Genomic DNA, 288,358 nt, shown 5'->3' with positions numbered 1-288,358 from the left:
AGAAGGGAAGCTCAGGATGGGGATGATACATGGGTCCCATGGACAGAAATATCTGACTATTCTGTGAGAGAAGGGAAGAAAACTTCCAACTTCATTTGAATGATCTAGCCCAAACTCCACAAACAGGTTACTATGTTCTCTAAATCTTCCTTGTATGATCCCTGACAGATGCTCCCATCCAGGCAATAAGCATTAAAATCATACACTGAAGTGTCTATGTACTAGACAGCAGGTCAGTCCGTACGGGTGGTCTATAGCTCCACTCTGGTTTCCACCGTCCTTGAGTACAGCCAGCAAAGTGACCCGTATACACTCCCTTTCCTGAATTTTCACCAAATCATATGCACTGTAATATCCAGCCTTCCCCTGGACAGTTCAGACAAGTGATAATGTTAGCCAGATCTTCTGAAACAGGGGGAGGTAAACACCAGCATGCTGGCTGCATGTGGTTCATCAGGATTAGCTGCTGGCAGAATGCCAGACACTTTGGTTACCTGATTGTCCACAGGCACAAAGCCCTGAAGTTTCCAGTGTCTGTTGGGAAGTAGTGTGGGCCAAGCCACAATTTCCCACAGTTTCCATTGGCTGGGAATGAGAAACCATCACCCCAGAAGCTGTGGGGTGTTCAAGTAAACAAAGCAGCTGGCAGTTTACCAGCAGATAATTCTGATGAATCATGTCTGGCCTGTGGACTGAAGGTTACCCCCTCCTGCTCTAAAGACACAAAAGCAAATCACATCTTATTATCATAACTGAGATAAATACACCCTTCTCTTTAAACACAACATTAAATCGGTTAATGGAAAAATAAAATAAGTTTATTGACTATAGGACACAAGTTATGAGAACACATAAAAGGAATAAAGTTAGAAAGGGTTACAGACATACAAGAATAAAAATACACATCTAAAAGTCCTAAATGTAATCTAGCAAGATAGATACTTTGTTCTAGATGCGGTTTTTTTTTCACCTATGTTCAGTTTTGAGGCCTTCACACCCTCTTCATTGAAAGATCCATCTTTCTAATCTTAAGAGATCCATTCCCTTATGCCTATCATATAATGTTGAATCATCAGTGTGTCATTAGCTTCCAGAAAAGACCTCTCTCTGTACACTTTTATAATGCAGTAGTATACACAGTTGATTTAATTACCTGTTACTTGATGTTCAAGACCCCAAATGGGAGGATTAAATTTATTCTTCTCAGGGTTACCCCTCAATTAAAATTTATTCTAGATGTGTGGAAGGCAGCATGGAGTCTGGTGCTGAAGGAAACTTCATGCTCTTCCCCTGTTTGTTAGCTTAATAACCTTGATACCTAATAGGTATGAACTGATTTTCATTATTTGACAAAAAATGAGTTGGTCAAAGCAACAAATGCACATTCCTTTGTTTAAGGCAGACCTTTTTTCCAACTCATCTCTGACACAACTCATTAAACACACATTACGGATCATGTACCCATAAATTCCATACATATACGGAACACATGCATGTTAATGATCAGTAGGTTATTAGTTTTCACATATGCTCAGAAAACCTAATTTGAATTAAGATTATAACAATAGTGTGTAGAGTGGGAGTAGAGAATTGCTTAGCATCCCATTTTCATAATAACAATCCACTTTTATTAATGAAAGGCTTGTTTTCTCTCTTACAATTTTTTTAAATTATTCTGGTCCTACTGCTTCTGGTTCTGAGTAAAGCTAATCAAAAACTGAAATTATAATTTCAGATATAGTTCCAAAATTTTATGAAAAAAATCTATTTCAGAATGAAAAGCAGAAATTTTGAATTTTCTCATAGGAGGTAAATTACATTATTAATAATATATATAATAATAAATATTTCAGACTATCTGAAATTAATTAAGAACACCTATGATTAAATCCTAGCTGGGGCCCAAGGATCTTGGGATGGTGTCAGTGATCCTGGAAACTCTTAGAACCTCACAGGGTTTTCAGAATACTTGTTTTAGAGCCCAGGGTCTAGGCCATAAGCTCTGACAATGGCTTCCTAAATTTTCATTATCCTATGGCCATGGTGGAGAGTTTGAAAGTCCTGAGAGCCAGAGCTGCTAAGGTCCTAAATCTCTGCTCTGGATTTAGGGGCTCTCCTTTAGGCTGGCTGCCAAGAACCATGCAGGTGAGCTATCAGAAAACAAGGGAAGTAAGGTTCAAATCCTGCATCTTTTCCATCAGAAGGCTTGCTGAAATCAGTGTGTCTTTACAAAATATTTCACTAGCAAATATTTCACTAGCATCTACCCCAGCAAATTCTTTCAAAATATTTTTCAAAAGAAGGGGCTCTTTTGAAATATCCATCAGAGTGTCTACACACAAAAAGCATTTTTTAGAAATTAAATTAAAAGAACATGGTACTCCTTTCTTTTTTGTTCTTTGTGTGAATGAGAGAGAGAGAGAGAGAGATGTACACAAAGACAGACAAGAAACAAGAAAAATAGAGGAGAGCAAGAAAGGCAAGCAAGGAGACTAAGCGTGGTGCCCATGGGAGAAGTGAGAGAAAGGGCTTTTGAGTCTGATGCTGGCTAAAGAGAGCTGGGACTGTTAGCTGGTCTGGTTTTTTTTTTGTTTGATTTCTTCCTGCATTCAAAAAACATAACTTGCACATTTCTTGTTAATCAATAAATTTGTATCAGAAATAAAACCAGTCTTAATTTCTGTTCCCTTTTGGAACATCCCTAGGCTGCTAAACTTTCCTAGCTGCTCAGGTAACACTAATTCTTCCTTTGGGACTAAGTCTTTAGTCAGTGACTTAAGCATCCTGTCCAAGATTTTCAAAAGTGGCTAAAGACTTGTGTATGTCTCAACTTTTGATTTTTGAGGTTCAGACATGTTAAAGAGGCCTGAATTTCAGAAAATATTGAGTGTCCTCTTAGCTTTGAAAAATCAACCCCCCTTAACACATGTTGATTTTAGCTGAATGTGTATTAAAAGGGGTATGATTTTCAGAAGATTCAGGGTATTCATCACCCTCTGACATTCAGGCCCCTAGGCAGTATCTCAAGTTCAACAGCCAAAGACTGATGCACACAAAACGTCATTCATCACATTGAGTGAAGGAAAGGGGGAAAAAAATCAAGACTCATCCCTGCATTGATCAGTCAGTGAAATGGGAATAATAGTTCTTACTTCCTGGCACAACACACCCACATTGTGCCTAGTAAGTAATGTTTAGGGTTGTTTAATAATCTGAAAATGTTTTAAACAAAATAAAAACCATTAGGAATCACATAAAACATACCAGTGAATATAATCCTAGCAGTCTCCAGAGTTTAAACTTCTACTAGAGATAGTGAGAAAATACTTATTTTTCTATCAAACCATTTAAATGTTGACAGACACAGAAGCCTGGAGGGATGCATATATCATGACATGATTCAAATTTACAAGGGATTAAGACATTACTTAGTTAATCCCATTCCATTTAGTGAAGCCGTTCTTTGGATATTTATCGTTTTGTAACATATCTCACGTTGTATTAGAGAAGCAAAATCCCACAGTTATGTTACTTAAGTATCACAACACATCACAAACTTGTAGGTTAACAAACCAGACAGTGACTATACGATGAAAGAACAAACCAATAACAAAACCAACTACTAATCCTGAGAGGAAAGAGAATCTCTGTCACTGGATACTTTTAGAATTGTACGCACTACTCATGTCCCTCCTCCTCCAAGAGACCTCTGAGTTCACGTACATGATTTAATGGTCTGTCTGAGTAGGGAGACAGATTTTCTTTAGTGATAAATAAGGATAAATAAAGATATTTTCGGAACAATACATTAAGGCTATGTCTACACTACAACTATCTTTCAAAATCTGAAATGTACAAGGAAAAATAACAAAAATTAGCTGGAAATGTTTCTGTTTGTCATAACTAGAGAAAGGTGAATGACTTCTAGTTTGATTAAGTTTCATCATCTTATGACATTGAAAAATTCCATGAATTGATTGTGATTTTCTCAGAATTTTTATTAATTGAGATTATTCACTGAATAATTCTGGTTCAGTATCTTTCTTGCAATGGTTAATTGGAAGTATCTGATAATTAAGGCTGTGATGTAATAATAGATATATTTAGTAATAGTCATGGACTGGTCAAGGGCAATAAACACAACCTGACAACCTGTGACTGTGATTTATACAAAAAATATCTCTAACTAAAACTTGGTGGGGTAATATCACTGCTGGAGGGTGCCTGGAGCGCTGCTTCTCCAGGGGTGACCAACAGGGGGCTCTACTGAGTGGGGGAGAAGAGCCACTGATCAGTGCCTGCTCAAGCCAGCTGTGGACCCCTGCTGGGGACTGCAGAACAGCAACTTTTACAGCTTCCCTGGGACCACTGTTGTATATTTCTGACCACAGCTGCTCCAGGGGACTGCTACAAGAGACCACTGACAGCAGTTGCTCTGATCACCAAAGAACAATGGCTGGGGGATGTTCTCAGGAGCTGTTCTGGACGTCCCTGGGACGGCTGTTTCAGCAGTCCCCTGAACCAGCCCCACTGACCGCTGCTTGGGCAGTCCCTGGGGCCAGCTGCCTGGCACCATCCAAGCAATGCCCAATGCAGCTGGCCTTAGAGTCCCAGCAGCAGTGGCTGGTGAGACCTGCTGTAGGGTGGACCCAGCAGCTAGCTATAAAACCACTGCAGCAGGAGCCAGCATTGCTGTCCCCAGAGCCACCTGAGTGGCTGTCCCCAGAGCCAGCTGTTTGAGCAGCCCTGGAGTCAGCCACACCGACTGGCACAGAAATCATGAAGATCACAGAAAGTCACAGAATCCATGAATTCTGCAATGTCTGTGACAAACATGGACCCCTACTTATAATCAAAATCACAACTGTTTAAATTAGGTACATAAATCATAGAGATTTCTGTTCCCTGACTGGATGAAAAAAACTTTTAGGCTATGTCTACACTACAAAGATCTTCCAGAAGAAGCCCTTCTGGAAGATCTCTTCCAAAAGAACTTCTTTTGAAAGTGTGTGTTCACACAAAAAAGTGGATCAGAAGAGTGATCTGCTCTTTCAAAAGAAAGTGTACACTCAGCCTTGGCTCTTTCAAAAGAACAGGCCTGGGACTGAACATTCAGGTGCAATGAGGACTGCTGTTTCGAAAAAAAAAAAAAAAAAAAGGGCCTGCGAGCATCTAAACATATGTTCTTTCAAAAGAAGCCTTTGAAAGAAGGCACTCTTCCTGAAAAGGGGGTGGAAGAGTGCTTTTGAAAGGACTCCCACGTTCTTTCAATTTAAGTTCTAAAGAATGCTTTTTGTGTGTATAGTAACAGAGAGGAAGCCGTGCTGGTCTATACACTATCAAAGCAAAAAGCAGTCAAGTAGCACTTTAAAGACTAGCAAAATAGTTTATTAGGTGAGCTTTCGTGGGACAGACCCACTTCTTCAGACCATAGCCAGACCTGAACAGACTCAATATTATGATATATAATAATATATATAATATATATAATAATAATATTCTGGTCTGGCTGTGGTCTGAAGAAGTGGGTTTGTCCCACGAAAGCTCACCTAATAAACTATTTTGCTAGTCTTTAAAGTGCTACTTGACTGCTTTTTTTGTGTGTAGATACTCTGGGTAGTGGTCAATTGTGGAAGAACTTTGTACATGAAAGCTTAGGGGTGATGAGGCACGCGCTCCCCCCCCCCCACCCAATGTCTAATCAGTCAGGAACAAGCCTCAGGGAAAAACTACCAAACAAGATAAGGGGTGGCATTGTAGCAGAACAATTTGTAACTAGAGGTAAGAGGAAGGGCACAAACATTCAACAATCTTGTATGATGAGATGTGGTAAGCATGTAAGCAGGGTTAAAGGAAAAAAAGTAACAGAATCAATAACAGATCAATAATTGACAGCTAAGGAAACACCCTAAATGGTAATGAGTGATCTAATGGAACTGTGTAATGAGGCAGAAAAACTGTATATAACCAATACAGAAACCAATGCAATTTGGACCTCACTGATGGGCCATGGCTCCGGTGCCTGGGAAGATTAGAGAACTCCCACACATCCGCAGCTGACCAGGGTCCCCAGCTTGCTTAAAGAATGTGAGATGTCACTTTCCTATCATGCTTTTGCTTTTCAATTAAGGGTTTATTGCTAAAGCCAGTCAGAGCAATAAACTGCTTGTGGTTAATAGATATTTTGTCAGCGTGTTTTGTACTCAGCTAACTCAGTGTTTAACCTGAGATAACTTTTGACTGCAAAATTCTGATAGATATTTCAAAAGAGCCCCTTCTTTTGAAAAACATTTTGAAAGAATTTGCTAGTGTAGATGTGGTCTAAGCGGAACAGCGCATTTAAAAAAAACAACAACTAGTCTTAAATCATTTGAAGGGTGAGGATTACCATGTGAAAACAGATCTAGGCTAGGTTTTAAATTATGAATGTAAACACTAACTGGACTATAAAAAGTTCATTTGGCATAACTTAAGGAGATTATTAAGGAGATACATATGACATGGGAGCACTGAATACTTAGTCAAGACAAAGGCAGACTGTCAGGAACTTCAAAAGATCTCATCAAACTGAGGGATTGGGAAACAAAATGGCAAATGAAATTTAATGTGGATAAGTGTAAGGTAATGCACATTGGAAAAAATAACCCCAGCTATACTTACAATAGGTTGGGGGCTAATTTAGCTATAACTAATCAGGAAAGAGATCTTGAAGTTATTGTGGATAGTTCCTTGAAAACATACATGCAGTGTGCTGAGGCAGTCAAAAAGGCAGATAGTATGTTAGGTATTATTAAAAAAGGGATAGATAATAAAACAAGGAGTCTCTTACTGCCCCTATATAAATCTATGGTATGCCCACATCTTGAATATTGTGTACAGATGTGGTCTCCTCACCTAAAAAAAGATATCCTGGCACTGGAAAAGGTTCAGAAAAGGGCAACTAAAATGATTAGGGGGCTTGGAACTGGTCCCGCATGAGGAGAAGCTAAGAAGATTGGGGCTTTTCAGTTTAGAAAAGAGGAGACTGAGGGGGGACATGATAGAGGTATATAGAATTATGACAGGTGTGGAGAGGGTGAATAAATAGAAGTTGTTTACTTGTACCCATAATACAGGAACTAGAGGACACCAAATGAAATTAATGGGTAGCAGGTGTAAAACTAATAAAAGAAAGTTCTTCTTCACTCAGTGCATAGTTAACCTGTGGAACTCCTTGCCAGAGGAGACTGTGAAGGCTAGGACTATGACAGAATTTAAGGAAGAGCTAGATAAATTCATGGAGGTTAGGTGCATAAAAGGCTATTAGCCAAGTGTAGGAATGGTGTCCCTGGTCTCTGATTGTCAGAGGCTGGAGATGGATGGAAGGAGACAAACCACTTGATCATTGTCTTCGGTCCACTCCCTCTGGGGCACCTGGCACTGGCCACTCTTGCCAGACAGGCTACTGAGCTGGATGGACCTTTGGTCTGACCCAGTATGGCCGTTTTTATGTTCTTATGTTCTACATTCTTGATAAAGATAAGAGCACCAGTTCTTCTCCTAGATATAACTGTGCATGAGTTACACCAGATTTCAAAAGCTTATATGAAATAACACATCCCTAAAGGATGGAAGCTCAAAACCATTGAGAAGTTAAAGGAACACAGATTAACACTCCAGAATTTTCATTGACTTTAAGATACAAAATGAGAAATATATAATGCCTCAGGTAGGTGTTTGAGGAGAGACTAGCAAACCTCTCTACTAAGAAAATAATCTTAGTTAGACTTCTATTTATGTTCTACAGTTATTCCCTTTCATAACTAATTGCTCTTTCCATTGTTGCTATCCTCTGACAACAATTTGAGGCTGACCAGAAAACAGAAGCATAGGTGGAATAGGAAAGAGTTCTTTACTCTCCAGAAGCATGGAGGTGATGAGGTCTAAAGAAGCTGGCAAGAGGAAGGAATCCTTCATCTTCACCTTTTCTTTCAAAAAGAAAGGAGCAGCACGGGATCAACTAAAGGAATGACTGGGGAAGGAGAACAATAAGGCAACCCATAAGTATTCTTTTGTTTTCATTGGCTGCGTTTACACTAGAAGCAACTATTTACAGAAGTCACTATTCAAAGAGATGTTCCGACACAATTTCTGTCAACAGATCCTGTCTATGCATAAAAGCAGATAAATCTTTTGATCTGCTCTGTCAACAAAAGGGCCCCCTGGAGCATCTACACAGCTTTTGTATTGACGGTTTCTTTCAAAAAATAGGTTTTGTGTGTAGACACGCTAAAAGTTTTGTTCACAAAGCTATCTAGTGGAGACATAGCCATTGACAGAGGTCACTGGAAAAACTAGTAATGGAAAGAATCAGAAGGAAAGAGATATCCTTTCTGTTTCCCTCCTTGAAGAGTGCAAAATAGGAATCAGTGGGAATTGCTTCACTCTCTCTCTAAAGAGAAGAAGTGAAGGAAACAAATGGTATTATTTGGTCCTCTCCCACAGATTCCATTACAAGGGTACAGAAGCAGTTCAAGTTTCCTCATATGCTCAAGTCTTCTATGTCTCTGTAGGTCACAACTATTTCTCTCACTTAAGAAGAAGAGAAAACAATTGGCATTTATAATGTCAGAGCAAGCAAGCAAGTGAACAAAATAAGGGATTATTAGCTCCCACTCTACCTAATACACTGAGAATCCATTTGTATATATTATAGACACACACAGTTGTCTTTGCAATTCACATTTAAAGTAGTTTTGTAAAGGGGTGTGAAATCAGCTTGTTTTGATCTGAAACATCCATAATAGGATCCTGAATATAAATAAAGACATTGTGTAGCTGTCAATATGAGACTGTAGGAAAGTGCTTTTGCCTTCTCTGACCCCAGAGGCAGAGAAACACTCCCAGAGGCCTTTGTGGGTGGAGACAGAGTGCTCCTGTCCTGCACCCAAGAGATTGACACACCAGGGAGGAAGTGTCAGAGGTGGGGCACAGATGTCATTTAAAGGACTGCTTTGGAGCCTAACAGAGGGTCCTGGCTGGGCTCCTGAGTACGGGAGGTGTATAGACTGTGCCAGACCTGCACGCCGGCCAGACAGGTTGGCCACCCTGAGCCAACCCCAGAGACATTCACAGGCCTGCTGCTTGCCTGCTACCCAGAGATTCCTGATCTTTCTGAGCCCTCTGACTTGCTGTGAGCTCACTAGCAGTAAGGCACTAAACTGCCTCAGTTTATGGACCTGCCACCTGCCAGCTACCCAGAAGATGTGGACCTGCCTGACCTTCTGGATGATTCTGAGTGGAACCCCATGCTGATGGAGGTGGAAGTAATAAGTAGCCCAGGGAATGCCCCACCAAAGACAATTTCAGTGTGTTGCAACCTGGATGCCCACTGACTGGTGGCTAGTGTCAGCCGCTGTTAGGGCCCGGGGCTTGGGCTCAGTGAAGTGGGCAGGATTGCACCCCCTTATGACCCCCCTCCACATGGTGTCAGTCTTCTGCCTCTCTGGACCCACACTGAATTGTTGGTTTGCCTGCTGCTCTGCCCTACTCCAGGGTGAGCAATTTACTCACTTTTGGCTTCTCAGCCCTGTGGCAAGGAGCTGAGCCATCTAATGACTACTGCCTTGCCCTGCCCTAGGGTGAGGTGCTTATTTCTTGTCTGCTCAGCCCAGTTAAAGGGGAACTGAGCCTCATAGTGACTGCTGACCTCACACTGAACTTGGTAGCCCCTAGACTATAGTGACTGCCTTCCCCCACCCCTGGAGGAGGCAAACCCCTAACACACAGCTCCACAGTGATCATTTACTAATATAGACTTATCTCCAAAGATAAGTGAGCTAAGCACGTTTATATTAAGAAGACGGAGAAATAGATGAGATCAAACAATAACATGGGCCTAGGGTCTGTGAACATTGTCACTGGCTAATTTCATCATGTCATCTGTTTAGACTGATGTTGAAACAAGCAGAAAAAAAATCATGATTGTAAAAAAACATGTAAATACTTGGGTCCTTTCAATCTAAACAGATGAAGGTAATATCATCACTATCTTATAGACAAAAAATAGATGAGCAGGGAGATCGAGAAATTTGCTGAAGGTCGCACTAGGGCTCCGAAAGTAGCATGCTAATAAACAATCCAAAATATGCTAATGAGGTATGGATGCAAATTCCTGGTGCCTCATTAGCATAAGGACATGTGATCTGGATCCCGGAAGACATTCTTCTGGACTCCAAAAAGCTGTGGAGAAGAGTGGCCCCCGGGGAGGTTTCCAGAAGGTAGTCCTTCTTCCAGAGGCCCCTTCTCCCTGAAAATTTTTGGGAAGAAGGGGCCTGCAGAAGGAGGACTTCCTTCTGGAAGGCCCCCCCCCCCCCCCCGGGGGCCTTGCTTCTACAAGGTGTTTTGCATCCATGCTTCATTAGCATATTTCAGACTGTTTTCTCTTTTGGAGAAAAAGGCATGTGTAGAAATAGCCAAGGTGTCTATGCTAGAACCAAAAACTGAACTTGATCTCCTGGGTTGTGGTCCCTCATGTCAACCCTAAGAAAAACTTGCTTTCTGATCCAAAGCTGTTTAGCTAATTTTCACCCTTAGGCTGCATTTACACTTGCATTCCTCTTTTGAAAGAGGCATGCAAATGAGGGAAATCTAAAATGTAAATGAGGTGCAGATTTACATATGCGGTACCTCATTTGCATATTCTTCTTTCGAAAGATGACAAGCAGTGTAGACATGGCTCTTTTGAAAGTAAACTGCATCTTCGAAAGAACCCTTCTTTCCTTTTTTATGGAAAGAAGGGTACTTTTGAAGGTGGGGATTACTTTCAAAAGAGCCACATCCACACTGCTTTTCTTCTTTCAAAAGAAGATGTTTTGAAAGAATATGCAAATGAGGCACCAGATAGCTAAATCTGCATCTCATTTGCATTTCTGATTTCCCTCATTTACATTCCTCTTTTGAAAGAGGAATGCAAGTGTAGATGGAGCCTTAATTTATTTTTGTGTATATATATCAGCAACTCCATTTACTTCTTTTACATTAATGTATCTGTGACTTCCCTGGGTCATGCTGAACTGAGAATGTCACTTGTGTTTTATGTCACCAGAAGAGAAGAGACATCCACTATGTTTTTTTCACATACTATCTTTCTTAGATAGAAGAGCTCGTGCACAGTATTACTTCTATTGCTACTATCAATTTATTTGATTATATTTAACTTTCGGCAGTATGTAATTCTGCATGTATATCATCTAAACTATACAGTATAGTCTGTTAATGTCAATTGAAATATTTTAACACATATTGTGGACATAGAGGTCACATCTACACAAGCCAAAAACTTCGAAATGGCCATGCAAATGGCCATTTTGAAGTTTACTAATGAAGCTCTGAAATACATATTCAGTGCTTCATTAGCATGCGGGCTGCCGCAGCACTTCAAAATTGATGCAGCTGACCACCACGCAGCTCATCCAGATGGGGCTCCTTTTCAAAAGGACCCCGCCTACTTCAAAGTCCCCTTATTCCCATCTGCTCATAGCAATAAGGGGGCTTTGAAGTAGGCGGGGTCCTTTCGAAAAGAAGCCCTGTCTGGACGAGCCGTGTGGCGGCAAGCCGCGTCAATTTCGAAGTGCTGCGGCCGCCCGCATGCTAATGAAGCACTGAATATGTATTTCAGCACTTCATTAGTAAACTTCAAAATGGCCATTTGCATGGCCATTTTGAAGTTTTTGGCTAGTGTAGACATAGCCAGAATGATTACAACCCCATGAAATGCCAAAAAAAAAAAGGGAAGAAAAAAGATCCAAATTTCTTACAATTTTGTCTGACTAATCTCTGAAGATACCAAATTCTATGTAATGGCTGATGTTTGTCACTGAACTGCTTTTACTGTATTCTTTCTTCACCATTGAAACTATTTCTGCTGAGCCAAACTCAAGATAACCCCTCACAATATGAATAAATAAAATTGTTTACTTATGGAAAATTCTGGAGAACAGAAAATAAGGGTATTCTGTTTCTTTGTGAAGCAATATATGTTTCTGAAAATGTTGTTTGCCCCAGACCAGTGTGGATACAGACAAATGTAAGAAAGAAGAAGAAAAAAAATACATTTAATGTTTCCATCACTTCTGCTGTTCCTGCTATGGATGATTCATAACATTTATAGTGTTTCTAATTATATTAATAAATTTAAATATCATGCAAATCCTGGGCTATCAATGTTTGATGCTATATTAAATGCCTTGCTTTTGGCATCATAGTAAACAGGCAGTTGAATTTAATTTTCTATAGTCACGTTTTAAAAAACTGAGATTCTACAGGTAGAATTTGGGACACATTTTTTTCACTTTGGATTTTATTTGCTTTACTTACATTTAAGAAAGATAAATTAATTAGTTTATACTACAAACTGGTCCGAGTCTATTCCATTATATTGACTATGAAAGTTACAGTGGGTTGTGTTGACTGCTGATATTAGAATCTGATTTGACAAAGATTTATTGTATATATTCTAATGAATTTCATTTAGATTAGTGCTTTGTATTTAGACAAGCATTAGACAATAATAAAATGGTGGAGGACTACAAGAACAAGCTCTTTATCTGACAAAGTTAAGCTAGTTTTTAACAGGGCCCGGATTACAGTCAGCAGGCATCTTGTTTTCAGCAGGGATGCCCCATTGAAAACGGAGCCTGGCAGCTCCAATTAGCATCGGTAACTAGGTAATTAAAAGTGTGGTTGGCAGATCAGTGGTGCTAAGGCAGACTCCCTGCCTGCCCTGGTTCCACATGGCTCTTGGAAATGGAGGCATGTCCGTCTAACACCAAGGCACAGGGGCAGCCAGTGAGGCTTCATGAACTGCCCCTGCCCCATGTATCAGCTCAACTGCTTGAACTGGCCAGGAACATTGGCCAATGGGAACCGCAGGGGCAGCACCTGTGGCGAATAGAGCCACGCCTGCACCATGAGGCTGGAGGGACATGCTAGCCACTTATGGGAACCACTTGAGCTAAGCACCACTCACAAACCATATCCAGAATCCCCTTCTGCACTTCTGAGCCCTCTCCCATACTCTGAGCACCTCATGCCTGACCCCACCCTGAAGCCCACACCCTCCACCAGAGTTCTCACTGCCTGCAGCACCCCAACTCCCTGCCACAGCCCTGTGAAAATCAGGGTGGAAGGAGAAGTGCAAGCAATAGAAGAAAGGGAGATGAAATGAGTAGGGGGTGAGGCCTTAGGGAAGGGTCATGGCAAGGGTGTCCAGTTTTCTATAATGAGAAAAGTCAACTTAACACTGGGTAAAATTTTACATATTTCACAACTTTAATTGCTATGATTTCCCTAGGACATAAGTGTGAACTGCCCATATTTCATGATCCACTGACTCATCTGCATATTCATATGGTTTACATTTTTCAGTGTAAATAGGTGAGTAAACTGTAATGCTCAAGCATGAAAACTTTTCTATTGCCATTTGAATAGAAACAAGAGCAAACTTCCATAACTTAGTATAGTGCTCTGCTAACAGTATTGATGAATTTGCCTAATGTAGTTTGTATTTTTAATTTATTACAGTATGTTTGCCTTTTAAGTTGTGCAATAACTGTAAATTTATAGTAATTACGGGAATTTAGTAATATGTCCTTCATCAGAACTACTATTTTTTCAAAGAAACATATTTATGAAATTATGTGCACTAGTATTTTTGAGCATATCTCAAGCAAAGGTTGTAACTCAGCTTTGATCCTGGTAGATTTTGACGGTCTCAGTTATTATGTTTAATCTACATAAGAGCAACTATATTGGCTGAGACCAAATGTCTGTCTAGCTCAGGATCCTTCTCTCTCATAGTGGCCAGACCCAGGTGTCCTAGAGGAAATTAACAGAACAGAAAAGCATCAAGTACTCTGTCATCCATTCCCAACTTTTGGCAAACAGAGACTAGGGATGCCATCCTTGCCCATACTGGCTACTAGCCATGGAAAGACCTCTCCTCCATAAATTTGGCTACGTCTACACGTGAAGCCTACATCGAAGTAGCCTATTTCGATGAATAACGTCTACACGTCCTCCAGGGCTGGCAACGTCGATGTTCAACATCGACGTTGCGCAGCACCACATCGAAATAGGCGCAGCGAGGGAATGTCTACATGCCACAGTAGCACACATCAAAATAAGGGTGCCAGGCACAGCTGCAGACAGGGTCACACGGCGGACTCAACAGCCAGCTACTCCCTTAAAGGGCCCCTCCCAGACACACTTGCACTAAACACCACAAGATCCACAGAGCCGACAACGAGTTGCAGACCCTGTGCATGCAGCATGAATCCCCTGCTGCAGCAGCAGCAGCCAGAAGCCCTGGGCTAAGGGCTGCTGCACACGGTGACCATACAGCCCCGCACGGGCTGGAGAGACAGCGTCTCTCAACCCCCCAGCTGATGGCTGCCATGGAGGACCCCACAATTTTGACGTTGCGGGAGGCGGATCGTCTACACGGGCCCTACTTTGATGTTGAACGTCGAAGTAGGGCGCTATTCCGATCCCCTCATGAGGTTAGCGACTTCGACGTCTCGCCGCCTAACGTCGAAGTTAACTTCGAAATAGTGCCCGACGCGTGTAGCCACAACGGGCGCTATTTCGAAGTTAGTGCCGCTACTTCGAAGTAGCATGCACGTGTAGACACAGCTTTTATGTTGTAGTGTAAAAGAAAGGCTTGTAGAATCTGCAGTGGTGTCAGAGGATGGCAGACATCAGAATATCCCATAACCCAGTGGTTAGATCACTCACCTGGTATGTTGTAGAACTCTGTTCACATTTCTCTTCCTGCTCAGGTAGATGGGATACTTTCAGCAGGGTCTTCCATATCTCAGGTAGATAGTACAACCACTAAAAGTTTGGAATCACATGGTCTCCTAGGTATTTTGGGAGAAACTGCAGTCTGAGCTAGTAGATGCTCACTGAGCATTTTTGCTGGACTGGCCACCATACCCAATTTAGGCAGCCAAATCATTTAGGTAAGAGATAGACAACAGTGCACATGTCCATAGGCAGAAACAAACTGACAGAGATTTTTTACTGCAAAACTCTGTCTCACACACCCTCACTTTAGGTATCTACGAGGGCAGGCTTCACTTTGAACAAAACACCTACCAGTGGAACTTAGGTTGCACACTCCTTTTGTGCATCCAGGTCTTGTCCTTTAAATCAAGATCAGATTTTTTTTTCATAAAGATATGCTATCACTCTACCAAAAATATGGGCTTTATGCAGGAATCCTTGAATAATGTTCTATGGCTTACGTACAGTCAGAAAGACTGAATCATAATGGATCCCTTCTGACATTTAAAAGAAAATTTATGGCTTGACTGACTTAGCCTAAGGTCTGCATAGCAGAGACCATTTCTTTGTTACAGGATTGTGTAGAAGCTAGCATAATGAGGCTCTCATCCCTGATTGAAGATTCTAAATACTACCATAATAGTTAGAATACTACAACCAGAAAAGCCAACCCACTCTACACAGATGATAGCTCATCCCTTAGATTGTTCATTTATGTTGCAATAGTACCCAAAGGTCCCATTTTTAGGTACCATACAGGAAAACATGCTCATAGCTCAAACAGCTGAGATACAACAAGGAGCCACAACAAACAAGGAAGTGAAACAAAGTAACCAGGGAATGGAAATAAGCATATATCAACCATGCTATCTAAAATTAACACAATAATGCCCAAAAAATTACACAAAATAGATCTGAAAGTTTTATTTAATATATTACGTTCACATGAGGCCACAGGTACCATAAAGGAAAATACTTGCAGATGAAAATGAGGGAATAGCAAACTAGCTGTGGGCCATCTAGTTAAACATCCAATTACGGCCCCCCATGTTCTCATTTAGAGAAAAACAGACTGTCTATAACCAAATCATCTATGTTGCTTATGTTGTTTTCTTTGGAACATATATTATTAGTTGTGCTAAAAACAAGGCTCTTTCAAGGCCTGTGCTATTTAAAAAAAAAAAAAAAAGCATAAGTGCTGTTATTCCTTTCGTCAAGGAAACCTATTTACTGTCAGACAGCCAGTAAAAGATGCATATTTAATGAAAGCATGGAGACTTGCCATTTCTTTCCCAGGTACTAACTGGATTTAGTTCTTTCATATTTGGAAATGATTGTCCTGTTAGGATCAATGAAATAATACCTGCAATTTATATAGCGTCTTTTCCTTTTCAAAGACCTTTATAAACGTTAAGTACCTGTGCAATAACTATCCTCGCAAAACCTTTCCGAAAAGCAAGTTTACCTATGTTTTCCAATAAGGAAAAGGGAGTTTAATAGTAAACAATTTGCTCATATGTTAGAACGGGGAGTAAAACTTACCGGTATTCAACTGAGTTCAACAGCAATCAATCATACAAATATTTAGAGTAACATCAATGAAGGATCCCTGTTAAAAATACTGCATAGTTGGAGTAGTTTTATTTACCTTTCTATCTTCAAGGGTTAAGGTTCACAAGGTGAGCAGTGACACATACAAATCCACCTTCCCCTACGCACATGTGGAGAACGCTCCCCCACACCTCCCTATACACCTATCACAGTTTGGAGTGACTAACCAACCTGATCCTCCCTGTCCAGCATTGTCTGTCCTCCATGCCTGCCTGGGCTTCCAGCATGAACCTGGCTCTCCTGGTACCTGGCAACACAGCTCCCTGATGTAACACGTGGGTTCCACACATGATCACATGCTGCCCCCAATTTCTGCCAGGGTTCACACCAAACTGTGGCTAGCAGCAGCTTTTCAGCACTGTGAAGGAGGGAAGGAAAGGAAGCCGCTTCCAGCTTCAGCAAAGGAGAAATGGGGAAAAGGATGACCTAGCTGTCTTTCCAGAGCTTTTCTCTTTCTATCATTCCTGTCTCCTCCCCAGCTCTCTGCCATGTGGCTGAAATCAGCTTTTCCCTCCCTGCCTGCACAGTGCTGAAAGACAGCTAACACCTGCGTGATGGCAGCCGCTGATGTAACCCAGTCATCTCTTGTCCTTAGCTACAGCATGGGCAGGAAGGGGATAAAACTTAAGTCTGCATTGTGCACCAGGGCCCAGGGAACCTAACTGCAGGGGCTTCAGCAAACCCAAACAGAGAAGTGGCTTAGCAAATGGTGGTGCCTATGCAGTGGAGCAGCCCTGCACTCCTGGGGCATAGGAGAAGTGATGGGGGTTGAATCGGATCCTAAACCACACGCTGGGGACTGAAGTGGAGTCTGCAGCTCTGGGACATGAAAAGGCTGGAAATCACTTCCTCTGCCCCCCATGCCCCTGTTTCAGAGATTAGTCAAAGGGTGGAGTGGGTTTACCTGTCCTGTGCAGGGCTTTGGCACATGACCTGCTGGCTGAGAACTGGCACACAGCAGGGGATGCTCTGACAGACTGCCCAGGGGAATGGTCAGTTCCATGCACTGTATCTTTGCTGCACCATCAGTCATGCTCATGCACATGCACCCCTAGCTACTGGACTCCCCACCACCACCACTGGTGTGGTGTGGACAGGCAGCTGGCAAGCAGGGATGCAGCCAGGACCCTCCCAGGATTGATGCGGGGGATGACAGACAGTTAGGGACAATTTGCCCTTTTTTTAGCAAACAGTTGGAACTCCTGCAGGATGGTTTAAATATGGGACTGTCCCTTTAAAAACGGGATTCCTGGTCACCCTTTCCATTACCTATCATCCAAACTCCCCTTAATTTCACTGATTGACCCCTTCCTCACACGTCATTATGATATATGAAGAACATAAGAACATAAGAACGGACATACTGGCTCAGACCATAGGTCCCTCCAGCCCAGTATCCTGTCTGCCGACAGTGGCCAGTGCCAGGTGCCCCACAAGAGGTGAACCGAAGGCAATGATCAAGCTATTTGTCTCCTGCCATTTGTCTCCTGCCTTTGACTAAAGGCTAGGGGCACCATACTTTACCCTTGGTTAATAGCCATTTATGGACCTAACTTCCAAAAATTTATCAAGCTCTTTTTTAAACTCTGTTAGAGTCCTGGCCTTAACAGCCTCCTCCAGCAAGGAGTTCCACAGGTTGACTGTGCGCTGTGTGAAGAAAAATTTTCTTTTATTAGTTTTCAACTTACTACCCATTAATTTCATTTGGTGTCCTCTAGTTCTTATATTATGGGAACAAGTAAATAATTTCCAATATTCACTTTCTCCACACCATTCATGATTTTATATACCTCTATCATATCGCCCCTCAATCTCCTCTTTTCTGGACTGAAAAGTCCCAGTCTCTCTAGCCTCTCCTCATATGGGACCCTTTCCAAACCCTTGATCATTTTAGTTGCCCTTTTCTGAACTTTTTCTAATGCCAGTATATCTTTTTTGAGGTGAGGAGACAACATCTGCATGCAGTACTCAAGATGTGGGCGTACCATAGTTTTATATAGGGTAAGTAAGATATTCTTCGTCTTATTCTCTATCCCTTTTTTAATAATTCCTAACATCCTATTTGCTTTACTGACTGCTGCTGCACAATGCATGGATGTTTTCAGAGAACTATCCACTATTATTCCAAGATCCCTTTTCTGATCTGTTGTCTCTAAATTTTCCCCCATCACATTGTATGTATAATTGGGGTTATTTTTCCCAATGTGCACTACCTTACACTTACCCACATTAAATTTCATTTGCCATTTTGAATTTCATTTGCCACTAATAATACTTCTGTATTCATTTTCTCTACTCCATTCGTAACTGTATAGACCTGTATAATACCCACACTTAGTCATCCAGTTCCGTTTCTAATGAACAAGTTTCCATAAACCAAACTGATGTGCTCCATTCAGGACAAGTATAGTAAACAAAGAACTAGCATTAAAGGGATTTTACTGGGGTTCTTTGGTATAAGAAATACTTATAAATATTTAGAAAGAAAGCTGGAAGCTGGGCCACTCCTCCCCAGACACTGAACTGTGCAGGGGAGAAGTTTTTTCAGCTCTACTCTGGGGCCCTAAAACCTGGGTGGAATGTCTACTTCCTCATCTTCACCATGCAGGCTTGGGCGAAAGTTGTGAAGAGGAGATAGTCAGAGACTCCAGTGGGACAGGTAGTGCCATTCAAAGCAAGGACTCTGGGCATTCAGAAAATGTTCTATACTTCCACTGAACTTTATCCAGCCTGTGTTGACCGGCTGTTTCAGTAACTCTTCCTTTCCCTCACAGTCTCTTCACCTCAGCATGAGTCCTTGGCCTCTTCTCTCCCTCCCAATAGGGCTGCCAACTTTCTACCTGCATGAAATTGAATGCACCTTCCCTGTCCTGAGGCCCAACCCCTTCTCTGTGGTCCTGCCCCACCTCATGCCAGTCCTGTTACCTTCATTGATTACTCTCCTCCACCATCATTCACTTTCACTGGGCTGGGGCAAGAAGTTAGAGGGTAAGAAGAGTATGAGCTCTGGCTGCAGTGTCCTACCAGGATGGGACCTGGCATAAGGGTTTGGGATGCAGAAGGGGGCTCAGGGTTGGGGCCAAACAATTTGGAGTGTGGGGGTTGCTCAGGGCTGGGACGGGGGTTGTGTGTGGACTCTGAGAAAGAGTTAGGTTGCAGGAGGGTATTCTGACCTGGGGCAGGGGGTCAGAGGGTGGATGAGTATTCAGGATTCAGCTGGGCAGCGCATAGCTTAGGTGGCTTCTGTTTGGCAATGTAATGAGGCTAAAGCAAGCACCTTGCCTGCCCTGGCTCCACTCTGGTACAGGAAGCCACGTGCATGTCTGGCATGGTGAAGTAGCTCTATGATGCACATGCCACCTGCTTCTATTGGTGCTGTCCCAGCCAATGGGAGATATGGAGCCAGTGCTGAGGGTAGAGACAGTGCAGAGAGCTTTCCTAAACATCTCTAGACCTTGAGCCAGAAATTTAGAGCAGTCATGGAGCCTGCCTTAGCCTGGGTATGCTGCTGACCAGACCTTCAGTGACCCACCCATCAGTGCTGACTGGAGCTTCTGGTATCTCTTTTCAACTGGGCATTCTGGCCAACAATCACATGCCCGACAATCTATTGCACTACCTCCCTTACATTCCCCCCTTTTCAGTGTCTGCTCTCCCTTCAGTATGCCTCCTTACCAATCTCCACAGAAAGCAAAAAATACCCACCGCACAACTGTCATCAACATATTATTTGCTGCCTTCACATTTCTCACTCTGCTCTCTCTTCTTTGACCATCTTATCTGTGTTAAGTCTTTGGCTCACATCTAAACTCTGATCCAGCTACCATTTGTCTCCAACTCTTCTCTTCTTTTTTAGTGGCTGGTTTGGGAAATCCTAACCCTCCCTCTTCTTATTTGTGTCTACTGAGGCCTGATCATTCCTCCAGAGGCTACTTCTTACCTTGTTCATCCATTCAACAGCCCCTTCCAGGCTCCCCCTGGTCTTAAAGCACCACCCTTTCTACTAAGATGTGGTACATAGAAATTTACAAGATGACTCCTCTAAGCCCCAGATTGTGTGTGTATAAATTTAAATCAGTTCCACTCTCCCCCAGGATTGAACCTCGGCCTTTCATACAGCCTCCTGCTGCTCCTTAGCTGAATATCAACAACCCAAGGCTTATTGCCTGGAGGCTTTCTATCTTGAAATCAACCATGGGATGTAATTCTGGCCGTTTCAAGTTATTTTTTCTCCTCATTTCAAGCAGACCATACTCACAGAGCTAAAATCTCCCCTCTCTTCAGTCTCCCTTAGCTAAATCTTCTGACTTTTCTAAGAAAACTTGACTCTTTGCTAACTGATCTTAAAACAGGGTTAATTCAACTCTCAAGCTCCTGTTACTCCTCCCATATCAGTGGGGTTTTACTGTGGGTGATGGTGGAGGCCCAGCTGGGGAAGGTAAGTCCAATCCCTACCCCCTCTGCTCCAAGACACCACCCCTTGCTCCAGAGCCCCTGCTGCTTCAGGAACCTTTCCCCACCCCCCAGTGGGGCCAAGTCCCAGCAGACCCCAGCCCAATCCTTCCTGACTAGGGCTGGGGTTGCTGTGCTGCAGCCCCAGACATCCTCAGCGACAGGGAGTGTAGGCTTTTTTGGGAAGCAAATGCCTTCCCTTGTCTGCGTTACTCACCACCCATGGGTTTTACACTCCATCACAGTAGAGACAGACTTGTCTGTTTAAGCAGTACCTGGCACACTTTGGGTGCTATAATAATACAAATAATTACTACTGCTAATTTGATTAATCAAATATAGGACTATCATATATGGACATATCAACCTGAATTGGGACTTCCATTTCAAACAAGAAGACAAACATCTAGAATAAACAAAAAAACAAAAAAAAAAAAAAGGAAAAAACTCACCAGTTTAAACTTAAGACTGGCATAAGGTAGAAAACTAGATAAAAAGTAATAAATAAATGTTTTTAAATTACCGTAATGGGGCAGATTTAGGGATGTAGCACTGCTTTCTTATCCGTAGTGAATTTATTTCTTTTTTTTTTTACTTGTTTAATTTTAAGGCTTAAAATGAAAAACTGACAGGAATTTTTTTATTGGCGCTAGATTATTGTTTATCAAAATTCTTCATAGACCAATAGTCCCCAAGAGCCTTCACATTTTCTTTTCTAAATAATAGGAAAACAAAAAGTCAGTCCAGTAGCACTTTAACAAAATAATTTATTAGGTGGTGAGCTTTTGTGGGACAGACCCACTTCTTCAGACCACGAAAGCTCACCACCTAATAAGTTATTTTGTTAGCCTTTAAAGTACTACTGGACTGCTTTTTTGTTTTGATACAATATAGACTAACACAGCTATCTCTCTGTTACTAAATAATAGCAACATGTCTTTCAAGAGGCAGACAAGATGGTCTGGGTTTGCAATATTTTATAATATCCCATTAACAGCAGTATACTAATGTACAAGTGACTTTATTGCAGGTAATGCAGAATGAGGTAAAAGTTTATAAACACTTACCAAAGGGGCAATTGCATTTGAAGCCATTCAGTCCATCTTCACAGGTTCCTCCATTCCTACACGGCCTGTCCAGACATTCATCCATGCTCACAGAGCACGTTTCTCCTGAAATTTCAGATAAAGATAAGATGATAAATTGTGCAGAACTGTTAAAAATCAGAAAATAAGTGTTTGCAGTGTAAAAGCACTATTTGAGTACTGCAGTTTAAATGCTGAACACAGGGCATCCTGTGAAGGTGCACTTACTATTAAATGCATGGCCTGATGGATATATTTTGAGCTATGGATTTTTCTGCTTCATTAGTTAAAATGGATCCATTTTGACAGTCACTGTTCAAAGTGTGACACTTGTAAGGAAATGGAAATAAAGAGTGTTTCTGTCTCTGTCTCTCTCTCTCTCTTTCTCTCTGTCTGTGTGTGCATGTATGTATATTTGAACCTAGAACCCCCTTTCCATTATACAGAATTGTTGTTCTTAAAACAGTTTTTGCCAAATTGTCCAGCGTATGTTATTTCTTTTCTCTCCTTGTTTCTGTTGGCAAAATATATTTTGCTGGATATAAAAATCAGAGCAACAATAACAAACATAATTGGCTGGGTCTACTCTTTGTTGACAGAGTAAGCCTTTTGTCAACAGAAGTCACAGAGTGTCCACACGGTTAAAGCACTCTGTCAAGATTTTGTCGATAAACCTTGCCCTTCAGCCGGCAGTTTTATGCCTTTCCTGGAACAGGTATAACTGCGTCAACAGCATTCTGTTGACAAAACTGCTTTGTAGACACTCGGGGCTCCTTCTGTTAACAGAATAATTCCTCCATGGCACTGGCCACTGGGAGACACCATTCCTCCCACCACAATTCTGTCGCTCCTGTCTCTGGCTGAAAAGGGGCTGGAAGCCCCAGGCAGGAAGCTGGTGTGGCTACAGACTTGCAGAATGCGGTGAAGGCACGCCCTAACAACCACTCCCAGGAAGCTGAAAATATGTTCCAGACAGCTGCAGATCATGCTGGGCCTTCCTGCAACTCAGAGGAGGGATCCCAGGGCTCCAGAAGGGGCAGCAGAAGGCAAGCCCCCTCCTGGTCCTTTATGGAAATAAAAGATCTGCTGGCCCTCTGGGCCGAAGAGGAGGTGGTCTTGGGCCACACCACCAAGCACAGGAATGTCCCAGGCTATGTGTGGATGGCTGAAGCCCTGGCAGAGAGCAGACACCCCATCCGCACCCTCGAGCATATGCAGGAGAAGGTGAAAGAGCTCTAGCAGGGCTACATGTGGGCCCAGGATGTGTGCCAGTAGTCATGGGCAGGGCCTGACACCTGTCTCTATTATAGGGAATTGAACCACCTCCTTGGGTTCAAGGACGGGGTCCCCAGCACCACCACCATGGACACTGGGGAGAGTCCCTCCCCCGCCCCACACCTGGAGCCACCCAGCTCTCTGGAACCACCCCAGCAGAAGCCAGCATTAGACCCCAAGTCCAGCCAGGGCAGGCTGGTAATTGCCTTCGACTCCACCACCACCAGCATTGCCAGCTCCGCATGGGATGTCACATCTCCGCAGTCTTGGGGGTTGTGGGGCAGGCACCCTGAGGGTTTGCCACCCACTCACGCAGCCATGGCAGTGCGTACCACCTACACTGTGGGCAGCTGCCAGTCCCCCAGGGAGGTCTTGTGACATTCTGAGGCACTGAGGAGGTGGCAACCGGCATTTGGCAAGGTCCCTCCATGGTGTGCACAGTATGTGTGCAACAGGGCCCTGGGAAGCACCGGACCCCTTGCCACCCATCCTGGGAGCCCCATGTGCCTCCACGGGTTAAGGACATGCAGTCCGTCCCTTCCCCCAACAGCACGGGTATGCTGTGCAGTAGGACCCACCTTGTGAGGGCGTGGACATGTGCACCCTGGGCATCACCATACCTTAGCCCATGCATGGGGGCTGCAACTACTGGAGAGGCGGGGGTGGGACAGTGCCCTAGTGTGCTGCAAGAAAGACTTACTCTCCCCTTCTCTCCCCACAGTCTAAGGGCTGGCGCAGCTCCGCCGTGCACCCAGGCAGCCTCAGGGAGGAGACAGAGGCTGAGACAGAGGCAGGGGATAAGTGTCTGGTGCCCCTGAAGGGTGGCAGCCCACTGGCCCCAGCACGTACACATGGCCAGAAGACCCATCATCAGCCTGATGAAGACACCCTCCAGGTGTATACTGCTGCCCTCCAGTGCCAGAATGACCCAACCAAGAAGTAGATGTGCTGGGAGGATGAGTGGCACAGGGACTGCATGTGGGGGTCGGAGCAGTGGCTGGCCTGGGTGGACCGGCTTCTCAATATTGCTGAGCCCTGGGTGGCCCGGCCTGGCCCACCCGACCTGCAGGGTCCACTGCCCTCGCCCCCTTGCCAGCTGAGGCTTCCCCTCCTGCCCCCATTCCCCAAGACCCCATGCTGCATGTCATGACACATATCATGTGGGGGGCAATGGACATGGTGGGGATCCATCCCGCACAAGACCCCCTGGCCCCTCCGCCCCTCCCACCAAGCCTGAGGCTGCAGCAGCACCCCCAGCCAACTACCTCCCCACGGTCCCAGACCTGTGATGATGGTCACCTGTGGGCTACAAAGGGCTCACGTGGCTGTCGTGGGTCATGGTCCACAACCTTTGCCCCGAATGATCCCCTTCCCCCCCAGCTCAGATGTTCCCCTCCCCCAGTTAAGGTGCCCCCTCCCCATTTGAAAGTAGAAGAGCTGTATGTTAAAAATTATGTTTTTATTGCACAACTGTGTTTTTTGGATAAAGGGTTATGTTTTTACACTCCTGTATCCCTCCATGGGGGTTGCTGCTGGGAAGGTGCAGTGGGAAAGGGGCATGATGGGATGGTGATCCCCTCTGGGGTGACCTGGAGATAGTCACAGGAGGCTGCAGGCAAACGTCTCCTGCAAGGTCTCCCAAATGTGCACTCTGTCAGCGTGCACCTGCCAGTTGTGGGTTGCCCTGGGCCACTCATAATGGTCCCCTTCCTCAAGAGCCCACCCCGTAGGAACTTCTCCCCCCTTTCCTCCACCAGGTTGTGGAGTGCACAACATGTGTTCACAACCATGGGGATGGCCTCCTCACCCACGTCCAGCTGTGCGAGGAGAAACCAGAACCTCTCCTTCAGCTGGCCAAAGGCAAGCTCCACGGTGTTTCTCACCTGGATGAAACAGGCACTGAAGGCTTCCTGTGTGGAATCCAGGTGGCCCATGTAGGGCCTCATGAGCCATAGAAGGAGTGGGTATGATGCCTCCCCCATGATGCAGAGGGGAACTCATATATCTCCCACAGCCAGCTCCCAGTGGGGGATGCAGGTGCCCTCCTCCATCCTGCAGAACAGGCTGGAATTCTGCCACACCTATGCATCATGCATCCAGCCTGACCACCCAACGTATATGTCCAGGAACCAGCCTCGGTGGTCCACTAGGGCCTGCATGACCACCATGTGGTACCCCTTGTGGTTTATGAAGCTTCTCGCACTGTGTTCCAGGGCCGGTATAGAGATATGCTTGCCATCCAGTGCCCTGACACACTTGGGGAATCCCAGGTGCTGGAAGCCAGCCACGAGGGTGTCCACATCATGGATCTGGATGAGCCTCCATAGCAGGGTCTTGTTGATGGCATGCAACACCTGTGGGCAGAGGAGATAGGACACGGCTGTGAGTCACTGGGGAGTATGGCACACCTGGGACCCCAGGAGCTCCACAGCCCCCTCCCCTCCCCTGTCCCCCCCAGTCCCCCGCTCCCTGCCCCTCCAAGCCCCTGACCCCCATGCAGCCTGAGGCTGCCATACCTGCATCAGGACAGCTCTAATGGTGGACTTCCCAACTCTGAACTGATGTCCCAGGGAGTGGTAACTGCTGGGTGTTGCCAGTTTCCATATGGCTATGGCACCCTCTTCTCAAGGGTAAGGGCAGGCTGCATGTTTGTGTCCTGTCCTCACAACACAGGGGTGAGCCTCTGGCACAGCTATAGGAAGGTGGCCTTCTGCATTTGGAAATTCTGAAGCCAGTGGTGGTTGTTCCATTGCCCCATCACTAGATGGCCCCACCATTCGCAGCTGGTGGGATATCGCAGATTCATTGTGTCCCCCAATGGGGGAAAGGGCTGCTGGGGTACCGGGCCATGGGGCCATTGTCTGTGGGGTCCTCCTTGAGGTCATCCTCCCAGATGCGGTGGAAGACCCCTCTGAGGACCAGGGGCAGCAGTTGCCCTTTGTCCCAGGCAGCAGTCAGAGGCTGCCTTCCCATGCTGCTGGGTGTCACTAGTAGTCTCTGGCTGTGGTTCCTGTGGGCTATTAGCTGCATCAAGCAGGGATCTGCCAGTCTCATCTCACTCAGGGACTGAAGCCAGGTGGGGGGCCCTTTAAGGGCACATGAAGCTGGCGCATCTGGAAGGGCGTACCCTCCATGCGTGTCACACTTTTGGGGTTAATGGGCTTCCTCTGTTGACAGAGCTGAGTGCTGTGTAGATGCTTTCTGTCAACAGAGTGGGAGCCTTTTTAACGTGTGGCCATTCTCTGTTGACAGATGTTTTGCCGAGGTAATACTGCTGACAGCGCCATCTGCCAGCAAAGGGTGAGGGTGTAGATATGGCTGTTATACATAATGGCTATTTCCCAACTTTGGTCTATAAGGAACTGACCAATCATATTGTATTGTATCCTCCTCCTTTCCTTCTTGCATGCACAAAGAAGCTTGTGCAATGGGGCAATGGGAATAGGAACAGTAGAGAAGGGTGGTAGAAAGGTAATTAAAAGTGAAAGTAGACAGTATGGTTAAATTAGAACTCGTTTCAAAAAGATGACTTCTGTAGTCTGCCATTAGAATATGTGTTTCAAGAATATGGACAGATAAGGAAAAATATCTGTTTAGTATATTTGCAGCAATTTGGCCAAGTTTTACACTTTCATGAGGAATTCTGAGAGGATGGGAAACTCTGTACATCTCCTAAATTCCATCTGAGTTCTTCCATCAGGAGAAATGTCTTTCCCCCTTCTGTAATGTACTCATACAACATCACATGAATCAAGAGATTCAGTTCCAAGAACCTATAGATTTTTGGGAATCTGCTGCAAGACATGGACCACATGCATGAAGGCCCTCTGGCTTCACATTAGCTCTTTGGCTCTCTATTCTCCCAGTGGAACTTCACTGAAGCTCCCTGTTGGAATTACCCTGTCCTTCACTGCCCAACTTCCTCAGCACTTCAAATAGGTTTCCTGGGAACAGGGAGAAACTTTAGAAGGTCAGCCTTTATTGGTTCTCTTGTATATTCATTGAAATGTTTTAGTGATTAGAGGATGCTGTTTACAGTTTTTGCTTTCGACTCCTCTTCTGCTTCAGATCTCTTCCTACATGAGTTTCTGAGACCACTGGAAGGCTGTCTGTAGAGCTGGCATTGCAGGATAGACTGGGGCCCACTTTCTCCACAGCTAGATGAAAATCAGAATGTGGAAGGCTCCCTTTCTGAGTGAATCAGCTGGGCATGAGCCTAAAGTATAACAGCAAAAGTTTGGGTAAAAAAAAAAAGTTGATCTTCATTCCTTCTTCTTCCCTTCATCTTTTAAGCAGATGGTAAAATAAAACAAAAGCACAGAGGGTAAAAACAGAATGTCAAAAATAGAAACATGGAATTCTCATTTACTGATGCCATCTGAGATGTGACTATGTTGTCATCTTTGCCTCCTAACTGGGCCTTTTTCTTCCCACGTGTGAAAAAAAAAATAGCACAAGTACCTCCTCAAGCTGGAGAACAGTTATTCTGAAGACTCAGGTGTCACAACAGAATTTAACTTTGTTGGCATACCATCAAAAGCAGCTAAATATCAAATACTAAATTTAAGAATCCCTTCAAAATACATTCATAAGAAAATTTCTGATGAACTCTCTTTGTATATGAAAATCCAATTTTAAAAGTAAAGATCAGAAATGTTGGCATTGAAAAATAATCATGTTTCTATAATTCCCCTGCCTTCTAATTGAAATTGATTAAAGTGTGAAAGGAGACAATAAACACTGTGGCAAGATTTTTGTAATTCCTGGGCCCCATCCTCTGTTCAGGCCCCAGTCCCATAGCATGGAGCCTAGTTGCCCCTGCTCAGGGTGTGGGCTTTGGTTCCAAGTCCCAAAGAGCAGCAGGTAAGAGCCCCACCTGGCTCAAACAGGTCCAGTCCTCAGTCCCCCCAGACTTTGGCTGAGCCCTAAGGGTACCTTCAGGAGCCATCCAATGTCTCTGCTCTCTCTGGGCTGGATATCCAGCCTCTGGCCCACTCCCTAATTCCATTCTTGCTTGTCTGAATCTCCCAACTCCTTACCCACCTCCTTCAATACTCTGTTCCCGCCACCCCACCCCCCAACCCTTCTGTGGGAGGGTTTTTAAGGGCAGCCTTAAGTGGGACCAGCTGGCCCTGATTGACTTAGGGCAGCCTCATCCCCAGCTGCTCCCACGGGGCCTCATTGCCAGGGCTGTGTTGAGCTGCTTTTCCTCTTGGAAGTTGCTCCCTGGTCTCACCCTGTCACAATACATATTGATTTATAACTGCAATACAATAAGAAGAATAAAATTAAAATGTCCATTAGCTATATTTTAATTATTTTTTAAAAATTGCATAATCAATGAATTCAGATGAGGTAATACTTAACACCAGGCCTTGTTAACCTATATGTGGTTTTGCCAGTTCTTTTTAAAACTGAACTAGTGATTTGTTTAAAATGTCATTGCTGCTGGAACAATATGTTGTGTTGGAAGATCTAAGACCCAGGGCAGTGTGACATAAAACAGCATGACTGAGAAACTGAAAACCAGCTAGAAAAATGCAGAAGTGGATTAATAAACTTGTGCCTAAAGTTGTTGTGCCGAAAGCTCATTGGCTAAAGATTAAGTAAACTAGAGAGCATAAATGTACAAAAGATCTATGCAGATATGGTCCGAAACTGGAAAAGAAAACACCAGATCAGAAACTGAAGAATGGGACTGATGAACTAGACTAAGGGCTCAGAGAAGGCAACAACTATCATGGAAGAAAGAACTTCCCAGTACCACAGGATGTGGTAACTTAGTCCCACTTACTAATTTTGTCTAGTCTGGTATTATTTGTCTGTCACAAATGTATATTCAGACACTATACATGACAATAATTCTGTCTGAATTGATATAAATAAAGGAGAACATTGATTAATCCTAAATTGTGTGGACTTATGTCTCAGTTCTCATCTTTTACCCTCAAAACATTTCTCTAGGTGAACTCTTTTTTATCCACTCTTTTTCCTTTCTGAGAGATGGTCAGTTTCCAAGGGCCAGATTTCAAATCCCAGACATGTGTCCCAGATGTCCTTCAAGCGGCCATTTTACCTTTTTATAATTTCTTTTTAACCAGAATTTGTTTCTGTTGCTTGTTTACTGTTGCTAGATGATTTCAGAGTTTCACTTCTTTTTGCCAGATATCATATGTCCCTTCAGACATAAAGACTGCACTAAGTGAAAGCTTTAGACTAAGAAACCAATAAAAAAAGAATAAACAAAGGTAATGCTTTAATGAGTGAGCACTCAATATGCGTAGTCTTCATGACAGATTGAACCCCAAATAGGTTCCAGTATTTGTAGAAAGTGGTCTTACAGAATTAAATGTACATTACACAGAAACAGAGTCATGGTGGTTTCATAGTTATATATCCCACTGAGACAAACAGGTCATTGACACTATCACCACGGGTGAACTGTGTAGAATAGTGAGGGAAGATAGGAAGACAGCCGAGGTATCGATCACAGCAGAATTGTGTGGGGCCTTCAAGTGGATGGTGACATGGTCTGATAACAGGATAATGAAGTTAATTTCAGTGGCCATTTGTGAATGAATTGGAGATGGCTAGTGAGGAGGTCTCAGAAGAAGTCTAGAATTGGTTAGGCCATAGTGAGATAAACAGTGGGACTCTACATATGTTTTGGAAAAAGAAATAGAAAGCCTGGCTGTGCTGAGAGGTGAGAGGAATAGAAATGATCCTCAGTTTGGAAACCTGGGTGATGGGAAGAGCGATGATGTTCTCAGCCATACCACAGAATGGATGATGAGAATTTGCTTTTTAGTATCATGGAGACACCCAATCAAATGCTTATTATAATCTACTGCTAAATGTAAATTCTCATAAAAACTAATTAAGAAAAAGCATTTTGCCTTTGGTATCAACCATTAAAGCCCATATTATCTGAAGGCTTCACAACAAAATGCACAGTTTTTTTTTTCTGAACTCATATTGAGCTATGTTGCAGTATTCCACATGCTTAGTATGAATGTTTACATCAAGAAACAAATTTCTAAAAGAGTGCAGTACAGCAGTTTTCCAGCTAAAAACAACATAGAAACTACTATAAGTCAAACAGTTTTAAGTTATTTTGCTTTTGTATATCTATGATCAAACAATGTATATATGTGAAATCTGCCCTAAATTTAGAACAATATTAAGAAGACAAGAAATTTTGGTCTGATAACAATGGTGCTGATTTTATGCCTGGAGGCTGTTATTACAGCTAAATTGCTTCATTTGACAAAGAAGCAATTATATGCCATTCAGCCTCATCTGATTTATCAAACATTGAAGATAACTTTCTCATAACTGTTAAAAACATTTGTGAAAACTGCCAACTGACTTATAGGCTAATCTGGAAAATAAAATTTGCATCACAATTTGTAAAATGAAAATCAGAACAAAAGCAGGGGCTGAAATATTTAATGCCATGTGTGCCTTTGGAAATAATATTTCATTATCTAGAATTGGTTTTTAGGTAGTTTAATTTGATGGTTGTCTTAAAAATATTTCCCAGATATAGGCTGCGTCTACACGTGCACGCTACTTCGAAGTAGCGGCACCAACTTCGAAATAGCGCCCGTCGCATCTACATGCGTCGGGTGCTATTTCGAAGTTAACTTCGACGTTAGGCGGCGAGACGTCGAAGTCGCTAACCTCATGAGGAGATAGGAATAGCGCCCTACTTCGACGTTCAACGTCGAAGTAGGGACCGTGTAGACGATCCGCGTCCCGCAACGTCAAAATTGCTGGGTCCTCCATGGTGGCCATCAGCTGGGGGGTTGAGAGATGCTCTCTCTCCAGCCCCTGCGGGGCTCTATGGTCACCGTAGGCAGCAGCCCTTAGCCCAGGGCTTCTGGCTGCTTCTGCGGCAGCTGGGGATCTATGCTGCAGGCACAGGGTCTGCAACCAGTTGTCAGCTCTGTGTATCTTGTGTTGTTTAGTGCAACTGTGTCTGGGAGGGGCCCTTTAAGGGAGCGGCTTGCTGTTGAGTCCGCCCTGTGACCCTGTCTGCAGCTGTGCCTGGCATCCCTATTTAGATGTGTGCTACTTTGACGTATAGACGTTCCCTCGCTGCGCCTATTTCGATGTTGGGCTGAGCAACGTCGAAGTTGAACATCGACGTTGCCGGCCCTGGAGGACGTGTAGACGTTATTCATCGAAATAGACTATTTCGATGTAGCAACATCGAAATAAGCTATTTCGATGAATGACGTCTACATGTCCTCCAGGGCTGGTGACATCGATGTTCAATGTCAACGTTGGGCAGCACCACATCGAAGTAGGCGCTGCAGGGGAGCATCTACACGCCAAAGCGGCACACATCGAAATAAGGGTGCCAGGAACAGCTGCAGACAGGGTCACAGGGCGGACTAGCACTTCTGGGGCAACAGCTAGCCGCTCCCTTAAAGGGCCCCTCCCAGACACACGCAGCCTGCACAACACACGGTCTGCAGAGCCACAGGCACGCACACCCGTCGAAGAAGTATGGCCCCCCAGCAGCAGCAGCAGCCAGAGGTCCACACAGCCACCCCTGCAGGAGCAGTGCTTGCCCTGCTCAATGCTATGCAAGAGGCAGCTGACCAGCTTTTATTCACAGAAGAGGAGCTGCCCCCAGGGGAGGAGGAGCAACCCCAGACCTTGCTGCCCTCCGACCCCCTCCCCGCACCGCACACGCCGCCGGCTGTGGAGCTACCCCACGAGCACCGACTAGTGGGAGCGGCTGGTGCTCGGCGACTGGGATGATGACTGCTGGCTCCAGAACTTTCGCATGAGCCGGCAGACATTCCTGGAGCTCTGCCAGTGGCTCACCCCCGCACTGAGGCACCAGGACACCGCAAAATGGGTCGGCATCGCTGTCTGGAAGCTGGCCACTCCAGACAGCTACTGATCCATGGGGCAGCAGTTTGGCGTGGGCAAGGCCACCATCGGGGATGTCCTCATGGAGGTAAGAGGACCCGGGGGAGGGCAGCCCTTGGAGGGGAGGGCCAGACACACCCTGCACACTCCTCACTGTTGCTCTCCCATGTGTTTCCCCTGCAGATCTTCCACACCATCAATGCCCTGATCCTCCACAGGCTCATGCGGCTTGGGGACCCGGATGCTGCCATCGCAGGGTTTGCCAGCCTGGGCTTCCCAAATTGCTTTGGGGCTCTGGATGGGACCCATATCCCCATCCATGTCCCGGAGCACAGCGGAGGACACTTCCTGAACAGGAAGGGCTACCATTCTGTGGTCCTCCAGGCCTTGGTGGACAGCCGGGGCCGCTTCCTAGACATTTATGTTGGGTGGCCTGGCAGCACCCACGATGCCCGGGTGTTCAGGAATTCGGGCCTGTGCCACCTGCTGGAGGCAGGGACCTACATCCCCCAGTGGGAGATCCCTGTGGGGGACACCACCATGCCCCTCTGCGTCGCCGCAGACGCGGCCTACCCCCTCCGGCCCTGGCTCATGAACCCTTACATGGGCCATCTCTCACCCAGCCAGGAGAGCTTCAACACGCGCTTGAACCATGCACGCCAGGTGGTTGAGCGCACTTTTGGCTGACTCAAGGGTGCTGGAGATGTCTCCTCACCTGCCTTGATGCAGACCCCACCAACATCCCCCAGGTTGTGGGTGCATGCAGCGCACTCCACAACCTGGTTGAGAGCAAGGGGGAGGCATTCTTCCAGGGCTGGGCTGTGGAGGCTGGCAGGGCTAATATGCAGCCACCCGCTGCCCCCAGTCGCCAGGTGGACCCCAAGGGGATCCGGGTCCAGGAGGCCCTGTGTGCCCATTTCGACCAGGCCGCAGGGTGAATGCTGGCAGGCCCACCACTGCACTCCCCCATCCTCCACAACACTCCCTGCCCCCACACCCACACCACAGAGCACCCAAGAGCACACAACCCCCCACCCTTTTCTTGCAAATAAAAATGCAGCTGTTGTTTTTGAAAGCAAAACCTGGTGATTTCTCTTATTATGCATACAACAAAAATGTATATAGAGAGAGCAGAACAAAAGGGGGGAACTATTTACATGGGGGGGCAGGTACGATATAACAGAACAGCGGTGTAACACAAACTATATACAAATATATTATATGGGGGGATATGTACAAAGGGGGAAGGGGGGCCACGTCCTGGGCCCCGTACCCCTCTACTGTCCGGCGCCCAAGGTTGGCTGGCGTAACCCTTGCCTCGGTCTGAGCCCTGGCCGAGGCTGGCTGGGGGCTGAGCAATCTGGCAGGTATGGCCGGCGGGTGTCAGCAGGCCCCAGGTCCCCCTCGGTGGAAGGCCCCAGGGTGGGGGACGGCAGTGGGATGGTGGTCAGAGCAGCGGGTGGAGCAGCAGGTGGAGCAGAGGGCAGGACGGGCAGAGCGGCGGGTGGCACGGCATGGGGGGCCAGGTATTCCGCTATGCACTCGAATGTGCGCATAAAGGCCCCCCATGCCTCCTGGCGCCAGGCCAGCGCTCACTTCTGGAGCTCCAGCCACTGCTCCTCCACCCGCAGGCGCCGCTCCGACACCTCCAGCTGACGCCGGAGGGTCGCGAGCAGCTGAGGGGCCGTGACCATCCTCGGGTGGTGGTGGCTCCGCTGTCGTCCCTGTCCTGTGGCTGGTTGGTGCTCTGCCGAGGGGCTGGCCTGCTGGGATGGCCCCGGTGGGCTCTCCGGGACCACTGACACCTCACCGGAGTTTTCTGGGCCCTCCGATGGTGCAGCTGAGGAACACGGGGGGAAAGAAGAGTGGAGACAGCCGATAGTGTGGCCCCTGAGCCGTGGCCCTTGTCTCCCCACCCTTCTGCTTCTGGTTCCCCATCCCAGTCCCCGGGAGATGCTGCTGCTGCTGCTGGGTGTCCCACCCCCTCCCCCCCGGGGGGCCCTAGGTTCCGCTGCCCCCATCCCCAGGGATGGGGAATGGCACTGTCGTGCTGGGGGGGCAGGGGCTGATGCACTCTTCTGAGGGACATGCCACTGCTGTCCTTGGGGCCATGGTCATCTGGGCATGTGGAAGGCCCTGGTCATATCTGTTGTCCCCACCCCTTAACCCCGGGGTGTGCACCGGGGGGTACATACCTGATGGTCCTCTCCCATGGTCGGGGGACACCATCTGGGCAGACGCCCTGCTGGAGCTCTGGGACAGCAGGACAATGCGCAGCCCTCCAGTCGCTGGAGGAGGATTCCCCCTCCTCCTCCTCCGGCATCCCAGGGGTGGGCTCCTGGGGGGGCCCCCGGGGTGCAGGGCTTGCCTCCGGGGCGGACTCCACCTCCGGGGCCTGCTGGGGCTCATCGGCCAAGATGTCAAGAGTGGCCAGCGGGGCGGAGGTGTACTGGGGGCCCAGGATGGACCTGAGCTCCCTGTAAAAGGGGCAAGTGGTGGGGGGGCGGCCCCAGATTGGCTGGCCGCATCCCGGGCCCGGGCATAACCCTGCAGCAGCTCCTTCACCTTACTCCTGACGTGGTCAGGAGTGCGGGCAGGGTGACCCCGGGCAGCCAGGCCCTCGGCCAGCCGAGCGAACCCATCTGTGTTCTGCCTCTTGCTCCTCTTTACCTGGAGCACCTCCTCCTCGCTCCAGAGCCCCAGCAGGTCCCGGATCTCGGCCTCTGTCCAGGAGGGGCCCCACTGCCTCTTCCCAGACTGGCTGTCTGTCTGGGAGCCCTGGCTCCCCTTGGGCGGAGTGCCCTGGGGGCGCTTGTGGGGATGGCGGGCAGCCATTGTAGTGGAGGTGGTAGCTTGGGGCTGCAGGGAGGTGTGCAGGCAGGCCGTGTGTCAGTGCTGCCGCCTGCATGTGCTCTCAGTTTCCTGCACAGGAATGCAGGGGGTGGGGAGCTTTAACGGGCCACTGCACATGGTGACCATAGAGCTCAGGGGCTGGAGAGAGTGTCTCTCAACCCCTCAGCTGATGGCCGCCATGGCGGACCCCACTATTTCGATGTTGTGGGACGCGGATTGGCTACACGTGCCCTACTTCGACGTTCAACGTCGAAGTAGGGCACTATTCCCATCTCCTGATGGGGATAGCGACTTCAACGTCTCGCCGCCTTACGTTGATTTCAACTTCAAAATAGCACTCGCCATGTGTAGACGTGGTGGGCGCTATTTCGAAGTTGGCGCGGCTACTTCGAAGTAGCTGGCACGTGTAGATGCGGCTACAGAGACACACACAGACACACACATTAATTTTCAGACTGATAGTTGGCTCCAACTTTTGTTTCATGTGTACTAAACAGCAAACTGGGTGTTTATCCAAGTCCAGTGCCATTCCTTCACTCCTCAAAAGAGCTCTAGTTTCTTCCTTCTGATTTTTCTAACTTTTCAAAGAAAACTTTACGACTTACAGCTGTGAGAAAGAGATGACATTTTGTTTGAAGATGTTCACCTCTTTATTTTCATTTTGAGCCTCTGAAAAAATATCGGCAATCTATTTTTTATGTGAAATCAGCAGGAATAAAAATAATTTTAATAAAATCTCCCACAAAATTCTTAGCTGAAACCAAAATGGTTGCCTTTGTATAGTGTGGGCAACATATAAATATGCCTGGCTGGTACATGTTATTCATATGTTCAGGTTCTACCTGATCACAGTATTTGGAGTTGAAAAGGGTTTTTTGCCATCCTCTGAAACATGGGGCCTGGGTCACTTGCAGGTGTAAGCTAACGTATATCTGGGATTCTCTGTAATTTGAAGTCTTTACACTACGATTTGAGCACTTCAGTAACTCAACAAGAAATTAGGCATCTCTTACTGTAATTGGTGGGTGAGATTCTGTGGCCAATATCAGTTTAGACGACTGTGATGATTCCCTCTGAGCTTAAAAGCTGAGTCTCTGATACCCTTTTTATGAGCTGTAACAGGAAGCAGAACAGAGATGCTGATTCACACAGACTAGCCCCATGAATCCTCACAAGCAGTTGTTTGAGGAACTTAAGTGTTCATGCTCTTAAAGTGAGAGGCAAAATGTGGATGCTCTCCTTTCTTGATTGTTTCAGAAAAAGGTGCATCACATATAGCCACTTTTTCTGAGAAAACAATAGTTCCTACCTCCCCTTCTGAACACTCAGTCAGACAGAAAAAAAGGAAATATCCTGTGTGACCATTACATTTCTACCATGCAACCAATCCCAAGGCTGAAAAGACAACCCTGAGATATTCATGACCACACAACTGCCAAAAGTGATTGTCCAGAAACAGTTATTCCAGCTCAAAAATTATTACTAAAAATATCAGTTACTTCATGTTCAAATGTTAAAATTAATATTGTTGCAACTATTAATTTCAAAGTTAACATTTTCTAAGCAATTCAGCCATTTGCTTAGAAAACAAAGGGTGGGAATAAATGGTAAACAATGGTAAACAGAAAACAAAGGGTGGGAATAAATGGTAAATTTTCACAATGGAGGAGGGTAACTAGTGGTGTTCCCCAGGGGTCAGTCCTGGGACCGATCCTGTTCAACTTGTTCATCAATGATCTAGAAAATGAGGTAAGCAGTGAGGTGGCAAAGTTTGCAGATGACACCAAGTTGTTCAGGACAGTCAAAAGCAAAAGGGATTGTGAAGAACTACAAAAAGATCTCAGCAAACTGAGTGATTGGGCAGCAAAATGGCAAATGAAATTTAATGTGGGTAAGTGTAAGGTAATGCATGTTGGAAAAAATAACCCAAATTACACGTACTACATGATGGGGTCAAATTTAGCTACGACAGATCAGGAAAGGGATCTTGGAGTTATAGTGGATAGTTCTCTGAAGACATCCATGCAGTATGCAGCGGCAGTTAGTAAGGCAAATAGGATGTTAGGAATTATTAAAAAAGGGATCGATAATAAGACAAAAGATATCATACTTCCCCTATATAAAACTATGGTACGCCCACATCTTTAGTACTACGTGCAGATGTGGTCTCCTCACCTCAAAAAAGATATATTGGCATTAGAAAAGGTTCAGAAAAGGGCAACTAAGATGATTAGGGGCTTGGAACGGGTCCCATATGGGGAGATGCTAGAGAGACTGGGACTTTTCAGTTTGGAAAAGAGGCGATTGAGGGGCGATATGATAGAGGTATATAAAATCATGAATGGTGTGGAGAAAGTGAAGATAGAAAAATTATTTACCTTTTCCCATAATACAAGAACTAGGGGACACCAAATGAAATTGATGGGTAGTAGGTTCAAAACTAATAAAAGGAAATTTTTCTTCACACAGCGCACAGTCAACCTGTGGAACTCCTTGCCCGAGGAGGCTGTGAAGGCCAGGACTCTATTAGGGTTTAAAAAAGAGCTTGATAAATTTTTGCAGGTTAGGTCCATAAATGGCTATTAGCCAGGGATAAAGTATGGTGCCCTAGCCTTCAGAACAAGGGCAGGAGATGGATGGCAGGAGATAAATCACTTGATCATTGTCTTCTGTTCTCCTTCTCTGGGGCACCTGGCATTGGCCACCGTCGGCAGATGGGATGCTGGGCTGGATGGACCTTTGGTCTGACCCAGTATGGCCATTCTTATGTTCTTATGTTCTTATGTTCTTGTGTCATTCAGTTTATAAGTAGGTACCGTATGTTAAAAAACTCCTCAACTAGCAATGAGTGGATCCCACTTAAACTAAAACAATTTGCAGTACATTGCAACATTTAGGAAGTATAGCAGTCATTTTGTTCAAATGCACAGCAAATTAATTACAGCTGCTTAGTACAAGTCTACCAATCTAGCAAATTGCAATGTGATTATGTTTATTAGCAACAACCACAAGAATGACACACAAAAAGAGGTACTTTGTCATTTAGGTGCACTCAGAGATTTCAAGGACAAATACACTTAGATGCTGTATTAGGCATACTCTAGAAGTATTGAAACAAAATAATTTAGTATTGTTTCAGTAAATTAGCCTGATGCTAGAGATATAACACTCAAAATAGTGCTATTTTATCACCAAAACACAATTTTCATTTTTTAAAATAATTTATTGCCCAACTAAGAGAAGAAATATTCCTTTCTACAAAACATAGAAGATGAAAATATAAGGCCTCAGCAAGCACTTTGTTGCTTCAAGCATACCATGAAAGAGATAAGATTCCTACTCTAGGGCTATATCTATAGTAACATTACTCTTTCAAAAGGGGCATGCAAGTGAGGGAAATTGAAAATGCAAATGAGGTGCTGATTTGCATATATGGCACCTTATTTGCATGATCTTTCAAAAGAATAAGAGCAGTGCAGATGAGGCTCTTTTGTAAGTAAGCCCCATTTTTGAAAAACTTCTTCCTTTTCATTTAAAGAATAAGGTTTCTTTTGAAGATGGGGTTTACTTTCAAAAGAGCCGTTTCTACACTGCTTTTCTTCTTTTGAAAGATTTTTCGAAAGAAGAATATGAAAATGAGGTGCTAGATATGTTAATCTGTGCCTTTTGCATTTTTTATTTCCCTCATTTGCATGCCTCGTTTGAAAGAGGAGTGTAAGTGTAGACACAGCCTAGAAGCCTAAGACTATGTTTCAATTACAGCTATTTGTCAACAGAAGTTTTTTTCAGACGACATTTTGTGACAAAACTTCTGTCAACCGATTGTGTCCAGATAGCAAAGTGGACTGAAAAAGCGATCCATTCTCTCATCAGAGAGCGGCCAGACTGCTGGACTGCTCTTTTGGCAAAACAGCCAACCGGAAGCACAACAGACAGGCGGCTTGCCTGGTGTCCTGGAAGCCCTTTTTGTCCACAGAAGATCCCCTGGAATATCCAGACCAGCTTTTTGTCAACAGATCTCCATCAACAGCGACATTCTTTCTTGTGGTGAGTGGGGTACAGCTGTCCACAAAAGTGCTGCAGTCTCTCAACTTACTGTTGACAGAATGCACCTGGGAATCTGGATGCTTTGTCAGTTTTGTCAACAGAATGGCCATTTTGTTGACAAAATCTTCTAGTACTAGACATCCTTCAGTCTGCATAGACTATGGATCGTGCCCTTTAAAGTTTCAATTGAGGACTTCACTTACAGCGTCTATTGTGACTATGAAGACCCACACGAGAGTGACAATCCTTGCTGCATCTCTTGCAGATGTAGTGGGTGTCTGGCAAGTCCTTATTGTGCTTTCTGTGCGCTCGCTTCTCCTCAGCTAGCTGTTTGATCTGCATCTCACCCTTCTGAAGGCCCTTGTATAACCCCTGCCTCCATCTGCTGCGGTCGTCTGCTAGTTCTTCCCAGTTGTCCAGCTCGATGTCTACCTCTCTGAGGTCTCTCTTGCAGACATTTTGTAGTGCAACTGGGGGTGTCCAGGAGGTCTTTTGCCAGAGGCTGGCTCACCATACAAGATGTCTTTTGGAATCCTTCCATCATTCATCCTGTGGACGTGGCCAAGCCAGCGGAGTCGACACTGCCTGAGGAGGGTGTGCATGATTGGGATTCCAGCTTGCTCGAGGATGGATGTGTTGGTCACTCTGTCCTTCCATGATATTCCAAGGATGCGCCTGAGGCAGCGCAAGTGGAAGACGTTCAGCCTCTTTTCCTGGCAGGCATACAGGGTCCAAGTCTCACTGCCATAAAGGAGGGTGCTGAGGATGCAGGCTCTGTAGACTTGCATTTTGGTGTGAGTGTACAGCTTGTTGTTATTCCACACTCTCTTGCTGAGTCTGGACAGAGTTGTGGCCGCTTTTCCGATCCTCGTATTTAGCTCAGTGTCGAACGACAGGGTGTCAGTGATGGTGGACCCGAGGTAAACGAACTTGTGGACGACCTCTAACGTATAGTTGTCAATACTGATTGATGGGGATTCAGCAACATCCTGACCAAGTACGTTTGTCTTCTTTAGGCTGATTGTAAGCCCAAAGTCCTTGCATGCTTTGGAGAACTGATCCAGCAGTTTTTGAAGCTGGTCCTCTGTGTGAGACACTACAGCAGCATCGTCTGCGAACAGCATGTCTCTGATGAGAACTTCTCGCACCTTAGACTTAGCTTTCAGCCTTGCAAGGTTAAACAGTTTCCCATCAGATCTTGTGTGCAGCAAGATGCCCTCTGTTGAAGATCCAAAGGCGTGCTTCAGGAGGAGTGCGAAGATGATCCCGAACAATGTCGGAGCAAGCACGCATCCTTGTTTGACGCTGCTCCTGATTCTGAAAGCATCCAATAATGTGCCGTCATATTGGATGGTTCCTCTCATGTCTTCGTGGAGTGACTGGATCATCCTGAGTAACCGTGGAGGACAGCCTATCTTGTGGAGCAGTTTGAACAGACCATCCCTGCTGACCAAGTCAAAGGCCTTGGTCAGGTCGATGAAGGCTATGTAGAGTGGCTTTCTCTGCTCCCTGCACTTCTCCTGCAGCTGCCTTAGAGAGAAGACCATGTCAATGGTAGACCTCTCTGCGCGGAATCCACACTGCGATTCAGGGTACACCCTCTCAGCAATCTTCTGGAGTCTGCCAAGGATGACGTGAGCAAACAGTTTACCAGTGACGCTTAGGAGGGAGATTCCACAGTAGTTGTTGCAGTCGCTTCTGTCTCCTTTGTTCTTATACAACGTTACAATGTTAGTATTGCGCATATCCTGTGGAACCTCACCCTCTTTCCAGCACAGGCACAGTAGCTCATGTAGGGGTTCCAGGAGTGTGTCTGTGGCACATTTGATTACATCTGGTGGTACACCATCCTGGCCAGGGGCCTTTCCTGCTGCAATGCTGTCGATGGCTCTCTTCAGTTCATCCACAGTCGGTTCTTGATCCAGTTTGTCCATTACTGGTTGGAGCTCGATGGCATCGAGGGCTGTGTCAACCACAACGTTCTCGCATGAGTACAGCTCGGAGTAGTGCTCAACCCAGCGCTCCATCTGTTTGGCTCTGTCAGCAATGACTTCACCAGATTTGGATTTCAGAGGTGCCATCTTGTTCTGGGTGGGTCCTAATACCTTCCTCATACCCTCGTACATTCCTCTGAGATTACCAAAGTCGGCACAGGTGTGGATGCTGCTCCATAGCTGGAGCCAGTGGTTGTTGGCACAGCGCCTGGCTGTCTGCTGTACTGTTCTTCTGGCCTCTCTAAGTGCTTCCTGGGTACTCTGGCTCGGTGAGCGTTTGTACTCCAGGAGTGCAGCACACTTCTGTTCAATGACTGGAGTCATCTCATCAGAGTTAGCTTCGAACCAGTCATTTGTGTTTCTAGCTCTGCTTCCAAACACCGACAAGGCCGTGTTGTAAACTGTGTCCCTCAGATGTTGCCATTTGGATGTCGCATCGGCGCCCCCAGGGCCTCTGCGCAGATTTTCCTGGAGGGTCTCTCTGAACTTTTCAGCTTTCTCCGAGTTTGCCATCTTTCTGGCATCAATGCAGGGCCTTCCATCAGGTTTAGAGCGGTACAGCTTCTTGGGTCTCAGCTTGAGCTTGGAGCAAACTAGCGAGTGATCTGTATCACAGTCAGCACTATGATAGCTGCGTGTCAGAAGGACGTTTTTGAGGTTATTACGCCTAGTGATGACCACATCTAGTTGATGCCAGTGCTTTGAGCGTGGGTGTCTCCACGACACTCTGTGCTGTGGCTTCGTTTGGAAGAAGGTGTTTGTGATGCAGGGATTGTGGTACGTGCACAGTTCAAGGAGACGCTGTCCATTGTCATTCATTTTTCCCACACCAAAGTGTCCTAAGCAGGAAGGCCATGAGGCCCAATCAGCTCCAACACTTGCATTGAAGTCACCCAAGATGTACAGTTGTTCACGAGCAGGTATTTGTGCTACAGCAGCACTAAGCACGTCATAGAACTTGTCTTTTACTTCTGGTGTGGCGTACAGGGTTGGAGCATAAGCGCTGATCAGGTGGACAGGACCGGCGCAAGTTTGAAGCGTGATCCGAAGAAGTCTTTCTGATCCTCCCATGACTAAATCCACCATTTGTGTTTCTGACAGCAAAGCCAACACCATGCTGTCTGGATTCTTCTTGGGCTTTACCCTGCCAGAAAAAGGTGTAGTCCTTTTCCTTTAGAGATCCCGAATCTGCAAGTCGCGTCTCTTGTAGTGCAGCAATAACAACTCGGAGCCTCTTCAGTTCCTCGTTGATGACAGCGGTCTTTCGGGTGTCACTGATGGCCTGAAGATCTTCAGTCAAGCCTGTCGGGGATTTTTATCTCTAGGACAAAATCGCCCCCGTGTGTCAGGGGAAACAAGCCTCTGGCTGAGCTAAAATCTATACAGGGACATGGACAAACTAAAAGCTTACAGGCCGCCATTTTGTGGCCCCACCTACGGCCATTTTGGAGCAGTTAGCTTCCCCGGTAACTTGAATCCATAAAGCTAGGATCCAAACAAAGCCCTCTGATTGGTCGAAGGGAGCGGGCTTCTGCCAGCTTCCAGAACCTTCGGCCAAGAAAGAGGACCTAGAACTGTGAACATAATCATGAATATTAAAATTAACTAATGAATCATGCATGAGGACACCAAATAAAAGGCGGCGCAGCACAGCACTCAGTGCCAGTCTGGGGGGGTCTGTCTGCCTGAGAAGATCAGAGAAGCCTTTGTGAAGAGCTCCAGCCTTTGCGAAGAGCTCCAGCCTTTTCGAAGAGAGTTCCTGAATCATTACCAGCACTGCCCAGCAGGGTCTGCCTGCTGATGTGATAGTGTACTGGTTTTTACCTCAGCAGCCCTGAGGTGGATCGGGCGAGTGGCGAACTGGCCTCATCCCTAGGACGAGGTACTGCGCACTTGCCTGGTGCAACCCAGGGCCTGCCATCTAAAAGTGGCAAGCGGGCTCGGAGGTGGATCAGCTGGGTGGCGAACTGGCCTCACCCCTAGGGTGAGGTACTGCGTACCCAGCTGTTGAAGCCCAGAGCCTGCCATCAGCAGCGGCACCCTCACTCCTGCTACACCACCGCACACAAGCCACACACCAATCATTCCACTGGACTGGACAGCCAACCGGATTCGACCTACAACCTGGACTGGACATCTCATTCGTCAGACACGTAAAACCAGTTAGGCCCACGGCTCAGCCAGGCCTCATATAAGAACTTATACATTTATCTAGAGACACTGGTAGGCACCAGGACACCTTACAGGGGAGTGAGGGAATGTAGCCTTCACTGTGCCTTCCTTCAACGGGGGGAGGGCAGTGCCTGGGGGCCTGACCCCATACGGCTGGGCCTACATAGCCTACGCTATATTCCAAGCCACACTTGGTTAAAAGCATTTTATAATAGTAGTTGCATAGACTGTTTAGTAATAGATTGTTACCTGTATAGACTGTTTTAATGATAAGATTGTTTAAGATAAGTAAATAATAAGTATTTCCCTTTTACGGTTCCCTTGCATATTTCTCCCGAGTGGGCAAAAGCCCTGGGAAAAGGTTGGGGTTAGGAGGCCGACTGTGGATAAAGAGACCCGGCGGCCTCCACCACTGGCCACTTGGGCCGGGAGTAGCGTCCCGGCCCAGACTCCCTTCCCTTCCTCCCTTTTCCTCTCTAACGACCATACTTTCCTTTGAGGACACTGCCAGATTCCAAGATGGATTACGTGTTTTTAGTAGTAAGTTAAATATAGTTAAGATTAGAGTTAATGAACTGGTTTATGTGTTTATTTTATTGTTGCTGTTGTGTTTTTGAGTGTTGTTATTTGTGTTAATAAATTTCTTGTTAATTATATTCTAAACCGGTGTCATCGTCATCTTCTCTCTCTGATTGGGTGCCTGTCTGCTAGGGGGAGGGTGGATCTTAGGTGGAGTTCCATTGCTCCTAAGTGACTGCGTTGCTCCTCCTGCCGGTGGGTGGTGGGGTTTCCCTTTCTTCGAGGACACTGGGTTTTGGCCCCGGCTCGCCCGCACTTTAATTGGCCAGTAAGTCACGGGGGGAAACCACCGGGTGCTGTCAAAGCCGGTCAGCATGGTCTGCACATTCCAGCAAGCAAGCTTAAATTGTTGATGTTTCTCATTTGTTGTTGATTTTCTTATTGGTTTGCCTGGTGCCCAAATTTCAGTCACTTGTCAGGTTCAGGAACCTTAAGCCTCACGCACCCAGCAAGGCAGGTGAACTGTGGCAGGACAGTACTCTACTGGCCAGGGGCTGCCCAGCTTGAGGCGGGCGGTGACTGTCCAGTGACAAAATCCTCTAGTATAGACATAACCTATATGCTTTCAGAAATGAGCTTTAAAACTGTGGGATGCTTCATTCTGGTACATAAAAAAGAGGAACCCCACATTATAGGACTAATCTTAAATTCTACTAACTACCTCAAATATTATACTCTGTTTTGGGATTAGGATGCTGTAAATATCATATAATTCATCATTCTTAGATTAAACATTCAGCAATAAAATAAGTAGAAGCAAAATACCAGGAGTTACTAGGGTAAATAAGACACATTGTGAGCCAGATTTTGAAGAGGCTTCAAATGGCATCCTTTTTTTTTAGTAAGAACTGTTACAACATCCTAAACAGAAAGAAAGAAAGAAAGAAACCTGCCATTTTCATCAATGTTTGTGCCAATTTTCTGTACTACTGGGACAACAGGACATAAGACCTGATGCAAAGTGGAAGAGGATTGATAGAATGGGAGCAAATAAAAACAAATGTGTATTGCATAACAATACTTCTTTCTAAATAGCACCAATTCTATAAAGGGGCCTAGCGTCCTGGGTAAGCTGGAGCTTTTCTTTCCCAGATCTGGTGGAGGGCAAATATTTTGCAGAGATGATACTCCATATAGCCTATGAACTGACTGAGGCACTGCTGAAAAAACAGGCTTTGTGAAGTCCATCCGGGGTTCCATAATAATAATGACAATGTATTTGAAAATAGTGCACATGAGTCACCTGTTGTACACATAAAAGTTCCTCCAATTTGTAATAATACAGTGTAAAAAAATAAGGTACTTAAGAAATAATAGTTTAATTTTTACAATCATAGAATTCTATAGAAATATCCACCAGCAACCACAGTATTATAGACCCAAAAAAAAGCACTGCACAAACTTTAGGAGCAATGCAGTCATTCTAGAAATGCCAATAGACATATCTTATGAAATATCAGAGAGACACATTTTTCAAAGTACTTTAAGTACTTTAAAATTTTTTGTGGAATCATTTCCGAGCAGGACTGAATCCATGAAAACCTGTTCTACTTTGGAAAATGTCCCAGAATCATAAACTATCATGGACAATACCAAAATAGAATTGCTTTTTTTGTCAGATTATTATGTGAATTCTTACCAACGGCCACTGGCTTTTTTTAAAACCTCTTTAATATATATTTGGTATATTGTGTTAATCAATTATAATAAATTTAAAGTAGCAATCCTGTTCAATTTATTTTTTACTTTATTTTTTCCTATGAATTTTATCCAGTAATGTCCCATTGGATATTGAAAAGAAAGAAAGAACTCATTTAGAAAATATGTCTAGCTACAAATAGGTAAAAAAATCAACTTTCTAGAAACAGAAGTATGGAAAGCTCTGTAAAATCATTTTGTGCAGTGATAGGTGTGAAATAAGGATGGATAGACTCATGCACAGAATTAAGTGGAAGGCTGCAAATTTTATTAAACTTTAGACCAGGTGAGGGGTCTTATGTACACATCATCCATATTGTTCTATAACTGTCAATTAATTTTTGTTTCATGGGGGTGCAGAAGGGTAGTGATCTTGGTCCTTGAAGACCATAAGATCTTACCCTATCCCCTGAGTTCAAGGCCCAACACAAAAGCCGAGGTCCTTTACTTCCTGAGAATTGTTCATTTATCCTTTTAACTGCTCTGGAAACCAGCTGCAAAATGAAATAAATTTACAAAATACAATTAGCTGCTCAGTGCATTCCTACTTAACCTACTGTGACTTGGAGGTGCTTCAAGCAAAGCAAAAAGCAGTGTGGGCCTCTTCCAGTTGTCCAATGGGAGGGGGAAAAATCCTTCCAGACCCCTAAATTGGCTATTGACTAGACTCGAGCATCTGCCAGGCCGAATTCCCATTCCTAGTTTACCCAACCTGGACAGAGTGATGAAATGGAATGGAAAGAGGCTCCATGTAGCTCCTGCTCCAGTTTAAATCCTGGGACCTGAGGGATGCTTGACAATCAGCAGTCTACCCCTTTTACTGCTGACCCCGTCAAATTCTCTCACCCTCTGAGTTTAGTGGTTGACATTTTTATGTATTTATTTTATCTTTCTTACAATAAATAAACAAAATCCATCATGTACAGCAGCTCTAATTCTGAGCTAAAACAATCTGGATTGCCAAACTAGCACTGACAATATTTATCTACTATTAACCTTTCATATTGATTTATTTCGTTTTCCACACAGTTCCATGTTTACTACTGTGTGCACTATCTTGGACTATTTATCTCAGTTACTTTCAGAAGGCTAAATTTCTGGAAATGACATAAAATTATGAAATACCTAGTTAATTAAAATATATATTTTGCTAAGTGTGGTATGTGAAACATATTTAAGGATTTTAGGACAAATAAAGTATGTATCCTATCCAGAAAGGTAAGTTCTTGGTGATTTTCAGTGTATTGCTGCTAAACGGTAAAATTAAAGCTTGATCCAAATCCTTTTGCAGGCACTGGATGTGTTTCCATTGGCTGCAAAGGGAATTGCATTGGTTCCTGAATCTTTATCCTCTTGAATGGATTGGAACCGGGTTACTTTAAACTTCATATCCTTTCCCATATTATGCCACCACAATTACAAATAATGAAGATGCTCAGATTGGAGCTTCCCTTTTATTCTTAAACATTCCTTATACTTAAACAGCTGAGTAATCTTGCTGACTTCAGTGGGACTACTCATGCTAAAAGTTATTCAAAATTTTACATGATTTTCTGTATCAGAGGCAAAGTACCCTTCAGGATCAAGTCCTAAATAAAAATAATGTAAGTATACCTTCAATGTAAATTTATAGATAATGTTGCCATTAGACCCTTTATGCTTTTTTGTTATTGTTTGTTGGGGACAGATTACAACACCACGTTACAAATACTATTGAATCTTGATTTTATGATACACAGTCTTACGAATGGCCCGATTTGCTATTGTTCCCATCGGGAAAAAAAAATCACATAATGAAAGTGATTTTGAAAATCAGGTTGACACTCTTTTACATTATGATGGCATCAGTGTACTGGAAATAGTCTGAAGTGGTTTGAAGAAAGAAGAAAATAATGTTTTATGCCATAATGCAACATATATAACATACCGTAACTGGGATACTCATTTTTATGAACTCTTCAATCACCAATTATTTTATAAAATAGGGCTTGTACATTTTAAAGACATTAAAATGCACCACTAATTGTGCTCAACCAAGAAAAGGGTGCTATAAGTTATAACTGAGAGGTTTTAGAAGAAAAACCTCATAAGTTATCACACAAAACCATAGCCTGGTTCACCACATGGAGCCTGAATAGATGGGAGGAGGAAAAGAATTGTTCCCACAATTGAATCAAGATACAGAGAAACCATAAAATTTATCCATAATACTGTCTGCTCATTGCAGAGGAGGTTTGGTAAGTAGATTTACTCAGTTCATGGACCAGCAGATTACTCTGCAGCTCATCCCAGGTTCCCCTCCATACTGTTATAAAGGCAAGACCCATAGAATTGTACTCAGCAGCTCACAGAGGATTCCGAATCCTCTGGTATGCACGGGTCCCCCATACACGTGGCACTGTGCCCATTGTATTTCTGATACTTTTTTGGGCCTTGCAAATATATGGAAGCAAGATTTTTCCCTACAATCTGACCATGCCCCAATTTTCATTTTCATTAGCACCACAGTCAACAAAAAAGCTGACAGTAGGGATGTGGTGAGGAGAAACTTAGAACAGTCAATATAAGAAATTCTAGAGGTGTTCAAATATAATTCATGTTGTTCCAAAATGAGAATAGACACCCGATTTAAAATAACAATGATCAGACCTTTACTGAGCTAGAACCAGACAATCAAATGTTTCCATACAAAGGTGAATATTTCTATTTTAAAACTTGCCTTTGAAGCCTGCCACACATTGGCAAGAGAAGTGGCCAATTAAATCCATACAGGTGGCCCCATTTTTACAGGGTGAGCTTGAACATTCATTAATCTCCACTTCACAGAAGAGTCCTTCATATCCAGTCATGCAGAGACAGCTATAATTATGCAAGTTGTCCTGGCAGAAGCCATGATCTGAGCACTGGTTTCCAATACAGTAGTCTATATCAAATTCACAGAAGGAGCCAGTGTATCCCAAAGGACAGTTGCATCTGAAATGTACAAGGGAAAATTATAAAAATTAGCTACAAATGTTCCCATATGTCATAATTAGAGATAAGTGAATGATTTCTAGTTTGATTAGGTTTTATCATCTTATATTGAAACATTCCACGAATTGATTTTGATTTTATCAGATTTTTTATTAATTGAGATTATTCACTGAATAATTCTGGTTCAGTATCTTTCTTGCAATGGTTAATTGGAAGTATCTAATAATTAAGGCTATGATGTAATCATAGATATTTTAGTAATAGTCATGGACTGGTCAAGGACAATAAACACAAACTGACAACCTGTGACCATGATTTATACTAAAAATATCTCTAACTAAAACTTGGTGGGGTGTGGTCACTGCTGGAGGGTACCTGGAGGACTTCTCTAGGGGTGATCAACAGAGGGCTCTCCTGAGTGAGAGAGAAGAACCAATGAGCAGTGACTGCTCAGGCCACCTGGGGACCACTGCTGGGGACTGCAGAACAGCCACTTTTACAGCTTCGCTGGGTCCACTGCTGGGGCCACTACTGTGTATTTCAGACTGCAGCTGCTCCAGGGGACTGCTGCAAGGGGCCACTGACAGCAGTTGCTCTGGTCACCTAACAGCAACTGCTGGGGGATTGTAGGAGTGTGAGAGGGAGGCCAGGCAAGGCAGGGGTTAAACAATGCCTGTTAGCCCAATCAACCCTACCCCGGATCACCTGTGGCCAGTGTCAGGCCTGGAGGGGTATAAAGGGAGGGAAGCCAGGTCAGTTTGGGGCTGACCAGCGAAGAGGCAGGACCTGGCTCTGAGGCAGGAGGCCCCAAGCCAGAGCTGCAACACAATTAGTGGCCGGAGGGTGCAGCCCAGGACCCTCCCTCAGGTACTGAGGGGAGCAGGCAGCCCTTCCCCAGGGAACCCCGCTCCTGCCAAAAAGGGGAACTAGATTCTTGGGGCCATGCCCCGAACTTAACTCATAGATGCTTGGGTGGGGGCTGTGGACCCACCCAACAGGCCCTGGCCGGGGAGCCTAGCCACTAGGCCACCCGGTCCCAGGTGCAAACTGCTCACAGGGATGTTCTCTGTTGCTGTTTTGGCCATACCTGGGACTGCTGCTCCAACAGTCCCCTGGACCAGCCTCACTGACTGCTGCTTCGGCAGTCCCTTGGGCCAGCTTCCCAGGGCCACCCAAGCAACGCCCTATGCAGCTGGCCTTAGAATCCCATCATGGATGGTGAGACTTGCTGTGGGGTAGACCCAGCAGCTAGCCATGAAGCCACTGCAGCAGCAGCCAGTGTGGCTATCCCCAAAGCCACTTGAGCAGCTGTCCCCAAGCCAGCTATTTGGGCAGCCCTGGAATCAGCCACACTGACTGCCACAGAAGTCATGGAGGTCACAGAAAATGCATGAGTTCTACAATGTCTGTGACAAACATGGAGCCCTACTTATAATCCAAATCACAGCTGTTTAGATTAGGCACACTAATCACATAGGCTGCTTCTGTTCCCTGACTGGATTAACAAAACTTTTAGAGAGACAAGATGGGTGAAGCACTATCATTTTTTGGGCCAACACCTGAACATTTGGGGCACCCCTATGTCTTGATGTCCACCCACCTACTTCTACCTATCCCTGGGAAGAAGATATATTATTTAACTTTTAACCTTGTTACTCCAGTTAAGGGAAAAAGGGAAACATAAGTAAAAGGTAACGAGCAGAAGAGGAGACAGCTCCATGGAGCCACACCCTAAGGTTCCACAAGCAGGAGAGGAGGCCTTGCCTGACCAGAGCCTGGCTAGCTCAGTTGGTAGAGCATCAGACTTTTAATAAGAAAAAGGTGTTCCCCTTATTTAAATTAATCCTGTTATTATATTAAATTGTTTGTTTTCCTATATATTTTATGTTGTGTTTAATTTTATTCTAATTTTATTAAATTCTAGATCAGCTATAAGAAAAATAACCAAGTAGCTGTTGGTTTCATTATTGTGCTTCTTGTGTTATAATAGAACACATGCTATTATAAGCATTATATTTCACAATCTTCAAGCATGTACTAGAATCCAGAAAAACTGAAGCTGGGATGAATATGCATGCCCTATATTTATCCTAGAGTTATCATTATAACTGGGTGTCTTCAGCTTAATGGAACAGATCCACTTCACCAGACAGCTCCAGCTATTATTCAAATGGATAGGCTCTTCATTTCACAATATTTCCCAGAAAAAAAGAGCTTAGCCTTGCCATTTTAATGTGAAAAGTTTGCTAATCCAAGCTGTTACAGACAGATCATTGCTTTCTCAAATATACGCTAGCTGCTAATTATTTTCTGTGTGCAAAACATTATTTGAAAACAGCAGCATAAAGAATAAGTTTTTCATATTACATGGAACAGAGTAGCTGAGATATATGGCTATTCACTCCCACAACTATAATTAATATTTACAGTGTAAAATCCAGATTTACAGTATTGAAACAGTCTTTGTTCAATCAGCATTTGCTGTGTACATATAATAATACAAAAAGAAACATTTCTAATACTATAGGTATAAAATTGCTTATTCAGTGAAATGCTGGTAACTCTTTAAATTAAGTAACAGAGAGGGAGCTGTGCTAGTCTATATACTATCAAAACAAAAAAGCAGTCTAGTAGCACTTTAAAGACTAACAAAATAATTTATTATGTGAGCTTTCGTGGGACAGACCCACTTCTTCAGACCATAGCCATACCAGAACAGACTCAATATTTAAGGCATAGAGAACCAAAAACAAAAAAGCAGTCAAGAAACCTCCCAACCTTACGAGGATTCTAACCAATGGGCGCACACTATACTGCAGGAATACCAGTCCTGGGACTTTTCCTCGCAACAAAGCCCACTGCCAGCTTTGTCCACATATCTATTCTGGCGATACCATCACTATCAACAACTTTGGGATGCGGGCTGATTTTCTGTTTAAATTTGCTGAAAGGCTAAAAGGGGTGCCTAAAATAAAATCAAACAAGCTATAAAATGAGAAAAAAAATCTCTGGAACATTCATATTTCTATAAATGTATCACAGTTAGTGCACAATGCCCCTTTCAGTTTTAAGTCAGCATTTCTCTTGCCTGATCTTTATAGACATCCCTTCTCCTCATCAACAAATTCTCCAAAGCCAGGCCCTATTGACAGGCTTAAGCCGTGTCTACACGTGCACGCTACTTCGAAGTAGCAGCACTAACTTTGAAATAGCGCCCGTCACGGCTACACGTGCTGGGCGCTACTTCGAAGTTAACTTCGACGTTAGGCGGCGAGACGTCGAAGTCGCTAACCCCATGAGGGGATAGGAATAGCACCTTACTATTCAACGTCGAAGTAGGGACCGTGTAGTCGTTGCGCGTCCCGCAACTTCGAAATAGCGGGGTCCGCCATGGCGACCATCAGCTGAGGGGTTGAGAGACTCTCTCTCTCCAGCCCCTGAGGGGCTCTATGGTCACCGTGGGCAGCAGCCCTTAGCTCAGGGCTTCTGGCTGCTGCTGCGGCAGCTGGGGATCCATGCTGCAGGCACAGGGTCTGCAACCAGTTGTCAGCTCTGTATATTTCGTGTTGTTTAGTGCAACTGTGTCTGGGAGGGGCCCTTTAAGGGAGCGGCTTGCTGTTGAGTCCGCCCTGTGACCGTGTCTGCAGCTGTGCCTGGCACCCTTATTTCGATGTGTGCTACTTTGGCATGTAGATGTTCCCTCGCAGCGCCTATTTCGATGTGGTGCCGCACAACGTCGAAGTTGAACATCGACGTTGCCAGCCCTGGAGGACGTGTAGACGTTATTCATTGAAATAGCCTATTTCAATGTCGCTACATCGAAATAAGCTACTTCGATGTAGGCTTCACGTGTAGACGTAGCCTTATTGATCAAAATCTCTGATCACAAGTTAACATGGTAGATGGAAGAGGAGGAGGCACTGTAAAAGGTTTTGCTTGGACATTAAGAGTAGTGATGGCCAGTTCAAGACTTAGATTCAGGGAAGGTTAGCTCAGTAACAGTGTACATAACCATGCCAATTTCCTTAGGCATAAGTCCCATCTTCTCTAGCAACCCAGTACCCAGAGAGTTCCCCTTCATAGTTCAGTGAAATTTTGAAAGAGAAAAACAGTAGTGAGAGGGTTGGAGAATTAAAATGTCTTGTTTTGGCTACAGCATAGGGCTGTTTGTTAATGGAAGAAAGATACAGTTTTGGCAGGTTGAACCTCTTTGGTCTGAGACGCTCTTGTCTGACAACAATGGTGGTCCAGCATGACTATGGATATTGCTGGATCAGACAGCTGCTGGACATGAGAGCTCCAGCAACTGGGAGTGGGGACAGCCAGGAGTCCTGCAGAATGGTGAGCCAGCAGCAGGAGCTGAGGGTGGGGCCAGCAGCACAGCTGGGAGTATGGCTGGGGCTGACTGGTCAGGGCTGGAGCCAGTGATTCAGCTGAGATCAAGGCTGGATACAGTGGCCAGGGCTGGTAGCATGGCCAGGAGTATGGTCAGTGTTGGGGAGTTGTGGGAGGGAGTCCAGGGCTGACAACACAGCCAGTAGTGGGTTCAGTGGCATAATCAAGAGCAGGGATGGTGCCTGGAGCACAGTCAGGCTGGTAGTGCAGTCAGGAGAGCAACTGGGGCTGGGCAGCATGGTGCTGGAACTGCCTGGAGTATGTCAAGAAGAGGAGCCCAGCAGCCAGAAGAGCATGGAGGCTGGCAGCAGAGGGGCTGGCATTGACCTCCCTTGGTTCAGCAAACTCCCTTCCTTGAGACCAAAGGTTCCAGACCAGGGAGCTCCAACCTGTACTTGAAAACAGGAGAAACTGAATGGAATCTTCACCCCAACTTCCTAGTGGTAGCATTATGCTCATATTATCTCTCTTAGCTGTCAGCTACACTCAACAACAACTTATTCACTGGGCAATCTCACAGACTGAAGTGGAATTTCACAAGGCATAAAACAGAACAGCATATTATTGATTAATCAGGAATATTTAATCATTGTGAACCTGGCTTGCATCCCACACTTCCTGAAGTTTATCATGATTGATTCTTTGGCCCATCATGTATTGGTCTTGTCCTCTACAGAAATGATCTTCTTAATGTCTGTTCTAATGTCTCAGCAATAATGTATTCTGCTGATACCATCTTGTTATCACTTCAGCCATATCTAATGTCTCCCCTAATGATATGTCTGTTGTGTCAAAATGACTAATTCTGCTCTTAATTAATCACAATAACTTTTTCTTTGTTTTACTGAAAAAAAATATCTTCTAAAGCCCTGTCTGCGCTACCAAACCTATTAGTATAGCAGTTACAACTTCTGTCTTCATAATATGAGTTCATCATGCTTATAAATATAACATAGATATAATACATATATTACACATATGTATTATAACAACACAAAATACCATGGTGAAGATCTAAGATCTAATCATGGTAAGATCAGAAATGTAAGCATAATGCTTAAATATGTACTGTATAAGACAGCTGAAGCCTAACCAGTCAGATTACTTCTTTGAAACTATGAGACCAACAAGAAGTCCTGTGGCACCTTACAGGACTTCTTGTTGTTCTCAAAGATACAGACTAACATTGCTACCTCTCTGATCCTTGAAACTATGTTATCTAAAGAAAGTCAATTATCTGAAAAAGTGGATCTTACCCACAAAAGCACATATCCTCATAAATAAATGTGTTAGTCTTTCAGGTGCTACGGGACAGCTTTTTTGTGAAGCATTAGAAAGCAATTTTTGTGTGACAAGATGACATGGTAAGAAAGTAGATTTTTAACTGTAGCCAGGTCTTTTAAAGTTGTAATGACTATTTATTTGTGATTTTCCACAAATTCCCTGTGAATTTTATTGAAAAGATATGGTTCCTGTGCTGATATGAATTTTGATTCATAATGTTGAGCAATTATGAAGTTGTTAGTAATACAACTGCGATATGATGTATGCCTGTTTTATTGATACTGATCTCAAAGGCCCCAAGAGCCAAAGATTTTTATAAACTCTCTCTGCCCAACATTGAAGAGTGATAGTTTTTGTTTTGGGCTACGTCTACACGTACATGCTACATCGAAATAGTCTATTTCGATGAATAACGTCTACACGTCCTCCAGGGCTGGCAATGTCGATGTTCAACTTCAACGTTGGGCAGCACCACATCGAAATAGGCACTGCGAGGGAACGTCTACACACCAAAGTAGCACACATCGAAATAAGGGTGCCAGGCACAGCTGCAGACAGGATCACAGGGCGGACTCAACAGCAAGCTGCTCCCTTAAAGGGCCCCTCCCAGACACACTTGCACTAAACAACACAAGATCCACAGAGCCAACAACTGGTTGCAGACCCTGTGCATGCAGCATGTATCCCCAGCTGCAGCAGCAGCAACCAGAAGCCCTGGGCTAAGGGCTGCTGCACATGGTGACCATAGAGCCCCGCAGGGGCTGGAGAGAGAGCGTCTCTCAAGCCCTCAGCTGATGGCTGCCATGGCGGATCCCGCTATTTTGATGTTGCGGGACACGGATCGTCTACACGTGCCCTACTTTGACGTTCAACTTCGAAGTAGGGCGCTATTCCCTTCCCCTCATGGGGTTAGCGACTTCGACGTCTTGCCGCCTAACGTCGATTTCAACTTCGAAGTAGCGCCCAACATGTGTAGCTGTGACGGGCGCTATTTCAAAGTTGGCGCCTCTACTTTGAAGTAGCGTGCACGTGTAGACGCGGCCTTGTTTTGTTTTACAGAGAATTTGAATTTGCTTGGAACACTCAAAAGCATTCATTCAAGCTGAAAGTTCATTGATTTAAGCAAATACACACAGAATAAGGAATTGAAACAAGCATTTATATTGAAACCATGATTAAGTAAAACAAACATAATCAGATACTATCAGCAGTTCTTGTTTTAAATCACTGAACTATCCCTTCCCACTACATAGAACACATTCAAGGCTTGAATTTCAGTTGCAGGCTACATCTACACTATGAGATACATTTGAATTTATTAGAATTGATTTTGTAACACTGTATTTTATAAATTTGAATGTGAGTATCTTCACCTCCCCACAGGCTCCCCACAAAGTCGATTTATTACTTGCACACTTAATTGCCAAATACTGACTGCTGCAGCACTGCACTGTGGGAACCTATTCCACAGTTCCCTCAGCCCTGTAGCGTTCTGGGTATTTTTGCTGGTGTAGCATGGGGAAAAAAATGCCTGCAAGAGGCTGTGTGTGTGTGTGACATCATCTTCCCACATTGCATTGCCTTCATTCCCCTTCCGTGGAAAGCAAACAGCCATTTTTTTCCCGAGGAAGGAAGGAAAATTAGGACAAAAACAAAGGGTGCCAAATTAACTGAAATCTCTTGCTTCTATAACTGAATTGCTTTTCAGAACTGTAGCTGTCACTGAATTATCAAAGATTTTACAAAAAGCAGCAGGCATCTGAGTCTTCTCAACCGGCCCTCCAGCCACTCTCCCACCTCCCTTGATTATATATGATCCTTGAAAATAATACAGAAACAATGCAAAGCTTGAAGAAAGAGGAGGATAGTAAAGGTTTGGAGAAAAGAGATTTTGTGAGGCAGGGTTTTTGGCTTCCCAGGCTATAACACAGCTTCTGCACCCTTGGATCATCTAGAAGTTTGTGTCTTCTCAACTGGCCCTCCACCCACTCTTCCCTGTGTTAAGGGGGCCAAAGCTTGAAGAAAGAGAAGGATAGGAAAGGTTAAGAAAAAGATTTTGAGTTTCCTACTACACTACACAGAGTTGTCCAACACGGGGGATGGGGCTCGCCAAATTTCAGCAAGTGGTGGTGCTCAGATGTGGGTGTAGCAACAACTGACTGTCAGGATGCCAGACCCCCTCATCTCATGGGTGGGGGGTTGGGTGGATCGGAGGATGATAGGCCAGCTGACATAGTCCCCAAAAATCTTTTTTTTGCAGGGGGATGTGGAGACCTTGGCTACAAAGCCAATTGAAAGGGTCCCCATGGTGGCTGCAAGCTCCCACAAAATATTTTTTGGTGGGGGGATGTGGGGTCTGTGGCTGAAATGATTCCCCAGGAGGCAGCAAGCCCTCAAAAACCTTAGCTGCTGGGGGAGACTTCCTCCGGGTGGCAGCAAGACCCTGAAAAGCATCCCTGCCCTTACAGCCCTCACTGTGCGCAAGCCAGGACATTGTGCTGCCTGGCAGCATGGTCCTCACTGAACAGCAGACATGCCCTTTTATTGGGTTGGAGGCTAGCCATGTGATGTGGCTGGGCATAGGAAAGATCCCAAATGCATGGTGCCTGTGGGGGAGGGAGGAGGGGCCCTGCACAAATGTAAACCACAGAAAAGAAGTTTCTCAGCCTCTCTTTCATGCACGACTCCCCTCCCCCCACAGCTAACTACATGTTAGCTGCCATCTGGTGTGGTTTGGGGAGGGCACCAGCACAAGAAAAAAAGACAGGTGCTCTGCTTGCAGAAGTAGAAAGAGAACCATGAACTCCATGTTGGGGCTATTTTGAATGGATAGATGCTCTCACAGCACCAATAGCAAAGAAAGAAAGAAGTTTCTCAGTCTCTCATACAAGCATGACCCCACAGCCATGAGCTTCCTTGCGCCGGATTCAAATTTGCAGGCTTCCTATTACCTAATTCTGTGCATCTGCAGAGCAGCGAGATAGAAGCAGCCAGAAGCGAGCATTGTGGGCCATTGTGAAATACATATGGGACACCTCTGGAGATAATGAATTCAATTTTAAGACAAGGTGCTTGTACACTGGCCTTCATTCGAACTTTTAAATTTGAACTTGATGCTACACCCAGCCGGTTTCAAAGAAGTTATGACATTGATATTAGTGCTCCCTAAATCAAGCTAATGGTATTTCCAGTAAATACAGTGACTTTGTAATATCAAGCTAACTGCCTTAAATTCAAATTTATCTCATAGTATAGGCGGAGTCCTGGTCTCATAAGCTTTCCCCTGCTGCTGCAGCCTGCAATTTTCTCCAGCACACCTTCTCCAAGAGGAATGACAAATCTGTTCTCCAGAGATTCCACCCTGTTTGCTGTGTTGCTTGTTCTGCTTGCTCACCAGTTCTTTCCCTTTCTCCTTGTTTGGCTCCTTTCCTGTTTGGCCCCTTAGCCCATCCAGTCCCACTCCCTGCATGTTGAATAGGCAAAATGGGCTTATGCCTCGCTGAGTTCCACACCCCATCCTCCTTTGCCCTCTCTCTGCTCATTTCCCTGCCATACCGCTGCAAAGCCTCCACTCTTTGCTCTGCATAGGTTTTCTTCTTTTCCCCCTTTTGCCCCAGCCCAGCTGCTGCCTGCTTCTCTGAGTCCTCCCCTTGCCTTCCCCTGCTCAGCTTCTTCTCTCCCTCATGCCCTGCTTGCTAGCGCATGGAGTGATGATGGGGTTTTTCCCCAGTCTGAGCTGTTGCTAAGTCCTCTTCTCCTCCCATTGCCCTCTTCGCACGCACTCCCCCGTGCTAGTGTGAGAATTGATGGTGGGGGTTTTACCTAGCCCAACTTTGTTCCTTCGTTCCTCTGTCAGTTATGATATCAACATAGTCCTTGAGCCATATGAGTAGCCATTTGTGTTTGGATTAATTATTTTTGTCTGTTTTTCTTAGCACTGTTCATAACCTTTTTCACTGAAAATAATTTGACATCTTTTCCATGGTCAATTATTAGGCAAGCCAAAAGTCATATGAACTTTCACATAATTTTTCACAAGTGTTTTGGGTCAGTTTTAGGCCCAGTAATCATATCACCCCACTTATTGTGTATCCACCACAGGCTAATAGGGAAGTGCCACATCTCTGCCACACCAGGGCAATTGTGGGTCATTAGAAGGCAACTTGGGACAACAATTTTCTTCAGGTTAAGGGAAGACATAGGTGTAGGAACTAGGGATGTGCAGGTGCTGCAGCAAGAACAAGAATACCCCTATCACACACAGCACATTGGGGGCCAGAGAGAAGGAGGAAGAGAGTATGCTGGAGTCTCTTTTGATGGCTCAGTGCCATCACGGAGAATTTAAGTAGTGTGATGGTCAGAGTGCAGCACGGGTTATTGCCTACAATTTAGAAACTGTTACAAGTGTTTGGCTACGTCTATACTAGCCAAAAACTTCGGAATTGCCATGCAATTTGTGCTCATGGGAATAAGGGGACTTCAAAGTAGCTAGGGTCCTTTCGAGAAGGAGCCCCATCTGCACAAGCAGCTTCAACTTTGAAGTGCTGCAGCCACCCGCATGCTAATGAGGTGCTGAATATGTATTTCAGCGCTTCATTAGTAAACTTCAAAATGGCCACTTGCATGGCAATTTCGAAGTTTTTGGCTAGTGTAGACATGGCCTTTATGTTAATGCACAAATGTTCAAAATCTTTTCAAAATTTGGTTAAGTACAATTCAGTGCATTGATTGGGGTGTTCAGTCTCACCACATCCCATGGCTTAACACAGGTGCAATTCTCTCTCTCTCTCTCTCTCTCTCTCTCTCTCTGTTTTCTTTTTTCCTTTTTTTAGTGTATTTTTTCCTTAAAAGTATTTTCCTCAATTTCTTCTCCTTTCTTCTCCCCTCCCTTTGCTGACCGTCACATGTGTCTCTTCCACCACCTGGTGACTAGACAGATCCATACTTCTACCCCTCAAAGAGCTACAGTTTGCTCAGAAGAGGGGCTGGGCTGCAGGGGTGGGGGGAGCATCCGTTCATCCCATCCTCGGAAAGCAATAAAAACAAATAAGAGAAGCCTGGATTGTTAGCTGAATCACAGACATGTGTGCCACTTCTATGGACAGTTACTCTAAGGGGCATTCCGTGATCAGGAAGCTACCTTCCTCCTCACTTTCAAGTGTACTTGCTGTGGGGACAAATGTGAAAGGTAAATCTAGATCTTGTAGCTTTCCTTATTACCATTGTCTCTCTTCTATTCTTTGTAGTACCCCCAAAATAATACAGACACCCTCTGCTCCCAGTCAGGAAAAGGAAACTTTTTGTCCTTATCAAATAGACCTTTAACGTATAGAATTTATGCAGACGTTGCTACTCATTTCAACACTAAATGAGTTCCTTCGGAGGAGTCTCTGTAAAATAGCCATTTGCCGAACTAGCATGTACCAATTAAATTGGATGCTCTGTACTTTTATTGACAAAAGATTGAGCATTTAAATAAGGAGACTGATCGATAAGACACTTTAAAACAGTTTTGTTGTTGTTCATTTCTTAGAAGCATTTTTACAAACTTTCTAAGAAGCAATCTATCATGTAAATACTAGTCATTAAAAATATCTCCATTTGTTAGATGGGAATAACAATGGGTTTTGAAAATCCTTTTTTATATGAAATGTGCTTGTGAAAGGTATCAGATTGACAACACTTCAGGCACATGTTCCCTTTTGCCAAAGAACAGCTGTAGAACAGCAACAACAGTGACAGCTGTGCAGGCAAATGTGATCATAGCATCATTACGAAGAGAACTATGTAATACTTTTCAGTGATCATGTGATTCTTCAGCACATCAGATGGCTATCATCACCCTCAGCACCTAAAATATGTGCTTATGAAATTTGGAGGTCGAATCTTTTGTTCTCAATATGCACTTTGAATTGTTTCTGATGCCACTACTATTAAAAATAGCAAACCCAGGACAGTAGTTCTTAAAAAGCATCCACTCTATTTTCTCAGGGCCTTATCATGTGTCTTGTAAAGAATCTCAGGAATGAGAAACTCTGACCACCTAATACAAAAAGGAGAATATTTTAGTCCTATTGAACATAAGGGCAAAAAAATTATTAATTTTATAAGAGACAGGATAAAGCTCCAGTTTCAGTTATCCTGAAAAACAGACTGTTTATCCTGTCCCTAGTGAAGCAGAAAACATCTCTATGTGAATGGGAATAAAAGATTATATGGATCCCCATTTTAGAAAGGAACAACAAAGTTAAATATTCATTGGTATTGTAAATCCTGTTGTTCCCAAGGTTAGGTAAAATATATTGGCTAGTCTGGGTACACAATCTGGGATTTCATTTTTTTCCATAAACAGGACACATTAATAAGAAGAAAGCCAGACAGACTGACTCACTATTTGGTTCCTTTTGGACTTCAGGGTTCAGGAGTGGGTATACAAGGTGTTTGCTGACAAGAGTTCTACATACAGTAGCATGGATGATAGAGTTATTTCGTACTAATTTTGGAAATGACTAAAAGAAAGAGAGAAGAAACACCTTCAATTTGTCTATTTGTAGCAGGCAGGTGCAGTTGTCTGCTGATGTATGTGTGTTATATTTCAACAAATGCTCAGTGCTGCTGCAAAGTGAGAAAGCAGGATTGTAATTTACATTTCAGAAGTGTGAAAAAGTGGGAAAAAAAGAGCTGAAGCAACACATGTTATCAGGTGGCGTCTTCTGCAACCAAGTGTAGGCTCAAGAAGTGAAGCCTACTATCAGTAAGAGAAATAAGGATTCAGGTAGGGCATTCCACTACCTTGATACTTCATGGTCTTGTGCTCATCAACTTCATTTGAGAGTCAAGGATAAACTGTTCTCAATTATACTGCTGCTGCTATTCTATTCAGTGTCAAAACATCTATTCATCTATTCTATTCAGTGTCAAAACATTGGTGCTCTACTGAGACTAAGTCCAAAGATGTCAATGTTTTCTTGATAATCCTGAAGTTATTTTACAACACTGGTCCAACTTGATATTTTATTACCTGTATGTTCCTTCTTTTCTCAAACTGCACAACTAATTCTTGCCAAGAATCAGCCCCACAGATAAATCAAAAGGTTAAAGATTAAACCACAAACAAAAATACTTCTTGTTGCTTATCTTTTTTTTAAAGTTTATTTGTCTTGGTTTTCTCTTTCCCCTGATTATTAATATGTTTTGAAGATGCGGAGCATTTTTGATGATTTGCAAAAGGTGGTGGACAGTGGCAGAGAAGAGCTGTGAAGTATAAAGTGTAAGAAAAGGGAAAGGCAAAGAAAACAAGAGCTGGAAAGAACTGATGCAGCACTCAAATACAGTGGTGTAAACAGGAGTAATTCTACCAAATCACTGGATTTATGATAATGTAAGACTGACTGTTAATGAGCTCCTGGGACCAAACTAACTACTGAAATAATGGAATCTTAACAGTGACTTCAACGGTGACAAGATTGAATTCATAAGCTTCAGAAGTCAGACATTTTCAGTGATGCATTATGTTCCATTTAAGCTGGCTCTGTTATTAAGCCTTACAAACCAACAACTACTGTTTGGCATAAGTATCTTCAGCCTTGAGAAGATAGTATGGGAGCTATTGTTCTGTCTCATAACAAAATAACATGACCTAGTGCAGGGCCATGGATTTCCTTATGGCTCCAGCTGCTATAATTGCAAATTAAAAATAATCAGGAATGAGTTTGTTTGTTTTTGATATTTCAGTGAACATCTAAAAGCCCAACAACACACAAGTTGTATCTAAAGAGCAAATTATACGTGATCTCAAAACAGTAGACAACTACCCTTTTAATACGTACAGTGCATTGTGGCATATGTGTGTATGCTGTTCTTCATTTTAGACCCTGTCCTGAAACTGGGTCAGTATATCCTTATTATCTATGGGGAGTATGTTGGTACCAAGAGGTTTCTTAATGAGATGTTCTGTTACCATCCCTCTGGAAAGCATTTACGGCCTGTGCCTATGACCAATTAGGTATAAGTATTTCTGCAACATCATCCCTGTGTTAAATTCTGTGAGCAGGGTCTGCCTTTTGCTTACAGCTTAACTTTGCTTTATATTAGCGAAGTCTTGACCATTGTTGTCTAAGACTTGGGCCTCATACCAGGCCTGTTGCTTATGCTTTAGACCCTGATCTTGCCACACCTTCCAACCGTGGTGTTGGAAACTATCAGGTAGGATGCTGAACGAAACAGACCAATGTGATAGTTCCTATGCATGTTTCCTGCCTCTTGGCACAGCCCACAGCAATCACTGCAAAGATCAAATAAGACGTGCTGTACCTATCCCAACCTGTGCTAGGGACTGAAAAGTCTTCAGTAACATTAAAATAGGAGAAGCACCAGAAACCCCCAGGCTCTCAATTAGCACAAGATGAATTCCTCCTAATGGAGCTGCAGGGAGATTTTAAAATTAAATATTATTTATTGTAATACTCTGTGAAGATTAACTGTTTGCTCAGTGTTAATTATTTCAAATACGAACCAAAATAGGAACTGTTTACGCATTTATCAATGTTATAAAAGTTTATTTAGTTCCACTAGGTTCTGTAAGAACCTGTAGTTATTGCAAAGATGATTTTGTGTAATTTATTAGAGAAATACTCCTTATTGAATTACATTATATGCTGGATTTACAGCAAAGTAGGGGAAGAAGACACCTCTTTCACTACCAGTGGAAGTCTATTATTGTTACAGAGGGTTCTGCAAAGCTCAGAATAAACATTTTAAATGGGGATGTCAATTAGGTCCTACAGTTAAATTATATGTACAATAGAATGAAAAAAAAAATAGAGGTGTGAAGCTAGAGACAAATAATCCAGCTCCCAGGTAGCTTTGAGCAAAAGGCAGATCTGCACTGAACAGCAACAGTTTTGAGGATTTTACTTTTCAAATTTAGCTAAACTATATTCACCATTTATTGTCATGCTGGCATCACACAAATAAGGTGTTTCAGCTACCAAACCACTTGGTCACAATGCAATTTTGACTTAGTAAGGCTTTACTTTTTGTTAGTGAGCTTAATTCAAAACTAAATTATATATGTGGTGTATAAAGCCTCTGCTCAGTCCAGTACAATACAGATATGAGTTCTGTAACTATTAGTCACCACTGGTGTTAAGTCCCGCAACTTTCTGTAGTCCTTGTTTTATAGTAGTTGACAGACCTTAAGTATTATAAGTTAGTAAGAAATTGTTTGTAGAAACCATAAGTCTGGAAGAAATTATGGCTGTCCTCTTGTAACAGAAATTGCTTTCTCTGAAGTGAGTTTTCCTTTATGTGAATGAGAAAGTGTGAATGTGGGTGAGTGTGCAAGGGAATCAGTCCAGGAAGCCAGCCTGTCTGGACAACCAGTTGCCAGCAGCACCTTGATGGCTAGAGAATAATAGAAGCTGAGCCCTGCAAAAAATCCCACCCAAGAAAGAGAAAGAGGCCCCATCTAAAGAAGATTATGAGAATGAGTGATCAGTAAAGAGTCCAGAGCCAGTGGTGACGACTATGGTCATAGAGTGTCTTGGGGCACTGGGACAAGACTAAAAGCTACTGAACTAAAAATGGATGTAAAGCTATAAAGGAGATTTTCTTGCCATTACCATTCTGCAGGAGTTAGTCTCAGCTGGCTGAGGAGGCAGGAGAAAGTTCAGGACCCTCCCCAGAATGGATGCTACTGACTGCTCTGGAGTGCTACACTGCTAAGAGAGCAAGCTGACAAACGGCTCGCTCACACATCAGCTCACCAGCCTAGATTCATGAATACAGGTAGACACACTGGACCCACTGTCCCTTGGCTTTCACTAATGTCTCTATTCAACTCTTCACCTGCATGAGTTCACCTTTGTAAGTGTGTGATTGCAGGAGAATGTGTGTGTGTTTGAAGCTAGTTCACCTTTTCCCTTTAATCCAATAATGTCATTTAATAAAAGACATGAGCGTAAGCCTGGGCAGGTGTCTAGTGAAAGTAAAGTAACGGTTTTAGTTGGTGGTTTTAATGACGTATGTACTTGTTCCACAGAAACTGGTTTGATCATCAACATCATTTGACTTCTAGAGACTAAGCCAGGAACTGATAAATATAACAAATTGTTTTGACCCTGAACTCATTTTCAACTTCAAAGCCGTCGTGGGGAGAATTAGCCTAATGATGCCCTGCATATTCACTGCAGCACTTCATTAGTATTCTCCATTCAGGCTGCTTACCATGCCTCCTTCAAAGAAGGGGGCTAGTGTAGACACAGCCTTTCACAAACCATTCAGAACATGGGAAGAACAATATATATATATATATATGAACTTCTGAAATGTGGTTAGAGAGACTTTGTTTTGAATTTAGCCTATTTGTTAAACTAGACATTAACTGCATTTTACCTTTACTGTAACTTGTTCTGATTTTTATGCCTCATTACTTGTGTTCACTTAAAATTTATCTGCAATTAATAAACATGTTTTATTGTTTTATCTAAATGAGTGTTTTTGAAAAGAAGTATTTCAGAAAATTCATTTGGGACAACAGTGCATATCTATTTTATAAATGAAAAAAGGACTTTATATGAGCCTGTAGTGTGTAGGAGAAGGGTAGAAAATATAAGACACAAATTTCTGGGGAGAAATCTGAAACTGGGAATATACTGGTGTCATCCTGTCATGTAATTCAAGACTGCCTGGCTGCAGCACTCACACAATACCTCTGGGAGTGATCTACGTGCAGAAGAATGTGTGTGAGCAGAGCCAGAGTGGTAACTACAGCAACAAAAGCAGTGTAAAAGGTACCTGAGATGTCACTGTTGTTTATCAGTCTAGATTGTACCCTGGGTATCTCACACTAAGACTGTAGAATACTTTACCTGCCAAATATTTTTGGAGAAGGTATTTTTATGTGATTTTGTTTGTGGAAAAAAAACATTATCTCATTCTGTCTCCTCACTGTCCCTCAAGTCAGGTGTATTTGTTAGGGTATATATATTTCCATTTATATGGGTTTGGAGCAGGAAGATCAATTAGTATTTAAGGTAACTATTTTTTCAAAGGCCACTAGATCATCACTAGATCATACAGGGGCAGCTGCAGCCAGAAGAAGAGTTGGAAGCTTTGGCGGGGACCCAAGGCATGTCTGGGCCACGAGATCGTCACCTTCCTGGAGAAAGTGGGGCTGCAGCAGCGTGCGGCCGGGTGTGGAGAGGCCGGGGAAGGGGGTCCTGGAGGGATGAGAGCTGATGGGGGCCAGTGTGGTGAGGTGGGGGGACATGGGAGTGGATGGGGGGCAAGGGGCGGGGAGGGGGGATCTGGGGGTGATGGTAGCTGATGGAAGGCAGAGGGGTGGGAAGGAGGGTCCTGGGGAGGTGAAGACGATGTCAGGCCATGGGGAGCTATGGGGACGCGTGGTTCCAGGGAGGTGCAAGAGGTAGTGGGCTCGTTACCCACATTCTCCATGGCCCACTGCCTTGTGGGTTATCCTGGGAAGGAGCAAGGCTAACGGAGTAAACCCTGATAGAAAATCCAGAGGGGAGTCCTAAGGCAGTTCTGTGCCAACTTCTGGCATTGACCCAGCAACTCCTGCAGCTGAGCTGGTACCAGACGTAGAGGTTATCCTCTCCTTTGGACGATATCAGTAAAGCCGAGAGGGGAACACTGGCGTCTGGGCAGCCCAGGGTCCCAAAAAAAAAAAATTGCCCAGGCTTGCACCTGGAGAGATACTCCAGCATCGCTTAACAGCATTGAACCAACACGGGAGGTAACAGATACTGGTTATAAGCTCTTGCTCAACTGGCGTAGGGGTTGCCTTCGATAGTGGGAGAGATCTTCGCATCTCACTGGACAGTCATCGCCCACCTCAAGCTGGGCAGCCCCCAGCCAGTGGGGTACTGTCCCGCCACAGTTCACCTGCCTCACTGGATGCGTGAGGCTTAAGGTTCCCAAACCTGACAAGTGACTGAAATTTGAGCACCAGGAAAACCAATAAGGAAATCAACAAGAAAAGGAAACCATGAAAGTTTTAAGCTTGCTTGCTGGAATGTGCGGACCATGCTGACTGGTTTGACTGAAGATCTTCAGGACATCAGCGACACCCGAAAGACCACTGTCATCAATGAGGAACTGAAAAGGCTCCAAGTTGACATTGCTGCTCTGCAACAGATGCGACTCGCAGATTTGGGATCTCTAAAGGAAAAGGACTACACCTTTTTCTGGTAGGGTAAAGCCCAAGAAGAACCCAGGGAGCATGGTGTTGGCTTTGCCATCAAAAACACGCTTTTACAAATGGTGGAATTCATCATGGGCAGATCAGGAAGACTCCTTCAGGTCATACTTCAAACTTGCGCCGGTCCTGTCCACCTGATCAGCGCTTACGCTCCAACCCTGTACACCACACCAGAAGTAAAAGACAAGTTCTATGATGTGCTTAGTGATGCCATAGTGCAAATAGGTGCTCTAAACAACTGTACATTTTGGGTGACTTCAATGCAAGAGTTGGAGCCGATTGTGACTCATGGCCTTCCTGCTTAGGCCACTTCGGTGTGGGAAAAATGAATGGAAACGGACAGCGTCTTCTCGAACTTTGCATGTACCACAATCTGTGCATCACAAACACATTTTTCCAAACCAAGCCACAGCACAGAGTGTCGTGGAGACACCCACGCTCGAAACACTGGCATCAACTAGACGTGGTCATCACTAGACATGATAACCTCAAAAATGTCCTTCTTACATGCAGATATCATAGTGCTGACTGCAATACAGATCATTCGCTAGTTTGCTCCAAACTCAAGGTGAGACCCAAGAAGCTGTACTACTCTAAACCAACTGGGAGGCCCCGTATTGATGCCAGAAAGACAACTCAGAGAGAGCCGAAAAGTTCAGAGAGACCCTCGAGGAGAATCTGCGCAGCAGCCCTGGGGGTGCCGATGTGACATCCAGATGGCAACATCTGAGGGATACAATTTACAACACAGCCTTGTCGGTGTTTGGAAGAACAGCTAGAAACGCAAATGACTGGTTCGAAGCTAACTCTGATGAGATGATTCCAGCCATCGAAAAGAAGTACGCTGCACTCCTGGAGTACAAACGCTCACCGAGCCAGAGTACCCTGCAAGCACTCAGAGCAGCCAGAAAAACAGTACAGCAGACAGCCAGGCATTGTGCCAACAACTACTGGCTCAAGCTATGCAGCAGCATCTAGACCAATGCTGACTCTGGTAATCTCAGGGGAATGTACAAGGGCATCAAGAAGGCATTAGGATCCACCCAGAACAAGATGGCACCTCTGAAATCCAAAGCTGGTGAAGTCATCACTGACAAAGCCAAACAGATGGAGTGCTGAGTCAAGCACTACTCTGAGCTGTACTCACTCGAGAACATTGTGGTTGATACAGCCCTCAGTGCCATCGAGCTCCTACCAGTAACGGACAAACTGGATCAGGAATCAACTGTGGATGAACTGAAGAAAGCCACTGACAGCATTGCAGTAGGAAAGGCCCCAGGCCAGGATGGTATACCACCAGAGGTAATCAAATGTGCCATGAACACTCACCTGGAATTCCTATATGAGCTACTGTGCCTGTGCTGGAGAGAGGAAGAGGTTCCACAGGACATGCGTGACGCGAACATTGTAGCCTTGTATAAGAACAAAGCAGACAGAAGTGACTGCAACAATTACCGTGGAATCTCCCTCCTAAGCACCACTGGTAAACTGTTCGCTCGCGTCATCCTCGGCAGACTCCAGAAGATTGCTGAGAGGGTGTATCCCGAATCACAGTGCAGATTCCAAATAGAGAGATCTACCGTTGACATGGTTTCTCTGAGGCAGCTGCAGGAGAAATGCAGGGAGCAGAGGAAGCCACTGTATATTGCCTTCATCAACCTGACCAAGGCCTTCGACTTGGTCAGCAGGGATGGACTGTTAAAACTAGGCTGTCCACCAGGGTTACTCTAGATGATCCAGTCTTTCCACGAAGACATGAGAGGAACCATCCAATATGAGAGCACATTATCGGATGTTTTCAGCATCAGGAGTGGTGTCAAACAAGGATGCGTCCTTGCTCCAACATTTTTCGGGATCTTCTTCGCACTCCTCCTAATGCACGCCTTTGGATCTTCAACAGAGGGCATATTTTTGCACACAAGATCTGATGGGAAACTGTTTAATCTTGCAAGGCTGAAAGCTAAATCTAATGTGTGGGAAGTCCTCATCAGAGATATGCTGTTTGCAGATGACGCTGCTGTAGTGCCACTCACAGAAGACCAGCTTCATAAACTGCTGGATCAGTTCTCCAAAGCATGCAAGGATTTAGAATCATAGAATCATAGAACACTAGGACTGGAAGGGACCTCGAGAGGCCATCGAGTCCAGCCCCCTGCCCCAATGGCAGGACTAAGTGCTATCTAAACCATCCCTGATAGACATCTATCTAACCTGTTCTTAAATATCTCCAGCGATGGAGATTCCACAACCTCCGTTGGCAATTTATTCCACGTTTGACCGCCCTGACAGTTAGGAACTTTTTCCTAATGTCCAACCTAAACCTCCCTTGCTGCAGTTTAAGCCCATTGCCTCTTGTTCTATCCTCAGAGGCCAAGAACAACAAGTTTTCTCCTTCCTCCTTATGACTCCCTTTTCGATACCTGAAAACCGCTATCATGTCTCCCCTCAATCTTCTCTTTTCCAAACTAAACAAGCCCAATTCTTTCAACCTTTTTTCATAGGTCACATTCTCTCGACCTTTAATCATTCTTGTCACTCTTTTCTGGACCCTCTCTAGTTTCTCCACATCTTTTTGAACTGCAGTGCCCAGAACTGGACACAATACTCCAGCTGAGGCCTAACCAGCGCAGAGTAGAGCGGAAGAATGACTTCTCGTGTCTTGTTCACAACACACCTGTTAATGCATCCCAGAATCATGTTTGCTTTTTTTTGCGACAGCATTACACTGTTGACTCATATTTAGCTTGTGGTCCACTATCATCCCTAGATCCCTTTCTGCTGTAGTCGTTCCTAGACAGTCTCACCCCATTCTGTATGTGTGAAACTGATTGTTCCTTCCTAAGTGGAGCACTTTGCATTTGTCCTTATTACACTTTATCCTGTTTACCTCAGACCATTTCTCCAATTTATCCATATAATTTTGAATTATGACCCTATCCTCCAAAGCAGTTGCAACCCCTCCCAACTTGGTATCATCTGCAAACTTAATCAGCGTACTTTCTATGCCAACATCTAAATCATTGATGAAGACATTGAACAGAACCGGTCCTAACACACTTGTTATACTTTTCCAGCAGGATTGAGAACCATTAAGAACTACTCTCTGGGTACCGTTACCCAGCCAGTTATGCACCCACATTATAGTAGCCTCATCTAAATTGTATTTGGCTAGTTTTTTGATAAGAATATCATGAGAGACCGTATCAAATGCTTTACTAAAGTCTAGGTATACCACATCTACCACTTCTCCCCTATCCACAAGGTTCGTTATCTTATCAAAGAAAGCTATCAGATTAGTTTGACAAGATTTATTCTTTACAAACCCATGCTGGCTATTTCCTATTACCTTACCACCTTCCAAGTGCTTGCAGATGATTTCTTTAATTACCTGCTCCATTATCTTTCCTGGCACTGAAGTTAAGCTGACTGGCTTGTAGTTTCCTGGGTTATTCTTATTTCCCTTTTTATAGATAGGCACTATATTTGCCTTTTTCCAGTCTTCTGGAATCTCTCCTGTCTCCCATGATTTTCCAAAGATGATAGCTAAAGGCTCAGATACCTCCTCTATCAGTTCCTTGAGTATTCTAGGGTGCATTTCATCAGACCCTGGTGACTTGCAGACATCTAATTTTCCTAAGTGATTTTTAACTTGTTCTTTTTTTATTTCAACTTCTAACCCTACCCCTTTCCCACTAGCATTCACTATGTTAGGCATTCCTTCATCAGACTTCTCCGTGAAGACTGAAACAAAGAAGTCATTAAGCATCTCTGCCATTTCCAGGTTCCCTGTTACTGTTTCTCCCTCCTCACTGAGCAATGGCCCTACCCTGTTCCTTTCCATCAGCCTAAAGAAGACAAATGTACTTGGTCAGGACGTTGCTGAACCTCCATCAATCAGCATTGACAAATATACGTTAGAGGTCATCCACGAGTTCGTTTACCTTGGGTCCACCATCACTGACACCCTGTCATTGGAGACTGAGCTAAATAGGAAGATCAGAGAAGCAGCCACGACTCTGTCCAGACTCAGCAAGAGAGTGTGGAATAACATCAAGTTGTACACCCACACCAAAATGCAAGTCTACAGAGCCTGCATCCTCAGCACCCTCCTTTACGGCAGCAAGTTTTGGACTCTGTACGCCTGCCAGGAAAAGAGGCTGAATGTCTTCCACTTGTACTGCCTCAGACACATCCTTGGAATATCATGGAAGGACAGAGTGTCCAACACCGCCATCCTTGAGCAAGCTGGAATCCCAGCCATGCACACCCTCCTCAGGCAGCGGCTTCTCTTCTGGCTTGGCCACGTCCACAGGATGAATGATGGAAGGATCCCAAAAGACATCCTGTATGGAGAGCTAGTCTCTGGCAAAAGACTTCCCGGACGCCCCCAACTGTGCTACAAAGATGTTTGCAAGAGGGACCTCAGGGAGGTAGACATGGAGCATGACAGCTGGGAGGAGCTGGCAGATGATCACAGCAGATGGAGGCAGGAACTACACAAGTGCCTTCAGAAGGGGGAGATGAGGATCAGACAGCCAGCAGAGGCAAAGCGAGCCCACAGAAAGCACAGTAAGGACCTGCCAGACACCAATTGCACATGCAACAGATGCAGCAAGGACTGTCACTCTCGTGTGGGCCTTCACAGTCACAGTTGATGCTGCAAATGATGATACCAAATGGAACTACGAAGGGTGCGATCCATAGTCTACGTAGACTGAAGGATGCCTACCACTATTACTAAGTCAGCAGTTCTAAAGAGCAAGAATATTTTTATTTTGTATGTTTTTGTAGGATGAAAACTTCTGAAGTAGGTTATGATATTCTGCTGAACACACCCTATTTGACTCCTAAAGTCTGGAGTTAGCCAGTAATCTTAGGCTGTATGTACACTTGCATTCCTGTTCTGAAAGAGGAATGCAAATGAGGGGAAGTCAAAATTCAAATGAGGTACTGATTTACATATATCATGCTTCATTTTCATAATCTCTTTTCAGAAGAAATTATTTCAAAAGAAAACAAGCAATGTAGATGGGGTTCTTTAGAAAATAAACCCGATCTGAAACAAAACAGGAAGAAAGGTTCTTTCGCAGACAGCATTTAATTTCAAAAGAGCCTCATCTATGCTGCTTTTTTTCTTTTGAAAGTATCTCTTCTAAAAACAAATTATGCAAATGAAGCATGAGATATGCAATTCGGTGCCTCATTTGTGCTTTTAATTTCTCTCATTTGCATTCCTCTTTTGAAAGAGGAAAGCAAGTGTAGACACAGCCCTATAGTTAGAAACCCACTTAGCATAAGTAGAAGGTTACCTCCACTTGGGCCCCTCCCATCTCATCCACAAGACCCAAGGAAGGTCATCCCAAGTTGGACAGGGCCTTGGAGTTTCCAGGGAGGGAGAGTTGCCCTGGCAACCACATTCCAAAAAGGCCCTGTGTGTGAGAACAGAGATATGGCTTTTTCTCATCCATTATCACAGGTTGGTACATAAAACAAATATGCAAAGGCTAAACATTGTTACTGTTTTTCGCTTTAATCTTCTAGATAATGTGCCCCTGGATATGCCCATGTGAAGGTGCCACCATTACTCTTGTACATACATCATTACTGCAGTTAGACACATAGTTATCATTAAATATCTGCTTTGCTTAAATAACTTGTTAAGGAAAACCACCTGTACTAGAAATAAGGTGTTCTATAAGATATGGGTGGAGACACCGTGTAATATTTTTAGATTATTGGCTTTTTGTGCTCATTTTGTCTTGCTGCTAGAACATATCTAGGCTTGGAAAATGCCCATGCCATTGCTTCCCCTCTACTATCAGTATCCTATATAATCAATTGTAACCTATTCTCCGCGGGTGTTCACTGAGCCAGACAAGCAAAGTGACACACTATTAGCTCTGCGTGTAATAAACCCTCCTGCCTGCTTCATATACGGTGCCCAAACTTTGTTCCAACATTTTAATAGTTTCTATCATCAGTCTTATGCTACAAATTACAAAAAAAATATTATTTTATAAGCTCACTGTAACTGGAGGTAGCATAAAATCACAACTTTCGTAAGTGCTAATAGAGATTACATAAAGGTTTTATTTATCACTTTTCTCTGTCAGAAAAATAATTCAGTGTTCACCAGTACAACTGAACAATGCCTGTGCATAGAGGCCTTTTATTCCTAATTTCACTGAGCCTGGTTTTAAAATATGTATAGTATATTACAGCTTATCACAGAAATAGGAACACATTTGATGGCTTTGCCTGAACGACCTCAAGTTAAGACCACAAAATCCTTACCATTTCCATTATCTATTTAGCTGGTTTGAGTTATATTTTAATCAGCAAAGCTACTTCATTTGTAACTTCATTCATCTACAATTGTTTAACATTTTGTAAATAAAGATGAACCAGTCATCTGGGTTTGTATTTTAGTTATTTTAGCCTTTTATCAATTTATATTTTATATATATATTTATATATAAAGTTGTGAGACCAGCCTATGAAATACTTGAGTCTCAGTAGTACATTTTATTAAAGGTATGTACTTATTACAAGGTTGTGGCCAGAACATTTTAAGATTTGAAAGAGTACAGGACTATAATAGAAAATCATATTTTAATTTTAACAGTAGGGAATAATATTTCATCTTTGCCTTTAGTCTGCACAAACTTCTATGAATACATTTAAAATGTCATGTTAGTACCTGTATTCATTGATTCCATCTTCACAAGTAGCTCCATGCTGGCACCAGTTCTCTTCACAGTCATTAATGTTCTCCAGGCACTTTTCTCCAGTCCATCCAGGAGCACAGACACATAGAGGATTCTGGTTCTCTTCATCAAGGAAACAGCTACCTCCATTTGCACATGACTAAAAGTGAGAATTAGACACATAGAGGAAGAAGGTTTCATCTCTACAGGTTGCCCTTACCTAAGAAACTTGATTAAATAAACTGTTTTGAAAATATCTGGGCATGTGACTCTTTTCTGTAGTAAGTGGACAAAGACAAATCTCATTGAATTAAAACACAAAGTGGAATAAAAATAATACAGTCTTTGACTATTGTTAATATATGTGAAACTATATAATTTGTTACAATCGGTTATAAATATACTTATGTTATGTAAAATGACAAAGAATGAAATACCCTATAGTTAGTATCTTAGATCTGTTAAACATAGAAAAGAAAGGTATAGCAGCTGAACCCAGAGTCATCTCTGGCTTGCTGGCTGATGATATAGTGTACCATGACCATATGTACTGAAGGCCATGTCATGGATCCATACAAGTTCTGTATGGGAACATGCACCAGGAAGACCACTGAGGATACCTGAATCCTGGTGGAATAGGTCCACAGAATCAGTGGTGATGGGACCTGCACTAGTTTGTAAGGGGTCTTGAGGCAGAAGGTGATCCAGCTGGTAATGCTCTGTGAGGGCACCAAAAGGCCCTTCATACTGTCCTCTGTCATGATGAAAAGGTGGGTAAACCCACAGAAGAACATGGTATGCTCCAGGTAAAACACCACGGGAAATTTGAGATCAGGGTATGCATTCTGTGTGGTTTGGGACAGAACATTAGGAGGAAGATGTCCTGGTTAACATGGGAAGGAGACATAATTGACACAAGGAAGGTGAGCTTCCACAATGAGTGGGAAAGTGGGCAGGAGCTCCAGGGTTTGAAGGGTGGGCCCATCAGCCTGGATAGAATCAGACTAAGGTCCCATTGTATGATAGGATGTCTAATGGGAGGTAAAAGCTTCAAGGAACTTTCAAGGCATTTTGAGGAACCTGACAGCCATCTTATGTGAAAAAACGAATCTACCCTGAATTGCAGGATGTAAAGGCGAGATGGCAACTAAATGAACCTTAATAGAAGACACAGCCTGGTCTGCATGTGGTCAGAAGCACCACAATGATGTCTTGGCCCTAAGACATGGAGTGACCCTTCATGAGCTAGTCATCGAGGTATGAAGAAACCAGGATACCCCAACATCTGGGGAAAGCCACCAGCTCTCCCATACATTTGTAAATACATTCAATGCCATTGCCAGGCCAAAGTTTAGCACTACAGACTTTTTGTGTGTAGATCTTATCATGAAGCAGAGAAAGCACCTGTGTCCCTGAAAGATCACTATGTGAAAATATGCATCCTTCAAGTCAATGGTAGCATATTAATCTCCCAGATCTAGGGAGTGGATGATAGAGGCAGAGAGACCATTTTTTAAATGTTTGTTCTGGTTTTGCAAGTCCAGAGTGTGACTCCTTTTGGCCTTTGGGATTAGAAAATTACAAGAATAGAACACATTGCCCTTGAGGTCTAGGGACACTTCTTACATAGTCCTCACCTGCAGCATGTTCTGCACATCTTGTGACAACAGACTCTTGTGAGAAGGGTGGGGCGGGAAGGTGGGATGGAGGGTAGAAACAATACTTTTATTTTGGGCCATCTAAGCACCTTGCAGGGGCCGCTGAGGCAGAGGGCTGTTAGCCCTGATGGTTCTTGTAGCTCTTTTCCTTCTTTTGAACGGGCTCCTGCCTCAGTTGGCTGCAATGCTGGCGGGGAGGCTGAGGTGTAAACCACTTCCTCTGCTTCATCAGAATGTATAAATCCAGGGCCTAGAATGTTGTGCAAGAATTCTTCAGCATCTGCAGTTCATTTTTTTTTTCCTGTAACCAGGGATTGGCCATAAAAAGGGAGGTCTTGGATGAATAGCTGTATCTCTGCTATAGGCTTGAGGACTGTAGCCAGGCCACTCTCCTCATAGTGATGCCCAAGGAATGATCTGTACCACAGAGTCAGCAACTTCAAGGCCCCCCTGTTCATTCTCTTGTCCTCTCCCATTATGTCCTGGAACTCTTTCCTGAGGTTCTCTGGGAAGGAATCAGTAAATTTGTCCATGGACTGGCACATGGTGAAATCACAATGTACCTACCGGGCCTGCTTAGTTGCAGAATTGATAATGAATAAATCTTTCTCCCAAAAAGGTTGAATTTCTTCACCTCTTCATTATTGGGTGTCTCTCTTGATTTCTTCTGCCTTTTGGGCTCATTAACTGTACACACCAGTAACAGGTTCAGGGAATGGTAGGTATAGAGGTATTCATATCTTTCTGTGGGCACATATTACTTGTGTTCTGCCTTCTTAGAAATTGGGGGTAGTGAAGGAGGTGTCTGCTAAAGGGCTTTGGTCATTTTAGTGACTCTTTTGTGCACTAATAGCATGATTCTGGCAGGTCCTGCCAATATAAGTATTTTTAAGAGGTAATCCAAGTGCTCCTCTAGGTCTCCACTTTCTAGTCTCAAGTTCAAGGCCACCCTCCTCAAAAGCTGCTGCTGAGGTTTGGCATTGCCCTAGGGAACTTCATGTAGGGGTCCTGATAGCCTCATCAGGGAATGAGAAGGGCAATGCAGATGAAGCAGGTGCTGCTACCTCTGAGACCTACTCAATTGTGCCACCTTTCCCTAACTACTGTATCTGCAGGGATCTGGGTACAGTGGTCTTTATATCAGGTGCTTGGAAGACAATGGCCAATGGCTCCTCAGAACCCACCAACACTGCCTTGGGACCCTGGATCAACATTGTGAATCTGCATGGATTCCATGGATGTCATGACACAGGCGAATGGCTCTGAAGCCACACGCATCCTTGTGGTGCCATGGGAAAGACCAGTGTCATCAAGGGAGGCCCTTGACCCTCCTTTAGGGATTCCAGGTCTGACTCTGAGGCCTGTCCCTGTACTGGTTGCATTCAGTGCCACATTCCAAATGGGATCTCTATATGAGTGATGACCTTCTGCTTTGGCATCTAGTAACCCTGTGACAATAATCTGGAGATCTATGTCCATTGCCAGTGAGAATATGAACAATGCCTCAATGCTGAGCATTGACTCTGGAGTGGTGACCTAAGTCCATAAGTCTGAGACCTGCACAGAGAGTCCCAACAAAGAGCTTTGTAGGATCAATACCATGTTAACAGGAAATGACTACTATACTTATAGTACTAGGGTCATGGGATCAAACATGACTTGGTATATCTGTGCCACCTTGCCAGCATCTGATGCTTTGAGCCTGAAAAGTGAGGTCTGGAATCCAAGGGTTCTAACTAGGAGGCAGCCCCGTATCAAATGTGTAGTGGCTCTAAGTAGGTAAGCACTGGTGGGATGCCTACCACACTGATGAGGACTGAAAAGGTGGTCCTGAGACAGGCTTACCCTGACCTGAGAGCTGCCATTGGTGTTGTCATTGGCACCATGAGTGACAAGATGCCCTGTGGCACCTTAAGGAATTCAATGGTTGACAGCTCCAGGGGCTGGATTCCTGTTCATGGTGGTGGGCACATCCTTTGGACAGATTATTTGCTTGACTGAAGCAGGAGGCCAACTCTCACCTAGAGGCAATGAACCACCATTTGTGGATCTAGGCTTGCTTCTTGCCCTCTTCCGTCCCATAGCTGTGTCTACACGTACACGCTACTTCGAAGTAGCGGCACTAACTTCGAAATAGCGCCCGTCGCGGCTACACGCGTTGGGTGCTATTTCGAAGTTAACTTCGATGTTAGGCGGCGAGACGTCGAAGTCGCTAACCTCATGAGGGGATCAGAATAACGCCCTACTTCGACGTTCAACGTCGAAGTAGGGACCGTGTAGACGATCCGCGTCCCGCAACGTCGAAATTGTGGGGTCCTCCATGGCAGCCATCAGCTGGGGGGTTGAGAGACGCTGTCTCTCCAGCCCCTGCGGGGCTCTATGGTCACCGTGTGTAGCAGCCCTTAGCCCAGGGCTTCTGGCTGCTGCTGCTGCAGCGGGGGATTCATGCTGCATGTACAGGGTCTGCAACTCGTTGTTGGCTCTGTGGATCTTGTGCTGTTTAGTGCAAGTGTGTCTGGGAGGGGCCCTTTAAGGGAGCGGCTGGCTGTTGAGTCCGCCCTGTGACCCTGTCTGCAGCATGTGCCTGGCACCCTTATTTCGATGTGTGCTACTGTGGCGTGTAGACGTTCCCTCGCTGCGCCTCTTTCGATGTGGTGCTGCGCAATGTCGATGTTGAACATCGACGTTGCCAGCCCTGGGGGACGTGTAGACGTTATTCATCGAAATAGCCTATTTCGATGTCGTCACATCGAAATAGGCTACTTCGATGTAGGCTTCACGTGTAGACGTAGCCCATATGAGCAGGAGACCAAACTCTCCTGGTGTTCCTCTTCTCACTGTTTGGGCCTAGGAGGGATATTCACTTGTTTATGATGTTTCTAGCTGAGTGCTCCACACAGACATTGTGATGCTGTAGGTGGAGTCCAACCTCAGCTGGTCTGCATTGTCCATAAAAAGCACTTTCTTAGCGGATGGCTTGAAATTTTTACAGATGTGCACCTGTCAATGATATGACAGTCTGCTAAGCACTGTACACAACTGGTATGGGGGTCAATATCTAGCATAGAATTTTTACACTGGTGATAGTTCTTAAACCTCAGGGAGCAGGGCATGCCCCATCCCAGGTCTAATTGGCACCAGATAATCTACGTAGCAAATAATGCAGCCAGAGAATATTACTAAATTAAAAGCAATTGTTTACAATAGTGAGTTCATAACAAACAGATATGGAAACAGTCAGTTTGTTGAAGCAAAGAAATATTCCAGCACTGTTAATGAAGGTGAGAAGGAACTGAGGGTGGGAGGAGCTGGCAGCATTCCTTTATAGTGGCCATCTGGGCACCCTTCCAGGGGGCACCAAAGTTGGTACTATATGAATGCTGAAAGGGAAAAATGCCAACCCCAGTGTATGTGGCAAGAACATGCTCCAAACATGTAATAACATGCATAAGCACTTGAAGAAGAATTAAGCCTTTTCTCTACAGTCTATTAATTTCTAAAGAAAGTGGTGACTTGAGTTCTTCCAATGATCTATGTAACTTCTTAGCAGCTCCATTTGATTGAGTCTGAATCCATTTAAAGTGTTATCAAGATTTGTAGTAATAACAATTCTTGCCAGACATTCACTATATTAATTTGTCTTTGATTAAGTTTTAAATTGACCTTAAAATTGGATCTTTTTGCTATGCTATTAGTATTAAGTACTAGAATTATGCTAGGCTCATTTCTCAGTGTGACTATTCTTGATGGAGGGTACTACTCATCTTGAATAAAGTTGGAAGAATCAAGCTCTCTTTAGAGATACGAAAACATCTTTTTCCTTTTATATATACAAATTTATATATCTTGCTTTTTTATTTTGCCTGAATGGAACTTCAGGGTATTTTATGAGGTTTTGTTATTTTTTTAATGCTCTGACTGTTCTCTCCCACTCACTTTATTATTGGATCTAATATAAAATGTTTACCTTGTTTTAAAAGTTCATTACTGACTCATGCTTCAGGAAATGACAAATAAAATGTTAAGGAAAGCAGAAGAAGTTTGAATTCAGGAATAAAACAAAATATGTGGTATTTTATATCCCCAATATGTGTACATCAAACTGTTTTGCCCACTGTTTTTCTTTATGTTTAATCAGGAATAATAGCAGTAGTTTGAGTGTAATACATGTGTGGGCAAGTGTGCTTCCCCACCAATTAAAAAGTCATAAGCCTTAAGGCCAAAAGAGACTATTATGATCATCTAGCTTGAACTTCTGCATTTACCAGGCCAAAGACACCTTCACCTAGTGATTCCCTTTTCAAGCCTGTAACCTTTCTTTGAGCTAAAGCAGAACTTCTGGAGATATCTAATCTTGATTTAAAGATTTCAAATGATGGAGAATTCGTGCTGTCTCAAATGAGTTGATTTAGTGGTTATCTTGGAAAACAGTGACAATGGAAAAAACTTACAATTATTGCAATTTCCCTACACATCATAGCTCCCAGTATGGTAAGGTAGCCAAAGGGGCACAGTTAAAAAGCTGCACCTTATTTCTAGTCTGAGTTTGTATAACTTCTTCATCTTTAGATTGTGTACTGCCTCTTTTTGCTTCAATGAAGAGCCAACTACTGTCAGAAACCTAGTCCCCATTTAGATACTTACTGGTCATGAGCAAGTGATCTCTGAACCTCTTGAATAAACTATATATAACTCATATCATTCTTGTAGCTCTTTCCTGAGATTTTTCTACCATGTCAAAATCCTTGTTGAAGTGTGGACTACACACAGAACCAGATAAAGTATCTATTAATGGCTTCAATATTGCTTTATCTGGGAGTAATTATATTACTGCATTCCAGGACATTTACTCATGCAGTACATGTTGAATAATAACAGAAGGGAAGCCATGGTAGTCTGTATTCTAACAAAACAGCAGTCATGTAGCACTTTAAAGACTAACAAAATAATTTAGATACAATCATATCTCTAACAGAGACTGAAAGCATCAAGATCTCTAACAAGCATTAGAGATCTTAATTACCCACCAGGAGAAGTGAAAAAAAACAGATTGACAGGACCAGACAAATACCCAGAAACCAACTACTTCAAGATAGGCCCAAGAAAGTCAAAAACAGAACACCACTTGTCATCACTTATAGCCCCCCAGCTCAACCCCCTGAAACTTATCATTAAAAACCTACAACCTATTCTGGATCAGGATGCTACATTCTGGAAGGCCCTTAGTGACAGGCCTGTTCTCTCCTATAGACAACCTCCTGAGCTAATGAAGATTCTCAGCAGGAACCACAGGCTATACCATAATACTTAGCCTGGAACTTTTCCTTGCAACAAACCCCATTGCCAACATATTTATTCTGGGAATACCATTGATGGAACTAACCATGTTAATTACAAGGTCAGGGCTCATTCTCCTGTACCTCAACCAATATTGTATATGCCACTATGTGCCAGCAATGCCCCCCTACAATGGACATTGAATAAACTGGGCAAGCACTTTGCCAAAGAATGAATAGACACAGAACAGACATTAGGAATCTCATTACACAAACCTGTCAGTGAGTTGTAAAATGGAGTTGTCCATGCTATTAAATACCTGAGAATATGCATAATACAACAAAAAGACTTTAAGAGCAGATTACATAGGGAGATCTGTGATTTGTCGTACTCAATTTCAACACATTAACACTGGTATGAACAGGAACAACAATTATCTCATGCATTACAAAGACTGCTCCCTTCCTTTGATGTTTGTAATTAACTCAGGCAAAACACTTAACATCCCCCACCCTCACCCACCATCCTTCAGTTCCATGTATTTGATTTGTCAGTTTTTAATTGTCTTGGTTTTTTTTTTTTTTTGGACCTCTGTACTATGCTCTGTACTATATAATTGAGTCTATACTGGAAATGCTATAGAGCTGAAGAACTGGGTCAGTCCCACGAAACCTCATCACCTAATAAATTATTTTGTTACTTTTTAAAGTGCTATATGAGTGTTGTTTTGTTTAATTCAGTACACGTGACTTGTGTTCTTTATTTGTAGGTCTATTACCTTGCATATTACTGTGTTAAATATATGGTGTTCAAATGAGCCTACTTTGGCAATTCACAGTCCTTCTGTAAAGTTCATTTAACAAACAGAGGACCTATAAGCCTCTATTCTATCAACAAGTACTCACACAAGTAACTTCCTGCCTGTGAGAGGCTCCACTGAACTAGTAAGGGTACAGTGACTCACTTGTAGAAATGAAAGTAACTTAATTTTCTTCATAGGTATTGTATCACACGTATACTGGGAGGCTTCAGGGGGGCAGAGGATGGCGTATGTGTGTGTGTGTGTGTGAGTGAGTGTGTGTGTTGTGTGTGCTATGACAATGCTCAAAGAAATTTAAGCATGGAACAGAGTGGAGGAGGTAAGGGCAGGTGTCTGGGTGTGAGTGGGGATTAGGGAGTCAGGGCTGGGGAGGGTAAAGAAAGGCTCAGAACAGAAGATTGGTGGGGGGGTGTAGGAGTCAGGCTGAGGGCAGGGGATTGGCAGTGTGAAGGGGAGTTCCAGGTGACTAGAGTATCCTCCCCTATTCATAGAACCATAGAATTCTAGGGCTGGAAGGGACCTGAGGAGGTCATGTAGTCCAGCCCCCTGCCTAAAGCAGGATGAAACCCAACTAAATCATCCCACCCATATCTGTGTCAAGATGGGACTTAAAAAAACCTCTAAGGATGGAGATTCTGGTGCTTCACCACCCTCCTGATGAAATAGTTTCTCCATAATATCCAACTTGTATCTCTCCTCCTGTAACTTCAGACTATTGCTCCTTGTTCTGCCACCTCTCATCACTGGGAACAGCCTCTCTCCATCCTCTTTAGAGCCCCCTTTCAGGAAGTTGAAGGCTGCTATCAAATCTCCCCTCAGTCTTCTTTTTTGCAAAATAAGCCCAAATCTCTCAAACCCTCTTCATAGGTCATGTGCTCCAGCCCCTTTATTGTTTTCATTGGGTTGATAAGGGGGAATGCAGGGCGAAAGGGGAGGACTGGTGGGAGAGATTCATATGAGAATGCAGCTTACTATTTCCCTTCATCACTGTCAGAGAATGGGAAGGAAGCTTATGGAGTGGGTCACTCAGTCCTCTGTCTCTTTCCCTCCCCAGTCAGGAGGACAAGGAATGCATGCACACTATGCCCTTTCCTCTTGCTCCCTACCAGGAAGTGGAATAGCAATCAGTGTCCTAGTGTGAATCTCAGGCGGTGGAGGGAAAGACTTCTCAGGGGATGGGGTAAGAAAGTTGTTCTTTACCTGGATTCAAATCAGGCCTGAGGTCACAACTGAAACTCAGTACAGGGACTTCATCCTAGATCTCACGTGAACCAGTTGCTAATGTGACTTAAATAAGGAATCAGACTTTTAGGCTATGTCTATGTGGCAGAGCTATTTCAGGATACCTCTGCTCCATGTCTTTGTTACGTGCCTGTCATTTCAAAATCGTTTTTGAAATAATGGGCATGCTATTTTGGCATCCCTGTACTCCTTGTTGCAGGAGGAGTAAGGGGTGCTGTGAGATAGTGCAGTATTTCAACATTTGGCACCGTTTAGACAGTTTCAAATGCCGAAATAGCGTATTTTGAACTACATACAAAATAAGCTATGTACTTATTAGGCTGCTGTGTGGATGTAGCCTTGGAGAATTCCACACTGGTGCACCAAGAATAACAAAGGTCCGGACTAATTTATGCAATGTAGGTTATGAGCCAAAGTAAAACCAAATGTGAGCAGTTTTGAAGCCTATTGACTTCCGTGTGGGCTGTGTTCCCTCTTATACTTGGCCTGAATCCATAATGAGGCATGATTCTGCAATCAGATTCTTTAACATGTGCCTGTACAAACAAACAGATGAGTTTTAAGCTAATTAATTGATTTACAGGACCTGAGAGCAATTAGTAAGCTAGACGTGTGCACAAAATTGTTCAGAAAGCTTTTAAGTTCTGGAAGCTTATTTTTATAAACATTCATAAAGTGATTGCAGTCAATAATCTAGGCCAGTATATAACAAATAAGACATTTAAGAAGAAAAATAATTTAAATAAAGTGCAGAAGAAAGTCACTTATTTAAATAGTAACTGCAGTGTGATCAATCAACTTATAATGAAGTTGTCATTATATATATATATATATATATATATATATGCAACTAAAGATTGCATTCTAACTAAGGGGGGGTGAAATAAACAGTACTTAGTTCAAATTAACAGAGTCCTCTTTGAAACAGGACTATATATTAACATAGTGCTGTTTGAAAGAGGCCTGTGTTAATGCAAGCTAGGTACCTTTTAGTTCATACCTTCAACACATGTACAGAGCAGTGCAGACAAGCCCTTAGATTATTATTATAGTACTCCATCTTAGATAGACAAAGAAACAATTTTAGGAGGAATTTTAATGTAAATACATTTGTTCAGGAAAGAGTATGACTGCATTCACTCACTCTCTCTCACACACACAGACACACACACACACGCACAACCATGTGTGTGTGCACACATACACACTCACACAATCTCTCTCTTTGTCTTTGTTTTACCATCCAGTTTCTGCCAGGACTTTTCCCAGCCCATTTTGCCTCATTTCCTATAACAGTTTAAATGTACTATACACTCCTTTTCTATAGTAAAAGCTAATTATTATATTGCAGATTACCTCATATTTTCACTGAAAAGTCAGTCTCATAGTTGTAGACTGGGCAAACAAAAATGCAATGAAATGAAAATCTCCAGTTAATTTGTCTAAGATGGCAAGTGACAGTATTTTCCTCTGGAGCCATGGGAGGTGTAATAGGAAAAGAGTAAGATTCTATTAAATAGCTTTTTTCCTCCAGAAAGGAAACAAATGTTTGTCTTTTTTGATGCTTTGTACATGCCATCCAGATAATGAGAGAGCTATGTGCCCTCATATTAAGAAATGGACTTGTACTACAAATTCAGTTAATTATGGCTGTATATATAAATACAACAAAAAGTGTTTCTTTCAGAAAGTTAGGGTGAGGCCTAAAAATTATGACAATTTTAGCTCCAGCTATTATGAGTCTCATACTACAATCATGAAGTTTTGACACTTCACTTATTATCCTGAGGATATCTGTTCCTGCAAAGGTGGATCATGGAGGCCCTATAAATGATACTCAGGGCAGGATGAATTTTGAGCCTCTGACATGAGACAAAAACAGTAGATTGGTCCAAGGTAAAATCCCACAAAATTTGAAAGGGTAATTTTTTTTTAACTGTTTATATCCATCACAGTCTTTGCTGCATCCCAATGTACGAAATGAACGGAATATCATATATGCAAATATTTAGAGCATGGGTTTATCTTTAGGCCACACTTTGAACAATAAAGAAAAGGGGCTCCTCAACTGAAAACAAAAGCCTACACCTTGGGTGCGTCTACACTAGCAAGTACATTTGAAATCCAGATCGGGAGACAGTTCTTTTGAAAGAAGAACACTGACACGGCGCTCTTTCGAAATTAACTTTGAAAGAACTCCCCTGTTCTTTCAAAGTTGGTCCTCCGTTCCCGGGGTGGCAAAAGCGCCCTCCTTCAAAAGATAATTTTGAAAGTGAGCAAGTGTAGATGCTCCTCAGCCCGCTTTTTCAAAACAGCGCGCCCTCCATGGCTGCAATTAGCTGGCAGGCAGCGGCGCTGCTCACAGCACAAGTGGAGCTCTATGGCTCCAGTGGCCAGATGCATTTCAGGACGCAGGCTCCCAGAACCCCTCAGGCAGGAAGCTGAGTGCGTGCAGGCAGCAGGGAGCCAACACTGCTGCCCAGCCACCCAATAAGGGCAACACTCCAGCCCGCCTCTCACTGTGCTCGGAACCATGGACAGCATCCCTGACTCCTGCCCACCCCGGGGCCATCAAGAGACCTGGGGGAGTCCTCCCAGGAGGGGAGCCAGCCCCCCAAGCACTGGGCCCCCTCCTGGACCAAAGCCAAGCTGCAGGATCTCCTCACCCTCTGGGCAGGCGAGGAGGTCCTGCACCAGATGGGGGTCTGGCGCAGGAATGTGGCGACATTTGAGTGCCTTGCTAAGGACTTCACCAGCCAGGGTCATCCCACCTGGACCCCGGACCAGGTGAGGTCCAAAGTGAAGGAGCTCTGGCAAGGCTACTGCTGGGCTTGGGACATGGCCAGGTGGTCAGGGGTAGCACCCACTGGCTGCCCCTAATTTAAAGAGCTCAACTGCTTCCTTGGACCCAAGGAGGCAGGATCCCCGGTCGTGTTCCTCGACGTGGTGGACTCCTCGATGGAGCCAGAGTTGGCGGGGATGGGGACTGAGGGGGAGAACCGCCCCAGACCACTGTCCACCCGCAGGTGCCCGGCATGGATCCCAGACACCAACGATGATGAGGGCTCGAGTGAGGGGAGCCCTCGTCATTGATGTCCTGTTGGGCCCATCCAGCCTGCCCCACCCTTTAAGGCACAGAAAACCAAAAACAGTAATCAAGGAGGACAAATCAGAGAAAAATGAACCAGCAGGGCAAATAAGAGAGTAGAGGGGTATAAGTTGGGGGGGTGTCAAGAATTACATTAAGCCAAGTATGCAAACAAGCCCCTATAGTGACTCAGAAAATTCCCATCCCTGTTCAAACCATGTGTTAATGTGCCAAATTTGAATATAAAAGCAAGCTCAGCTGTCTCCCTTTGAATAGTGGTGTGAAAATTTTTCTTCAGTAACACACAGACTCTTAAGTCATTTACCCATTTGCTCACCTTGATCATTTTTCTCTCATTTGTCCTCCCTGATTACTGTTTTTGGCTCTCTGTGCCTTAAATATTGAGCCTGTTCTGGTACGGCTATGGTCTGAAGAAGTGGGTCTGTCCCACGAAAGCTCACCTACTAAATTATTTTGCTAGTCTTTAAAGTGCTACTTGACTGCTTTTTTGTTCTGTTTTGTACGGACTCTCTCTTTCGAAACTGTGCTGGATGCCTTTCAGAAGAATTAACTGAACCTTCGGTCCCCACTGGTATGTGTGGATGCCCCATTTCAAAAGACCATCTTTCGATGTTCTCTTTTGAAAGATGTTATTTCAAAACAGAACTGTAGTATAGACACAGCCCTATTGCTTGTGTCTCCTTGAAACCAGACCAAATTTGTTCTGTTTTCATTGCAAATATAGCTTTTTCCCCCCCTAAATGTCAGATATGCAAAGTATACCTGGAATCTCTGAGACACACCATGCTATTTCTGGCTCATACCTTAGCAGTAATAAATATTCTGCACACAGATGAATTGGTGATTCCAGAAGTAATACAGAAGGGCAATGTCATATGCAAGGACAAAATCCAAGTCCTAAACTCTTAACATTTGCTTAGAGACAGAACCCAGAGAGTGAGAGAAAAGAGCTGCAGAATCATTTATTACAAGACTAATAGAAAAAATGTGGGTGATTTACCTTCCATGAGATAATTCAAAGTTGACATCACCACCAAATATATTCTGGGTTTGTCTACATTTGCCCCTAACTTCAAAGGGGGTATGGTAATCAGGGCCACAGGAAATTACTAATGAATTGCAGCGGTGAATACACAGAACTTCATTAGGCTAATTTTCCCCTGTGGCAACTTCAAAGCTTCAAACTTTGAAGTGCGGGCTTGCGTGTAGCCGAGGGCACTTTGAATCGCATGCACTATTTCGAAGTCCCTTTTCTCCTACACGCAAGTTGGCACTTTAAATTTGAAGCTTTGAAGTTGCTGCGGGGGAAAATTAGCCTAATGAAGTGCTGCATATTCACCACAGCACTCCATTTGTAATCTCCCGTGGCTCTGATTGCCATGCCCCCTTTGAAGTTAGGGTCAAGTGTAGACCCAGCCTCTGTGTGCAGAAGACAGTAAGTCATCTGGCGACAAGTTTAGACTGAAACCTAGAAAACAGGAGGGGCCACTCAGGCTCCTCCCGACAATACCAAAATATTTTAGAATTGCAGATTTACATATTCAAAGACCAGAGGGGACCTCTGTATAACACAGGGCTTAGAACTCATCCACGGTATAATACCTAGAGCAGACTTTTTAGAAAAGATATCTAAGCTTGATTTTTAAAATGGCCAGTGATAATCCAGTGATTTTTAAAATGGCCAGTGATAATCCTCAATAACCCTAAATTATTCCAGTAATTAATGAACCTCACTTAAAAATGTATCTTTCTCTGACAGACTGATGAGTCCATTAAATATTTTTTCCCCATTTATATCTTTACAGACTGCAAACAAAGTCACATCTTAGTCTTCTCTCTGTTAAGATAAGTAGATTGAGATTCTTCAGTTTATCATCATAAACTCATCTCAGAAGTCCCCAAACTGTGGAATGTGCTCCACTGGGGGGGCATGGATGAATATTCAGGGGAAGCACATGACAGGGACCTGTCCTACCTCAACCAGCTCTGCCCCCAGACTTTCTCCTCACTCGACTCCATTCAGTCCCTACTCCTGAACCACCTCAAGGCCCGCTCTACCCTTATTCCCTTTCCACCCTTAGACCAGCTCCACCCCAAGGCACAGCTCCATTCCCATCCAATGTTCATCCCGTAGCTCCTCCTTCTGCCCATATTCCACTGCTGAAGAACCCTTGGCTGTGCAGTAGTGACAAGAGGTACACATTCTGCTACTAGGCATAGCTGGGCCACAGCTGGAAAAAGTTGAGCACTGCATAGGTAGGTTTTCTAATCCCTTGATTACACTCCTGGGTTTTTTCTCTGAACCCTCTTCAGTTTATTAACATCATTTTTGAATTGTGAGCATCAGAACTGGGCAGAGTATTCCTATGAAAGCCAAATACAGAGGTAATGTAATGTCTATACTCTTACATCATATCCCCCTGCTTACATGTCCAAGGATCATATTAGCTTCATTTGTTTTTCAGACACAGCTTGACTGGACTGAGTTCCCCATCTTAAACTTAGCACAAATTATTTCTTTCTACACTTTATTTATATATTTGTGTATTCAGCAAACTTTACCAGTGATTTTGTGTTCTATGAAGTCATTGATAAAAATCATTGAACAGCCCAGGGCCAAGAATAGTTCCCTGAAGGATCACACTAGACACAAACTCACTCAGTGCTAATTCCCTATTTGCAGTTATGTTTTGAGATTTATCATTTAGCCAGCTTTTAATCCATTTAATGTGTAATATTAACTTTTTTGTCATACTTCTTTAAAAATATGGCAATGTTTTGTGATACCATACCAAATACCTTTATTTCACTGGGGGCTTGTCTACACTACCACCTTCCTTTGAAGGAAGAATGGTAATTAGGGTGTGGCAACTTTGAAGTTTTCAACTTCGAAGTACCGGCACGCATCTAGGTGAGGCGCACCCGCTGGTACTTTGAAGTGCTGGGGCAACCTTGAAGTCCCCTTACTCCTCAAAATTTTGATTTTGAAATGTCTTCCTCAAAATTTTGAGGAGTAAGGGGACTTCGAAGTTGCCCCAGCATTTTGAAGTACCGGTGGGTGCACCGCAGCAAGACACGTGCCATTGCTTCAAAGTTTAAAACATTGAAGTTGCCGTGAGGGGGAATTTGCTTAACGAAGTGCTGCCTATGCACAGCAGCACTTCATTAGTAAACTCCCAACACCCTACTTACCATCCTTCCTTCAAAGGAAGTTGGTAGTGTAGACACAGCCTAGGAGAATGGTGAGGCTGTGGAATGGGTTACCTAGTGGGGTGACAGAATCTCCTTCTTAGAAGGGTTGAAGTTTTGGTTTGAAAAAGCCCTGGATGGAATAATTTAGTTGGGATTGGGCCTGCTTTTAGAAGGTGGTTGGACTCGATGACCTCCTGAGTTCTCTTTGAACCCTGATTCTATGATTCTGTAAGTATGATATATATCAACATAATTATCTTTATCAAGCAAACCTGTAGTATCATAGAACAATTATATTTCATTGACAGTATCTATTGCATCCTTAAAGATGCAATCAATCAATCTCTGAACATGCCCCTGTTGATGATGGTACTCTAGAAAAATGAGAAGAGTAGCCAGCATTGATGGGAGATCAGCCCACATCAATATTACCACATGGAAGATGCCATGGTAGATTGGTTGACTTCTACTACACAATTTGTATAGCTGAAATAGACTGACAGTAAGGCTAAGGATAAACATGCCTTCAGAGACCACATCTGTTATGACAGGCTTAAGGGACTCAGGTTTCAGGGCTAAAAATTGCAATGTAAATGTCTGAGCTCAGGCTGAAGCCTGGGATCTGAGATCCACCTCCCTCCCACACAAGTTTCTGAGCCTGGGCACCAGAGAAAGCCCAACTCTCTACATTGCAGTCTTTATCCATGCAGCCTGATCCCCACAACCTGAATTATTTAACAGTGGCCAGCACAGCTGTTCCAGAGATCTTTGTTGTGGGGTACAAATATCCTTATGGGCCCATAATTATACAGGTTATCCTGTTCATCTCAATGAAATAATGACACAATATAATCTTTCTTCCAGTCCTCAGCCACTTCTCCAGTGGTGCAAGATGTATTGATAATGCAACATTAACAGTCCGGTAAGCTCCTCAGACATCTCTTCTAACATTCATGGAGTATCAATTATCCAGACCTATTGATTTAAAAATTAGTTGCTTTTGTAGCTACTGTTGAATATCTTCCGAGGACAGTGCCAGACAGGACAGAATGTGACATGGTGAGATTGCATCATCTATTTTTCCTAAATATATAAAAGAAATATTTAATAAATACTTCAGCCTTCTCTGCATTATTACTGATATTTTTACCATTCCCAATTACTAATAAATAAAATAATAATTATATTGATCTTTTTCTGGTGTTGCTCCTAACAGCCTGAGAAAACTTGTTATTGTTCTTAATTCTGCTAGCCTGAGGTTTCTTCTTGTGCCTCCTTACTTCCCTTATCATTTTTCTACTTGTCCTGGCTTTGGACTTATGTTCATTACTGTGAAATTCCCGATTCCTCCATTTGCAATTAATGCTGACTAATCAGACCTGTCAAAATTCAATTTGTAATTAGCAACTAATATGAATTCTGAAGTAAGGGGAAACTAGAAATAACTTTATCAGCCAGTAAAGTCTTATTATTGCCTCGTATGTCAGAAAACCCTACAAAGAAGCTTACAGAAATAAATATACAAGAATATAAAAACATAAAACAGCTTTAATGAGTCAGACCAAAGATCCATCTGGCCCACTAGCCTGCCTTCAGAGAGTGGCCAATGCCAGGTGACAAAAAAGGAATGAATAGACCAGGTAGTCATCATGTGATCCATTCTCTGTGACCAATTCCCATGCCTGATAAACAGAGGCTACAGACACCAGATAGCCAATGGCCATTGATGGACCTATCCTTTGTGAATTTATCTATTTATTTTTTTAAACTCTAAACCTTTATGGTCATTTAATCCCTTGGCTCCTTTCCAAGATATTGACATTCTACAGAAGGGGAACAATGTGCAGACCTGCTGTGCACAGACATCATGTCTCAATCGCTTAGCTCATAGGGCTAGATTTTTAAAAGTATATGGATACTTAGAGATATAGTTAAGCACCTAGCAGCATTTGGAAAAATACCCATGGTAGTTAGGTGCATTTCTGAAATATGATTAAAAATCTACCCCCTGTCAACACACTTGGCACCAACACTAAACAGAAAAATAACATTCTCACTTGGAAGAAACGTGCTCAAATCTTTGTCTGATAAGCATTCATCTATTCGAGTACTCTCTGTATTTCTTTAACAGAGTATTCCTTAGTTAGTTCATATGCTCCAAGAATGTTTTAACTGGCTTGGATCCTTATTTAAGGATATTTGCTTTCTTCTGAGGCATTAACTCCCAAGAACTTTTAAAATGTTAGAGGTTCTCACAGACAGAAGTAGTAATCTCGTTTTGTAAGAAAATGGTGTAAAAAAGGAGGAAAATACTCCTGTTAACATTGATTCCTTTAAGTACAACATTGTAAAGGATGATACTGGATAACAGTTTTTTAAGTTCCCATGGTAACTGCCATTCCCACAAATCTTGCCTTATGGAATGCTGACACAGACTCTGGTATTACAAGCTTGGGATTTGAGATGCTGTTCCCTTCCAAATACTGCTGTTTTGTTTTGGGGGTTTTTTTGCATGAAATAATGAAACTTCAGCTTTAAGACTCACCTAATAAGAAGACCATCAATCTTAGCTTAAACCCTTAATGATCAATCAGGGTTATCTGAAAACGCTGACATGGACGTTTCTTGGTGGTTGAAACATCAGTATGTTAGTCTGAAGAAACAGCACTACGATTTAGAAGCCTGATGTGACTCCTTCCTGCCTTACATGCTAGTCTGGCTCCTGCTAGTTCATGGTAACTTTACAAAGATGATAATGATGCCAAGAAACATAGGAAATGTCATGTCAGATTGGACCAGTGGTCTATCTAGTTCAGTATCCTATTTCTGACAGGAGCCAATAAGATCGTCTAAGGAACTTGTAAGGAACCTTTAAATAAGCTATCTTGGAATAATTGTTGGCAGGAAAAAGCTTCTTCCTGTCCAACATTAATTAAAATTAGGCTTATTATCTGAAGCATAACTGTTTGTATCACTATAGCTGCGTCTACACGTGCACGCTACTTCGAAGTAGCGGCACCAACTTCGACGTTAGGCGGCGAGACGTCGAAGTCACTAACCTCATGAGGAGATAGGAATAGCGCCCTACTTCGACGTTCAAAGTCGAAGTAGGGACCGTGTAGACGATCCGCGTCCCGCAACGTCGAAATTGCTGGGTCCTCCATGGCGGCCATCAGCTGGGGGGTTGAGAGATGCTCTCTCTCCAGCCCCTGCAGGGCTCTATGGTCACCGTGGGCAGCAGCCCTTAGCCCAGGGCTTCTGGCTGCTTCTGCGGCAGCTGGGGATCTATGCTGCAGGCACAGGGTCTGCAACCAGTTGTCAGCTCTGTGTATCTTGTGTTGTTTAGTGCAACTGTGTCTGGGAGGGGCCCTTTAAGGGAGCGGCTGGCTGTTGAGTCCGCCCTGTGACCCTGTCCGCAGCTGTGCCTGGCATCCCTATTTCGATGTGTGCTACTTTGACATGTAGACGTTCCCTCGCTGCACCTATTTCGATGTTGGGCTGAGCAACGTCGAAGTTGAACATCGACGTTGCCGGCCCTGGAGGACGTGTAGACGTTATTCATCAAAATAGACTATTTCGATGTCGCAACATCGAAATAAGCTATTTCGATGTTGGCTGCACGTGTAGACGTAGCCTATGAAAACAGTGATTTTAATCACTGCTGTTGTAACTCCAGATATTTTCATTATCCATATTAATGTCCAATCCTCTTTTGAATTCTACTAAGCCTTCTGTGCATCTCAGGTGCTAATCTTCAGTCTCATGATGTTCACTTTCAATCAAAGGACACAGCACCTCTCATTCTGAAGAAATATGGTGGCATCACGTATGCATGTGTCAACACTGAAGAGAGAAGTCCTTAAAATTTTCAAAGTCTCTCATTATGCTTTTCCACCAACGAGAAATGGATCATAACTACACAGGGGGAACCAGGTGCAGCGATTTTCTGCAAAGATGGTGTATATGAACTGAGGCAAATAATAGGCTATGCAGTGTTACAGATGATAGATATTAGCAAGATTCAACAATACAAACTAGCAACAATTGGCAAATTTCTGAGCTTAGTCAGAGATGATGTACCACATACCCAATCATCTGCCAATGCACTGTGGGCCAGAGTGACACTATATCTTTCCTCCCTTTAAGGGCTGGAAACCCCATTCTATCTACTCTAGGGCCTGTCCTGATATGCATCAGAGAGATCAGCTTTCAAATAATAAAACCTTTTGCTTTACTCTGTACATTGGTTGCAACCAAGTTTCCCATGGTCCCATGAAGTTTGTGTATAGCCACCAGTCCTGGCTGTCATTGTTCTGTGCTGTTATTTAGCTGAAATTTACCCCCTAAATATCTTCTAAAAGCCCAGTAATCAGTGGAAATATTGGTAATGATGCAAGACAATACTGACCACTCATGGTCTGGCTAATTCTCCAGCCCGGAAATGTTTAAGTCCCAAGGGAGCCAGATTCCAGAAGTTCAACCTGTGCTGCCTTCTGATGAAATTGGAGGCCCTTTGTAGCAAAGAACCCCAGTTCCACGAGACATGCTTCTATTCTTCCATCATGACAGTCTTTCTGATAGAAGGGGAAACACTAATCTTGTTCTCTAAGATGGTGCAGCTAATCATTCAACTGATATTGGTGCACAAATAAAATACTTACATCTGTCTGATTTGTATTGCTACTGCTGTGGATCTCCAACTTTCAAGCATAATTATAAGTGCAAAGATGTGGTTGTTTTCAAAGTTTAACTAGACATTAGTTTTATGAAATGATACATTTTATTTATTCATTTTTACATCCGATTGGCTTTATTGTAAAGAACAACATGCTATCAACCTTAAGCTTACCTTAATATTTTGTGCCAGGGAAGATTATTATTTTAATAAGTGTATAGAAAGGGAATTTTCTGACTCAATGTTTATTTTTGTATTTTATATTAAAAACTGAAAAAAAACATTAATATTCTTCTAATTTGTTGTATTAAATGCTAGATCACATATAAAAGAGTGGGGTGGTTATGAGGCAATAGTACATTGTGGTCAGACTGAAAGGGAACTCTTCCTCTCATTGGGAAATGAAGGATTATATATGATATTTTACACACACACACACACACACACACAGAGTTACACTTTTATTCCTGCCAACAAAAAAAGTGGCTTTATATATTTACTAATGATTTAATTTAATTCCTGAATGGAAATTGTAGTGTTACAATATTGCTGACACTACATTAAAAATCTTTGGCTGTAGCCACAATGTGGCACTTCAGGATATGCTAATGAGGCACTGCCAGGAATCTGCAGCACCTCATTAGCATAATAGTGGCCGTGCATGGTTTGAAATTGCCAGTTTTGAAATGTAGCTGCCCAGTTATCCAGGGGACCTTTTAAAACGGACCCCTGATGTCAAAAGTCCCTTATTCCCATCTGATTTTGGTACTTGGTATTTCGAAAGGCCCCCCCCAGCTTGATGGGTGGCTATGTTTCGAACTGGCCGTTATGCTAATGAGGCACTGAATATTCATGGCAGTGCCTCATTCGCATATCCCAAAATGCCACATTACCATTACCCTTTGAAAGGAGGGGTGAGTGTGTCCAAAGCCTTTCAGTTTTTAAAAACAACAAGAAGTCCTGTGGCACCTTATAGACTAACAGATATTTTGGACTATAAAGTGATGTGGGACTTCATGTTGTTTTTACAGATACAGACTAACATGGTTAACCCTCTGATATCTGAGTGTAAGTCATGTTCAGTAAGAAAATGGTATTAATTTACCAATTTCTGCACTAAGGAGACACAAGCAAGAAAGCAAATATGTCTCATAATTTCTTTTTATTTCTGTTTCCTTTCACTTTAGAGAAAACAGTACATTAACACATGACCAAATTAAATGCCTCCTACAATATATATTGTCCAGATAAGTTTATGACTAACTCTGCAATGTTTGCAAGAATAAATTAGAAATATCTTAAGGCTTTTAAAGAAATATCACAATAAACTATTTTAGTAGCTCCCATCAGCATCCTTGGCACATCATCATTTCCCACCCTAACGAGCCATAATGATTATTGCATCATTATAGTGTTGTGCAATGTACAGTAAATTTGCACTCTGTATAGCACTTTAAATGATAAAAATGTTAAAATCTACCAGATGCCTAACAATGTACATTTAAACATTTAAGGCAGTAAGCATTTCTCCGTTATATTTCATATTCATTGGCTATTGGGATACCCATGAACTTCAAGGTAAAATAAATGTTGATTGTTTCTTTGTAAATTCATTGCCTGCTTCGCACAGTGTATTTTTCAGTAAGTATATTTCAGCAAAAATAATTGACTAAGTCAAATCCTTTAAGCACAGGTTATCATGTCTAGGCAGCTGTTTGGAATACCAAGGTCACATTTTTTTCAAATAAATATGAAAAATACAATGTAGTTCTATTTCCTTCAATAAAAATACCTTAAAAATTGACACTTAAGAGCCCAGGTCTGCAGCCCTCTGTTATTCCAGTAAATTTTATTCACACAAATAATTCTATAAAATGAACTACTCATATGAGCAAATACTTTCAAGATCAAGATCCCATCACATCTTTCTTTAAAAATTAGTGGACTCCTTTTAAAGCAGATTTTTTAATAGTACTTAATAGAGACAACTAAATATACATTTGTCCTATACCACAGTAAGAAAAAAAGAACCAGAATCTTAAAAAAAAGGGAGAAGAAATTCTATGTTAATTTACACCCAATCAGTTGCACTTCTGAGTCTTTTAAATCAGCTTAGTATGTCTTGAAGTTTTTTTCATACAGTTTAATTCAGGGGCGGGCTCTGGCCCATTGCTTGACCCTAAGGTTTCAGTAAAGGAAAACTTTCAGTGCTGCCCCCATCCCCAGCAAAATCTCTCAACTCCTATTGGCCAGAAAGTGGCCAATGCAAGCTGAGGATTTTGCTGGGGAAGGAGAAGAGCAGCACAATTTCTTAGCTCCCATTGGCTGGTTGCTGGCCAATGGGAGCTGATAGATATTGCTGGGGGTTGGGAGCAGTGCTTGACCAATGGGATCTGAGAGATTTTGATGGGGCAGTGCAGCACAATTTCTCAGTTCCCATTGGTCAGAGCTTGCTTGTGGGACTCCACTTGAATTCTCCTGAAGACCTTTATCTGTTTCTGCATCTTCCCCTAGCCAGAATCCTGGCTTGTTCTGGAAAAAGATGCCCATAAGAACCAGCCTTTCTGAGGAGGAAAGGACAGCACTGGGCTACAAAGCAGCAAAAGGCAGGCAGCCCTTCCCCTCTCTATTAATGCCTCTCGAGGCTGCATGATAAAACCTATGTTGCTGCACTGCACACTGAACCCCAGGGTATTAAAGGGAAAGAAAAAGCAGTCTGCCAGTTTTCTGGAGGTCAGACAGAAGGGCTTGGGTCATAGCTGACATATATTTGGGCTGGATCCACAACGGTTTTGTCCATGAGGTAGAAAAATACCTCCAGTCCAAAGGGCTGCTCTTCAAAGTGCTACTCATCTTGAACAATGTTCCAGGCCACCCCAGGGCACTCTGCAACTTACCCATCCTGAAGTGCAAGTGGTTTTCCTGCCACCTAAAAAGACTTTCCACATCCAGCCTCTCAAGCAGGGTGTGATTGCTACTTTTAAATTCTATTACCCCGGGCACACCTTTACTCAGATTCATAATGTGCTGTAAGATGATGAAATGCTTAATCACAGAGGCCATTTCTACACAGGCCACTTCCTTCGGAAGTGGCATGCTAATACACGGAGTGAAATATGCTAATGAGGTGTGGATGCAAATTCCCCGTGCCTCATTAGCATAATGTCATGTGATTTGGAGTCCGGAAGACCATTCTTCCGGACTCCAAAATGCCTTGTAGAAGCGCAGCCCTCGGGGAGGCTTCAGGAAGGAAGTCCTTCTTCCGGAGGCCCCTTCTTCCCATTTTGGGAAGAAGGGACCTCCGGTAGAAGGACTTCCTTCCAGAAGCCCCCCACCTGGGGGCCATGCTTCTACACGGCATTTTGGAGTCTCGAAGAACAGTCTTCTGGACTCCAAATCATGTGACATTATACTAATGAGGCACAGGGAATTTGCATCTGCTTCTCATTAGCATCTTTCACTCCGTGTATTAGCATGCCACTTCCAAAGGAAGTGGCCTGTGTAGAAATGGCCAGACAGTTCTGGAAGGGCTACAACATTGCTCATTGCATCACAAGCATCAAGGAGTCAATTGATGAAATAAAATCATTAACCTTCAATGCTTGTTTGGAGAAAATTGTGGAAGGAAGTTGTCAGTATTCCCCCATCCATGTAGAGATTACAAGGATTCTCAGAATGGCCCATGATGTGGGAGGGGAGTGGTTTGAGGGTATGGAGAAATTTGAGTTTGAAAAACAGATTGATGCACATTCAGAGGAACTGACTGATGAGGGCCCAGAAGTGCTGATGAGAAATATTAGTTAGAAAGAAGAGGAAAAGGAAGATGAAACAGAAAAATCCAAAGATACCACAGACCACAAACTATAAGAAGAATGGGCAAGTACAAGAAAATGGAGATGGGCAACCCATATCATGCATAAGGACAGCGAGGAATGTTCATTTTCAAACCCAGCCCTGTTAGCCCTCCTATTCCAGAACAATAAGATTCCCATGCAGTGAATTCAAAGAGCTGTTTTGGGTGATTAAGGTTAAAGTTGATCACATTATCTTTGCGTTCCTGTGTGGCTGTTAATTTACTGTTTTTAAGTTAAAATTAACTGCAACACTGTTCAGCGATGCTGGAGTACCTCTCCGGGCGCGAGCCTGGGCATTTGTTATGGAGACTCTGGGCTGCCCAGACACCAGTGTCCCACTCTCGGCTTTACTGATATAGTCCAAAGGAGAGGATAACCTCCACGTTTGGTACCAGCTCAGCTGCAGGAGTTGCCGGGACAGTGCCAGAAGTTGAACTGCAACAACTACCGTGGAATCTCCCTCCTAAGCGTCTCTGGTAAACTGTTCGCTCGCGTCATCCTTGGCAGACTCCAGAAGATTGCTGAGAGGGTGTACCCCGAATCGCAGTGCGGATTCCGCTCAGAGAGGTCTACCGTTGACATGGTCTTCTCTCTAAGGCAGCTGCAGGTGAAGTGCAGGGAGCAGAGAAAACCACTCTACATAGCCTTCATTGACCTGACCAAGGCCTTTGACTTGGTCAGCAGGGATGGTCTGTTCAAACTGCTCTACAAGATAGGCTGTCCTCCATGGTTACTCAAGATGATCCAGTCGTTCCACGAAAACATGAGAGGAACCATCCAATATGACGGCACATTATCGGATGCTTTCAGAATCAGGAGCGGCGTCAAACAAGGATGAATGCTTGCTCTGACATTGTTTGGGATCTTCTTCGCACTCCTCCTGAAGCATGCCTTTGGATCTTCAACAGAGGGCATCTTGCTGCACACGAGATCTGATGGGAAACTGTTTAACCTTGCAAGGCTGAAAGCTAAGTCTAAGGTGCGAGAAGTCCTCATCAGAGACATGCTGTTCGCAGACAATGCTGCTGTAGTGTCTCACACAGAAGACCAGCTTCAAAAACTGCTGGATCGGTTCTCCAAAGTGTGCAAGGACTTCGGTCTATCCATCAGCCTAAAGAAGACGAACGTACTCGGTCAGGATGTTGCTGAATCCCCATCAATCAGCATTGACAACTATACATTAGAGGTCATCCACGAGTTCATTTACCTCGGGTCCACCATCACTGACACCCTGTCGTTGGACACTGAGCTAAATAGGAGGATCGGAAAAGCGGCCACAACTCTGTCCAGTCTCAGCAAGAGAGTGTGGAATAACAACAAGCTGTACACTCACACCAAAATGCAAGTCTACAGAGCCTGCATCCTCAGCACCCTCCTTTATGGCAGCGAGACTTGGACCCTGTATGCCCGCCAGGAAAAGGGGCTAAACGTCTTCCACTTGCGCTGCCTCAGGCGCATCCTTGGAATATCATGAAAGGACAGAGTGACCAACACTGCCGTCCTCGAGCAAGCTGGAATCCCAACCATGCACACGCTCCTCAGGCAGCATCAACTCTGCTGGCTTGGCCACCTCCACAGGATGAATGATGGAAGGATTCCAAAAGACATCTTGTATGGTGAGCTAGCCTCTGGCAAAAGACCTCCCGGACACCCCCAGTTGCGTTACAAAGATGTCTGCAAGAGAGATCTCAGAGAGAGGTAGACGTCGAGCTGGACAACTGGGAAGAACTAGCAGACGACCGCAGCAGATGGAGGCAGGGGTTACACAAGGGCGCTCAGAAGGGCGAGTTGAAGATCAGACAGCTAGCAGAGGAGAAACGAGCGCACAGAAAACACAATAAGGACTTGCCAGACACCCACTACATCTGCAAGAGATGCAGCAAGGACTGTCACTCTCGTGTGGGTCTTTATAGTCACAATAGACACTGTAAATGAAGTCCTCAATTGAAATTTTAAAGGGCGCGATCCATAGTCTATGCAGACTGAAGGATGCCTACTTATCAAGTTAAAATTGCTTGTTGACTGATAAATATAACATTCTTTTCAGACAATGTTCTGTTCCTGTGCTGCAAACAAACACCTCTCCTTCCTTGTCTCCTGGTATTTCTGGGTTTTTCCATTCATGGCTTTCTATGGAACTTAACCCTTAGAATGGTGAGGCCTTCCTGCACTCTCTTCCCTTGGGAAGCTTGTCCTTACATAATAAAAATGGATTCTTATACTCTAGGGGTTGAAGTTCATAATGGATGCTATAATTGCTTAAACATTCATTGCATTACTATGATGGAACTCATTACCTGATAGAATATTTTGTGATAATTTGAATGTGAATTCTGCTACTTAACAGGTGCTTACAATATGATTTACATGGTCATTTAAAATAAATTTGTAATATTTTCAACTATCATTAGTGTATTGTGGTTTTACTTTATTTTATTTTCATTAAGTACAGAGGTGAATTTATTGCTTTATCTTACCTCTGCATTTTCAATACATGGTAACAAACAGGTGCAATTAAGGCCATGAGGTCTGTCCACGCACAGTTTCCCTGAGGTACAGCTTATATTGTAGAATAAGCAGGCATCAATACACAGTTCACATGTTTCACCTTCAAATCCTATACCATATAAAGAGAAAAAATAATTACAGCTCATTCACATATATTGGCATTGGGGCAAACCATGGTAACAGAGTTAAAATAACTCCTAGAGAAATTTGACCATTTTATTTCTCGAAAAGGACACTTGAAACAAAGCATGAAAGCAGACTCCTTGCTAAAAATTATGCATGTATTACAATGCATTAAGTGGAGTTTTATGGACATTTATATAACAAAATGATTGAAAGGGAAATTAAATTGGTAAATTAAATTAAATTCTCCCTTATTTAATATTGGTATTATTCAACAAGTAAAATTTATCTGTAATGACTTACCCATGTGGCAAGTACATTTAAAATGTCCAATGTAATCAACGCACGTTCCTCCGTGTTTACAAGGATTGGACTCACACTCATCAATTTCTATCTCACAGAATGGTCCTGTGTAAAAATCCAAATTTTTTCTTTATTTCTCCATACAAAATGTTAGGAAGGCTTATCTGATTCCTAATAACCAAAATAGTGAACTGGTACAAGTAGTTTACAGAATAATATATTTGAGGTTTAAACAATAGTAAAAAAAATAAATAATAAAAAAAAACCCTCAGAGGACAGTTGACTAAAACCTAAAGACTTCTTGTTGAAAGGTCCAAGAGCCCTTAAATCCTATTGGCTGGAAAGCTGCTCAGGAATAAGTCACGTAATGCTCTGCTTCTGCAGTTTGATGCAGTACAATGGTCCCAGGCACAGTAATCTAACTGAAGAATTGAGGTTAAGGGCAGGAACTTCCAAAGGAAGAAGCCATGAGAAACTGAGACAATACCTTCTGAAGTATCAAGGAGGTATTTTCTAGGGTTGTTTTTGTTTTGTTTTGTTTTGTTTTGTTGTTTTTCCTGAAAAAGAGCTACAAAGATCTTAAGCACGGATCATCCCAGAGCTCTCTACTGGATTTTCTGAGACTGATCATGATTTTTTAACCCTGCATTACATCTTGCAGTACGAGCCATTTGGCCGGGAAACATAACAGACAATCTATTGTTTTTGGACTTAGATTATAAGCTCTTGGTGGGTAGTACCTCTTTTTTTTTTTTTTTTTTTGGTACATCCAGCTCAATAGGGTTCTGGTGCATAACCGGCTGTCTTAAGCACTATGATCATACAAATGATGAATAATAACAGTCACAAAAAGCAAAAATATTTGTCATAATGTAAACCCTGAAATTGCAACTTAGCATAAATGGGATTTTTAAGTGTATTTTATATGTTATTTATTGGGGTAAAATGAAGATAAAAATGGGGTAAAATCCATCTGATGAGCATTACTGCACAATATGCAACATTAGACCACTTTCTGGAAACTAATGCTTCTCTAGTTTTGCACCACTATTTCTCTTTTAAAATCATTCTGCAATTTTGCATACTTGGAAGCAGAGCAGTCAATGGAAATGCAAAATCCTTGCACTGGGAAGGCTGCCTTGATTATGTGACAAACAAATCTAAGCCTTCTCTCTCAAACTCAAGCAAGAGTGGTAGTTGTTTAGAAGATACCAGTAACCAAAGAGATTATTACAGCACTCTGACCAAATTTACTGACAAATCATACACTGAACACTGATGTGTTTTTCAAAGTGAGCTACCAGTTTCAGTAGTATTTATACAGAAAGTTTTCAAAAGAAATACTGCCATAAGAGAGATAAATTGTATACAAAAATATATTTATGGGGCTAACATTGTGTTAAAAAGCTGTATTTTAGTCATATGATAGCCTGCTTCATTGGCCTGAATCTCACCTTTTGTTATTTTAGTCTTAGTCATAGACCTGCTTGGAAAATAAGATTTTATTTAATGAACGTTAATAAAATGGCAGAAAATTGTCATGTATTCAATGTAAAATTTCACCTTGCAAAAAATTAAAACTTCAATCACCAAACCCCCCAATTTTTGTTTTTGGCTGTTGGACAAAATGTTGATATTTTCCAAAAAAGGCAGGCCCTTTTGGCTTTTTTTTGCAGGGACATGAGAGGGAGACAGTGTAGACAAACCATCCTCTTCAACCTCCAACACAATTCTGACAGAAATATTTGTTCTAGTCCCACTTAATTATTCACATCTGTGTGAACATGTACATGCACACTGGACCACAGGGATTAATTTCTTTTTATCTATGAGTAAAATTCCATTTTCCTTTCATCTTACAAAGATGGAAAAGTATATTTTTATACTTGGTGTGCTACGATTTTTGTAGCAAATCTGCAAAGCATATACAAAGGTACTGTAGGAAAACATACATATTTGAATGACAGAAAGCAGGAGGGCTATGCATACTAATATTGTGAGATGCTGATTATGTTTTGATTATGTTTTGTTTTTATTAAGGCTTATTCTGTGAGGTAAGAAGTTATACGAAGTCTAGATCAGGCTACTCAGGAAAAAGAGCCAGTGACTGAAAAGACATCTAGGATCAGGTGTAAGGCTGGACCAATCCCAAATCTGAAATAATATTGAAAAAGGGAAATTCATGTAATAAGCATTATATTCAAAACTGAAATTAAAACACCTCCAGATCAACTGCTGGTAGTAAGCCTCATCCTTCCTGACTGAGCTAACTTTGTTATCCCCAGCCTTGCTCTGGCTTATTTATACCTGGCCCTACAGATTTCCATGACCAGCATCTGATGAAGTGAGTCTTTGCTCACGAAACCTCATGCTCAAAACTTTTCTGTTAGTCTATAAGGTGCCACAGGACCCTTCATTGCTGTTACAATCCATTGGTGACCTTCCTGAAAACACCATCCTGGCCACCATGGATGTAGAGGCTCTTTACACCAATATTCCACATGAAGATGGACTCCAAGCTGTTAGAAACATTATTCCTGATGAGACTGATGCAAAAATGGTGGTGGAGCTTTGTGACTTTGTCCTCACCCACAACTCTTTCAGATTTGGGGACAAATTATACCTTTAAATCAGTGGCACTGCTATGGGCACCTGCATGGCCCCACAGTATGCCAACATTTTTATGTCTGACCTGGAACAACGCTTTCTCAGTTCTTGTCCCCTAGCGCCCCTCCTCTACCTGTGCTACATTGATGACATCTTCATCCTCTGGACCCATGGGAAGGAGGCTCTTGAAGAGTTACACCATGATTTCAACAGTTTCCACGCCACCATCAACCTTAGCCTGGACCAGTCCACACAAGAAGTTCACTTCCTGGACACTCCTGTGCAGATAAGCGATGGTCACATAAGTACCACCCTATACCGAAAACCCACGGACCGCTATGCTTATCTACACGCCTCCAGCTTCCATCCAGGGCATACTACACGATCCATTGTTTACAGCCAGGCACTAAGGTACAACCATATTTGCTCTGATCCACCAGAGACAAACATCTACAAGACCTTTATCAAGCGTTCCTCAAACTACAATACCCACCTAAGGAAGTGAGGAAACAGATTGATAGAGCCAGATGGGTACCCAGAAGCCACCTGCTACAAGACAGGCCTCACAAGGAAAACAAGAGAACACCACTGACCATCACATACAGCCCCCACCTAAGGCCTCTCCAGCGCCTCATCAGTGATCTGCAACCCATCCTGAACAATGATCTTTCACTCTCACAGACCTTGGGAGGCAGGCCTGTCCTCGCCTACAGACAGCCTGCCAACCTTAGACAAATCCTCACCAGCCACTACAAATCACAAACCAGTGACTCTATGCCTGGAACCAGCCCTTGCAACAGTCCTCGCTGCCAACTCTGCTCACATATCTACACCTTAGATACAATTGCATCTATTCTGATCCTACTGACAGAGACCAAAAACTACAAGATCTCTACCAAACATTCATAAACTGCAATTACCCACCAGGAGAAGTAAAAAGTCAAATTGACAGGGCCAGATGAATACTCCAGGGCCAGATGAATATTCAAGCCACTGCAATGCACCATTAAAGATCTACAATCTATTCTAAATCAGGATGCCACACTCCAGAAGGCCCTAGGTGACAGGACTGTTCTCTCCTATAGACAACCTCCAAACCTTAACAGGATTCTTACTAGCAACCACAGGCTATACCACAATAATACCAATCCTGGAACTTTTCCTTGCGACAACCTGTTGCCAACTTTGTCCACATATCTATTCTGGAGATACCATCACTGGATCTAACCATGTTACTCACAGAATCACAGACACATTCTCCTGTTCCTCAACTAACATCATATATGCCATCATGTGCCAACAATGCCCACACACTATGTATATAGGACAAACTGCACATACTCTTCAATAAAGAAAGAATGGACACAAAATAAACATCAGAAAACTCCTAACTCACAAACCTGTCAGCCAGCACTTTAATGGAGTGGGCCATTCTGTTAATGACCTGAAAGTCAGTGTTTTATTGAAAAGGAACTTTAACAACCATTTAAATATAAATGCTTAGAACTGTCATTTATATTCAAATTCAACACATTGGCTACATCTACACTAGCCAAAAACTTCTTGACAAAGGTTCGAGTTATACAAAGGTTCAAAGTGGTACAAAACTCCTGTTAAAAGATGCAGGGTAATACAGAGTGACAGGAGGGAGAGAGAGTTCAGTGGTTTGAGCATTGGCCTGCTAAACCCAGAGTTTGTGAGTCCAATCCTTGAGTAGGCCATTCAGTGATCTAGAGCAAATAAATTTAAACAAAAATAATAATTAAAAAAAAACTGGCAGGGATGGTGCTTTGTCCTGCTGTATGTGCAGGGGACTGGACTTGATAACCTGCCAAGGTCCCTTCCAGCTCTACAAGATAGGTGTACAAATATACATGTTAATACAAAGTTTCCATTAAAAGATACTGTCCTATCCAGAGATGCTGCAAAAAGGCCCCAGAGTATCTACATACCCATTTTGTTGACAGAACACTGTAGAACAGAACACCAAAAGGTGACTTGTTGGTCTAGGAGCATGATTCTCACAATGGCAGGGGAGAGATAGCACAGCAGTTTGAGCATTAGCCTCCTAAACCCAGCATTGTGAGCTAAATCCCTGAGGAAGCCATTTAGGGATGGGGGAAAATAGATGTCAAGGATGATGCTTAGTCCTACCAAGAGGGCCACAGACTGAACTAGATGACCTCCTAAGGTCCCTTCTAGTTCCAGCAGATTTGTATCTCCAATTATATTAATGTATTAAAAGAGACACACATTAAATATTAAGTATCAGAGGGGTAGCCGTGTTAGTCTGGATCTGTAACAGCAACGAAGGGCCCTGTGGCACTGTTCATCTATAAGGTGCCACAGGACCCTTCGTTGCTATTAAATATTAAGTCCGTTCTGATATGGCCATGGTCTGAAGAAGTGGGTTTATCCCACAAAAGCTTACAACCTAATACATTATTTTATTAGTTTTTAAAGTGCTACTGGACTGCGTTTTTGTTTTGATAGTATATAGACTAACATCTCTCCGTTACTAGTCTAAATGGGAAGAGGTATACCACTGCCAGTAGATATGCAGGGTTTTGTCAACAAAGCACATTTTGCGTGTTGATGCTCCGTGGGTTTTTCTGACAAAAGCCCAGTTTTGCCATGAAATGCTGCTTGTGTAGATGAGGCCTTACTCTAGCCTTCTGTTCCGTACCACACATTTTGTAGAAATTTACTCATTATACTTTCAAGGGGGTTTTGTTTAAAACCAAGTGAGCTCAAAGGAATGAAATTAAAATGGGACTAATCAGAGATGATCATAAAATAAAAATAACAAACAGCATACCCTCATTATAGTGAAAACTATGGGGAATGGGAAACAGCAAGATTTTGAGCATGTTCACAACATATGGACTTATATAGTAGATAAGTTCATCATGTAGAACTTTTGCATCAGGCTGTGATGTACACATGTACCAATTATTAACAATGACTTCTTTTTTTAATTTCTACAAAAATTAACACATTTTAATGCCAACCCATTTTACTGTTCTAGCTACTCATGTGTAAAGCTTTTCTTACATGTGCATTTTAAAGGGGAATTTGGAAGCACTGTCTCTTCAGAATAATTTATAAATAAATATAAATCAAAATCAACCTGTGTAATAGAATCATTGTTTGGAAAAAAATGAATTATTTAAGTGCCTGATTAATTTATGCAAACTTTACAACTTTTCATTTTCAGAAAGTGGTTGACCAACTAGTAACTCCAAACTGTTATAAAGTTTATTCGGCTCTGACTACTGCTGAGAAATGCATAATTGATGGCATTAAGATCTGATTAAGTGTTAAATGGATGTCAGGAGTGATCTCCATGGTAATCTGCTAAGCTTTTAATGCCTAATTATCACTTCATAGTGGAGTGAAGGCTCAATAATTGAGAACTGCAACACTTAAAAGAACTCAGACAGGATTTTTGAACGCAATTACACAAGTTAGTCTCTGTCAAGGGTAAGTTTAACCAATGCAGAAAACAAAAGAAAATTAACAAACCTATACAGACAGGGAAGAAAATAATTTCAATATTTTTTTTTCAATATTAGTTATGCATTTAAATAAACTTGACTATACCTAACAAAACAAAAAGCAGTCAAGTAGCACTTTAAAGACTAGCAAAATAGTTTATTAGGTGAGCTTTCGTGGGACAGACCCACTTCTTCAGACCATAGCCAGAACAGAACAGACTCAATATTTAAGGCATAGAGAACCAAAAACAGTAAGCAAGGAGGACAAATCAGAAAAAGATAATCAAGGTGAGCAAATCAGAGAGTGGAGGGGTGGGGGGGAAGGTCAAGAATTAGATTGAGCCAAGTATGCTGACGAGCCCCTATAGTGACTCTTGACTATACCTAGTTATCTGATCTCTGGATGAATCTTTTTAATAATAATTTATATTTTCACCCAAAGGTGCTGGATAAGACAAAGCATGCTGAAATAAATACACAAGAAGACACTTACTTATGATACTAATAGGTAGGAAATTAGGGAAACAAAACAAGTTTATTATTTTTTAATTAGGAAAATAAATGGTCGGACACAATTTATAGTCATTAATCTAGCAAGACTTAAGAAGCACCCATTCATTTCTGTGGACAATAGGAATAGGCAGAATAATAATGTTGATAAAAACTCTGGATGGGATATTACATTTCATGCTTCTGTAATTAAGCCGATGTCTATAAAATGCTAGCGTGAGATCTAATTTTGGTGGCTGAGTATCCTTCAGCTGCTTTGTGTGACATTTTATACCTTACTCTTAAGCATCTGGTACTGGCCACTGGCAGAGAGCCAGGATACTAAACTAAATGGCCAGGGTTTGAACAAGTCTGGCAATCCCTACATTTCTACGTTCCATGATTTAATAATTTTAAATATGAAATATGATCATGCAGAAATTATCCAAGATTACACAGTGCTTCGTGATAGCGAGCTCTGTCACAGAAACTTTCCCAGGTTTTGCTTCTCTCCTGTCCATCATTTGCTTTCTGATTTGAAACTGAGCAAGCTGATCAGAACATGCAGTGCTTTTTTCAGAAAAAAGGTGTACTATTCTCTACCTGGGAAAGTGTTAGGCCCAACATATTCAGCAGCACTAAAAGCAGGCAAAGTGAGTCTGGATTACAACAAGGACAGTTTTTAGCATACACAAGAACTCAGAGTTACACAAACGGAGGTTATCTATAACTGAAATGTTTGAAACGCTGAATAAGGCAAAGCTTAGGCTCCAGATCCAGCCTCTGACACTCCAGGCCAGGTTTCACTAACATCTGAGCGCTCTACTCCTTACTGGCATGAGTGTGACAATTTAGTCCCCTTCTGGCAGGTGTGTGTATATATAAGAGATGACCACAGCATGTTCCTCTCCTGGCCAGGGAGAAGACGGTGAAAGATGTACAGACCTCAGCACCACTCTTGCTCTGCTGCTGTCTTGGGCTGCAGCCCTAACATCTTGCTGTATATGGTTCCTTTCCCCTCCCCACCCCTGCAACATGGAGGTGGGGATGGAGGCTAGGCTAAATATTTACCAGCCCAATCACACAAGGCAGCAGGCAGCAAGAAATGGTCAAACAGGCTGGCAAAATCTGTGAAGTCACCAAAGAGTTTTCTTATCTACAGTACTACAATACTTGGTTGTCTATAACATCATTTATTAAAATGGCTATTTTGGCAAGTTCTGCTACTACTTTCCCACTTCAAGATTTTTTTCTTTTGCTTTATAGTATTCATGTCACATCCCATTATAACAAAAGTCATATACAACACAATTATTTTTCTGCCAATTTACATCAAGAAGCTAACAGTGGTATAATTTACACTTTATCTCTGTCAAGTAAGATCAGCTCTCTGGAGAATGAAGTGAGCAGACAGTATGAAACTCACTTTGAAGTCAAAAGGTGAACAGATCATTGAACCTTATTACTTCAGAACAAGACACACAGCTGGTTAACCATAAAATTATTATTAACTCAGCTAGGTTTTCCCTCTCTTTGCATGCAATGCAGAATTTTCCTTTCACTTTCAGCCATTACTATATCTGTTATATTAAGGGTTTAATTTAACTTTGAACAAAACAAGCTAGAGATGTTCTACTTAGGCAATCCGTTCTCACAGCGCACAAAATATTTATGAGCTTCTGAGCACAGTCTGCAAGCTCTGGTGCTAACAAATGCAATTTGCTCGATGATATTCCGGTTAGCAGCCATGTGAGTAAAATCTTCCTTTGAAAGTACTTCATCTTCAGTCTTTTGAAACAAATATTAAAAGTATTCACTTTTTCTGGAAGTTAATTCCCCTGATCAATATTTTGAAGGAAATAAAAGCTATTATCTTCAAAACTCCCAGCTTGTGTGATTAATGAAAATGTGACTGATAAGCTACAAGGTGCCCTCCCAACAAGTAGAGTAGATATGTATTTTTTTTTTTTGCTTCCATTATTGCCATGATTTCTGGAAGTCCATGCAATAGTGAACGTGTAATATGCACTGATACAAGACATAGCCCTTCAGGGCAAATATTGACCTTGTCAGGCATTTTTACAGCACCTTGTATAATCCCAGTCGAGGCCTTTACCACAGTATCATTATTTACTCCTAGTACTTCATTTTCCAAAGTGTATAAATCAGTGAGTGACTTAAGTGTCCCACTCTTCTCTGTGCAGATTTACCTCTGCTGCCATTACACACTGCATTATTAATATGCATAATGCCTTAGCTAGGTAACAGCTATTGAGGGGAATTACACGGCTTTACACCAGTCCATATTCAACCTCTGCCGTAACCTAAAATAGGCTCCAATGGGTATTAAATTCTATTTAATATAATGTCATTTTTATTAGAAGTTTTTTCATGATCATGGCTTTCTTCTCCAGGGGCTATATACTTCCAGTTTTCTTCCTTGTTCTGTACTGCATTCACTGGTTCTTCCATCTGCTGTGCCTGCAGTATTAAATGCTGCCTTCAGCTGACAGAGTTTTCATCTTCTGTGGTGGACTGGAGGGTTGGTATTTGGGCCTCAGGTCCTCCAATCTTTTCCTCCAAGATGGCAACTAGCTTTCACTTGGTACAGATGAAATCCCTTCTGTCTTCAGGGTCTTCCAGGAGGAAGACAAACATGGCACATGCTGTGCATCTCACAACAGATGACTTGACACTATCAATTTTTCCCTTTCTTCCGAGAGTTCCCTCACATGATTTTATTGCCTTCTTGAAGACGGGAAGAGAAACAAACTACACGAACAGAGCCAAATAATATGGGACGTCCCCAAAGGTAAACTGCCAGGCAAACTCCCCTGTTGGCTGCTGCCCTGGTAGTTGCTCACAGCATTTACTGTGGCTGCCTTTTTAAAAGGCTGCTGGCTAGGCCTGGCTCAAAGCCTGGCCTCCAATCTAATCATCCCTTGAAGGCCCACCTGGAACAAAACACTCTCAGTTCACACTTTTCAACCTGCTAAACACACTTTCACACTGCCCCTCTTTTCAAATTGCAAAACAAATGCTCAGACAGACAGACACTTGGACTTTCAACCCACCAGCTCACAGCACAGCCCCCTCAAAAGCCTCACTTACCTGAGCTCCTCTCAGATGTTTCCCAGGCAAACTCCCCTCTTGGCTGCTGTCCTGTTCACTGCTCACAGTGTTTGCTGTGGCTGCCTTTTTATATCAAAGACCACCAAGATCACTTTCTAAATAACCAGAAGTTTTCATTTGAGCTCTCACATTCAAGGATCAACCAACCCAACCTTGCTTAACATACATCTATATTAAATGAACTCCTAATGATCAATTTCAGTTTCACAGATTTGACTGGAGATGGTTGCTATTTTCAGAAAAGGGTATTACTTTTTGTATACGCAAGCAGAGTTCTAAGAAGAGAACCAACTGCTTTCCTCAGAGATATTTTTGTAAAGTGAGCTTATGTAGGCTGATCACAGGAACATTGAAAAGGGAGAGTATTGAAGTATTAAATCTGTTAATGTGACAAGCAATTATTTTTCATACCTGAATGCCATTCTTTGGCAGTTGATATGTGACTTGAAAAACTTTTCTTCTTTGAGATCGCCTTTGTAAATTAGTTGTTTCTTTAAAATGGTTTGCAAAACTCTTAGCACAGTTCCAGAATCTTGTCTCTTTCTTTTATTTAATCTTAATATTGGCCTGCTGTTTAAATGTGTGTTCTTTATGCTTTTTTTCCCCCCTCAAAGAGAGGGATCCCAGTGGATAAACAGAAGGCAAATGTAGCACTAATGATTTGCTAATGATAGGATTATACTGATTAGAATCTAAGTTACAGAAATAAGATGATATTATCTGCCTCATACTCAACAAATTGTAGGAGAGGAAGATGACTATTTTGGGATTGGAACTGATTAGCTGATAAATATTCTACAGTAGATATGCACCCATATTACTTACTAGTTATATAACGTAAGTACAGATAAATATTAACACAATCATATTCCCATCCAAATAAACATTAGTGTGCTAATTCTTACCATGGAACTACTTAGTATCTTTTCTTCATTTAGAGCTAGATTCAAAGCCTATGGAAATCAACAGAAAAACTCACAGTGCCTGCAGTAGTCTTTAGATCAGGCCCTGAATGCCTACAGTTATGTGAATTATAAGGAGAGACACAATCACAGTACAATAAACACACAGAAACCAGTATCGTTTTCCAGTTTGGAGTCAAATAAATTATGCAAGGACTTTTAGAAACCATCCTTGTAAGAGTCTTTCATTTGACCATTGTGTTAGCTATATATTCTCTCACCTAAGTCACTTTGGCTACGTCTACACTAGAGAGTTGTGTTGACAAAACTGGTGTTTTGGTGACAAAACCCATGGAGCACCCACATTAACAACCTTTTCTGTCAACAGTAAATCAACAGAATACAGCGCTTCTTCTGGGATGTAGCATTCTGCTGTGCCCCCATGAGACAGAACACCTCTGTTGACAGAGATCTTTTGACAGAAAGCCAGTTTGGATGTTCCAGGGGGCCTTCTGTCAACAGAAGAGGCCTCCAGGGCACTGCATAGCTGCTGCAGGAGATGCCCTGTCCACAGCAAGCAGTGAGCTATGGTCCCTGCTTCTGGCAATTCTTAAAGCTGCAGGGAGCCCTGGAAACCCTGTGACAGGAAGCTGAGAGCATGGGAGAAGCAGAGTTACACATTGCAGCTCCCCATGCCTCCACAGCCACTCCTTTTCATCGAGCATGCTCAGATGGCAGACCAGTGGACACTCTGTGACCCCCGGGGCCCTCAGCAGACCAGCCAGAGGGGTCCTAGAAGCCACTCCAGGACACAATACTTTGGGCTCGCTCCTGGACTGGGCCTGAGGTCTAAGACTTGCTGAACAGGTGGTGTGAGGAACAGACCTTCCTCAACCCCAAAGCCAGGAGGAGGAATGCCTCCACAGAGCCCAGTGGGCAACTACCTTAGTGGCACAGAGCCACCCCACCCACACCATGCAGCAGGTACAAGCCAAAGTCAAAGAACTTCAGCAGGTCTACACCTGGGCTCACAATGCTAGGCAGAGGTCGGGGCAAGACCCTTCACCTTCCCTGCTACAAAAGCTCCTGGGATGGAGAACACCTCCCCACTGACCTCCGCTGTTGATACTTTGGAGGAGTCCCATCCACAGCTAGAGCTTGAACAGCAGGAAAAGAAGGACCAGCAGCACCCTGGGATCCAACCCACACTGAAGCTGGAGGACAACATGGTGTCCAAAGCTATAATCAGCACCCTGGTAATTGCCCTGGACTTGGGCCCCTCCAGCCAGGCCACCTTCAGGGCATACCTGGAGTAGTTTTTCAGGGAACCCTCTCATAAATACTCTGCATGTCACACACCACAGGGCATGGAAGACAGGAACAGATGGGGGCTGCTGACATCATTGCCAGGCCAGCCTGGGTGGAACCTTGTCCTGTGATCCACACCTGCAGAACGATGTGTAAGGCAACATGTCCTACCCACACCCAGCAGGCAGCCCCCTTACCCAGGCATGAGCGTCGACCTGCTTCTAGCCCTTATGGGAGGCCAGATGAGCCTAAGGCCTTGGCCTGACCCCAGAAATACCAAGGAGTGCTGCTCTCAGATCATAGGTATGCCTGCAGGTGAGAGTCAGCACCTGCTTCTGCAGACAATGCTGTGAGACACATGGGCATGTGAGGTTCCCAGGGAGGATGAGACAGTTTCTTAAAGGTGGTATCTAGGTCACCCTCCATGGGGAGGACAGCCATGGTGAAGTTCAGCAGGAGATGAAGCAGGGTGAGGCCAGTGCAAGCCTGGAGGTGGCTTTGGCACCACAGCTATATGGAAAGCGCTGCATCTCTCTTAGAAAGTGTGGGAACCCCTCTGTAGCATCTATGCTTTTCCTCATGGAGGTAGGAAAGCCGTAGCATGGGCAGGGACCGGGCATTGGGGTGGTGGCTTTAAGAGCACATCTTGCCTGGGCTCCCAGAAGGGATTGCCAACCATGCAACTATGTCTGTGAAGTTAGGAGGGACATTCTTTCAAGACAGCAGCCAGGCAGTCTGGCCCCTTTGTCAACAGAGCAAATTGAAAGAGTGATCTGCTTTGCAGTCTGGCTGCAATCTGTCAATAGAAGTTTTGTCAGAAGATATCTTCTGCTGACAGATCACTCTAGGGTGGATGTAGCCTTTAAGATGACCCTCTTTAAATAATTCATTGCCTTCTGCATGACTCAGGACTTATGATGTAGCTGAGTCTACTGGAAAGTCCAGTTTGGCTTCTGACTCTCAAATAATTAATCTGTCCCTTCTTTTTTTCTTATTTCCAGGAATTTGCTGGTGATCTGGGTGTAGAGCCCTTGGACAAATCAGTCTTTTTTCTATGTTCTCTTTCTTTTCAGCAAGTTCTCTTATTCTCTCCTCAAGAGCTTTGTCCAAAACAGCATTCATACACCTTTTATACATTTCTTCAAACATTCTGTACCTTTCCATAAAAACCAAGATAGAAACCTACAGGCCAGACTACAGGCCAACTTCCCAAATTTTAGACTAGCTCCTCCTCAAGTAAAATAAGTGCTCTGTTAGTCCTACAGAGATCAGTAATCAACTTTTAAAAATATATACCATTGATCTGCTTGGAAAATGGTAAATATTTTCCCCAAAAAATTCAAAAATTGAAATGTGTGTATAGGAATGCAAGTGTGTTTTGGGGATTTTTTGAAACTGTCAGTGACATTTCACATTTGTGTACCCCTGGCTTGCCATTTTAGCTGGATGTATTCCTGGAGATTTTGTCCGATAACATAAATTTTAATTAAAGGTTAATCTTTCAGTCCTGGACACTAGGGACAACAGGTTTGTAGAAATTTTGGTGGTTCCCAGAACAGGTCCAAATCCACCCCATGGCCCACCAGCTTATGACTCCAGAAGTGAATTTGCATGTGGGAAGTTCTGGAGTTCAGGATCTGGGACAGAATTTGGGTTCTGGTGCAGGTTCTGGGTTGGGGCAGAGAATTAGGATGTGGGGTGGGTGAGTTTCAGGATTGGAAGAGGTAACTGGATGATGCAGAATGAGTAAATAAAAAAATAAAAATAAAATAAAAATCCCAACAGCTGTAAAGAGTATTGGGGTATAAAAAGTATTTACAATGATTAAAAGTAGGGGGAAAAATTTATGGAGAGACCTGAATAAAGCAAGCAGGTTCTAGGATCTTATTCAATAAATTACTTAAACACATTCCTATCTTTAAATACTGACAATAATAGCATTACTCAAAGGCTTAAATATAGGCATTTAACCAATTACCTTGCTGAATCAGGACCTTAAAGCTCATCTTTCCCAAATAAGGTTCTAATTATGTCACCTTTGCACATGGTAAATAGGACCTAATTAGAAAAAATAGTTGAGTTTATTTTAGTAGGACTACTCACAGAACAAGGTAGTAATCACTGTAAAAATGGCAGAATCAGAACCAATAAGAGCCGTTTCATTTTGCAACTCTACACTTCGGAAGCCCTGGAATAAGTTTCTGGATATCTAGTGAAGTTTATGTCTAGATGACAGATTTGGTTAAGTGAATCAAGCAAATTTCTGATCTATGTCTGGAAAAGTACCAGTCAGATTGTGTTATAGGAAAAAAACAAAACAAAACAAAACATAAAACAAAGAAACAAATTAAAAACCCCTAGGTTTATTGGGAAAAAATTCTTGTGAAAAGGTAACAGGTGACTTCTCTCAGTGAGTAGGAATTAAAATTGCTAGGCTTTTTATATTAGTATTACTAGAGAACTTAGATGTGGACTAAGGAAAAAGGATTGATACTATTTTATGACTCTTTTGGAGGTCCTTGGGACAGATCAAATGGGGCAATTTACCAGAAATAATATTAGATATTTAATATTTTTATGGCTTTTAACAAGTGCTTGTTTCATTTTGTTATGGGAGTTGTCATTTCAGTGACTGGTAATGATTTTGAATAGTCATTGAAAAGGTATCTCTTTGTGAAAAAATGTTGAAAATAACGTACATTGCTAAACATTAAATTGCTGAACAATCTTTTCTGACATAAAATCTTGAATAAAGAGGCCCTGTGGTCCTGCCACATCCCATCCCAGGAAAAGCCACTGAAGGGTTCTCCAATCAGGCTAGAGCGACTGCTAATCAGGGGCCAGGAATCAACATTATTTTTCTAGAAAATCTTTGTAGAAAGAGCTGGCGAGCAAAGAAGCTGGCAGTTCCTCTAGACACCTTAAGTTGTGAAGACCAAAAAATTAGCTGGTTGAGAGCAGCCGCACAGTGGACAGCTCCATGTGGTGAGCTTAATGGAGACCACGGAACTACGCAGGTACTCTGAAATAAAGTCATAAGGCAAGGATGAAGATGCTGCTTCCAGGAGGGGAAGCCTTTGGGGTACCACACACTTCTGAGTGAGGGAACAAATTCAGAGACACTATAGAAGGAGCCCGGAGATCGATCCCTGTTAAGTATGTACACCGGAAGGGATCTGTGTACTTTGCATGCAGGATGTGGGTGACTCAACTGGAGGGCTGAGTTGTCAAAAAGGATTCAAACAAGAGAGTGCAGACACATGCACACAAACAGAGGGCCATTCATGACAGGATTTAACACTTACATATGAGGCATGGACAACTTAATTAAAAAAAATTACCCACTAAGACCTAAATTAGGGTCAGCGACCCCTGGCATGCATGTCAAGAGTGGCACATGAACTGATTTTCATCACACATGGGGCAGGAGCTCAGTGCCTCCTCTGCTCCCTCATGCAGCCTGGAGCTTGCTCAAAGGCATGCCACCTGTAGATTAACAAACAGCCAGTTAATGTACTAACCGGCATCTAAACGGTAAACCTCTGCATCTTAATTTATTTATTAATGAAACTGTTGTAAGTATGACTACCAGTGACCTTAAAAAGTATCACTGGCATTTGGCCCATATAGAGAGGTCCAAAGGTCAAATTTCAGCACTTCGCCTCAGAACGATTGCTGACCCCTGGCCTAGATTTAGAAAAGGGACTGTGACCAGTGTTGTAGTGCTGAACTGACAGATTCTTAATTATCCAGTCAAATTCACAGTACTGAGTTTAGTGCCCAGGCTTCTTACAAAATTTATAGGTAGTGTTAGGTAACTAGGAATAAAGAAAAGACACACCCAAGCAAGTGACTCTATCTGTCAAAGGGAAATGGGTACCTATGTCCACTCATAATTTGGACCTGCAAAGCTTCTCCTGGCCTTAGGTGCCTAAATCATATTGGCCCCTTTTTAAGGAAACAGTGATAAAGGGGAAGTGGTGCCCCCTTCCCCCTTTTCCATTTTAGTCTATGGGTTTAAACACTCACCCAGGATGTGGCAGCTCTGAATTTAATTCCTTCTTTTGCCTGATGTGGCAATGAGATAGGAACTCTACTACCAGGAAAGTCCCCTAGCTGAGAAGCTATTCCTGGGCAGGTTTCTCACAATCTCTTTGGTGGTACGTGTTCTGCTTTGTATAAACAAATACATTTATACTAGGACTCAGAGACTGTGCAAGTGACCCCATAACTGAGTGGTCAGTGTTGAAAGTTTTATCAAGGATTCTTCCATCCTGTCAGGAAATCTAACATTAAAAAAATAAACATTGTTTTTCAAGACAACCTTTGTACAGGACCAGTCTACAGCTACAAATGCTATCTTATAGAATTGTCTGAAATGTTTGTTCAAAACAACTAGCAAGTCCTACTCCTTCAAAGTGTGATTTTTTTGCCTTCCTATTAGAAGCAACAAGTAATGGATATTTTAAATTTGACTCAGTTATACAAAATTATGCAAATATGTTTAAAGGTTTGTATTATCTGTTGCCTATGGCCTTCAGTCACTGTACACAACTGCCTTCATTAACTATTGGTCATGCACTTTATTTTAATTGTATAATGAATTAGCTTTGACAGCTCATCAGTGCCAACACTTTACACTATTTTGTTAATTGAAATTGGATTGGTTTTTATTTATACAAAAACATGTTGGCTAATTAACTCTAAAAATAAGTATCTGTGTTGTAGCTGTACGTACTACTAATCATGTGGTTAAAAGGAAAGAATAAAAATGATAAAATTAGACACAGATATACTTTAGTTAATAGTTTAAGCATATTCTAAACCATGTCTTTTCTACTTTTGATTTCATCCTACAATTTATGCCTTCTTTTGCTGTGCATCTCATTCTCCGGAGTGAAATTGGATACAATTTTGTACATAATAATACACATAACTAACACAGATTGTGACACTCAGAAGAAACAGTCCATGTCATCTCTTTCTCAAGTTGTGCACAGTAGACCAATTGTCCTTGAAGAAGTTTCCTTTAATTAAAAACTCTCTTTCCTTTTGTGTAGAGCAATCATATTGGCAGGAATTGATTGGGCGTGTTAGACACTTCATTTAGCAAATAGAAAAATCCTTTAATTAAAATAATCTTACTGCTGGTAAAATTAATTGCATCTTATGAAAACTTGCAAGATAGAATTTAAAGCTCAGCATCAGTAATTTATTTATTTTGTTCAGGAGAAGAAAAAGTCTGATTTATTTACTGATTAATTGATTAGGGACTTCAATATATTAACTACAATAGGGTATATGTTCCTAAATTACTTAAGGGGCTTTTGTAAATCCTGTCTATATGCCTACAGGTGGATTTAAGATCCCAACTTTAGATTCTCTTTGAAAATTTGGCCAGTGGGATTACCCATTTTGAATAAAATTAAAAGCAGCTGTGTAAGTTTTGCAGGTTTGCAGCCACCTACAGTGACTCACTGTAGAAGACACCATAGCTATGGACTGCTTAAAAAAACAACAAAACAAACAGCAAAAAACAAAAAACAAAGCAAAAAGAAAAAATACTAATATAATTATAATTTACTTAATGGTAGGCATACTGATGGCTTGCCACTGAAATACATGTTCCAGCAACTGATGTTGTGAACATTTATTTATACCTGTGCTCTTTGCAGCAAAAGGAATAGAATTTTTTAGCATTGTTACCTTCAAAACAGACATTGTTGGTGGATCCCATCTTCCAGATAGACAGAAAGTGCTCAGAATTATAGGACATGTTAAACCAGCCTGGCACAATATATAGAATCCAGAAACAAAGCAGACTCTTGAACACTGAACAAAGTGAGTTGATTTACAATGCTGTGCTATGTTTCTGGGAACTCCAGACAGTCTGTGACAAAATGGGTTAAGATATTGTTTTGTTTCTTGGGTCTTGATTTCCACAACTATGTCTACATTAGCAAACTTTTTTGAAAAAAAAAACCAGGTCTCTTTCAAAAACAAAAATTATACAAAGCACCTACAGACAAAATGATTTTTTTTTATATTTAATGAAAGAACATGGCACTTTTTCTGTTGGCCCTCTTCTGCTCCGGGATGAGGAAGAATGTCTCTTTCCGAAAGATGCTTTCAGAAAAATTGTGTGTAACCACCACAGAGAATCTTCTTTCAAAAGAGCAGTTCTCCATGGTGCTGGATTTTTTTGATCTGGGGCACCTTTCTTGTGTGTGGTTGTGATATTTCAAAATAATTTTTTCAGAAGAAATCTTCTGAAATAACTTCTTTTGAGTGACCACTGTAGTGTAGACATAGCCCACAAGAAAAATTAAGCCTACTGAACATTTTATATTGAAAACAAAAAGCCTCTTTTCTTCAGTATTCATCAATAACAAGAAAAAGCAAAGACCGTAAAATGCCCTTCCTATATTTCAAACTGAAACATGATACTGGTGTTCAAATCTGTCTGTTTAAAATGGAGCAAAGGGTCCCCACTGAGTTTGGATATTTATGAATATGCTCACATGCCCTTGTGTTTCAGATCTCTATATGAAGCACAACATAGTGAGTGTATTTGCCTTTATGAATAAATTTCAAAGAAAAACTGCATCAGTGATGAATAAATATACAAATACTGTCATCCTTAAAAACACTGTAGTTCACTTTAAAGTTTATATCATACTAATGTCTGGATTTACAAGTTTGTTTACATAATCTAACATAATGCAAAATTACACCAACATATAAAAATCATAACACCTCCACATATATATGACATAGTTCAGCATCATCTAGGGTTCATACTATTTTCCTTACAAATGTGGTGAATTATTTCAGTTTTCTTTCTTAAAAAAAGTACAAAACCCTGACTTTCTTAAATGGTTTAAAGACAAGAATATCACTCTAACCACAGAGTGCAGGATCAGTTCCAATGATTGTAAAACAAATTTGGATTGAAGCACTACTGAAAGCAAAGAGGTCGTAAACTCTGTAGGATTCCAGTCTTGTTTGTAATTTCACTAATCCATCTATCCTGGTATCCCTAGTGATATTTATACCTTCCTGAACAATTTATTTTCTTCTTTGATGGTTAAACCTTCCACATCTTTGTGGGCAGCATTAATTTTACAGTCTGTCACTGAAATATATTCTATGTAGTTGGTCATACCTGTCACTTATGTGGTCTGCTGTATCTCCACTCAAATTAATAGGACTATACTAATTTACACCAACTGAGGTTCTGGCCTGATTAATTCTTTTAAGATTTTTGTTTTGTTTTATGCATCTGTCTTATAAAACCTTTGGGTTTTTTGTTGATCTTGTCCGACAACAATATTGTGCAATATTTAATCTCTTAAGGGATTAAGATTACCCAAAGTATCCAATGTGTTATTTCAGCAGTGCCATAATACTTCAATATTGCAGTACAAAGTCATATCTTGCACCAGATATATCTTGCACATCCCCCAGATGTTGCTGTCACTCCCAGCTCTAGCTGTAACATGGATGTTTTCAGAGAATCTCCCTCCCACTCAATTGTTCTATTCTTCTTTTGGGCACAGATTTATTAGCTTGCTCTTTCACTTTTCAAGATGACATTTTAAATAAAAAATAATATTAATATATTTAGCCTCTTTAGACCTCTTTGTATTGTATCTCTGTCCTCAACAGTATTTGAAACGTTTCCCAGTCTGATATAATTTCTGAATATGATTAATTTGTTGTTTAACCTGGCTTCCAGATCATTAATGAAGATGTTAAATGACATTGGAATGAGCATCGATCCTTGTGGCACCCCACTAGGCCTGTGCCCCATCTTGATGTATCGTTATTTATCATTTCTCTAGGTTAATGGTCCAACTCAGACAATTTTAAATTCATAAGAGTATGCTTATAGCCACAGAAGTATCAGTGATTTGCCAGGGAAGGTTTTATGAAGAATGTTTCACGTACTTTATAGAACTCAAGAGGTTAGATTCATCCCTGGCATTTATACTGGTATGTCCTCCCCTTCTGCAGGCATATTTTAGGGCACAGAACACTTTGAAGCAGAAAGTCTGCTCAGAAGTTGTTGCAGCAGTAAAGGGATCTGCAATTCCATTTCAGCTTGACATGGGTACCGTAGCCAAGCAATCCACACAGACCCAAAACTGGTTGGTGCTGGGCGGAGAGAGGTCATGACAAAGTATATGCTCTGTTTAAATGCATCTCTTAGGTATCCTCAGCCAACCATATACAACAGCACAACTCCACCTTGGGATCCAGTGGTCTCTTCTGGAAAAGTAAGTACATTGTGCGCATTCCTAGACCAAAGGAGGCTAATAGACCATCTCTACATTGCTCAAATCATAATTTTAAACCTTTTTCACAGAATAAACTTTGTTTCAAGTATGAGATAATAATGACTTGATTACATAAATCTTAGGTACTTATAGAGTCATCACTTTAGTATCTGAGTACCTCAGTGATAGGCCTGATAGGCAAAGTGAGGCCTGACACACACACACCCATTCTCTTTCTATCATCTAAAATTGCAAAAATTAGACAAAGCGTAAATGGACGGGATATTATTGTTTTTGTTAAAAAATGAGGGTGGAAAAATCAGGAAACATGGAGTCTTTTACATGTTGTTAGCAGATCCACCAGCTTCAACCAAGTGTGTAACTGTCCGTAGATCAAATAACTGACTAATGGCAGCCATTAACACTTTCCAAAATAGCAACATACGACCTCAGCTTTGCCCTTCATCTCAATACTATATGAAAATATTGATACCCTAAAGAAAATATCTCCTGGGGTGGGGGAGGGGAGCGGCAGAGGAATGGTGGGTACTGCTGACATTGGTAAAGGAGAAGAAGAAGGTCCCTTGAATGCAAGGAAAGGTCAGCAAACACAAAGCCCCTGCTACGGGACAGAGAAGGAACACATGGTATCCTTGGTATAAAAGGGTTTGCAGTGAGTTCCTCAAATTCAGGGAGACATGTAGGGTGACATACAGAGAGCTTGTTGGGAAATGGAATGATGCTTGGAAACCCAATACTTTCCCTGCGAGGTGGAGAAATGCAATTATCCACACTTTACAGATGGGGAATTGAGGCATAAGTAGACTAGGTGAATTTCCCAAATCTCACAGTAAGTGTGTGGCAGAGCTGTAAACTCCCAAGACATAGGTTAAACTCATGCTTACTCTATGCTCCATATATGCACTTAAAGTCTGTCCTCCAACATTCATCTCCATATACATAGAAATATTTTAAAAAGAAGAAAAAGCAAACAAGAATACTCTTCTCACAGAGTTTGACTTTCTCTTTTATTTTAGTGACCCAAATTTTAAAATTTAGCTGGTCAATTTAGGCAACTAAATAGCCAAAATAGTTTTTCAGGAGTCCTGAGCACAATTAAAACGCTTAAAAGGTTTCAAAAGTTTTTAAAAATAAATTTTGGAGAGTTAAACTATAATGCATAGGTTTTGTATAAACACCTTGACTATGCATAAGGGTTTTTTTAGTGAATACTATTCTTCTATTTTCTTGGGACCCAAATGCCAGACCATTAATTCAGTTTTAGGCAGCTAAGTTGGCCTGATGTTCAGAAGTGCTCACTTGGATGGGAACAGCAGCTGAAATTAAATACATTAAACTGAGCATCAAGAACATGAATAAACTTATTTAACTTAAATTAAAAAGCTGAATCTGAGGTAGGATTCTTCTTTGTCATATCCTAACAGAATTATGAAACTTCATCAGAATAATTGTGTTAAAATAGGTAGTCTTATCAAACAGTCCACCTACATCTTTAAAATAAAAATCATGCAATGCTTTCCTGCACTATGATCTGAATTTGTTTCTTTTTCCTGGGCTAAGAACAGTTCATAAAGCCAATATTGCAAGGTTTTAAATACCTTATGCTCCCAACTCATGCTAATTGGAATGAAAAGGTGCTCTGAATCTTGCTGAAGTTGCTTGGGAAATTGATGAATTAATTTCAGCAGCAGGAAAACAGGATAAAACTATAGTAAAATTTGTCACTCATATAGAAAATTATAACTTTGTGGAAGAAAAGTAAATATAGTTTTTGTAAATGGAAATCATCAATTTTTGAAGGTGTCTACAAGTATGTGGGCAGGGAGGATCCAGTGGATTTAGTATGTATAGATATTTAGAAAACTTTTGACAAGGTCACTCACCAAAGGCTCTTAAACCAATTAAGCTGTAATCAAATAAGTGGGAAGGTCCTTTCATGAGTTGATAACTCTTTAAAAGATAAACCAAAGCAGCAGAAATGTAGCACTTTAAAGACTAAAAAAAATGATTTATTTGGTGATGAGCTCTCATGGGACAGACCGAAATAAAATCACCAAATAAATCATTTTGTTAGTCTTTAAAGTGCTACATTTCTGCTGCTTTGCTTTGTTTGAGTACTGACTAATATGGCTACCTCTCTGTTACTGTTTAAAAGATAAGAAGCAGTGGGTAGGTATGAATGGTAAGTTTTCAAAATGGAGAGATGCAAATAGTGGTATCCCAAGGGATCTTTACTCCTCAACTCTGGCTTTCCTCTTGATTGGGACTCCCTCCTTTTCCTTAGCCTGTATAATTAGACTCTTCTCTGGAATCTCCACTACATGCACGTGATGAAGCAGGTCTGTGCTCATGAAAGCTTACTGTCCAAAACATCAGTTAGTCTATAAGGTGCCAGAGGACTTCTCATTGTTTTTGCAGATATAGACTAACATGGCTACCTTTCTGATATTTTTCACCACTCAGGATGTTGTACATAGATTATAGTTCTAAACACTGTTTTCCCTTTTCAGCCTGGGAACATTATCCTCCATTCAAGCCCACAAAAGCTTATGCTCCAAAATATTCAATTAGTGTATAAGGTGCCACAGGACTTCTTGTTGTTTTTGTGGTGAAAAGAATAGCTTGATCCAAATGCTATCTAATTTAATGGTGTTTAAGACTTAGACTATGTCCTCACCTTTTTTTCTCTTTAGTAACTGTCTCCAAACTTTTGTGTCTATCACTTACAATACTTAAAATGTATAATTCTGTGGTTAATACATTTAATTTTACCTAAATCCGTGTGTTTTTGTTGTAGTGCTTGGAAATTTTCAGTTCAGTTTTCAAAGTGCAGTGTGTAGCCTCTCCACTTTGAAGGAGGGGGCAGACTGGTAATGAACTAGCACTGGTCATGAGAGGATGCCATGGAGTGGGGAGGGAATGCAGCCCTCCCTTATGTTTCCTGCCATACCAGGACACTGTTTCCTGCCTCTTTTCATTAGCCAGGAATGAATGGGATGCATGCCAGTTGCTTTGCTTACTCTTCTTCAGCTCCCTTCCTGAGTGAAAGAAATGCAGGATCATCAAGGGGAACAAAAGGCCCAGACCATGCAAACTGCTGCTTGGCTCCTGGCTGAAATCAGAAGCAGCTGGGTTAGAATCAGATCTCCTGAGGGACTGGTCCCAGTTCCTGATTGACAGGAATGGAACTGCCCTAGAAATTGCAAAACACAAAGGTGAGCATGTTCGCTGCTTACTTGCCTCTCTTTTCTTCCCTCACCAGCCAGAAGAAAAGCTGCCTATGTGGCTGTTCCTTTGCAGCCTCCTGCTCAGCCATACTGCCTGAAAAGGTAATTCACTCTTCTTCTCCCCAGTCCCACCCACTGCAAGGCTGGCTGTTTGTTCTACTGACAGAAAGGCAGAGCCGTGGTATTCTTTTATTTATTTTGAGCATTTTCTGTGGAATCCTAAAGGTTTTATTTCTGTTAAATTGTATAGGACTTTTCATAATGACAGATATCTAAGTAAGTTACAGTTAGAGGAAAGAAATTTCACCCTTTCACCTTCTGGAGAAACTGGCTCACTCCATTTAAGTTAGTGGAATGTGCAACAGGATCAGGCCAACAGACACCCCTCCCCTTTGGAGACCAAGAATGTGGGTGAGTGCAAGCCTGCCCACAACTTTAAGATCCCCTGTACAAGGGTGCGGGATCCAATAAAAAGCACAGACCCCAAATTATTTCGGGGGGACAACTAAAAAGAAAACAGGGACATGTGTGGAGTTAATAGGGTCAAAACGAGGGAAATGGACAGGGACACAGAGCAGAGAGCCTCAGACAGTGCCCACTGCTCCTCAAAGTTGTCGAGGGAGCCAGGGGGCACTGCCCAGAGGAACTCTGCCCAGATGAGTGAATGCAGAGCTGTACCTGGCAGATCCAGTAGCAGGGTTGGGAATTTACACAGCGCTTTTTTTTAAAATTCACTGAAACAAGCAGGCTCAGGGAGTGGTGGGGACGAGAGCTCTGTTCAGAAGATGATTGCTGAAGATTTCATCACAGTCTGCCCTTTTCTTCACGTTGATGTATTTAGAAGGCTACAAGGAGTAAGCACCTTGTGATGCCAGTAGGCACAGGGCTGCTCAGGTAGAGAAGGGGGCTGCTGCCCCATTTACACTCAGGTTAACCCATCTTTGGATGTTTCAGTGTTTCACTGCAAAAGCGGTAGAGTTAAATTCACTCTGGGATCTTTGTTTGCTGTCATCAAGAAACTAACATGAGGTGTCATCACAACAATTGCTTAAAACTTTCCCATTTTTTCCAACTCACCAATTTTTTGGGAAAGACAGTACCCTCGGGCAGCCATCTAGTCCTCCATTTAGTCCCATTTGTCCATAACAGTTGTGCCTTTGACTACAAAGGGCTTTGGGTCAGATTATCGGGGAACGGTCATGTAGGTGAGTCCTCAACAGGGCTGCAGTTGCACTTTTCAGCTACAGAACTTTTTTCCTAGAACTCCTTTTAAGGTGTTACTGGTGCTTGGCATATGCAAATACAAACAAATGCTGTTCCAAGCAACCAACCATGTTATACCTGTGTGTCAGATTCTCTTTGCTTACTTTTTACTATTTATACAGAATCTTACAAACTTGAATACATTTGGTGAATTTCCTGGGTGTGATGTTTACTCTCTTGACTCCTTACAGCAACACACAAGGAACCTCCTTCCAACCCTTTGAATGTATTTTTAACTATTTTTATAAACAAGTCAGTGCACATAAACCTAAGCCAAGATTTGGCTGACAAAATTTATGCTGCTAACATTAATCATTTAATTATACTCTATAACAGTAGCTCTTTTTAAAGGAATATAGCACTGTTGCAGTAAAAATGTTTAAATAGATTCTGTTTTTAGGAGAGCGAAAGACTACTTAAGATCCACAATGGGAGATGCCTGTTTAAGTGACTACATTTAGTCTTTAAACATGAAGCTCCATAAAATATGGATATGAGTGAAGACTTTGACATTTTGCCAATATGAGACTACAGCTTTATTCATTGCTTTAACTCATCCTCTGGCATGGGATTATTGTTTGTTTGCATGCTTGCTTTCAGGAATTTATTTACTTTTAAACATTCCTGTAAGAAATTAATATGCCATTCCTCTTTTCACAATTTGAAAACATTTGGAAAAAAAATTAATTGCAGAGCTATGCAGTTTTTAAACAGATTTTATTTACCTCTTTTTAAGATAGTATACAATGTATCAACTTGTGTTTCCAATGTCTGTGTTAAGTCTTCAGAATTGACACCTCAAGAGTTGGGATTGGAAAACTCTTTCTATTGGTTGTCTAAATTTATAACTAACTTAAAATATGGCTTTAATAGGCATTTGTTATATTTTTCCCTTCCTTTCTATAGGATTTAGAAACAGTGTTCCTGTCAATTAATTTTTATGTTATTAAAGTAAACAAAACAAACAGGAGTTTCCAGGTACTTATGTAGCCCCTGGAATGGAATCATGGTTACAGCAGGACTCCCACTCTCCTCCCACACTCAAACACACATATCAAAATCTGAAATGATGACCTTGTGGTGAAGATTTGACCAGACACAGATGCTACAGTGCAAGGATGGGGAACTGAAGATATGATGGCCCTGTTCTGATTTGTGAGAGGCTCAGGGAGTGTGCACACAATTTAGCTGGAGATAGGGCTCCACATGTGTTTGTGCTAAATGATAAGTGGGCATGGAGTGGTTTGCTGCTTGTCACTAGCAAAGTGTTGTTAGAGGCAGCCCGGGCTGGAGAATTAAGGTGGCAGAACAATATCCCTACTCCAGGTTACACCCTCAGAATCCTGTTACACTATGTAACTTAGCTTATATTTAAAAATCAGTTTCAATGGGACTATTTAGGATTAGACTGCTAGATGTATTTACATCTCCTCCCGTTCCACAGTCATGTCTTCCTTCATAAAAGAAAGCATTTTTTATTGAAAAATGGAAAGTTGATCACTTTGTGATTGCGGACTTGATCCCAACAGGAGTCGTCACAGGCTTCCAAACCCTAGTCAGACATGCAGAATGATACACGGTCAGTATGTACTGGGTAGTGTACCTGGATTCCAGACTAAAAGTGAAAGGATCCTGAGATTCCACCTAGATACAAGTAAGAGAAAGAGGATGAACAGAGGCTGGGTCTACACTTGACCACAACTTTGAAGGGGGCATGTTAATTAGGGTAATGGGAGATTACTAATGAAGTGCTGAGGTGAATACGCGGCACTTCATTAGGCTAATTCTTCCCCGTGGCAACTTTGAAGTGTTAGACTTCAAAGTGCTGGCATGCGTGTAGCCATGGGCACTTCAAAGTGCCTGCGCTGCTTTCAAGTGCCTTTACTCCCCAAAATTCTGAGGAAAAAGGGTACTTGGATGTTGTGTGGGCACTTTGAAGTGCCCACAGCTACACACGTGCCAGCACTTTGAAGTTTGACACTTCAGAGTTGCCGCAGAGGAGAATTAGCCTAATGAAGTGCTGCATATTCACTGCACCACTTCATTAGTAATCTCCTTTTACCCTGATGAACATGCTCTCTTCAAAGATGGGGGGGGCAAGTATAGACAAGCCCAGAGACTTCAGAGTATTCTAACGTGATTAAAGGGGGAAATGGACTAAACTGATCTTGATTTTTTTTGAGTAAATGAAATTGATGTGTGGAAACTAAAACACAGATTTTGTACCTATTGCAGTCCATGGGAGTTTTGTCACATCACCAGACGTGGATACTTCAGGATTAAACAGATGACGCAAATAAATTCAATATCGTAAATTGTTTTGAGTGAAAGCCAGTTAATACCCTCTCATGAATTCATCTATGTTCTTATAAAGAGGGAAGCTCTTTTTAAATCTCATTTATCACATTAGCATAAAATTATTGTTTTTTTAATTTGTTCATGTCATTGATGTTAAGAATGTGAAATCCATACTTCTTATGCTCTGATTATAAAGAAAATTAAATTAAATTTGACTACTATTTCCAATTAGTGTTATAATGTTTTATAAGAATGGGAATCTTTACATGTACTTTCCATTTCTCCTTACCTGTGAAGCCTTGAAGACACAGGCATTGAAACAGTGGTTGCTCTTTTGTTTGTGTTATATCGATACAGGTAGCTCCATTGGAGCAATTGTCTGGGTAAATTAAACATGCATTTTCAACAAATTGACAGAATTCTCCTGTCCATCCAGGTGCACAGAGACACTAGAAAGAAGAAACGAGACAGTGAAAAATTAGAAATATTTTGTCTGACATTATGAACCCAAGTAACATCAGAAACATTTGGTGTTTGCACTCAGCTCAAGGTATACTGAACACATCCAGTTACAGATAATACATGTCTGATTCAATACTAACTTGGATGTGGGGAAAGGGGTAAATGAGTAAGGGTAATGGGCAGGGTTATAAACATAGCTGGGGTGAAATCAGTAGGGTTGAAGGAGTGCTGATGGATGCTGCCTTCCAGCAAAAAGGCTGAGTTACAAAAGATCACTTGGGAGTGGTGGGGAGAACGCTCAGGCCTTGGCCGCACTAGCCCCTCCTTTCAGAAGGGCTATGGTAATATGGCACTTCAGAATATGCTAAAGAGGCACTTCCATGAATGTGCAGCACCTCATTAGCATAATGGCTGCTGCGTGCACTTCGAAACTGAAAGTTTCAAAACACATGCCACCCATGTAGCTGGGAGCCTTTTGAAATGACCCCCTAATTTTGAAAGCCCCTTCTTCCTATCTAATTTTGGGAAGAAGAGGCTTTCGAAATCAGGGTGTTTATTTCAAAAGGTCCTTGGCTACGTGTTAAGTGTGCACTTTAAAACTGGCAGTTTTGAAGCATGCGTGGCCACCATGATGCTAATAAGGCACTGCATATACATGGCCGTGACTCTTTATCATATTTTGAAGTGCCACATTACAATAGCCCTTCGGGAAGCACGGGTTATTATGGCCACGGCCTCAGGAAATAGACCTTATCCTGTGAAGCCGAGTGACTGCTAAGCAAGAACCCACAAGGCACAGCGGAAAGGGGTAGTCTCTATTAAAATATTTGCAAATGGGAAATACAATGGTATTGGAGGGTGAAAGACTGTTTGCTGGATTGAGAGAAATCCAATTTCAAAGTAAAGAATAAATTTGGATTTTACAGTAATCTTAACAAAGGTTTTTTTTTTAAATTATGTGTTTTAGAGGCAGTTTATGTCAAACTTTTGTTTGTTTATGTAAAATTTTGTAGATAAAGTTTGTGTTAAAATGTTTGTCATAAGAAATATTTTTGTTTAATATCCTTCCTTGTGTTATTATTATTTAATGTCTTTCTTACTGATGGTGGTCAGTTTCAAGTGGGGTGCCCCTGGATGAAGGGATGGATTGTACCCCCAGCTAATTTGCAGATAACACTAAGCTAGGGCTACAGGTAGATACATTGGAGGGTCGGGATAGGGTCCAGAGTAACCTAGATAAAGTGGAATATTGGGCCAAAAGCAATCTGATGAGTTTCATCAAGGACAAGTGCAGAGTCTTGCACTTGGGATGGAAGAATCCCAAGCATTGTTACAGGCTGGGTGCTGACTGGCTAAGTAGCATTGCAGCAGAAAAGGACCTGGGGATTATGCTGGATGAGAGGCTGGATCTGAGTCAACAGTGTACCCTTGTAGCCAGGAAGGCTAATGGCATTTGGGGTGCATTAGGAGAAGCATTTCCAAGAGATCTAGAGCAGTCACTATTCTGCTCTATTCAGCACTGGTGAGGCTTCATCTGGAGTACTGCGTCCAGTTCTGGGCCCCCCCAGTACAGAGAGGATATGGATTCATTGGAACAGGTCCAGCAGAAGGCAACAAAAATGATTAGGGGGCTGAAGCACATGATCTACAAAGAGAGGCTAAGGTATCTAGGCTAATTAATTTGCAGAAGAGAAGAGTGAGGGGTGATTTGATAGCTTTCAACTTCATTAAGGGGGGACTCTAAAGAGGATGATTGAGAGAGGTTGTTCTCAGTAGTGATGGATGGCAGAACAAGGAGCAATGGTCTGAAGCTGCAGTGGGAGAGATGTAGCTGGAGATGAGGAAAAAATATTTTACCAGGAGAACGATGAAGCACTGGAAAGCTTTACCTAGCGAAGTGGTGGAATCTCTCTCCCTAGAAGTTTTTTAAGTCCCAGCTTGACCAAGTCCTGGCTGGAATGAGTTAGTTAAGGTTGATCCTACTTCAGGCATGGTGCTGGACTAGATGACCTCCTGGGGTCCCTTCCAGCCCTAGGAGTCTATGATTGTACGATTTGGAGGTAGTGTTTAACACCACAGTCACATTCAGAGAATATTACAAAACAGGAGATGTTGCACACACTTTTGAGGACAGAAAATACCACAAAGTACTGAAGAAGTAAAACATGACAGAAAAAAATGTTGGCCTATCTTTTATACTGTGAACCTTTTGAAGCAAAAGCTAAGTTTTGAAAGAACCTAGCATACTTTGTGTATCACTACAGACTAAATAATAAATTGTATTAAAAACCCCACACAGACCCACCCTATTTTAAAATGAACATTATTAAGGTTGCAAATTCAAGCACTCAGAAGGAAAGAAATAACAAAATGAGGAATTCCTTTGCTAACTTAATTCACTCCCTTTGTGAATATGCTTTAATTACATGATCACCTACCACTTTTTCCACAGGCATCCTGATTCATGTGATGCACAGGATGGATGGTGTTAACTGAAGAGTCAGACAGTCAGAATTTCTGTTTTAGCTTCATAAATCATTGTGTTACCCCAGGCTTTTTTTTTAAAACGACACATATTATTTATTGCACTGAGGACAAAATGATCAGTTTCCTTAAGGCCTTTCCTATGATGCTTGCATTGCAGGATCTGAGTGCTTCACAAACATTGGAGAAGATAGCCACCTTAAGTAAACAAGCCTCTACTGAGCATGTGCAAACTTCAGTTTTTGTATGATTTACAACTTGGCCAAATTTCAGTAGCTTTTTATAGACATGGCAACAAAAATATTCCTAACAAGGTTCCTCTCTTCCCTACATCATGTACTTAATCCAAAGCATGCATTAGTTGTAAGAATTTTTTAACTTAAGTGAAACATATTTTTCCTAAATTTGCTTTTTTTAACTGAAATTTTCCTTTAAAATATAACCTGAAACAGATACCCTGCATGGAAATTCTGAATCTTAGTAGTTGAAGTTTGACACAGTTATAAGCAACTTCAAATAACATCTTATGATGAAAAGTGTTAGGCAACCTTAGCTAGACATACCACTGCCTGTGCCACCCATATCAGAAAGCTCAGAAAACTATAAGAAAGCACCCGATGTTGTTTAGTCTATTACAGTGGTCCCCAACCTTTTCTCTGTTGTGGCACTCCTTGATATCTTTGAGACAGGCTATTATGCTGACTCCAAATGTACTTGCCCTCTTATCACCTTGATTAAAGGTGTTGTTCACCACCCTTGCCATTCAGTCTGTACAACAAAGTTAATGATATTATAATCTAACAATCTAACATCATTAATTGGATTGCACAGATTGTGACAAATAATTTCAGTTGACTCACACCATTCACACTCACAAGATGCCAAATTTTTAAAGATGCTTTATTATGTTACGAACAAAAAATACCAAATATGTACCAGTCAAGAGACATCAACTAATGGTACTGTTTTGTGTCAAGACCGATAGTATTGGTTTTTCATCTTGAAGAACTTCTTTTGTATGGCTTTGGATGTATCCAAGTCAGAGATCCAAACATAGTGCTATCTGACAGAGTGGAAGTCAAACATGCTGCTCTGAATTTGATCAATAAAGCACTGCTGCACACTATGATGCATACTTTGAGATGAATAACTGCAAATGAAAAATATATTACAAAAGTAAACTTTAATGAGAGATCTGAGCTTGCCTTGATACCCAGAGTTGTTTAATTCTGTAAGGAAATGTTGACAGTGCCACTCTAATATCTTCTCCAGCAACCTCAGAAGTTCTCTTTGTTTCTGATGCAAGTCAGGTTTGGGAAACTTAACTTACATAGGTATGTTGCTGCAACGTGCAACAGAATGGAGATAACATTGTTAGAGACTACATATTATAGAAAAGAGGCCCCACACTATCAACTAGAAAGAGTCCAAAGGCATATCAAATTTTATCTTCAAATTGCAGTCCATTCTTAGTTGCACAAGCTAACATTGAGCTTTCATTGTAACATTCTTAGCACTTTGCATTGCAGAGAAATTCCAAGGATTTCAGAGCAAGTCAAAATCTTTTATATTAATTGAAAAAAAATATGAACTGATTTTTAGCTCCAGAATTCAAAATACTCAGAAATGTCCTGGACAGAAATTTTTACACTAGAAATCTAACCTGGATCTAATCTAACCTAATCTAATCTAAACCCATACAGTTCATCTTTGCTGGAGAGAAGATGCTCATTTCCACCTTGCATGTTCCTGTTCAGTTCATTAAAGTACCTGAACATACCTGTCAAGGTTGCTTGTGCACCATGCAACATCAGTGATCAATTTGCATGTACTGATTTCTTCAAGGTTAGGAACAGTTTGAGCTCCTCTCTTGGTTCATGGAATTGTAAGAGAACTTTTCCATTGGAAATTCAGAATACATCGTATGTCATTAGTGCAGCAATTTATTTTATTACACAAAAGGGGAACCTTTTCAACTTCTTTGACTGCATATATTTGCATGAGGGTAGAATTAATATCTCTGCAACTGTATTTTTTATTGCCATTTGCGACAAGCTCAGTGACCACGTAGCTTGCTTTCAGTGTTTTGTCAGAAACAATTATGGACATTATACCTGTATCCTAGAACTGGAAGAGTCCCCTGCCCTCACAGCAGGACCTATCACCAGCCCTGATGTTTTTTTCTCTTTTTTAAATCTATTTGCCCCAGATCCCTAAATGGTCCCCTTGAGGACTGAGCTTGTAACCCTGGGATTAGCAGGCCAATGCTCAAACTACTGAGCTATACCCCCGTCCCCCGTTGCACAGGCTATTAATCATGCTTGATTTGCATTCTGATCCCTCAAACCAGCAGTGGGCAATCTGTGGCTTACGGGCTGCATGCGACTTGTTGGCGCTCCACCTACATCCCGTGGATCCTGGTCTCCCTCCCTCCCAGATATGGTTCTTGCACACTGGGGCACTGGAGCACCACACTTCCTAAGTCCCATCTCCCAGCACTTTCAGAACCATCCCTGCTCCTTCCCCTCCCTCCCAGAGTTGGAATGTCAGGTGTTTGCAGTATTCCAGCTCTGAGAGGGAGGAGAAGAGGGGATGGAGTGCAAATCAGGCAATTCTCCTGCTCTGAAAATGCTGGGAGGAAGAGGGGGGAGCATGTAAATATGAGGATCCTGTATGCAAGAGGCATGGGGGAAGGGGCACACAGGGGACTCCGGGGCCAAGGGCAGAACCCCAGTGTGCCCTGGGCCATGGTTCCTCTGTAGACGAAAATCCATATTGCAGATAGCTCTCACTGAAATGGCAGTTCTTCATCTTCATATTTTTAATTTTGCTATCAGCTTTGTCACTCCAAGTAGGTGTGGAAACACTAAAGTTGTTTTTCATTAAATAGGTCTCCATTTTGGGGTAATACATTTTAAATTCAGTTCTGTAATGTCTGAGATGTCTAAGTTCTGAGAAAAATGTGCCACATTTCTCTTATAATGATAACTTTATGAGCATAGTGTAATGTGTCTGTGAAGGCCACTTTTGATTTTGTCTCATGAATATTTTTGAATCAATCCAGAATGAGGCTAATAAGGTTAAAATCAAAACCATGGTGGTTAACATTAGATTGCAATCTCTCTTGTATGCCAGAATTAACATTTGTAACATTTAACTGTTATTAATGCTAAATATAAGAGCTCTGGACAAAAGCACTCTCAGCTGAGAAAGTCACACACACTTGAGAATAATATTTTGGAATGGAAAGCAATTAATGATTAATTGTTTCTTCTGACTCCCAAAATAGTCTTCCCAAGTATGTGCCACTTTCTCTTCTGCTAAAAAATGCCATATAATTAATTACAATGGTGTTCCAGGTCTGACTCATTCTAGCTTTTACCTCAAGTCAAGTGTAAATATCAAACTTAGACTTCAGTTCAATCTTTCTTTTTTTGTGTGTGTCATCATCATCATTGCAGCAAATTGCATTTATACAGGCACATTATCTTTGTTTAACTTTATCCCTTTTAATCTCACTTTATGGACTGGAATGTTAGGTGATGCATGCATAATATTTGAAAGGGCCTCATCCCAGGAGCATAGTACAGAATATGATCTGGCTCCTACACTAATTAAAAAAAAAGAGAATGTTGTTTTGTTCTTTTTTTTTGTTTTGTTTTGTTTTCTGTTTTAATTCCACAGCACAGTTGTTCAGGCCTGACGATACACTGTTTCGGAGACACAGATGTATTCCATTCATTGGCATCATAGAAAAGTTTTCTTTAAACAATTTTCCCCTTAAAAATTGTATTTGGTCAATATATAGGAGTGCTATTATTCCTTTCTCTAAAAATACCACCAAATCCTATTTTGGTTTGTCTTTAAAGAAACTCACCAGGTTGCAGCCTAGTTCCCATGGGCATGTGACCGTATAACCAAAGCCATTATCACAAAAGAGGATGAAATAACAAAGGCTGAATCAACATGGAAGCAGTACTACCCTTTCATTCAGAAAGGTGGTTTGCTCTGTTCTGGACTAAGTAAAATTGTCAAGGCAGTTTGTAGAAGTTTGAACCTCTACTTCTGTTCTGCATCTCTTTTGTCAATAAATACAGGACAGCAAGTCCCAGGGCTCTCAAGCACTTTTTATCAGCAGTAAATTCATTTTCCCCCCCATTATTAAATACTTGAGCTGCATATTGGAGTTTTTACTTGAAAGCTGACATATAGTTTGTGTTCATCTTTTTAATTGCCTAGAGTAAGTTGACACAAAATGAAGGAACGACTGTGTTTGAGGTCATAGTGTGGTAAGAGGTTATTGATATTTCAAAGTGCATCAAAACAACATAAGAACACAAAACAAAAAACAAGTCAAATTAGGGTGAGATCACCTTGGTATTGTGCATATTCTCTTTTATATATGCTTTAAGTTTCTCTCTACTCCTGGGCCCACAACTTTTTACTGACACATTTTTGCTTATTTTTACTCATGCAACAAATGAAAAAGTCTTTATATGTCTATTACTTTGTTGTTTCTTTCCTGAGGATTTTCAACACAGAGCCCAATAGCATGTAATTTTAGTCTACATGGCAAGTAAAGAGGAAGGAATGTCCTTTTTTGAGATTGATAAAAGGAGGGTATATATGCTTAATAGACAGAATTAAGAAAGGAAATCTAGACTGAATATAAAGAAAAAATCTGTTTGAAAGCTTTAGTGTGTAAAATAACATTCCAAGTGAAGTAATGGAAGGAACATAGGCTGTCACTTTATAACTGCGATGGAAAAAAACCATGGAAAAAACAGTGTATTGTAAATAAAAATCCACTATTTATTTCACTTGCTCATTTTCTCAATAACGTCTTCAATTCTAATTATGATATCCTATGGCTATGTCTACAGTAGAGAGTTTTGTCAAAAAAACTGGCATTTTGTCAACAAAACCCACAGTGCGACCACATTCCCATGAAGTTCTGTTGACAGTAAATCAACAGAAAGTGGCACTTCTGTCAACAGCATTCTGCTGCTCCCCCATGAGGCAGAACGCCTCTGGTGACGGATTCTGTGAACAGAAAGATAGTCTGCATGTTCTGGGGGACCCATGTCTACAGACAGGGCTTCTGGTACACCAGGCAGCTCTGTCTGCTGTGCCTGCTGTTGGCTGCTCTGTCGAGAGAGTGTTTCTGGGGTGTCTGGAGGCTCTCTGTGAATAGATCGGATCACTCTTTCAATCCACTTGGCGGACTGGCTGTGATCTGTCAACAGAATTTTTGTGGAAGGTCTCTTTCAACAAAAATGTCTGTTGACAAATCACTCGTGTAGACACAACCATTATAATCAAAAAGGCTAAGGACCTTATCCTTTCAAACCTTTTACTATAGAAGGAAATTAAGTTCAGGATAATTCTTTATCTGTCAATAAATTGTTCCATGATTACACTGGCAAAAGATGCAATATTGTAACATAGAATCGTCAGCTTAGAACAGATTATTCTATGTGAATGGACCTTTAATAATACATAGAAATAAACTGGATCAATTCTTGACCTATTGTGTCATACCACTACAAGAACTCTGCTCCTTTGAAGACAAGCACTAGATAGATAACAAAAAAGAGAGTGGGAGAATAATCTGCTTTTACTAACTTAAAACTATAGAAGTCTGCTACACTAGAATCTAAACCTTGTGTGGCAAAATCACCCCTCAAGAGAAAACATGTCCCTCCCATCAAAACTATTGCATCAAGGACGAAAATGGGGTTTACTCCCACAGCAGTCCAGTCTGGCCTAATAAGTAGAAATTCCACTTCCAACTGCAGGTACGTGCTCAGGTCATTCTGGCTTTAGACCACCATGCTTCTCCTCAGAGTTCTTGCTGTAAGAGCTTCTGCTGGACATCTCTGCCCTAGAGAACCTGTAAAGGGCTATGTCTACACTAGCCCCAAAGTTCGAAACGGCCATGTAAATGGCCATTTCGAAGTTTACTAATGAAGCACTGAAATACATATTCAGTGCCTCATTAGCATGCGGGCAGCCACGGCACTTTGAAATTGACACAGCTCACCACCACATGGCTCATCCCGACGGGGCTCCTTTTTGAAAGGACCCCGCCTACTTCGAAGTTCCCTTATTCCTATGAGCAGAGGGGAATAAGGGGACTTAGAAGTAGGCGGGGTCCTTTTGAAAAGGAGCCCCGTCTGGATGAGCCACGTGGTGGCAAGCTGCGTCAATTTCAAAGTGCCTCGGCCGCCCGCATGCTAATGAAGTGCTGAATATGTATTTCAGTGCTTCATTAGTAAACTTCGAAATGGCCACGTAAATGGCCATTTCGAACTTTTTGGCTAGTGTAGACATGGCCAAAGTGGTTTATAAGGAACTATGTAAAAGCTGAATACTTCTGTTATCCTGCTGTGTATTGGTGGCAGCAGAAAGGGTTTGGTTCATAATGTGAAGGCATCCCTTTTTAGAAAACATTAGTCATCTAACATGGGGCTTTGAGACCCAAGGGGACAACTAGTTACATTGCTTGGCTTTCAAACCCTGATTGCTTGAGAAGCCTCTGGCTTTAAGGATTCCCTCTACCCAAGGGCCCACCCATTCTCTGAGGTCCCTTCCTGGCTCGCTCTATCCTCCCACCCTCTCGCACTCAGTCTCTCTCATCCACTCTCACTTTTACTGGGCTGTGGCAGGGGGTTGGAGTGCAGGATGGTGGTGAGTGCTCTGGCCTGGGTGCAGGCATCGGGGAGGTACTAGGGATGATGAGTTTGGAGTTCAAGAGGTGGGTGGGGTGCAAGAAGTGGTTTGGAGTGTAGAGTCCCAGTTACTACAGCACTCATGAAGTGGTGGTCAGGTCCCTGCTGTACCTAGACCCCTGGGAAGCCACAAAGTCTCTGTGTGTTGCCCTTCTCCTTGCAGGTTCTGAGCTTCCAGTGGCTGTGGATCCAGGTCAATGGGAGCTGCAAAGCTAGCATGTGGTGCAGGGATAGCACACAGAACCTTGCTGTGTCTAGGAGCTGCAGGGACCTGTTACACCTTCTGGGAGACACATGCAGCCAGAGCATGTAATCTTTGTCCAGGGCCATTGCAGCATCACTGACCATAATTTCAACAGACCAGAGGGCAATGTTGACTAGATCCACCATGGTCCATTTTTAACTGAGTGTTCTGGTCAAAAACCAGACACCTGGCAACTCTATCCCCCTCCATCCTCTCCTGCTTACCACTGAAGAGGTAATCCTCTTTCTTCCCAGAAAGTGCTGGGAGGGAGAGGCGGTAGCTGGTTGTGTACCCACTGCTAAGTTGACAAGTATCAGTGGGGTACCTATGTTAGTCTGTATCTGCAAAAACAACAAGAAGTCCTGTTGCACCTTATAGACTAACTGATTTTTTGGAGCATCAGCTTTCATGGGCAAAATACACTTCATCAGATGCATGTAGTGGAAATTCCAGTAGATCTTGACTACATACATCTGCCAAAGTGGGTCTTTGTCCATGAAAGATTATGCTCCAAAAAATCTGTTAATCTATAAGGTCTACAGGACTTCTTGTTATTTTTATGGGTAGGTTGGATGTGCTGGGTGGTTATTTTACAGAGACCCACTTTGGCAGATGCATGTAATCAAGAGCTACTGGAATCTCCACTACATGCAGCTGATGAAGTGTATTTTGCCCACGAAAGCTGATGCTCCAAAAAATCAATTAGTCTATAAGGTAGGTAGGTTGGATGTAATGGATGGTGGAAAAGAGGGGTGACTTGGACTTCTCACCCAAGATACCCTAGTGCCCCTCAGTCACTAGTGGAGTTAGAATGGAGCTGGCTTAAGCACCTTGAGATTCTGATTTCCATGGATTGTTCCATTCTCTGGTGGTGTTTGTCTCTCATTCAGAGGTCCTAGTTGCCAGGTAATTTTCAGTGAGCAGAACTATATCAGCTATCCTTTCAAGATGGACAACAGTACCCATTCCTTTCTGCCAGAGGCAGGATCTGGGTAAATTAGAACCAGCTCAACTACACAAGCCTGTCTCTTTGTTTAGGGTTTGTGCCATCTCCACCATGTCTCACAACTTCTGTGTGACAAGGTGTGATATTGTCAGCAGCAGGTACTATTTCCCATGGAAGCACTGAAGGAGAGTATCTTCTGAGATGGACACATTGTCAAGAATGGATTACCTGACAGTCTAATATTCTTGGGCCACATCAGGATCTTAAAACAATGTGCAGTTTAGGCTACCCTGGTTAAGTATAAGGCCAGCACCATGATCATTGGTCTCAGGCCAACGAGGTTACTGTGGCCACCTACTCAAAGGTTTTAAGGTAGGCCTTGGGATCATCTTCATGGCCCATGTTGGTAAGCCTTTTGGGGTGACAATCACACCTGGGATAGGGTTCATTGGCTCCACTGCAATAGGTGACCATTGTATCATGGCCACCTGCTGGACTTGCTGTTGCTATTAGTGTGGCGAGCATCTAGTTTTTGGATCAACTGCTGCTGCTGATTAGCCATTTGTTGAAGCAGGTCTTGCTACTGAGGCTGATGTGTGTTCTTTTAGCCACCCATTTTAGTAGCAGTTTCATCTCCATTTAGTGGGGTGATCTGAAGGTGCTGGTTGCTTCAGTGTTGTTTTTCTCTCTCACTCGCTCTCTTTTTTCAGTTCCCTTTTGCAGGGACTAGGGCATCTACCTGTCTCTTGAGAGGCAGTACTTCCTTGTCCAAAACCTTTCTTCTAATAAGGCAAAGGGGAGACTTAACTGAGGGGGTCTCCTGACTGAAGGCCCTAAACACCAAAGATTATAGGAGACATCCTCATCCTTTGTGGTTCTCTGTGAAATTAAATAGTCTGAGTACATCTACTAAATCAGTCCTTATACATAATTGTCTTCATCCAATTTATCAGTCACACTGGAGTTTATGCAGGACATATGTCCTTGATAGTCAGCTTAAGCAGAAGTCACCTCTCCTTTAAACAGTTTATTTAATTTCCTTATGGCCTTGCATAATATTTTTATTTAAAAAAAGCAAAACAAAGTGTTTAAAATATATTTGTTGATGATTAAAACGTATTAACAAGAATCAGCAGAATGTACTAGGTGCTCCCCTTGCAATTTTGAAACAGGCACCTGCTAGAAAGAGTCACAACATTCAGACAGTCCATAAAGAAAGTGTTTCTGATCCCAGCTGTACTAATAAGCAGAGTGCAGAATTTTATTATATGTCATGTACTTCGCAAATATGCAGTGCTGAGCAGGCTGGCTGTACATTTATTATGGAATCTTTCCATGGCAGTCTCTCTTTATCTCAAGGGGACAGCTCCTTATTAGATAGGGATGTTAGAAAAGATTTGGGGATTTGCTGCATCCTGGAAAAGTGGTTCAAACTTGAGCCCAAGCATGCAGCTAAATTATTTTCATTAAAAAAAAAAAATCATTTGGACTCAGCCTTCTAGTGATAGGACTTTTTAGGAGACTTAGAAAAATAAAATTATTTCAGAACAATCACTAGTTTCATTTGAGGTTGCCAGTTGCATGCTGTGAAATCTCTGCTTCAGACTGCTGAAGGGTGTGGGGGATGAAGGAGCCATGAGGGGTGGGAACTGCTATTGCATCTATGGGGATCAATTGCCAAGCAGTATTTATTTCTGGTGCTCGGTTTATCTGAAGCAATAGCATTGAATGGAGTAACACACACACATTCCATCCTGGAAGATTTGTGTTGTTGCCACTGAGCAAATTCCTTTCAATTAATACAGACATACAAGCGAGCATAGAGCAGATGGAACTCCTATACTGTTACAGCTGGTAGTACATCAGCATATTGTTGCTGAAATTCAAGGAATTTTGTTGACTTACATCAGATGAAGATTTCCTCTGTGTTGTCCAATCTTCATCCTTACCTTCTACCTAGGGTTTGGCTTTATTGATATGGTAACACAATGATACTGAACCACAACCTTTGCTCCAGCATTCACTTATGGTGAGTTGTTCCTAGAGCTCTTAAAACCCAGACCCTAGATTCCTCTGCTCAGAAGGTGACACATCCTGTCACCTACTTACTATGGGTACCTCTGAAAACAAATGAGGAATACCATGTCAAAGAAGAACTCAAACAAGAGATCAGAGAACAATCAACCTCTTCTTTCTTCTCTAAGTTTTCATGTGTTATAAGTGTTTTTTTTCCTCCCCACTAACACTGAGGAATCAAAGCTGGAGTAGGTAGTACCTTGGCATAATCATTTTCCCCCCTCTAATTCCTTTATTACAGTCATAATTTTCCTCTTGTCATATGTTGATGAGAGTTCACTTTGTGGTTGACTGAAAGGAATTGAGTTCTCAGGAGATCTTATGTGGAATAGTGGTTTACTGTTACTTGAGCTACTGACATTGAAATTGGAATCTTATTGGAATTCTGCAGCTCTAACACATTTTTAGAGACATTTGGTTCTGGCTTAAGTGTACCCATGAGTACTGCTTTGGGGATGGTTGTGGTAGGTGATTCATTGTCTCATTTAAAAAAAAATAGCACTTTGCATAAGGGTTTTGTAGAGGTTCTTTGTGATTTTTTTAAAAGTTTCTTAAAAGTATTTTGGGAACATGACTCCGTAGTCTCCATACTTGAAGAGGGTTGCACAAATATTACATAAGATAATAATAAATCATTGTTCATTTTAAAACTTTCACAGCTGCTTAATAGTTTCAGTTATGTTGTACTCAGCAAATAATGCTCCAAGTGGCAAGCTAGAATCAGGGAGTTGTGTGGATAACCTGTGAGTTGGTTTTGCTTCTAACCTGTGATTGGTTTAATATTTCATTTGTGGAATTCATGGAGACAGCATACTTTGAAACACACTTTTGAAGTGAATGAAATATGGAACGGTTGGCATTCAGCCATAGAACTGCAACATTATATATATATAAAATTGTAGAGATCATTATGAATAGTAAGAGTTGCATTACTTTGGAAAGTGTGTGGGGCTGGGGAGAGCTCTCATAGGAGGAAATTAGACATACCTGTGGCTTAAGTGTTGTCACTGACTTCTTATTTTAACTTGGATAACTGTGCAGAGCAGCTGGCTAGTCTGTGTTCAGTAATGATTATGATTTTTAAATAAGTTGTGTAGAAACATATTTTGTACCTAAGTCATCTGAACTCCAAGTGTGGCGAACCATCCTCTCTTACCAAATTTAAATTAGATTTATTGACTCACTTCTGCAGTATCATATACAAAAGTGTGGATTTACATATCAGATTATATATCAAATATACATATTTTTCAGACCAGCTAGATGTCAATGTGCCCAGACTAAGTAGCTGCAAATCATATTTCCGTAACATTTGGGCTTTCCTCACCTTTCCATGCCTTAGTGTGTGTTCTTCTTCACTTGTTTAGCAAATCTATTATTTAGCCTCTGATCTGGCAATGTGAGTTACATACACAGACCTGTGAATGCCAATGGGGCTAGGCCCAGTTGCACGTAGTCATCTTTGTGGATCAAATGGAAGGATCTGCGCCTTTGATTGTATGATCCTTGCAATAGGCGTTAGTTTTCTAGCATGAAATCCATAAGAAACAATTAAATTAGTAAGTATTACTACTCTTGGAAGCGTGCCTGTATTAGTCTGTAGGTTCACAAAAAACAAGCAGGCCTGTAGCACCTCAAAGACTACATTTTATTTATTATGTAATCAGTTTTTGTGAGTGGTATTACCTATAAAAGCTCATTGCCTAATAAACCAAATTTTTAGTCCTTAAGGTGCTACACGACTGTTTTTTGTGACGTATTACTACTGCTACTGTTAAGACCAAGTAATAGCACCCTCCCACGTAGAGCTCTTACAGTCAGCTTCTTGTCTGTAGACTCTTCTCCACCCAGCTTCCTACACTGTAACTTAACTTTTTCCAGGTCTTGCTAATTTTCTTGTATATTGCACGTCATTGGCACTCTATGAACAAAATTTTTGGCTGTCATTTGTCCATCTTTTGCTGAATTCTTTATTGATTTGTGCTTTCTATTTGTAATATGTTTTGTGGTTTATGCTTATTTGAATATGTGCTTATATTGCTGATGCTGAAGAAATTATCAATAACAGACAATGACACAATTTAAATAAATGTTTTATTGATTTAAAATCATCATGTTAGGCCTCCATCCGGTATAGACTTAGGCGCATTGGCTACGTCTACACTAGCCAAAAACTTCGAAATGGCCATCCACATGGCCATTTTGAAGTTTACTAATGAAGCACTGAAATACATATTCAGCACCTCGTTAGCATGTGGGCGGCCGTGGCACTTCAAAATTGATGAGCAGATAGGAATAAGGGGACTTCGAAGTAGCCAGGGTCCTTTCAAAAAGGAGCCCTGTCTGGACCAGCTGCGCGGCAGCAAGCCGCGTCAATTTCAAAGTGCTGCAGCCACCAGCATGCTAGCGAGGAGCTGAATATGTATTTCAGCGCTTCATTAGTAAACTTCAAAATGGGCATTTGCATGGCCATTTCGAAGTTTTTGGCTAGTGTAGACACGGCCATTAAGTTCTGAAGTCTGAGACTGTTCACTATGCATAAATGTAAGCACATGTATTAAGGCTGGCACTTTGAATGCGGAAGATGGGAGCCTGCAAGGGACTTTAAAACACCACTCCATTAAAGGCTTGTTTTAAATCTCCTCCAGGTCACAGATTCCCTGGCCTTTGATTGGTATCACTACTACCACCCAAATTTAAAAATCCCTTTGAGAACTCAAGGTGGCGCACTTTTAAATTCCTTCCTGTAAGGTACCCTTAAGCCTTCCTCTGGAGAGAGCTTTGCAATCTTGCTGCTGAGGTCAAGTGAACTTGGAACTTAAATTTCACTTGATAGTTTGGTTATGCTGGTTTACGTATGGGCACACAGAACATAAAACCTCCTAGGACACAGGAATCAACTTGTGGTCTTAAAAAGACCATTTGAAACACTGCTTGGTTTCTAGGTCTTACAGGCCACCTTAAAAGTTTAACAACACAGAGAATTTCTTCCTGGGATCCCCTATGTTGAATAAAGGGATCCCCGAGCATCTAAACAACTTTTTTGTTGACAGTTTGTCAACAAAACGCATTATGTGTGTAGATACTCCATGAGTTTTGTCCACAAAACTCTCTAGTGTAAACATAGCCCCAGTCAATGATTGTAACCATTACAGGGAAAGGAACTAGGGCTGACTCTAAAGAGTTAACAACTACTGGGAAGAGACTTTGGCTAACTGAATACCCAGAAATCCCAAAAATGGTGTTACACTCCCCAACCCCCATTCACCAGAGCATGCATAAGTCTTTGAGGGAATTAAAGCCTTAATAAATATTTTTTGTTGGAAAAACACTTGAGAAAGTAGGAGTATTTAATCTTTAAAATATTATTTTACTCAGTAACTTCTGCACTTATTTGAGCTGAAGTTAACTAAGCACAACAAGTGTTAGACAAATCCACCGTGCCATGATGGCAAGAGGAAGACCAAGGATAGCATAGGCCCATTGCTCAGTGAGGAGGGAGGAAAAGTAATGGGAAACTTGGAAATGGCAGAGATGCTTAATGACTTCTTTGTTTTGGTCTTCACTGAGAAGTCTGAACAAGGAATGCCTAACATAGTTAATGCTAGCGGGAAAGGTTTAGAAGATAAAATAAAAAAGAACACGTTAAAATCACTTAGGAAAGTTAGATGTCTGCAAGTCACCAGGGCCTGACGAAATGCATTCTAGAATACTCAAGGAGATGATGGACGAGGTATCTGAGCCATTAGCTATCATCTTTGGAAAATCATGGGAGACGGGAGAGATTCCAGAAGACTGGAAAAGGCAAATATGGTGCTCATCTATAAAAAGAGGAGTAAGAACAATGCAGGAAACTAAAGACCGCTCAGTTTAACTTCCAAACCAGGAAAGATAAGGAGCAAGTAATTTAGGAAATCATCTGCAAACACTTTAAAGGTAGTAAGCTGATAGGGAACAGCCAGCATGGACTTGCAGAGAACAAATCATGTCAAACCAACCTGATAGCTTTCTTTGATAGGATAACAAGCCTTGTGGATAAGGGAGAAGTGGTGGATGTGGTATACCTAGACTTTAGTAAGGCATTTGATACAATCTCACATGATATTCTTATCAATAAACTAGCTCCATACAACTTAGATGGGGCTACTATAAGGTGGGCACAAAACTGGCTGGATAACCATACTCAGAGAGTAGTTATTCATGGTTCTTAATCCTGCTGCAAAGGTATTACAAGTGGGATTCTGCAGGGGTGTGCATTGGGACCGGTTCTGTTCAGTATCTTCATCAACGATTTAGATATTGGCATAGAAAGTACACTTATTAAGTTTGCAGATGATACCATGCTAGGAGGGGTTGCAACTGCTTTGGAGGATAGGGTCAAAATTCAAAACAATCTGGACAAAATGGAGAAATGGTCTGAAGTAAATAGGATGAAGTTTAATAAAGATAAATGCATAGTGCTCCACTTAGGAAGGAACAATCAGTTTCACACATACAGAATGGGAAGCGACTGTCTAGGAAGGAGTATGGCAGGAAGGTATCTAAGGGTTATAGTGGACCAAAAAAAGCAAATGTGATTCTGGGATGCATTAACAGGTGTGTTGTGAACAAGAGATGAGAAGTCCTTCTTCCCCCCTACTCTGCACTGGTTAGGGCTCAGTTGGAGCATTATGTCCAGTTCTGGGTGTCGCATTTCAAGAAAGATGTGGAGAAATTGGAAAGGGTCCAGAAAGGAGCAACAAGAATGATCAAAGGTCTAGAGAACATGACCTATGAAGAAAGGTTGAAAGAACTGGTATTGTTCAGTTTGGAAATAAGAAGATAAAGGGGGGACATGATAGTGGTTTTCAGGTATTTAAAAGGGTGTCATAAGGAGGAAGGAGAAAACTTGTTCTTCTTGGCCTCTGAGGATGGAACAAGAAGCAATGGGCTTACACTGCAGTAAGGGAGGTTTAGGTTGGACATTAGGAAAAAGTTCCTAATTGTCAGGGTGGTCAACCACTGGAATAAGTTGGTTAGGGAGGTTGTGGAATCTCCATCTCTGGAGACATTTAAGAACAAGTTAGATAAATGTCTGTCAGGGATGGTCTAGACAGTACTTGGCCCTGCCATGAGGGCAGGGGGCTGGACCTGATGACCTCTCAAGGTCCCTTCCAGTTCTAGCATTTTATGATGCTCCACTAACTTATTTTAAAGGTGCAACATGAGGTGATTTAGGAAAATCAGCAACAACGGGGGCTAGCCCAGCAATTAGGTATTGAGGGGACATATCTAGAATCTTATGGGAAGTTTTAAAGTTCAGAACATTTAAAGAAGATTATTGATATGTGATTGGAAGTGGACTAAGCAACTAGTGCATGACTAGCTGATAATGAATCTTACTGCTTTGGAATTACTGCTGTTAGGCCAGTCAGTTGGAAGAACAGATGCAAGAGAGGTGGCTGTAGAATTAATGACAGTGATTAAGTGGCTTCACAGAAATGGAACAATATCTCTGGCACAGCCAATGGGGACAGAGCAGCAGAAGAGACTAAGACCTTTTTTTAAAAGAGACTAAGCTTTTTTTTGTGTGTGTCCTAGATCAGTATAAAAGTTGCATCTGAGAGCAGCAGATTTTGCACTGCCAATTTTTTGTAGCTCCTAGCTTAGCTGATAGAGACATTATAAATATGCAAAACAATTTTATCACTCTAACCAACTGTTTTAATGTATAATATGCCAAACATATTAAATGTTTGTGTCCTTAAGGCCTTTTATACTCAGAAAACAACTTTTGATTGATATGGTGCAGGAGCCTTTAAAACTACTCTAGTGGCTTTTTATTTATTTATTTTTGTAGAGCTACTTTTTTAAACCTTTTTTTCCTATTGTACCTTCTTTTCACTCTGATTTTAGCTTCAAGAAGTCTTTTTCTCTCTCTTTCTCGGTGCAATGGATAGAAAGTTTGCTGGTAAGAGGCCCTCTAAGAGTATGTACCATGCCTTCTTAGTGGCCTGAGGTCTGAGCAGTGTGGCTGATGTAACCCAGTTCTGAAGATTATTGTTATTTCTGTACAGATACCTTATTTTAAGAGTAAAAATTCATCCATTCAGACTTCTGGGGATGAACTACTATAAAAAAGCATTAAGATTAGGAGTAGAATTCTGTACTATCTGGGGAAGTGGCACATGGGATGGAAAGATGAAGCAGAATCAGTAATGAGTCTGACACAACATCCATCTGGTAAGACAGGATGGCTCAGGATGGGCTAAAAGTCTAGAGTGCCTAGTGCTTTTTGCTGTTCCCCTGGGAATGAATAGTTCATGACCCATATGAAGGAAGTTGACTCTGCCCCCTGAAGGGCAGATTTCACCTGTTTAGGAATGTAGTGCAGTGCCTGATCTGTTTCATTGCATTTTCTCCTTGCATTCTCTTGAATGTTAACATTTTACCAGTGACCAGAATGTAAAAAGAAAGAGAAAGGGAGATTTTTTTTTCCTCTTGAAGGGGGAAACTTGTGTAATGATATTTCATTAAACTATTCCACATGTTATTGTGTGAAGCCAACTAGGTAGCATAAAATTGTTATATGAGAAGCATTACAGAAACATGACTTTTGGCACTTGTTCTTTCTTTTTTCTGACCAAACTTTATCTTCATCAACTTATCTTCTAAATATACTTTGTGTTCTTAAATTAAAAAGGTCTGACTCTGGGTTCTTATTCTGAGTAAAGGAGGACCACAAGCTAAATATGAGTCAACAGTATGGTGCTGTTGCAAAAAAAGCAAACACGATTCTGTGATGCATTAACAGGAGTGTTGTGAGCAAGACACGAGAAGTCATTCTTCTATTCTACTCAGCACTGATTAGATCTCAGTTGGAGCATTGTGTCTACTCCTGGGCACCACCTTTCAAGAAAGATGTGAAGAAAGTCCAGAGAAGACGAGCAACAAGAATGATTGATTAAATGTCTAGAGAACAGGAGCTATGAGGGAAGACAGAAAGAACGGGGCTTGTTTAGTTTAGAGAAGAGAAGACTTAGAGGGGATATGACAGTGGTTTTCAAGTTCTTCAAAGAGGACGACCAGGAGGAGTGAGAAAAATTGTTCTCGTTGGCGCTGAGCGTAGGACAAGGAGCAATGGGCTTAAGCTGCAGCAAGAGAGGCTTAAATTAGACATTAGGAAAAACTTCCTGTCAGGGTGGTCAAACATTGGAACAAATTACCTAGGGAGGTTGTGGAATCTCCATCACTGAAGATTTTAAAGAGCAGGTTAGACAGACACCTATAGGGGATCATATATATAGTGCTTGGCTCTGCTGAGAAAGAAGGGAACTGGACTCGATGACCTCTCAAGGTCCCTTTCAGTTGTTCTATGACTCTATGATCAAAATAGATATAGCTATAAATAACCACATAGCCAAACCACAGGAAAACATTTTACCTGACTACTTTTCCCATCACATTTGTTTTTGTCTTCCAAAGTGTCTGTTATACAGGATCAGATCACTCGTGTAAGAGCACATGCTGACACACATTACTAAAGATGAAAAAAATTAAGGAAAGGGCTTAGCCACTGGGGAGCAATCCTCTAAACATGCAATGAAAGTAGTTTATGCTGCAACCTAATCTCACAGTTTCTAGTTGTTTGAGGGTTTTGGTACATGACTTTCTTCATATCAGTACTTCCCTGAGCTCAGTGTACTGTCCTCATATCAACACGCATTTTATATACTAGTTGCAGATGTTAAAACTGTCACCTGTTTTGTCTTGCCTCTCCTACTGGTCAACAACAAACTTTATTTCCAGCTGTGATGTATGAACAACATCCAAGAAGCAGCAGTGATACCTGCTGTTCTTCATAAAGGCACAAATACTTCCTCAGTTGATGATTGAAATGCAGTGAATTCCCACATATCCTTTTGGATATAGTCTCTCAGTAAGGAATTATATACTTGCTTGAATAACCAAAGATAGAAGTAATTTCAAAATCAATAACAGTTTAAAAAGCACAGAGTGTTCTCTTTATTAGCTATGGTTTTAGGAAGTTTTTGGTAATTTGAACAGCCCTGATATTCAAGTAAGAGGAGCCTTTTTCTTTTATCATCAAGTATCCTGGTGTTCAAGTGTAATTAACACAAATGAAAACAGACTGAACAACAAATACTGTTTTCCATTAATTTCTTTGTCATCACATTTTATGCCCATATAATTCCCTGATAAAATGGTTTACTAAACTGAACTTAATAGTATTATGTATTATGTCAAAGAAGAACTGTTTTGCTGAGGGAAGGAAGAAGGAGAACCAATAAAAATGCAGGGCCCAGATAACTTAATGAAGGCTGATAGGTATGCACAGCAAGGTGGTACTAGAGGGAACATTCTAGGAATGAACTCTTGTTACAATGGTCAGGGAGCACTCTCGGTCCACTCATTCCACCAGGACACGGGGGCTGTGGCCACACTAGCCCTTCCTTTTGGAGGGGGCATGGTAATGAGGCACGTTGGCAGATGCTAATTAGGCACTACCATAATTATGCAGCATCTCATTAACATAATGGCAGTTGCACATGCCTCAAAAGTCCTGCTTTTGACACACATGCTGCTCATGCAGCCAGAGGCCTTTCAAAACAACCCCCTGATTTCAAAAGCCCCTTCTTCCCAAAACCAAATGGGTGGTGTGCATTTTGAAAGCAGCAATTTTGAAGTGCGTGAAGCTGCTATTATGCTAATGAGACACTGCATATTCATGGCATTGCCTCATTAGCATCTGCCAAAGTGCCTCATTACCATGCCACGTCTAAAAGAAGAGGTCTAGTGCAGCCATGGCCAAGGAGTAGTTCAGCCTCCCCGCCTTCTGCCTCCTTGACTAAATTATGGCTGTCCATGTCCTGATGCAACTTCTCCTCCACTAACACACCTGTGTAAGGTCCACCAGCATTTGGCCACGAGGTTGTTGTCACACTGTCTGGAGTGTTTCATGACTGTCATGGTCAACCTTAGGCCTGTGGATAGTCCACTTAGTGATAGTTGATTGCTATACAACAAATATCACAAAAGAGTCATGCTGCTTCCAGTACTATCACAGATCTCACCCCAGAGACAACTCTTGTAATCATATTGTAAACTAATGATTCCCTAACTAGGAAAAAAAAGGAGAGAGTTACTTATAGGTTAAAGCAGGGAAACATATAGACAAATGAATTACATTCTATGGTTCCACGAAGCGAGGGAGTTTAGTCTATCAGCACTGAATATCTTTTAGGAATAATCCAGTTTGGGCCTGGCCATCTCTACTTCACCTTTGTAGAGCCCACTTTGTGGGAATCCAAACAGCACAGATGAAATATCACCATGTCTGATACTTTTATGTCTTCTGGAATTCAAGCTGGTGGGACAAGCCCCTTTGCAAGTAGAGTATTACGAGAAAATTCACAAAGTCTTTGACTATGATGTCCCACAATGCCCCTTTAGTTTTGTTAGGCCTTCCAGACAGGCAAGTGGTAATATCTTTCATAGGGATTCAGTATTTTTCACCAGGCAACAATTTTCCCCACTTTGGTGAGTTTCATAGTTCAGAACCAACATTTTACACCTATGTAGGAAACATTTAAGTATTTTCTTGTAGCTTGGGATGCAAAGATCCGTAGGATTAATACAGGGAGCAACTTGTAAGCATTTCATAATATCTAAACACTTTGTTATAAGTCCAATACCCTTTTTAATTTTACTAATCCACAGGTAAGTTGGAAAGGTTTCCACTAGTGAAACTGTCAAGGCTTGGCTAAGACCTAAAGCTTTGACAAGAGCTGGTATATGATCATCGAGTGCCTTAGCTGTAATTTCAACACTCAGGAACCAGTTAAAATGAGAACAATAAACCCTGTCACTGAGAAGCAAGTGGGAGTTAAAGAGCTACAGATAAGTTACTCTTCATAGCCTCCCTCATTCCGTGCCCAAAGCCATGGGAATTGTTCTACTGCATATCGTTCTTCAGGCAAGAATATTTATTATTTTTTGCAAATATTCAAAAGCAATCAACAAAAAACAGTTTTATTGTATTTTTCAAAGTGACCCAAATTGAATAATATTGTAGTGTAGTTCTGCTGGAAATTGATAAGGGGATTAGTGCTTTTAGAACTTGACATATAATTTTTGATAAAAATAATGTCATACGGGTGAATCATTGATTAGGAGACAAAGACCAAGGTGCCAAAGCTGTAAATGAAAATGTGTAAAAGAAGACAAAAAATGTAATATTTCTCTGTCACTTCAGTAGTGATTAAATTGATCGAAGTGTAGGCGGTTCTAATATTGCAGCTGTTAAATAGTAGACAAATATTCATCAATAGAAGATTCAGTGGCAACAGTTGACAAATCAATAATAACTGGCAGAATTGAATACACCAAGACTCTGTGAAAGTGAAAGATCTTTAAAGTTAAAGAGGCTTTTGTCCAATAGTTCAACTGATTTACAGTCCACCCAAATTTCTCAAACTGAGGAAATTTTGGAGCTCATGCTTTATTTTCTAGGAACTAGATGACAGAACAGAAGCCAAATCCTTAAGCTCTGTGTAAGGCCCAAGTAAACAGCTTTATACAGTGATTTTCCATGGCAGTCCAGCAGGATGTAATCCTTTTTCCATCTGACTGTGCAGAACCAGTGGAATTTTTCTGCAGTGCAGCTATTGTCAACAGTAACCTGTAATATTATCAGTAGTGCCCATTCCCCTCTCTGCAGGTAGTTTTGACCAATTGAGCCACCATAAAGACAGGCTTTGGTCACATCAAAGATGGCCTGGAGTATATATCAGGGGCAGAATAGTTTTGAGCCTCCTGTAACCTGACTTTGCTAACTGGCCCAGAGCTCCTGTTTCCCCACCATATTCTGTTACCTAAGGATTTTGAAAATGCTGATGGAACAATCACTTGTGCATGGAACAAGCAGCTGTGCAGAACACTATGCAATTCCGTTAGCACTTACTTGCTGAGATGGCCTAGGCAGATTTTAGCCACCAACAATTAATGATTTTCAAAATTCAGTTCTTGAAATTTTCTCTTTGAAATTTGATGAAGCCAAGTGTGCATAAATCTTTAATAATGCAGGAGTTTTGGTTTGGTTTTTTTTTGATGTTTTAAGGAATTTATGCCAAATCACATCCCAAGTATTGCACTCTTCTCAACATGTGTGTTAATATGAAACTGTTTACATGTTAGCATGTGACCGTCAGTTGATAAATCTGAAGCTGTTAAGTGTGCTGCTTTCTGCGGTCTGATTCAGGTATTTCACTGTAAGGAACTTTACTGTGGAAAGTGAAAATATTGCAGGCCTGTTCTCAGGAATTTCTGGAGGTGGGGCTGCTGTTCTTGTAAATGTGGATTGCATTTTTTTTAAACTATAAAGGAACTCAAAATAGTCATGCAATGAGTGTGCGTAAGGTAAAGTTAATCAAAAATTTGAGTGGAAACAGTGATAGGTAGACATAACTCTGAGTCAACCCCATCCAGAAATAAGCAGATGATGCTGACATACACTCTTTTCTCCGCCTCCAGTATTTCTAAGGTGCCCATTGCAACATCACAGCTTCCCCTCATCTCCCTCTCTTTCCTGTTGTTAGTAGCCAAGTGCATGCTGGGAAACCGAGTCCATTCCCTGCCCCATGGCCAGACCTGCAGGCAGGAGTCTGGCTAAGGAACTACAGTTCCAGGGTATCTTGAATTTCACCATTACACCCTGCATTCTGTAGCCAGACAGAGTCTCCCCCTTACAAGCCAGCTTGCTCGTTGCCCCCCCCCCCACTGAGAAGCACACAGGGCACGGAAATGGCTGCTGACAGCACAGTCTTTGATGCCCTCATTGAGGCCCAGATATGCTAACTTATCATGACCCTGAGAAGCAGAAAGTACAGCTAGAAGGCTAACAGGCCAGACTGTCAACATGAGGTGGGGGGACCCTCAGAAATCACCCCAGCTGGCATTGATCAATATGATGCACACACACAATCACCCAGAAGGGGACATGCCCCGCCCGCACAAAAGAATATCCTGTACTCCTAAATTGTTTATCTCTTGTCTTACAAGTGCAAACTAAGTAGAAATGCCCTTGTAACAAACTGGCGTCACAAAGACAGACCAGTATGATCTGGCACCATAGATAAGAAAGAGAATACGTAACCCAAAAGGGGTATAAAAGGTGGGTCCAGCAGAACTCTAACTTTGAGTGCATTTCCACCAACTACCTGCTGGTCGGGTCAGGTGATTGCCTCCCGAGGTCCACAGCTGGGGACGCCCAACCTCGTATTCGTCTTTCCGCGGAATTGAGTGACCGATCCAGCTTGGCTACGCTGGTATCGAGAGACGCAGAGAGGGTAAGATACACCCATGCTAGGTCTCTGACTTTTTTGTGCACAGCTAAAGAATTAGAGCTCTGTAACTAGTGTCAAGATATCATTGTGTTAGATGGTAACAGATATCTTTGTATTGGATTGTAACGTAACTTGTTAACACCTGTACTTTGCTAGCATATAAGAAGTAAACAATAGCCTTTGTAACCGTATGCTTATAACTGTAGCTTAATAAACTTGTAACTAGTTAAGATCCAAGCCTAACCATTTTGTTAACCCTTTTGTTACTGCAACACAGCCGGCACAACAAAAGAACTGTAACCGTTTGGTTACAAAAGCCTGGCCGTGTGTCAGAGAGCTAGCAGGTCCCTGCTCTAACAGTAAAAACTGGGTTGCTTAGGACCCAGGGGAATCCATCAGCCTGTCTTGGCTGCTTGCAGCGACAAGCTCTCTGCTCTTGTAGTTTTAAACTTGGATGATAACAAGGGCATAGCTGGTACCTCACCACACATTACCCGGCCACCGGCTAACACATTCTCTCCTGCGTAAAACGGCAGGGAGAAAAAGGAGAGAAATAGGACTCCAGTGAGGGGGAGGGGAAGGATGTGTTTGCACCCTTTCATATGGGACTGCATTGGTAAAGTAACTGCTGTGTTTGCTGCCACCTCCCCACTTTTCTTCTGATGCAAGATGACTAGTGAAAACTAGCAAAACAGCAGTTAAGCATCACCCCAACACTGGCCATCTTGCACCAGAAGGACATCAGTGAGCCAGTTTACTTCTCAAACAATTATGGAAACAGATCAAGTGTTGTTCCTGCTAAAATCAACTTTTATTCGTGCTCTGAAAAAAAAAAAAAAACTCTGCTGCAAATCTTTGCCTAGTTCATTCTTTTATGCACTTTTTAGAGCTCATCTTACTCAATATTATTTCAGAGTTGATCTTCTGAGGTTTATATAGAATATTTTGAAGCAGTGAATATTTCTGTACATAAGCATTCACAATGATATTCCAGAACAACTGGGAGGTGATACATTGGTAGACAGAGAATAAGAAGGGATCATTTTTGAAAGGTAGCATATCTTCGAGAAAGATAGTGATCTTGATTTAAAGTCTTCATGTGATGACGAAACCTCTATATTGCTAGATTACCTAGTCCCATGATTAATTACCCACACAAATAACCTACACTTTTATAACGCCAATATTTAAAAAAGGCTCTAGAGGAGACCCTGGCAATTATAGACCGATAAGTTTAACATCAGTACCAGGCAAAATTGCAAGGCACGTAGAAGAGCACGAATTGTTGGGCAAAAGTCAGCATGGTTTCTGCAGAGGGAAGTCGTGTCTAATTAATCTATTAGAATTCTCTGAAGGGGTTAATAAACATGCGGACAAGGGGCACCCAGTGGACATAATATACCTAGATTTCCAGAAAGCCTTTGACACGGTCCCACACCAAAGGCTTTTATGTAAATTAGGTGGTCATGGGATAGGAGGAAAGATCCTTTCATGGATTGGGAATTGGTTAAAAGACAGAAAACAAAGGGTTGGAATAAATGGTAAATTTTCACAATGGAGGAGGGTAACTAGTGGTGTTCCCCAGGGGTCAGTCCTGGGACCGATCCTGTTCAACTTGTTCATCAATGATCTAGAAAATGAGGTAAGGAGTGAGGTGGCAAAGTTTGCAGATGACACCAAGTTGTTCAGGACAGTCAAAACCAAAACAGATTGTGAAGAACTACAAAAAGATCTCAGCAAACTGAGTGATTGGGCATCAAAATGGCAAATGAAATTTAATGTGGGTAAGTGTAAGGTAATGCATGTTGGAAAAAATAACCCAAATTACACGTACTACATGACGGGGTCAAAGTTAGCTACAACAGATCAGGAAAGGGATCTTGGAGTTATAGTGGATAGTTCTCTAAAGACATCCACGCAGTGTGCAGCGGCAGTTAGTAAGGCAAATAGGATGTTAGGAATTATTAAAAAAGGGATCGATAATAAGACAAAAGATATCATACTTCCCCTATATAAAACTATGGTAAGCCCACATCTTGAGTACTGCGTGCAGATGTGGTCTCCTCACCTCAAAAAAGATATATTGGCATTAGAAAAGGTTCAGAAAAGGGCGACTAAGATGATTAGGGGCTTGGAACGGGTCCCATGTGGGGAGAGGCTAGAGAGACTGGGACTTTTCAGTTTGGAAAAGAGGCGATTGAGGGGCGATATGATAGAGGTATATAAAATCATGAAGGCTGTGGAGAAAGTGAATATAGAAAAATTATTTACCTTTTCCCATAATACAAGAACTAGGGGACACCAAATGAAATTGATGGGTAGTAGGTTCAAAACTAATAAAAGGAAATTTTTCTTCACACAGCGCACAGTCAACCTGTGGAACTCCTTGCCCGAGGACGCTGTGAAGGCCAGGACTCTATTAGGGTTTAAAAAAGAGCTTGATAAATTTTTGCAGGTTAGGTCCATAAATGGCTATTAGCCAGGGATAAAGTATGGTGCCCTAGCCTTCAGAACAAGGGCAGGAGATGGATGGCAGGAGATAAATCACTTGATCATTGTCTTCTGTTCTCCTTCTCTGGGGCACCTGGCATTGGCCACCGTCGGCAGATGAGATGCTGGGCTGGATGGACCTTTGGTCTGACCCAGTATGGCCATTCTTATGTACTTATTTCTAGCCTGACTTTATTTCACTTCAGCTTGCAACTGCTGGAACTTATTATGCCCTTTTTTCCTACATTAAAATGCCATCTTACTGTATGAAATCTCATCCCATTGCAGACTATGATCAAGTCATCTCTTAAGCATCTCTTGAATAAACTAAATCGATAGAGCTTCTTAAATTGTTTATTTTAAGTCATTTTCCAGTCCTTGAATCATTGAGGCCTTCCAGTTTAACGTCCTTTATAACAGCAGATATCAGAACTGGACACAGTATTGCAGTAATAGTCTCACTGATGCTGCATTTAGAGGTATTGCATTCCCCTCCCTGCTGCTTCTTGATAATCTTCTGATCATACACCCAAGGTTCATGTTTACCCTCTAATCTACAGAATCACAGTGGACTCTCATGTTCAATTGATTATCTACCATGGTCTTAAAGTCCTTATCATCAGTGAATACCAGAAGTATCCCACCTTGCATGACTTAACATACTTTATTCTTCATATCTATGTCATATATCTTTGTATTTGTCTGTACTGAATTTCACATTTAAATAAGCACACCTTACCAAGCAGCCCTGATACAGCTGTATAACTGAATGTCCTGTGAAAGCAACAAAGGGTCCTGTGGCACCTTATAGACTAACAGAAAAGTTTTGAGCATGAGCTTTTGTGAGCACAGACTCACTTCATCAGATGCTGAAGTGAGTCTGTGCTCACGAAAGCTCATGCTCAAAACTTTTCCGTTAGTCTATAAGGTTCCACAGGACCCTTCGTTGCTGTTACAGAGCCAGACTAACACAGCTACCCCCCGATACTTGAATGTCCTGTGATTACTTAAAAGTCTGATCATTTTTGTGCTATCTGCAAATTTTACCAGCAACAATTTTATATTTTCTTAGAGATCATTGATAAAACACTTAATAACTTTGGGCCAAAGGACAGATCCCCAAGGGACTGTACTAGAAATACCCATGTAATATGTTGAGTCCACATTTACAATTCAATTTTGATACCTTTTAATATCAGCTAAGTTTTAATCCCCTTAACGTGGGTTACAATGATTTTGTATGGCGCTATTTTTCCTGAATGTACTTGTTTTCAAATTAGAATATCAAGTCAAATCCTTTAACCATCTAAGCATATTAGCTCAAAACTCAAACTGAGCAGATGACTGTAATTTATGTTTTGTGGATGATTCCAATATTTACAAATGTGATTTCATTCTGATTTGGAATATAGACCAAACATTTCACAATTCCCCAAAATGGAATGGAATTCCAGCTGTAGGGCAGTCTGCTTAGCGGGTTCCCCTGGATCCTGAAAGCCCTAGGATCCCTGAAACTGATGGACTTAGACAGCTGGGCTACCCAAGAGGTAGATATTTGTGCTGTCAAGAAACCAAGCTAGTTCTGAAAACTACCCAGCATGTAGTGTTTCCTTGGAACACCATGAAAAGTGAACCAGCCCTGTGAAATGTTTCTAGTTCAACAAATCTTAAAAATCCAATAGAAAAACATTTCAACATTATTTTTGGCCAGTTTGCCAACACAGCCTAGAGCCTCAAAAAGATATAAAACTAAACCAAGAACCAGACATTCGATCAACATGGTTTGACATGCCCTATTTTTTGTAAAGCTATGCTGACCGATATTAAGTTTTTATTCCTACTGCTTGCATCCTATACCAATAAGCATAGCCTACATGGCATTCATCAGAGCTGAGATAGCAAAGAGGGGGAAGATGGTGGGTTTTTTTTTTTAATTTTGATTTTATTTTTGGACTTCTGGTAGTAACATCTAGCAAAACCTGGAGAATTAGGGAGGAAATTGTGAGTTTCTTGGAAAGTTATAATTCTTTCCCTCATCTTTTCCTCAGGGATTATAGCTAAGTGTTCCGCTTTATTCAGTGTAATAATCTATCCCAATGTAAATAAATATAATTTTCTAAGATATTTATTTTATGATACGTCTAATTTAAGTACATATTGAAAATAGCAAGTGTCAAGACTTCAGTGCTTTTAAAATATATGTACATGAGCACATTACATTATTATTATTATGAATATATTTTATAGTATATTGTATGTTGATTACTCGCTGAATTGATACCATCTGGAGAAGAAATTAAAGTAAGGTTGAGGACTGGCAAAATCCATAAACAAAACATTGCTGGATAGTATTCATAAATGCTACGGACAATACAAAGACAGCTGGTATGTAGAGCTGCTTACCCTTTCAGATAAAGATGCCACATCAGAGACTGAAATTCAAAGGAGAGAACTAGGATTTTTAATCCTTTGTTGTATATGCTGATGTACCTAATGCTTCAGCACAATATTCACAGTCAACATAAATGCCCATCATTTGTGCCAAATTCAGTAATCCTCTTCTTCATGCTTCTTTTACTTTGTCTGACTAGCATTATCTGTCATGCCCGAAGGTATGTCATGTTGGTTTCCAAACATGTACTAAATCCTGCTAGTCAAGTCTCTCAAACATTAAAGTTTAAACAAAGAATTTCATCCTTTGTTGTGCTAGCTCATTTATCTGTACCTGTTTTGAAAATTTTCTTTATTTTCTCATTCCATCTACCCTGTTTTGTAATATTGGCTCGGAAAACATACCTTCTAGGACTACCATATAAAAATATGTATCTTTGGGCACATGTTTTGCTTATATCTCTTTATAAACAAAACCAAAAAAAGTTTTCTTTTTAGTTTTTATCTTCCCTTGATGTTTGTTTAGTATTCACTTTGATGTCTGCACTTCTACAATGACTAGTATCCACTTCAATGAGTTAAGCCATTTTTATATTCTAATCCTTACCTCCTAATTCATTTCATTGCCAGATGTGAGCGGACATGGGAAACAAACCCTTGACAACAGAGAAAAGCTGCATTTGTGCCTTGCTACCGTTGCTACAATATTTCTGCCATGTAGAAGGATTGATCATTAGACCAAAAATCCTTTTAAATCACTGACCACTTTTTCCTGTCTGTTTACTCCAGCAGGAAAAACACAGGAATGCAACCCCCATGTAACACGAGGGTTTACTGTAGTGAATTAGGGTTTAGATGCTATTCCCACTTACCTGTTCTGTGCTCCTGAGATATTTTAAATATACTGCATTCAATGAAGATTTTTTACAGCTAATGCCATTTTAAAGGGATGAATGTCACAGTGCCAATAGTGACTCACCTTGCCTGCTATGTTGTCAAGCATCTGATTCATTTGTGAGAGGTGTGAACCCTTCAAAGGCACTATTATTATATAAAAAAGCATTAATTCACACATTATTTTTGCTAATTACTTTTTAAAACATTTTATCCATGCTATCATATTGTAAAATGTGTTGGCTAGTTGTGGTTAAGCTTATGTAAAAGTGCTAGGTTTAACCGTAACACATTTTTAAACATGACATATCCCTTTGTTCACCAAGCGCTAAGGCCCAGATCTTCAAAAGGTATTATCCTCTTAAATTCCATTCAAACCGGTGGACATTAGGAGTTTAAATTTATGAGAACTTGAGCTAGAGTTTAGTTCAACATCATGTTAGTTAAAATACAATCACAAGCTGGTGCTGACCTTATTACACAGGAGGCCCATAAACCTAAACACAACGTTATGTGGTACAAACAGATTCTTCTTCTTTTCATGGACCTTACAAAAAGCTCTGGTGGGTTTGTGGCCATAGTATGGGCTTCCTGGCACTAAAACAATTTTTTTAGCATGGCACAATTTACTAGTGAAGATAATGAACCATGTCTTTGCAGGAACTTGGTATGCAACCCAGATAAGCAAGCACATGCGTTTGTTGAAGGCTTGGAAGTGGAGAAAAGGGAAGGGATAAATGAAAGTGTTGAGAGAGGGCGTGGAATGAGAGGGATGGAAGTAGTAATATATGGAGTTTTAAAAATTGGCTTCCATCAACACGAATGTCTGTACAAGTGTCCCAAGAAGAGATGAGCAGTCCCTGTGTTGGCGAAGGGGAGGAGAAAGGGCATCTGGCTTCTCTAGTGTTATTGAGCTCAGCACAACCCTAGCGGCAACCCTCAGGAGCCATGTGATGTCCCATGACCTTCTCCTGAGCCATTTCTGGTAAGAATATGCTATGCACTCCTTCCCAGATGGTGAATTGGGAACCACTGTGGAGAACAGCTCAGTTCTTAGCATTTTGGGAGTGAAAGAGACAAATAGGGTTTGGAGTTAACACATAGATAAACACAAGTATTAATCTGATATCAACTGGGTTGGACTAGAATGAATAGCAGAGGTCCTACAGGAAGTGTTGAGACATACGGAATTATACCAAAAAAGCAGAGCCCCATTAATAAAAGACTACTAAAACCATTTTTGAGGAGAAACTATTTTGAGAAATGTAGCAGATCTGCTACTGATTAGGATTAACTGACATGCAACATAGAATTTTGGGGTTTTTAGGACTTTTGAGGAGAAAGGAAGCTTCAGGAAGTAAGAAGAGAAAAATCTTCTAACACCTTACTTTTTAACTTTTCTCCATATTGTTATTGAATACATACAGTTTGAAAAAAGTCACTTTCACCTAATCCCACCCCTGGGAACTAGGGCTGGAGTGAAGACAAATAAGATGACACCTAACATGCTGCTGACACTATGTCCGTCAATGTCTATTAGTCAGGATAGACAGGAATGGTGTCCCTAGCTTCTGTTTACCAGAAGCTGCAAATGAACAACAGTCACTGGATCACCTGATGATTACAAGTTCTGTTCATTCCTACTAGGGCACCTAGCACTGGCTGCTGTTGGAACACAGGATACTGGTCTAGATGGATCTTTCTTCTGACTCAGTGCGGCCACTCTTATTTGTGATTATATTTTACCTGACTTTGAGTAAAACAAAAACCAAAGTTCTACACTCAATTCAAGAGAGTTTGGTTTTGTTTTTGTTTTTTTAATTATTTTTGTAAAGTCTATGGCACAAATGTGACATGTGCAACTATATAACACTAGATGACAAATTATTAATATAACTTAAAAAAACACTGTCAAATTCACTTACCTGATACCATTCAAAATATAATCCCAACAGGAAATTGGTTAAAGAAAATCCATATTATTAAAGGTCATCCTTTTTCAATTATTGATTGAATTAAACACGTAAATATGCATTTTTCTTCTCTCTTACAATAAATGATTTTTAAGTTTGGTTGGCTGAAGCTTTTATATTTTGAAACACTGAATTAATTTGCTGCACATTCAATTACTTACACTGAATCCTCCAATTATATTGAGGCACAATCCTTCATTCAGGCAGCTGATGCTGAGCAACCTGCAGTAGTCAATTACCTCTTCACAGTTCTTCCCAGTGAATCCTGGCATGCAGCTGCAAATACACCAGTGTATTTTAGAAGACTCAGATTTCAAAAAGTTAATTGCATTTAATTAGGTTCCATCATTCTATTAACAAAACAGACCTTCTGTGTTTTATAAAAATCACATATAAAACATGTTTCCAAGTAATTCATAAGCACTTGTTTGATTCTGGATATTTTCACTTTTACACGGAATTTAAAATAAAATAAAATAAAATTAAAATTAAAAACCCCATTAAAGATATGCATTTTTATATCAGTGCTTTAATATAGGCTAGGTATTTAGGTATAAATTAAATTTTGAGTGAAGCTGATATTTAACAGGAAATAGTATATAAGAATTTGGATTGTTTCTGGAATGGGTGAGTCTATTACTGGGAAGTGGAAAAAATGATAATGAGATTTAGAACAGTCAGGACAGCCTTGATACACTGATGATTAGTGAACATTAGTCAATAATGAGAAACTTGAGTTTAAAGAAAATGTAGGAAGCTTCTGCAGTGGATAATGGCCTTATTGCTGTTGTGTTTAATTATAATTATAGATTTTCTTTTAAGAGGGAAACTAGCATTCTGTTCTGCGGCAGTTTGTTAGCCTCATTTTATGACAATGAAGAAATGGTTAGGTCTGCCTCGCTCACTAGGAAGGTAAGTCTTTTTCTTATCAGTCCTGCCAGTTTTTTCAGAACATTTCTATACTGGGGGGAAAAGAAAAAAGGATGAGATTTAAATTCATATTAAGTTAGCATTGTTCAAGAGAGACAGCCAAATGGTGCAGAACAAGTAAATTATTAAGAATTGCATATCTGGCTCAAAATTATCAGTGTACTGTGTATGAAAGCCAGGTTATCAAAACTTTCTTAAGTACTGAGAAGGATATTCTTCCTTTGATGTGTATGTAATCCCTGTCAAATTCACTCCTGCAAGCAGTTATATACATGCTTGGCAGCAGCTCCTGGTGACGAAGGATGGTAATACACATAGGCACTGACAGCAGTGGCTGAAATGAAGAATATTTTGGCAATTCAAGGCTCCTCAGCAATCCACAGGAAGACATTAGGAAAATGTTCTGACTTGTTCTGGGGGCTATTTTGAATCCTGTTACCACCCAGAACCTGGAAACGGTAAAGACATTGCAGAGTCATCTTTGTCACTACTTCTGTTTGGCCATGCCTCTTGACAGGTAGAGGACACAGGCTCCCCATTGTTCTCAAACTCATAAAAAATAGTGCCAGGCCTGGCTTAGCAACATATTTACCTTTTTAAAAACAGAAAAGCAGAGAGAGATATATCCTTTCTATAAAATTCTAGGGAGAAGAGATCAAATTTTTAAATTAGCCTAGAAAATTTAATAGAAGCATTCTGCTGTACTGATTTCAATAATCTGTTTTAAAAAAAAATCTGAAAGGCCGTTAGTCTCTCTCTATTAAACTCAGTAGGGCTGTTTCTACACAGGCCACTTTCTTTGAAAGTGGCATGGTAATACACGCCTCGAAATATGCTAATAAGGCATGGATGCAAATTCCCCATGCCTCATTAGCATACGGTCACGTGATTTGGAGCCCAAAAGACCACTCTTCCAGACTCCAAAATGCTGTTTAGAAGCACAGCCCCTGCAGGAGTCTTCCAGAAGGAAGTCCTTCTTCCGGAGGCCCCTTCTTCCCAAAAATTTTTGCAAAGAAGGGGCCTCCGGAAGAAGGACTTCCTTCTGGAAGCTCCCCCAGGGCCGCACTTCTGCACGGCGTTTTGGAGTCTGGAAGAACAGTCTTTAGGGCTTCAAATCATGTGATTGTATGCTAGTGAGGCATGGGGAATTTGCATGCGTGCCTCATTAGCATATTTTAAGCATGTATTACCATGCCACTTTTGAAGAAAGTGGCCTGTGTAGAAATGGCCTAGGACTTTCACATACAGTGACAGCCTGTCCAAAATGACCCAAACCCTCCCCTCACAACAATTACAAAACAAAAAACATCACTATCAAAATAAACCAACACTCCATAGACAAAGTACAATACAGTATTTCAAGCATGAAGATCTAGAATTCTGGCAAAGAAGCCTGTCTTTACCAGACTACCAGTCTAGTTTTTGTCTACAAAGAGGCTTGTAAAACATTCACTCCACTTGTTCTACAACATACTATGAAGCTACTACTTACATTTCCTTGTAACTACAAATAACTGAAAATATCACTCTATGGTAATTGTCAAAGGCTGAAATATAAATGAACATGAATGCTTTCCTCCTCCTTTTAAAAGGCGAGCATCGAAAGATATTACTTTTAAGGGAAAACCAGATTGTCATGTGTATCTTTAGCAGCATTTTGTTTTCACAACAGAGGATTGTATTTTCCGAAAAATGAGCCTCACCCATTCCCTGCCCCCTAGAAATTACTTTTATTGAATTGCTTCCAATTATGATCCTAGATCAGATGAGAGCTGCACAGGTTCTGTTGGTCATTTTAATTGGCCTTGAAGTTGCACAGCCACATTTGGTCAATATAATTGGCCTAGTTATTTTACAAAGCTGCTATAAGCTAACTAATTAGGCCTATTTTTAAAGCTGCTTTTTGCAATTTCTCTATTTGCCCAATTTACCTAGTGATGCAGGCTTTCATACAGGCAAGGCAGTGACAGACAAAGGAATTATAAATAAACAGACAGCAAAAAGTTGACAGTAAGACTGGAAAGATGACAGTAATGAAACAAATATTCACCAAACTCTCTTTTCTATATATGTGACTTTTTATTGTCCTGGATAACATGGATAATAGAGGCAGATACTAAGTAAACAATCACATTCTATTGTGATGGATATCCTTGTTCAGTGACAATTTGTATTCACATTAAATTTTGACATTTAAGAAAAAAATGTTATTAGATTCTGAGTGTAAAGATCTACCTGATACAAAAAGTGAAAGAATGGAATTAGGATACGAGGTAGTCATATATCATAGCTGAAGTGAAGAAAATTAAATTGAGTCTGCTTGGTAACATGTTTAGAAAACAGCTGTTTTCCAGGAGAAGAAAAGGTAGGTTGATAGAAGCTGAGAATGTGAGGGAGAAAGGCAGAAAATAACTTGATAGTACTTTGAGCTAAGTGAAGCACTGACAGCTAACCCCCCCCCGCCCTGGCCCCCTGGAAAACTAAAACAAAACAGTGAAGACTTGTGCAGAGTAAACGATTCCTGCACTTTTACCCCCTACTATAAAGAGGTAAACACACAATGACTTTTTCTAACTACTCAGGAGGTGGCTAGTTACTTTCTAAACTCTGAACTTTATCCACAAAAGATGATGGAAGCTGATTTCTATTATAAAGAATGAAAATCTAAAAGTATATAGAAAAGAAAAGTATAATTTGTACTCATTCCTGCATTCATTATTCAGGCTGAAGTCCTGGTCATATTACTGAAGATTTTACCTAAAATGTGCAGGACCAAACCCTTCATGTGATGAAAAGTTAAAAGATGAGCTGCTTACTGCAGCTCATATGGTATTCTGCTTAGAGCATAGTTCTCCTTTCCAGCAATTAATCATTAGTGTCTTAACTAGAAGCTGTACTTCATTTTCAGTGTTTTATAATCAGGCTTACTTCTCAAAAAAGCTTTCAGAAAAGTGAAATATTTGTCTTAGTTTCTTTGTGTCCAGTTGCTTTGCATACAGAACTTAGCTGATATGGCTGAACATGTGCAATGCACACAAACAATAGGGTGCAACCTTTGCCATACTGAAGTCAGTGGGAGTTTTGCCCCTGAGATCAATGAAGCCAGGGTTTTACCCTGAATAGACACTATCCCAAATCAAATATGTGAATTACTAAAGCTGGGTTAGGTAATCTTCTGGTTATCAAGAGTTATTTGTCCTGTTTTGTTCAAAATCCACCAAGAATTTGAATCTGTTACAGACTCCAGCTGCAGCTCTTCAGTTCAGTTTATGGACACTCAAACTTCTAGCTCTGAAGTTTGCAGGTGCAAATGCAACAAGCAGAAATGAACGGGGAACCTCTAAAGCTTAATGCATGAGCCTCTACTACCTGAGCTAAAAATACCATCTATCTGGCTGGCAGCTAAGGCTGTGGAGCAGACACATTATTCTTTCTCCAAGGGTAGGCCTACACTACCACAACGTTTCAAAAGAAATTCTTCCAGAAGATCTCTTCTGATTTTTTTTTTGGAAAGATTGTGGCCACACAAAAAAAAAAAAACAGATTGAAAATTGATCCTCTTTTTCAATACAAAGTGACCACACAGCCCTGGCAGCTGTTTTGGAAGAATGGGCCAGGAAACACCATGGATGGGGGTCACATGGCCAGCAAGCTCTTCCATGAGCCTTGGCCAGCTGCTTCATTAAAGGGCTCTTCCCAAACACCCCCTCTCTGCACATGAGGCCTGCTGAGCTGATCAAAGAGAAGCAGAGCCAGTGCAGGGACCACAACCTGCTACCTCCTAGCTATGGAACCACAGCAGCTCCCAGGCCAGCACCACAGCCATGTCTTGGTCGGGGTACTGGCCACTGTGATTTCAGCTGCCCTCCAACTCCTCTGGTGGCAGAGATCTCCTGCAGGAGCCAAGGAGCTCAACCCCCTGGGGCCCCGGCTGTGACCCTCCTCCCCACCCAGGCAATCAGGCATGTCTGAGGCTGCCCCACCATCTCCAGCTGGTCAGGGGTGAGTATGATGACATACAGTAGCTCCAGAGCTTCCGCAAGAGGAAGGAGGCCTTTCTGGAGCTCTTCAGCTGGCTCGCACCCCCCCCTCCAATACCTGGACACCCACTTGCAGCCCCTGCCCCCCCGCAAGAAGTGTGTAGCCATCGTGGTGTGGAAACTGGTCACTCCAGACAGCTGCCACTCCATGGGACACCAATTCAGGCTGGGGAAAGTCAACCATTGGGGCTGTTCTCATGGAGGTAAGGCATGCTTAGGTCAGAGGCCTGGTACAAGGAGAGGGCTCCTGGGCAAAGGGGACCCTTGGGGACCAGGGTTGTGGCTGTGAGTGGTTAGGGTGAGAGTGTGGGGAGGCTTAGCCCTCGGGAGGACCATGAAGCTCTACTCCCACACAGGCCCACTGTCAGAAAGGCAACCTTTTGGGGGATGCCTGGAGGGTTTGGGGAGGAGAAGAGGGCCAAGAAGAGGCAGGGGAGCCCGGGGCCACTTCTTCAAGCACTCACGAGTTTGTCTGCTCTCTATCCTGTGCAGGCTGTGAGGGCAATCAATTCCATTCTGCTCCAGAGGGGCATCCATGTCAGGGACCTGGAGGCAGGTCTCACTAGATTTGCTGCCTTTGGCTTCCCCCACTGCTTCAGTGCCATAGATGGCACCTACATTTTCATCTGTACCCCAAACCACTGCATGACCTACTATATCAACTGCAAGGGCTACCATTCCAACAGGCTGCAGGCCCTCATGGACCATAGGAGACACTTTATGGATATCTAGGTGGGCTGGTCAGGCTGGGCCCTCAATGTTCGGGTCTTCTGAAACTCCAGCCTATGCTGGAGGATGGACATGTGCACCTACACCCCCCAGTGGGAGCTCATGATGAGGACACCACCATGACCTCATGTATAGTGGGGGACATGGTCTACCCACTGAAGCCCTGGCTCATGCAGCCATACATAGGCCATCCAGACCTCACCTAGTAACTGTTCAGTGGCCACCTAGGCTAGGCGCACTACCCTGTGGAGTATGTCTTTGGCTGTCTGAAGGCTCAGTTCAGGTGTCTCCTCATGTGCCTGAATGTCAGGAGGCACAATGTTCCCCAAATTTTGGGGGCATGCTGAGCCTTCCACAACATCAGGGAGGTAAAGGAGGAGGCCTTCCCCCTCTGGTGGTTGGCTGAGGCTGGCCCTGGGTACAAACAGCCCTCTGCAGCCCCTGACTGCTACGATCACCAGGATAGGGTGCAGATCCAGGAGGCCCTCTGGGAAAGCTTCACCCATGGACCCCAGTGACCCTCCCCAAGTCACCCTCTGCTGAGTCCTCTGGCCTGCAGCCTCACCCCTTCCCCACCATGACCCCTCCGACCCATCCACTCCTCACTGCTCCCCCCAATAACAAATCACATGGGGGTGGTGAAAAAATAGTTTAATTAAACATAGAAACTTTATGAAAAATGAAAACTCCGCAAAGAACTACGTATATTGAAGAGAGTTAACTATATATATTGTGGGGCTTGGGATGCGGGCGGGGGGCTTTTGTCCTCTGATGGGGAGGCTGTGAACCATGGTAGCCATGGGATCCCCTACTGCCCCAGGTTCTAGATCCCATTGAGGTTGGGATGGGGCCTGGATCTCAGGGTGGTATGGCTGTGGGAGGGGTGCAGTGGGCTCAGGCTTGGCGGGGGGAGAATGGGGGGCTGGGGCTGGGGCTTGGAGGGCAGGGTGACTGACACAGATGTACCCAGCTTGGCCATGAGCCACCTGTCAAAGCCCAGCATGACAGCTGGGAGGAGCTCAGGCAGGAGCAAGGCAGCGGCGGTGTGGGTAAACTGGACCAGCTGCTCCCTCAGGACCCCAGTGATAATCCTGAGGTGGGCCATGAGCTCAGCCCAAGCCTCCCACTGCCATGCCAGGTCAGACTTCTCCACGTGCAGCCACCTCTCCAGGTCATTCTGGTGGTGGAGGGCGGCTGTGTAGGTGGAGGCATCATCCATGGTGTGTCAACAGGACCTCTGGGTACAGGCCCACCTGAGCACCAGTGGTGGGGATGCCCCAGCCCTCTCCTCCACTGTCCCAGACTTCCTGGCCCAGTGACATGTGGGGGGCTGGCTGGCCCTGGACATGTGGTGGGGCTTTGCCAGCCCTCTGATGGTGCAGCTGTGAGGATGGAAGGGGAGAAGGAGATGGTACATTAGTCCCACACCTCAACACTGAGGACTGTGATCCCCCACCCCATGTGGGCAGCAGCGTCCCAATCTTTTGACCAACTGCCCAGCAGCCCTGGGAGATCCCAGGCACTGAGAGGTCCCTGCATAGGTGGGACACATGCCAGGCAGAGTTCACGATCCCCCACGCACCTCCCTGCACGTGTGGCTCATGGAGCTATCCATGGAAGTGGGAGCTGAGCGTCACCTGCAGGCATGTCTGTGAGCTGGGAGTCACAGCCTTCCAGGGTGTGTCTGGGCTGGAGCAGGCGGCCATATGGCTGGCCCGCTTACACCTTTGGCAGAGGCGGGCACCTCCGCTCCATGCCCTGGGGTGTGCAATGCACTGGGTACTTACTGGATGGTCCCATGAAGAGATCCAGGAATGCTTTGCTGGATGTGACCTGGCTCAAGGATCCCGAGGCCATGGCCATCATGAGTATCCCTTTGCTGAACTCAGCATCCAAGGATGGCTCCGTCTCCATCTCCAGGTGCTGCAGGGTCCCAGGCTGGTTTTCCTCTGGCCCTGGCTCCTGGGTCCCCCTCAGGGGGATCTTCCACACAGTGTTGAGAAGGGTGCAGGAGGGAGTTGTCTTCACCCCCAGTGAGGCTGTGGAGTCCCAGGTGGAAGGTCCTGCCCCTGAGCACCTGGCCATATCCCTGGCCGGGGTCTACACTTGCTGTGGCTCCTTGGCCTTGGAGTGTACCTGCTCCAGGGTCCAGGCAGGGTGTTTCTGGGCTGCCAAACTGGTGGACAGCCAGCCATAATTGGGGGCATTTTGCCTCTTTACAGTCATCTCTCAGAGGATGTCCTCATCACATCACAGGCCCAGGAGATCTCTCAACTCAGGCTCTGTCTGTGAGAGGCCTCTCTATTTGGTGGCCCAAAGCACTCCCAGGACCTCTCAGCTGGCTCCCTGGGTGGACCCTGACAGTCACAGGGAGGCTGGCTCCCTGCAGCTTTAAGGTGGATGGACACAGAAAGCAGATAGCTCCAATAGCGTGGGCCAGGGCATCTCCAAGCTCCAGTTGGCTGGCACCATGGAGTACTCCTTCTAAAAAAGGGCCCCTAAAGCATCTGCATGCACTTTTTTTTCTGAATGAAACTTTAGGAAAAAGGCACTTTTCCTCTTCTCAAAATTTTGGGGAGTAAAGGCACTTTGAAGTGCCCATGGCTGCACACATGCCAGCACTTCAAAGTTGAACACTTCAAAGTTGCCGCAGGGGAGAATTAGCCTAAGGAAGTTCTGCATATTCACTGCAGCACTTCATTAGTAATCTCCCATTACCATGATTAACATGCCCCCTTGGAAGCTGGGGGCTAGTGTCGATCCAGCCTATGTCTCTTTTCCTCTTTGGGAAAGTTAATTTCATACTCCCACAAACGTATGTTTAACTTTTCAACTGTGAACCTTTTCTCATGAATAAAGCTCTGCATGCTATAAATCTGTCAGGCAATGGGGCCATTTTGGAAGCAGGGGGCAGCAGTGCATACTGGGGCTCTGCTTGCTCATGCTCCTGTTGCCCTGAATGTCAGGGATAGAGGGAAAAGTACACAGCTTGTCTGAATTAGTTCTCTGCCCAATGCCCTGCACCAACCAGGATCAAGAAGCATGCATGCAAGCCATGTATGTTCCCCTCAATCACTGATGGTCAGGGGAATGGGAAAAGAGCAAGCCTTGTCCCAGTTTGCATGGCTGCTGCCCCCTCCCTGCCTTCTTGAAATGGCATCATTGCTGTTACATCTTGTGTATACTCTAAGTTCACTCCTGATATATTTTCAGGCTTTTATGTAACACGGGCTTTAATTCTCAGCTTTTATGAATACTCTAAATTTGTGCAGTTGTTTACTGCACTTGAATAATGTTCATCAGTACCTACTTTAAGGCAGAAAAATAAAAGTCAAGCAAGTGTGGAGAGTACAAATTGTATTTCTTAATGGTGTGAGAAAATAGCTGTAAAACTATTTAAAATAACTAGAATTACAGGTTCATATATATGGGTCACTTCTGTCATTTGCAAATGGATGCTTTTTTAATATAGCCCTATTTAAACAAAGCAATATTTTAATATGTTACTTAGAGGAGCCAACTGAAAACTACTAACAGATCTATGAATTAGGGATGAACGTATTTGTCTTATCTTTTAAAAAGATAATATAATCATCATGCATACTGAACATGAGTGGTATCTCTGAAATGTAGTCTGCAGTGTGTCAGGATTTCTTTATTTTATGTTTCCGAGTTCATGATGAAATAATTATAATTTCATAGATAGCTTTATATCTGTTTTAGGACTTTTTACAAGCATTTTTAAAATGACAAAATCTCGTATTGTACAGTAAAATTAAGGGTAAGTTTATTAAAGTGAAAAAACTTTTCTATGTGCTCTGTGACTCAGGATTTCTTTTCGCAATCATCTGCATATCATAAAGTGAGCCAATGAAGTACAGAAATAAATTAAATTTCTTATCTTACCAGCAATAATAGCTCTGCCGCTGATCTACACAAGTAGCATTATTTAAGCAGGGTGATGACTCGCAAGGTGTCAACACATTATCGCAGAACTTGCCCGTGAACATTGGCAGACAAATACACGCCACATCCTATGGAAGTGAAAGAAATTGGGGAAAAACTCTTTGTCACATTCAAGGCAATTCAGAAAATCTTTCCTTCTGTTGCAGTAGATATCTTGACTGGGTCTGAGCTTCATTACACCAAGCAGTATACAAAGTCAAAATAAAAGTAACAATTTAAGTAAAGGAAGCAGGCCTATATGCCTCCCAGCAGAAATTACATAAGGACTCACTTTGCCAACTGGAATCATATTAGTGCTGAGTTTTCCTGGCATTATAATTTCACTAATGGCTAAAGCAGAAGAGACATTTGAGTTTGTGTGGCTTTTCTCCTCTTCTACATTTGCTCTTGTTCTGAAGTCTTGGTTTTAGCTACACAGTCATGAAAATATCTCTGAAAAGAGAGGTAGATATTTAATATGTTGGGAGGGTGCCAAAACATTGTGAATTGCTGTGATTGATAGGAAAGAATGTGGTAAGCATGAGTTTGGTGAGGCTTTGTATGTCTGAATTCACTAAAGGTTTCTGGGAAGAGGATTCTCTTATCATAAGGGGATGTGGCAATGTACTGAGAGTGCTGAAATCACAATTGAATAGTTCATTGAGGCTCCATCCATGTGTGAGTTTCAACATGAGACTTTGAAATGTGTCAGCTGATTGACCAGCTCACAAAGTAAAGAAAACACCAAAACTCAACATCACTGAGCTTGGTAAAGGTTCACTGGGTGAAAGTAACCCCTTTAAGGGATGCTGCACTAAGAGTGAAAGTGAATGATTGATGAAAAGGTAAACATTGATTGAGCTTTGCCCTGCGTGTGCTTTACAGCCCCCTTCTAAAATATTAATTAGAGAAAACCCATAATGAAATACCCACATAGGATAACTCTGGAACATGTGACTCCCTTTGTAAACAAAAGGTATGAATGCTAAGGAAAGTATATTAACTAGTTCTCCAATTAACATCAGAAGACGTCTGTGCTGCTGTAAGACGAAGAGTCACATGGTAGCCCAAACCCTGCTATAAAGGACTTTTATAGGAAATCTGAACCAGAAGACCTCTGGTTAACTAATGCCCTGCTTCATGGGATATTCGGCAGAGAATGTACCTGAGAGGGGAAAGAAGAAAAGACAGTTCTGTCTAGCAATGGTAGCTGTACTTTTTTTGCCAATCAGGAGACCATATAAGACCAGCATAGTAACTGAGGCAAAACAAAACAAGCAGTGCTGTAGCACCTAAAAGGCTAACAATGTTATTTATTAGGTAATAAGCTTCAGTGGGAAAGACTCACTTCTTCAGATTCAGGAGCAGTACTGAGAGTACTTTTAGGCCATTTCTACACAGGCCACTTTCTTCGAAAGTGGCATGGTAATACATGGCCCGAAATATGCTAATGAGATGCGGATGCAAATTCCCCGAGCCTCATTAGCATAATGTCACGTGATTTGGAGTCCAGAAGACCATTCTTCCAGACTCCAAAATGCCATTTAAAAGCATAGCCCCCGGGGAGTCTTCTGGAAGGAAGTCCTTCTTCCGGAGGCCCCTTCTTCCCAAATATTTTTGGGAAGAAGGGGCCTCCGGAAGAAGGACTTCCTTCCAGAAGCTCCCCTGGGGCCACGCTTCTACACGGCATTTTGGAGTCCAGAAGAACAATCTTCTGGTATCCAAATCAATTGACATTATGCTAATGAGGTGCGGGAAATTTGCATCCCTGCCTCATTAGCATATTTTGGGCCATGTATTACCATGCCAGTTTTGAAGAAAGTGGCCTGTGTAGAAATGGCCTTAGAGTACAGTAACAGAGTATATGCTTAGGTAATTGAATTTTATTAGTAATATGTGTCTCAGGTAACCTTTGCTGTTTATGTGATTCTTTCTCAAATATATTTCTGTGCATTAAACAAACGGAATTTTCACTGGTACTGGTAATTATCTGCCTCGTTGTGGGCCATTAAAACTCTATTTCAACATGAAAGGAAACAGCTTGCACATTTCTTCTCTCTGTCTCATAATGAAGCAGGGACATTGGTTTGAAAGACAGCTGTCTATTAATATTATCTACTATTTACCAACTAGGGAGAGAAAGATATTTTTATAGTAAACTATGTATTGGTATTGGCGTTCTGACCTTTATACTTCTAAGAGTGTATTATTTACATGTGTTTTGGTTTGGTTTCCTTCTAGAAAAGGTGGTAGTTTTTGCCTAATTGTTCTTTCATGCTGAGTTTTAGGACCAAAACCACAAAGCTTTGTGCTAATCTTAAAAACATAGCTACATATTGTTAAGTAGAGATATAAAATAAAATGTATTACACCCCCACAAATAACTGATTATACAAAATACATAAGCATGTGCATGTACATTTCATATAAGACTCAACCCCGAAAAGTACAGGATAGTGAGGCAGGTAGGCATTAGATATTCATTCAGCTATAAAGGTAGACGTATGTGTCACAGACATTCAACATAAAATTACAATGATCAACAAACTTAAAAACCTTTTTTAGACATTTTGACACTTGTTATTGTTAGTTTTCACACGAGTACACTGATGAAAGAACAAGAATACAGCAATTTTCTGAGAATTACAATTGAGATATGCTCTTATTATCAGATCTTTTCTTGATCAGCCTAAATTTATACTTCAATTGGAAAGAGAGTTATTAAGAAAAACCAAAAACCAAAACCAAACTGTGCACAAGCTCATGCAAAGAAAACAATGTGAAATGTACCAGGTTTTACATAGGTATTTTTTGTTTTGTGTTTCAGGGACTAAAATGAAATTAAACTATTTTATTTATTCTTTACCTAAACTCTAAACAAGTGATTTAAAACAAAAAACAAACAAACAAACAAAAAAAACAGAACATGTGATGAATCCCTTTTTAATTAGGAAAGTTGCTATCTTATAAATAAGGCTATGACTTAGTCACGGAAGTCAGGGAAATCATGGAATCTGTAACTTCCAGAAACCTCCATGACTTCAGCCTATGTTTTTCCAGAGCTGTGGGGTCCCTTGCCACCTGTGGAGACTGGGAACTGTGGGGTACTCCTGACATGCACATGAAGCTCCAAGCCATGTCAGGTATCAGGAAACCACCAAGATCCTGACTGTGGCAGGTAGACAGGACTGCTGCTGGTTGCAGGGATAACACAGCCCCCAGCCGATGCAGGTTGCTGGAGTCCCTTAGGGTACCAACCAGGGACTGTGGGAGATGCTGGCACTCTGACAACCAAACCATGGTTGAGTCATCTGCAGTTCCTAGTGGCCATACCGAAGGTTGTATGAGGACTCATAGATCCCCATTTTGCCACAGATGTTTTTAGTAAAACTCACAGACAGATCACTGTTTCCTTGATTTTTTTTTTTTATTTCCTGACTTCATCTAAAATATCCATGACAAATTCTTAGCTTTGCTTATAAGCAGCATATACAGAGATAATAGCTTGCAAATTATTCTTAGTATTTGTATGGCATTTAGACTTACATTTGGCATATCAATGCACCTAGCTCCATTCTGACATGGCCTTGAAGAACATTCATTGACATCTGTTTCACAATCATGGCCAAGAAATCCAGTCGGACATTTGCAAACATATCCATGCTCATTATTCAGGCATATCCCTCCGTTCATGCATGGTTGAGAAGTACAAGGCTCAACAGGTTTCTCACAAAATAGACCTAAATGAAACATGGAAAAAATCCAACAGTGGGTACACTGAGAACATTGTCCAGCATGGATTCCAAGGACAGAAAGGATCATTGTGACTATTTAATCTGATCTCCTGTTCATAAAATTTACAAAAAAAAAAAAATCTCAGGGCATATTTTTTTTTAAATGTCAGCGATGGAGAATCCACTATGGCCCTTGGTATCTTGTTCTCAGTTTCTCAACATTATTCTTAAATTGTGGATACTAATCTGATCTTCTGTACAACATAGTCCATAACATTTAAAAAAAAAATCTCAGGGCATATTTTTTTTTAAATGTCAGCGATGGAGAATCCACTATGGCCCTTGGTATCTTGTCCTCAGTTTCTCAACATTATTCTCAAATTGTGGATACAAGAACTGGATAGAGAATTCAAGCGACAATTGTACCAATGCCAAATACACATAGAATAACCACTTAACCCTTACTTTAGAGCCCTCCCCTCCCCTGTTTATGTATTCCTGAACTGCCTTACTGAATTGGGACACTGCTTCACACTGGGAGCTACTAGCAAGATGACTAGCCACCTCTTTACCTTTAAGAAAGGCAAAGGTACATTGCAACATATCACATCCAAAGCTTACAATTTCATAGAAGGTATCCACGAATGACATCATTTGAGCAGCATGGAATTATCACATACATAAGCGAATGTTTAAAATACCAGATTCAGAGGCTTGATGAGTTAACTTCCATTATTATATTTTAGTACAGTACTGCTACATTACACTTTATTTTATTGTACCCTAGAAGCACTCAAAAATGACTTGGTTTTGGAAGCAAATAGAGGCTACATCTAAATGCTTATCATAATGAATGTCTTTTTTCAGTTTTAGACAGAGCTGACAACAGGGAGCTTTTTGTCAACTTACCTGACATAACTGAAGTAGACAACACAGGGCTACCAAGTCTTCAATCATTCTTCCCAAAAGGAACTTCTACTACCCAGAATAACTATGCTCATGAGCTAGTCCCAACACACTCTCCCTCTCTCAGGGGCTGCATGTAGGACAATGTATGTCTTTATATGCTGACCTTACCTACCTACTGCCCCAAGAAAATACCCTTCTTGTCCACTGCAACCCCTTGACAGATTCTAAGGCCAAACATCTTAAACTGATTTAAGCTCGTAACTTCTACTGAATTCAGTGATTGTTAGGGGTCCAAATAATTTTGAACATCTAGCCCTGTATGCCTCCAGAAAGGGGAATGGTGTCTGGTCAATATTTTTTCTTGTAAAAAAAAGGTAAGCAGATTCTGAATGAATTTTCCCAGGACAGATAGGTACAGTGGGAGCGAGACCTCAGGAGCAAACTGTATTTAAATGAATATACCTATTTTGTGTAGTCTCAGAGTTATGTAGAGTTGAAAATCACTCAGCTGAAAGGAACTCATTAAGCCAGGGACTGAATACCAGACCCCTGTAAAAGTAAGAGAAGTGTGGACAGGTGTCCCAGCCAGGAGGTATTGACTTTCCCTAAGGATCACTTGTATGGTTTAACTTGTTCCTCCCCACTATTCAAAGTCAGAATTACACAAGCTTTGTGACCTTCCCTCACCATTCTTTATGGAAAATGGGTGATGAATATAAATATACATAACTCTAAGATGCTTTGCACAAAATGCCTCTTGTAAGCTATCATTTTAATGTTATAACCTGCTGAATCTGAGTATAATATTTTTGTGCATGTATCATTCTTCTGTGTGAAGTTGTAAATACAAAGTGTATGTCTGTTCATAGTTTTAAAGATGCTAATGACAGCCATTACTGGTACTGTGGGAACAAAGGTACTGGAACCCAAAGGACAGAGTTATCTAACCTAACAACTGCGTAATCAGCCTGATGGCTTTTTAATAGCTTTATTTGCCCTGTAGGACAGGGTAGTGGTCTAGATAGACTTGTGACTATAACAACTGGTACAAGTCTCCATTTTGCAATTTGGGTTTTTTTCCTTGGGGAGTGGGATGGAAAAAGGGTTCCTGAAAAGGGGAAAAGTCAATTTAAGCAATAGGAATCTTTCAGCTCCTTTCTCTTCAGCCTGCCTTGGAAATTGCCTTATACACCCTAAAGAAAAACAGAAGTGCATTACAGTTTACTGGAGACTCAGGTCTGTATAGGATCTTATCTGACTTTAAGCTTTCACCTGATATGAAGGCAACTGTTTAGGGTAAGAACTGACAAGAAACTAGACTCTTGGCAGTATAGAACTAGCTATGAATTTTCTTTTGTTTTAATTTGGTAACTTACTTTAATCTGATGGTTTTCCTCATGATCACTTAAATCCTACTGTTTTGCTTAATAAAAGCTGTTTGATAATCAAGTCTCATCCCAATATTTGGGGAAGAGGAGTGTGTACCCTTGTCAAAATCAGCCACTGAAATACTGCAGACACTGAGATGCTGAAATGGGCCATACTTAGTGCAGAAAAGTGAAGATGTCTAGCAATGTAGAAGATGTAGGGAGCCTCTGGGGCTCAGCTTTGCATGTCATTCTCATCCTGATGCTTTCTAAACCTGGAGTCAGCATGAAGGACTTCCTAGAGGCCTTTAATCACATCTTTGAGAGCACAGATAGCACTTAGGACATTTACTGTAAGTTCCTTAATTCCTGACAGTAAAGAGATAAAGTTACAGCCTATATGAAGAGAATGAAGAAACTGCTTCAGAGACCAGTGACTACTAAGCATATGGATCAGGCCAGACTGGTTCAAATTACAAAAGGAACTGAATATCAGAATCTGACTCTACTCCATTTCCTATTGTGAGAATGAAAGGAATGTCCTTGAGTTACTCCCATATTATAAAAGAGGTCAGAGGGGAGGAAGATAGGCAGGTCGTCAGTGAGTTTTGGAAGTGTAACCGTTTGAGTCAGTCATTACAGTACCCTTGCAATCAGCTTGTGTGTTTATGGTGAGCACCTTATGCCCGGAAGTCTTCATCAATTAAAAGTACTACCTCTTCTATTAGAACCTGCTCTCATGGGGCAAGCTTCCCTCTGGTGCTGACCATTAACACATAAGCTGATTGCAAGGGTGTTGTAATGGCTGACTCAAATGGTTACACTTCCAAAACTCACTGACAACCTTCTTCAATGTATTTCAGTGAAATAAAATTATAGTGTCTTAAAAAGCAAACATCAGAGAACAAGAAAGAATGTGATGCAAAGCAAAGAGAAACCTCACAAGCATTACTTTGAATAACTTAAATTGTTTCCTAGCGTCTTCTGGTTACATATATGTTTGGGGAAGAAACTATAAAAATGATAATGGACTCCCTGGTAGTCTCCATCAGTTTTATTACCAAACTCTAATTCTATTCCACAGTCAATGGACATACCTGATATATCTGAAAAAACACTGGGCGGCACACACTATGTTATGATCACACCACATAGTCTCTCTCTCTCTCGCTATCTCTGTATATATTTTAAAAAAAACAAAATTATTTTTATTTTTAATAGAAATGACAGTGGAGATTCTATTTATACAGCCAATTCTGCTGTCCAGTTGAAAAGCATATTTCTCAAAAACAGTAAAAGCTCATTCTAATCAACTGTGTTTTAATATGATTTCAGTAAGTTTATTTTGTCAACCCTCCAATGAAATGTTCAGACATCTGAAGCATTTATGGATACTATATGCTAATTTAGGAATCTGCATATGTTACATCTTGTGTAAACTTATTTAATTGATATTTTTATAAGAAAATAGTTAATGTACTATAGTTTGAGCATCCCAAAGGCACTACCTAGGAGAGTGCTTTGCTTTTAATTTAAATGAAACAACTAGTTGCTAGGAGCTGTGCTCAAGGACTAAATATGTACAATAAGTAATAAACAGGATGAAGTCTGAGAATGAAGGACAGTCTGGGCTCGTCTACACTAGCCCCTCCTCTGAAGGGGGCATGTAGCCTGAGCAGTGAATAGCAATGAGGTGCTGTGCTGCATATGCAGCACCTCATTAGCATCGTTCTCACTGGGTGAACTTCGAAGGTGCTGACTTCGAAGCACAGGTACGCAGTCTAGCTGCGGGCAGTTCAAAGTACCCATGCTACTTCCAAATTCCCTTACTCCGAAAACACAGCACCTCATTGCTATTCACCAAGCAGGCTCATTTACAAGCCTCCTTGGAAAGAGGGGGCTAGTGTAGATGAGCCCTATGTGAATACACTGTTCAGATACTTTCAGTTTCACTAGCCTCTCAACCTATAAAAACATATATCATGTCATCATTACTTTTCAACAGATCATCTAATAATTTTATGTTCAGAGATGTTTTATAACTAATTCCAGAATCAGGTTTCTTTGTTCTAAGAAACATCAAGTTTCACTCAATTAAGTAAAAATGTTTTTGTAATTAAACTAATCCTTAATTGCATAGCTCAATTAACTATTCAATGCTGTTCAATTATGTTAGCCTAATCCAGTTCACTCCTATCTGTATTTGTTTTCATGAGTTCAATTTGGTGCTCTCCTAATTACTAGGATAAATATTTGTTTATGAATTAAATGAGTTACACTATATTCAAGCTTCTCCAAAAAGTAAACAAAAAACACCACAAATCCATTGTTGTCTGATCCCATTTTTGAATAAAATGTTAACTGGGATGATCAAAACCATATAGGAATTCTGTATATAAAGAGTAAAAATCAGTCTGACTGACATAATTCTAGTTAAATCAATGTATTTTCAATGGATATATAGGACAAAATTTATTCACTGATAAATATACAATATAACATTGAATGCAAGGAAAAAGTCTTTACATAGTCATGATTTTGTGCTACACACATTTGAAGAATGTATTATGTATGTATAATATATGTATAATGACAACATAGTATGGGAAGGTGGAGGGCAGCCATCTGTGGGGAAGGAACAAGTTCTGAGTTGTTTAGAAAAACTAGGTGTGCACAAGTCCTTGGGTCTGGATTTATTGCACCCAAGGGTACTGAGGGAATTGGCAGAGGTCATTGCTGAACCTTTGGCCATTATCCTTGAAGACTCTTGGAGATCGGGGGAGATACCAGATGACTGGAAGAAGGCAAACATAGTGCCCATCTTTAAAAAAGGAAAGAAGGACAATCCACAGAACTATAGACCAGTCAGCCTTACCTCAATCCCTGGGAAAATAATGGAGGGAATCTTCAAGAAATCCATTTTGGAGCACTTGGAAGAGGGAAAAGCGATCAAAAGTAGCCAACATGGATTCACCAGGGGCAAGTCCTGCCTGACCAATCAGATTAGCTTCTATGAAGAGGTAACAGGCTCTGTGGACATGGGGAAGTCAGCGGATGGTGATATGAGCAAGGCTTTTGATATGGTCTCCCACAACATTCTAGTCAATAAGTTAAAGAAATATGGATTGGCTCCTAGGACTGTAAGATGGATAGAAAGGTGGATTGAGGGCTGGGCCCAACGGGTAGTGGTCAATGGCTCAATATCTGGATGGTGGTCAATTTCAAGCGGAGTGCCACAAGGCTCGGTTCTGGGGCCAGTGTTATTCAACATCTTTCTTAATGACCTGGATGAGGGACTGGATTGCACCCTCAGCAAGTTTGCGGATGACACAAAACTAGCAGGAGAGGTAGATACATTGTGGGTGGAGAGAGAATCCAGAGTGACCTGGATAAATTGGAGGACTGGGCCAAAAGACATTTGATGAGGTTCAACAAGGATAAGTGTAGAGTCCTGCACCTGGAGCGGAAGAATCCCAAGCATAGTTACAGGATGGGGACCGACTGGCTCAGCAGCAGTACGATGGAAAGGGACCTAGGGGTTATGGTGGATGAAAGGCTGGATATGAGTAAACAGAGTGCTCTTGTAGCCAAGAAGGCTAACGGCATACTAGGGTGCATTAGGAGGAACATTTCAAGCAGATCTAGAAAAGCAGTTGTTCCCCTCTATTCGGCACTGGTGAGGCAACATCTGGAATATTGTGTCCAGTTTTGGGCCCCCCAGTATAAAAAGGATATGGATTTGCTGGATCAGGTTCATTGGAGAGCAACAAAAATGATTAAGGGTCTGGAGCACAATACCTTTGAGGATAGGCTGAGGGATTTGGATTTGTTCAGTTTACAGAAGAGAAAACTTTGGGGTGATTTTGTAGCAGCCTTCAACTTCCTGAAGGGGAGCTCTAATAAGGAGGGTGGCAAACTGTTCTCAGTGGTGTCAGATGGTAGAACAAGGACTAATGGTCTGAAGTTTAAGAGGGAGAGGTGTAGGTTAGATATTAGGAAAACTACTTCACCAGGAGGGTGGTGAAGCATTGGAATGCGTTGCCTGGAGAGGTGGTGGATTCTCCATCCCTCAAGGTTTTTAAGTCCCAACTGGACAAGGTCCTGGCTGGGATGAGTTAGTGGGGGTTGATCATGCTTGAAGCAGGGGCCTGAACTAGATGACCTCCTGAGGTCCCTACCAGCCCTGTGATTCTGTGAAGAACAGGCTTAATTTAGAGGTGGGTAAGCTTTTTTTTAAATAGATTTTTACAAAGCTCTGATAAACAGCCCATAAACTCAACATTGTTCATATTTTGTGAAAATGACCATTTCTTAAATCTTAATATTTATTGAAATTGTATATGGGATACTTTTCATTTGCCAAAGAGCATTTTTAAAATGTAAACCACTACATATAAAAAGTTTTAAAAATTCCACTTGTTGATAGTACACAATACTCCCATAAAAATTACATCAATCATAATCTTAACCTTTTGGAACATGAATACATTAGTAAAAAGTTTGAAACTTTCCAGTCGGAGACTGTCAATTATAAATTCTTACTCAGTTAGTATTTCCTTATAGTTTGGATATAAATTAAATCTGTCTATGAGTATGTAAATCTTGTCCTTGAAAAAGAAAGAAATTGCAAAGATTACAATTGTTTGCAGTATTAGACCAAGCAGCGAGTGTCAGTGTTTATTATGATTTACAAAAAGCGCTAACCAGCAGACATAGACACAAAATCCCAGAACCAAATGAAGAAAATGTTACATGTTAATCAAAATGAAGTCTCTTGATGAAATTACAGTTATATTGGAAAGACTTTGGAACACTGGCAAACATTTTTGAATTAATTTAATCCTTCCTAAACTCACATAAAGACTATGTTCTTGTCTACATTTGCCCCCAGCTTCGAAGGGAGAATGTTAATCAGGGCGATGGGAGATTACTAATGAAGTGCTGAGGTTAATATGCAGCACTTCATTAGGCTTATAGTCCCCTGCGGCAACTTCAAAGCTGTCAGGGATTTTTCATCCCTCGGGCATTATCGCCCCCGTGGGTCAGGGGAAACAAGCCTTTGGCCATTAAACATCATTACAGGTACAGGTAGAATCGAAAATCACATAGGGCTGCCATTTAGTAGCCCCTGTAACGGTCACTCTGAGTCAGTTGGTTTCCCTGGTAACCCTGAACTCATAAACACTGCATGCCCAGGTTCAAAATCCAGGCCTCTGATTGGGCACCTGTGGAGAGATTCTGGAAACTTCCACAGGCTGGAGGACCTGGTTGAAAACCATGGACAGAATCATGAATATTAAAATCGAATCATGATTCATGCATGAGGACACCAAATAAAAGGTGGCACAGCACAGCACTCAGTGTCAGTCTGGGGGGTCTGGCTGCAGCACAAGAGCTCCTGCCTTTTCGAAGAGCTCCTGCCTTTTTTTGAAGAGCTCCTGAATCATTACCAGCACTGCCCAGCAGGGTCCGCCTGCTGCGGTGACAGTGTGCTGGTTTTTTACCTCAGCAGCCCTGAGGTAGATCAGGCGAGCGGCGAACTGGCCTCATCTCTAGGATGAGGTACTGTGCGCTCGCCTGCTGAAACCCAGGGTCTGCCATCTAAAGCGGCAAGCAGGCTCTGAGGTGGATCCGCTGGGTGGCGAACTGGCCTCACCATCAGGGTGAGGTACTGCGTGCCCAGCTGTTGAAGACCAGAGCCTGCCATCGAAGCGGCACCCTCGCTCCCACCACCAACCATTCTGCGGAGACAACAACGGGCACAACCCACCTGCCTGACAGGACTGCAGCCATCCGGACACATAAATTTACCACAGGCCTGAGGCCCAGCCCAGGCCGTACAGACTTTCACAGCCCTGAGGCCTAACTTGGGCTACACAGACTATTACAGGCCTGAGGCTCAGCCCAGGCGACTCCTACAGGCCTGAGGCCCAGCCCAGGCAACTAGGACTATCATAGGCCTGAGGCTCAGCCCAGGCCACACAGACTTTTCATAGGCCCAAGGCCCAGCCCGGGCCATACCAGTTATACTACCACAACACTGTGGGCGTTGGGTCCCCACATCGGGGGGTTTGGGGTCGCAACCCGGACAGTACCCTTCCAGGGCCAGAGAAGGGCCACACCCAGGGGCTCGACCCTAAGGCTGGGCCTTACTGCCCAGGCTTAAATTATTACTGCACACTTGTATTAATAGTAGTTAATCTGTTAATTGGTTAATAGTGTCTAGTTAGTACAATTATAGTCAATCTGTTAATCTTAATAGTGTTTATTTAGTAATAATATTTGATAAGTGTATTATTGGCTCAAGAAATAGGCAGGACATCTAGGTAGAGGCTTGACCTCCCAGTACCCTGCACACCCTGCATTTTACCTTAACCCCTTACCTATCTTTATCCTCCAAGCCCCAGCTGGGGAGGTAACTCTTCCCCTCACTCAGCTGGGAGGAGGCCCTAGCAGGCAGAACCCTAGGGCCTCCACTAGAGTGGCCTAGCAAACCACCCGGAGCACAAAGGGGGAAAAGCAAATTAACTTTCCCCTGCTCAGAGCCAAAACCATTTAAAAGTCCTAAGCCTCTCTCCTTAAGCTTTCCTTTTAACCATCCTTTTTGCCTCCCATCTCAATAAAAACTGCCATACATGTCTGCCCTATGGATTTCCTGTGTGTTACTATTGTAAGTGTTTAAGAAAAATATTATTGTTGCAACTTAGTGTATTAGTATTAGTAATCACTAGTTTATTTAGTTACCTTGTAAGAGATTATCTACTGTGTTACATTTGTTGTTTCCTTTTTTCCTTTTCTGTTAATCAATAAACTTAGTAACTGTTTGCACCTGCACAAGCCTTCCTCTTCTCGTCTCACCCTTCTCCCTTAGAGCCAGCCTCCTGCCTGCCAGGGAAAAACCTACCAGCCTCTCTAACAGTGGTACAGGGCCAGTGCGCAATCCCCGGGGCCTCCTGCCGGAGGTGGGTGGGGACGGCCTGCAGAGGGGCAGGGCGGCCTCTACTCGTCGCCGGGTCTCCGCTGTCCCCTCCTTATCCTCGTCCCAGGCCTCTTGAGGATCCGAGCGGCATACTGGTGTGGGGTCAGTGTGGCCTTGGCCTGTGACTTTGCCCGCACCGACAGAAGCCAGATTTTGAGGAGTAAAGGGACTTCGAAGTACCCTAGGCACTTCAAAGTACCGGTGGGTGAGCCACGGCTACACGCGAGCCAGCACTTCAAAGTTTGACACTTTGAAGTTGCTGTGGGGGGGAATTTGCTTAACCAAGTGTTGCATATGCACCACAGGATTTCATTAATAACCTCTCAACACCCTACTTACCATCCTCCCTTCGAAATAGGGAGCTAGTGTAGAGAAGCCCTGGGAGTTCAGAAAATATTAATTAAATAAAAGTCTGTTTGGATTCAGACTAAAACATGTTTCATTCTACCTCAAACTGATTGTTTCTTACCAGTGATAGGCATAAAATAGCAGACTAACAGAAGAAGGAAGTGAAGGTAGCATCCTATTACCCTCTTGGTTAGGACACTAGTCTAAACTGATGGGGCTTGTCTACACTACCACCTTCCTTCAAAGGGAGGATGGTAATTAGGGTATTGGGAGTTTACTAATAAAGTGCTGCCATGCGTAGGCAGCACTTCATTAAGCAAATTCCCCCCGTGGCAACTTCGAAGTATCGGCATGTGTCTAGCTGCAGCCCACCTGCCAGTACTTCAAAGTGCTGGGGCAACTTTGAAGTCCCCTTACTCTTGAAAATTTTGAGGAGTAAACTCCCAACACCCTAATTACCATCCTTCTTTTGAAGGAAGGTGGTAGTGTAGACACAGCCTTGGAGACTCAAGTTCACATCCCTTCCTATTTGCAAAAGGGAAAATTGAAGCTGGGTCTTCCTCATCGCTGGGTAGTATGTGCACCAATAGGACAAAAAAAATATTGAAAGCACTATCATTTCACTCTTTTTGGTGAAAATGACATCTAAATCTCAATAAATAAAATGTATATTATATTATATTATATTATATTTATATTAATTGCCTGAAACAATCCAGTAAATCTGACAGAGTTGTGGGTCATTGGAAACTGCATTTTTCAGCAACTATTGGCTTGAAAAAAATCATCCATCCTTTCTCAATAAACCCTAAGATGGGAATGTTTATGTGGACAGAGTAAGGCCCATAATGGATTGCATTCTAGTAGGCAAGAAGGTTCACAACATCTCTGTGAACATTCAGAGATCCACAGAAATATGAGGGTAATTTGCTTACTAAAAGTGCCTAACCTTCTTGCTACTGCACTGTAATCTGGGCCAACATAATCATCTGGAGGAATGAAGGGAAGCCAGCCCTGTGAAAGGGATAGCTCAGTGGTTTGAGCCCTGCCCTGTTAAATCAAGGGTTCTGAGTTGAATCCTTGAGGAGACTGCTTAGGGAATAGGGGTAAATAAGTCTAAGAAAAAAAATCTGTTAGGGCATGTGAGTGGACTTGATGACCTCCTAACTTCCCTTTCAGCTCTATGAGATGTGTATTTCCATATATAACTTAGCAGCAAAAATCACATCAGTGTTCAGATAGCTTTATTTATTTTTAGATGGGACTCTTTTGAGGTTTTTGCTTCATTTTTATGGCCTTATTTGTGTGATGTCTTCATCTCCTGCCTTTTTACTAAAGAATGGGAAATGTTCAGAATCTTTTTCCCCAGAAAAGTAAAAAACGAGAACAAGTGTAGGTTAATTGTTAATAGATATGTCTGGGGTTAAAGTAGTCCTGCTGTTGTTTTTTAACAGCCATTTGTAACTGAGACTAAGGCAGCATTTAGTCTCTCATAAATAGAGATATTTTGACCTTCTATGTAGGACACATACCAAATGTTCTTTAACAGTAACCCTCAGGGCACTGAGACCACTAACAAAGGAGAATGAAGTCTGTGCTCTATAGCCTTTCTCCATGAGCTAAAAGCCAGCTGGCTCACAGCTAAGCTGTAGAACAGAGACTGCACTCTCCCTTGTCAGTGGTCTCAGTGCCTCTAGGGTTACATAACCTTTTCCTGTAATGAGAAGTTAAACCTTGCAGTATGATGTGTGTAATTATAAATTTAGATTGAGACATAAAAGATAGACTTTATTTTCTTTACTAGGGCACCAGTACCCTTCACTAGTTTTCTAGAGGGACCACAATAGCTGGGTGTATGGTCTGAAGAAAATCTTACATATTTAAATAACAGTGCTAAAATAGTACAAATGCATAATGGGGAATTATTCTTAAACTTATTTTTGAATACTCACAAGTTGTAACTGACAGAATTATCAGATTTGTAGCTGATTCTAAAGTTGAAAAGCTACACAGTGAAAAAAAAATCTAGGGCAGAATTAGTTTATTCAGAAAAGAAAACATCAAAATAGTTTTTATTTCTGTTAAGTAAAATAATTAAAAACAGGGTGACCATCATGCATCCCACTTTTACCATGACAGTCTCTTATATAAGCTGTTTCACAGACGTCCCACTTTTTAAAGAAAATAGGCAAATTGTCCCATATTTTGTGAGGCTCCTGTTCCCTGGCACCTTGTGTCTTGGGGTGGCAGCCTCTCATGCCAGGCTCCATTGGGTGGCTGCCCTGTTCCTCAGAGCTCTGAAACTTGTGGCAGCTGCTTTTGCTGCAGGGGAGCTCCTCTGTGGGGCAGCTGCCCCATTCCCTGGCACCCCACAGTGACAGCCTCCATTGTCAACAAACTCTACATCAGGCTGGCTGCTGCATTCCCTGGTGCCCTACACTTTGGGGAGACAGCTCCAGCTGTCAGGGAGCCCCTCTGTGAGTCAGCTGCCTCATTCCCCAGCCACCCACACTTTAGGGAGGCAGCTCCTGCTTCATTCAGTGGCCCCTACTGCTGGAAGGCTTTGGAACAAGCACCCAATCGGGGCTTCTGGAGCCTCCATCCTACACTCCCCTTCATCCCTTGTGCTTCCCTTTGGAGGCTGCAGAGCATCCATCACTGGTGCCTGACCCTAAAGCAGCAGCCCCCATCACCAAGGATCCCTGAATGGGACAGCAGCCCTACCCTTATCCCTGGAGAGCAGCATCCTGTATTTGCCATAGGGCAATGCCGTCACCCTAATTAAAAATAACTAATTATCTCTCTCTGTATGTGTAAATTATATACAAATATATTTATATTTGTTAGACAGGTCAATAGAATAACACTCAGTTTCAATATTCACCCCATAAGATGACTACATTAGGATCAAGAAGTAAATGAACCATATTTAACAGATGTTACTCATGTCTGCAAGGCTGTGGGTTCTAGGTGTCCAGGCCTGCTGATTGGACCAGTGGTTGAAGCTAGACATGGGGTCAGAGCCAGGCTCGGGGCAGCTCTAAAATAGGTGGGTTCTGGGTCAGATCGGTATTCAAAGTTCATTGACAATCAAGACTGCACTCAGGAAGAAGGCCAATGGTTGAACACAGGTTGGGATCAATGCAATGGTCTAGGTGTTGAGTGGCTGGAATGGGTCAGAACAGAGCATGCACAAGGTTGAGGAAAGTTGAAACAAGACTTGGGCAAAGCTGGGGGAAGAACAGGATAGGACTGAGGGCAAGCTGGAACCACAGAGAATCTGCAAAACTGTGAGCTAGCAAATAGATTTCTACTATACTGGTGCCGCTGCATTCACTAACTTGCAGCTGTGGTGGTGAGGATGAAATACATGTCCTTTGGAATCACGTGACCTGGATCCTGTACAGTGATAGGCTGTTGCAGACGGTGTGGGAGATGGCTCACTGAAGGGGTCTGCTGGAAGTGTGAGTCATTGTAGCTGAGTGACTTTGCTACAAATCATCATTGGATACATTACTAGAGCTGCGTCTACACATGCCACGCCACGCCAACTTCGAAATAGCACCCGCCACGGCTACACGTGGTGGGCACTATTTCGAAGTTGACACCGACGTAAGGCGGCGAGATGTCGAAGTCGCTAACCTCATGAGGGGATGGGAATAGCGCCCTACTTCAATGTTGAACGTCAAAATAAGGCACGTGTAGCCGTTGCGCGTCCTGCAACATCGAAATAGTGGGGTCCGCCATGGCGGCCATCAGCTGAGGGGTTGAGAGACACTCTTTCCAGCCCCTGAGCTCGATGGTCACTGTGTGCAGCGGCACCTTAAAGGTCCCTGCCCCCTGCCTTCCTGTGCAGGAAGCTGAGAGAGCGTGCAGGCGGCAGCCCAGCCATGCGGCCAGCCTGCATGCCCTTCTACAGCCACAGACACCCCCCCCCGCTGCAATGGCCGCCCACCAGCCCCCCAAGTGCCCCCAGGGCACCCCCGCAAGGGGAGCCAGGGCTCCCAGCCTGGCAGCCAGCCTGGCAAAAGGCAATGGGGCCCCTCCTGGATGGAGGCCGAGCTTTGGGACCTGCTGGGGCTCTGGAGTGAGGAGGAGGTGCTCCAGGTAATGGGGAGCAAGAGGCGGAATGCGGATGCGTTCGCTCTGCTGGCCAAGGGCCTGGCCGCCCGGGGTCACCCTGCCCGCACTCCTGACCACGTCAGGAGTAAGGTGAAGGAGCTGCGGCAGGGTTATGCCCGGGCCCGGGATGCGGCCGGCCGATCTGGGGCCGCCCCTGTCACTTGCCCCTTTTACAGGGAGCTCAGGGCCATCCTGGGCCCCCGGCACACCTCCTCCCCTCTGGCCACTCTTGATACCTGGGCTGACGAGCCCCATCAGGCCCCGGAAGCGTAGTCCGCCCCGGAGGTAAGCCCCGCACCCCAGGGGTCCCCCCAGGAGCCCACCCCTGGGGCACCGGAGGAGGACAAGGAGGAGGGGGGATCCTCCTCCAGTGCTGGGGGGCTCCAGATCGACATCCCATCACGGAGCTCCAGCAGGGTGTTCGCACACCGGGTGTCCCCCGACCATGGGAGTGCACCATCAGGTATGTACCCCCCCCCCGGTGCACACCCCCAGGGTTGAGGGGCGGGGGTAACAGACATGACCAGGGCCCTCCACATGCCCAGATGACCATGGCCCCAAGGACAGCAGTGGCATGTCCCTCAGAAGAGTGCATCAGCCCCTGCCCCCCCAGCACGACAGTGCCATGCCCCATCCCTGGGGATGGGGGGAGCAGAACCTAGGGTCCCCCAGGGGGAGGGGGTGGGACACCCATCAGCAGCAGCAGCATCTCCCAGGGATGGGGATGGGGAACCAGCAGCAGAGGGGTGGGGGGACAAGGACCACGGCTTGGGGCCCACACTAATGGCTGTCTCCACTCTTCTTCCCCCCCTGCATTCCACAGCTGTACCATCGGAGGGACCAGAGAGCACCAGCAAGGTGTCAGTGGTCCCGGAGAGCACACCGGGGCCATCTGTCCAGGTCAGCCCCGCGGTGGAGCACTGACCGGCCCCAGGGCGGAGACGACAGCGGAGCCAGCACTCCCGGATGGCAATGGACCCCCAGCTGCTGGAGATCTTCCCTCAGCAGCTGGAGGTCTCCAAGCAGCACCTGCAGGTGGAGGAGCGGCGCCTCGAACTCCAGGAGCGGGCGCTGGCCTGGCGCCAGGAAGCATGGGGGGCCTTTATGCGCATGTTCAAGTGCATCGCGGACCACCTGGCCCCCCATGCTGCGCCAGCCACCGCTCTGCCCACCCTGCCTGCTCCACCCACTGTCGCACTGCCATCCGCCACCGAGGGCCCATCCGCCGAGGGGGACTGGGGCCTGCTGACACCCACCGGCCATATCTCCCAGTCCGCGTGGCCCCCAGCCAGCCCCGGCCAGGGCTGAGGCTGAGGTGCGGGTCGCAGCCGCCCACCCCCAGCGCTGGACATTAGGGGGTGTGGGGCCCAGGACGTGGCCCCCCCTCCCCCTTTGTACATATCCCTTTCACTTGTGTTTTGTAAATAGTTTGCATTAGACCCCTGTTGTGATGATACCTGCCCCCCCATGTAAATAGTTCTCCCCTTCCTTGTCTTCCCCTTTTTTTTCCCTGTCAGCTTATAATACATATATATATATATATATAAAATATTTATTTTGGCTGTAAATAGTATGATAATAATAAGAGTTCAACGTATTCTGGTTTGACAAACAACATGTCTGTTTTTATTTACAAGAAAAGTGTGAGGGGGTGTGCTCTTGGGTGCTCTGTGTTGTGGGCGTAGGTCAGGGAGTGTTGTGGAGGATGGGGGGGTGCAGTGGGAGGCCTGCCAGTGTTCACCCTGCGGCCTCGTCGAACTGGGCCTGCAGGGCCTCCCAGACCCAGGTCCCTTCGGGGTCCACCTGGTGACTGGGGGCAGCGGGTGGCTGCACATCGGCCCTGCCAGCCTCCACAGCCCAGCCCTGAAAGAATGCCTCCCCCTTGCTCTCGACGAGGTTGTGGAGGGCGCTGCATGCCCCCACAATCTGGGGGACATTGGTGGGGCCGCATCAAGGCAGGTGAGGAGACACCTCCAGCGCCCTTTGAGGCGGCCAAATGTGCGCTCCACCACCTGGCACGCGTGGTTCAGGGGCATGTTGAAGCGCTTTTGGCTGGCTGACAGGTGGCCCATGTAAGGGTGCATGAGCCAGGGCCGGAGGGGGTATGCCACGTCTGCGATGATGCAGAGGGGCATGGTGGTGTCCCCCACAGGGATCTCCCACTGGGGGATGTAGGTCCCCTCCTCCAGCCGGTGGCACAGGCCCGAATTCCGGAATACCCGGGCATCGTGGGTGCTGCCAGGCCAGCCCACATATATGTCCAGGAAGTGGCCCAGGCTGTCCACCAAGGCCTGGAGGACCACTGAGTGGTAGCCCTTCCTGTTTAAGTAGCATCCTCCACTGTGCTCCGGGGCACGGATGGGGATGTGGGTCCCATCCAGAGCCCCGAAGCAATTGGGGAAGCCCAGGGTGGCAAACCCAGTGATGGCGGCATCTGGGTCCCCAAGCCATGTGAGCCTGTGGAGGAGCAGGGCGTTGATGGCGCGGACGACCTGCCAGGTAAGCACATGGGAGACCACCAATGAGGTGTGTGCAGGGTGTGTGTGGCCCTCCCCTGCCAGGGCTCCCCTCCCAGGGCTGCCTCCCCCTCTCCCCCGGGTCCTCTTACCTCCATGAGTACAGCACCGATGGTGGCCTTGCCGACGCCAAACTGCTGACCCACGGATCGGTAGCTGTCTGGAGTGGCCAGCTTCCAGACAGCGATACCAACCCATTTCTCCACACTGAGGGCATGTCGCATGGTGGTGTCCTGGTGCCTCAGTGCGGGGGTGAGCTACTGGCATAGCTCCAGAAATGTCTGCCGGCTCATCTGGAAGTTCTGGAGCCAGCGGTCGTCATCCCACTCTCCGAGCACCAGCCGCTTCCACCAGTCGGTGCTGGTGGGGTAGCTCCACAGCCGGCGCGTGTGCGGTGTGGGGGGGTGGGGGGCTGCAGGGTTTGGGGTTGCTTCCTCCTCCCCTGCGGGCAGCTCCTCCTCTGTGGCTAGGATGTGATCAGCTGCCTCCTGCATGGCATCGAGCAGGGCGAGCACTGCTCCTACAGGGGCAGCTGGGTGGGCCTCTGGCTGCTGCTGCTGCTGCTGCTGCTGGGGGTCCATACTGCTTTGATGAGGTGTGCGTGCTTGTGGCTCTGCAGACCACGTGCTGTGCAGGCTGAGTGTGTCTGGGAGGGGCCCTTTAAGGGAGCGGCTATTGTTGCCCCGGAAGTGCTAGTCTGCCCTGTGACCCTGTCTGCAGCTGTTCCTGGCACCCTTATTTTGATGTGTGCTACTTTGGCGTGTAGACATTCCTCCGCAGTGCCTACTTCGATGTGGTGGTGCCCAATGTCAACGTTGAACATCGATGGCACCAGCCCTGGAGGATGTGTAGACGTTTTTCATCGAAATAGCCTATTTCGATGTAGTGTTCACATGTAGACGTAGCCTAGAAGGTGGTCAGACATTATAGGGATGAAGATGGAATAAGACCTCATGTAGAATAGAACAAAACTGAACACAACAACCTTTCAAAAATCTCCAAAGTTTTGTACAAAATGTGACACCAATGCAATAATAACATAAGTTCACAGTTCTGTTTCTAGTCACAGCTTCCTTTTGAGAAACATTTCATTAACATTTTAGAGACCTTTTAAAAAAAAACAGGTCCCAATATTTCAGGTCCCAGTTAAGAATTATAAGAACATGTGGTAGATAAAAAGAGGAGAATGCCCACCCAAATGTCTGCTATGTGTAAGCAAGTAATTGGTCTCTTCTTTAACATTTATATTCTAAAAATCATATTATTCACTACAGAGATCTCACACCCTCAGTGAGAACATGGGAAAGAGAAAAAATACTAATTAAATCTTCTGATAAAATGAACGGCAAATTTTCATCTTAAAACTAATATTTAAAGAAGATGACTATGAACAAGGAAAAAATCAAGTTCTTTAAGTTTCTACATCCTAATAAATTAAGCATTTCCAAAAATATAGAAAGACCATGATTCAAAATTCTATATAACCTTGACACAAAGACTACTAAAAAAGGGCAACAATAAACAAACTAATTCCTGTAGCTGCCAAAGAATGGAATTTCAAAATTTATGCCTACAAAATGAGCCAAAAACAAACAAACAAACAAAAACCCTATGCTTAGTTAGTAACTAGTTTGATTCTGGACACACACACACACACACACACACACACACACACACACACACACACACACACACACACACACACACTGCAAAAAAGAAGAAGCAAAAGACAACAGAAACCTCCCCCCTCTCCCAGATGAAGAAGCCACTACATATTAGCTGAAGGAAAGTCATTACAAATATAATCAATACATTTGTTATCCTTACTTTTTCTCACTAGTCCATGATTTATGGGCTATAAAACCTCAGATTAAATTAACCTTCCCATTTACCAAAAAAGTACTTATTAGGAAAGGAAGCAATAACAATGAAACTTGATTTAAAGTTTCCGATCCAAGAGTAGTTACTGTGTTAGGATGACAAGGTGAGTGAATTAATATCTTTTATTGGACCAGCTTCGGTGGGTGACAGAGATATTAGTGAAAGATATACCTTGAAAATATTAAATAACTTTAGGGTAGAGAGATTAAAGAGGGAGGGAAGGGACAAAGAGAGGAGGTATAGTGGGAAGACAAAAAGAAGACTGTGGCAAAGAAAGTGGCAAGGAAGTGGGTATGGAAATACTTGAAATGGAGAGGAAGAGCATGATGAGAGAATGAGGTAGGAGAAGGAGGAACAGAATGGAAAAGAAAGGAAAGGAAATTTCCATATTTAGTTATTCTGATTTAGTTTCATGTTTGTTAATGCACACATGCACATTCCATCTTGTAACACTAACTTTGTGTTCAAAAATGTTGATGCAGGTCCCCAAAATGAAGAAATTGTCTTAAAAATCATAAAGTCTCTTTTGCGAAACTTAGGGATTCCCTTTCTTTTACTTATATTTTTTCAACCTTTTAGGAGTTGCATTTTAAAAATGTTTTTACAAGTAGTAGAGCTAGAAATATGTTACTTTTAATGGGGCAGCTAAGATTCTTGGGTAAGCACATGATTCTGTGAGTTTAAATAAAATAACACAAGACTCGATACAAGAGTAATGACAAAAAATCAGGAAAGTTGGCAAAATATTACTTTCCTCCTGAGAAATACAATCCTCCTTCCTATCAGCTCAAGACAAGTGATTAACCTTGCAACCTGTCATGGAGGACATCAAATTGAGACTATATCAGAGCAAGGGTGGGAGTCAATGTAAAGGTCACAGGGGCTTCAGGAATATGCACTGTTGGTAGTTCTCTCACTGTTAAATTAAACCAAGAGAGGTCAGCATGGGCTTCTCGTGTGCCTGCAGCTACAATGTTGTGTGAGAAGACAGGCTGCCTGTGAGTAAATCAGGTTCCAAGCTATTTTCCACTTTAAGTCAAAACTAATGCAATAAACTGCATATCAAACCAAATACAGATCAGAGGGCATCTTCTATAATGTATTAGCGAAGAAGTGACACACATAAGAAGCAGGTTACCACATTCTTCATCAGCTTCAATGAGTGGATTTAATGCATAACCCCAAAGGAAGCACAATGCAGTAGTAGCGTTTAATTGCCTGATTAGCCCTCCTATGTTCTCATGTATTGCTACAGTACTCTGACAAGCACTGATGAAACGTAGAGCATGTTCAGCAGGCTCCAGACCCAGATGAATTGCCATGTGATCATAAAAGAAATGCTACTTACATCACAGCCTGAGTAAGCGGAAATAAGGATGCTCAGACGAGTCCAAAACCCATGAAGAGTAGGCGGCACCTACAGCATTTGACAGTTCAAGTGAACAAAACCCTTTTTAAGGCCAGAACATAACAGTGGGGATAGTGACTCATCTGACTCTATAATTTGTTGCAGAATATTAGTTATTGTTGAAGACTTTTTAATAGAAAAGGATGAAGCTGTTAGAATGTGTGCAGTTTCTTTAAAATGGTAACAGGCAAGGGATATGAAGCAGGGGAGAAAGACTATATCTTTAAGCACGATACTAATTTCTTTATTAAAATAAGGAATAAAAAAATAAAATGAAATATCTTGTTCAGTGTTAGATTTTTTTTAAAGATTTGTTTGCTTTACATGACAGAAATCCCCAACCCAAATGGCAAAGCCCTTATACTAGAGTGAAACAAAGGGCTTTAAAGTGAGATGAACTGCTACTAAATTATTTAGGTACATGCAGAAACTTGACTGTTGCTTTGAGAGGGTAGACAGTATTGTAGATCTTTCCTGCAAAATAGATCCCTAAGAGACATCCATTTGAAATTCATCCAGCAGGGTCAGAGATGAGAGCTAGACTGCGCTTAGAAAGAAAAAAAAAGTACATTCTATATTAAAGCATGCACATGTACCATAGTTTTCCAATGTTAAAACAGCATAAATTCAAGGTGGAGGGAGAGAACAAATCAAAGGAATGGATAACTAAAAGCTAATGAGCTGAAAATTGATAACTTACCCATCCCATTTATTTGACTCAATTTCAGAGGAGGAAAAGATTGCAATTATCGGTGTAAAGTAATTATTAGAAGACAAGCTTTCGCTTTTATGTTTTATAGTTCTGAATTTTTATGCCCCAGAAAAGGAGCAGCTGACAATTCTGGAGACTGTTAGCCACCACCAGAAACATCTCCCCGAACAGACTTTCTAATGTACCTTTGTCCTAATAATGAGCAGCCTCACCCATCCTAACAGTGGGATTGTTCTAGAGCAAAGATTTCAGGACATACTGTAATATGTAATAATTTGTAATGTAGGAAACAAAGTATTGGAAGGCTAATAAAGTCATGAGGTTGAGTAATTTAAATTTATTCATGAGCTCCTGACTCAGGACTTACAGGTAGCAGAAAACATTCATGTTTTCAAGATCAATTTAGTGTAAAAAGTTTTAAAATGTCTAAATGAAGATTACATTAGATTAAGATAGCTCTGACAATTATGAGAAATGCAGAAACAGGGCAGTTTACAGTTTATAGCAACTCAAAGGATTAACACTGAGGGGCTGAGAAAAGATACAAGATCAATACTTTTTCAGAAAGAAACACATTTCAGTGCTCACTTGATGCATTAAAACTCTTCAGGACTTTGCCAGCACCTCAGGTCATTCGCTTCTCAAAAACTCATGTGTAGATGAAAATGGTACACTTTACTTTATCTTGAGAAATACATGAGCAGTATTACTGATAACTACTCCTACTTGTAACTGATGACAAAACTATCCTGAAACCAAATCATCTGTGGGTCAAAAATGGTTTCAAATGTGTTTGATGAGATAAGAAGGAATGAGCATTAGGGTCAGCTGATAGCCCAGAGCAGTGCCTGCAGGGCTACTCTCTTTCTCTGCAACAAATGGCGGGGGAAGGTTAACCCCTGTAAAGGAGCTGAGCTGCCAGGGCAATGAGGGAGGGTACAGTATGACAGAACAAATATGGAGCACAAGACCTGTGTGCTGGTTCAAGGAACCCAGGAGAAATAGGGGCTAGGAAGATGAAGTGTCCATTCTTCAACCAGGAAGCCAAGTGTGTATATATATATATATATATAGAGAGAGAGAGAGAGAGAGAGAGAGAGAGAGAGAGAGAGAGAGAGAGAGGCCATGTCTACACATGCCCCAAACTTCGAAATGGCCATGCAAATGGCCATTTCAAAGTTTACTAATGAAGCGCTGAAATGCATATTCAGCGCTTCATTAGCATGTGGGCTGCCGCGGCGCTTCAAAATTGATGCGCCTTGCCGCCGCGCGGCGCGTCCAGACGGGGGTCCTTTTTGAAAGGACCCCGCCTACTTCAAAGTTCCCTTATTCAGATCCATGAGCTCATGGGAATAAGGGGACTTCAAAGTAGGCGGGGTCCTTTCGAAAAGGAGCCCCGTCTGGACGCGTCACGCGGCGGCAAGGCGCGTCAATTTTGAAGCGCTGCGGCAGCCCACATGCTAATGAAGCACTGAATATGCATTTCAGCGCTTCATTAGTAAACTTCGAAATGGCCATTTGCGTGGCCATTTCGAAGTTTGGGGCACGTGTAGACACGGCCAGAGAGAGAGAGAGAAATAAACATATCATAGAACTGGAAGGGACTTCAGGAGGTCAAGTCCAGTCCCCTGCCCTCTTGGCAGGACCAAGCACCCGCCCACTCCTTTTTTCCCCCCAAGATCCCTAAATGGCCCCCTCAAGGATTGAAGTTACAACTACTTGGAAAAGGGCCCTAGTGATTCTAGCTGGGACTGCTGTCTGGGCTGTTAAAACTTCAGTGAGTGGTGCTGCAGTGCTCAGGTAGGCTAATCCCCACTTGTCCTGGCATCAGGCTGTATCTGGTAAGTGGCCAGCATGTCTGTCTCCGAGGCAGGGGGCACAAGGCTTCATGCACTGCCCACACCTCGGCTAGTGACTCTTCATTTCCTTTGGCTCGGAAACAGCCATGGAAGTTGAGGGAGTGGTATCTGTGAGGAAAAAAGTAGCACATGGCCTCCTAGCACACCACAGATCCTCCTAACACACACACACCCTGCTCAGGTGCCAGACTTGCTGGCCATTTGTGGCACACAAATTGGAACAAGGACTTGCAGGGAGCCTGCCTTTGCCTGACTGCATCACTGAAAAGGAGTCACCCAAAATAGCCCACACTCAAATAGCTGTCCTCTCCCTCTCCACCAAACCCACAACTCCCTCTTGCACTGCAAACTCCTCGTCCCTGCCTTCAGCTCAGTGCTTCCAGTCCCAAGCCAACCCTTGCACCCCAAATACCTGCTCCAGCCCAGAGTCCCCTCTCATACCCTGAATCCCTCATACCTGTCCCCACCCAAGAGTGCTCACCCCTCTTACATCCCAAGCCCCTCCAGGATGTTGAATTCCTCAGTCCCACCTACCAGCCCAGAGCACCCCCCCACACACACACTCCAACCATGGGTCTGACACCTGCGGCTTTGGCGCTTCATGAGGCTCTTTAAGGACTTTTTTGTGGCTCCCAACACTATAATTGCAAAGTAAAAAAAAAAAACCTTCCTGATTATTTTTAATAAACAGTGCACTTCTAAAAACCTCAAAAGGAACAAACTGTTACCTAATAACAAATGATGTGTGCTCTCAAAATGTTGAATAACTCCTGCTAGCATCCGCCAGTGAGAGATCAATTTGTACGAGGGTTGCTTTCCCACACACCCGCACATAACACAAAATTTGTGTAAGTTAGGGGAACTTTTTCCCCAGCAGAATACATGTTTTGCATCCAGGGAAACAGCTGGAGAACCTGGAGCTCCCTTGGAAAGGTAAGTCCTGGGGTTGGAGGGGGGCACTGGGGATGATTAAGCCTGGTGGTGGGTTGTGACCATGGGAGAGGGGCAGGGGAGTTAAGGCTGGAGTGGATGGGGAGGTGGAGTTGAGCCAGAGCCATGTGTGGTGGGGGTGTTGAATCAGGGTATGTGGGGGGCGTTGAGCTAGAGCCATGCACAGGATGGTGAGCCAGCCTGTGGTGGTTTGAACCAGGGTCAGTGGGGGGTTAAACTGGGGCAGGGGTGGTGGGCCACAGCCAGGCCATGGGGTTGGTGAGCTGGGTTGTGATGTTTGAACTGGGGCAGGATGGTGAGCTGGAGACATGCATGTGGCTAGTAAGCCAGGCCATGGGGGGTTTGAACTGGGGCTGAGGGCGTTGAACTGGGGCCATGTGGGGTTGGAGGGGGGGTTGAGCCAGGGTCGGGGAAGCAGGATTTTGAGTTGAGCTTAACTCCCATTAATGTGCATTAAACACAACTCAATATCACACATTTTGAGGATCTACTGTGTGTAAAAATTTGGTCAACGTTCCACAATAAACATGAATCGAATTACAAATCATTACGTGTGAATTGTTCTTTAAACGGGTTACCAAAAGTATGGTTCAACATTATTTATTAAGAACCATATCACTTTCACATACATTGCAGCTCTTGAATTATTGAGGTTTTTACCAAACTGCTATTTGTTTCCAACCCCTGCTCCAAATCTTTCATCCCCAGTCCCAGGACAGAGCCCACACCCCAGGACCTCACACTTTCCTGTCCCAGCACAGCATCCCTGTCCCAGCACAGCATCCCCTTCTGCAGGCTGAACCTCTCAGTGCTGGTCCTCACCTTCTTATGCGTTTCAGTTCTCCATCCCAAACCAGTGAGAGTGAGTGGAGTTCAGGGAGGGTGAACCACTGACGTAGGGGTTGAATGTAGTGCATGGGAGGTGAGGTCAGTAGACAGGAATAAGGGGATTTGAAGTTAGCAGAGTCCTTTCAAAAAGGACCTTTGTCTGGATGAGCCGCGCGGCAGCAAGCCCCAGCAATTTCGAAGCGCCGCAGCCACCGGCATGCTAATGAGCCACTGAATATGTATTTCAGCACCTCATTAGTAATCTTCTAAATGGCCATTGCCAAATATTTGGGCTAGTGTAGACACAACGAGGGTGACAATGCCAAAGTGATTTTTGTGATCCAGTGTCAGAGTCACATTCTGATATGACTCTGGAAGGAATGTAGAGAGTGGGGGTATGTGACCCTGTGTGACCCCCACAACTGTTGCTGCAGGAAGATGCCATTCTAGGTACCAGAAGAGATATCCTGGAGGTGCAGACAGTGCGGAGAGAGCTGAGCAGGGAAACTTGGATTGATCAGTCTCCCCCACAATGTGATAGAGGCATATATATATACAGTGTGTGTGTGTGTGTGTGTGTGTTATCTTTCCCCAACCCCCCTTTATGAACACTACAGCCATAAAGAGAAGAAGGTAAATAAAAAGAATCCAGCTATACCATATTTTTTAACAGGTGCTGAATCAACCTGATGTTAATTTAAATGTTTGTACAATTGATTGCCACTGAACTCATCTGAATACAAGTAATTTTACCAGGGCTACGTCTACACGTGCACCCAACTTCGAAATAGCTTATTTCGATGTTGCGACATCAAAATAGGCTATTTCGATGAATAACGTCTACACGTCCTCCAGGGCTGGCAACGTCGATGTTCAACTTCAACGTTGCTCAGCCCAACATCGAAATAGGCACAGCGAGGGAACGTCTACACGCCAAAGTAGCACACATCGAAATAAGGGAGCCAGGCACAGCTGCAGACAGGGTCATGGGGCGGACTCAACAGCAAGTCGCTCCCTTAAAGGGCCCCTCCCAGACACACTTTCATTAAACAGTGCAAGATACACAGAGCCAACAACTAGTTGCAGACCCTGTATATGCAGCACGGACCCCCAGCTGCAGCAGCAGCAGCCAGAAGCCCTGGGCTAAGGGCTGCTGCCCACGGTGACCACAGAGCCCCGCAAGGGCTGGAGAGAGAGTATCTCTCAACCCCCCAGCTGATGGCCGCCATGGAGGACCCCGCTATTTCGATGTTGCGGGACGCGGATCGTCTACACGTCCCTACTTCGATGTTGAACGTCGAAGTAGGGCGCTATTCCCATCCCCTCATGGGGTTAGCGACTTCGACGTCTCGCCGCCCAACGTCGATTTCAACTTCGAAATAGCGCCCAACACGTGTAGACGTGACGGGCGCTATTTCGAAGTTACTGCCGCTACTTCGAAGTAGCGTGCACGTGTAGACGCAGCTCAGGTGTCCTATATTCAGTGCAGGGAAATACGCTTGCCCTAATTAAGATGATTACATGGTAGGAAAAAGATCCATTAATAGTTGAAGTGAATCAATTAGTACATAAGAACATAAGAATGGCCATACTGGGTCAGACCAAAGGTCCATCCAGCCCAGTATCCCGTCTGCCGACAGTGGCCAATCCCAGGTGCCCCAGAGAAGGAGAACAGAAGACAATGATCAAGTGATTTATCTCCTGCCATCCATCTCCTGCCCTTGTACTGAAGGCTAGGGCACCATACTTTACCCCTGGCTAATAGCTATTTATGGACCTAACCTGCAAAAATTTAGCGAGCTCTTTTTTAAACCCTAGTAATACTTATTTTTGTTTTAAAGAGGCCATCTAGGGTCCAGTTCTGCATTCCTTTACCATATAGGAATGGGATTTTTGAGTGCATGAGGAATGAAGGACTGGGACATTAGAGAATGAAAGAACCACAAGTAATAATCAGTCTGTTTGCACAGTACCTATGTATGGTTATGACTGCAATGAAATTACATATCACACCAAAGGTCATAAGACCAAACACAGAAGCCTGAATTCAATTTTAGCGTGTGATTTGCAGTAAAGTTGCTGACAAATGAGAAGGAAGTCGCAGAAGAGTAGCTAATATGGTTAGAGGGTAGATGAGTTGCTAGAAGGTCAAACCCTTCATTTTGAAGGTGTTTGTGTGGGTCAACAAGACAATCCCACTGACAAATTTTAAATCTCACTGGCAGGGTAACTCTGAGATAAGAGGCTGTGTTTTCCTTTACTTTATTTGATTGATTTGTGGATGAGCCAGTGATGACAATATGGTATCTACTGAATACATAAAGATTTACCATAAGAGTGGATGAAAATTATTCAGAAAATATATACTTGGCAAAGATATATCTTCCGAGGCTTAACTTTACAGCTAGCTTTGAACTATAATTGATAAAAAAAATTGCCTTTTTCAGTTTTGTGGTTTTATGTTTAATGTAGTAAGCCATGTTTTTGAAATGACTGATTACTTTTTTTATTTTGGGGGCGGGGAAAGGGGACAATGTAATCAAGTGGTATCCTGATCTTAGGAGAAGATATTCTTCAAATATGATATTTAACTACCTATAGCTTTAGAGATTTCATGTACCTATATATTCATGTTAATAAAATACAAGATAGTATGGTTGCTTAATGCAACTATTTTATTTTTCCTTGTATTCTTTTGTATTTGTAATTTCCTGAGTATTCTCTAGGTCCATTTGTTCACATGGTCCAAGTTCAGTTTCACATGTATTATGTTTTAACTATTTAGTAAATATGGAGTCATATTTTTAATCAATCTTAGAGGCTACATCTATGCTACCGAGATCTTTCGAAAGAAGCCTCCTGGGTGATGTCTTCAGAAATAACCTCTTTCGGAAGCTTGAATCCACACACAAAAAATGCGGATCAAAAGAGTGATCTGCTCTTTCGAAAGAGAACATCCACACAGCCCCTGCTCTTTCGAAAGAACGGGTCAGGGATCGAAAAATAACAGGCCATGAGGACTTCTCTTTTGAAACAAAGAGCCTACAGAGTGTCAACATATGTCTTCTTTCAAAAGAAGCTTTTGAAAGAAGGCACTCTTCCTGACACGATATAGAAAGAGCAATTTTAAAAGGAGTGCTGCATTTTTTCAATTTACTTTCGAAAGAATTCTTTTCGTGTGTTGACACTCCGCAGGCTCATTTGAAAGAGCCCCCTTCTTTCGAGAAAAGCTTTTGAAAGATCTTGCTAGTGTAGATGTAGCCAGAAAGTTTTACATTTCTCAAGAAACAATTAAATGCATTGTCAATGTTTTCTAAACAAACCGGCCGCATCTGCACAGCCCCCTCCCTTCCGGAAGGGGCACGGTAACGAGCAAAGTGGAATATTCAAATGAAGCATGGATTTAAATATCTAGCTCCTCAGTTGCATAACCCCTTGAGATTTTACTTCCAAGGGCCCCTTCTGGAAACTACAGAGCTGTGTAGATGGGGCCTTTCTAGAAGGAACCCTCAAACATTTGAGGAATAAAGGGGCTTTTGGAAGGTGGGATTCCTTCCAGAAGGACCTCATCTACTTGACTCTGTAGTTTCTGGAAGGGACTTCTCCAGAAGTGAAATCTTGCAGGACTATGCAAATGAGGCACAATATATTTAAATCCACACCTCATTTCAATATCCCCCTTTGCTCCGGAAGGGAAGGGGCTGTGTAGACACAGCCACTGAAAAGAGCTAATATCTTTGTAAAATATGTCTTGCCATAGTTAACATGCTATTATTCGCTTTTCTGAAAGATACACTTTTGCTCTGACCAGTTCACAGCTCTGTATATCATGAATATACTGAGTGATTTCTACATCAAAAGAGAACAGCTATTACTTTATTGCAATATTTGCAGCTGTGATCTGATACAGCGATTCCTAGATATTCTATTTTGCATCAGTCCTGCAACTTGTGAAATCAATTGTGGCATTTTGCTCAATAGTTTAATTCACTAAAATCACTCATTGTTTATTACTGAATTTGAAAAAAAGTCTAAGCACAAACCAGTCACATAAATATGCTAATCCACAGGATTTTTGAATGTTTTCCAGTTTTTGTGTTCCTATGATTAATTAAGCATATACTAATGGGATAGAATCATTTACTGCTGTGCTAAAATTTAATCAAATGTCAAAAAAATAAAAACCCCAAAACCTAAGTAATTTTCAAGACAAATTGTATGAAGTCACACTTTTGATGTCTGAAAATGATACGCCTACATATCCTACAGTCCTTCACACTTCTAATTTATTATGAGTACCATAATTACTATTGTGTTTATGTAATCCTGAATTATTTGTCTTGCATAGAGATTTTATTCATTCGTACATATTAAACAACTGAACATCTTTCATGATAAATAATTTAATGTGTAGCAAAATGCTGCTTGCTTTGCTTACGCTGACTTGAGAACAAGCTGGATCAAGAGTCCCTGACAGTATATCTCCACTGGAGATGACTATCAGAAAATAAAGGGTCTACTGAGAACAAAAAACACATTGAGAATCAAAGATACTATGTGCATGGTTGTGACCTCCCATTGACTCTTCAATCATTTTCTTATTTAGGAAAAATGAAACAACTTATGGCATGTAGGAGGTCTAAGCCTCACTGTCAGTGTTACATACTTTTGTAGCCACCATTATTATAACATCAGAGTGCCACACAATCTTTTATAACTTTATTCTCACAACAGCCATTTTAGATAGAAGAGAAGGGGAAATGGGGGTGAGGGCTTGTCCCCACTACCCAGTGGATCGATTGTACAGCTAATGATACACCAGTGATCTACTCATTGCTTCTGCTCTAATTCCATAGACCCCGAGCACTCTCCTGTCAACTACAGTACTCCAATGGGAAGAGATGAGTAGGTGGAGTTGCCAGGAGAGCATCAGCCACTGATCTTACCGCGTGGAAGACACCACAGTAAGTAGTTCTAAGTATGTTGACTTCAGCTATGCTATTTGTGTAGCTGGAGTTCAATATTTTAGGTTGATGCGAGGCATAGTGTAGATTAGGCCTAACAAACTGACATAATATTCCACTTTTGTGGTGGGCTATTATGTCAATGTAACTGGATATCAAGTCCACCATTCCAGAATCCTAGGCTAGTACTCTAATCATTCTTGTTCCATTCGCTGCATTAGCAAAATGAATGGGGAAAACTGGGAAATCTTCTCATGGACAAACATTCTCACATTGAATAGATTGTGGAAGGAGGTAATCCAGCCCACCATAATTACACCTGAAGGAGATAGTTACAATGTCTTCCCAAACCATATGAAATGTTCAAATTTAGAATTCAGACTAGAGGTTTCCATGGAATTGAATGAAATATGCTTTAGTTTCTTTGTGTACCTTCTTAAGCCAAAGTGGAACCAATAGTAAGTGTGGTTATTGGGGATAAACTCGCTGAGATCTCAACTAAAACAAAAGGTTATATGCCACCATGCAAAACTTCCAAATTTCACACAGCTCTAAGTATGTGGACCAAGAAATCACCATTCTTATTGCCCATTGTTATATGCCAGTCTGCAGATGTGCCAGTCCTTGCATGCTTTCCTGAAGAATAAGTGAAAACAATGGGTGCAACAACTCTAGTAGTCTGCCGCTCCTAGTAATATTTCTGGGCGACAGACTGGTTGAATGAATAACAATGTTGCAAATTTAAGTGATTTTTTCACAAGTCTCACAATATTTAGTGTTCTTCTTAAAGCCCAGCCCCTAGATTCACGTGATTATGTCAGAGTCTCACTTTCCTTTTAAAAGACCTTCTAGACCCAACCTCCCTCCCCAATACTAATTAACAAATACAGATATTCACATTATTTTCCTCTTAAAACTGAGTATTTTATCTCCCCACTTGACTCTTGGAGTTAAAAATAACATTTTAAACAAAATAAAAATGAAATTATACAAGTGAAACAGTGAAACAGTAAAATGCTGCTGACAATATAAAATTTATAGTTGTTCAAAAATACTTTCTAATTACAGCTGCCTATTTGATAGTCAATCTCCTGAGTTACATAAACCAAAACAAAATGCAGTTTTAATTATATTAACTGAAGGAAGAAAGCTCTTCTGGTCTATTGAAGACACAAGGCCATTATTCAAAGACCATTCCACTTGAGCCTTGCTATTTGGCCTTTTTTTAACGTGTTGATTTTTGGAAACTATACTTCAAGTGCAGAACAATAGATAAACTGACTGAGGAAGCCAGGAACCACACAGGGGTGTTGCGATTTTCTGATGGCTGGATGAGTGGACTTAAATCTAAGTTTTTGAACTCCAGAGAGGTAAAAATCCTGAAGGTGTAAGTTTGTGGTATCTGGATGACTAAGTGTCACTTTCAAAATTCCTGTCACATTTACTCTTCACTTAGATGTTTTATCCATCTGCTGAGATCAAGGATGACAGAAGTGATGCTCTGCTGGGAATGATGAGTGGGGTACAATAAGGTCAAAGGAGCTCTTCATGCATTTTAGAGACAGTTTGTTACCAAAAGATCAGCCATATTATGTCAGCCCAAAGCCCATCTAGCCCAGTATCCTGTCATCCAACAGTGACTGATGCCTGGTGAGCCAGAAAGAATGAACAGAAAAGGCAATCAAGTGATCGATCCCCTGTTAACCATTCCCATCTTCGGGCAAATAAAATCTAGGGGCACCTAATTACTGCATTATTAAATTCCAGATGCTATGGTACTAATTATTGTGGCATGGACAGTTGTTGATTACCTCATTCAAAAGACTTGTTTATTTAGACCTTCCTCTGGAAGCCCCACTCATTCATCTGACGATGTGGGTCTTTGCCCATGGAAGCTTATGCTCCCAAATAACTGTTAGTCTGTAAGGTGCCACGGGACTTCTTGTTGATTTTGTAGATGCAGACTACTCAGCTACCCCTTTGATACAGAATATAAATTAATCTTGAAAAAAATTCAGGATATATTGGACATGTTCTCAAATCACATTTAGCCAAAACAAACACTGTTTCACCAAAAGCTTCCTACCCTCTTATATTTCACCTACTTCCCCACTGCTCTTGATTTCACTCTTAAAAAAAAAAAAGGCTCCTCTTGGTCTTTTGCTCCCTTTGTGCTCTCTCTTTTTTTCCATGTACAGTAAACCCCCAAAATAAGTGGCTTCAGGTTGAACATGACTCACTTTAACATGAGTTAAATACAAATTGAAGCTGCTCTGCTTCCGTCAGCCAGGCTAAGAATCCCTATTCCCTGCCCTCCTGCAACCGCACAGTGACAGCCACGTGGCAACCAAGCAGCAGCCCGGTTGCAGGCTCCCCACCCCAACTTGCACAAAAGATAAAGTTACACAGGGGTTGCAAGTAAGTAACTCCCTTGTAATTCAGGGTTTTACTGTATATACACACGCCAATGTGCATCCTTCCACTTACCCACACAGCTTGGCTGTGTCTGCACTACCACCTTCCTTCAAAGGAAGGATGGTAATTAGGGTGTTGGGAGTTTACTAAAGAAGTGCTGCTGTACATAGGCAGCACTTCATTAAGCAAATTCACCCCCCACAGCAGCTCCAAAGTTTTAAACTTCAAAGTACCGGCACACATCTAGCCGCGGCTCACCTGCTGGTACTTCAAAGTGCTGGGGCAACTTCGAAGTCCCCTTACTCCTCAAACTACTGGCGGGTGCACTGTGGCTAGATGCATGCCAGTACTTTGAAGTTTAAAACTTTGGAGCTGCTGCAGAGGGTGGGGGCAGAATTTGTTATACATGGCAGTACTTAATTAGTAAACTCCCAACGCCCTAATTACCATCTTTCCTTCGAAGGAAGGTGTTAGTGTAGACAAGCCCCTTAGGTTTTCCTTGCATTAGTTTGTTTATTAAAACCAACCCCAGCAACTGGGAGAGACACTCCAGGACATAATCAAACACAGATTTTATTCTACACTGGTACTTAACATAGATCTGTACCCCTGATCTGTAGCCCTACTATAATTTCCCTGGGAAGAAATGCTGCACTTCCCAGAAGTTATTCAGGAAGCTGTAGTTCTCAGAGCCAAAATGATAAGGAAAGCCTGACCCTATATTAGGGTTAAACTTAGTTATGGTTTGTAAATATGTATGTATTCTGAAGGCTTGCAGCTTCTTTAAAAATGATTTTCTTGTTTAGCAATGAAGTACACTGATTAATAATTAATTATAATAGGCTGTTCCTAATCCTGTATGTGGTGAATGCCTGCATCAAAGTGCTGAACATCACAATTTTCATACACTTCAATAGGAATTGATGAATTCACTATCTACACTGTTTCATTCTATATAGGCTATGTCTACACTAGCATACTACATTGAAGTAGCGTATTTCGAAGTAAGAACATCAAAAGAGGCTACTTTGATGTGTATCATCTACACATCCTCCAAGACTGGTGCCGTTGATGTTCAACATCAAAGTAGCAATGGGGAACATTGAAAGAAGCTGCCCTGGAAGGAAATGCAGAACGTCCACACACAAGTGCTCCCCATGGAAATAAGGGGCCAGCAAAGCCTGTGGACAGGGTCACACGCTGGACTAGCCCTTCTGGGGCAACAGCAAGCCTCTCCCTTAAAGGGCCCCTCCCAGACACACTCAGCCTGCACAGCAGGAGGTCCACACAGTCGACAACCAGTTGTAGACCCCGTTCATGCAGCATGGACACCCAGCTGCAGCAGCAGCAGCAGCAGCCAGAAGGCCTGGGCTAGGGGCTGTTGCACGTGGCAATCATAGAGCCCTGCAGGGGCTGGACAGAGCATCTCTCAACCCCTCAGCTGATGGCCGCCATGGAGGACACCGCTGTTTCGATGTAGCGGGATACGGGTCACCTACACACACTCTACTTTGACACTGAACGTCGAAGTAGGGCGCTATTCCCATCTTCAGATAGGAATAGTGATTTCAATGTCTCGCCACCTAATGTCGATTTCAATGTTGAGATAGCGCACATTGGCTATGTCTACAAGTGCCCCAAACTTCGAAATGGCCATGCAAATGGCCATTTCGAAGTTTACTAATGAAGTGCTGAAATGCATATTCAGCGCTTCATTAGCATGCGGGCGGCAGCCGCGCTTCGAAATTGACGCTCCTTGCCGCCGCGTGGCGCGTCCAGACGGGGCTCCTTTTCGAAAGGATGCCGCCTACTTCGAAGTCCCCTTATTCCCATGAGCTCATTGGAATAAGGGGACTTCGAAGTAGGCGGAGTCCTTTCGAAAAGGAGCCCCGTCTGGACGCGGCGCGCGGCGGCAAGGGGCGTCAATTTCGAAGCGCGGCTGCCGCCCGCATGCTAATGAAGCGCTGAATATGCATTTCAGCGCTTCATTAGTAAATTTCGAAATGGCCATTTGCATGGCCATTTCGAAGTTTGGGGCACGTGTAGACACAGCCATTGTGTGCAGATGCGACGCATGCTATTTCGACATTGTGCCACCTACTTCGAAGTATCTGGCTAGTGTAGACACAACCATATTGCATTTACATGATGAAAAAGAGAATAAACTTTTCTATTGTATCTGAAATTTTGTAAAAAATTGATTTTGACTTATGAAACAAACTTTACAAAACAGAAGTAATGTAGCACTTTAAAGACTAACAACATTATTTATTTCAGAAAATCATTTTGTTAGTCTTTAAAGTGCTACATTACTGCAGTTTTGTTTTATTAGAATACAGGCTAACATGGCTATGTCTCTGTTACTAAAACAAACTTTAGTTCAAATTTAACTAGACAAAACCACTTTAAAAGACTGACAAGGGTGTCAGAGGAAGTTAAAGTACAAGCCAGAAATATTTTCCTAAATTCTCAATCTCATACTTTAATAAAGCTTGCAAAAATTATGCGAAGCAAGAATAAGTGAAAAGCCCTCTATATGTTTTAGGAAGCACGTGACAAACATCTGATCAAAATGCTATTCCCCATAAGGGTCTTGAAGGTCACTGACTGTGGCCACACTAGCCCCTCCTTTTGGAGGTGGTATGGTAATGTGGCCCTTTGGAATATGCTAACAAGGCACTACAATGAATATGCAGCACCTGATTAGCATAATGGCTGACACGCATGCTTCTAAACTGTCAATTTTGAAATGTGCAATGCCCGTGGAGCTGGGGGGCCTTTTGAAATGGCACCCTGATTTCCAAAGCCCCTTCTTCCCATTTGGCTTTGGGAAGAAGGGGCTTTTGAAATTGGGGTGGGTCATTTCGAAAGGCCCCCAGCTACATGGGCAGTGCGCATTTCAAAACTGTCAGTTTGGAAGCTAATGCGAACACCATTATGCTAATGAAGCACTGTATATTCATGGAAGTGCCTCATTAGCATCTTCTGAAGTGCCACATTACCATAACCCCTCTGATAGGAGGGGCTAGCGTGGCCACAACCACCGTGTTTCAATTCTCCAACAGCAGTACTTCAATAACTCAAAATTCATGGCTTCTCCAGCAAAAAGGATAGGAATAAGGGGATTTTGAAAGGTGTGGGATACTTTCAAAGTGCTACGCCTGGAAGCATCCAAATGCTAATAGGCATTGAATATTCAATTCAGTGCCTCATTAGTAATCTTCGAAATGGTCATTCGCATGGCCATTTTGAAGTTTTGGCCAAGTGTGGCCACAGCCCAAGTAGCATAATGAAACTTTTGTTACCTGAAGCCTTCTAAACTCCCTAAAAAGGTTTTCCATTTATTTATCAAATCCTTTTACTCATAAAAAACAATCAATTTTTTTATTCTATCTGACAACACACCCATAATTTAACTTTATATTTAAGTACTTGAAAAAGATTTTTGCTTTAATCGTTATGGACAGTTAGTTCTCTAAACAAAATCACTTTTTTTTTGGCCTGTCTTGGGCATGGAGTACATCCTTATCCTAAACTTTTGGACATACCACAAATAATGCACCTCATTATTTTTATGAAGCCATTTTTTTGCCTTTCCTCCATTTTTTGTATTAGACTTTTAATTATTTGTTTACTCAAGGTTGTTTCATCTGCTGAAGACTCTGCATACCATCTTGCCTCTTCCTAAGCTCAGTTTCTCCTCCACAATGTATCTTTGACTTCTGACATGACTGGAAGATGTAGCTGCTGTTAAATCTTTCCAAGCTGTTGTTGGATTTATACACCTCAACACAACATTTTATAATTCATTTATTTGAATGTCAAAATTCTGTTATCTAGAGTGAATAAATTTCCTTGAATGGGTGGGTAGAATATTAATTATTCTTTCTTTACCCTCCTTGTCCTCTTCAGGGTAAAGTCTGGACATGTAGATTTTGTGTTTGTCAAGTTTTATGGCAGTTTTCCAAGGCTGAATTAAAATACAAGTAGTCATATGATATTTTTCTTTTGCTATCAGAAAGTGTAAATAGATTACTTTGCATATATTATCTTAAGCATAAAACTAACACCATATGTTGTCAATTCAGTCAAAATAGTACATATTCATAATGGATCAGAATGATAGTTTTTATGAGAATCAGAAAATCTGAATTTCAGTATTGTAGTTTAAGCCTTCTGATGGCAAATGGAACTGGTCACTTGATTGTGGATACTGTTATATAAGTGCTTGAATGATAGGGTTTCATACCTCTATTTAAGCCTCTATCGTACATGAATGTGGTACAGGATGTTTTTCAGGGAGAAGGGTAGAAATGGGGATTTGCTATTAATTTTCTTGTCAGAAACACACATTTAATGCCTTTTGATCAGAGATGTAAATTTATGAATTGTGTGTAATCCATTCCTTTTATACAACGGCATTTTTTTTTCTTTCTTGATGTACAATTAAATGAAGTAATAACATTGGGGAGCAGAAGAGGACTTATTATTGATCTCTTCCAATTCTGTGGATGAGCTGAAAGCACAGACATGTACACAGCTCCCACAGAGTGTCTGGAAAAACCCAGTAGGAAGACTGTTTTAGGAGAGCCTCAAGTGGAATTATTTCTGCTCCCATTGAAGTCAATGAGAAAACTCCCATTGACTTCAGCAGGAGCTCAATCACTGGCCTAACTGCTTGAAGTGAACACTAAGAATAGGGAATTATAAGAATCTCAGATACTATAACAAAGAAGCTAATCAAATCACAACACAGGAGTAAATAAATATGATTATTCATGGGTGTGACATCCATAGCCTTTTAGCTATAAAGGGGGAGCAATAACTCAATGATTTGAGCACTGGCCTCCTAAACTCAGAGCTGTGAGCTCAATCCTTGAGGCAGCCATTTAGAGGCCTAGGGCAAATAGATTTAAAAAAACATACAACAGGGATGGTGCTTGGTCCTGCCAAGAGTCCAGGGGACTGGACTCAATGACATCTCGTCCAGCTCAATGAGATGTGAATCTCCAAATACTGCTTTTACTTATTTGAGCCTTTACCTCTCCCAAAAGAGCTTGTGTAAATAAACTGTAGTCCACTAAGGGTGGTTTTAAAGGAAAGAAACTTTTTGACCCCCAGAGAGCCCATAAACATTAAATTTTTATTTTAACTTGCTATTTTAATTCAAATATTTTGATAATTTTATGATAAAAAAGAATAAGTGCAGACTTTAATGAGACACATGACCTGATTCAGGTAGTAAGGGATTCTTTCCCTCCCTCACTGAGAATCCTCTGAAAATTCAGAAGGCTGATTGTTTTACATACTGGTATAACTGCAGTTGTATCGGTTTCCAACAGAAAAGATTTTCTTTCTGGAAGGAATAGTCCTTAGAACAGAGAATCAATCATTGATTAAGAGGACTGCTATCCAGGAAAAAAGGCTTTATGCACGCACGTGCATGCGCACACACACACACACACACACATAACTTGTGTGGCAGGTCTTTTTTTGTTTGCTTTGCTGACAAAGTTTGGATACAAATTAGGCAACACTACAGTTTTCAGTCCATTTCTGCTTAAGCAACTCAAGAAGTCAGATGATATTATATTTTGCCCCATATCATAAATTAGAAATTATCTTTGAAGAGCAGAGGAAGACTAGGAATCAGAAGAGGAACATTGTGAATTATGTGTACTAACATAAGGGAAGGTGAAGGTCTTGATGAGGACGGTATGTTGTAGGGTACTTTTTCACTAGACTTTACTCTTTAATTATGTCCCTTTGGTATCGTTAGTAATAGAAGTTTGTAAAGAAGAGAGCATTGCTAACACACCTTTAATATAAAAATATTTAAGAGTAGTTTAACCATTTTATGTTTTGATATACATATTAAAATATTAAGCAGTTGCATAAGGTACTTGCTTATAAAATGATCAAGATATATTAATATAAACACAACATTGTTCATGCTTAAATCCCATCTATCTCAGTAAGACATCAGCATACATGTAAGTGCTCTGGTGAATCAGGGTTTTTTTAACACAGCTCTCATGAAATATTTATGGTTTTACAGTGAATGACTGTATTGGTGTCAGGAGTTTATGACCAGTGAGATTAAAAAATAAAAATGAAATATAAGATAATTTTCATGTCCATAAGAAACTTTGTTGGTTTTCTTTGAAGTCTTTTAGGTTAAATAATTTTCATGCAGTGCATCAGGCTTGTGAAATTCATTGCTTTTGGTCATCAACAATAGTGAGTCATCAAAGGGGTTTTATTGCAGACTGAAACCCTTTCTGTTAAGCCTGACTTTTATCTTTGTGTTTGTTCAGCCTCCTGCTTCTCTTAATTTCCTCCATATTGCATAATACTCAGATACAACTTGTATGAAAATTGCTATGTAAATTTTGATGCTTTTGATGTTGACTTTTTTGACACAGTATACCTTTACTAATATATTCAGATCTTTGTGTATTCAGCTTAGAAGTACAACTTGGAAATTTTCTAAATTTGTTTTATTTTCCTAAATAATTAGCATTAAAAAAAAGCATGTGGAAGTAGCTCAAGGTGTCAAAAGGCCCTATTAGGAAAATTCATATTAGGCTTTCCTTGCTATTAATTTAGTGTTTCTTGAAATAGCCAAAAATGTGGAAATGGCAAAATGCTTATTTTTCCTTTCCCTTGGAGACATATTAGCATGAACGTTTAACAATGATAATATAATATAATATAATATGGAAGTTTCTGAGTCATGTGATAAGTCCTCTCTTTTTAATAAAAATGAACAATGCAGTTAACTGTGCACCAGTATCTTGTTGATGAAAAAGTAAGTGATTTAAATAGGACCAGAATTTCACCCTCAGTATTTTATTTAATGTAAGATAATTCGTTTCTTCTATCATTTTAAATAATGAAAATGCCATACAGAACTTTGCCAGCATTACTCTCTATAAAAATGAATTTCTCCAGCACCTTGTAGAACTTACTGCTCTGAACCATCACTTATACAAGAGGAAGTGAAGGCAGAATTTAGTTTAGATACACTCTTGAGAACTAAGTTCCAATGCTCAGTGGGAGATAGTTGCACGTAAGGGAGTCTTTTTTTTTATTTTTCATCCCAACCACCATCTTCAAATGGAGTTCGAAATTTGATAGGAAAACTCAAGCATAATGGTGATTTGTGAACTTTTTTATACAATGCCATCTTCACTTGTAACACCTTTCAGAGGGAAGGCCATCTGTGTGTCAATGAGACAGTGTCCAAAAACTGTGACACTGAATCACCCATTGCACATGTATAATTTTTTCTTCCCAGTTTAATCCTTTTAATGAACTATTCTTCAGGTACAAATCTCTTCTCCCTGTTTACCATGGTCTCAACTCCTTAGGTGGCAGCTGAAACTTTTGGTGTTCTAAAGGTCACAGGAAACTTTCTTCTGGGCAGAGTATAGTAACAACAGCAACAGAAAGGCTGAGTGGGATTTGGCAAATAAGTCTCAGAATTAAAATGAGCTCTCAGCTGTGCATTAGCTGTGGAACTTAATAATTGTGGATTTCATCTGATAACATTCCATGGCTTATTGAACATTACCGCTTAAGTAACCATGATAGTGCTTTACGCTACACTTCTGCAGTTCTCATTACACACTAGAATCACTATTAATATCTCAAGAGCTTTGTAACTGTTCAGTAAAATCTCCATTTCAACTAAACTTAGCCACTGGTTCTCAGACTTAAAACACATTTTTCTTTTCTATTTCTATGAAAATCAAAAAGCTCAAATGTTTCTAAGTTTCTTGAAGAGTGGCCCCTGAAATCCACTTAATACATACTTATTTTGCTTCATTAACTGGTCCTACTAGTGACAAGTAACTCTTCCCTTCTCCCACCCCTCATGTCCCTCTCTCCTTGCTATATAAACCCTAAATTCTGTTTTTGCACTCCTTTTTCATCTGAAGACATAGATTTTACCCACAGAAGCTCATGACCTAATAAATTACTTAGTCTGTAGGATGTCACAGGACTGTTTGTTACCTTCAAGGGGAGAAAATCTTCATAGAAATGTTCCCCACATGCATGTTGTCTACATTTTTCCCTTTGGGCAAGGCTGATAATGTGTCCAGTGGATTGGCGACCATTATGCAGTGTAGAGAGATGCTCAAAAAGACCGGCTACAAGAGGAAAACTTGAGACCTAGAAACCAGATCTTTTGAGTCTCTCATCTGATTAATTTTATTAACCTGGAAAAATTGGGCACCTCAAATCATCATACATCTGATGGAAAGAGCAAAAAATTTCAAATGTGATCTAAATGCTAGGGAATAGCTTGAAGTGACCATCCTTGAATCTTGGTTTTGTGGCAGGAATTCATTGCACCCAGTTAAATGCCTGGTACTTGCTTGTTGAGGCATAGTGATTACACATTCTTGTAAAAGTTAAGTTGATAAAGTTGTTACCTTCCACTTAAAAATCCATCCTTGTATATGTGTTTCATTCTAATGAATATCATGATAAATCACCCAGCCACCTCTTTTAATGCTGACAACATTTAACTCAAGTATCTCAACTGATCTCTAAGGCCAGTAACATTCAAAATAAGACATTGTCTCTAAGGTACCCTGAAGAGCCAAAGCATTTAGCGTTTTGAAATACAACATGTAAGCAAACCAGAATCCCAAGCAGATCATCATTAAAATCAGTAGTGTGCTTGAGTGCTAGCTTTACATAAAATATATAGTAGCATTCTACTGTGTTTTCCATACATATGGTGGTATTTTTCACAAGATTGTGGATATTTACTTTGGTGTTTTGCCCAAAGTAAATAAGGGTAACCACAACTAATACCCTACATTTCATTTGCTTTGTGAACTGACTATACCTTTCCCCCCCCCCAACTCATGGAAGACAAATGCTGTTCAGCTGAGCGACCGTGGTCAGTATGCCAGCGGGTCTGTGATGTACTATAGCCAACTAGCCATGATTGCTGATGCCCGCCCCAACCCATATTACTTCCATAACATGGAAAAGTCATTTTGCTTGAAAGATAAGCCAAGAGCTGAATATGAGAGGATAAGGAAAGTAAAATTCTTGGAATCAAATTCTGTAACCATGAGGAAAATCAAAGGATTCTTCTATTCTATTAGAGAATTTACAAAGACTACTAGAAAGATCATGGACCTCGAACTGTCTTGTCAACTCTTCAATAATTCTCTGACCTGAGCATCTCATACTATAATGTCCAGCGTGGATTCTCTGTTACCCAGAAACAGGCAGGTGTGTGGCAGTTACAAATATAACAATCTCAATTTTCATTTGGGTTCAAATAATTGAAAATCAATAAATCAAATGAAGTATAAGATCATTAATATATGCACCAATAATTTGTTAAGTCCCCTCAATAACATGATCATGCAAAGCTGAGATAGCATGGCATTACACACTTCTTTCAGGAGCATTTTATTATGTTCACCAAAACCTGTATCAGCTACATTTTAAAATGAAATATTGCATCTGTCAACAAGCCATAACATTTCCAGAAATAATATGCTAAACTGCTTTCATTCAAAATCTTGACTAATAGGAAATGACAATATTTCCAATTAGCTTTTATTAACACATCACCTTCAATCAGATTGTCTACTTTTTGAGATCGTATACTAAAACAACTTCTAAACATGAAAGCGTGACAGTTATAAAAAAAGGGAAAAACAGTTTTGCTTTCAAACCACACTATTCTATATTTTCATGACTTTGATTTACTGTGAGGACAGAGTTAAAGTCAAGATAGTGCTGAAAGGTGTACGAGCTGTTAACTTCAGAGTGATTAATAGCAAGACAAGATATCAGGTATCTGAGGGTTGAGAACCCATTAACTTATGAGAAAGCTGAAAAAGCCAGAGGGAAAGAATAAGTCACACTAACAGAAAGAGATAGAGAAGCAATGCATGTCTCTTCATTGTAGTTTGGTATGCTCCTGTAGCCATGCTTAGCTGTCAAAAGGAATTTCAAATAACTGCTCATGCACTTTATGGCTTTTCATTCTAGCTACAAGCGGACCAGTAAGCAATTACTGCTTAAAGAAGACAAACATAATAGATGCCTGTAGCAAACTCACATTAAATGATTACCTTCAGACATAAAAAATAAGGGCATACATTTTCTCTGTTTAAAAAAAAACCTTCAAAAAGGTAAATTTAAATTTATCCAGGATAGCAAAGTTTTAAATGTATAGAATAAAAATGTGTCAGTGTGGTATGTGTCCAGAATTCACTGTATTTACCTTCAAATATCTAAAATAGTTCTCATAGATTATAAAGCCAGGCACCACTGTGATCATCTAGTCTGACGTCCTGCATGGCACGGGCCACATGCCTTCCATGAAATATTCCCTCTCAGTTCAGTCTCTTCTGTGCATTGACAGTAGAAAATATTAAAATCCTATGTTCTGGTGTTATGGGGGATTTTCCTACCCACAGAAGAGGAGAAAGTAGGAACATGTTTCACACTAAATAACAAAATCACCATCTCTTTCATAAGAAAAAAATAATTATAATAAACACACATTTTTTTCGGTGTGTGTTTCCAACTCATCTGATTTATATCCTTGGGATTCCCTTGTTTAATTATGTGACAGAAATTTCTAGACTATTTAACAGAACATCTGAATTACCCTCATCCAAAAAGCACACCATGCGTTTTACCGAGGTGAGTATACACTTTGCCGCTTTGCAAACTTAACTGCAATTTTGTCTTCTTTCTACTTCCTTTGAGAGTTTCCTCACACACTCAATTATACAAATTCAACTCCAGATCTGGAATCGGACCTCCTTGACATCAGTGTAAGTCTGGCATAAGTCCAGTAACATGATCATGTTGGAAAGTTGATGTAGCTTAGTAGAAGTTAGGAGAATTGCTTTAATACAACACTCATTGAACGGCAGTACTCCCTACTCTGAGTAAGCCTAGAGATGGGCAGCACAGATATAAATGTGGGACTTGCTGACTGGGGAGATAGAACAACTAGAGTAGCCAAGGAGGAAGTTCAGTGGAAATCATACAACTCAATCAATTTATATAGGTAAAATGTGTGTGTATAAAAAAAAAGGTGAAACTGAATTATTTGACATAATATTAGCTAAAGAAGCTCTTATTCATTAATCCTGATTCTCTTTATCATGGCCTGTTTCAGGAAAAAGCTCAGGTAAACACATGTTCTATTGTATTCTGATAATCAGGTTCAGTATAAAAAGTAAGTTCAGTGTATTACACACACACGCAGGCTATATAGGACGAATGATTGAAGCCACTGTTAGAATTTCAATTCAGTTTCTTACTGAAAGCTTAATATGACCTATGTTATGAAATTTCTCAATTAAGGCCTTTAATTAAAAATGAAAATGGAAGCACCCAGTTAAGGTGGGGTGTTAATACTACTTAAATTCAAAGCTATCAGCTATAGAAAAAAAAATCAACCCTGGATTCTCCACCTTTTGAATTTCTTTGAAATAGGAATCTGTAACTTTATTAAAAAAAATGCAGCGCTGTCTTCCCCTATCTTCCTCACTTTGTTCATTCTCTCCTTTAATGTTTTTCCTTATTCCTCTCACCCCATCTTTACTTTCTTACTCTCACTTCCTTATTTTTTCTTATTTTTTTCTTACCTTCTCATGATCATAACACCTGTTAATTGAATGTTCAGTTTAGCACTGTGGCCATTTTCTGTAGATTTTTTATTCCTATTATAAAAGCTCATTTTTTACAAAAGCTTCTGTGGTCATTGCTAAGTATTAGAATGAATATTAAAACAGACTAGGTGTGAAATTTTGCTATTTTTTCACATTATAATGTGTAATGAAACTTTCTTAAGAAATTAACATTTGTTTTGTTTTGTTTTGTTTTGTTTTTTCACCATAACTGTTCATTTTTCTTTATAGGATCAATTTGATGGTGCTTAAGTTACTGAGGCTTTATATTATTGTATTCAGACATAATTTTGCTCTAATTCCTTCCTAGAAAATGCTCTATTTCTTTACAAGCTAAAAATAAAGACTGAATTCTGAATGCTGATTACTTACAACTTCTTGTAAATAAATTATCAAGTATTACTGGGTGTGTCTACACTTGCATTCCTCTTTCAAAAGAGACATGCAAGACTGCAAGACATGGAGGCTGCACTGCCACTCTGGAACCTGCCACTGGCCTGGGGCTCCACAGCCATCTATGGCAATGGTGTTTGGTCCATCACAGATGGAAGATTTGGCAAGCCTGGTGTGACACCAGCATGGGGCAGTAAGGGATGTGAACAGGTTTGTGGGTTTGTGGAAGAGCTCAGCACCTCATTTCTAAAAATAGCTCCAGTATCACTGGAGGAGAGGGATCAAAACTCAATCCCCCATTTTTAATAATTGTGGGTTTGTGAAAGGCACTTTTGGGTTGTCTTCCAACTACAAAGATTAGCCTCTTCATGTGGAATTACGGTGTTGGCTTCCTGATTCACAAATTAATTTCAGAACAAGACATTCAGCCCTTCTTGCACTATGGATAGAATTTTGTATTATATGTGAAGCATACCATCATTAAAAAAATCTGATCCCTGCTTCTTCAGTGAGAATGAAATTCATTTTTGTGCATATGTCCTGCACAAGGTCTATGGTCTAATTATATTGCATGTAAGCCCTATTTTGAGGGCTTATGTGAGAGTTACCTGGCTGATAGGCCTTTGTCAGTCTTCTCCATAGCAGAGCCTTCCATCCATTTTTAACATTATTGTACCAAAATGACTTTTCTGTGAATTGCAAAAGTCTCAACAGAATATATAAGCCCACAAATGTCCACCTTTGTTCAGCATTTTACAAGCATAATAAATGTTTTTCATGTTTTGAATGAAGATACTTTCACAACTACTCTGACAATTGCTTTGTTATTTGAAAATATGAAAGAAATGTATGATAATAACTTCTTGCTTGTTTAGTATTGATCCAATGGTACCTGCTAAGCAATCTTTGCTAAAATTAATTGAGCACAGTGTACCCACTGGTTTTAAAGGCTGGTGGTGGTGGTAAACTACTGTGAGTTTGTTCCATTAACGAGTTCTTCACACCTTTAATGAACTAGATTCCTTTTGTGGAGATGCTGCCAAGCTGACCTGTGTCTTTGCACATTTACCAACAGCAAAATTAGCCAATGTTAATTTTTCCTATTTATTACTGGCTACACTGTGACTAGATCTTATAGGGTCTGTCAGAGTATTAAAATTCCTCTCAGTTCTTTGTGGCCATATTAATCTGACTGAGAGTAAAGCATTCAGGGCCAAGCATGGATTATGGGTGGGATTCACAAAAGTGCTTTGGCATCTACTCCTCTTTTTAGACTGCACTAAAATTCATAAATGTCTTGTTTGTCTGCCACCTAACCCAGAGGTGTCTAACCTCATTTAGTGCCTAAGGTGTTGCACTAAAAAGATCGCTAGATGCCTAGCTTTCTCCCTCTGGACATGCACACTGCTGCCTCACTGTAAACTCCCAGGCTGTGTCCATACTAGCCCCCAACTTTGAAGGGGCCATGTTAAATTGGGTGTTGGGAGATTACTAATGAAGTGCTGTGGTGCATATGCAGCACATCATTAGGCTAAATCTCCCCTGTGGCAACTTTGAAGCGTGAAACTTCAAAGTGCTGCCTTGCGAGTAGCCATGGGTCAGCCATGGGTACTTCAAAATGCCCACGCTCCTTCAAAGTCCCTTTACTCCTCAAAATTTTGAGGCTCACCCACAGCTACACACAAGCCAGCACTTCAAAGTTTCACACTTTGAAGGTGCCATGGGGAGATTAGCACCGCAGCACTTCATTAGTAATGTCCCAACACTCTTATTATTGTGCCCCCTTCAAAGTTGGGGGCTAGTCTAGACACAGCTTCAGAAGCTTATTTCCCACCCATATATCAGAATGATTCACACAGCAGGGAAAGATGGCAGGTTCCTCTGCCTAAGTGGTTTGTGGGGTCTGATCTAGTAGGTGAGCAGAAAGCATACACAGATGCTACCTAAATCCATGCAAAATGGGTGGGGAGGAAGTACTTCTTCATATCTATTAGCCCAATGCATTAGGTGGGGAGAATATGGGGAGCATCCTGTCCAAATCCCTGTTCGACCTGATGAGAAGGAATGTTCACAAAGATCCGCCTCTGAGGATAGGGGATATTGTGTACTGGGATCTTTTAATGTCATCTTCTGGACTCTGAATAACTTAACATATATTAACTGGACCAAAGAGAAAATGAGAATGACTCTGTACCCTGTTGGGTAGGGAGCTCACATAGAAGGTGGGAGACCTTGGATTTGGTCCCCCTACTCCCTTGGTTATTTATGTGTTAATCCACAGTGGAACAGCTTCAACAGGAAAGACTGAGGGACACCAATATCAAACTATCCTCTAGCCTAGTGACAAATATAGGTACCACTCTGCAATTGCATTTAGACACTCTTTTCTCTGAGATATGTTTGGATTTAGGGCATATCCATATCATCTGCATTTCCCCTTGACTGGTTCAAATGGTTTCAAACATCCAGATTTTGTGAATCACACTCTAATATATTAATCTATGTATTATATTGTGAACCTTGTTGCCTGTAGTGGAGTAGGTGGGATTAAGTCATGCCAGAGAGGTTGCACAGCACCCCAGCCAATCAAGAAAGGGTTATTAGGAGCTAGTCAGAAGGAGGCTTGCTGTAGCAACTCAGATGTAAGGGGCTGCTCAGAATAGCAGAGACCAGGCTCTCCCTAAAGGGTAAAGGAGAAGGACTAGCTGCCTTTGGGTACTCCAGAATAAGAATGTCAGGAAAAGCCAGATGAGTTTCGGAGTGCTCCAGCCAGATAACAACCAGACTGGGCCCCCAATACAAAGTACTGAGAGGGTGCAAAGGCTACAGGGAGGTGGTTAAGGGAAGGTAAGCAATAGAGAGGAGTGGAGGAAGGAGTATGTATGGCTGCTTCTTGAGGGACTCCCTGGTTGCTGAAGGAAATGGCCCGCAAAAGACTGCAGTTTGCCTCTGAGGGAGAGGCTAAACTATAGACTGAAGTCCACCACTGTAACTTAAGGAAGACTGAAGACAGATGGTTCTGCTTGGAGGGGGGTCATCAGAGTTGATGCACTGCCAAAGGGCTGTGTCCCAAAGCTGATGCCATGGTCCAGGAGTGATGTGAGTCCAGAACCTAAAACTGGTGGAAACAGTGCTGACAGATGAGACACCAAGGCTGCGTCTACACTTACAAAAAACTTGAAAATGGACATACTAATTGCCAAATCGAAGAATACTAATGAGGCACTGAAATGAATATTCATTTCCTCATTAGCATGTAGCCTGCCATGGCACTTTGAAAATGCCACAGTTTGCTCATGCATGACTCATCTACATGGAGGTCCTTTTCAAAAGGACCCTGCCAACATCAAAATCCCCTTATTCCTATCAGCTGATAGGAGTAAGGGGATTTTGATGTTGGCAGGGTCCTTTCAAAAAGGACCCCTGTGGGAATGAGCTGCGGGAGAGTGAACCATGGCACTTTCAGAGTGCCACAAATGGTGGCATGCTAATGAAATGCTGAATATTCATTTCAGTGCCTCATTCGTATTCTTCAATTTGACCATTAGCATGGCCATGTCAAAGTTTTTTGTAACTGTAGACAAGGCCAGGGGCACTTAGGTGCTTTGTGCCAGTGAGGCTGTGTCTACACTACAAACTAACCTCAAACTTGCTTACTTCAAAGTATAACTTCCAAGTAAGCAACTTTGAAGTGGATCATCCACACAAAAAATGCACCCTCCCTTACTTTGAAGTAGGCTTTCCCCTTCTTCAAAGTTAAACATCTACACACAATTAGTCCCTACTTCGAAGTAAGGGGACAGGAAATGATGCAGGCATAGCTGGAGCCCTCGCCATTGCCCTTGGTCTCTGTGGGCTGGTCTCCATGCAGTGGGCTGGTGGTGCCGGAGGGGCCCGCCTCCTCACCGCTGGTCACGGGGGCGGGGGGACGACTGGCAGTGTCCACCTTGTGCTCCTGGCTGGCTGCCTCCCTCAGCCCCAGGAGCCTGTGCAGCTCCTGGTAGTGCGGACAGTGCACAGGCCATGCCCCTGACTGTCTGGCAGAGTCATGGGGCTTGAAATACATCTGGCACAGCTCCTTCACCTTGATACAAATGCTGCTACCAGGGCAGTCTGGGTGTTCTCAGGCAGCTGGTCGAAGGCCTCGGCATTGCGTTGGTGAGCACCAGTTTGCCAAAGGACCTCCTCCTTCCCCCACAGAGTAAAGAGGTCCTTCAGCTCCGCCTCTGTCCAAGAGGGTCCCCTCCTGCAACAGCCCTTGCCTGGGCCCTGTGGGTCCTTGGACCCCTCCTCTGGAGCCCCCAGAGTGGGAGGGGGATGCTGCCATGCCACCATGGTGGGTAGGGGCTGCAGAGGCTGGCAGGTGCTTTGCGCAGGGGCAATCCAAGGCAGAGCTCATGTTGCCTCTGGTTGTGCCACACTCTCAGCTTCCTGCTTGGGGTTGCCAGGGAGCTACTTCCTTTAAGGCAGCTGGAAAGGACCATAGAGCCCTGCCTGGGCTAGCCAGACTGTCTCCATCCTCCAGGAGGGTCCCCTCCTTGGAGGACTCCTTACTTCAGAGTAGGGAGTGTACAGTGTCTACACACACTTAGCTTCAAAGTTAAACTTTGAAGTAAGCCACTACTCCATTCCCGGAAATGCCCTGAAAAGAGAAATAAACTACTTACTCTCAGGAATAAAAAAGAAGCATGAAAGAAATTGTACAAATTCTTTCTGGGACACTCTGTGGTTGGAGGCTGCCCCTATACAAGCTGAGCCTAAACCCTAACTCTTATATTATGTGAGTAAAAAAAAAAAAATTCCAACAGGAAAAAAAAAGAGCATCGTTAAAAGTTAAGGTTGGAAGGGACCTTGAAAAGTCATTAAATCTAGCCCCTGAGCTATTCTGTTTTTAAAAACCTCTAATAATGTAGACTCTATAAACTCTCTTGGAAACCTATTCCAGAATTTAACTACCCTTCCAGATAGAAAGCTTTCCTTAGTATCTAACCTAAAAACCATTAGTTCTTTTCTGATCATCAGTGTACATGGAGACTAATATATCACAGTCCTTTTTATAACATCCTTTAATGTATGTGGAGACTGTTATTAAGCTCCCTTGCCAGTTTTCTATTTCTCAAGATATCATTATAATTAGACAGGAATTTCTTTACTTTCCCATAAAGAACCTTTTACATTACAAGTGTATCTTTCAACGCATACCATCCACTGGTTGATTCAAGTTATGTGACACAACAGACGATGCATTAAATCCAGTGAACCAATGCTTAAACTACCATACTACTTAAAATTAAACATATGTCTAAACATATGTCCTGTGGCTCTGATATGACCTACTAAAAACAAATTTCTTTTGGCTATAAATGTACTTTTACCTGTGGAAACTCTGTGTGATTTGAAATGTACTATTAGAGCATCAATCTTTTTAAATGACCATGAACATGCACAAAAATTAACAAAATTATATACTATCCCCATTGAGACAGTGATTTTGTCATATATTAGAATTATAAATCCAAAAATATCTTTAAAAAGAACAATACATGGATCAAGAATTTTATTGCCAAGTGTATCTCTCTTTTCTTTCTTTCTTTCTTTTATTTTTTTTAAGATCTCCTTTGTAGGGTGAAAATCCTAAGTTCCTGATGTATATTATGGTTTCTGTTATCACCTTTTGCTTTATGCCCAAATTTCATAGTCTCATATAAGACATAACTAACTCATAACATGTATGATGGTTTACAAATACAGCTAGTATGAGAAGGAACTTACAAGCAAGACCACAGCTTTCTCATAATCTGGAAAAACAGATAATAACCACAGCAACTGGGCTCCAAGGCCAAGTCCAGAGGATATAAGACTAGGCTGAGCTGCCAGGTATGAGATGCCCTCCCCACTTTCAGTATTCTCTACAAGACATTTCCCTAGTTCACTAACCCAAGGCCTGGATACAAGAACAACGTATTACAAATAAGTGATGTTTGTTATGTAGTCTCATTGTTTTATTTTAATTCCTCAGATATGGACCTGTGGATCATACCCAATTGAACAAAGGCACCATTACTCCCATGGATACATAAGTGGGACTAGAATCAATGAATATCAATGAGTGTTTAAACAGATGACTAAAGAAAAAAACACCCATGTATTGTTTAAAAAGTTGCATGTAAATTATGGGTGGAGTCTTTGTGTAACCTTTTAGATTATTGGTTTATTGTGCTCATCATGTTTTGCTGTCAGCACCTATCCAGGGGCCTGGGACCTCTCACCCTCTCATTTGTCAGTGCCCATTGATAGCCTATATAAACATGTGTAACCTATTGGTTGACAGTGCTTCACTGAGGTTAGCCTGACAGGCGAGGTGGCACTCCGCCAGTGCTGGGTGTAATAAATCCTCCTACTTGATTCTACATGGTGTCCACACTTTGTTCCTACACTTTCTTCCTGTGGTTACAAATAAGATGGTGTCACCCTTTCTCCAAGTAATTTTAATGAATTTACTTTCAGAATGAGCAATTATTCACCCACTCCTTGGAAAATTACTAGGAGATTATTGGAATTTGTTTCCTTGAATAAGAAATGGAATTTTATATTTTTTAGTAATTTGCTATGTTCAGGTTTCATTCATTTCTGAATATTTTACCAGGTGGAAAGTCTAAATTTGGATGTGCAATGTTGGTGGGATGGGATTAGAGTTTGATAAAGAATTGAAAGGCAGTAACGATCTGGCAGAATCACAAGTTGTACATTTTTTCCTGTGAACCTACTCAGTTATGTTTATCATTCCAGTAAATGTGAATGGTTGAGATTACTCTGATACCTCTGACTTGAAAGCTACATCTACACTAGCCATTATTTTCAAAATTTTAGGCCCTCTTTTGAAAGACAGCATGGAGCGTCTACACATGCCGCACATTCTTTTGAAAACAAAATTGGATGAACACGTCCCAGCTTTCAAATCCACTCTTCCAGACTTGAAATAGGAAAAAGCCACCCCTTCAAAAGGCTCTTTCGAAAGAAGATGCGTGTAGGTGCTCTGCAACCTGCTCTTTCGAAAGAGCAGGGTCCATCATGGTGCCGATCAACTGGGATGCAGAGATGTGCTTCCCAGTGACTGCATGTGTACCAGCCCTTAAAACCACATGGACCCAGAAACCTCATTGCAGGAAGCAGAGAGCATGCAGGCAGCAGCCACAGCATGGGCTGCCCCTGCATGTCCCAGCAAGACCCCCGTCAGTATTTACAGCAGCACCATGGCCAACAACCAGCCAGGTCAGGACCCCCAGGGCCCCACCTCCAAGTGTGCCCATGCGGGGGAGGGAAAGCAAGCCCCCTCTTGGACACAGCATGAGCTCTGGGACATGCTGAGCCTCTGTGTAAAATGGGTACAAAGCGGTGGAACATGTTCACTTTTGCCTGGCTGGCCGAGGTCCTGAGTACCCGTGGCCACCCTACCCACACTCCTGCCCAAGTGAGGAGCAAAGTCAAGGAGTTGGGGCACGGGTACGCCCGGGCTCGGGACTCAGACAGCCAATCAGGAGCCACACCTGCTTTGTGGCCATCTTACCAGGAGCTGCAGAGCCTCCTGGGGCCACAGGACACAACTTCCCTGCCCGCTTTTATCAACACCTTGGCCTAGGAACCCCAGTTCATGGAAACTGATCAGTCGGGACCATTGGCAAGCCCGACTACACCAGGCCCAGAGCAGGAACCAGCTGTTGAGTAGTCCAGCGAGGAGGGTGAACTGGTCATTGAGCTCCCCTCTTGTACCTCCATCCAGGCCTCAGCCAGCTGGCCATCCTCCAACCTTGGTGGTGGACCCTCAGGTACATACCTGATAGAGCACACACTGTGGATCATAAGGCAGGGGATCCATACCCACCCAAGGGCACACCCCAGCAGACCCTGGCCAGCCACAGCCCAGCCGGGCTATGGATCTCAGGACTATGTCATGGCTTCCAGTGTCATTCAGCACCCACTCCCATGGATGCTGCCATGGCCCACTCCTGGGGGAGGGTTTGAACGGAGCTGGACTGCATAAGGGGGTGGCTCCCAGGATGATGGGCACCCCCTCCACTGCCATGGTCCCCTGGGGCCACTCTGCCATTGGATGGGGGATGGGGGATGGGGATGGGGAGCTGCTGCTGATGAGGGAAACAGCGGGGCATGGGCCACAGGGCAGGGGTCAGGATTTGTTCTGTCCCTCTCTTCCCTCCCATTCTTGTGTCTGTGCCATCAGAGGGCTGGGAGAGCCTTGCACCCTCCATTGTGCTGGACAGCCCACCCCAGAGGTGAGGGACAGCTAATGAGTAGTACCACTACTGGCACTGGGGTGTCCCTGCTCCAGGAGGTGCCTCAGGAGGGCCGCGGAGGACCTCCAGATCACTGCCTCCATCTGGCATCAGATGGAGGTAGCAGGGCCACCTGGTGCCAAGAGGCCTGTGGAGAGCTGGAACATGGTGGGCACATTCTGGCTTGGGATCTGCTGGCTTGGATGCCCCCCCTTGCCACCCCTCCTGCTGCCCTCTGCTTCCCCTCCTGCCTTCCCCTTCTCCCCTGCTGCTACACCCTGGCTTCCCCTGTTTCCCCTGCCTCCCCATGCCAACCCTCCTTCTGCCCCTCCCACCATAGCACCACCTGCCAGCCCCCCTGGAGGGATTTCACCTGCCAGCCTCACCTGGAGAGGCTCCTGCTGTGGCTCCTGCTGTGGCCAATTGGCCAGCTGGGGCAGACCCCGGCCCTACCTCCCCATCCTCCGTGCCCCATCCCAGCCCCACCGGTGACCCCAAACTGGAAGGGGCACAGATCCCAGGGACAGAATGCTTCGATGCCCTCGACTCCTGCTCCACAGTAAGAGCCCCCTATGCAATCCACCCATGTCGCCCTCCCATGCAAATAGTTCGCCCCCTTCCCCATGCACATATTTAGCCCCCATCTCCTGTAAATAGTTGTATGGTTATATTATGCATATAACACAGTAGGAAAACATTTTGGATTTGTACAATATAATAGTTTATTTCACTCAGATCCCCACATGCTGTGTGCTCACTGCGGGGGAGAGGGGCAGTGTGTGGGACGTGGCTATAGAGGGTCCACAAAATGGAGGGGAATGTGTGGTGGACCCACAGGGGGTGGACAGGGCAGCACTCTTTGTGGCCACTGAATTAAGTGCTTGTGCAGCGCCTCCCATACACGGACTTGGCTGCCCAGCCCCACATGAAGGCCTCTCCTTTGCTCTCTACAATATTATGCAGGGTGCAACAGGCGTCCACCACCTGGGGGACATTGCAGAGGCCCGACTCCAGGTGGTCCAGGAGACAGCATCACCGACTCTTCAGAGGCCCAAAGGTGCACTCCATCATGTTGTGGGCATGATTCAGCTGGGTGTTGAAGCTCTCCTGGCTGCGGATGGGGTGGCCAGTATAGGGCCACATGAGCCAGGTTTGGAGGGAATAGGCAACATCTGCTATCATGTACATCTGGAGGATATCTGTCCCTGTTTCCATGCAGTGGTACGGCCTGAGTTCTTGAAGATGCCCACATCATGGCTGCAGCCAAGCCAGCCCACATAAATGTCTTGGAACTAGCCCCTGCTGTCCACCATGGCTGCAGCACCACTGAGTGGTACCCTTTCTGGTTAATATACTACCCTCCTCTGTGTTCTGGGGCAGGGTTTGGGATATAGGTCTGTTGAGGAAGCTAAAGCAATTTGGGAACCCAGGCACCATGAAGCCTGCAATGTCTGCATTCAGGTCCCCACTGTGGATTACCCTCTGAAAGAGCAGCATGTTCAACACACACACCACCTGCATTGGAGGGGGGACACATGCACCCGTGATGGTTTGCAGGGTATGCCAGCCCCCTCCCAGCACCCCCAGGTCCCTCCCTGCCCCCCAGGCTTCCATGCCTCCCAGAGTCCCCCCACTCCCAATCCCCAATGGGCCCCCTTTCCTGGGCTCCCACTACCCTGGGTGGGTGTGTGGCCCGAGTTTCCTTACCTCCATTATGATGGCCCTGACTGTGGCCTTGCCCACACAAAACTGGTGGCCCACAGAGCAGTAGATGTCTGGAGTGGCCAGCTTCCAGAAGCTATCACAATCCTCTTTTCAACGGGGAGAGCACTCCACATCTGGGTGTCCTGGTGTCTCAAGCCAAGAGACAGAAATGTCTGAAGCCGAATCTGGAAATTCCAGAGCCACCAATTGTTATCCCACTGCCCCTTGACCAGGTGCTCCCACCACTTGGAGCCGGTGCAGTAGATCTAGAGTCAGCAGAGCACCCAGAGGCGGGAGTACGGAAGAGGCCGTGGGTCCAGGGTATCCACTGTCGTGCCAAAGGGGGAGCAACCCCCAGCAGGAAGTGCAGGGCGGCCGCCTCTGCTGTGGCCACAAGGGCAACCATGCTGCTGTCGGTGGCCAGCAGGGTCTCCAGCTGCTGTTGCTGCTGCTGTTCCATGAGCGGCCCTGGATGGGCTTGTGGCAGTTCTGCAGGACTTGTGCTGTGCAGGGCAATGGTGTTGGAGACGGGTCCTTAAGGGAGTGGCTGTCTGCAGCCCTGGATGGGTTTGTTCGCCATGCGACCCCATCCACGTCATTTCCTGTCCCTTTCTTTCAAAAGAAAGCATGTGTCAGTGTACATGCTCTCTTTCAAAAGGCTGAATGTTCCCTTCGGAAAGAACTAATCCGCGGCACCAGCACTGGCTGGTGTGTGGATTCTATCTTTCGTAAAGGGCATCTTTCAATTCCTTATTTTTGAAAGGTGCCTTTTCAAAAACATGCTCTAGTCTAGACATAGCCGAAGTGTTCGTTATTTGTCAATTGAGTTTACAATTTGGGCATCTTGCTTGCCTCACAGCTGTATCTTTAATGACCATATAGCTAAAGTGACTAGGATTCTTTTTTTACTATACACGACAATGAAGCGTGAGCCCTTTCTTGCTCCAATATGATTTCTGTAATTGCCATTGTCACTTATTACTTAGCATATTACAGTGCACTCTCTATGAGTCTACACCAGAGTCAGCTTAGAAAGTGACTGATGAAGAAATTGGCAGCCAGCTTATTGAGGATATATCTCACTGTTCATGACACCATTGGCAACCTCTTGGATTTAGGTACAATTGAAGATACTGGTTTTTCTCTGACGACTTAGAGCCTGCTGCTCTTCCTATATGGCACTGCTGCCATTCAGGTCAGGAAGGACATTCAGCGGGTCCAAGACAGTTGTATTTTGTTGAGTTTCAAGTCTTATTGTGATGCCCATGTACTTGATTAGACATCTGTAGTAGTTTGAGGTTTAGGAATTCATTGGGAGTATAAATTCTTTCTGGATCATTAGTGTTATGGAAGTTGCTTGGAGGCAGGAATCTTGGTTTTGTGAACTAGTTTTTTGTCTATGGGAAAAGATTGATAGTGCTGGTTTTGTTATAAATTACATGGGCTACATCTACACGTGAAGCCAACATCGAAATAGCTTATTTCGATGTAGCAACATCAAAATAGGCTATTTCAATGAATAACGTCTACACGTCCTCCAGGGCTGGCAACGTCGATGTTCAACTTCGACGTTGCGCGGCACCACATCGAAATAGGCGCTGCGAGGGTACGTCTACACGCCAAAGTAGCACACATCGAAATAAGGGTGCCAGGCACAGCTGCAGACAGGGTCACAGGGCAGACTCAACAGCCAGCCGCTCCCTTAAAGGGCCCCTCCCAGACACAGTTGCACTAAACAACACAAGATACACAGAGCCGACCACTGGTTGCAGACCCTGTGCCTGCAGCATGGATCCCCAGCTGCCACAGCAGCAGCCAGAAGCCCTGGGCTAAGGGCTGCTGCCCACGGTGACCATAGAGCCCCGCAGGGGCTGGAGAGAGAGCATCTCTCAACCCCCGAGCTGATGGCCACCATGGAGGACCCAGCAATTTCGACGTTGTGGGACGCGGATCGTCTACACGGTCCCTACTTCGACGTTGAACATCGAAGTAGGGCGCTATTCCGATCCCCTCATGAGGTTAGCGACTTCGACGTCTCGCCGCCTAACGTCGAAGTTAACTTTGAAATAGCACCCGATGCGTGTAGCCGCGACGGGCACTATTTCGAAGTTAGTGCCGCTACTTCGAAGTAGCATGCACATGTAGACACAGCTATAGAGTTCAAATGAGCCAATGGTACCCTAGTTTCAGAGCTGCATGGAATACTTTGCCAATGCTGGAGAGAAGGCAGCGTACCGCAAGATATGAGGGATGCTAACATTGTTACTGTCTACAAGAACAAGGGTGACAAAAGCAATTGTAACAACCATTGCGGCATCTCCCTTCTCAGTACTGTGAGGAAGCTATTTGCATGTGTTGTTCTGAAGAGGCTCAATGTTCTTGCGGAGACAGTTGTAGCCAGACAAAGTCTCCCCCTTACAAGCCAGCTTGCTCGCTGCCCCCCCCGCCCCCACTAAGAAGCACACAGGGCACGGAAACGGCTCTGACAGCACAGTCTTTGATGCCAGCACAGTCTTTGATGCCCTCATTGAGGCCCAGATGTGCTAGCTTATCGTGACCCTGAGGAGCAGAAAGTACAGATAAAAGGGCTGACAGGCCAAACTGTCAACAAGAGGTGGGGGGACCTCAGGAAATCACCCCAGCTAGCATTGATGAATTTGATGCACACACACATACCATCCCAGAAGAGGAAGTCCCCGCCCACACAAAAAGAATGTCCTGTACTCCTAAATTGCTTATCTCCGGTCTTACAAGTGCAAATTAAGTAAGAAATGCCCTTGTAACAAACTGGCATCACAAAAGACAGACCAGTATGATCTGGCACCTTAGATAAGAAAGAGAATACGTAACCCAAAAAGGGGTATAAAAGGTGGGCCCAGCAGAACTCTAACTCTGAGTGCATTCCACCAACTACCTGCTGGTCGGGTCAGGTGATTGCCTCCCGAGGTCCACAACTGGGGATACCCAACCTCGTATTCGTCTTTCTGCGGAATTGAGTGACCGATCCGGCTTGGCTACGCTGGTATCAAGAGATGCAGAGAGGGTAAGATATACCCATGCTAGGTCTCCACTTTTTTTTGTGCACAGCTAAAGAATTAGAGCTCTGTAACTAGATGTCGTTGTATCAAGATATCATTGTGTTAGATGGTAACAGATATCTTTGTATTGGATTGTAACGTAACTTGTTAACACCTGTATTTTGCTAGCATATAAGAAGTAGACAATAGCCTTTTGTAACCACACGCTTATAACTGTAGCTTAATAAACTTGTAACCAGTTAAGATTCAAGCCTGACCCTGTTATCCTTTTGTCACTACAACACAGCTGGCACAACAAAAAGAACTTTAACCATTTGGTTACTACAGCCTGGCGGTAGGTGAGAGTGCTAGCAGCTCCCTGCTCCAACAGTAAAAAACTGGGTTGTTTAGGACCCAGGGGAGTACCTCACTGCACATTACCCGGCCACCGGCTAACAACAGTCTATCCTGAGTCCACCACAGACATGGTTTTCTCTGTTAGGCAACTGCAAGAAAAGTGCAGGGAGCAGAACAAACTTCTGTATATTGCCTTCATTGACCTGACCAAGGCATTTGACCTCATCAGCAGAAAAGGTCTGTTTGTGATTCTGGCTAAGATCAGCTGTCTCCCAACTTTGCTCAGCGTTATTAGGGCCTTCCATGAAGGCATGAAGGGAACTGTCGTATACGATGGATCCACATCTGAACCCTTTGAGATTCTTAGTGGAGCGAAGCAGGGGTGTGTGCTGGCTCCAACACTGTTCGGCATCTTCTTTGAAGTTTTGCTCAAATATGCCTTCGGAACTGCTACAGAGGGCATCTCTCTCCGCACGAGAACAGTTGGCAACCTCTTCAAACCGTCGAGGCTTAGAGTGAAGACCAGGGTGCTTATGAAGTGTCTAAGGGAGTTCTTTTCTGCTGACAATGCAGCTATTGCTGCTCACACACAGCAGGAACTGCAGTCACTCATAACTCGCTTTATGGATGCATGCTTAGAATTTCGTCTCACAATCAGGTTAAAGAAGACCCAGGTGATGGGCCAAAGCGTGGGTGACGAGCCATCTATCAGCGTGCTAGACTACGAACTGGAAGTTGTCCATGAGTTCGTGTACCTAGGCTCTATGATCTCGGACAAGTTGTCACTTGATTGCGAGATCAACAAGCGCATTGGAAAAGCCGCCACAATGTTCTCCAGGCTGACGAAGACAGTATGGACTGATAATAAGCTCGCTGTACGCACCAAGGTGCAGGTCTACACAGACTGTGTTTTGAGCACACTGCTGTACGCCAGTGAAACATGGACTTTACGCTCAAAACAAGAGCAGTAGCTCAACACATTCCACATGCGCTGCATTAGGCGTATACTCGGTATCTCCTGGCAAGACAATGTCCCCAATAGCGCAGTGCTTGAGAGGGTAGGCACCGCCTCCATGTTCACCCTTCTCAGACAGAGGCGTATGCGCTGGCTGGGCCATGTCTCACGCATGACAGACGGCTGAATACCGAAGTACCTCCTCTTTGGCGAACTGGCATCTGGAAAGAGGCCAAAAGGGTGACCTAAATTGCGCTACAAGGTCACGTGCAAGCATGACCTCAGCGCTCTCTCTATCAGTGTGAACACCTGGCATTCGCTCACCTCAGACAGGCATGCCTGGAAACAGGGAGTGAAGGAAGCTCTTGCTATCTGTGAAACTACCTTGGTGAAGGAAGCGGAATACAGGAGAGCCCTCAGGAAGAGCCATGCCTGTGATACCAGAGCATCATCTACCTACTGCTGCTCACAGTGCGGAAAGGACTGCCACTCCTACATTAGATTGCACAGCCACAGAAGACACTGCACGAATCAGTCCAACTGGGGCGCAAACCCATGATCCCTTGGGATCGAAAGATGCCTACTACTACTACTACTACTACTACAATATTTGTTATCTAGCACTGGGATAACCGGCACATTCTGTTAACTGGTATTTGGAGCCAATGGCTGCAGACTGTATTCTGGATGGGTCCAGCAGCCACAGAGCCAGCTTCTTGGCTACCATGTAGCTGGTTGCCATGGGGCTGGCTTCCTGGCTGGGGTGGGGTTACCCAGCCCAAAGCTGACTGTAGCATGTGCTACACATGGGATCAGCTGGTGCAGGGCTGGCTTCCCAATGAGGGCTGGCTGCCTCAGGGCCAGCTTCCTGGCTGGGACTAGTTGGCACAGGGCAGGCTGCAGTGGGGCATCTCCCCTGGCTGGGGGCTGTAGATTGGGGGTGGCTGCTCCACCTGGACTGGTGGTAAAAGGGCAATTCCCCCAGCCCCAGAAGCAGGGTCTGCCCCCTGCCCAGGGTCAGCTGAGAAGGGACAGTGATCCTACTCAACTAACCAGAACATTTGGTTATCCAGAAACCCCTGTTCCCCAGGTATGCCTATAGTCAATCCCTCTACTGTAGTTAATTATCTGTTAAAAGTGTTTGAGCCTCAGGAGGATTTTCTTGTTATATGTATTGGTGTGCTGAAACCAAACTAAGTAAAAATAATTTATATTTATTTACAATTTGAAACTAGCTGTCAGTTAGCCTGTTCCACATCAGTTCTCTAAGACTAGCATATTACGTTAAGGTAACCTAGGACAGAATTTTTTGGGGGTGAATGAGCTTAAGGAAACATCCATTTTATTATTACCGGTATTATTTCTATGCTTTTTGCCAAACATACTGTGCAAATCAGATAGTTTCAGGATAAGGCCTTTAGAAAAAATACCCAAACTGATTACAGCCCAAAGATACAACACAGTTTCTTCTTTTTCGGAACAGATTAATTTGTGCAAAAGTTTTCTGGCTCTCAGCCCCAGCACTTCAGTTATGGTGTGGATTGTGAGTGTGAGGTGAAGTTGATGGGACAAAGCCAAAGCTCTGGAAAATGGTGTTCTCTGAGAACCATGCTCAGCTTGAACCCTGGTACCTCTTTCTTTACAAATAATGTATTGCATATCAGTGAATATTGTCTCATTTGCTTTTCTGCTGAGTAGAAGCTGGTAGTTACCCTAATGACTTTTAATTCCTGTGGTTACCACAGCAACTATAGTACTATGTTGAGTGTCTGTTGTTACTACTCTCTCTCTTTCTCTCTCTCTCTTTCTCATTTTGAGTGTTTTCAATTATTTTCCACTTCTTTATTCACTTAGCACTTTTTTCATTCTTCATTTTTGTTGTTTTCTTCCTTCAGTAGACTTTTCTCCTAATCATTTTGGATTGCCCCTCCACACTTCCCTTTCAAAATCAGGATCTCTTCTAAACACTGGAAGTTAGGATGGAGTGTCATACCCTGTGATAAATTGACAGGAGTGCATTATTAGCTACAGGATGTTATTGATATTACTTTTGTGAGACAAATATTTTGCAGTGTAACCACTGAAATACATATATGTTTGAAGTAGCATTACAAACAGTGGTAATAACAGTAACTAAACCTGAGTATCTTCCTCTGTTGCTATGGTTGTTAACCATCTGTTTGCAATATTAACAAAAAATGGGGATTATACATTTCTTTTGTATGAGAAGGTGCAGCAAAATTATTTTTAAAGTATATGAACAGTGTGTCTCAATGCTGCACGCTCATTTTTATAAATTGTGAGGTTCTGCATAATATTTGTTTCCTGCCTTCAGCCAGCTATTTGTTTTTAATGTTTCACTGATTCAATTTCTGTTCCATATTGTAATACGAAAGTCAATTAAACTGATATAATTGAACTACAGTGCAAATCTACAAATAAAAAGTGTGGCCTGAAGAAGGCAATATGGTAGGACTGGGGACAAATGTACTGTATTTCTGGCTTGCTGTGTGTTGCTGAGAGACTTCATAGAGATGCCTTGTCTATTTCAATTGTTAGCTCTTTAGGGGCAGGGATTGTCTCTCATTATGTATTTTCAAAATGGTTAGTAGAAGAAGAACTTTGAACCTAGAGCCTCTGGGGAAATAAATGATTCAATAAATGAATCATAGATATGTGTTCTTTTCTTTGCTTGATGACAGTTGTTTTCTCCCTCACCTTTAAGGCGCTTGCTCAAGTAATTATTATCATACCAGCCTCAGGCAGTCAATTTAAATATACTGCTGTATTATTCTTGCTCCGAAAATGAGGATTTGATTTCATACCAGTTCTCTTTCTTATAATTTGTTTATGCTTTTATGTCCCTAATTTAATGATGTCTAGTGTTCAGTGTGCAAGTGCTTCTATTACAAGTATCAGTTTTTGTATACCTTATTTACAATATTTGTCCTCTTTCTAGAATAATTATTATTATCATCATTCATTTTGTCAGAATTTGTGAGATTTCAGTTCGTCTTCTTCATATATATTTTATTCCCATGTGTTTACTTTTTTATATTGCCCAGAGTATCTGTCTTCGCTGTGAATTAATACTTGTAACTTACTATCAATCTACAGATGATCTAACAGCGCAGCAAGAACTATAAAGCAGTATGATAGCTACATGCTTTCATAAATATGTTTTTGTTAATATTCAACCAATAAATTGTTGAAAAATATGCTTTGTCTGCAGATGTCCATAGCTATTATTAATAATACTAGTCTACCACTAGTGAGCTGTAAGTTACAATTCTTTCATTTGTATGTTTTGTAAAGATGCCCATCATGTTGCTTTATAAGCCCCTGCCATATAAAATCATTAGCAATAGTGCAGTCCACAAAAGACCGCATGAAGTCTGTTTTCCTTTTCAGAGTCAAATAATCTGGATTTTTTTTTTTTTGCGTAAACCTTTGCTAGTTTATAGGCTATAAGAGTATTTGTAATAATTGTAGGCTTGGCTTTCATACATTCACCTATCAAGAAGCCATTATAGAATAGCTAACTGAGGCCAAGGGGAGGCCTACCTTTCTTTTCAGCAGTAACACAAGTTGCCTGCATGAGAGGCTTTTTGCAGAATTTTTCTTTTTCCCCATTAATAGGAAAAGTTAAGGTTAAAATAACAACTGTGAGTTATTTGCATCAATCTTCGCTACCTGCATCACTTTCCAGTATCAACTAGTGTTCAAGCTTTCACCACCTTTCTCTGACTGGAAAGGTGTGATAGAGTTACCCTAATTCAAGTGAGGCCATGTAACAATGTTTTCCCTAACCTTTACCAGATTTTTGCTAGAAGACTGACGCATAGGGCATGGTTAGATGGAAGGGCCCCCATTTAAGGTCACCAAATAACTTGGGATATGTTGAAGAATTCTAAGGAAGTGGAGCTTAATTTAGCATCAGTATTTAGGCACTGTGAGGTAAAACAGTTTAAGAACTCCTTGCTGTGTGTGGCATGCATGCAGTGCGGAATTTCTACCCAAAATGTGCCTAGCACGTTGCTGGAGCACCTCTCTCTCTCTCTCTCTCACACACACACACACAAACACACACACACACATTGTCTTCTGTTCCTATTTTTAGAACAGCTTTTGTTTTTCTATTTTTTGACTTTGTATTCCACCCACTGCACTAACACCTTCCTCGCCGATTGAAGGGACCTGGCCTTGGCTTTTGGCGGTTCAGAGGAAACAGAGGCTACGTCTACACATGCACCCAACTTCGAAATAGCTTATTTCGATGTTGCGACATCAAAATAGACTATTTCGATGAATAACGTCTACACGTCCTCCAGGGCTGGCAACGTCGATGTTCAACTTCGACGTTGCTCAGCCCAACATCGAAATAGGCACAGCGAGGGAACGTCTACACGGCAAAGTAGCACACATCGAAATAAGGGAGCCAGGCACAGCTGCAGACAGGGTCACGGGGCGGACTCAACAGCAAGCCGCTCCCTTAAAGGGCCCCTCCCAGACACACTTTCATTAAACAGTGCAAGATACACAGAGCCAACAACTAGTTGCAGACCCTGTATATGCAGCACGGACCCCCAGCTGCAGCAGCAGCAGCCAGAAGCCCTGGGCTAAGGGCTGCTGCCCACGGTGACCACAGAGCCCCGCAAGGGCTGGAGAGAGAGTATCTCTCAACCCCCCAGCTGATGGCCGCCATGGAGGACCCCGCTATTTCGATGTTGCGGGACGCGGATCGTCTACACGTCCCTACTTCGATGTTGAACGTCGAAGTAGGGCGCTATTCCCATCCGCTCATGGGGTTAGCGACTTCGACGTCTCGCCGCCTAACGTCGATTTCAACTTCGAAATAGCGCCCAACACGTGTAGACGTGACGGGCGCTATTTCGAAGTTACTGCCGCTACTTCGAAGTAGCGTGCACGTGTAGACGCAGCCAGAGAGTGTTATACCCTGCTCGTATAGCATAAGTTTAGACCATAAGTACAGTTAGTTAAGTGAATTGTATTAGCTGTCATAACATTAAGTAAAATGTCTGTCTGTAACCAGAGATTGACTGCATTTGACATCTTTCAGTTTGTATCTGTTAACTGCTGCATTAATACCATCGTGCTGCTAAAATAAACATAACATAAGGGCTGCTAAAAGTGTTCTGTGGGTAATCACTGGAATTCCCAAAAACTCACCTCAAGCCTGGGGCAAATTCTGTCCCATGCTATAAAGTTAACCAGGGAAAGGTGTGAACCTTTAATCTTTAAATTTTTTAAATCAGATTGCCGAGCCTTTCCAAATCCATAATGTCCATAAAATTCCCTGGGCTTAACAGGTGTTGGTTGGGGATGCCATCTCTTTGACTCCCTGAGCTCCCTTGATTCCATGATGAATCAGTACTGTTCGTGCTCCATGGATGGATTATTCAGTGTATCTTTCCAAAGTCTATGCTTGGTTTCTCTTGCTATGTTGCTCAATCACCTCCACACAATTTATCCCTCACATAGTGATTTTATATTTTCTCATGTCTTCAGCTACCATTTTTCCATTAATTCTCAAATTCACCTCTCCTTTCTCTCCTCAGGCTCTTCAATTCAGTATCAGTATGCCCTCTGCCTCCATCTCCCATTCATGTCTTCTTGAATGTCCCACTCTCAACAAACTGATCCTGGCTGGAAAAAAGAGATTTTTTTCATCTTTTTTTGCCCACTGCATTTTCCATCAGAGTGGAAAACTCCAGTATTTTTTTCTGGGTTATCTTTAACTGTGTCAACCTCTCTCCTTTACTAAATCCTGCCATTTCTTATTTTACAGCATTTGCCTTAGAAAGTGTATACTGTCACTCTCCTTAGATTCACGTGTTGTCATTAACAAAATGAAATTTTTGTGCCTCTGTAATTGTCATGCTGTTGAGTGAGGCATAGTTACTCTTGCCACATTTCACGTATTCTTATGCAGACATGTATGTTTTTTTGAAAATGTTATTCAAGAGGTATCCTTCTTGGTTCCCTGATTTACCTATAATTTTAATAGAAGGAATTGTTTATACATACCTTTCTTAGAACTGTGAAGTTTACTAATGCATAATAGTCTTTTGCATGCTTTGTAACCATACATCTATAAGAGTACAGACAACCTTGCTGGCAGATTCTAATGACTACAATTCAAAACCATCTCTCAATTGCCTCTGAGTGCTTATCTACTTATCAGTACTTCCCTAGCTGATATTTCAAGAATCTATAAATAAAATGTTGTAGGGAAGGTTCCAGTCATTTCAACTTAAATGATATTTCTTTTTGGGTGCTTAGATGTCTTCTTGTAGTATTTGGGTTTGTCACACACATTAATGACTATCCTCTGTTATCTCCAATATGTAGATAGAGAAATAAAATACCAAGGCTCCCAATTCATCTGCACCGGTAGAATTTTACATCTGATTTTTAAATGGCAACGGCACTAGGCTCAGAGTAACAACAAACTGGTCCCAGAGACATAAAGGGACTTGCCTAAGGTGAAATAGAGCGCCAGGGGCAAAGTTGAGAATTGTGCCCCACAGATCCACTCCAGGAGCAAAAGGCTGTCTTTCAAATGTAATTGAAATGAAGAATAAAGTCATTTTCTCATTGCAGCAAGAGGCTTCTTGAAGTTTTCATTAGCTTATATTTGATGAGTTCATCTTACTAGGAACTAAAATTGAAATTAAGTTTTTTTTTACCTAAAATTGACATTTCCATAAGCCTTGTAGAATATCAGTAGTTACAACTCTGTTTTCAACATATGTCTGATAAAGGAAAAATTGTTCCATTTAACAGTAAAACAAAATGTATAATAATTGAACGATACCATTTATCTAAGCGTAAGGCTACTTCTCTACTACAGCCACTTAAAAGTACCTTCCATACTACACCAAGTACCACAGCAGGGGTATTTGTGAATGTCCACAAACATTTTCAATGTACAATTGCCTAATTAAATAGATTGATGTTAGACAAGCACAACATTAATAGGCATTATGTTATTAATATGGGATATATATTAAATATGATATTAGACACTTATGTTAGCTATAGTGTATCAACAAGTCAATTGTTGTCTGTTTATCATTGTCAGAACACATACTTTGCAAAACAGAAGTGAGCTTTGAGAGGTTTTGTATTTGCTAGCACCAAAGATAAGTCAGAAATGGTGTGTTCTGGTACAGATAGGAAATGACTTGATGATCCAGCTGATTTAGAATATTGTGTCTTAACCAAATGTTAAGGAGGATGCACCATAGTGTGACAAAAGCAAGATAAAAAGCTGATTTCTGAATTTTCATCTCAGGTAGCGTGTCAAGTGCTTTCTATCTTGCACACAAATATCTTACAAAAACAAGTCATTTTGGAGAATATTTGGAAAGCATGTCCAATATATAGGTCAGCAGTTTTCAACCTAACGATTGCTTGCTGAAACAAGTATGTAGAATGTCCAACAGAATTGTAGACCCCTGGGCAAGTTTGGGGAGCCCCAGCTCCGTGATCTCAGAAGAGGTGCGACTAACCTTCTCTCTCCAGCCCTACACTGCTGCCCAGCACAGACCATCTGGTGCACCAGCAGTAATTTAGAGGTCCCAAGGCTCTAGATGCTGCTGCCATAGCAGCAGTTATGGCCAGAAGCCATGGGCTCTTTTGAATTTGCAGAACACAAAGCAGTTGCCCCTCCCCTGCTGCATCAGCAGGCCCAGTGTATGTATTGTAGCCCAGTGGGCCAGCTTATCCCTATTATATTCACTGCTCTACACTATATTCTGCTATATTATTCAGTAATGCAAGGAACAGAGAGGTTTGCATCCTATGAGGCACACCAATCAAAGCTGAAACCACTCCAGCTGGGTCATATAGAAGGCCTTTAGAGCAGGCTAGGCAGCACTAGAACCCTTGTACTTCTCCTAGGGTGGCTATGAGTGGGGAGGAGAGAAGCAGAAAAATCATACCAGCCACTCACAACAGGCAAAGGAAGGCTAAAGTAAGACTAATGCTAACACATGTAGGGGAGGGGAGTGTTGGAGGGTTTTTTTCCCCATAGAATTTGTTAAATGCTGCTTTTCAAAAAATCTTGCTATTGTTTGCCTCCCTTATGCCCCCAAGAAAGTCACTGAGTTATAACCACACAGCAAAGTTATTTCGAGATAGCAGCCATTAGTTCAAAATAATTTTGCGACCACCATCATTGCGCACACGCTATTTCTAAATAAATTCAAAATAGCATGTGCATTATTTTAAATTTCATAGGAGGAATAACACTTAATTTGAAATAGCCATTTCAAAATAGATGCTCTTAAGACACGGAACAGCACTGTTTGAAAATAAGCCATAAGGGCATCCCATGACACTATTTCAAAAGAGGCACTATAGCTGTGCCTACACTAGCAATGAACTTCGAAATCAACAAAAGGGCTTATTTCAAAATTAAGCGCGGAGTGTCTACACATGTTATACATTACCTCGAAATAGTGGTCGAAGTAAGGGGGCCCAACTTCGAAGTCTTTATTCAATTTCTGGGGCAGGAATAGAGCCTATTTCAACATGTACCATTGAAATAGGATGCATGTAGATGATCCACATCCTGTCACTTTGAAATAGAGGGTGTGCCTTGGCGGCAGCCCACAAAGGCCTGGATATGCTCTGGCCAGCCCAGGCGGGGCTCTATGGCCACTGCCGGCCATGTGTAAAGATGTAGCTACCCAGCAACCCCAGGCAGAAAGGTGAGAGTGTACCAGAAGCAGGGGGAACACAAGCTCCCTGCAGCATGCCTGCTCCAACAACACCATAGTGACAGCCACCCCCAGACAGACATGTCAGCCAGCCAGAAGTCCTGTGCCCCTGCCCCTGGAGCCCACTGGTGAGCCCAGCCAGTGATCCCAGCAGCTAGGCTAGTGCTGGTGCAAAAGGTGCCCCTCCTGGACAGAGGATGAAGTAAAGGGCATCCTTGCACTCTGGTGAGAATGAGGAAGTCCTGCTACAGACCGGTGTGCTTTGTCGCAACACAGATGCATTTGCCCAGCTGGTTGGGGGTCTCACTGGCTGTGTGCATCCCAGCAGGAGCAGGGAGCACATGCACACAAAAGTGAAGGAGCTCCAGCAGGCCTACTGCCAATCCAGGGACCCTGCCAGCCAGTCGAGGACATGGCCCACCTGGTGCCCCCATTATAAGGCGCTCCACTTTCTCCTGATGCTAAAAGAGGTGCAACCCCTGGAGACGCTCCTGGACACTGCCTCACCCTCCATGGAGACCAAGGAGGAGCAGAGTTGGGCATGGGCAAGGAACCAGGACCCACAGGCACCACCAGCACCCATTTGGGGGACCATGGGTCCAAGGCTGGGAGCAAGGAAGAGGGTTCCAACAACGGGACCTTGTCATTACCATTCCTTCTCGGACATAAAGCCAGGACACCTCCAACTGGGTGTCACCTGAGTTCATGGAGTTATCATCCTGTAGGTATGGGGCATTCAGGATTCCTTGGGGTCTAAGGAGGGGAAGGGCCAAGAGTCAGCCACCCCACCTAAGACCGCTTCCCCCTGGGGTCTCTTATGGGCCAGATGCCGCTGCTAATGGAGGGACAAGCAAGTGGCCACCAACAGCACCATCCTGCAAAAGATGACCACCGTGACCTGCGACTGGCTAGCTATGGAGCAGGAGGTGTGGGTGCAAGTGGCAGACAGCCTGGAAACCCCCACCCAGGCTGTGGCCACCTGCCTCGCCCAACCTCCATGTCCCTAGTCAGCCTGCCCCAGAGCACCTCCTGCAGCATGCCCCACAGAACCTACCACTGTTCCTGGGGCAGCTGCCAACCTTGGGGCCCTGCTCCTGCCTGCCCTCTTGCCTGTCCTCCTGCCTGGCACTCGGGCAGTGGCTGGTGGCCAGTGCCACCCAGGGTGAGTAGGCCTTTTCTTCCCCACTGGCTCTCCCATCCCCCCATGCCTCCCACTGACCCCAAGGCCACTGTACACCCCCAACACCCCCATCTTCCCATTTTCCCAGCTCCAGTCCAGACCTGAAGGGCTTCCTGGGGCAATAGGGACTCTCAGGGGTGCTGCTGCTCCAGACCCTCCACCCTGGTGGATGAATGATTCCTCACCCACTCTGGCTCCCCTCCTCCAAGTTGGGTCCCTTCCTCAATGCCAATGCTTGATCCCTCTTGCATATAGTTCCCTCTTTGTACATAGTTGTAGGTATTTATTTTGTTTAGAGGTTTATAAACAGGCAACTTTTATTTACAACAGTAATGTTAAAGTTAGAGTTCTACCCCTCCTCATCCCTGTGCAGGCCCCCATCCCTGTCCCCATACAGGGCTCCCCTCCCCTGCCCCAATGCAGGGCCCCTCCTTTCTGGATGCCCCCCGTCAATGGGTGTGTGACCCCAGCCTGCCTTACCTCAATCAGGACTGCCTTGATGGTGGTCTTGCCCACCCTGAACTGATGTCTGATGGAGCCATGGATGTCTGGGGTGGCCATCTTCCATAGGACACTGGCTAATCACTTGTGCAGGAGAAGTGCAGGCCACAGCCTAGTGTCCCAGTGCTGGAGGCTGGGGCAAGCCAGTGTCAGAGCTCCTTGAAGGTTGGCATGGTCATCTGGAAGATGCGCATCCACCGGTCATCATCCCAGTCCCCCAGCTTGAGGAAGTCCAACCAGTCAGTGCTGGTGGGAAAGCCCCAGCATCGCTGGATCACCGGGCTGGGGTGCAGGCACTGCCCCTGTCAGAGGGCCTGCGGGAGGGGACCTATATGGCTGGCCCTGAGGTGCTGCTGGAAAATGGCCACAAGCAGCATTGCTAGCAAGCTGGCCATGGCCTGGAGGAAATCCCCCTCAGGGAGCTGCTGAGGATCTATAAGGGTCTCCGTAGTGGCTCAGCTCTGTGCAAAGGATACGCTGTGCTGTGCACAGCCTGGCAGCCCTGAGCACATGCAGGGTGTGTGTGTTGGGAGGGGTCCTTTAAAGGAGCATCTGGCTGTGGGTCCTCAAAGGGTTTGTCAGCCACGTGACCTCCATCCATGGCATTTTCTGGCCTTTTATTTTAAATTAAGGGCCATAGGTGTGTAGACTCATCCTTTCAAAGTTCTGAGCCACTATTTTGAAATAGCAGATGGTGATTTCAATCTGCTTTGTGTGTGAACACACATTTTCAAAGTTAGACTTTGCAATAAGCTCCTTCAAAATGATGGTGTAGTTTAGACACGGCCTATGGGTCTGGACATGCTATTTTGAAATAGCTGGGTACTATTTTGAAATGCATTCTTGTGTGTAGCTGTTGTTTTGAAATTAGCTATTTCAGAATAGCTGTCCTAGCTTACAATAGCTTCATTAATAAATTAAGATGCAGAGCTTTGCCTTTTAGTTAGTGGTTGGTAGCATTATCTGGTCTTTGGTTAATGCACAGGTGGTATGGCTTTGAGCAAGCTCCCAGATGCAAGGGGAATGGGTGGCAGGGCTGAGCTCCCTCCTTGCAATGAAAATTGGCTGCACATGCCAGGGGTTGCTGACCCCTGAGTTTAACAGCAACTAATAGGTACAATGCCAAAATGAAATCTCTGCAAAGAAAAATAGCTAGCCAAAGACTTGAAGTCATAGCATTTTTTTAAAGTAAATCTGAAGCAAGAAGCCTGCTAAACAACTAATGGGGCTACTGGATGATTGAAATGCTAAAGAAGCACTCAAGTATGGTAAGTCTTTTGTGGGGAAAGTAAATGAATTCTTCGAGCCATTCTTTTTAGGTGACAAATCTAAGGAACTGTGCCAGATTGAAATCTCATTAAAGGAAGTTTTAGAGCAATTCACAAATTAAATAGGAATAAGCAATAAGTCTCCTGGACTAGATGACATTCACACAAGAGTTCTGAAGGAACTCAAATGTGAAATTGCAGAACTACTGACTGTAGTCTGCAACCTATCATTTAAATCAGCTTTTTTACTAGATAGCAAATAGTACAAGTTTTAAAAAGGTGATTCTGTCTGTTACAGGAATGGTGCCCCTAGCCTCTGTTTGCCAGAAGCTGGGAATTATCTACAGAAAGTACATCTCTTGAAGATTACCTGTTCTGGGGCTCTTGGCTCTGGCCTCTGTTTGAAGATAGCATACTTTCTGGAAAGGGCTACATGGATCTGTGGTCTAAGTCAGTATGAACATTCCTGTGCTCTTATAAGCATTTTCATTTACACCACAGAGCTCCAATTTACCTCTGATTGTCAAAAGCTTCACTAAAATCAAAATTATAACTTCTTATGCTTTTCACCCATCTACTAGGCGAGTAAACTTATCATAGAAAGAAATGAGGTTGATTTGGTATTATTTGTTCTTTACAAATGGATCTTGGTTATTTTTTATTAACCTATTATCCTCTAATTGCTGACATACTGACTGCTTAATAAATTGTTCCAATATCCTTCCAAGTATCCAAGTTAGACAGATTGGACTAATATTTCCTGGGTCTTCTTTGCTCCCAATTCAAAAGATAGGTATTATGTTTGCCCCATCTCCCGTTGTCTAGGGCTTTGGTAGGGTTTTGAGGCTGTGTCATATCATTCTTTAAGTACCCTACAATGAATTTCATTGGGTCCTGACAACTTGAATGCACGTAATTTATCCTAATCTTCTTCATTTGTTCTTCCCTTATTTTTGATTGGGATACTTTAAAAGAAGGTGACAGAAAGCCCACACTAGATAGATGTGGGGCTGTCAGTCTCTTATCGAATCTCATTCTAATCCTTAGTAGTGAGATATTGGTTTGAAAGCTGAAACATTAGGGTGTTTTTTTTATTTTACTTTCAATACTCAGGCTGCATCTACACTACAATATAAAATAGAATTGAAAGGAGTTAGCTTGATATTAAAATGTCACTGTCTTCACTGTAAATACCATTAGCTCGAATTAGTGAGCCCTAATACTGATAAGAAAATGTTGATATTACCAGATGGGTACAGCATCAATTTTGAATTTAAAATTTTGAATAAAAGGCTAGTGTGGAAGAATCATGTCTTTAATTTGAATTTATTAACCTCCAGAAGTGACCCGTATGTATCCCACAAAGCTGCACGGTGACCCCCCATGTATGGCAGCTTCCTTCTCCGCTGCTCTCCATCTAGGTGTGCAGGAAGAAGGTCACAGGAAGCCTGTGAAATTTTGATTGAATTAGAATTTGAATTCTGCAGTGCCTAGGACTGCAATTATAAAGGTCCAGATGCCAACTGATGGAACTGGCTGGGAGTGAGCACGGCTGATAGCACAGCTGCCTGCTGCTATGCCAAAGTCTGCAGAGGACACATGGCACAGGAAACCTGGGCAGGTTTGGGGGGAAGGCTGAATTCTGTTACTGGGTGCTGTGAATTCTGGGACACTGCTTTGCATTCTGGGATTCTAACATGAAGCATCCACAAGCAACTGGGGCCAGGGCGCTGTGGGATAGATACCCACAATGCACTGTTCATACTGTTGAACTTGCATAGGCAATGGGGGCAAGGAAACTCAACACAGAAAAATGGTGGGTCGAATTCCAAGAAGGTTTGTGGACACAAATTCAAATTCATAAGAACAAGGTCAAAAATCAAATTTATTAAAAATCAAATTTATCTTGCAGTGTAGACAGTCTAAATCTAATATACTATCTGAAGCCTCCAACAAAAAAGTGTATTCCACCCCTATGCACTGGAATCATACTTACCTTTTTTTGTTTGTCATCCTGATGACTCCACTGGGGCTAGAATTGATTGACATTTTTGGTTTTCAAATTTTAAAGGTTTTTTCCCACTTCTTTTGGCTTTTTTAATGAAAAACATTATTGTGCAGAAATGTTTAATTTTTTAAAAAGTGTCTATAGCTTTCTTTTTTGTAGCAAACATAAGAATTGGGTTTTTTTTTAATTTTTCAATTACAAAAATCTTCATTTTGACAAAGTCACATAGATTAAAACTCCGCCATGAAGCCACTGAGAGCTCCATGCCAGTCCCAAGCCTGGATGAAGGAGGAGGGTTGGTCAGATGTGTGTTGATGCGCTGACCGTCAAACAATAATATGAATGAAATCTGATGGAGTACAACCAAACGTTAAAAGATGCTGGCTTGAACGTCGCCTGGATAAACAAGGTCTGTGATACCAACCAAGCAATTGGGGTTGAATCAATCAGTTGGCTACTGAAAGATAATTACATGTAACACATATGCTATCCATTGGAACATGGAACATCCGAACAAGGTGGGCAACTGAAAAAATCAAAGCTGTTTCAGAAGGAAATGGAGAGATATTGATGTGATATACTTGGACTGGCAGAGATGCATTGGACGGGATCAGGAGAGATATGCAGTAGCGAAGTCATTTGGTCAGGAAACAAAACAAAGCATGAAGCAGGAGTTGGATTCCTTCTCAGCAAAATAGCTAGAAGAGCATTATTAGGATACAAACCAATGAGTGCAAGAATGATGGTCGCGTGATTCGAAGCAAAACTGTTCAACATTTCAGTCATTCAGGTGTATGCACCCACTTTGGACAGTACAGAGGAAGAGATTGAGCGATTTTATAAAGACATGACAAAGATGGTGGAGGAGATACTGAAGAAAGATGTGTTGATCATCGGACGAGATTGGAATGCAAAGGTTGGAACAGATAATGAAGGTTGGGAGAGAGTCATGGGAAGGTTTGGATATGGAAAAAGAAACGAATGAGGTGAGAAATTGTTAGAGTTTGCCACAGAGCATGAGATGGTGATTTGCAACACGAGATTCCAGCAAAAGGACTGTAGGAAGTGGACATGGCGATCGAATGACGGGAAGTCCAAGAACATGATAGTTATGATTTTGATAAGAAGAAGATGGATAACATCAGTACAGCAGTGCCGACCTTTCCAAGGAGTGGATATAGACTCAGACCACAGTCTAGTGATCACAAACATCAAGATAAAACTCAAAAGAAAATGTAAGACACAGTTTAAGAAAAGAAGAGATGTGGTGAGGCTATGTGAGGAAGAAACAGGGAATGCATACAGAACAACGCTCGAAGAGAAGATTAAGAATATCGCCACAGAGAAAGACCTAGATAAGAGAGCCGCAGGGATAGCCATTGCTATATAACAGGCAATTGAGCAGACTGTTCCAGAAGAAGAATAGATCGATAAAAAGTGGATTACCCAGAAGACACTGAAGTTGGTTCAAGAGAAAAGAGCGTTGAAGATCAGAAGACAGGTTTCTGAGATGGCAAAACAGCAATATAGGATGAAATGCAATGAGGTAAAGAAAGCAGCCAGAAAGGATAAGGAGAAATGGTTAGAGGAGCAATGTGAGGATATTGAGAGGTATTATGGCGAATATAAGACCAAGAAGGTATATAAGACAATTAGGAATATTAATAGGAAATGGCAACCAAGGCAGATGGTGATCAAAGATGAGAACGAAGAAGTGCTCATGAACAGGGGGAAGATTGTGCAGCGATGGACAAGATATTGCACTGATCTATACAAAGCACAGTTGGACCTGAGTGTCTCAGAGAGACTGATTGAATAATTGAAAGAGATATCTCCCCCGAGCATCGAGAGCGAGACCAATATTTCGAAGGAGGAAGTAGAAAAAGCAGTGAAATGACTAAAGAACAACAAGAGCCCTGGAAATGATAAGATCACGGGAGAGATGATCAAATACGGCGGAGAAAGCATGATTCAGGAAATACACCGACTATGTAATATAGCATGGAAAGAAGGGAAGGCACCTAAGGAATGGACAAGATCTGTGCTAGTGACAATACCCAAGAAAGGAAGTACACTGGAGTGAAAGAACTACAGAATGATTTCCCTAATGAGTCATCTAGGTAAGGTGCTGCTGATACTGACTAAGAGATTAAGATCGCAGACAGAAGAACATATAGCAGATGAGAAAGCAGGGTTCAGAAAAGATAAAAGTACCATACAGCAGATATTGGCACTAAGTCTGTTAGCAGAGAGAGCTCGACCAAAGAACAAAAATGTATACACTTGGCTTTGCAGATTTTCAAAAGGCATTTGACAGTATAGATCAGAAAGTGACTTGGGCAGTGTTGGAGTCATACGGAGTGGATAGAAGACTAATATGGTTGTTGAAAGATATCAAAGATAATGCAGAGACAGTGGTGAGAACATGCAGGGAGTTGGGAAGTTTGTTTAAAACAAGTAGAGGTATGAGACAAAGAGATCTAATATCACCAAGTATCTTTGTCGCACATCTGGAGAGAGCAATGGACAAGATCATGGAAGAGGTAGAAGGGATATCTGTGCATGGGGAAAGAATTAACAACTTGAGGTTTGTCGATGATATAGTTATCATTGAGGAAGATGAGGAGAAGCTGGCGAAAATGGTGTGGGTGTTAAACGAAGAAGGGAAGCGGTACAGACTGATTATGAACATCGATAAAACAAAAATAATAGTATTTGGAGATAAGGAAATAGGAAGGCAGATCAGTGTGGATGGAGATAAGGAAATAGGAAGATCATCCATCAATTTGGATGGTATTGAACTAGAAAACATAGAGAAGTTCACATATCTAGGGAGCAGCATAACGTATGATCTAGACTGTAAGAAGGAAATAGCAACTAGAATAGCAAAAGCAAGAGCAAATTTGAAGGTGATGGATAAGATCTGGAAAAACAAAGCAATTAGCTTAAGAATGAAGCTGGGTGTCTTGAAAATATGTGTATTCTGCAGCATGTTGTATGGATGTGAGACATGGGTGATAACAAAAGATTCGAAAAATATTGGCATTCGAAAGGCGTTGTTATAGACAGATTCTGAGAATAGGATGGATGCAGAAGGTCACCAATGAGGAATTATACAGGAAGATACAGTCAAAAGAGAACCTGCTGCAGAAGGTTATAAAACAGAAGCTACACTATTTGGACATGTTTGCAGAATGAACGACAAATGAAAAATCAAGACCCTAGTATTCGGCATAATGGATGGTTCAAATAGGAGAGGCAGACCCCACAGAGAATGGATAGATGATGTAGTAGATTGGTGCGGAGCTACTCTACATAAACAAAGCCACTCTGCATTGGATAGGGAAAGATGGAAGGAAATAGTGAGAGAGGCATCAGACACCAGCAGGCTCTGAGCCCATGGTTATTGATGATGACATACTTTAAGTAATTGTTCTTCAAAAAGTGGCATGCACATGTGAAATACTTTGGGTGTATGTACACTACTGCAATGAAGTCAGACAAGTTTTTCTCATACCAGTAACCATCACTCAGGGTGATACACGGACCCTCATAATGCTTGTGCTCCTAACAAAGAGTATGAAGGAGAGAAGACATCCTAAAGCCCCTTTCAGTTCCTTCATCCATATGCCAGTGCACACTGAAACGCTTGTGGGTAAGGAGGGTGGATCATGAAATGGATATGTGCAATAAATACATATCAGAAAGAAGAGCAATTAATGAACAAATATGTAACCAACTTTTTTCCTTGTGTGCTAGAAGAGGTCTCAGACTTCAAGGCCAGAAGGGACCATCATCATCATTTAGTCTAACCTCCTGCCTATTGCAGATCACAGAAACTCACCCAGCTAGTACTATAATGTGGGCATAACCTCTAGCTCAGTTACTTAATTCTTCAAACCTTTATTTAATGCCTTCAGATTACAAAGAATTCACTATTTACCTTATTTCAGATCAGCAAGTGATTCATGAACCAGCCTTCAGGTCCATTGCACTTGAAGTGATTCATAAGCCCTGCTAGAAGGAGAAGGGAATCAGAACTTATCTAAACAAAGACTGTTGAGTCATTCTCCCAAAGTTGCCATTGTCTCTAGAAGCCTGAGCGACAGTGTAATAAGTGGTGAGTATATAAATAAAAGATCAAATGGCAGCTCTAAAAACATCATTGATACAGACATGACCCAGAAAAGCAGCAGAAGCCATCTAAGTCCTTGTAGAATGTGCTAATATTCTTTGAGGTAAAGAAACATTAACAAAGATATAGCATTAAAATATGCAGGATGACATCCTGGCTACGTCTACACGTGCAGCCAACATCGAAATAGCTTATTTCGATGTTGCGACATCGAAATAGTCTATTTCGATGAATAACGTCTACACGTCCTCCAGAGCCAGCAACGTCGATGTTCAACTTCGACGTTGCTCAGCCCAACATCGAAATAGGCGCAGCGAGGGAACGTCTACACGTCAAAGTAGCACACATCGAAATAGGGATGCCAGGCACAGCTGCAGACAGGGTCACAGGGCGGACTCAACAGCAAGCCGCTCCCTTAAAGGGCCCCTCCCAGACACAGTTGCACTAAACAACACAAGATCCACAGAGCTGACAACTGGTTGCAGACCCTGTGCCTGCAGCATAGATCCCCAGCTGCCGCAGAAGCAGCCAGAAGCCCTGGGCTAAGGGCTGCTGCCCACGGTGACCATAGAGCCCCGCAGGGGCTGGAGAGAGAGCATCTCTCAACCCCCCAGCTGATGGCCGCCATGGAGGACCCAGCAATTTCGACGTTGCGGGACGCGGATCGTCTACACGGTCCCTACTTCGACGTTGAACGTCGAAGTAGGGCGCTATTCCTATCTCCTCATGAGGTTAGCGACTTCGACGTCACGCCGCCTAACGTTGAAGTTAACTTCGAAATAGCACCCGACGCGTGTAGACGCGACGGGCGCTATTTCGAAGTTGGTGCCGCTACTTCGAAGTAGCGTGCACGTGTAGACGCAGCTCCTATGAGCACTAGTAGGCTTTCCTTTCATCCTTTCAGCAAAGGGCATGAACAAATGAGTTTATGCTCTAAACTTCTTAGCATTGTCTTAAAAAATACGTGAATAGTGTGCAAATGTCCAAAGAATGGGTCTTTTACTTTGTTATAGTAGTTTTCAGGGAAAAAAAAAGTAAGTATACAGTCTGAGTCTTAAGAAAGTCCAAAACCACTCTAGTAAGGATTTGAAGTGAAGATGAATCCAACATTGTGTTGTAAAAACACATATGAAATAGGATCAGCCATTAAAGCCTCAAGTTCTGCAACTGTCTTAAGTAAGGTAAGAGCTATGAAATATTCTACTTCCTTCAAGATATGAGACCACTAACACCACCCAGAAACATTCCAGTTCAGATCTGAAGATGTAATTGCATCTTCAGTGCGGGGGGGGAGTCTGTCTACATTTTTCAAGAATCTCATAGTCTTAGGTTTCGAGAAAATGGTTTTCCCATCTATAATGGAATGTAATGTGAAGGTAGAAGCCAGACAAACCCTCAGAAAAATGTCTGCAAGAACTTTCTCTTTGAAGTAAAATAGCTAATTGGCTGTGGCCACACTAGCTCCTCCTTTCAGAGGGGCTCTGGTAACGTGACACTTTGGCAGATGCTAGTGAGGTGCTGCAATGAATATGCAGAGCCTCATTAGCATAATGACAGCCACTCACATTTTGAAAGTGCTGCTTTCTAAACACATGCTGCCTGTGTAGCCCAGAGCCTTTTAAATGACTCCCTGACTTCAAAAGCCCCTTATTCCTCTTTAGTTTTGGGAATAAGGGTCTTTCAAAATCAGAGGGGTCATTTTGAAAGGCCCCCAGATACACAAGCAGCATGTGTTTGAAAGTGGCACTTTCAAAATTCATGTGGCTGCCATTATGCGTCATTCGCATCTGCTAAAGCGCCACGTTACCATAGCTCATCCGAAAGGAGCAGCTGGTGTGGCCACAGCCATGCAGAACAAAACTTAGTGGGATCTGGTGAATAACAAATATTTTTTCTGTTGGGACCAAAGAAAGAACCTTTTCCATTTCATGAGATAAGCATACCTGATAGAGGACTTCTGGCTAGTTAAAGCATTCTGAACTTCAACAGAAAAGATAGCTTCCTGATGATTTAAGCATTGAGCATCCAGGCAGATTGAGATAGGTTTCAGATGCAGAATCTGACAATGGTCCTATGAAACCATGTCTGAGTCATGAGGAATAATTATTGGATCTTGACCAAGGGTTCAAAATGTCAGAGAACTAGTGTGGATGAAATCAGGCTGGTGCTATCAAAATTAGAACACAATTATCTTGCCTGAGTTTGGCCATCACTCTTGACAACAGTAAAAGGGAATCTGTTAGATTTGGCTATGAAATGGATTTGGGCACCACAACGGATGATTCACTCTACATGAGCTCCCAGAATGACATTGTGACCAAAAGAGCAAATGCAATCTTGAAAATCTTGGGGCTAAACAGAGAAATCTCAAGTGGGAGTTATTTTATCTCTGTAAACGACACCGATGCAATTTCTGCTGAGTACTGTGCTCAGTTTGGTGTCCACAGTTCAAGGATGTTGATAAACTGGAGAGGGTTCAGATTAAATTGTAAGAGAACATATATTTTATTAATAGACTGTTATAATGAACAGATTAAGGTGTTTCAAAGAGAAGGTTTAGGAAAAAGTGCAAGGTAGCTTGATTAGTCTTTGCAAGTATCTGCACAGAGAACAAATATTACACATCGAGATCGTCAATCTTACAGAGAAAGACATAATACGATCCATTGGTTGGAATTTGATTTTAGACAAGTTTGGACAGGAAATAAAGCATACTTTTTATCAGAGAAGATAATGAACCACTGGAGTAATTTACCTAGGTTTGCCTATGATTCTCCATTTTAAACAATTTTTTTTAAAAAAATCAAGTGTGGGTTTTCTTATAAATTGCATGTTCTGGAAATTATTTTGGGGAAGTTCTACAGCCTGTGTTATACAGAAAAGTAAACTAGATGGTCACAACAGGCCTTTCTGGCCTGGGGATCTGAGTCGTGGAGCTTGGACTGAGATCTCCCCTTGAACTGAATTGGTGACACTTTCTGATGGGTGGGAAACAGATTTATCTCTTGAATCCCCCAGACCAAGAAGATGGGTTTTAGTATCTCAGCCTGGGGGACCCATTCATGATTTATGCTAAAAGATATGCTAGAGACATACAGAGAGTCTGAGAGTTCTGAGATCTAGGAAATTGAACCAATAATTAACACGTGCCGAACCTTAACGTTTTGTGCATAAACAAACAAAACAATCTTGTTACACATTTGTTGAAGTTTTACAAGTCTAAAATAGGTTGGAATCCTCTTTTGTACTTTGGCATGAGAAAGTAGTGGGAATAGAATCCCTTCCCCCGTACTGAATAGGCATTTTTTCTATAACCTTCAACTGTGCTAGAGACTGAACTTGAACCAGTACAGTCTTGTAAGAGATGGCCCTGGAAAGGGACATATATGGGGAACAGAAGTTAGTTGCAAGGTAAACCCATCAATCTGATTTAACATTGATCCAAGTCCTTACAAAGTGGGATAACTTGCAGAAAGGATGGGAAATAACAGAAGTAAAATAGATTTTTTTTAAAAATGGGACGGTGTTTTTTGAGCTAGCCAGAGGTGATCTCATCTTTGGAAGCTTATGGATTATACTGGACATATCAGTCTGCCTCAGTGGATCTAATTGCTCTCTTTGCTGGACTTGTGGGGAAAAAGCTTTCTTTTTGGGGAAGGAGCATAAATGTGCAAAGGATGCAGGCACTAGATGGGTGAAAAAAACCTTTTATTAGACCAGCTTCTGTTGGTGAAAGAGGCAGAATTTCAATCTAAATCTTGTTTTCTAATATCTTGGGACCAACACGGCTTCAACAACATTGCAAACAATAAAGACTTCAGGGTTAGCCTTTAATCATTAAGGGAGTACAAAGCTTCATCTGTCTTTTTGTAAAATGAAATTTGGACTATCGGTGGGCAAGTCATCTATTTTTGTCAGACTTCAACCGGCATTCCTGATGCTCGTAGCCAAGGGGCCTGACACAAAATGATTGCTTTTGCCATCATTTAAGCCACAAAGTATGCCTCATCCAATGCAGCCAAATATCGAAATATGCAAGTAGACATCCTTCATTCATTAAAAAACAAAAAAAAAACAAAAACAAAACCTAGGAAAAAAATTGACCACTTCTTTTTTTCCCACCCAGTAGTTTGTCTTGTTTGTCTTTAAACTTAGTGAAAACAAGTTGGAATGGTTGTTTCTAGCTAACAGACTCTGACAGTTCAGAATTCTTTTTTTTTCCCTTGCTCACTTCTATATTGTGGGAGTGAATTTAACGTGTCCTTCTCTCACCTTCTCACACACAGCCATAATTATCAGGGACCACGAATACATTCTCTCTCTTTTTTTTTTCACCCACTCCCAAGAGAAGAGAGATAAACTACTAAAGGCTTGGGATACGCTCCAAAATTGCCTCATTAATAGGTCAAGCCACCCTAACGGGCTCTGTTGTATGTGAAATATTGCCCAAAAACTCCTAACAACAACTCTCTCTTGCTCTATTCTGTCACTCATTTTCATATGGTAGTCTTTGGCCTGATTAGTTGCTTCCATTGTCACTATTCTAACCCACTTGCAGGACCCCTCCCCTGCTCCTTTCCTGGGGTGTGGGTGTGGAAGAACCTTGAGATTTCCAGCAGGGGGTCCTTGGGCTTAGTACATGCCACCCCAATTTCTTACACCCAAATATCTCTGTAAATGGCTACAGAGTAATAAAATGGCAGAAAATCTCAATGATCTTTCTGACCCTGGGCTCTTCAGGACTCCCTCCAGTCACTGACCTCAAATGACAACAGTAATGCTCTGTAAATCAAGTGAGAGCTGGGGTAGCAAAGAATGGTGATGGTATGGTCAACTAATAGGCAGGGAACAATACGCAAATATAATGTGTCAAAGCCTCGTAAATTACCTAAGTCAGTGCCCTCTCTCAACATCTTGTAATGCCAAGGAACTATTCAAGATATGTGACAGCAGAAGTTTTGACTGTGGTTTTGGAGCAGCAAGCTGTGTTATGGTGGGATAAGAAATGTTAGGAGTCCGTGAAGGACAAACAAGTTCTCCTACAGTACATTGCAAAAAAATTAACAAGGCATGGCTTATCACAGCATGAAGGGTCATATGATTTGCCCTAGTCCACATCACTGCAGAGTAGTGACAAAAATATGAACCTAGTGTAATTTAATAGTGTAAATACGCACAGACCTGGCTAAAGAAGGAGGTCCCATGTTTGGGTGTTCTGACTTAGGTGAATTCTGCAGTGAAGAGATACCCTAAAAATATTTACTTTGCTCATATGAAGCCATTCCTTCAGTTTCACTTAGCAAAACTCCAATTGACCATCATTTCATGGCGGTGGTATATACCTGTTCATATCGCTCAAAGATTTGAAATGCCATTCTGGTGGTGGCATGAACAGAATTTTTTGAATGTCTTCCATTTAATTCTGTTTGGTTCATATTTACAGAAAAATATTGATTTAATTTCTTCTTATAAGAAACAGCTGCAAACAGAAAAGAAATAAGAACAACCATACTGGGTCAGACCAAAATTCCATCTAGCCTATTATCTTGTCTTCCAACAGTGGCCAATGCCAGGTGTCACAAAGGGAGTGAATAGAACAGGTAACCATCTAGTGATCCCTCCTGTATCACTCATGTCCAGCATCTGAAAAACAGAGGCTAAGGACACCATTCCTACCCATCTTGGCTAATGAGTATTGATGGACCTAGCCTCCACGAATTGATTTAGTTATTTTTTGTACCCCTCAAGATTCTAGTCTTCACAACATCCTCTGGCAAGGAGTTCCACAGGTTGACTGTGTGCTATGTGAAGAAATAGGCCCTTGTGTTTGTTTTAAACCTGCTACCTATCAATTTCATTTGGTGACTCCTAGTTCTTATGTTATGGGAACAAATAAATAACTTTTCCTTATTCACTTTCTCCATACCCATCATAATTTTATAGACATTTACCGTACAACCTCTTATTCTCCTCTTTTCTAAGCTGAAAAGTCCTCGTCTTTATAATCTCTCTTCATGTGGCACCTGTTCCAACCCCTTAATAATTTTTGTTGCCTTGTTCTGAACCCTTTCCAATGCCACCATATCTTTTCTTGAGATGAGGCAACAACATCTGTAGATATGTCAGGGGAGGATGTGCTACAAAATGCATTTGTATTCTCATGTGTTGCCCCTAGCAATAAGAAAACCATTTTTAACAGACATTTCTTTATAGGTTTCTTTTTTCCTTTCATTTAAATATAGTTTTATATATAAGCAATGTTCAAATTCATTGAAATTTTCTGCATCTTCTTAGAGTCATGACACATCTTCACAGACTAGCTAGTGCCATTAATTTATATTAATACTGTAATTATTCAATTTTCATGACCTATCAAACATCTGACATTTTCCTATGCTAATTTTTAGTAGATTTTTTTTTCTAAAAGAGAGAGCACTTTGCTCTTTACTGCGACAATACACCTATCAACTGATGTGTCTGTTTTCTAAGCTGGAGAATAGCCGTGGAAATGGGCACCCTTTACTTAAGGGCAAACTATATGTCATTTATAATGATTGCAATTTTAACATTGCCTCTCCTGGGGCAGGCAAGATTATAGAAATTTAGCAAAAATTATCTTGCCTAATTCTTCATAGTTTTGTTTCTGTTTCATGTGAAGCCAATTACCACATGGAACCCTAGCATAAAATGATAAAATCAATAGCTGTAAACTTGCTTTTAGCTAAAAATATATTTGATTTTACATTTTTGTACAACCATAAGTATATGTAAACAAAAATCTAATTCATCACTATGGCAGTTTGTTAAAAACAAAACCAGGTTAAAGATTATGCTTTTTTTCCAGGATAACAGTACTAAAAAGGTATTAATTATGCAGAGTTTCTATACAATTGAGAAGTCAAATAATTACTTCTTGCACAGTAGCAGTCATGATACGGTATCTGAATGCTTATATTTAGAAAGCTGTCAGGAAAAAAGCATTTGGTATCAACGTTGCTGTTAAAAACTTTTTCTTGTGACAAATATTTCTCACAGTTTGAATGAAACCTTTTCTTCTGTTAGTGCTGTACGGGGCTTTTTAAGGCACTGATCAAGAAAGGCATCAGTCTCACACCAGCAGAGCTTGAAGTTGTTTGTCAGTGTTACTGGCACAGTTGTGGTTGTACCAGTACAAGCTTTGCCACATTGCTCTGTTAATGTGTCTTACCTCTGACCAGTAAGATCATGTCTGGGATGTTCAGCATGTCCATTTAAGATGTACCCTTTCTCATGAGAGTGACAGTTAATGACAACCAAAATAGTATTCTTTGGCACTGAGCACATTTTTCCACTGGGAACTAAGACCACACAGCAGCTGTCAGAGGTTAATGACTTGCTGTCACACTACTTACCTTGGACTGACTCAGTTGATAAACTAGAAGTACATATGAAAGTTCTTTCATAAATTATAAAGATGCTGCAATGGATATCAGGAAGTGATACACAGGAGAAAGGATGTGTTACATAAATAAAATTAATATGATTTTATAACTGCAGGTCTTGAGGTAGAAGTTTCTTTTTCACTTTCAACCAGACGGGCATCTTTTTCTTTTAATTAAACACAGAATTGTTGTTTGTAGACAACTTTCAGTACACATTCTAGAAATGTGTTTGTAAAATTACTCCCTTAAAAATATCGTCTCAAACCTACCTAAAAAACCCTTACAAGTCAACCACCTAATTTTAAATGTTAACATTTCAGTAACGCACATCTATCGGTCTCATAACCAATAAATACAGCCATCCATAATTTTTCTTATTTTGATACTTATTTCCTAAATGTGTACAGCCTACATTGTTGAGGGCAAGAATAATGAAATCAGACATTAATTTGGAGAGTCTGTGAGTAAAAAGACCACAAATGGATCAAGACTTCAACAAAGTATGAGCTAAAGGCAACATGTCCTAACTGGTTGAAGGTGGAGGAAAATCATTACAGCAGCTCTATGCTGTGACTAGCTTCACCAGTATTTTGGTATTCAGATAAAGATTGAATGCCTGAACTGTACATGGCCTAAGTAGGCCTGTCTGCTATTGAGATCCAGAGGGACTGTGTAATCTCAAATCTTATGCTGTCCTATCGTGTTGAACAAGCAATTATGAGATAAAATGTCCAGAGTCTTAATGCATGCTACTACCACAAAGCTAACTCCAAATGTCATGAAAACATATTAATCATCCACCTGGGTGAAAAGGTAACACCTTACATTCCGTCTCTCTCGAACCACTTTCCAACACACACACAGCCTCATCCACTAACATAAACATTGCTGCCACAATGAGGGCTGTTGATGGGGTGGATAAGAGAGGCATGTGCACCATGCCATTGAAAGCCAAAGGGGACTGGAGCTACCAGCAACAGCCACCATTATTGTGGGCCCAGACCCCTTTGAATTGCCACCAGAGCACAGAGAGCTGCTCCATGCAGCTCTGAGGGATTCAGGAAGGGTGTGTGCCCCAGTCCATGTGACCCTAAGGGCTGACTGTCTGAAACTCTGCCTCTTCCACCCAAGGCCCTGCCCCTTCTGGGGGCATATATCCAGACCCCACCACACACACTTTGCCCCAGGGCCTGCAATTGCTGTTAGCCCTACAGCCCATGATGTACCACTTAATTTTAAATTGACCCTCATTTACATTCATATGGACTCTGATGTAACAAAACACTTGCACACACACAGAGCAACTCATAATCAGTTTGAGGAGACTGCTTCTCTTCTCTTCCAGTACACAGAAATCTGACTTCGACTAACTCCTATCTTTTAAAGACACAGTTCCATTGCATTCCTGAGACGATTCCAAAGGTATTTGTCTTTCAGAGAAAAAAAAATGTTAACACTGCTTGCATCCATTAACCTTCATTGGAGTGGGGTTGGGAATGGGACAATATCAAGGTCACATTTTCATATTTGTGGACAACTCAGCAGTACCCAAACTCCTGGATATTTAGCTGAATGAAAAACTGACTCTGGAAGATATACGTGAATTTCACCCACTGCTAGTTTCACTTCTTCAAGTATATCTTACTATATTTAATCAGTAGCATAGGTATGAGTATACTCTTGCTAAATAAAGTCTGAGATAGTACTAAAAAGATCTTCCCTGTAAGTACAGTAAAGTAATAAAAGTGCATAAAGCACATTTTACTCAGATTTTGAAAAAGTAAAAAAAACAAATTGCAAACAAGTGTGCAAAGTGCTGGGCACACTTGTATGTTAACACCTCACTGTAACAGACATGCAAGTTCATGCTTCAGTTTAAGTCTGTGAGCAGTCTCATTCATTTTAATGAGACTACTCATATGCTTGAAGTTAAGCATATGCTAACTTTACTAAAAATAATTTGAAGGACAACTCTTTATGGAATAGCCTGGCTTCCAGGAGGCTGTGGTGTTCATTTCATTGATCCTGCACTCTTTCATATGAAAACTGAAAAAAATGTAAAGACTTTTAAATAGAAATTAGCTATTTTGAGTAGTCTTTAGTCATTCTTAGGCAGTCAGAATTTGATTTTAGAATAACGAAAGGTGACAAGGATCAGGAAAATTATGGTTGTATTTATAAAGAGCATTATGGCAATCAGTGAAACATCTGCCACTGAGTGATATTTATTTCAACCTCCTGCAGGAGGGAAATGATGTATCCAACAAAATCACATGAAAGCAAAATGCTGCATACATGTCAATTTTATAACATAAATGCAGAAAATTCTAAAAGCTAGCCTTAATTAAAATATCCGCATACATGTAGAATTATTTATTCATTCCCAGTTTCACTCATTTCAAAATAAATCGGTTTATAGATTCTAAACAGTAATGTACATTTTCAGGTCAAAGTTCACCTATTTAAAAGACATTTATGTTCTCTGTTACACATAACATTTGTTTTTCATTTATTTAATATTCAACCCTTCAAACTGAGGTGTACTTGAGATAATAATAGAACACAAAGTCATACTTAGCTCAGGTTGGCAAGTGTCTGAAAAATAACTATTTGATTATTCTTGGGAAGGTTATGAGAAAACAATTGGTGGCCCTATTCCAGAAATGAGGTACTGTTCCACATCTGGCTGGTGAAATTATTCATTGTGAACATTTTCAAATGTGTTTAGCCTGGTTATCAAAGTATTCATTGAATAATGTATGTAAATAACTTTACATCTCTGGTGCGATCACTTTGACTATTTATTCTTCAGTATGTAAAAGCAATGATTTCCCTTTCATATATTTCAAGTTGACATTTTGAATAAGCAGACTTGTAATTATGGAAATAAAGGAAAATTTAAGAAAATTCAAGACAGTCTTTATTTTAAGAATACTAATGGGAAAGTGAGCACTCAAGACTGGAAATCAGGAAATCTGGATCTTTTATCAACAACTGAATGAACATGCAATCAGAGGCAAATTACATAAACACCCTGTCTTGCCTCTTCAAGGGAGGGAGAGAGGTCAGGCCACCGGAGTGATGCTTAATTCTTAGGAGGGCAATGACAAAGGAAACACTTAATCCTGCATGTGCTGGAGCTGAGTTACTCTTTGTGCTTCAAAGTGCATGTGGGAGTTGTATTAATTTAGATGGAACAAAGGGGCCCAAATAAACCTAAGCTGTTAGCATGCCCCTGTCACTGTCTAATATTAAACAGTGTTAAACAAGACATGTTGTTTGGCATAGAGATCTCAGCCCACCTGGTATCAGAACAAGCAGATAACTAAACTTTTAAAACTTTTTTTAAAGCTGTGGTGGGCAACCTGTGGTCCATCAGGGTAATAGGATTGAGGATTTTATTTTCCGAGTTGGAGGAAGGACTGAGGAGCATTGGAGGCCAGAGGAAGCAATATAAGGACATGCTTTAAGGACTCATTATCAAGTCACCACCAAGATGATTAAAGGTTGTGAAGCATTTTGCTGGAACTAACGTTCTACAGACACTACCACCCCACAGCATCCAGTGACTGCAGTCCACTCTTCCTGGCCACTGGGAGCTGTGGGAGCTGGCACCTTCAGGTGAAGGGGCCTCAGAGAATATGCTGGCTGCTACTTCATGCAGTTCCCTTCGTCTGGGAACAGTGAACAGTGACCATTGGGAGCTGCAGGGTGCAGTCCCTGCAGACAGTTTACATCAGCAAAATGACTTGCACCCCATCAGTGAACTACCTTAACAGGCTGCATGCAGCCCATGGGCTTCAGGTTGTCCAATACTGTATTAAAGCATAAAAAAAAAAAGACAAGGGAAAATTAAAACATGTGAAATGTAAAATTCTAAGTAAGGATTTCATTTTAACATCCCTTTTTAGGTTCCCTTTAGCAACAGCAAGATTTTGAAAGGAAGCCACCCCTTCCCTGCCCCTCGCCCCCCAATTGAGTCCTATAGATCATATTTACTGTCCTTTTGGGAAAAGAGATGAAGTTAGTTGAAATAGGCTGAAGCAGTTCCTGCTGCTATTAGAGACCAGTCTCATTTTCTAGAAGGCAAAGCAAGATAAGCACACATATGGGGAGAAGAAGGAATAGCAGAGACAGAAAAGGCAGTTTCTGAATCTGATCTTGATTCAGTTGCAGCTTCACTGCTGGAAAAGCAAAGACATAGCAAAAGCTACCGTATGTCTCCTGAGATTTTGCAAATTTGCACCAGCTGAGCTGTTTAGGGTACTGCTTTCAGCTGTCTAGTTCTGGTAACAGGCTCACAGCTGTGTTGCAAGATATACTGCCTTGACTGGTTGAGCCAGACACTAGACAGAGGACTAAAGGACAAGGACAGAGAAGAGGAAATTAAATGAGACTGGAAAAGGACAGATGACAGATTTTCACATCCCACATTCTGTTCAATATTTAACTGGAGCTGTCATTGTCATTTGGGTCAATCACTCTGGCCTCACCAGGTCATCTCCCAAAGTCTCAGTATTGTCACACTGAATACCTGAGTCCGAGGAGACTGTAGGGTTCAGCTATGGTGTGAAAATTGCTCCTTCCCTTTCTTTAGGTCAAATCACCACTGTGGCAGCTTTTCCCCCCAAAGTCTCCTTGATGGCCCCAGAAGGATGTGATAGTCTGCTCCTTCTTTATTTTCTTCACCAATTTCCAACACATCAATTATGGTCTATTCATTTACCATTCCACATGTCTCCTATTGAGCAAAGAAGAACTTAATGCAGTCCTTGAATTTGACCAGTAGGTTTTCTTTTCTTTTCTTTTTTTTTTTTGACTAATTCACTCTGTCTCTCTGGCCTTTTTCCCAACAGCATTTATTGTCTAGGTTATTACGTAATTTTATACAGTTTTTCAGAGTTGAACTCATCCTTATGGCAAAGTTGTAGGCCCAATTATCACAGCACGGCATATCAGTAAGAGACTTCTCTCCCTCCCCTTGCCTAGGCCAGGGGTGGGAGTAAAGGAAGCAAATTACATTTCTCCACTGCCATTCGTGCAAATTAAGCCTTCCCAGATTTCCAGGAGCCATCTTGCTACCTTGCATTCCCTCCCTCTGACTGTGTTTTCAGGATGTTGTCGGTCTGACTGATTGCCTGTTTTAGTATTAAAAAAGAATTTCTTCCATTTAGCCAAATTGGCAGCGGAACAGAGATTTCCACCTTCCACACATCACTGTCAAGGCCAAGCCTAGGTTAAAATATGCAAGAATAGAACATTAGTGGTAGGAGATAATATAGGAATATTTTGTCACAGTTTGTGGTTGTGTTTCATTGTAGATAAAGAGTGAAAAGTTCAGTTCCCAGAGATAAGTGAGGTCCTGAATATGGCTAGTACAGATTCTCTTTCTAATGACAAGGGGCAACCAAAAGTCTTCACAGACTGATGTTACTCCTTTGTACCTTCAACCTCCCCCAGCCATAAATATCTATCATGTGGGAGAAGGTGAGGAGGTTTCGTAAGTGTACTCAGCCCTAGGGGGTTGACTGAGAAGAATCAACCATACTTTATGGATTATATAGTAGTAGCCCTATAACCGCACATTGGACCTAATTAAATGTCTTGTATATGCGGTTAGGAGGTGTATAGTGCTACTTTCCCATTGTTAAGTTAATGTCCTATGCCTACTCAGGTTTGCCTAGTGAATTCTGTAACTCACCTCATCTGTGAAACAGAAATAGAAATATCTATCTGACAGAAGAATCATGAGTCTTAATTGAGACTTAAGGTTTCTCAAGCTCTCTGAAGTTCTTTGATAAGAGCACTACACAGACTAAGTACAAAATATTTTATTACTGATAATATAATTCTAAGTGAATGTATCTTTGTGTCCCACTATTAGAAAATCATCTTATTAAAATACTACATTGACAAACTGAGTGATGGCTGCAATGATAATCCATCAGGAAAAAAGTTATTCCTGCGGAGGAATGATCCCGAAAGGTTTTAGCTTCAAAAATCTGAGTTATAAAAAAGTGTTTGTGGCCTCAAATATAGCAATTACTACAGGGGAGTAGATGAGAATGATGCTGGCCAAACCATGTGCAACTGTCTCCTAGGATGAAGATGAATTATTTTTTCACTGCTCTATATTCCAACTACCAGGCTATATGGTTAGCATTTCATCAGCTAAACTTTTCACTTTATCACATCTTAAGCATAGATCTCCACAGGACCTCATAATAAGTACACTCAAAGGCTAGTGCTACATTCACCCCAGTGCCGGCAGCTTAAGGCAAATGAGCAGGCTCGAAAATGTAAAATCCATTGATTTATGTTAGTTGAAGAATTCTTTCAAAAGAGCAGGGCTGTGTGGACACTCTCTTTCAAAAGAGCATATCACTCTTTCCATCTGCTTTTTTGTGTGTGGTCGCACTCTTTCGAAAGAAGTTCTTTCGGAAGGGATTTTCCAGAAGGGCTTCTTTTGAAAGATCTCTGCATTATAGATGTAGCCTTATACATTTGTTTTAACACATTTTGAAAGGGGGCACTCTTCCTGAAACGGGGAAGGAAGAGTGATTTCAGAAGGAGCAATACATTCTTTTAATTTACATTTGAAAGAACACATTTTGTGTATAGATGCTCTATGGAATGTTACAAAAGAGCCCCCTTCCTTTGAAAAATCTTTCAAAAGAACTTGCTAGACAGCCATAGAGAAATATTTTATGAGTTAGAGCAGACTTCCCCCTTGTTTTCCTCTACCTCAGCTGGCAACAAGATTCGCAAGTAAACTGAGCCTTGTATGTGAGTTTGAAGTGAATATAATCCAAGTTATTAGTTATATGGTAGGATCTCTTTAACTTTGCTTTGGACCAAATCAAACATCTGATGTAGTGTACCTCCTCCCTTGTTAAGTTAATAAAGTTTCAGTCTCCTGCTTAAATTCATCTCTATGTCTATCTTTTGTTCACTTGCATGTCCTGTTCACTTGCATAGCCTGGTCAAATTATTAATTGCCTTGTTTGTGCAATTTGCAGATGTCAGGGAAATTTTCTTTCTGTAAAATCTGATAATCCATAGAGAGTTACACATTTGGAAGTGCCATTATCCTTTGAAGCAAACCCAGTGCTAGTTTGTGGTTTATTGAGGTCATTCTGATAAGATTTTTCTTTTTTACTCTTATTGCTTCTGTTATGGTGGCACAAGTATAGCAATTACATGTCTTAGATTCATCTTTTGAATATCTTTTGTGAAAACATCATAAGCACTTAATCTGAAGTCCTAGATTCTAGACTATAAGATCAGCATGACTCTACCAATTGGGAGCATGTGATTGTCCACTATTGGCAGGCTCAGCACTACTGAATAAGATTGAAAAATTCTAGAAACATTTTTCTTCATATTTCACTCTCACAAACCATTAAAGCACACTGGACCTTGTAAAACCAAAGTCAAGGACAATCAAAACAAAATATGAATTATTCCTGACTAGATTGTGATACTTAAGGGCTATGAGCTTTGGGTTCATGAGCAGGCGCAACATAGGTAGCAGCATCCTGACATTTGAATATTCAAAAATGGGAGGAGAAGAGTGTTCCCTCTAATTTTTTCCATCCATGTGTAGAATAAATTGTATGTGCACCAAGGCATGTGCCCATGTACACCATCTATAGAAATTTGCTGTCATCTGTGGGTCCTCTGCTAATCAGTTGGACAGCATTTGATTCTCTCTTGGGTGGCTGCCCGAGCACTCAGCTTACAGGGAAAACACAACACACACACACACAGAAGCATACACACATAAAATGGGAATCCCAGTATGAAAATTATTGAAAGCCACTGCCTTTTCTTTTATTCATTTTAATTTTTGCCACAAGCAGGCTCATGGTGAGTTCCACAAGGAATATATTTACATGATTAAATTATATTTACACAGTTAAAATTAATTCAGTCTTCTTCCGAAACCTCAAAACCTCAACTTGGAAATTGCACAATAACAACAACTCACTCTGTTTCATATAAATTTCCTCTTTACAGTTACTGTTACAACATAGAAAAAATGAATTCCTTACCTGTAAAGTCTTTGCCACATTCACAAAGAAAAGTATTTGGAGTAACATTAATGCAGTTGCCACTCTGACAGAGATGGGGCTGGCACTGTCCAACTATTTCTGAACATTTTTTACCTAGTGAAAATCATAATACAATACTAAGGTAATTTTTTTGTAAAGAGGCAATTAGGTAATGAAATTTCAACACATGCACACTTATGTTAATAGAATACTAAAGTGGAAAATTTCAGCCCAGTTTTAATGGAAATTATTGGGCAATGTTAATTGTATGCCTTGCTACCAGACAAAAGCATTAAGACACAGACATATGACTCATTGACAGCTATTGTCAAACTTTTAATTTGATATACATTATCTGTTTCTTAGTTATTTGAATATAGATAGTTTACATTACTTCCTAGAAACTGCTAATCCTAGAACCTGCTTGACTGTGGAATCAGTTTGTAGATGAATTTTGCTTAACGTAAAATCACTGGAAATTACTGCACCAGTCATAAATTTCTGGTACTTTGCAGCATCTGAGTCTAAATACCATATAACTATGCTTGTCACTTGAATTGTTACTATGATATTATTCATACTTGAACAAATATTCTGTTTAGTTAACATTATGGGAGATATTTTTCCTGCATTTGCACCTGTGTAAGCACATCCATAATATCAGATGTTTTAATCTTTGTGCTCCTCCTTTCTATACATTTTATTTAATATTAGAATTAAACTGGCAATATAAATTGATAGCAGAAGCTGCATCCTTAATATGTTAAGCATACTTAACAGTATGTTCAAATAATGCTTTAATGTATTCCCTTTGAAGTTATTGGCATTCATTTTTATCTATGTTAATCCAAGTCAAATCAAGTGTTACTGCTGGAGAATTTTCAAGGCAACCTAAGCAATTAACCTTATATTTCAGCAGAGTTCAAATCAGCACCCTCTAAAAGGAACAGACCTGCACAGTAGATTTTTTGTTTTCAGACCATTTTTACTAAACTTTGGAAATATGCATTAATCTTTTCATAACTTCCATCATTCATAATTGGATAAATCTTCTTATTTGTGAATGAACTTTTATATAATTATTACATGGATATATCATATTTATAAATGGGATCAATGGCAAACCCTAGCCCAAATACTCAGTTTCTTTTTCCATGAATATATATATATATATATATATATTTCTCGCATTTGAGTCAGCCTTGAATTTCCAGATATGCAGGCATAGAAAGCTCTTATGAATATCCATTTGTGGCTTGTAATTTACATCTTGCTACGCAAACAGTAAATTCTTTTGGCTGGCATAGAGGAAGAAACCCACAGCCTTGCCTCATCACCGCCCTTTCTTTTCCATGTTGGGGTGCAATAAACCCCTCAGAAAATATAAATGGAGAAAACCCTATAACTTGTGGACTTCTGATTACAAATTCACTCATGCCAACTAAAGGTTTCAGAATCATTTCCATAGGCTTTTGATCAAGCAAAGTACAGTACCAGTATAGGGACTGCAATATTCCTGGCATTTAGATACTGCAAAGGATGAGGAAAAGCTCATTCTACCTTGCCCCACATATGTTAATCTGGGTAAGTAAGACAGAATGTGATATTAAAATATTACACCAATTTACCATTGAAAAAAATGTGTTTCAAATATATTGTATTATCAAAAATATGCTTGCACAGTATAAACTATTTACTCCTTTTACTTTTTTGGTGTAGGATTTTTTTTAAGTTTACTGAAGAATATTATTTCTTTTACATACATTATCTATTTAGGGAAAAGAGAGCATTACCTGCAAATTGTGAAGGACAGGCACATTCATAGGAATCTCCTACAGGTCCTTCTCTTATGTCAATACAGGTTGCATTGTTGTGACAGGGTGTGCTGGAGCATGCATCAAACTCTTCGCAGAATTGTCCAGAATATTGTTGAGAACAGTGGCACTTATATGCCTCTTCCCATACATGACTTAAGCATCTGCCATGTCTGGAACAAAAAGGTGCATTTGAAGACTGCTGGCAAAACTGTGGCTTTACTGTTACATTGAGCCGAAGGCCCAGGTTGCATAACAGTGGTCCTTTGGTATAAACTTCTGCAAAGTAATGAGTTCCAACTCCCAGCCACTGAGGGTCCACTTGTTGCATTCCTCTTGACCTACAATGAAAAATCAGCTGCTCTTGAAGAAAGCCTTTTGTGGGACACCTAATGAATTCTTCCAGCGAAATATTCCCCAAATACACCCCATGTGGTTGAAAAGAGTCCTCTGAAGATATGAACAGACTATCACCCAGCTGGAGCTGCAATGGACATATCTGTGGGACATTCAAAGCCTGATGTTCTGAGATGTTCCTTTCATCATTGGCATTTATATTCCAGCAGTCTGTATAGAAGTGTGAGCAAATTTTGTTCATCAGGGACCATTTCACAATGTGGTGTTTTGGTTGTGCATGCCATTCTACATCCTTTTGCCTTTCACATATTTTCTGTCCATTTGCCATGTAAGTTTGAAGATACACCATTGTAAGAAAGATTGATTTTACAGTCATTTTTTCAGCTAGCAGATTTGAGTTCTGTCACAATTCCACAGGTACTGAAGAAAGTTGTAGAATTAGTGTCACTTATTCACTGGGATCTTCCTGCATTTTCTTGTTTGATGTAAAAAATAGTCTGTAGGAATAAAAAATAGGGAAAGAATATAGTATCTTTTTTCAGAGAAATAAAACACACTGTAGCCAGAAAGCATTTGATACATTCAATATGAGTGGTAAATACACTCATGATGGGACAGTTACAGCCCTATAAAGGTGGAATAAATCCCCTCAGCTATCAGAATTACACCATTACAAAAAACAGTCTGACAGTTTGTCTCTTTTTCTATTACATCTGAAGAGCTGGGACTTGTTGGGATTAGATAGATAGATAGATAGATAGATACATAGACAGACAGACATCCTCTCCTTGCAGCCTTAGGCAGAAAAATTAAAAAAAAGAAATCTTAACACATTTTAAGATGAGGACCTAAGGCACAAAAATATGAAATGGTTTGTCCAAGGCGATGCATGCATTCTGTGGCAAAAATGGGATTACCCAAGGGCCAATCTTCACTTTCAATCATAAATCAGTTATATTCTGGTAATTAATAGAACAAGCTAGGATAAATAGTAAAATATAGGTTTCCAAGGAGAATATTCCAGAATTTTGGATGTTTGTATTGCAGCCTCAGTTTATCAGTGTACGTGAGGATGTGCTTCATTCTTAGTATGTCTCTCTTTTTTCAACATTCGTTCAGCAGATCCCAAACTTTCAGCAAGTGTTTATGTCTCATTGAAAAAAGTGGCACTTAAATACATGCCTAAATATTTTCCTGCACTGAAGCTTAAGCCATGAGACCTAAACAGCCCCAGTGCAGTGGGCCTGGTTCCAGCCCTTCACAAGCAGGTCTGTTTAATTCTGAGAAAGGGAGAGAGAAAGAGTTATTATAGTATAAACAAAACTGCGGTTTATTCTTCCTGGAGTTCTACTGAAACACATGGAAGCACAGCAAAATGTTGTGTAGAACCTTTAAAAATTGTCAGCATTGTTTAGTATGTGTTAACAGTTTAATTTACATTTTAGAAAGTATTTTTTTCTTTTGGTGCTATAATACTTTTATTTTCCCAGTAATTTTCTTTTAAACTTTGAAATAGCTGTAATTCAGTGGAAATTTATGGTAAATTGGAAATAGTAACATTTCCATTTTGGCATTTGCAATCACTGCTTTTTTTGTTTTTACTGCATGTAGAATGGCAAACTGATCCTTACACTTTTGTTAGTATATTTCAAGTGTACACAAATTCAAGTATGTACTAACAATGGAGTAGGCGACAGTGAAGATCTGCTCCTTAGAGAGAAGGATAACATTTGAGGGTGGATGAGATCAAGATACACACACAAAAGCAAGCACCATTTTTGGATGGATATAGATAATCTGAAAAAACTGAGGTTTCCACACTAGTCTATGTGTTACATTGTATGATGCCATTGTGTTGAACATGTTACTATTTGGAGCAGAGACTTAGCCACTCTCTTCTGCCAGTACTAATACAGGAGACTGCCTCTCCTACATGGGTGAGGATAATTATGATTGCATGGAAAGAGGAAACATGAAATGTAAGGATAAGACAGAGAAGACAGAGTAAAGAGTGTAAGAAGGAACAAAAGATTGGGACACTTAGGCTGTGTCTACACTAGCAAGTTCTTTCAAAAGATTTTTCGAAAGAAGGGGGTTCTTTCAAAAGATCGTATGGAGCATCTAAACCCAAAAAAACATTCTTTAAACAGTAAATCAAAAGAATGTGGCGCTCCTTTTGAAATTGCTTTTCCTTTCCCATTTTGAAAGAAAACATGTAGAGATGCTCCTGAGGCTCTTTTTTCTGAAAGAGCAGTCCTCATGGAGCCTGATTTTTCAATTCCTGGACCATTCTTTCAAAAGAACAGGGCTGTGTGGACGCATTCTTTCGAAAGAGTGGATTACACTTTTGATCTGCCCTTTTGTGTGCTGATGTACTGTTTTGAAAGAAGTTCTTTTGGAAGAGATCTTCAGGAAGGGTTTCTTTCGAAAGATCTTTGTGGTGTTGACGTAGTCTTATACTGAATATGTAGAAGATGGGAGACATTGTATGGAAAACATTGAACTAGATACATAGAGGAGGGAAAAGGAGGAAAGGAAGGTCAAGGAATAACAAAGAAAGATAATAACACAGGGAACTGAATGCCCTAGAATCACCAGGGAAGAAGCACAGTAACTATCATGTAACCATATTTAGTGGAGAAACTGACTATACCATATGTCAATGACACTGGAAGAACTAAGATCTAAAGATTTTGAATGAAGTGTGTTTAATATGAACTTTTATATTGACATTTGCACTATGATTTTATTTACAACAAATAGCTAGAAGTAATAAAAGAAAAAATGAGTTGCAACACAAGAACAGATTAGTGATTTGTTTATTCCAGTGTTTTGTAACTGATAGCACCCAAAATTGGCTACTTCTCTGAGCACAAAGTCTCAAAGTATGGTTTTGAATATACTTGTGAGCAAAGAATCCCAGAGAAGACATTACTTCTGGAATTCCTGCTGGTGAACAGCGTGTGTCCTGGATCATAGAGCTATACCTCAGCAAATATTAATACAGGTTGAACCTCTAGTCCCACACCCTTGGGACTTAACTGGTGATAAATGAGAGAATTTATTGGACCACAAGTGGTCAGTATTGTTTAGCATCATCAGCAACACTTCCTTCCACTGTTTACTGAGCTCATATATTTATGGGTAACTTACAGTTAAATAACAGCTTAGAACACTGAGAGCCAGGACTCGTGGCTGTAAACAAACTTTATGGGACCATGGGAAAGTTGGCCACACCCACGATAAGTGGTCATCCAGCTAACCCAAATCCTGCCAGATTATGGATGTTGCCAGATAAGAGTGTGCCACATTTAGAGAGATGTGACCTATATAAATATTACACATGTGAAGGATCTCTTACTTGCTGTTAAATATTCTGCCTTTTGGTTTCACTGAGTAGCCTATCAGGTAGGGGTGTGCAAAAGATTACACTTACGGAGTAGCCTTCCCTAGCTTGGTTATTGTTTCACAGCTCTGCAATAGCTCTCACATTTGCTTGCTAATTATGGAAGCACACAGTATAATAGGTTAGGCACAGGAACACATGCAAGCTAAAAGAAATGTCCTTCAGGAATTTAAAGGTATTCCTGAAACTGTACAAATCCAAAATGACTGTATCACACAGGTAGTCTTTTAAAACTTGTATTTATAATTTGAAATTTAACAGTTATACTTTTAATTCAAATTGAACTTCCGACATTGTCCTAGAGCAAGAGTTTGAGGGAGAAATTTACTGTTCAGCATCTCTATCATTTCAAAGTGTTACTAGAATTTAGGATAAATAATATACTTGTTTTATAATGAAACATGTGTGTTGCTTAGGCCAATTCCTTTATTTTGTCGAGCCTTTGGTTCATATTCTTGTAGTGGTATGTAGGTCATTCTTAGGACAACATGATCCTCACAGATGGCAAAGACTCATAATCCTCCATCCCCAGGGCCTCTGTGTTCCATTTTAAAACCGATGGGTCCCTGAGTTTTATACTCAGCTCCCATATTTAGTAGCCAAATTAATGAATTAATAAATAACTCCTATGAACTCTTGGACATTGCAGCAAACTACAGACCAACAGATATTAAGCACAGCAAACACTTATTACAGGAAAAGAAGAGGACAAATGAAGGAAGACAAGAGCCAGAGACAAAGAGAAGGAAAGAGAATCAAGGAAAACAGAGGAATGAATGAGTAACTGACTACATAGCATGAAAAATAACAAGCAGCAAAGTGGCACCTTACAGAGCAATAAACATATTTCAGTCATGAACTTTTGTTTGTAAAATCCACTTCTTCAGATGAATGGAGTGAAAAAATAGAATTTCCACACCTTCAATATTGGCAGGAATGGGACACAGCCTATGTAATTTGCTTCATTAACTGGTCCTCCTAGTGACAGGTAACCTTTTTTACTCTTCTGTCCCCACTCCTTGCTCCGCTATTTCAACACTGAATTCTTTTGTTGCACCCCATTTGTCTGAGGAAGTAGGTTTTACCAATGAAAGCTCATGAACTAATACAGTTGTTAAATTTGCTCGCTAAGGTGCTGCAGGACTTATTGTTTTTGAATCCACAGGCTAGCATGACTGTCCCCTGAGACAAATCACTTAGCAATAATTAAACTTTTTCTCTCGAGTACTCAAAAGCCCCCAGGTATGTAAAACAATAGTTTCAAACTGTAGTGTGGAAGGTCTAAGTTGGATATTAGGAAAAAATAATCTATTATACTAGGAGGGAGGCAAAGCACTAGAATGGGTTACTTAGGGAGATGGTTGAATTTCCATCCTTAGAGGTTTTTAAAGCCAGGATTGACAAAGCCCTGACTGGAATGATTAGGTCATGGTGGCTGTGCTTTGAATAGGGGATTGACTAGATGACCTCCTGAGGTCTCTTTTAACCCTCATCTTCTATGATTTTAGGTAGTGTCATACTGGAAGCCAACAAAGCTCCCCACAGATTTGGAATTTGAAGAAGAGTAGCACCCTTTGTTAAGGATACCATGTCGCTTTCTTTACTGGCATACTAAAGCATTGTGGATCAGACTCCTCTTTGTGGTTCATCCTCAAGTACTCTGGCAGGAGAAGGGAACATATAATCCTTCAGGAACAGCAGGCTGCTCAAAAGAGGGAGGAAAGCTGGAAGCATGTTACCTCCAGGAGGGGAAAACCAGTTCAGGTCTCTCCAATTCCACTGGAGTTACATAATCGCTTTCAGCCTCTCTCCACAGGCGATACAGCAGAGATAACTGGGGCTGATACCTCACACGGATTGGATCTGAAGGAGTCCTCATGGTTTCTAAGGCATCAGATGTGCAGTCCTAGGGATGGGGGTTCTGTGACCGCCACCCCTAAGAGAAAAAGACAGGTGGTGGTGATCAGGGATTCCCTCGTAAGAGGGATGGAGTCATCCATCTACCATCCAGACCTAGAATCTCAGCAAGTTTTCTGCTTGCCTGGAGCTAGAATCTGGGATATTGCAGAGTCCCTGCCAAAAATCGTTAAACTTTTAGACTATTACCCCTTCCTACTTCTCCATGTAGGAACCAATGATACAGCTAAGAGTAACTTTGAAGAGATCATGGCGGATTACGTAACCCTAGGAAGGAATGTGGGTAAGAATTGAATTTTGGCTTCTCCCTCTTCTGTTCTCTGCTTTCTTTTCTTCTTCTTTCCAGCCATGAGTGAGAGAGACACAGAATATCTCCCTCCAAGAACAGGCCCTCCAATCTTCTGTAAGTAGGGTAAAGTTTAGATAGATCCATTAGACTTTATTGTTTTATGGTTTGGGAAGTGGGGTCTAATGTCTGTGCCCTTTTTAGAAATGTTCTTTTACTCTCTTTGTAACTAAGTTCTAAGCCCATGGTGGAGACTCCCCATGTGTTTTACCTTATTACTCTTCCATCTCGTCGTGAGGCTTGCAACACAAATATTGTTGTCATAATAAAAGTTCTCTCTTTTTCTTTTTATTAACTTGGTATTGGTTAATGTTTGTGTCCTGGTTTTTACTTTTGGGGCTGAGATTTCCCAAGTAGTCTCTCCCTGGTTTCCTTATTATTACTTGGGTGGTGGCAGTGAATTTTTTCCCCAAAATCTAAGGCTTTTAGGATTTTTGGGGAAAGTTTATACCAAAACCTGGTAAATAGGGTTTTGGAGGTACTTTTGCTGGCCCCCACTTCTGCATTTATCTTGCTAGAGTGGGGAAGGAGCCATGACAAGCCCCTTCTCTAAGATGCTTGGACACTAATGCCAGAAGCCTAGGGAACAAACAAGAAGAATTAGAGGCCCTGGCACAGTCAAAGAAGTATGAGGTAGTTGGAATAATGGGGAATTTGGTGGCATGATTCACATAACTGTAGCACATCATGGAAGGCTATAAACTGTTCAGGAAGGACAGACAGAGGAGAAAAGGAGGAGGTGTTGCATCTCTCTCCATAGTACTGCTGCTGAGCCAGTTGGTCACCAGCCTATAGTAATGCTTGGGATTCTTCCACCCCAGGTGCAGGCTCTACATGTCTCCTTGTTGAACTGCATAAGATTTCTTTTGGCTCTGTCGTCCAATTTATCCAGGTCACTCTGGATTCTCTCCCTACCCTCCAACCTATCTACCTATCTATAGTTTCCTGGATTGTCCTTCTTTCCTTTTTAAAGATGGGCACTGCTCCTATTCTAGCTGTTGTAAATTCATTACCTGCAGCCAGTTTTTACCGCATAAATGCTACCAAAATCTGTGCATGCTCATATGTGGGGTGATTTCAGCCATGTGCAGGCTCTCTGGGGCTTGAAGAGGATTGCCAGCCTTGTTCATGACTAAAATAATGACAAAAAATAAACAACATTGAAAAAAAAATCTAGGAAAATGAAAAGATGTTAGCAGAAGACTAACCCACTCCACAAGGTATCAGGATCTGCTAAAGGGAAAAGAAAAATAGTTCAGCATGTAGAAAGATTACATCAGTGCCATTCTCACTTTATTTATATTGCATACAAAAAATCCTATGCTAAAAGAACATTGCTAAGGCTGCACAGTCAAGTCCTAAAAAGTTAGTAAATGTCAAAAGTTGGGTTCCTGTGAAACCTTATTTGACAACCCTGGTGTTATCTTACATGCATATTTCATAGACCTGGGAAGTCATCAATTTCAGTTCTCTGCCCTGCTGGTAGGACAGTTTTCTTTTTTAACCTATTTTCCTTAGACTACTAAACAGCCTCCTTGAGGACTGAATTCACAGCTCTGGGTTTACAAGACTAATACACAAACCACTGAGCTATCACTACAGACATCCAACTTGTAATTATGTGATCACACACTCTTTTTCTATGATTTAACCAAAGCACAGCCTGAGCTGTGTTAGCAGCAGGAGATCACACTTACCTCAGCAGGAAAATAGACTTCTGGGGCAATGTGCTGACCCTAAATTTTGGCAATAGAGCAGAACTCAGCCTTACTCTCTCTCTTTCTCCCTTCACCTCAAGATATGTGTGGAGGCAGGAGCTCTGCCCCATGTAATGTCCACTGAGGAGAAGAAGGGACACTACATCCATATGTTAGTCTGCAAATATTTTCGGGGGCGGGGAGGAACAAAGCCTGCTCTGAGAAAGTCTGTTTTTCCCCAGCATGCCAAGTTCCATTTCTTCTGCTGCAGCAGTGGCAGTGCTGGTCCAAGTCTAGATTAGAATGTTCATGGTCACTTATTCAGGCATACTAACAGTGCACAGAGCAGAAAAAAATGGTAATTTTCAGAGTCTATCTCACAGCTGAACCTAAACAGAATTTCACAAGACAAAGAAAAGGCACTTATCTGGCTCCAAGTCTTTCTTTCTGCATAGTTACAAAAGATTCCTTCAAGCTATGGAGGAGTTATACAAATAATTTATGACAACAAAGATGGGCAGCTTAAACATAAAGGTCACTGCTAGCTCCCTTTTGATACTTTTTAGTTTTCTAAAGGGCTAATATTTAACAATGATTTTACTGTGTAAAATAAATATGAAATATTGCACTAGTATTTTACATGCAATTTGTGCTTACTTTGAGCCAAGTGTGGTTAAGTACGTAAGATGCAAGGTAGTGGACAATTAGTACCAGTCCCTTTAAGAGATGTAGCATATTCACCAGACATTTGGATGAGATTGATTAACACAGTTGATAGAGGTCATTGATATTTTTGAGACTTTTATGGAGCACTTGCTTCTGATGTGGTTTTTTTAACACAGTGTGCCTTATTAATGACCTCTGGAGGGAGAAAGCAAACTTTGGCAGTGATCAGAGCACTGTTTACCTCATCATACTAATATTGCTTTCAATGTTTAAAGTCAAAAATAGATTACTTACTCATTTCAATATAACCAGTAGAAGATTCTTTAAGTCATTATTTAATTCTGAACACCCTTTATTTATATGTGCATGAAATAAAAATTACTATGGGCAACTCAAAAACTACAGCAAATGTCTAAATACAAATGAGAGCACTGAGCTTTACATTAATTACGTATCATGCAATATGTTAGTACATGTATGTGGGTCTCCTAACCAGCTGAGTCTTATTCTTATACCCAACTACTGTGTCTGCTGCTGAGTTTGATCTTTGGAGATTGCTTTTGTGCCATTTCTGATAATATATTTCCACTCTGGCCTAAATATTATCACTTGTGTTACTGATTTTGTTATTCCTTTCAGAAACACAGTATATTACTAAACAATATTCTGCAGTGCACATTAGGTTTTCCTTCTGTTTCTTGTTTTACTTTATCTTTCATGTTGAACATCCAAGCACTATAAACACAGTTTCCTGTGCTTCATGCAAATAAGTTACATTTTATGAATAAGATGCTGCATCTTTCAATATCCTAAGAAAAATATTGCATGTGTATTTTTCTCTGATCTCACCTACATTACAAAGGTATAAGAATTATATTTCAGCCTATATTTTGCATTTAGGCCAAAAATGGAAATTATTAAATAATATTCTCTCTTCTTTTTCCTTTGGTTGTATCTAAAAACTGTGTGAAGATAATTTAATACCTGCATATCTCTTACTGACCATGCTGTAATATTTTTCCTTGTACAAATTTGGTGTTCAGGGTGTTCAGAATTGAATAATGAGATAGTATATAAAATTTTCTTTTGTAGCCCGGAGAAATGTTTTAATAGAAGTTAGAGTAATCAAAAACGAGTTTAGATCTTCACAGTTGAAAAAAGTTAATTATATTATAAATGTTCACAATACTAGAATAGGTAACATCATCTGTCACAAAACTAGTCAGATATTTATTCCGAGTATGATTCTGAGCCCACTGGATTCCATGGGAATCTTTCCATTGATTTCAATGGGCTTTGAACCAGGGCCTCAGTGAGTTACACAGACAAATAAATCCAAAGAAAAGAATGATGAAAGTAGTATAGCTCCTGGCACTGTATTACAGAGATACCAGCTATTGAGTGCTGACAGCAATTTTTCAGAGGAATATAATATTGTTAGAGCATAAAAAATCCAGATAAAAGTCTATTTTTTTTTGTGAATAGTGAGGTAAGGATCTGTAGCAAATCCTAACTACTCATCTAATCATCACAAATTAGTTTTATAGACAACTACTAAAATTCATTTTCTCATTTTAAAGATTAAATATTTTATCTTTATTTTGTTATATGTAAAAGTATATAGTATTTTAAAAGTTAGTTAACTATTACAGGGAGAAATCCACTTGTTCCTGGATCAATGATTATAATTTCTGTTTTTAAAAATCTAAATTTTTCTCTACAAACTACTCTTCCCCCACACATTTCAGTAATTACGTAAACTAATAGATTCTGAAAAGTGTTTTTAATTTGTTTCAAAAGTCTGACCATCTCTTAAAAACAAACTTTTAGAAACCTATGGGAAACCATTCTGCCTACTGAACATTCTTGCATCAGTCATTTCTAGATGCTAGATACTGCATGAAGAGGTTTGCAAATTTTACCTTTAAATTGTTTTTTGTCTAAAAGAGATAGAAGATGCCAATTTAGCATGTGTCTATATTTAAGCAAGTGTGAAGTCCCACTCAAGCCATTCATACTGAAATTGGAGATTTCTTATGCAGTGCAAATTAGGCATGTGTTTAAGCTTGTTGATTCAGGGTCTAAAAGACTTGTGTCTTTCAGGTCATTCCTTTAAAACTAACATCTGAAATGGAAGCTTGTGATTTCATTTATTTCCATCTCAAACTTCCAATGCATAATTCTTGATTTCTGTAGTGTAGATTCGATTCTGCAGGTCAGGTTTAATCTGATCATGACCTTTAAAGAGGTCTTCATGATCCCACTCAGTTTCTTCCACAGATATTTCCAGTTGCTAAAGTTGTGATGAAATGCCAAGGGCACAAGTAGCTGTTTGGAGGTAGAGGGGAAGCACTCAAGAAATGATTTTGCCCTCCCACCACTGCTTACTTCTTAAGCACTAGTGCGTGGTTAATATTGTTTTGCTCCATCTTCTCACTGTATTATAGAGTGATTAAATAAGATTGCATAGTTTTAATTGTCCCTTTCGCAGGGGTGTAAGAAACTTGTTTCTTGGCAGTACTGCCATATCACATTCTCCTAGGGGCACCTTAAAGCAGGTAGCTGCAATGTAGCTTGGTGGTTTGTGAACTGGCCTTTGAAATCCAGGGTGCTGGGGTCAAGCCTGGAAAGGATCATCTAGGGATCTGTGAGGAAATACATCTTTTAAAAAAATCCTTCAAGGATGGTGCTAGATCCTGCCGTGAGTCTTTGAAGGTCCCTTCCAGTTCTATATGATAGGTATATCTCCATGTAACAAGCCACAGCATGACAATAACTGTAAGAAATTTCAGTGTGAGGTGGCGTATGGGGAGCTCAGGGCAGGGAGGTAGGGGGGCAGTCAGAAATAAGGCCATGAAGGAATTCAGGAAACAGGGCAGGAAGCTGAGAGTGTGGGAGTCAGGGAAGGAGAGGTTGGGGGTTCTGGAATAAGGGCAGGTGGCTGGAGATGTGGAGGTCAGGGAAGGAGGGCTGTGAGTGTGGGGGACTTGGATTGGGGGATGAGGGAGTGCAGGAATCAGGCCAGGAGGTGCAGGGGAGCAAGAATTAGGCCAAGGGGCTCAGAGGTGTGGTGGAAGGGAAGGCAAGGGTACAATTTCTGCAGGGTTGCAGCCACACATACTGGGTTTCTGCTGCTCTCCTGATGTTTAAGAAGGAAGAAGAAGAGCACAGCTTGTGTGACATCTCCTTTGCCCCTCCCCTGGACAGCCAGGAGCCAAAGGATGGCACACATGCTTCACATTTTCCCCTCACTGCATGATAGTCAGGGGAAATAGAGCAGCAAGTTCTGACAAAATGCAGCTCCAGCCCCTTCCCCCACCCCAAAGGACAAGAAGGGTCCAGGGGCTGGAGCAGTACAGGACATGGGTGGGGGTGCATGCACATCCAACCAGTCCCTTTCACCTGCATAGTTGCCTGCTGCTTAGCAAGGCAGCCTGCAGGAAAGCCTCAGGAGCCTAGCTGGAAGCTGCTGCAGCTGAGTACCCTAGCTCCTTGGCTTCTCTGGGCTGCAACATCTGTAGTCATGGGCCTTCATGCACAGCATATCCTGGATGTTCCCTAATTTCAGCCCTGTGAAATACTATCATATTTTGATCTATTGTTTGTGTAGTACCCAGAGGCACTGAGACCTCATCTGGGGTGAGTGAAGTCTCTGCTCTACAGCCTTGGCTGAGAGCCACCTTGCCTTCACCTCATGTGGTAGAGGGTAGGGCTTTAGACCCTGTGCTCTCAGGTTCTATTCCCTGGAGCCAGCAACCCAGGTCTGTCGGTGTTACATTTAAATTAACTTACATATAAAGTAAGTTCAACAGCTAGACTAGAGTTGCGAGAATGTGCTGTTGAAGAGCAGAGGCCTCTTTGCCAAATCCAGTCACTGAAGCTATGTCCAAACTAGAGCAATCTATCAATAGAAGTTACTGTCAGAAGATTTCTTCCAACAAAACTTGTTGATAGATTGCAGCCAGGCAGCAACACGGATCAAAAAAAAACAATTCACTCTGTGAAAGAGGAAGCATAGCAGACAGGGCTGCCCAGTGACCCAGAATCCCTGCCTGTCAACAGAGGAATAGACCCCTGCTCCCCCCTGCCCCACATCCGTAGTGTCCACACAACCTTTTGTTGACAGATTCTGTTGAGAAATGTATGCTGCCTCGTGGGGTGGAGGCTGAAGACTGTCAACAAACGTGCCACTTTCTGTTGATTTACTGTCAACAGAACACATTTTTAGTGTGGATGCTCCATGAGTTTTGTTGACTAAACCAGCGTTTTGTCTACAACACTCTATTGCTTAGATGGAGCTTATATGTATAGTAGACTAGTTTAGTCAGTGAGAGATCCAACATGATTATTTTCTCTCCTGACGTTATATTAGTCAATGAAATATTTTGTTTTTTGGAAGTAACATGTCAAACTTAAAGTAATTTTATATAAAAAATTGAAGAAAGAAAACACTTTCTCATCATAAATATGGCACAGGATAGCGTGGATGTACTAGCACATAACCTAAAATTGGGCATTGAACAAGCTGTTAATTAGAAGACATGCTAAATATTAAAATATAATGATATTTAATATAAAGTGTAAGACATTTCAGGCCCACATGGTGAAATGCATTATATTCTACTTTAAGAAATACTATGAGGAATGAGACCAAAGGCTTGATGGCTTTAACCACTCAGAAAATGTAATTAAATGCCTGGAATATATTGTCTGGGGTGTTTTATTGCTATTTTGAAGTCCAATTTATGTATACAAGTAAAGCAGGCACATCCATGTATTTATGAGAGAAAATTCCATGTATGTTTGAATCAGAAAACTACTTCATAATGTCTGCTAAATTCACTTTATTTTAATAATCCTTTATCTTTAATTATTAGAAAGAAATCAAACATAATCTAGACCATAATTAAAGTAAAGATTATACAACACTGTTCCCTCTCATGCAAATATCTGTGGCTTTCATACAAGCAGAAACAGCATATGAAGAAAGTAAAGATATGTTTAGACTGCCGTCATGATTAGGTCTGAAGAAATACACACACATTTTCATTTTGTTGATGAAAATTGAGTGTCTGTGAAAGTTGATGACCATGGAGAATTTCCTATTTACTCACAAAACTTGCAAAGGGCTTCCAGTAGGAACATCATCCTTTAACAGTATTTGCCATGTATTGGTATTGATATAGCCCAGTTATTTTCTCTTCTCAGTGTCTGAAGGTATCGTTGAATTTCTGCTACTGTTCTTTAATGGTTATTTCTTTACATAATGGACTGTATTTTGGGGAGTAAAGGCACTTCAAAGTGGCACAGGCACTTCGACATGCCCATGGCTACACGGAATGCCAGCACTTCGAAGTCTGATTAGCCTAATGAAGTGCTGCATATGCATCACAGCACTTCAATAGTAGTCTCCCATCAGCCTGATTACCATTCCCCCTTCAAAGAAGGGGGCAAGTATAGATGTGGCCTACTTGTCATTTAATTTGCTCACCTGACTTGAAATTCAGTTCATGCAGCAAATCTATCTGAATTATGGAGAACAGGTATAATGTGTTTCCTATGAGCAACCACACTAAACGATGGATAGAAAGCTGGCTAGAAGGTCGGGCCCAGCGGGTCGTGATCAACGGCTCGATGTCGGGATGGCAGTCGGTTTCTAGTGGAGTGCCCCAAGGGTCGGTTCTGGGTCCTGTTCTGTTCAACATATTTATCAATGACCTGGATGAGGCATTGGATTGCACCCTCAGCAAGTTTGAAGATGACACTAAGCTAGGGGGAGAGGTAAATATGCTGGTGGGTAGTGACAGTGTCCAGACTGACTTAGACAAATTGGAAGACTGGGCTGCAAGAAATCTGATGAGATTCAATAAGGACAAGTGCAGAGTCCTGCACTTGGACCGGAAGAATCCCAAGCATTGGTACAGGCTGGGGTCCGATTGGGTTGGTAGTAGTTCTGCAGAAAAGGACCTGGGAGTTGTAGTGGACGAGAAGCTGGACATAAGTCAACAGTGTGCCATTGTAGCCAAGAAAGCTAATGGCATATTAGGTTGCACGAAGAGGAGCGTTGCCAGTAGATCCAGAGAAGTGATTTTTCCTCTTTATTCCGCTTTGGTGAGGCTGCACCTGGAGTACTGTGTCCAGTTCTGGGCCCCCAGTTATAGGAAGGTTGTGGATATGCTGGAGATGGTCGAGTGGAGGGCGACCAAAATAATTAGGGGGCTGGAGCATATGACTTATGAAGAAAGGTTGAGGGAATTGGGACTGTTTAGTTTGCAGAAAAGAAGACTGAGGGGGGACTTGATAACAGCCTTCAGCTTACTGAAGGGAGGTTGCAAAGAGGCTGGAGAGAGGCTGTTCACAATGGTCACGGAGGGCAGAAACGGGACAATGGTCTTAAGTTGCAGTTGGGAAGGTCCAGGTTAAACATTAGGAAAAACTTTTTCACTAGGATGATGGTAAAGCATTGGAATGGTCTACCCAGGGAAGTAGTGGAGTCTCCATCCCTGGAGGTGCTTAAGTCTCGCCTCAACAAAGCCCTGGCGGGGCTGATCTGATAGAGCTGCTTGGTACTGCTTAGAGCAGGGGGCTGGACTTGATGGCTTTTTTAGGTCTCTTCCAGCTCTATTGTTTTATGATTCTATGATTCTATGATTGAGTGGTGCCACCTGAAATGTTTGATGTTTCTCCAAAAATAGCACCAGACATATTTCATTATAGCATCAGTTTTCAAACTGTGGGTTGGGATCTCAAAGTGGGTTGTGCGCTCAATTTAATGGGATCACCTTAGTCTTAATCTTAGTCTGCCTTAGTCTGGGGAGGCAAAGCCAGAGCCGAAGCCTGAGCACAACTCAGGGCAGAAACCTGAAGGCTTCAGCCCTGGGTAGTGGGGTATGGGTTACAGCCCCCTAATGGGACTGAAGACTTTGGGTTTCTGCTTTGGACTGCCCTCCTGGGATAGTGGTGGTTGGGTTTTAGCTTTGACTGTCCTCTTCCCCCACACCTCTACAATCTGGAGTAGTGAGTCTATGGCTTTGACGTAGGCTGTCTCCCCTATTCTGGGATCGTGTTATATTTTTTGTCATCAGAAGAGGATTACAGTGTAAAGGAATCTGAGAACCCATGCATTGTAGTTATTCCGTCTTCAGGGTACAATGGCATAGACCACTGACAAGAACAATATTAGAGACAGTTGCATTCGTCTCAGAAATACAAACGAAACACATGACCACCCTAAGCATCTGGGACTCCAAGAACAATTCACTCCCTAACAGTAACCACAGAAAGGAGAGCTGCATCTACACTAGCAAGTTCTTTTGGAAAATCAGGCTTTTTTTTGAAAGAATATGTGAAGCATTCACCCACAAAATGCACTCTTTCAATTCAAAATTGAAAGAACGTGGCTCTTATTCCATAAGCTGTTTTCCACTCCTGGATCATGAAGACCACCTCCCTTTGATAGCTTCTTTTGAAAACAAACAAACAAACTAACAAAAAAAAACATGTGTAGATGCTCCCAGGCCCTTTTTTCGAAAGAGCAGTCATATGGCACTGGATTTTTAGATTCCTGGCTCGTTCTTTCAAAAGAGCGGGGGCTGTGCGGACGCTGTCTACCAAAAGAGCAGATAAATGTTTTGATCTACTTTTTTGTGCGTGGATGCACTCTTTTGAAAGAAGGTTTTTTGTAAGAGATCTTCCAGAAGGATTACTTTAGTATAGATGCAGCCGAGGTGTCACAGAAGAGTCATGAGCAATCCCACTGAGCCTGACATAGGGTTACATTTCTCCCTCTTGGATCTCACCAGTGACAAATTTTTCCCAACACTATTCACAGTCAAGCCAGCAAAACCTTATGTTAAATAGCATCAGTTACTGCTAATGCAGCTACAAATTTGCAAAGACCTTTAATTAGCTCATACCTGAATAGAGCACAAAGAAAGAGACCAGACAAATCTCTGCATGCCATCCAGGCTGAAAGATTGATTGATACATATGAAAGAATTTGAAGAACTCCAGATATTGTTAGAATTCTTTCATCACTATCATCACAACAACGAGAGATCAGGGACCAATTTAGGAACAGCAAATTGAAACCCACAAAGCAAGCAGATGAAGTCAGCCATAAATGCTGCAATCTGAAACAACAAACTGCTCTGCGTTGTAATGAAACCTTGAAGGGAAAAATGTGTCTTTGATATCAGTTAATTTAACCAGGGAACATACTTACTAAAGCACATTAATCATGATTCTAGGATTAATTATTTATTTGTTATTTTATTTCTTGTTGCATTTATACAAGGAAATATTTGAAATTAGGGCTTTTGACCCATTTACCCCAGCATTCCTGTAATTTTCTTTCTTAAATTACTTATAGGTTCACTGATAGTCCTTATGTAATCTAATATGTACAATAATTCCTCAAATAAAAACCAAATTGGAGTACTTCTCCAAGGTGTATGTAAAATTGCATAACTGTAATACAAAAGCAAAGTAAGAGCATTTTTCATTTACATCTTTATCTTACATTATTTTATTATTTACAGTATCTAAAAACTTAAACTTGTAAAATACTATTTCATGATCATTCTAGAGACATTCAATTAAAATAGAACTCATTTTGAAAGGACTGACAAAGTATTGAGGCACGTACTTCATATAATTGACACTTTATATCTAATTAAACACGTTCCCTTATTTAGATGCAATCGGTGTCCACTAACACTTTCTCTGACTACCTATTCTACAAGCATTCTTATTTATGAAACAACATTTGAACACATTTCATCCCTCGACTTGCATAACACACAGCAAAATTTTGCATAGGCTAGAAGGTTTAAGCGGGCATTTAAGCAATTCACAATTACTTTCTTTGGATGAATGATTTAACATTTTAATTCATTATCTGAGATCTCTGAAGGATATTACTGCTTCTTTTCCATTTATGATATCCTATTGAGAAGTATCATTTTTGCTTGTTAGGATCCTTATTTAGAATTAACTGTCAGTGCCTCTTAAATCCCTGGAGGGTGTGGGAGGGGAGTGGAAGGCCACTCGAGCCTGTGACATATTTTTGGAGTCTTCATCCATCCGGTAAGTTTTGGAGTATATGAAGCAAGACAGGAGGAAAGTGATTTCCAGCCAGTTCCCAACTTGAATTTGCTGGCTGTGTATCTGTCCTCAAGGTAGGTGCTTAGGGCCCTCTTCACCCCTCCTCCCACTGCTGCTCCAGATCATGGCCCAAGGAAGTATGGACCTTTCCATCCCCTATACGCCCTTGTCTGCTGTGCCACCTCTGGTCAGACTGCAGTCAGGTTCCTAACGTAGTGCACAAACTCTTCTTATGTCTTAACCCATTCCTGCCTCCACTGCAGTCAAGAGGGTTCTCTTGTGAATGCTCACTGGCAGAAATAGGAGGAGGCACACAGGGTTTCTGCATGTATTTCCTCTGGGTTGAACCTCATAATGGCTGGAGAAAAGGCATCAGAATCACCCGTGGCACCTTTTAAGTCTTGTCAGACATTGGAAGCTTAACCCACAATGCAAGGGGGCAGCAGGAGCTGTAGGATGGGTACCCACAGAGCATTGCTGACAAAGTCAAAACTGGCCATTTATAATTAGTTGCTTCTCAGCCAGAGAGGTGGGACTCAGCAGCATCATGTGATCACTTCATGGACTCTGCAGGCCTGTAAAAGGAGTGAGCACCATCCATATATGTTCCAGGTAAGTAGGTGACAACAAGGGGTATCAGGCCAGAGGGGGGAGTCTTGTGGAATTCAGGTGGACTGATCTACGACATGATCAGCTGCTTTGCTGGAGCACCCTCTTTTGCTGAAGGTGGTTTTCAGTATATTAGAACATATACCTGGACTTTCTCTTTGGACCATATTCTGTGGGATCTGAGTGCCTGACTCCACATAACAGTTTTCTTGGTGTGTTTGTGGCATTTACTAGATCTATGAAAATAGGTGTGGTCAGAGTGGGATTAAGAAAACTGGGCTGGAAAGGAGCGGGGGAGGAGAGGCCAACAAAATGATCTTCATGCTGCCAAAAGTCCAGCATTTTAACAGACGGATACTTGTGATACCAAGTGGAAGGAATTTGGACACAAATAGTTGTATAAAAACAGAAGTAAAATACTTCTTGGAATAAAACCCTACCAAACAAACTAGACTTTTTCTTTAAAAGTAATCTTCTCACAATGTCCAATCTACTGGAATCTCTTGCCAGAATGAGTCCATAGTGATGGTTCTCTTTAGCTGCGTCTACACGTGCACACTACTTCGAAGTAGCGGCAGTAACTTCGAAATAGTGCCCGTCGCGGCTACACGTTTTGGGCGCTATTTCGAAGTTGAAATCGACATTAGGCGGCGAGACGTCGAAGTCGCTAACCCCATGAGGGGATGGGAATAGCGCCCTACTTCGACGTTCAACATCGAAGTAGGGACGTGTAGACGATCCGCGTCCCGCAACATCGAAATAGCGGGGTCCGCCATGGTGGCCATCAGCTGGGGGGTTGAGAGATACTCTCTCTCCAGCCCTTGCGGGGCTCTGTGGTCACCGTGTGCAGCAGCCCTTAGCCCAGGGCTTCTGGCTGCTGCTGCTGCAGCTGGGGGTCCGTGCTGCATATACAGGGTCTGCAACTAGTTGTTGGCTCTGTGTATCTTGCACTGTTTAATGAAAGTGTGTCTGGGAGGGGCCCTTTAAGGGAGCGACTTGCTGTTGAGTCCGCCCCGTGACCCTGTCTGCAGCTGTGCCTGGCTCCCTTATTTCGATGTGTGCTACTTTGGCGTGTAGACGTTCCCTCACTGCGCCTATTTCGATGTTGGGCTGAGCAACGTCGAAGTTGAACATCGACGTTGCCGGCCCTGGAGGACGTGTAGACGTTATTCATCGAAATAGGCTATTTCGATGTCGCTACTTCGAAATTAGCTATTTCGATGTAGCGTGCACGTGTAGACGTAGCCTTTATGTCCTTTGGGAAAGAATACCAAAATAATTTTCTCAGCTTATAGCTTCCAAAGAGCCATGAACTTGCTTCCCTAGGAAGAGTGTTTTGTGGATGAGGGAGAAGGATAATTCAGTCATTAGAGCAGTGGCCTTGTAAAGCCAGCATTGATGGTCTGATTATCAAAGGGGTCTTTCAAGGTTCTGTAGCAGGTTAGATTAAAAAAAAAATCTGTCAGGGATGGTGATAGGTCCAGCTGTGAGTGCAGACTACTGGACTAGATAACTTTCCAAGGTCTCTTCTAGATACGTATGTTTTCATGTTTCATGATGTTTCCCACTTTGTGTCAAGTGTCGGTTGGACCATATCAGCATGACTGATCTCAGACGCATATCTCAGGAGCTCAGCTTGTAACCTTGGCTAAAGAAAATGGCCAAGTGGTTCAGAAGAGATGAGAAAAAGGGAAGTGGGGGGCCTCTTTGACCATATGCAACTAACACGGAGCCTGGAGGAGCAGGAGTGGTTACTACACATGACTTAAAAAATACGATAATCAAGCTAAGGCTGGTGAGCCCTCCCCATTCTACATCAAATAAAGGACCAAGTGAAATGTGTTGAGATACCCCTCCCCATTCCACATACCATATAAGGGACCAAGTGAAATGTGTTGTAAAATGATTGGTGTACAAACATACATCACCCCAGGAAGTAGTGACATCAGAAAACCTATAAGGGAGCATAACAGGAAGCCCAGGGGTGGGAGGACTCCCAATGCCCTGGAGAAGCTGAGTGTCACTTGCACCAAGGACTGATCAGCCTACACCACTCCCCCCGCCTGCTCATGAGTTAGATAGAGTAGTGATCAAATACCTATTGGTACTAGGAAGAAACCTGTATAAGCATAGCTCTAGGAACATAAGGCAACTGTTTGTTGTTTTAATTTTGTATCTGCTAAATTGCATAATTAAAATTATTACTTGTATTAAATTTTCTATGTCTTGTTATTTGTTTGTTACCCATATCCATTCTTTTACCCAGTACCCTGACAGGTGGTAAGAGGGCAAGGTACCCTTAACTGTGTATCATTGTGTGTTTATGTCTTAGCTCATGAGCCTGTAAGGGCCACGTGTAAGGCCGAGGCAAAGATACCCTAGGACCACCGAAAGGGCTCTGGCCCAATGACCGGGAGGTTCTGAAAGAAGCTGCCTAGCTGGGAAGCATGCCCTGCTGAACCTCTGTGTTCTACAGGACAGAGTGTTGTTTGTTTGTCTGTCAGCACTGATAGGTGGGCTGCGGGCAGACCCACTATCGGGACCCCTTTTTAGTTAACTCCTTTTCAGTTAACCCCTTTTTCAATTAACCCCTTATTCCTACCAAACCCAGTTAGAGAGCACCAGACGAACCTAGGAATCTGTGTGTGTGACAGTAGAACACTAGATACCACACGTCACTTTGGTTTTCCTGATGATTTTTTTTTCTACCTGTTATGTAAATGTGACTTCACTATCTCCCCTTGTTCAATTCACAGTGGAGAAGCATTCAACCATGCAGAATGACATTTCTTTTTGTAGGATGGTTTGACTTAAGCCCTGACCACCAAACACTTTTTAAGGACAGATATCCAGAACATTTTAATATTTTTGCAGGTGTCATCCATTCATGTTCCATGCAACAATTCTACTGTGTGGCCAGTTTGCACTGGTACCTTCATAACATTTTTTACATACAGATTAACATCAGTAAATTGGAGTACTCAGAGATAATTAGTCCAGTTGAGGCTCACTGCATCAGACTGGGGGGCTCCTTACTTCCATCACAGTTTCTACATTCCTATAACAAGAGGAACTAGCCTCACCCTAGCAGTTCCCACAAACACTTGTGGAACCATCAGCCAGCAATCAGAAACTATATGGTTGATTTAACCATATAAAAAAAGACTGTCCCAGGCCAGAGGCACCTTTTTCCTCTTCTCATTGCCTGTCTCCTCTCCCCTCACTCCCAGTTAGCTACCCTAGCAGTAGGGCATGACAACACTTTAATGTCACTGCCTTTTCTCTCACCCCTCTTGGTTGCTCTTCACTCAGTACCTACAGTTAACATTTTATTTTCTGTGAAATTAAATAACCCTGAATTGGAATTTGAGTCTTCAAAGAAAAGGAATGTGCGTCTGATGGTAAACTGACAAGGCTCAAAGGGAATGTTGAACCAATGACAACAGAACTAAATATGAACAGATACTACTTGTTCAATCTTCTCTACATAGAAACCTGGGTATCTTTAAACTTTGAACTGTTAAGCTAAGTAAGATCTTGACAAAATGGACATGAAGGAAAGGAAAAAGGAAAACATTAAGTTTAAATTGTCACATTCTTAGCACCCTTTAATGACACAAAAGTTTGAGAGGGAAGGGATAAAATAGCCCTCTCCATCACCCAAAATAGAATTGTCATGTGAAATAAATAGAAATCTTCTGGTCCCCTATTCGCTGAAACTTACAAAGTTGTTAGATGGGTGCAATATATGATTCATATCGAGTTGGATAGTTTTTGAGGTGCATAACAAAAGAAAGGTTTTATACTGAAGAACTTCCAAACTAAACTGCATCCTCATTTCTTGCATCATTAGTGGCAGGCAGGAGAGACTTGTGTGACACTGTACCTTCCTACATTTGTTGGACTACCTAATATACAAACAACAGGACTTAAAAAAAAACGTGCTTCTTAGCTGATCTCTAAAACCCCATGTGCTTATATGAATACTCACGACAGTCCCCATGTCCAAGGCTGGACATACAATTTTAAGAGAAATCTACATATTCTTTCATTTTTTTTTTTAAAAAAACAATGTCTTGTGCGGGAAACTGTGAGAATGACAGGCAAACTTGTAGCCAAACTGGAGCTGCTCACTCAGCTGGTGCAGTAAGTCCCTAGGGCTGTGGCCACACTTGGCCAAAACTTCAAAATGGCCATGCAAATGGCC

General features: G+C 42.3%; 1 protein-coding gene across 1 annotated transcript; it reads right to left on the bottom strand.

Annotated features, from left to right (window-relative positions):
- Window positions 1-48,401: 48,401 nt before the first annotated feature.
- On the bottom strand, window positions 48,402-266,754 carry EYS (eyes shut homolog). The gene is made up of 6 exons (XM_074989134.1): window positions 266,028-266,754; window positions 264,235-264,348; window positions 99,822-99,926; window positions 99,365-99,446; window positions 73,054-73,220; window positions 48,402-48,451 (listed from the first exon to the last, which is right to left on the bottom strand). The coding sequence occupies exons 1-6, from the start codon at window positions 266,752-266,754 to the stop codon at window positions 48,402-48,404; spliced, it is 1,245 nt and encodes a 414-aa protein (XP_074845235.1).
- Between the last annotated feature and the right edge of the window lie 21,604 nt (window positions 266,755-288,358).

This window comes from Carettochelys insculpta, chromosome 3 (genome assembly GCF_033958435.1).
Source record: "Carettochelys insculpta isolate YL-2023 chromosome 3, ASM3395843v1, whole genome shotgun sequence".
NCBI lineage: Eukaryota > Metazoa > Chordata > Testudines > Carettochelyidae > Carettochelys > Carettochelys insculpta.
Note: the sequence above shows the minus strand (reverse complement) of the source record. Positions and strands in the feature narration are given on the sequence as shown.

What these genes read in the sequence shown, in the direction of transcription:
- EYS (XM_074989134.1), bottom strand. Translation starts at nt 266,754, where the DNA reads ATGGTGTATCTTCAAACTTACATGGCAAATGGACAGAAAATATGTGAA. An exon ending in CTGTCCTTCACAATTTGCAG is followed by an intron (nt 264,349 to 266,027) that starts GTAATGCTCTCT and finishes GATTTTCACTAG; the next exon opens with GTAAAAAATGTTCAGAAATA. An exon ending in TAAATGTACTTGCCACATGG is followed by an intron (nt 99,447 to 99,821) that starts GTAAGTCATTAC and finishes CTACAATATAAG; the next exon opens with CTGTACCTCAGGGAAACTGT.